The 275,751-nt window shown below is 49.8% G+C and overlaps 15 protein-coding genes, 2 long non-coding RNA genes, 1 other non-coding gene and 1 pseudogene across 39 annotated transcripts; 6 read left to right on the top strand and 13 right to left on the bottom strand.

The window, feature by feature from the left end:
- The first annotated feature begins 1,698 nt into the window (after window positions 1-1,698).
- FOSB (FosB proto-oncogene, AP-1 transcription factor subunit) lies at window positions 1,699-18,476 on the top strand. 3 transcript variants are annotated; one of them, XM_074219280.1, is made up of 5 exons: window positions 12,272-12,471; window positions 14,575-14,883; window positions 15,297-15,404; window positions 17,550-17,708; window positions 17,852-17,932. In XM_074219280.1, exons 1-5 carry the CDS (start codon window positions 12,346-12,348, stop codon window positions 17,852-17,854), a joined length of 705 nt encoding a protein of 234 aa, XP_074075381.1. In that variant the 5' UTR covers window positions 12,272-12,345; the 3' UTR covers window positions 17,855-17,932. The 3 variants fall into 3 exon arrangements, with proteins under 3 accessions (XP_074075380.1, XP_074075381.1, XP_074075379.1); XM_074219279.1 differs by lacking the exon at window positions 12,272-12,471 and adding an exon at window positions 1,699-2,574 and having other exon boundaries at window positions 17,550-18,475; XM_074219278.1 differs by having other exon boundaries at window positions 17,550-18,476.
- A 3,458-nt stretch (window positions 18,477-21,934) lies between these two features.
- On the bottom strand, window positions 21,935-22,021 carry TRNASTOP-UCA (transfer RNA opal suppressor (anticodon UCA)). Its single transcript has one exon. It is a non-coding gene; the product is annotated as a tRNA-Sec (tRNA).
- A 1,922-nt stretch (window positions 22,022-23,943) lies between these two features.
- RTN2 (reticulon 2) lies at window positions 23,944-37,916 on the bottom strand. Of its 2 annotated transcripts, XM_074219273.1 has the most exons (10): window positions 37,883-37,916; window positions 36,937-36,981; window positions 36,047-36,484; window positions 35,541-35,807; window positions 30,984-31,191; window positions 29,956-30,094; window positions 29,252-29,321; window positions 29,051-29,097; window positions 25,405-25,463; window positions 23,944-24,560 (listed from the first exon to the last, which is right to left on the bottom strand). In XM_074219273.1, exons 1-10 carry the CDS (start codon window positions 37,914-37,916, stop codon window positions 24,500-24,502), a joined length of 1,368 nt encoding a protein of 455 aa, XP_074075374.1. In that variant the 3' UTR covers window positions 23,944-24,499. The 2 variants fall into 2 exon arrangements, with proteins under 2 accessions (XP_074075374.1, XP_074075375.1); XM_074219274.1 differs by lacking the exons at window positions 35,541-35,807; window positions 36,047-36,484; window positions 36,937-36,981; window positions 37,883-37,916 and adding an exon at window positions 32,877-32,950.
- LOC141509612 (uncharacterized) lies at window positions 29,061-34,807 on the top strand. 2 transcript variants are annotated; one of them, XR_012474670.1, is made up of 3 exons: window positions 29,061-29,339; window positions 34,253-34,363; window positions 34,554-34,807. It is a non-coding gene; the product is annotated as an uncharacterized LOC141509612 (long non-coding RNA). The 2 variants fall into 2 exon arrangements; XR_012474671.1 differs by having other exon boundaries at window positions 29,063-29,339; window positions 34,645-34,807.
- Window positions 37,917-44,891: 6,975 nt separating the features above from the next.
- Window positions 44,892-59,093, top strand: VASP (vasodilator stimulated phosphoprotein). Of its 2 annotated transcripts, none has more exons than XM_074219276.1 (13): window positions 44,892-44,983; window positions 52,597-52,768; window positions 52,855-53,023; window positions 53,726-53,807; window positions 54,135-54,190; window positions 54,505-54,731; window positions 54,945-55,042; window positions 55,497-55,551; window positions 55,760-55,793; window positions 55,919-55,964; window positions 56,908-56,998; window positions 57,203-57,260; window positions 57,449-59,093. In XM_074219276.1, the coding sequence occupies exons 1-13, from the start codon at window positions 44,979-44,981 to the stop codon at window positions 57,484-57,486; spliced, it is 1,131 nt and encodes a 376-aa protein (XP_074075377.1). In that variant the 5' UTR covers window positions 44,892-44,978; the 3' UTR covers window positions 57,487-59,093. The 2 variants fall into 2 exon arrangements, with proteins under 2 accessions (XP_074075377.1, XP_074075376.1); XM_074219275.1 differs by having other exon boundaries at window positions 55,757-55,793; window positions 57,449-59,088.
- Window positions 58,629-64,157, bottom strand: OPA3 (outer mitochondrial membrane lipid metabolism regulator OPA3). The gene is made up of 2 exons (XM_074219282.1): window positions 63,931-64,157; window positions 58,629-60,222 (listed from the first exon to the last, which is right to left on the bottom strand). Exons 1-2 carry the CDS (start codon window positions 64,070-64,072, stop codon window positions 59,858-59,860), a joined length of 507 nt encoding a protein of 168 aa, XP_074075383.1. The 5' UTR covers window positions 64,073-64,157; the 3' UTR covers window positions 58,629-59,857.
- LOC141509611 (uncharacterized) lies at window positions 63,921-67,714 on the top strand. Of its 3 annotated transcripts, XR_012474668.1 has the most exons (3): window positions 63,921-64,033; window positions 65,522-65,682; window positions 66,663-67,714. It is a non-coding gene; the product is annotated as an uncharacterized LOC141509611 (long non-coding RNA). The 3 variants fall into 3 exon arrangements; XR_012474667.1 differs by having other exon boundaries at window positions 65,522-67,714; XR_012474669.1 differs by having other exon boundaries at window positions 63,921-64,249; window positions 65,522-67,714.
- Window positions 67,715-69,325: 1,611 nt separating this feature from the next.
- Window positions 69,326-75,609, bottom strand: GPR4 (G protein-coupled receptor 4). Its single transcript, XM_074219277.1, has 2 exons — window positions 75,551-75,609; window positions 69,326-71,377 (listed from the first exon to the last, which is right to left on the bottom strand). The coding sequence occupies exon 2, from the start codon at window positions 70,628-70,630 to the stop codon at window positions 69,539-69,541; it is 1,092 nt and encodes a 363-aa protein (XP_074075378.1). The 5' UTR covers window positions 70,631-71,377; window positions 75,551-75,609; the 3' UTR covers window positions 69,326-69,538.
- Window positions 75,610-80,111: 4,502 nt separating this feature from the next.
- Window positions 80,112-93,086, bottom strand: EML2 (EMAP like 2). Its single transcript, XM_074219272.1, has 19 exons — window positions 93,011-93,086; window positions 92,257-92,285; window positions 92,024-92,153; window positions 90,171-90,320; window positions 89,772-89,841; window positions 89,473-89,583; window positions 89,165-89,260; window positions 88,352-88,486; window positions 87,572-87,671; window positions 87,037-87,191; window positions 85,676-85,801; window positions 84,961-85,092; window positions 83,998-84,065; window positions 83,102-83,190; window positions 82,897-82,994; window positions 81,464-81,551; window positions 81,013-81,108; window positions 80,575-80,705; window positions 80,112-80,461 (listed from the first exon to the last, which is right to left on the bottom strand). The coding sequence occupies exons 1-19, from the start codon at window positions 93,028-93,030 to the stop codon at window positions 80,336-80,338; spliced, it is 1,950 nt and encodes a 649-aa protein (XP_074075373.1). The 5' UTR covers window positions 93,031-93,086; the 3' UTR covers window positions 80,112-80,335.
- Window positions 93,087-108,851: 15,765 nt separating this feature from the next.
- GIPR (gastric inhibitory polypeptide receptor) lies at window positions 108,852-115,831 on the top strand. 2 transcript variants are annotated; one of them, XM_074219270.1, is made up of 13 exons: window positions 108,852-108,937; window positions 109,301-109,431; window positions 110,782-110,889; window positions 111,640-111,743; window positions 111,861-111,964; window positions 112,641-112,785; window positions 113,131-113,290; window positions 113,730-113,790; window positions 113,966-114,035; window positions 114,781-114,869; window positions 114,972-115,110; window positions 115,513-115,554; window positions 115,646-115,831. In XM_074219270.1, exons 1-13 carry the CDS (start codon window positions 108,873-108,875, stop codon window positions 115,829-115,831), a joined length of 1,404 nt encoding a protein of 467 aa, XP_074075371.1. In that variant the 5' UTR covers window positions 108,852-108,872. The 2 variants fall into 2 exon arrangements, with proteins under 2 accessions (XP_074075371.1, XP_074075372.1); XM_074219271.1 differs by having other exon boundaries at window positions 108,852-108,938; window positions 109,332-109,431.
- A 3,296-nt stretch (window positions 115,832-119,127) lies between these two features.
- SNRPD2 (small nuclear ribonucleoprotein D2 polypeptide) lies at window positions 119,128-123,216 on the bottom strand. Its single transcript, XM_074219269.1, has 3 exons — window positions 123,090-123,216; window positions 119,663-119,842; window positions 119,128-119,407 (listed from the first exon to the last, which is right to left on the bottom strand). Coding segments are annotated over exons 1-3 (357 nt in total). The 5' UTR covers window positions 123,092-123,216; the 3' UTR covers window positions 119,128-119,232.
- A 2,386-nt stretch (window positions 123,217-125,602) lies between these two features.
- QPCTL (glutaminyl-peptide cyclotransferase like) lies at window positions 125,603-140,189 on the bottom strand. The gene is made up of 7 exons (XM_074219267.1): window positions 139,923-140,189; window positions 131,542-131,691; window positions 130,876-131,157; window positions 130,558-130,710; window positions 129,646-129,745; window positions 129,442-129,558; window positions 125,603-129,316 (listed from the first exon to the last, which is right to left on the bottom strand). The coding sequence occupies exons 1-7, from the start codon at window positions 140,172-140,174 to the stop codon at window positions 129,168-129,170; spliced, it is 1,203 nt and encodes a 400-aa protein (XP_074075368.1). The 5' UTR covers window positions 140,175-140,189; the 3' UTR covers window positions 125,603-129,167.
- Window positions 140,190-140,311: 122 nt separating this feature from the next.
- Window positions 140,312-151,837, bottom strand: FBXO46 (F-box protein 46). Of its 4 annotated transcripts, none has more exons than XM_074219266.1 (2): window positions 151,782-151,837; window positions 140,312-146,846 (listed from the first exon to the last, which is right to left on the bottom strand). In XM_074219266.1, exon 2 carries the CDS (start codon window positions 146,772-146,774, stop codon window positions 144,882-144,884), a length of 1,893 nt encoding a protein of 630 aa, XP_074075367.1. In that variant the 5' UTR covers window positions 146,775-146,846; window positions 151,782-151,837; the 3' UTR covers window positions 140,312-144,881. The 4 variants fall into 4 exon arrangements, with proteins under 4 accessions (XP_074075367.1, XP_074075364.1, XP_074075365.1 ...); XM_074219263.1 differs by having other exon boundaries at window positions 151,709-151,806; XM_074219264.1 differs by lacking the exon at window positions 151,782-151,837 and adding an exon at window positions 148,148-148,337.
- Window positions 151,838-154,935: 3,098 nt separating this feature from the next.
- MEIOSIN (meiosis initiator) lies at window positions 154,936-180,298 on the top strand. The gene is made up of 14 exons (XM_074217414.1): window positions 154,936-154,941; window positions 155,052-155,663; window positions 156,721-156,809; window positions 159,065-159,155; window positions 163,752-163,851; window positions 169,503-169,742; window positions 170,018-170,135; window positions 175,714-175,817; window positions 176,526-176,678; window positions 176,814-176,887; window positions 177,311-177,484; window positions 178,064-178,326; window positions 179,312-179,401; window positions 179,758-180,298. The coding sequence occupies exons 1-14, from the start codon at window positions 154,936-154,938 to the stop codon at window positions 179,948-179,950; spliced, it is 2,307 nt and encodes a 768-aa protein (XP_074073515.1). The 3' UTR covers window positions 179,951-180,298.
- Window positions 166,727-167,207, bottom strand: LOC141509598 (large ribosomal subunit protein uL30-like; annotated as a pseudogene).
- SIX5 (SIX homeobox 5) lies at window positions 171,656-184,018 on the bottom strand. Of its 6 annotated transcripts, XR_012474666.1 has the most exons (5): window positions 183,181-184,018; window positions 182,319-183,079; window positions 181,129-181,728; window positions 176,438-180,431; window positions 171,667-175,737 (listed from the first exon to the last, which is right to left on the bottom strand). XR_012474666.1 is itself a non-coding variant. In XM_074219262.1 (4 exons), exons 1-3 carry the CDS (start codon window positions 184,008-184,010, stop codon window positions 180,376-180,378), a joined length of 1,647 nt encoding a protein of 548 aa, XP_074075363.1. In that variant the 5' UTR covers window positions 184,011-184,018; the 3' UTR covers window positions 171,656-179,581; window positions 180,338-180,375. The 6 variants fall into 6 exon arrangements, 5 of the variants coding, with proteins under 5 accessions (XP_074075363.1, XP_074075362.1, XP_074075359.1 ...); XM_074219262.1 differs by lacking the exon at window positions 181,129-181,728 and having other exon boundaries at window positions 171,656-179,581; window positions 180,338-180,431; XM_074219258.1 differs by having other exon boundaries at window positions 171,666-180,431.
- A 243-nt stretch (window positions 184,019-184,261) lies between these two features.
- On the bottom strand, window positions 184,262-192,506 carry DMPK (DM1 protein kinase). 6 transcript variants are annotated; one of them, XM_074219251.1, is made up of 15 exons: window positions 192,063-192,506; window positions 190,433-190,524; window positions 190,271-190,354; window positions 190,090-190,185; window positions 189,125-189,273; window positions 188,923-189,016; window positions 188,594-188,800; window positions 188,201-188,464; window positions 187,402-187,487; window positions 186,510-186,609; window positions 186,122-186,279; window positions 185,656-185,744; window positions 185,390-185,436; window positions 185,146-185,220; window positions 184,262-184,819 (listed from the first exon to the last, which is right to left on the bottom strand). In XM_074219251.1, exons 1-15 carry the CDS (start codon window positions 192,229-192,231, stop codon window positions 184,631-184,633), a joined length of 1,899 nt encoding a protein of 632 aa, XP_074075352.1. In that variant the 5' UTR covers window positions 192,232-192,506; the 3' UTR covers window positions 184,262-184,630. The 6 variants fall into 6 exon arrangements, with proteins under 6 accessions (XP_074075352.1, XP_074075351.1, XP_074075354.1 ...); XM_074219250.1 differs by having other exon boundaries at window positions 185,146-185,216; XM_074219253.1 differs by having other exon boundaries at window positions 185,146-185,216; window positions 190,460-190,524.
- A 2,289-nt stretch (window positions 192,507-194,795) lies between these two features.
- On the bottom strand, window positions 194,796-201,048 carry DMWD (DM1 locus, WD repeat containing). The gene is given in 5 exon segments (XM_074219248.1): window positions 194,796-195,312; window positions 195,974-197,176; window positions 198,120-198,302; window positions 199,876-200,388; window positions 200,391-201,048. Coding segments are annotated over 5 exon segments (2,238 nt in total). The 5' UTR covers window positions 200,682-201,048; the 3' UTR covers window positions 194,796-195,264.
- A 19-nt stretch (window positions 201,049-201,067) lies between these two features.
- Window positions 201,068-275,470, bottom strand: RSPH6A (radial spoke head 6 homolog A). The gene is made up of 6 exons (XM_074219249.1): window positions 274,685-275,470; window positions 271,016-271,247; window positions 229,633-230,403; window positions 228,131-228,272; window positions 202,240-202,357; window positions 201,068-201,310 (listed from the first exon to the last, which is right to left on the bottom strand). The coding sequence occupies exons 1-6, from the start codon at window positions 275,347-275,349 to the stop codon at window positions 201,076-201,078; spliced, it is 2,163 nt and encodes a 720-aa protein (XP_074075350.1). The 5' UTR covers window positions 275,350-275,470; the 3' UTR covers window positions 201,068-201,075.
- Between the last annotated feature and the right edge of the window lie 281 nt (window positions 275,471-275,751).

The following is a 275,751-nucleotide window of genomic DNA, read 5'->3' as shown; positions in this document are numbered from 1 at the left end:
CGGCGCAGTGCGGCCCCCCGCGGCCTGCCGCTCGCTTCCCCGTGGGCCTGGGCAGCGCATCTTGCACTAAGGCCTCGGACGCCTCTTCCCTCCCCGGCGTGGCTGGAGCGGAGGAAGGCTCCGCCCGCGACCACTCCCGGAGGGCCCCTGGCCACCGGGTGGAGGGGCTGCCCGCAGGCTGCCGGCGGAGATGCCGGTGCTAGGAGGCCTCGGGCGGGCGGAGAGCGTCGGCCCGGCGCCCGCTGCGGGCCTGGGGCTCCGGCCGGGGTGGGAGGGAGGGGACGGGGCAGAGTAACCCGGGCCCGTCGCGGTCCGGAGCTCGGGGAGCGCCTGGCCGGAGCGGGGGGAGGGGAAGAGGGCGCAACACGCCTGCGCGCCGCGGCCCAGGCATGCGGGGTCCCGGCGTTGCCCGGGGCGACGCCGCGCGCCCGTTGCCAGGAAACGTCAACAAAGCAACGGGCTCCGGCGGGGCCGCGCGCTCCTCCCCCGGCCCCCCCCCCCGCCGGCCCCCGGACGCGGTGACGCGCAGGCCCGGGAACAGGCGCCGTCGCCTAGGCGACGCCGGGCTTGTTTGTGCGCAGCCTCACTGGGGCGCGCGGGCCGGCCGGAGCCCGCAGGGACCTCCCCGCGCCGGCCGCCCAAGGGACACGCGCGGCTCCCTCGGGCGCGCGCGCGCCCCCGCCCCGCCCCCACCGCGCATGCGCGGCCCCGAGGAACGGGGGGGGCAGACCCTGCTGCGGCCGGGACCCCTCCGGCCCCTCCCCCTCCCCGCCTTCACCCTGCCCCGGCGCCCATCCCGACTGTGCCCCCCCCGTGTGACCCAGGGCCCCCCAGCCCCCGTGTGACCCGGGCCTGAGCCCCCAGTGTGACCCGGGCCTGAGCCCCCCGTGTGACCCAGGGCCCCCCATGTGACCCGGGCCTGAGCCCCCAGTGTGACCCGGGGCCCCCCAGCCCCCCGTGTGACCCGGGCCTGAGCCCCCAGTGTGACCCGGGCCTGAGCCCCCCCCGTGTGACCCGGGCCTGAGCCCCCCGTGTGACCCAGGGCCCCCCATGTGACCCGGGCCTGAGCCCCCAGTGTGACCCGGGGCCCCCCCCAGCCCCCCGTGTGACCCGGGCCTGAGCCCCCAGTGTGACCTGTGCCTGAGCTCCCCATGTGACCCAGGGCCCCCCAGCCCCCCGTGTGAGCCAGGGCCCCCCCCCAGCCCCCATGTGACCCGGGCCTGAGCCCCCAGTGTGACCCAGGGCCCCCAGCCCCCCGTGTGACCCGGGCCTGAGCCCCCAGTGTGACCCAGGGCCCCCAGCCCCCCGTGTGACCCGGGCCTGAGCCCCCAGTGTGACCCAGGGCCCCCCAGCCCGCCGTGTGACCCGGGCCTGAGCCCCCAGTGTGACCTGTGCCTGAGCTCCCCATGTGACCCAGGGCCCCCCAGCCCCCCGTGTGACCCAGGGCCCCCCAGCCCCCATGTGACCCGGGCCTGAGCCCCCAGTGTGACCCAGGGCCCCCAGCCCCCCCCATGTGACCCAGGGCCCCCAGCCCCCCGTGTGACCCGGGCCTGAGCCCCCAGTGTGACCCAGGCCTGAGCCAGTCTCTCTCTGCCCTAAAGACAGACACAGACACAGAGAGACAGAATGAGAGAGACACAAAGACAGACAGTATGAGAGAGACTGATTCAGAGACAGAATGAGAGACAGATCGAGAGAGAGAGACAGACAGACAGACAGACTGAGAAAGACAGACAGAATGAGAGATTCAGAGACAGAGAATGAGAGAGACACAGAGACAGAGATATAGAGGCAGAAACAGACACAGAGACACAGACAGTGACACAGAGAGAATGAGAGAGACGGAGAGACACAGAGAGAGACAGAGAGAGAGAGAGAATGAATAGGAGGCAGAGAATGAAAGAGACACAGGAAGAAAGAGAATAAGAGAGAGGGAAAGGGTGAAAGAGGAAAGGGAAAAGAGAGACACAGGAATATTGCGTGACCATGATGGGAGCATGTGTGTGAGAGAGACAGAGACAGAGAGATTGAAAGAATGAGACAGAGAGAATGAGTGGGAGGCAGAGAGAATTAGATACCCTGGAAGAGAGAGAAGAAAAGGATGAAAGAAGGGGAAAAAATACACAGAAGAATCTTGTGTGACTGTGATGGGAGAGAGAGTGTGTGTGTTTGTGTGTGTGTGTGTGTGTGTGTGTGTGTGTGTGTGTGTGTGTGTGTGTGTAGAGAGAGACAGAGAAAGAGAGACAAAGGGAGGGGAGACACAGAAAGATACTCCCTGTTTCTGGGTGGTCTGTGTTTGTGAGTTCTGGGTTCTGTTGCCTTCTAAGTATGGGGAGGGGTCCTGAGAATGTGGGTCAATGCCTGTACTGTGGGCCCGAAGGATAACTTGCTCCCCTCCCAGGCTCATGCCTCTCTACAACCCCTCATCTTTTCCTAGAGTCACTTATGTGATCTAAACCTGTGTTGGGGGGCTTATAGAGAACCCCTATGATGGAAACTCCCTCCACTGGAATGACATTTTGTACCCAACAGTTTGGAGTTCGGAAAGCGAGCCTTGCCAAGCCCATCTGACTGGTAAGTGCTGGAGGCAGAACTTAGAATACAGGTCCTCTTGTCACCGAGTCCAGAGCACCCCCCGCTACACCACACTGCCTTTCACTGGCATTGCACATTGAATCTGCAACTGTACACCAGCTTTTGTTTTTGTTGACACAGTGATGGTAAGACAATAGCATCGGGCACATATGGTTTAATGTGACATAAGATAACAATATACAGCAAATCTGTTATATAACAGAGAAGCAGAAGAGTCAGGTGACTTGGAAAGAATGTTGGATTTGGTTCAGAGGGTAAGAGTTAAAATCTACCTTGGCTGCACCCTCTTTGCCATGACCTGGAACAAGTCATTTACTCTTTCTAGACCTCAGCGTCCTTATCTGTAAAACATGAAGTCGGATTCGATGGCGGTCCCCTTCAGCTTTAAGTCTCATGGTCAGGAGTAGACCAAAAGGGGAGGGGCAGGAGACTAGAGCCAAGCTCCCAGGGCCAGGATCGGGAGAGAAGGGGATAGCCCCTTGTAGCCTGACTCACCTCGGTCATACCTAGGGCCTGACATCACCCTGTCCCAGGCAACCCCAGACAAGCCAGACTGAATCACAGCCAGTGTCCCCTCCCTGCTTGCCACAAGCCACAGGCCTCTCCACCTCCTCCACCTCCTCATGCTATGTCTGGCCCTCGGGCCCGTGGGGCGCCCCCTCCCTGACCTCTCTGCTGGCCTGGAGGGGAGCTGAGTCAGGGACCTGATCACCCCCCCGGCCAGCCCCAGGAGGAAGTTTGTGGCTCCGGAGGAAGTGGGGAGGGGGGAAGCCAGGGGAGCCGTGACAAGGAAACAGAGTTTTGGGTCCCAGAGGCTGAAAATGGTCAGTCATGAATAAAAGTGTGTGAAGCCAGGTCTTGGAGCAAAGATGGAAGGCCCTTCAGCGATCACTGAATTCGGCCCCTCCCCCAGTACTGTACATCCAACAGAAGCAGCCCCAAAGGGAAAGAACTGGGCCAGACCTCCCAAGGAGAAAATGTCAGAAGCGAAACCTAGGAGGAAAGGAATGGGAATTCTCTTTTCTCTCCATGTGCCTGATACAAACAACTGTTTCTCTCCTATCCAAGGGTCTGGGAAGCACATCCCTTTCTTAATATCAGTGCGAGGGTATTGTGGTAGGCAGCCGCAGGCTACAATCAGAAAGACCTGAGTTCAAATTCAGCCCCAGAACCTTGAAACTTCCTAGCTATGTGATCTTGGGCAAGTCACTTAACCCCATTTGCCTGGTATTGAGAGCCATCTCCAGTTATCTTGAGCAACTTCTGTTTCCTGGACCCAGATGGCTCTAGAGGAGAAAGTGAAGTTGGTGACTTAGCACAATCCCTAGTCATGGTCTTCTTTGAAAAGGAAAAACAAATATCACAATCATCATCCAGGTGAGGGAAAAATCATAGATTTAATCTTAAAAGAGACCTTTGTGATCATCTGGTCTGTCTTGAACAGACATGGTGCAAATAATAATAGCATTTATATGTCATTCAGGGTTCATATATAAAGCATATATGTACTATACATTAGATGCTCTAATTCCTCCCATGTATTAATTCATTTAGTTATCACAACAATCCTGTGAGTTAGAAACTTATATTATCTCCATTTGACAGAAAAGGAAACTGAGACATAGAAAAGTTAATGACTTGCCCAGGATCACTCAGTTAATATGTATCAATTAAGGACCTACTATGCACCAGGCTAGAGTCTGAGATAAAATTGGGATTTCAAGTCCACCTCTCTATCTACAGGCCAGAGGGGTCAAACATATGAACCACAACCCTCCCAGGTGTGGCTACAAATGGAATTCCTATCTGATTCTAATGCACCGTGATGTACCAATAAAAAATACATATAGAGGACATTTGGTTCCCTAAATCAATATGCAATTCACCAGGATGGTTATGTATACAATTTAGTGGGCCCCATTTCTATTTGAATTTGGCACCACTGGACTAGGATGTTATCATTCCTGTTTTACAGAGGGAGAAACTGAGACTCAGAGTGACTTGCCCAAGGTCACAGAAATAGTATTCTATATCTGCTAATAGCATTCTATATTTGCTTGCTCCCAACAGGAAAGGGAAAGGAATACACACATCTTAATACATATACATACACACACACACACACAAATACCTGGGACCAAGATCACTTGTGTTGCCTACTATCTGCCAAATATTGTAGGTACTGTTAATATCCTTATTTTCCAGTTAAGGAAACTGAGACAGACCAGAACAAAGTGACTTGCCCAGAAGCACATAACTAGTAAGAACCTAGATCTTTCAGATTTCAAGTCCTGCACTCTGTCTACTGGGCCATCTGGCTACCGAATGGTTCACCAAGTGCTTGCGTCTATATTTTAACTTCTGTACATTGATAGAACCTGAGTTTCTTGAGATCGGGGTCTGTTTCATTTTTGTTTTGGCATTCCTAACACCTAGGAGCTTCATATATGTTTGTTGAACAGTCCATTGATTTTTTTGACAAGGATGATTTCATTGGATCCCCACAAGAACCTCACAAAAGGAGGAAACTTTAGAGATAAGCGTTCTACAAAGTAGAAAGATTAACTGATTTTACTTGTGACCTTACAACTAGTTAGCGTGAGAAATACAGTTCAGACCCTGGTCTCTTCTACTTCAGGTCTACGATTGCCATACTAAATGGAATCTGATACCAGGAAAGGGCCTCTGAGGCTTGTAGGCTCATAGATCATTGATTTCATGCCTCTCCAAGATCAGAGACGTCAAATCTCCCCTCCTGATTTTCCCATCTTTCCCCCATCTCACCACAATCCCTCCTGGTTCCTCTTTTTTGGCCACTGCATGCATGAATGGGGGAAAGCAACTAACCACTGGTCACGTCTCTCTTCCTTCCCCGACGTGTGCTTGAGGAAGAAGGAGACTCTGCTTTTACTATCTCTGCTCTGCAACTCATTTTTCAGTCCTGACCATGGGCAAAAAATCCCTTTTCATGTTCTGGGTCTACCTTTTCTGGAAAATAAGGGAGAAATAATAGCTGGTAAGGTCCTTTCAAAGGCTGGTTCAGTATTAAAAGACATCTCAGGGATGTCTCTCTTCTATCCCACCTGCCTTCCCAACTTCTTCTTACTCTGAACCCTGAGAATGGAATGAGTAACAACAATAAAACATGTTCTAGTTCCCCTATTACATAACAACCATGCTCCGTGATCCCCACTACACTAAGGCCCAGTTTTTCTAGAGGCAGGATTTATGGTATAAAGGGTATGAAATTGAAAGTCAGAAATTGTGGGTTCACATCCCATATCCTCCCCCCACAACCCCCAACTTTTTCTGTATAACCTTGTTTTAGTACTTGATAGGAAACAGGTCTCAATTTTATCATCTGTAAAATGAAGGAGTTAGACTGAATGACCTCTAGGATCCTTTCTAACTGTTCCCTTATGAGCTTATGAGAGCTTCCCAAGTGCTTTCCCATCTGGTGAAATCTATAAATTACTATTCCGATCTCATGAAGAAAAACCTGAAGTTTGGAGGAATGTGACGGCTACATGGCCTAGGGTCCCACAGCTAGAAGGTTCGGCAAAGATGGGTTGAATGAATGATCTCTTTCTGTTATAGAAGTCTTTGTATCCCTGGGTTCTGTGGGACCTGCTGGAAGGGGGTGGGTAGACATGATGCGTGAGAGCTTGGACCTTACAAAGTGATGCTTAAACTCATGCCCAACAGACCAATCCTGTTGACACAAGTTCCTGCAAGTTAGCTCCATAAGCTGACCTCATCATTCCTAGCCCTCTAGGGCTAGAGAAAGAGGACTCTGAAACCCAGCCAGAGGATTAAGCTTTAGATTTCTCAAATGTAAAACATGTCTTGACCTTTAAGGGCCTAACATCCTGCCCCAGTACTGACATTCGGGCTTCTAAGGGCCTTCTAAAGTCTAACATTATATGTTCTGCTATTCTACCTGCTTTATTCTAAGACCCTGGCTCTCACATTCTTTCATCTGAGCATTCTCTGAGGTCTAATTCTGAATTCTAAGGACCCTGACAATTCTGGCACTCTATGGTTGGTGTTCTCGGCTGGGCCATTCCAAGATTCTCTGATCTTTGTCAACAGCATTGGACAGGCTTCCTTTTTCCAACACATCTCAAGGAAAAATCTACTTTGTAACAATGGAAATCAAACTCAACCAACTTTGAAACACTGTAAAGCAGGAAGTTTTGGATAATGGAGAGAGCACTAGAGTTGGGATGGATTGGGTCTGAAGGTTGACATTTTCTCATTGTGTGATCCTGGGCAAATTCTTTAGTTCCTTTCTGAACTTCAGTTTCCTCAAACACTGTGATGAGACTTAAGTGAAAAAAAAAATATATATGTATACATACATTTATGTGTATCAGAAAGTAATTAAATTAGAAGTCTATATAAATATCTTATTGAGGGCACAGATCAGCTAGGTACCACAGAGAATCAATTCAATTAAAGTAATATTTCTTTATTAAGTATTTATAGGATCACACATTGTGCTGGGTGCTAGGACTAGAATAATGGAAATTAAATTGTCCATTCCTTCAAGGAGCTCTCTTGCTGTAGGATGGTCATACTTAGATAAAAACATCTAAAAGCAGAGTAAAGACAATGTACTAGAGGGGAGAGAAGAAAGAATACAGTAACAACAGAGGAGATAAAGAAAGTCTCTCATGGAAGGTGGCTCTTGAGTCGTGTGCACTTTGAAAGGAATTAGGGATCCTATTAGATGAAGGTAAGGAGAGGTAGAAGTTTTGGGATTGGAATGTCCCAGAGAAACAGCCAGATACATCAACTATGGCATGGGAGAGCCATGCCAAGTGACTTCAGTGGCCTTTATCTGAACTAGCCAGCTCTCTCAAGAGATTATCAAAACAATGTCTGATGTCTACAGATAGAAAATGAAGGGGGGGGGGCAGCTAGATGGTACAGTGGATAGAGCACCGGCCCTGAAGTTCAAATCCAACCTCAGACACTTAAAGATTACCTAGCTGTGTGATCTTGGGCAAGTCACTTAACCCTACTGCTTTGCCAAAAAAAAAAAAAAAGGAAAGAGGCTTGGAGGCAGAGATTGAGAGCCAACAGGCACCACTACCCTTTCTCATCCTTCTCTTCTCAGATTGGCTTTACAAATGGTTTCCCTCCCTGAGTGAGGGAAGTAATGAGGCATCTGCCCCTGGAGGTATCCAAAAATTGACTTGATATATCCCTGTGAAGGAGGCCATAGAAGGGATTCCTGAACTGGAAGTAAGACTGGACAAGGTGATCTGAAGTCTAGCTTAAAATCAAAGGCTTTCAGGGATTATAACTCTACCTAGATGGAGCTGTCTCTTGGCCAGTTCTCAGTCGTTACTAAGATCTTCTCTGCCATGCCTAGTCGACAGTTCTTTTGTCTTTTCCAAATCCCTCTCCTACTCTCATCCTTGCCCTCTGGCTGATCCTACTTTCTTTCCCTTCCCTTTGCTTGGAGAGGTTCAGAGACTTGTTATGCCAACTATACCCGTCTAGTCTATTCCATTCAGTCAACAAATACAATGTCAGAACTAAAATGGGCTTCAGAACCTAGACTTTGGAATGGCTGATCTGGGAGGGCCCCTAGAATAGGGAATGTCAGCACGGGAGAGGGACCTGAGAGCATAGAATGTCAGAGCTGAAAGGGTTTTAAAGCCTAAAAAAGTACAATGGAACCAAGTAGAAAAAAGAAAAGACAAGGAATGAGAAGGTCTGAGTTTGGATTTCAGCTTTCTTGCTTACTATGTGCACAGGGCATTGACCCATTTCAAGCCTCAGTTTCCTCCTCTGTCAAATGGGGGTAATCAGAATGCAGATCTAAAAGCACTCTTTCAGCTGGAATCCTAAGATGTGTCCTAACGCTCTTACAAAAGAAAAAAAACTAAGGTTGAATGTAGGAAAGATCCAAAGCTATGCAGGGTTAGAATGGAGGGTGTCCTGTTGGCTAGGCTGTGCCCAGGGATGAAAAAGTCCTTTCTGTTGTCAGATTGTGTCAGTGGTCTGAGAAGAGAAATACAGTCATCCTACCAACTGAGATCTGCCACTGGGCTTGGAATCAGAATGATCTGAGTTTAAATTCAGCCTCAGACACTTACTAGCTGTGTGACCCTGGGCAAGTCACCTAGATTCTGGTTGCTTCAGTTACCTTGACTGTAAAAAACCCCACCCCACAGAATTATTGCAAGGACAGTAGCCTGGCACAGTATCTGACACAGAGTGGGTGCTCTTTAAATACTCATCCCCTTCCCTTCTTTCAGAGGATCTCAAAGCACCTTTCCTCTTCATACCACATTTCCTTTTGGGAGGTCTCAAAATTCTTAAGCCTAAAAGGGACTTTGGGGGAATATAAACCAGTTACCTGACTTCTCATCAAATGGACATTCCAGAAACTGAGAGACCCAGGCATCTGGATTCCACACATCCTTCCCTTTCCTCTTCCCTCCCCCAAGTTTCCTCTTCTAGGATGAGTCCTTCCTTCATTAGTCCTTTCAGGTTTCACTAGGTCATTAGTGGCCCCAGGCAGTCAAACATTTCACCTTTCTAGGCTTCAGTTTCCTCATCTGTAAAATGGAGCTAATGACATTTGGAGTATCTCCCTCCCTTTAAAGAGTTGAAGAAATATGAGCTGTTCTCATTAACCTTTGGCCTGAGGGTTTTGGATTCACTGGTTGTTCAGCCCTGTCCCCAAATCGGCTTGTTCTGGGCGAGTCCCCGTCTCCCCAGGTGGGAAGTCGCTTGTCACTTCTGCGGTCCAGTCATTGTAGTTAGAGTCTGTGTCACCATCTCTGCTGATCCCTTTTAGCCTGGCCCACCCTGTCTGGTGGCCGCTGGGAAGCTCGGGCAGACTAGGGGTAGCCAGAGGGAGGGGGTGGAGGGTGGTGGCCTTCATTGTCTACCTTCACCCAGGCTCTTCCCAGTCTCCTTAGAGTGTTCCTCAGTCTCCCCTTGCTGTTCTTCAATCTCTCTTCATTCCTCCCTCCCATATTTCATTCTCTGTCTTTCTAGTTCTTATTTTCTTTTCAGCATCTCCCTCTCTATTCCTCAGTCTATCCTCTTTGCCTCGGAGAGTCTTTGGTCTGTCCTCTTTCCAGCCCCTAGTCTCCATCCAGATTTCCCACTCTTCCTCTCCATCATTCCTCCCTATCATTCATTCTCTCTCTGTCCCTAAGACTCTCCCCTCTGTTCCCCGACTTTCCCTTAACCTCATCCTTTCTTTCCTCATCCTGTGGTCTCTCAGCTTTGCCTTTAGTACCAGTGCCTTCCTATTCAACTCTCAGACTCCTCCCTCTGTCTCTCCCTTTGTTTCCTGTCTCTCTCCTGTTTCTCTTTCTGTTCATCAATGTCTTCTCAGTCCCTCTTCTCCCTCTGTTTCTCAGCCTCTCTCTCTTTTTCCATCCCTCCTTTTGGTCTCGGTCACCATCTCAATCTCACCCTCACCTCTCTCTCTCTGTCTGTCTCTGTCTCTCTCTCTCTTTTACTCTCTCCCTGACTATCCTTCTCTGTCCCTCAGTCTCCTCCTCTGCACCTTCTACTAAACATGAAGCCCCCTTTCTGCCCCTGCATTGTATACTCTGTGAACCTGGGAATGTCTTTGATTTTAAACCGCAGAGTCTAACCTCCCGGTTAGGAGCCTCGAGAGCTCGCAGATCGTGGCTGCTTGTAAGCTGGGGCCAGCCCTGGCTCTGATGACACGGGTTGGGAATGTTCTCAGAGCCCGGAGGAATCACCTAAAATTAGAGGACTGCCAAACTGCACATCTGAGGAAGCTAGGATCACCTAAGCCGAATGAAGCCCAAGTGGAAAGTGCCAGAGATTCCATCAGACAACCGGATTTCTTCTCCTGACGACTTCCCGGGACCCCGGATAAGCGGCTTAACCTGTCTAGACCTCAGCTAGCAGGAAGACTCAGGGCTGGCATCCGCTAGTGCGGACCCCTCCATTTGCAGAACAATGTCAGGCTTGTAGAGGTTCAGTGACTAGTCCAAGGTCAAACTGGTCAGACATAAGCCGCAAAGATGGCTTTTAATCAAGGCCCCCCATCCCGTGTCCCCCCCCAGACTGCAGTGCCTCCAACTCTTCTCTCCATCCCTACTGTCACAGATGGGCAGAGAGGACGAGCAGCTGGGGAAAGGACTTGTCTCAGGTCAAAACGACAGTCAGTGGGAGAAATGAGGTCGGTGGCCTCAGCGGTGATGCCCGAAGGGCTTGGGAAGGCACTCAGGGGCAGGGTCCCTCGACCCTCCAGTCCCAGTTTCTGGGACCCCGGCCTCTCCCCGGATGCTGAACAGTCTAATCCACGGGAGCAGGACCCCCCAAAAGGAGAGGCGGGTTCCGGGGCTCAGCCCTTCCCCCCCCCGCAGTCTGCCCCCCGGGCCAAGGAGGGAGTTGGAGCCCTGGCTCTAAGGTTCCTCCTCGTCCTAACCATTGTGCTACCTAGAAGCCCCCCGTGTCCGGGCTCCCAGCTCGAAGCCCTCCGCCCCGAGCCTGCCCCGCGTCTGCGGGGGGCGCCCGGGGGGGAGGGGCGGGGCGGGCTCGGCCGGCAGCCAGGACCCCCGAAGGCTCCTCCCGGGGCCGCAGCCTCCCCGCTCCCTCGGCCCCCGGCGGCCGATAGTAAAAGTTTCTATTAATAACGGCCTCGCCGCGCGCCCGCCGAGCCTGAGAGTCCGGGAGCCGGGTGCGCAGGCGCGGGCCGGAGAGCCTGCGAGAGGGATTCCCTCTGACGTCATTGCTAGGATACCAAACAAACACTGGGAGCCCGGCCGCCGAGCTCCATATATGGCTAATTGCGTCACAGGAACTCCGCTCGGGGCGGGGCCACGGCGGGCGGCGGGATCCCCCTCCCCGCAGCCCGCGCGCGCTGGGGGCAGGGCGAGGGGGCTTCGGGGGGCCGGGGGCCGCCGCCGGGGGGGGGCGCGGGCCGCGCTCGGGGCGGCGGCCGGGCTCGGGGGCGGCCGGGGCCGGGCGGCCGGGCCGGGGGGCGGCGGCGGGGCGGCGGGCCCGGCTTGGGGGCGGGCCAGGGATCCCTCTGCGAGGGGGGGTGACGTCAGGCGGGGGGGCGTGCCCCGCGCTATAAAGGCAGCCGGCGGCCGGCAGGCCCCTCATTCATAAGCTTCCCGGGAGCGGGCAGCGCGGCGCCGGCGCCGGCGGGAGCGCAGCGGAGCGGAGCGGGGACGCCAGCGGGGCTCTGCGGCGCGGCCGCCCCGGCCCGGGCCGCCGCTCTTCCTCGCGCTCGGCCTCGGGACTTGGGCCGCCGCCGGGACTCCGCTGAGAAGGACCGCGGGACTCGGAGTCCGGGGGGGCCGGGGCCTTCTCCCCTCCCCCGCCGAGACAGATCGCCCCCCCCTCGGCCCCCCAGCGGCGGGCGGCGGGGCAGGGGAGGGCACGGGGTCCGGCCGGGGCCGGCTTCCTCCCCTCCGCCACCCTCTGGGCGTCGGACTTAGACTTGGACTCGGACTTGGACTCGGGCTCGGACTCGGACTTGGGCTCGGACTTGGACTCGGGCTCGGACTTGGACTCGGGCTCGGACTTGGACTCGGGCTCGGACTTGGACTCGGGCTCGGACTCGGGCTCGGGCGCGGACTCGGCTCCCGCGCCGCCCCGCACGCCTCGGACTTGGGGGCCCCCGGCTCGCCGGCCTCTTCCTCGCCTCGGGCCGCGCCCCCCCCCCTCGGTCCAGCCTTGGCTTCCAGGCGGCCCCAGCGCGGTCACAGGCCCCCCCCCGGGGCGCCCGGGGAGATGTTTCAAGCCTTCCCCGGAGACTACGACTCCGCCTCCCGGTGCAGCTCGTCGCCGTCGGCCGAGTCCCAGTACCTGTCGTCCGTGGACTCCTTCGGCAGCCCCACGACGGCCGCCGCCTCGCAGGTAGGCGCCGGGGCCGGGCCGGGCCGGGCCGCCAGCCAGCGCCGGCGGGGGAGGGCCGGGCCGGGCAGCCCCCGCGCCTCTCCGCGCTCGCGCCTCGCCGCCTGCCTCAGTTTCCTCAGCTGCGCCCGGCGGCCCGCGGGCGTCGGGGCAGGGCCCGGGGGGCGGGCGCGCTCCGAGAGGGAGGCGCGCTCCGGGAGGGAGGCGCGCTCCGGGAGGGAGGCCGTCGTGCGGCCGCGGGGCAGAGCCGCCGCTCGGGGGGTCGGGAGGCCGCCCGAGGGGGCGCACGCCGGGCGGAGCGGAGGCCGGGGGGGGGAGGCCCTGCGGAGGGAGCCCCTGCAGCCGAGGCCCGGGCCCCCTTCGGGGCGGGGCGCCCCAGCGCGGGCAGCCGCTCCAGCCCCCGGCGCCTGACGGGGAGGCGGGTCTCGAACCCCCTCCGCCTCCGGCGCTGGAACGTAACGGGGGACCCGTGCGTAAGGGCTGACGCGCTGGAATCCTCCGGCTGACGCGGGGCACGCACGGCGCGCGGCCCGCCCCCCTCCCCGGCGCCGCCGCCCCCCCCCTGACGTCCCGCGACTCTTCTATTTTGGAACGCCCGAGCCACGTTGCTAGGGGAGGGAGGGCGGGGGGCGAGGCCGAGCCGCTGATTGGCCGCGGCCGCCGACGCCGAGAGCCAATCGCCTGCGAGCCTTGACTCCATGCTCGCGCGCCCCCCCCTTCCAAGCCGGTCTCTGGTCGTCCGTGGGCCCCGGGCCTCACTCTGGGAACGTTGGGGGGTGGGCGGGGACCCCCGGCTCGCAGGGCGGGCGGGGCGTGTGCCCGCGGCCGGGCCGGCTCGAGGCTCATGGGGGCGCCCCGGGTGGCCCGGAGAGCGCGGGGAGGGGCCCCTAGGTCGGGCCGGCCGAGCAGGGGCCCGGGCGCCCCGGCCGCGGGAGCGCGCCGGCCCCGCCCCCGGCCCCGCCCAGGGCCCGCCCCCCGGCTCCAGCCCGGCTGCCATTGGCGGCTGCGCAGCAGGAGGCGGTCCCGGCGCCAGAGTCCCAGAGACTTGGGAGAAGGCTCGGGGAGGGGGGGAAGAGGCGGCCAGAAGGGGGCGCAGCCGCCTCCCCGGCCCCCTTGGGGCGCCTGGCCCCCCAGTCACGTGCCGCCCCCCGCCGCGCCGCGCCCCCCGCCCTTCCCCTAGGCCCCCACGGCAGGCCCCGGGGGAGGGGGCTCCAGAAGCGTGCCCTGCCGCCCCGGGCCCGCCGGGGGCTCCCTGGTGCTGAGCTGGGAGAGGAGCCTCGAGGCCTCCCCGATGAGGGCCGGGGGGCCAGGCCTCCTCCGGCCCCCGAGTGGGGGGAGGTTGAGGGCGCCCCGGGGGCGCCAGGGCAAGGGCAGGCAGGCCCGGGTGCCAGGGGGGCAGGGGGCGCCCGGCGCAGGGGACCCTGCCAGGCAGAGGGCCCCGGGGGCCCAGGCCCAGCACCCCCTTAGGCCCGGCTCCGGTCTCCAGGCCTCCGTTCCCTGGGCTCCCCAGAGGGGTCAGCCCCCGAGCTGTCCAGCTCTAGCTGAGTCTGGGGGCCTCCGACCAGGCAGGCAGCCTGCAGAGGCCAGGGAGGCCAGGAAGGAGGCCTCCAGGCCCCCAGCCCCACCAGCTGGGCCTCCTCCCTGCCATCACTTTTCTTCTTCTCCCCAATCAGGGTGGGGGTGGGGGTGGGGACCGTGACTGAGTGTGAGTGGGACCCGAGTCCTTGGGCTCCCGGTCCCTGGCCTCCACAGACACCCATCCCCACACACACACACACACCACACACACGGCTCCACTCACACGCACATCCACACACAGGAGTCACCAACCTGGGTGTGAATCACCACGGGCTTGAGCTGTTCAGTGCAACCTCCAGAGGAGGAGGAAAAGCCAGGCATGTGAACGGCTCTCATTAACCACTGCGTCACGGTGTAGTGGAAGGGGGTAGGTGGTGGTGGCTTGGCTGCCTGGCACACTCACTCACCCGGTGGCTCACCACAAGGGTGCTGGGGTGTGTGAGTGTGAGTGTGTGTCTGTGTGTGCGTCTGCTGGAGGCGTGCGGTCGGTCTGCATGTCCGGGGCTCTGCCCATCTCTCTCTCGGCAGGAGTGTGCCGGCCTTGGTGACATGCCTGGCTCCTTCGTGCCCACGGTCACTGCCATCACCACGAGCCAAGACCTCCAGTGGCTGGTCCAGCCCACCCTCATCTCTTCCATGGCCCAGTCCCAGGGACAGCAGCCACCTCTGGGCCCCCAGCTGCCCGCCGTCGATCCCTATGACCTGCCCGGGACCAGCTACTCTTCCCCTGGGATCAGCGGCTATGCTGGCGGGGCCGGACCCTCTGGGGCAACTTCCGCCGGTCCTGCGCCCTCACGTCCTGCCCGGTCCAGGCCTCGAAGGCCCAGAGAAGAAACGGTGAGTGGGATGGGGATCTGAGCATCTTGGCTAGGCAGGGGTAGCCAGACACCTGGTGACAGTGCCACTGGAAATGAACTGTGGTGGGTGAGGCCACCAAATGCCCAGCTATTGGGAAGGCTTTGGGGGCATTCTCTAGATTGGGGGAGGGGCAGCCTGGAGCTCCTCTACTAATTTGGAGTCTTCCTCCTCCCCCTGGACCTTGGCCTACCTCTTTCCCTAAGGGGAGGGATAGGATTTGTTTATGATTGTTAGGGCATAAATAATGGAAGGTGTGCAACTCCTGTCAAAGGGTCCAGAGAGCATCACTGGAGAGAGAGGGAGAAGGGGGCCCAGGTTGGAGGGGTGTGGTGGATGGCCACTTCTTCAGAAAGAATTCTCACTCACTTTCTTCCCCTTCTCCTACCCCACAGCTCACCCCCGAAGAAGAAGAGAAGAGGAGGGTCCGCCGAGAAAGGAACAAACTGGCTGCAGCCAAATGTCGGAACAGAAGGCGAGAGCTGACCGACCGTCTGCAGGCGGTGAGGGTTTCCGATAGGCCAGCCCCAGAAGGCTTGGTTGGGCAGTTATTGGATGGGGCTGACTGAGCCTTCAGGCTCCTCTTTCATTCCATTCTTCCCGACCCTCTCCCCGCCCCCCAACAGGCTGTAGGGTTCATAGGTCTTACCTCAAAGTGAATCCGATCAGATCCCCCACATCAAGCCCCTGTGTGGATAATATGTCTCTGAACACAGGAAAAGAGGCTTGATCTCCAGCAAGCTCGGGTCACCCCCACCCCCTACCTGCACCGGGATAAGCTCAAAGATAGAGGAGGTCCATCCATCACAGCAGGATCCACAGAGGGACAGACCCTAGGGGACAGACCCCAGGACAGTGTAATGGAGAAAGCTTCAAGTTATGTTAGCAGGGGAAAGTCAACAGACCTCAAAAGACACTGCCTTGGATGACTGTGGGCAGGGACTCCCTTCTCTGAAACAGTTCCTATGAGGGCGAATAGAATATATGAGATGATTCCAGAGGTCCTCCTAGGTCTAAGGCACCTGAAGGATCCTCTCTCTTCCTGTCCCCTTCCTCCTCCCACCCCTCCCCAGTTTTCACTTTGACTCTCCTTTGCCTAGAATCTGTCACAGACTTAACCAAGAAAAACTTTCTCCTCTTGTTATAATATCTCAAGAGAAAAAAAAAAATTATTCTTGAGATCCCCTGGAGGGAGGAAGACTTTAGCTTCAACCCCTTTCCAAATTCATTTTTCTCAAGAGATTCTCTTCACCCCAAGTCCATCCTCCCTTAAAATTTCACAGCAGGATAAACTCTTACTCCCTCCACTTACTTCCTGCTAGTGAGGGAGCCAAATACCCCAATTTGAAGGCGGGCTGACTATTGTAAAGCAAGGGCTTTACAGTACTGACCACAATTTGATTCCTTTCTAAGTTTTCCATCCAGGATCTGGATGACAACCTCATCTTGGGATGGGGGCCGAAATCTTTTCTAAAGGGACAGAGTGGGAGGGTGGGGTGGGGTGGGGAGCAGATCAATTGATCCACAGAGGGACAGACCATATAGAGCCTAATCTAATGGAGAAACCAAAGTTTAGTGACAGTAAGCTGAGTTTGAGCCTTGTCTTCTCTATGTGTGCCTCTAGCCAAGTCTATTCCCCCTCTCTACTTCTGCATTTTCTTCACCTGTAAAAAAGGAGTAGAGATGTCCAAGCTTTATAAATAAATCCTAAAATCCAGAGAGAGAGAGAGAGAGAGAGAGAGAGAGAGAGAGAGAGAGAGAGACAAAGACAGAGAAAGAAGAGAGAGACAGAGAAAAAAAAGAGTTAGACAGGGAGAGAGACAGAGACAGAAAAAAGATAATAGACAGACAGAGACAGAGACAGAGACAGAGAGAGTACAGTGGAGAGTTGCTAGCCATGGAGTTAAGGTTGAAGCCTTGAGTTCAAATTTCACCTCTTATGAGATAGATTGCCATTTACTTAAGACCTTTGTGGACCTCCTCAAGTTTCTGCAAATGTAAAACAAGGAGGGGTTGGATTAAAGGACCAGGTTGCTTCCGGTCTAGATGTATATCCTCTCGTTGTTCTATGTATGATATAGTAAAAGAGAATGGACAGACGGGTCTTTCAGTAGCAATTGGAAGCTTGACTGGTAGAGCTAGAAGAGAACAGAGATCATTTTGGGATTTTACAAATGAAACTCCAGTCAGCCTGGAGAAGGAAACTGCCCTACTCTGATAATTACTGATGATTTCTTTTGCGGGGGGTGGGGGGAGGCTCCTAGAAAGTCAGATCTGGGAGGAATCTTAGAGCTTCTTCCTTCTCAACTCCTCAATTTAACAAATGGGGACATTGAGGCACAAAGAACAGACGGGCTTTGCCCAACTTGGGGCAGTGCCAGGGTAGAGGATACTTTAGAGTTCATCTTGTCCAGTTCAATCCCTTCTTTCTACAAAAGAGGAAACTTGAGGTCTACTGGGCAACAAGCCTCATCTTCTCCAGTTGAGTCTTAATGGAAGGCAAGATGAGACCTCTGGTGTTGGGATTCCCCATGGATTTGGACCCAGGCTTGGAAGCCCAGAAGGGTGTATGGCCTTGGCCCTGGTGCTGACCTGGCTTCTCTCTTTTTCTTCTTCCCTCCTACCCGACCTGCTGCCTGGGGTACCAGGAGACAGACCAACTGGAAGAGGAGAAGGCAGAGTTGGAGTCTGAAATCGCCGAGCTCCAGAAGGAGAAGGAGAGGCTGCAGTTTGTGCTGGCAGCCCATAAGCCAGGCTGCAAGATCCCTTTTGATGAGGGGCCCGGGCCAGGGGGCCCCCTGGCAGAGGTGAGAGCTTTGCCTGGGCCCACGCCCACTAAGGACGATGCGTTCGGGTGGTTCCTGCCACCGCCGCCCCTGCCCTTCCAGACCAGCCAGGAGCCCGGCCAGGAGGGGCCCCCAGACCTGACGGCTTCTCTCTTTACACACAGTGAGGTCCCAGCCTTCGGCGACCCCTACCCTGTTAACCCTTCGTATACCACCTCGTTTGTACTCACCTGCCCGGACGTCTCCGCATGCGGCGGTGGCCAGCGCAACGGCAGCGACCAGTCCTCTGACTCCCTGAACTCGCCCTCCCTCCTTGCTCTGTGAATTCTTTTAGAGGGAGGGGGCGCTTCTCTCTGGAGACAAAAAACTGGGGGGGAGGTTACTATACCCCCTTCCATTCTTTTGGCCTGCACCAACCTGAGGATTCCTTTCATCCTCGAGGGGTCATTGACCTGAGTCGGCCTCTCCTTGGCCATCAACCACCGGATTCCTCTCCACCTGAGGCTTCCTTCATTCTCGGCCAGCGACTGGATTCATCTTGACTCGAGGCTTCCTTCCTCCATTCTTCCTCAGCTGGGATTCCACTCACCCTTGGTCTGATGCCCGGCCCTTCCTTGAACCCTGACCCTTCAACCCTCGGAGCTAGCCCTGCCATGCCTATTGGACCCTCCACTTTGACTGTCGCCGATGAGAAAGGCGGAGACTTTGTGGGGGTGCACCCGAGGGCCTTGCTCCTGGGGCGGGAGGGGAGGGGAAAGGTATGAAGAGAGATTGTTGGTTACCATGGCCTGCGAGCCAGCTGGGGCTGGGGGCTTCTGTGGGTTGGGAAGGGGAGGGTCTGGGAGATGGGGTCAAAGTCTTGCTTATGATGGAATCTCAGGCCCTTCTCCAAGCCACCCTCTGGTCATTTCCCCGTCCACTCTCCCTAGAAGAGTATTAACTTATTTAGCCACTTTTTCAAAGTCAAAGGTGAAAGGCTCAACCCTCTTCTTTCTCTCCCCCATGGTTGGGAGATGAGGAGCCTCCTTTCACCCTTGTAAAACAGTATTATTCCTATCCCCTCCTTCCCAGTAAATCCCCTTCACCTGTTTCCTCATTGCCCACCCCTCAAGTTGGTGGTTTTCTCTGGGCTTCCCTTATTTCCTGGGACTGGTAGAGAAGGGTGACTCACCTTTCACCCTTGCCCCTAGCTGAGGTATTTATACTGTGAAACGAGGTCTTGGGGAAGGGTAGGGACCAGGGAAGTCCAGTCCAGTCCTCAATCTCCCTTGGGGAGGGGAGGAGAAATGAGAGGAAAGTTTGCTTCCCTTTACCCCACAGTGGGTCTCCCACCCCCTTCAGAGCTGATGCCCTCTTCCTCTATTTCATCCAACAAGGTTCTTTTAATGGCACCACGGGGCTGCCCCTGGTTTACTGTCCTTCTCTATCAGATTTCTTTTTTTGTCCACCCCAATCCCCACCCTATCCCCAGCCTAGGACGCCAACTTCTCCCCTGTCTCATTCAGGAAGATGAGCCAGATCTCTTTGGGGAGAAGTTACAGAGCTGAGGCTTCTGGCCTTTGGGGGAGCTGAACTGGTGGACTCAACCCTCCTCCTTACTTCTTTGCTTAAAATTGGTAGTAGTTTCAGGGGAAGGGGTGCTAGCAGTCAGTAATCTCAAAGAATCCATTGCTGTAGGAAGTAGGATGGTTCAGAGTTCAGCCCTGGGGTTTCCCCACTCATATCCACCTGCCCCCTAACCCTATCCCATACCTGTTCTTTTCAAATCCGGGGCACTGGTATCTCAACCTATTTATCACTGGGATGACTAAACAGGATGGATACCCAACTCCAGTCTCTCCCTGGCCAGAGTCCTTTCTCTTCCTCAAATCCTGTAATCCCTGCACCCCCTCCTCCACCTTGGTTCTTTACAGATTTTTGCAGATTTCCTCATTTACTGTTGAGGAAAATGAAGCTCCAAGACTTTAAGTGATTTGTTGGGGGCTCAAAGTTAATAAGTGTCCCCTGGAAGGATTTGAACACAGGCCTTTCTCTCTTCCAAGTCCAAAGGGACCACCTATGAATTTTCAAAGATTTTATTTTTGGAACTCGGGCCTGGTGATCTCAAAGTATCTATGATAGGTCAATAGGACAATGAGATAGATCCAGGAAGGCCTAAGCTACCCCTGTCCCTTACTCTTTCTCCTCCAACTCCCTCCAGAGACCAAATCCTTCAGGCCTTAGGAAAGGGCCAGAAACCCAATCAGACTGCCTCTTCCCCATGTCTCCTTCTCCCCTTTTGCCTCAAACCTGAGAATTGTTCAGAACAAGAGAAATTTCCCTTTTAAAAACTATAGGAGATTGGGGCCCCATCCTTCCTGTTCTTGTCTCTTTTACTGCATGGACAACATTCCACACCAGAACTGTTCCCTCACTAACCCCCCCCCCCCCCAAATCCCTGGCCTCAACAACTTCACCCTTTCCTGGTTTCCAAAAGGCACTATATCTATTCTGTATAAATATATATATATATATTATATTATATATATGGTGTGTATGTATGTATGTGAGGGTGTCCGGCTCTAATCCTTTCTCCTCCAGGCCCTCAGATGGTGTGATTGAAGTGAATGCGCCGACAATCAGGGTACTCTCCCTTTCTCTGGCTCTCCTTTTATGTTCTGCTCCGGCCCCTTCTCTGTAACCCTGCTCTCAGTTTGCCCCCTTCTGTCTCTTGCCTTCATGTTGTGTGTCCTTTGTTTCACAGTCTGACTCTGCTGAATTTCTGCCAGCCTGTCTCTCTCAAGTCTGTCTCATTTCTCTTTCTGTGTTTGTCTTCGAAAAGGATTTGTTTTTTCCTGTGACCAAACTCAATGACTAATTTGTCCTTCCCTCCTTCAGGGCTTCTGTGTATGTGTGTGTGTGTGTGTGTGTGTGTGTGTGTGTGTGTGTGTGTGTGTTTGTGTGTATGTATGTGTGTGTATTAGGAGGAATTGCTGCCAACCATAGTTTATTGGTTTCCTCCCTGCCAGTCCCTTCCCCATCACCCCCATGCCCAATGCTGTATTTGTGACTTTTTTGTATTTGTACCCGACCCCAGAAAGGGGTTGGGGCTGGGCTGGTTGGTGTTGGGCTGAGTGGTCCCTCTCCCTCCAATCCCCAGGATCTGCCTCAAGTGTTTCAACCCACCCAATAAAACGGCTTTACAAAAACAAACACTTTAGATGTGGTCATCTCTGTCCCTTTCGCCCTTCTCTCTCAAGGGTGGCATATGATCTGAGCAGAATTAGGTCCCTGGCACATCTTCTGGCTTCCCAGCAGGGGTTTCTGCCTCGGAGTCCTTCCCACAATGCTCAGAGGAGGTTCTGATAACTGAAGTCTGGGCGAGGGAATGGGGTAATGCCCAATGGCCAGGCTCTCCGCCGATGATATATCTCTAGAGGACGTGACTGTGGAACCAGAGACCCACCGATGGCTTCCTGGCTAGGGCCGGTGGCAGCAGGAAGGACTGAAGCCAGACCTCTGGGATGATTTCTTTTCAGAAATCTTGACCGGACGGTAGTCCCTGGCTGAGCACGAAGGGATCTCTAGTTTTTTAATTCTTCCAAAAGAATGAAGACTAGCTGGGTGGTAGCGGAGACTCCTCTTTGTAGATATCTCAGGAGACTGAGGCGGCCGCTTGGTGGCCCTCACACTCAGCTGACCCCCAGGTATTTCCTAGATCTCTCCTGGTGCCACTTCCCTCTCTTGTCTTGCCAGAACTCTACCATACCAGAAGCACGGACTAGCATCTCAAAAATCCTTGCTTTGAACCTTGCCTCAGATACTTACTATCTCCGAGACCTGGATGGTCTCATTTGCCCCCTTCCTGCTTTCTATCTGGCCACCGGACCCAGATGGCCCTGGAGGAGAAGGTCAGATCTTGTCATGGTCTTCAAGACCCTCATCACCATCAGCATCAATGAAATGAGGATGTCTAGGGTTGTCATGAGGGCCGGACAGGATAATAAACACCAATAAATAGTGTGAAAAGTTTCCTGGTAGCCAGCTGCGGGGTCTTCCTTCAGACTGAGTTCTGGGCACAGGGCACGGGGAGCCGCGAAGGGCAAGGACCGGAGTCATGACCGCCGCGATCTCTCAAAGGTGAGAGACCTTGACGTTGAAGTGCCCCAGCTGAGACAAGGGGGAAGGTGAGGCTGCGGGCAGAGGGAAGGCCAAGGCCAAGGCCAAGGTCACGGCTGGGGCTGAAGAGCAGGAAAAGGGAAGCGCGACGCCCGAAAGGTGGAATTGAACCACTCTGTCGCTAGACAGCTACAGGTTTGAAGCCTGCACCCCAGACCACTGAGGGTCATCCGGGCAGAAACCTCCCTCCTGCCGGGACCTAGATAAGGCTCACAGACGGGCGCTCTTTAAGAATAGGGTGAGCAGGATTCGTATTTCTACAGAGACTCGCTGGAGCCTAAAACCGTAGGGACTATAGACTACCCCATCCTGGCCTCATTTCTTGCTCTACACCCCTCTACTTCCCTCGAGGGTACGAATGGCAGCCAGGGCCGAGAAGACGCTCCTCATTTGCATCGCGCGGAGGGTTCTGGGAGCGCCTTCCCCGCGGGCGTGTTCCGAGGCTCGGTCCGGCTCCGGGGCAGGACCGGACCGCGGGGCGGGGCGAGGGGGGCGAGGGGGCGAGTTAGGTCCCTGGCAGAGCTTCCAGCCCGCTCCGGGCCCCGGGGTTCCCTTCCTCCTGGCCCCCCAAGGCTAGAGGAGCGTCTGGGGGTGTCGGGGGGCTCGCGCCCCCTCAGTTTACGGGGGGGGGGAAACTGAGGCGCGGGGGGGGGTCAGTGCGCTGCCAGCCGCGGAGGAGCGGTCCACGCCGCCCGGATCGCTCCCAGAGCCCGCGTAGACGCGGCCCGCCTTGGGCTCCGCGGCCCCGGGTTCGCGGTGAAAACCCTGGGCTGGGGCGACATCTAGCGGCCGCGGGAGGGACTGGCGCCTGCCCCAGCCCGCCCCGGAGCACTCCCGGGCCCCCGCGTTGCCTTGGGGCCGGCTCTGCTCCCCACTGCTCGTGACCTTGGACGACGCCTTTCCTTGTCCTCAGCCCCACTATTTTTCTCTCTGTGGGAAGCCAGAGCAGGGCTTCTCCACTTGGATACCCTTCCGCGCAGTTGGGTTTTAAGGGCATCAACCGCCATAGAGGATTGAAGAGGCAGAACCCCAATTATATTAAACATGACTTATTTTAAAAACTTAAATTTATTTAAAAAACTTATTCAAGTTCATGGGTCCTTGAACTATATTGACTGATGAAGACAAGGGGTCTCTAGAAAGAGGGGCCGGTGGGGAGCGAGCATTTTATGCAGAGCCTACTAGGTGGACACAAGCAACACTCCCTGCAGAAGCTCCCCATAGATAATCCCCACTGGACAGAGGGGAAACTGAGGCAAACAGGGACTGAATACCTCCCATAGGGTCACAGAGCTAGTAAGTATCTGAGGCCAGTTTGTCCACCTGGCTCTTCCTGACTAGGAAGCTTCTATGGGCTGAGTCTCTCTAGTCCAGTCTTGGTCAACTGGCTCTTTCCTAGAAAGTATTTGCTTTCCAACAAGGGGTTCCGGAAAAAATCACTATGGGCAGAGATATCAGGCTGAGGGAGAAGGTGGGCCAGCAGAGCTTGGGGCAATGACAGTCACCACCAGATTTCAGCCTCATAGAGCCTGTGTACTAAATACTCATGGACTGATTAGTTTGGACGGCAAATTCTAGAATGATGGTATCTCAGAACTGGAAGGGCCTTTACAGGTCAACTAGTCTGATTCCTTCATTGTCCAAAGGGGGAAGCTGGTCCCCCAGGAACTTGCCCAAGGTCACACAGCCTATCCACAAGCCAAGAATCCAGGCCTCCAACGGCAGGGTCCTCCCACCCCATGACTCTCTCCATGGTGCTGCCCAAGGACACCAGCATTTCTTCAGGATCCTCATTGAAGCATGCTTTCCTTGAAGTAGCTCAGTGAGATAAGGAGTGTCATTGTTATTCTCCCCATTTTACAGTTTGGGAAACTGAAGAAGACACCTCAGAGGCCCCTTGAAACTGACCCAAAGTCATAAAGGAACTGAACCTAGATCCTCTGATGCCTGAGACTGTGTCCTTTCTCCTCTGTCCGATTGCATAACCACTCCAAGCATTCTCTCTCCTCTATCATACTGCCTCTCTGTTATAGCAACGCTGTAATAGGAAAGGGGGGAGGGGAGGTTTTGATCAATGACGCTGGTTGACTGCTCAAAACACTAGTCCAGTCCACTTGTTTTCCACAAGTTTTTATTAAAGTGTAAACCCAAGCTCAGTTCTTTCCTCAACCCCATGAAATGCCCCAGGGGTGGGGGACAGGATGGCAGCCAGGGATATACCATCCCCCCATACACACCTCCACACCCCAAGGGGGAAGGGGTGGTAGGGAGTGATAGGGGGTGAGCTCCTGACTTCAGGGGGGGCTGCCATAACTAGAGTACTACAGGTCTCTGGCCTTTCTAGGCACCCAGGGACCAGCTGCAAACTCCCAGATGGGTGCATGTCATCCTGAAGGCCTTGGGGTGGGGGGAGTGAGGAGCAGGGAGCAGGGATGAAGGGAGGCTCTGGCTAGGTTCACCAGAGCTGGAAAGAGTGTGTATGCATTGTCTGTGTGTGTGTGTGTGTGTGTGTGTGTGTGTGTGTGTGTGTGTGTATGCCTTTGTGTATGATCCAGGATGAGGGAGACTGGCAGGGAGGGGAACAGGCAGGGTAGTTGAGAGAGGGCACCGGGGTTCTGTGGGCAGGCAGGTCCCGGGCCGGCCAGAAGAGGGGCTCATTCGGCTTTGGCTTTGGAACTTGCAGAGGCCCCAGTCCCTGGGATCTTTGAACAGATCCTGCAGAATCAGTGAAGAGAAGAAAGAGATTTAATTATAATAATTGATACCTATACCTACATCTATATCTATCTAATTGCTAATTTTACATATGAAAGACTCATAGGGCATCAGAACTGGGAGGTTGCTTAGAACAGGGAATGTCAGAGCTGGAAAGGACCTTAGAATAAAAAAAAAGATGTTAGATCAAAAAATACCAGGACTGGGAGGGCCCTTAGAACACAGGATGTCCTTTAGAACAGAGAATGTAAAGGCTGGGAGGACCCCTTAGAACGGGGAATTTCAGAGCTGGAAAGAACCTCAGAACAGAGAATATCAGAAGGAGAGAGAATTTAGAAAAGTAGAATTTTCAGTCTGTGAAGGACCATAGAACATGAAACACAGACTATCATATCTGGGAGAGACTCCTGAATGTGGAGTATCAGAGATGGAAGGGGTCTTGGGACAGAGACTATCAGCTCACCAGAAGGGCCCTTAAAACAGAAAACAGAGCTGAGGGAGGTCTTAGAACACAAGAAATGTTCAGGGTTAGTGAGATTTCCGAGCTCTTCAACTCCAATCCCTTCATATTAAAGAGGAAAAAAGGGACTTGCCTCAAGGTCACAGGGTGAGCCAATGGCAAAACCATGACTAAACTGTCAGTCCTATTTCCTAACCTTGGCTAGCATTTCCATGCCTGCCATCTAGTGGCTGAAGTTGGAATTGCAACAAGGAAGCTACAGATATTCATTAGTTCTTTAGGATGGGGGTGAAATTTGGCACTAAGTAAAGACAAGGAAAGCTTGTGTGTCCCCCTCCCCCAAATCATTGCTCTTTCCAGAGCCACAGATACACCAATACTCACTTAGCCTTGATGTAACTCAGCTGACTGTTCACCAGCCCAACATACTGGTCGATCTGGGCCTAAGCGGGGGTAGAGAAGAGGTTATCTTGGGGGTGGGGAAAAAAAAACTTCTCTGTTATCCCAGGTCTCATTACTCCACCCTCATGCGTACTCCCTGAAGGCCTCCAGTACCAAATATTGTCAGAGGAGCAGAGTATAACAGGAACCTCTCACTTCCCTGTATCCCCTTCACTCCCTGTTGACCATAAATCCAAGAGACTCCCAAAGTCTAAGAGGCTTTCAAAAATTCTATGAATTCAGCAGCTATGTGGCTCAGTGGACAGAGCACTTGCCCCGGAGTCAGGAGAATCTGGGTTCAAATCCAAACTGAGTCACTTAATGATTGCCTGGCTGTGTGACCTTGGGCAAGTCATTTAACTCCATTGCCTTAAAAACATTTTTTAAGTCTATGAATCCCCTGTACTCCTCTCCATTATTATTCACCAGCTATGAAAGGCAGTCAGGTCTTCATGCTTCTCAGTAATGCCCCAAACCATAATTTCCTTCCTCACATCAAAGAATTACCCACAGAATTCTGGAGCTGGGTCTGCTTTAGGATGTAATTGTCCTAGATAGCCAATAGGTCCCAGCTATGTGCTTGGGGGGGGCGGTAAGTGAAGTCATAAAAGTCAGTTTTCCTTGGTGGGGAGAGCTCAGCTAAATGATGGAGGCACCGTCAACTTGGGTGGCAATGACTGGTATGAATGTTAGTCAGACCTTAGTTGTCTCATGGGATAATGGTGGCGACTTGAGGAAAGGACTCATCAGTCAACAGGCAGAGCTGTGTTTAGTGGGGCTGCCTCAACAGCTAGTCTATTCTCTAAGGTCCAGATTAGTTTTAATATTCCAAGGTTGAAGATCTGAACCTTCTAAATAGTCACCCTGTTCCTGCCTTGCATCTCCTCAATCCATCATTTATACATTGCCAGGCTGAACTTCCGAAGGAAGGGGTCTGACCAAGTCATTCCAAAGGATTAAAAAAAAATTATCACATGCTAGAGGGGTTTGCTATTTCCTACTCCATCTCATTTTCCAGATGAGGAAACTGAGGCAGAGTCAAGTGACTTGCACAGGGTCACCTAGCTAATAAGTGTCTAAGGACAGACTTTTTTTGTTGTTTTTTTTTCTGCAAGGCAATGGGGTTAAGTGACTTTACCCAAGGCCACATAGCTAGGTAATTATTAAGTGTCTGAGGTCAGATTTGAACTTAGATCCTCCTGACTCCAGGGCCTCTTGATAAAGACAGATTTTTTAACTCAGAAAAGTCAGTCTTTCTGACTCCAGACTCAGCACTCGATGTATTGTGGCCCCACCTAGTGGCCATTTGTCAGATTTTTTTTTTCCTTTTGCCCTAATTTGTCACTCAATTTTGCTATGCTCACAAAGCAGGACTTCCGGAAATCTTTCCTCCCTCAATTGCAAGTTCCTTGATAGGAGGAACTGACTTATTTCTTTTCTTTCCCCAATGTCAAGCACAGATTCTCCACATATGGTAGAGGCTCACTAAATGGCCGCTGTATTAAATTGGTCAGTTCAAACAGAATTCAAACAGAATAGTGGATTTATAATCATGAGGCCTGAGTTTGAATTCTGACTATTAGTAGCACTAAGGGAAAAGAGAAGCATTTACATAGTTCCTACTGTGTAGCAGGCATTCTACTAAGCACTTTATAAATATTATCTAATTTGCTTTTCACAACAAACCTGGAAATAGTGCTATTATTGGTCCCATTTTCCAGTTGAGGAAACTGAGTCAAACAGAGGCTATTGGATTTGCCTAGGGCCACACAGCTGAATGAGATAGGATTTACCTTCCGTTCCTACACTCTACCCACTGTTCTACTTGGGAACTTGGGGAAAAAAGTTTGATCTAAGATTCAGTTGTCCTTTTTTGTCAAATGAAAAGAATGTACCAAAGAGCAGGAACCCTCAGCTTTAGACTAACATCATGAATTTATCTGGTTAAAGCTTGATTCTGACCATGTTACCCCCTCATTCAATCAACTTCAGTGACCCCCTATTATTTTCAGGATCAATACCTTGGCTTTCAAAGTCTTTCACAAGCTGATCCCTTCTGACCACATCAGTCTGCTTACATTAGAGCTACATACACACACATCCTGTGTTCCAGTGACATTGGCAGAACCCTGATATTTCATTTGAACAATTCCACTGGAAGTCCCCCATGCTCCTCCTCTTTACCTCTGTCCTATGGTTTGCCTGCCTCTCTTCAAGTCTCCCCCAAAATCACACCTCCCAGTCTTCCTTCTGCTCATTAGCTCTCATTTATGCTCTCTCTCTCTCTCTCTCTCTCTCTCTCTCTCTCTCTCTCTCTGTCTCTCTCTCTCTCTCTGCAAACAAGACATATACATCTTATTTGTACAGAATTATTTGGGGCAGCATGGTGGTACAGTGGATAGAGCACCAGAATCAGAAAGACTTGAATTCAAATCCAGCTTCAGATACTTCCTAGCTGTGAGTTCCCTGGGCAAGTTACTTAACCCCACTGGTCTCAATTTCCTCAATTATAAAATGAGCCAGAAAAGGAAATAGCACACCACTCCCAAATGGGGTCACAAAGAGTCAGATATGATTTAAACAATAGAGCAACATAGTTGCTTGCATATTGTCTCCCCAATGAGACTGTGAGATCTTTGAGGGCACGGACTGTTTTTGGTCTTTCTTAGTATTCCCAGCTATAATACAGATTCTGGAACTTAAAATATGTTTATTAACTGATAGACTGATGGGAAGAGAGGAGGGTGACTTAGTTCCACGCCCCAGGGGAGGAAACAAAGTGCATTTGATCTTATTTGGATAGGGGTGGGCCAGCAGCCTGGCTGAGCTCACAACTCTCAGTGTATGTGTTTGTTGGTGAGTAGGGGTGGGTAGGGCTCTAGTCACTGGGGGTACAGAACCAGCTTAGAGGCCAGAAGAGTTTAGCTGTGGGAAGATGGGGCACAGATTGAGTCTATCACAGAGTGTAGTAACAGGGGTGTTCACAGTTCTCAATTTGGAATCAAGGTACTGGGGTTTGCTATTTACTGGTTCGATTTACTACCTATGTGGGACAAGTCCCTTACCCTCTCTGGGCCTCAGTTTCCTCATATCTAAAATGAAGGGGATGGTCAAGATGACCTCTAAATTCCTTTCCAGTCCCAAATCCTATGACCTCTCAGGTTCTCTCCAATTCCAAGGACCTATGAGCCTATGAAAGAAGGAGTAAGGGAGGTGGGGGAAGGCTAGCTGTTGTGTGACTTGGCCCAATTGGTATAACTCAGTTTAGCCCAAAGGTCAGCTGACTTGGTTGTCTCTGGCTTGGATGTGTGGTCAGGACAAACAGGTGCTGGTGGGGTGTTGGAGTGTTTGTCCAAACTATTACTTTGTCAGCAACAAATATTGGTGCTTGGCCTTTTAAGTGTCATTTGGCTAAACCTGGGGGTCAACCAGTCACAGTGTCTCTGGTTGGCCGGGATGACTGTCAGCTGATTTTCACGCCTAAATCTAATTGGCAGGGTTCGAGCCTGCTTTGTCTGCCTAGAAACATTGGGGTCTGGGGCTAGAGATGGGGGTCGGGGTGGGGGTGGGGAGCTGGGTCCCTACTCACCTGGTGTTGCCGGTACAGCAAAGGGAAGGTAAATGCACTTATCACACCTGGGAAAACAGAATCAGAAGTGAATGATTCATGAGGAATGACCTTGGTTCCCACCACCTGTTGACCTTCCCCACCAGCTCATCCAAAATGAGAAGTTAACCCTCTCCACCAGTTCCTGAAGAAGAGAAGAATCAACCCTCCCCAGCAGCTCACCCAAGATGAGAAGAGTCAACCCGTTGAAAACGGCTCCCACAAAGGTCAGGATGTAGAAGAGGAGAGCCAACTATGGGAGACAGCCAAGGTTAGGAGAATTCTTGGGGGTGGAGGTGAGGGTGGGGTGGGGGATGGGAGGAAAGACTGTGAGCTTCCCTAGTAGTGCTGGGTGATGGTGGTGGTGGAGGGACTATTTACCCTTCCTCCTTGCCACTAGACAGTCTATACGCTATACTTCCCAAGTTCTTGGAACCCTAAGCTATACCTAGCGCCCTGAGGACCATATCATTCCCAAAGCTATGAACTTCAACCAGCAGTACCTCTAAAATCTGAAAACAACCCTTAATACACAAATGCACAGGCAAGTTGGAGAGTCCTATTCTTTCCACAATGGTAGGTTTGTCCTAGAAATGTTCTAGGCATCTGGGACCAACCCCACCCCAACTTCTTTCAGCTGTGATAACCTGTCCAACTCAAGGCTTTGAGTTTCCTCTATCATTTCTCCAAAAGCCTGTGTTGTCCTGTCCCCCAGTAAGGAGCTGTAAGGTCCCCTTCTCACCCAACAGGATGTAGTCTATACTTTTCCCTTTTAGAAAGGGATGCTGCTGGTAATGGTATCCTGTAGGCAGGAGTTCCAGGTAGGTTTCTGGTGGTAGTGGGAGGGTTGTTTGTGGCAGGGGTAAAGTTGTTGGAAGTCCTGTTACCTTGAGGGAGTCAACCAGGTCCTCCACCAGAAACAGGTGTCTCAGGAGCGTCACCCCGGAAACCACTTGAGCTGTGATCTGCTCAGTGTAGCGGGCTGTCTGTTCCCTGCTCAAGCTCAGATCCACATCCAGATAAGCCCTGAATGGAGAAGTGGAGATGGAGAGGGTAGACAAGAAGTTTGGACTGGAAAAGGTTGGAAAGGGCCCATAGGCCTTCTATAGGACTAAAGTGGAATCTTCAGGATAGGTACTCCCCACCAGAAGTACCAAAAGACCCTGTTGCCTGGGATGCTAGATTGACTGTGCAATGCCATCTGGTGGTACAGAGTGGAACCTCAGGGTAGAGTACCCAGAAGAGGTCCTGGTCTGCTGTACCACCTGGTGATTAAGACCAAGATCACACCAAATGGCCAATGGACGAATCATACCTCCTAAAGATATTTTGCACCCACCCCACCTTTTCATCAACCTAAGGGAGGGAGAGGTGGAGGGTGAGAGGGAGAGGAAGGTGGGTGACACATAAGATTTAAGAGCTGGCTGGGAGACTGTCAATTCAGAACTCCTCAGAATGAGAAAGGGTCTTGGCCAAGGTCACACAAAGTTCAGAAATTTCAAAGTTGTTGTTTGAAGCTAGAACCTAAGATCCCAGATCTATGGTTTTTCCCCATTATGTGCTGCTTGTTTCTCTTGCTTGGGGTCACAGCTTGAGCCAGTGAGAGAGACAAGGTTAGAATCCAGGGTTCTTGGGCAGCTCATTAAAGAAATGGGGAAGGGGCAGAAATGAAGGAAGAAGATGGGAGGAGACTAAAGCAAGGATAAAATACTTTAGAGTTCAAGCACTGTTTGGGATTGGGGTCAAGGATGTAGTTTAGCTTTGAGATTAGGGGTTGGAGAAGGGGAGTAGCACCAGAAGTGGTACCTAATTTAAGGTTGGTTTGTGGGTGGGGAGTGGGTGGGGTCAGGATTAAGGTTCAAATTAGAGTCAGGGTTGGAGTGAAGGTCAAGGTAAAGGCTGAAGAGTATCTTACTGGAAGGGGTTGGCCCCATCACCCCGGTGCACAGCCTGTAGTGCCTTGTGGTAAACCCTGAGAGAGATGGTGACTGCCAGCACGGCCAGGGCTACGTGGGAGACCACGGAGACAATGCTGAAGTGGAGGAGGCAGAGCAAGGAGACCATGATGCCTGTGAAGACCACACCTGATGTCCTTGTGTCCCGCCAATACAGTAGTTCTGCCACTGTGGAGACAGGAGTTGAGAGGGGGGCTCAGAAAATACCTCTAGATCCCCAACCCTCACCTGACTCCTGCCCTTCCCAGCTGAACCAAACACATAGGCCCAATTTGGAGTGATACAGTAGCAAAGAACACAAGATCTGGGAGAACTCAGATATTATCTAGCTCAACCCATTATTTCATGGTGGGCAAACTGAGGTAACCACTGACTAGAAAGAATACTAAAGACATTACTTGTAGTAATTATAGCTAACACATAGCATTTTAAAGTTTATTAAGTGCTTTAGATATATGATTTCATTTGATCCTTATGACAACCCTGGGAGTCAGGAGTTCTTATAGATCATGAAATAACAGAACCCTAAATATCAAATAGTTCACTCCCTACTCTCATTTTACCAGCAGAGAAACTAAGGCTACAAGAAGGAAGGTCACACAGTGAGTCAAGTGGCTTCAAATTCGGTTCTCTGGTCTCCCAGTACAGCCTCCTGACCTTCCACACATCTCCCTCTCTCTTTATCATTCAATCCCAAGACCAACCCCTCAGATTTACAGTCCAAACAAGGATCAAATTCTGACTAGAGCACCCTTTCTCTCTCTCTCTCTCTCACTCACTCTTTCCAGGTCACAGAGTGTCCTACAGTTCTGGCTCTTCCCCATAGCTCCTGACAGCAGCCTGCCCTTTCCCAAGTCCCATCCCCATCTCTCTACTCTACTCTAGGGATTAGCTATTCCTGAGTCCCCCTCCAACACTATTTCACTGAGAGGACCTCTCCCACAAACAAAGGGAGACAACTCCTAGTGCTCCATCCACAGTCTTGTTTCTTTTCCCAGACCCAGAGCTCCCATAAAAGAACCATAGAAGAGAGAATGATGGAACATTGAACACAGAACAGAACAGAAAAAATTGGAGCCGAAAAGAACTTTAGAACACAAGATATTGATGGGGGGGGGGGGCTCTTAGAAGAGGACTAGGAGAGAGCTTGGAACAGACCATCAGAGCTGAAAGGGGTCAAAGAACACAGAATGTCAGACCTTCTAGACCATGCATGACCAACTTCCCAAATTTTGCAGATGAGGAAACTGAGACCCAGGGAAGGGAAACTGAGTTAGGCTCAGATTTGGAATGAGGGAGGGAGAAGGGAGTAGCAGCATTCAAGTCTGTTAAATCCCATGGCTGGTGTGAGGAGAGGACAGTGGGGGAGGGGTGGGGAGAGAGAGGCTGGGTCGCCAGAGGTGGGGACTAAGTTTAGGCTGGACTCAGGGGAGTGGTAGAGGGAAGCTGGTGTCTGATTCCTGCAGCTGTCAGGAGCCAGTCCTCCCTCCACCCCCCTACCCTGACTGACAGCTCCATCTGTCACACTGGCAGAAAATGGTGCCTCTCAGAGAGGGGAAAAGGGGCCCAGGGACCCCCTACCCCAAATAATACTGGTGAGGCATTTGAGAAGAGATTCCCTTCTTCCCATCCTCTTCTTAAAATAGGGGTCTCTCCCAGGGACTTAGTGGGCCCTCCCTCCATCTTATGGTCCATAGGATGTTGGGGGCTGCAAGGGACCATAGAGTCTGACCCCTGCCCTCCTTTAAGGAGGAGTTTTCCCATGGAGAAACTGAGGCACAAAGATCGGCAAGGGCCCATCCAAGCTCACACAGCAGACCATGCTCCCCTCCAGACCCCCCACCCATCCCCACCTTTGCTGCCTCCCATCTCGACGGCCGGGGGTCGGGGCGGAGCAGCAGCGTCCACCGGGTATGGAGCTCCAAAAAACAAGGGGGGAGGGATGGGAGGGGAAAGGGAGGGAGTGAGGGAGGGGGCAAGGCAGGGGGCGGGGCGCTCTACAATTGACCAATAGCTGCGCCCGGGGGCCCCCTAGCGGAGAGAGGGGAAAGGCTCCCCTTGATACATCTCTGGGATCCCTTAGGTGGGAGGAGAGAGGCGAGAGGAGCCCATAGAAGGTAAGGGGGAGAAGCTACCCCAAGAGGCGGGATCTTCTTTAAATTAGCCAATGGTGCGATGCTACATCTCGGAGGGAGCCAATGAAATGTGAAGAAGGATGAACACTTGGAAGGCGGGACTATTTTGGAAATAAAAAGAGACCTGCCAATGGGAGGGGCAGAGTGGGGGGGCCTAGGGGAGGCAGGGCAAGGCAAAGCACAAGGGGGGGGGGGCGTGACTTGGCTATGTTTAACCAATGGAGCCGGGCGGGAGAAAAGCTGGCAGAAAGAGAAAGATTTATTTGGGGGGAGAAGTCTGAAACTGTGCCTCAAGATGAGGTGAGAAGATAGGAATGAAAGAAATGATGCCAAAGAGAAAGGGCAGGATGGGTGGATCCTAACTATAACCAGCCAGTGTAACTGGAGAAAAGGAACCCCATGATGGGTGAGAAGTTCGGGGTGCATGTGGGCTAGTTTTAATCAGCCAGCCGCATGCTTTGGATCCCCCACTTAGGGAGATTAAAAAGAACAGGGGGAGGTCAATGATGCTCTGGAGCCCCCTGGCGAGGAAGGAAGGAAGGAAAGTAGGAGATTTAGGGGGGAAGGGGAAAAGAGGACAAGGTCTATTTATAACTAGCCAACCAACGGTGGTACCCTAGCAAAAAAGAACAACGACCAAAAAAAATGAGAGAGATCAGGGGAATGCAGAGGAGGGGGCAGGTAACCATTGGCAACATGGAAGGGCTTCATAATATAACAAAATAAGGTGGAATGAGGAGAGGAGAGGGTGCTGAATTTAAAACTGCCCCATGCTTGTTCCTCCTAGACCAAAAAAGACAAAAGGAGGCTAAAGGGACATTGGGGTTGGTTGGAACTTGCCAATGGATGGCTGAAAGTTGTGATAGCCTCGAAGAAGATGGAAGCTATTTATAATTAGGCAATAGAGGGGTCTCTGTGGAACAATATAGGAAAGAGGGAATAAATTTGGAATGGAGAGGGGAAAGAAGAAATTATAAGCAACCTCAGTGTTACCCTAGACTCCACTTTCATCTACCATGTGCAATTTGTTGTTACACCTGGCCATTTCTACTCTCTCAACATCTCTTATCTATATCACCTGGATTGCTACCTAGGTACAAGCCCTCATCACCTTATACCTCGACTACTGCAGCAGCATGTTGGTTGATCTCCCTTCTACAAGTCTCTTCCCACTCCAGTTCACCATACTTCAATCAACGGGCAAGGTAATTTTCCTAAAGCAAAGATCTGATTCTTTTTTCCCTGCCTATTCAATCAACTCCAGGGCCTCCCTCTTGCCTCCCTGATCAACTCTAAATTCCTTTGAGCAGCATTTAACATCCTTCACGATCTGCCCCCTTCCTACCTTTCTATTCTTCTTATACCTTTCTCTCTCTCCATATACCCTGAATGCAGTGACATTGACCTACTAGCTCCATTTCTAGACTCCATGCCTTCAATATGTTTCTGCCCCATGACCTTCATCTCCTTCCTGGTTTCTTTCAAGCCTTAGCTCAAGGAACAGCTAGCTGGTGCAATGGATAGAGCTAAATCCTGAAGTCAGAAGGACCTGAGTTCAAATCCAGCATCAAATACCTTACTAGTTGTGTTTGCTCTGAGCAAGTCACTTAGCCCTGAATACCTCCAAAAAACATTAAAAAAAAAAAGAAAGCTCAAATTCCACTTTTGGGGTTTCTTTTCTCCTGTTCCATCTTCTGTTATTGCCTTGCTCTCTAAGATTATTTCTATGCATAGACTATATGCCTTGAAGACAGATGATTATAAGATGTTTTCTTTCATTAGAATGTGAGTTCCTTGCAGCCACATTTTTTTGCATGTGGTGATAAGAAAATGGAAGGCTTTCTGTGTATACCAGCTTTAGCCTAGTGCTTGGGACATAGTAAGGGCTGAATGATAGACTGAGTGGAAAGTGGGAGGAAGGGAGGAAGAGATTCCAAAGAGGAGAGGAGAGAACTGAGAACGATAGAAAATGGTTAGAGGAGTGGAAAGGGGGAGAAAAGAGAAAAAAGGGAAATGGAATAAAAGGCGTTGGGGAACACGGGTACAGGATGGAGGAAAGGGTTAATGATCTACAGATAGGCCATTGGAAGCATCCCTAATAATTCTCCCACCCTTTTAGCCTTGATCAAGTCTAGGTTTTCTTTCCCATATATTGGCTCTGCAGCCTCCTAGTCGTTTTAAGAGTGTTCTCTGAGGGACTCCACGCTATTAAGTCCATTCTATTCTCTGCCTCCCTACATAAATATTGACCCATCTAGCCTGGGCCAGGAGTATCCAGGGCCTATTTTATGTCACTCTTCCCCCACTGGTTTCTTCCAGGCAAATGAGGTCTCTAAATCCCACCTTCCCAGGACCGTCTAGGTAAAAAAGGGAAATGCTTACCTAAGACTCGAATTTCTAAAGTGATCCCTGATTGGTCCGACCTGTCCAGGCACTGCCCGGTGATTGGCTCCCGCTCAAATGTTCCCCACACCTCCCCCTCCTCGTCTGGATCTTCCTCCCGCCAAGAGTTTGAGTCCCGAGACCCCAGAGAAAGAGTTGGGGAAGGGGTGTGGGTCTGGAGGCCTGGGAGTCCTGGAGACAGGCTGAGATGTGACCAACAGACCTCCGGCATCGAGGGTTCCGCTGAGGGGCGTGGCATTTCCAAGTCTGGGCAAAAAGGAGGGAAATGAAGCTATGAGCTTCTCCTTAGGGATGCCCCTTCCGCCCCCACCAAGCTAGCCCGGTGCTCGGGACCCTTCCCTTCCCAGCTTCAGTCACAGTCTTCTCTAAGATGCTAACAACCCCTAGAAACCCTCGCTTGTAGCCCCTCTCCTCTCCTTTGCCCAGACCCCACCTTCACCCGCAGCTCGAACCCCCTCCTCCCCAACCGTGCCCTTCCAACATACCTTCCCCAATGAATCTGGGTTCCGGTCCCTCCTCCCTGTCTTCTTCATCCTCCTCCTCCGAGGGGCTGCTGGCCGAACCCTCCGCAGCTGCCAGCCCCGACTCCCAGGCCAGCTGGTCCAAGCGGAGCCTCAGTTCAGCCTGAGGAGGGCCTTCTTGGGCAGCCCGCCGTCCAGGCTCCGGAGACTGACTGAGACTGGGGATGCTCTCTAAGCTGTCTCCCAGATCCGATGGGCCGGGTTCACGGGGCTCAGAGCGGCCCGAGGGGCGAGGCCGGCGATGGACAGAGTCCCGGCGGTTGCCCCCGGCTTCAAAGGCGATATAGGAGAAGGTCAGCTCTCGGGGGGTTCCCCAGTCCTGCGATGTCGTCTCCTCCTCCTCCTCCTCAGAGAACTCCCGGGCAGTGTGCAGCTCCCGGAAATCCGAATCGTCATTGCCACCTGAAGGGACACTGGCTTTGAACCGCTGTCCCCTTAGCACCAGTCGCCCACCATCCCTAAACTCCAGATTCCTCTCCAAAGTACCAGACGTCCTCCTAAGTTCACAAGATTTAGATAAGGGATAGGATGCACCAGTCGCCTCATCCCACTTTCTCTCATTTGTGCGGGTAAAGCACTGAGGCTCTATTTCCTTCCCCAAGGCCAAATCAGGGTACTCCCAAAGGTTTCCCTCGGCAACTGGCCTTTCCCTCAGATCTGGCTTCTCTCCACTGGCATTAAACGACTATGGCTTTATTTTTCCCAACCCTCACTCCTCCTTAGAAAGAATGACTTTATCGTGAGTCACCTCTCTCCATGCCTCCATTCCTCCTCTGAGCTCTTTTTCCACATCCCCCTCCTCATTTACCAGAAAAGCCCCTGTCACAAAGGAAATGGAGGCAGACTCTACTCACCATCTGTGGAGTCAGGGGTGGAGGAGGCAGTGGATGGTGCTTCTTCTAAGAAAGAAATAGAATCTTAGACACACCGCCGGGAAATCTTAGTTACTTAAAATGACCAAATTCAGAGGCTTGGATGCTTGGGATCTTGGAATTTCAGATTCTTAGAATTGTGGAATTGTAGAACCTTAGACTCTTGGGATTTTTAATTTTGAGGACTTAGAATCAGAGTGACCCCAGGAAGTAGAATGTCAGAACAGTTAAGGACTTCAGATACCGCCTGATTCGGTTTTATAGCCGGGAAACAGAAGCCGACTTAGGAAAGAAGTTTGTCCGAGGTTGCCAGCCTAGAACCCAGTTTGTGGGATGCCTCTGGACCGGCAAAAGTGATGTGGGGAGTGGGAAGTATCTGACATCCCTTCTCTATACTAACAATATTAATTCCGAATCTTTCAGAAAAGATGGGGCGGAAGGATGGAGAGTGGGGTGTGTGTGTGTGTGTGTGTGTGTGTGTAGTTGTCTAAAGCTGGAGAGAAAGTGTAGGTGGACGAGACTGCCCCTTAGAGGCGGTGGCCCGAGATTAGTCCCAGGGAGTCCTGGGAAAGGGAGAAGGGGGGAGAGATGGGGCGGGGAATGGCAGTCTTCCCCTCCCCCCTTCATCCTAGGCCTTTCCCTAGGATCAGCACCACGGCTCGGGGACAGCTCCGGGTCTTGCCAGGTCTCTCTCGGTCCCTGTACGTTCTATTGGCCGGGCCTGGCTCTCCTGTTTGAAACGGGAAGGCGCTTAGAGATCATCGAATCTAACCCTTTCATTTGACAAAGGGGGGAAACTGAGGCCCGCGGAGAGCCACACTCATTGGCGCGGGGATGGGCTTCTTTCTTTGTCCTTACCCCCATCAACCCCCGGGATCCCCGCCCTTCTCGAGGTGGCACCCCTACCCCAGGGACTGGGGGGACTCACTGCAGTGGGCGAAGACAGGCAGCACCTGGCCCATGGCCCCGCCCGGGCCCGCTCCGGCCGCGCCGCCCAGGGCCCGGGGCCCCTCGTGCTCATCGCCCCGGCACCGCCCCAGCCGCCGCCATCCGCAGACCGTCGCCGCCTCCCTCCCTCCCTCTCCTCCGGGCCTGGGCGGGCGGGGCCCCGAGCAGGGACCGAGGGGAGTAAGGAGAAGGGGGTGGGGGGACTGCAGCGAGAGCCCCGGGCCGGGGGCGGCGCTTGGACGGTGGGGGGCGCGCGCAAAGGCGCCTGCGCGAGCCCGGAGCCCGGCGAAGAGGACCGAGGCGGCTAAGGAGCCTGCGCGGGTCTGGAAGGGGTGGGGGGGAGCAGATGCGGAGTGGGGCGGGCCCCGGGGCGGGCCCTTGGAGGGGTCGGAGAAACCCTGGGGAAAAAAGAGCAGGACACCGGGCCGAGGCTGGAGTGCGGCCGGGGAGGGCAGAGGAGTCCGGCAGAGGAGTCCGGCAGAGGAGCCTCAGCCCCGAACGCTCCCGAAGGACATCCTGGGTGCGGGAGGGGAGGATGCTCGGGCCGGAGCGGAGAGATGGAGGCCCGGCGGGCCGAGCGCGGTGCAGACCAGAGGGTGGCGGCCGCCAGGGGGAGCTTAAACCCTTCCATTCATTCGTTAAACTTCGATTTAGGGCCTTACAGGATGCCCAGAAACTTGCCAGGGGCCGGGGAAAGCACCAAGCTTAAGAAAGGTACAGGCTCTGCCTTAATGAAGCTTACCGCTTACTGGCTAGATAGCTGTAATTTACAGTCGGCTGTGTCTGATAAACGCGGGAGAAAAGGGCAAAGTTCTGGGTAAGGTTCAACTCTAGCTCTGATCTTATTGGGAGGGAATCAATATTTTACAAAGCACTAAATTTGCAGTCACACAGGCCGCTTTCAAATCCTGCCCCGGCTACTTACACCTGGTACAAATCATTTCACCTTCTTAGGTCTCTTTCTCCATCTGTGAAATGAGAGCCCGGATTAGATGGTCCCTTCAACCTCTAGATTTTTTTTTAATTTTTAAAATACCGGCCCTGGAGTCAGGAGGACTCGAGTTCAAATCCTGTCTCAGACACTTAATAATCACCTAGCTGTGTGGCCTTGGACAAGCCACTTAACCCCATTGCTTTGCAAAAAACCTAAAAAAAAATAGTGTTTCCAATTGCATGTAATGAAACTTTTCAACATTCGTTTTTGTAGTTTTCTCCCTTCCACTCTTTCCTCCCCTCCACCAGTTGTTATTTTGCCCTTCTTCTCAAAGACCATGACCGTGTGATGTCACGACATGCAGGTGAATTGGATTTAAGTGAGGGGGGACTGTGCAAAACCACCAGCCTCACTTTCTCCTCCAGAGCCATCTGAGTCCAGTGGCTGGATATGAATCAGGAGGACTGGAGTTGGCCCTGGACGCCAGGCAATCAGGGTTAAGCGATTTGCTTAAGGTCACACAGCTAATAAGTGTCAAGTATCTGAGGTTGAATTTGAACTCAGTTCCTTCTGGCTTCAGGGCTCTACCCATTGCACCACCAGGAGGTTATACAGGTACAATCGTGTTACACATTTTCCTGTATTACTCATTCTGTGAAAGAAGAATCAGAAAAAAAAAGGGAAAAGTGAGAGGGGAAAAAACCCCCAAAATCAAGTAAAAATAGTTCTTTCTCTGGATGTGGATGGTATTTTCCATTGCAGGTCTTTAAAAATTGTCTTTCTTGCTGTTTTGCTGAGGAGAGCTAAGTCTACTATAGTTGATCCTCTTCCAATATTGTTGTTAAAGTGTACAGTGTTCCCATGGTTCTGCTCACTTCACTCAGCATCAGTTCATGTAAGTCTTTCCAGATTTTTCTGAAATCTGCCTCTAGATGAAAGAAGGTTGATTTTGAGCATTCAAGTCAGAATTTCATTCAGTTACAATAATAGACTTTAAGACGTAGACTCTTAGGATTGTAAGCCCCTAAGTCAAAATAGAATTTTTAAACCTTTCTATTCACTTGAGACTCACCATGTCTCAACCCAGGTGCTGCTTCCTCCAAAAAGCCTTCCATCGTCTTAACTCTCCCCAAGTGAAAGCTTTTTCTATTTCCTCACATCATGTTCCTAAAGCATTTTGTATTCTTATTGTTAATGATCTCACAAGACACCCTACCTTGTGATTCTCACTTATAAATCTTAAGTAAGCTCTTTGAGGGTAGGAAGTGACTCATTTCATTTTTTAAAAAATCACAGCATAGAATTAGAGCTGGAAGGAACAGGATGACCTCATCTAGTCTCAGCTCCTTTTCCAAATGAAGAAACAAAAGCAAAGAGAGGTCTTATACTCCAGTCTGTCTCTCAAATGACCCATCATGGCATGCAAGTTACTCTGGGGTCTTGGAGATTATGTTAGTGGAAGCTGGACTCTGGAATTCTCTACTGATGATGAGGCTTGTCCTTCATTCTCAAAAAAGACCAGGGCATCAGGGAGGTGATACCAAGAGAAGCACTTGAGTGAGGGGATTGTTATGCTACATTAACAACCTCCCTTTTTCCTCCAAAGTCAACTGGGTCCAGTGGTCAGATGTGGATCAGGATGACTGGAGAAGGACCTGGATATGAGGGAATCAGAATTAAGTGACTTGTCCAAGAGCACACAGCCAGTTAAGTTCTGAGGCCAGATTTGAACCTAGGTGCTTCTGACTTTAGGACCAGTGAATCATCTAGCTGCCCTTATTAATTCTCTACCAAACTAGAAAGATTGAGTAGTGGATGGGTTTTATGTAGATAACAGATTGAAGTTCTGTGGTCTGAGCCAATTAATGAAGTTGTCCATGGGCTTCAGTTTCCTCCCTTTGTCAAGTCCAGCTCAGGTTGGAGAGATTCATTAGCAATTTGGGCATGAGAAGATGAAGATGACTCTTACTGAATTTAAATAGAGGGGTTTCTGAGCTGTATGACTAGAGCAAGGGCTTACAGAGATGAAATTCCCTCCTTTGAAGGACTGGAGTCCTGTAGTTGTGAAGGATCACAGAGTGGGCACTTGGTATTTGCTTAACTGAATGGAATCTTAGATTATTGGGACCTTAGATTGATAGACTCATAAGTCCTCAGAATCATAGAATTTTAGCACAGTACAAAGTTGACCAAGAAACTTTTACTGACCACTTCCTATGTGCAAAGCCTAAATGAGGAAGTGTTCGAATTTGTAAGACCTTTAGAGATCCCTTTAACCCCCATTCTTCCCTTTCCTACCCTCCCCCAGAACCCCTTGGCCTAGAACAAAATGGACCTGGAAGGGAAGGGAAAACCCTGAACTTCTTCATAGCCAGGGTCAGCAGTCTTGAGATAGACTCTTGCTCTGGTAATCTCATTAGACTCCTTGAGAAAGGTCTTTTTCGCCATTCTTTGTCTTCCCAGCACCTAGTATGATGCTGATGCACAGTAGGTATTTAATAGATGTTTGATGGCTGACTGACACCTCCCTGGATGCCCTGGCTGTAGAGGATTGGAGCTTTGGAAGAGTTCCTTAGACGAGATTGACCAGTTCTATGGACAGAAAAATGATTAAGAATAGGGGAGGGGATTTCTCCTTTATCAAGTTCCCCTGAAGTGAGGACATTTGCAGGGAGAAATGTAAACCCTTTACAGAGGTGTTGTTTGTCCTTCCTTCTGGAAGAAGATCATGACATCAGGGAGGTGATGCCATGATGTGTTCGTGAATCTTAACATAGAACATCAGTGCTGGGAAGGACTTTAGAACAGGGAATGTCAGAGATGGAAGGAATCTTAGAACATGGATGATGATGATGTTTGTCTTTCATTCTCAAAGAAGATCTTGACATCAGGGAGATGATGCCATGGCAAGCAAGTGAATTGGATCTGAGTGAGGGAAAGATGTGCAAAGTCATCAGCCTCACTGTTTCCTCCAGTGCCATCTAGGTCCATTGACCAGATGTGGATCAAGGTGACTGGAGATGGCCCTGAGTACAAGGCAATTGGGGTGAAGTAATTTGTCCAAGGTAATACAGTTAGTCAAGTGTTTAAGGGTCAAATTCGAATTCAGGTCCTCCTGACTCCAGTGCCCATGCTCTTTCCACTGTACTACAATGAAGGGAATCATAGGATTCAGAACCAGGTGGAGAATTTTGTTCCCTGAACTGGGGTAGAGGGGCAGCTGGGTAGTATAGTGGATAAAGTACTGGCCCTGGAGAGTCAGGAGGACCTGAGTTCAAATCTGAATTCAGATACTTTATATTTGCCTTAGCTGTGTGATCTTGGGCAAGTCACTTAACCCCATTGCCATAAATAAAAAAAATTTTTTTTAGGTTTTTGCAAGGCATATGGGGTTAAGTGGCTTTCCCAAGGCCACATGGCTAGGTAATTATTAAGTGTCTGAGACCGGATTTGAACCTAGGTACTCCTGACTCCAGGGCCGGTGCTTTATCCACTGCACCACCTAGCCGCCCTAATATTTTTTTTAAAAAAGGAACTGGGTTGGGGAGTTGGAGAATTTACTAAAGGTCCCACAGCAAGTTATGGTCCCACCCAAACCTGACTTCTCTTAGAAAGACAGCTAGATGGTACAGTGGATAGATCACTGGACCTGAAGAAAGGAAGACAAGATCAAATCTGTCTTCAGACAACAGGTGACCCTGGTCAGTCACTTAACGCTTTACTTTAGTCTGCCTCAGTTTTCTCAATTGTAAAATGTAGATAATAACAGCACTTAACCTCCCAGTGCTGTTTGAGGATCAGATAAGAGAATATTTGTTAAACCTTTACTATAGTGCTGGGCCTATAGGAGGTATAATATAAATGCTTATACACACACACACACACACCCCTTCCCCTTAGAAAGAAGATAGGATTCAGTATTGCACAATCCCCAGAACAATCAACCAACACAAACTTTTGGACCAAAGGAGAAACATCTCTGTAGTCATGAAGAATTCACTAAGTGTCTCATGTGGTTCAGATACTGCGCTAAGAGCTGAAGTGTTGGACAAAAAGTTCCCTATCCCATAAAAAGAAAAAGGGAGAGAGAGAATGAAGGCCCTGCTGCCTGAAGACCAGGCTAGCTCAGTTTGGGGAGATACATGACCATCTTGACCATTAGGTGAGGATAAGTCCTAAAGTTGCAGAGATAGAGGTTTCTGAGTAATGTGCCCAGAACAAGGACCCTCAAGAATGAAATCACATCCTTTGAGGTACCGAAGCCCTGAAGATGTCTATTATCCTTTGGGCTCTATATGATATTTTGAACATAGAGGGTCCTTTAAGTTCCTGGGGAAAGGGAGAGCTGGAAGAGGGCCAAGAGGTGAAGCTTCGTTGGAAGATGGATTTGGGGAGATCTCTCACCAGAACCTTCCAAGTTAGAAGCTCTCATGACTTTGGGGAGTGGGTACACTCTTTTTCGAGGAAAATTTTTCTTCCAAACCTTGAGGGTGGCCACTGCTTCCTCTCATGACTTCCTTGTAATACTGGAAAGAAACAAAGCTAATATGCTATAGAATGACAGAGCTGGCCCAAGTTCAGAACTCAGGACAGAGCTGGAAGGGCCCTTAATATACTATAGAATGAAGGGGTGGGGAGCAACTCTGGAGATCGTAATTTATAATAATAATAATAAATGTTTGTGTCATTTTTTTTTGCAAGGCAGTGGGGTTAAGTGGCCTGCCCAAGTGGCCTACCCTAAGGCTAGGTAATTATTAAGTGCCTGAGGCCGAGTTGAACTTGGATACTCCTGACTCCAGGGCCAGTGCTCTATCCACTGTGCCAACTAGCCGCCCCTGTCTTTCATTTTCAAAGAAGACCATGACATCAGGGAGGTGATGACAAGACATGCATATGAATTACATTTGAGTGAGAGGGTGCTGTGCTAAGTCACCCGCCTCACTTTCTCCTCCAGAGCCATCTAGGTCCAGTGGCCAGATAGGAATCAGGAAGACTGGAGAGGGCTCTGGATGCCAGGCAACCAGAGTTAAGTGACTTGCCCAGGGCCACACAGCTAGTACGAGTCAAGTGTCTGAGGCCTTGATCGGACTCCCATCTTCCTGACTCCAAGGCAGGGCGGATTGATTTCACATATGAAGAGAAGATCCTGAGGTTCAGAGAGGAGCAGGGAACTGCTTGAAGTTATCTAGGGAATTAGAAATAGAACTAAACTCGAACCCAAGTTTTCCAGCTCCGAATCCCAGGCTTTTCCCCCAGAGTTTGCCCTGTTTTTGAAGATGGGGAACTCGGAAACCCCAGGGAACTCCCAGCAGGCCAGAGCCAGGGAAAATGAAGGCGAGCTCGTACTTCTTTTTCCTCTTCTGTCGGTTTGTCTGATTGGCAGGAGTGGAGGGGGAAACCGAGGCACAGCGGCTGGCGGAGGGGGCGGAGGTGGCAGCCCGGTGCCCGCCCTGCCTCTTAGTCTCTCTTAGTCATCCAGGTCCACACCTACTTCCTCCTCCTCCTCCTCACCTTCCCCAGCGGAGTGGGGGCGGGGCTGGCTCGGGTCAGGTGAAGGGAGGGGGGAGGGGCACAGGCTCCAACCCCACCTGCCAGAGCCCTGAGCCCCCTCCCCCCGGGACCCCCACCCACCAAAGAGGCTGCGGGAGGGAAGAGGTCCCTTTGTGGGAGGGGGCCGGCCGTGGGGAGGATCAGGGGCAGCGGGCGCCCGGAGCCTTTAAGGCGCGAGGCATTGTGGGCGCCCCGAGTGTGCAGGGGGGGATTGAGGGGTGACTCGGGGCGCAGGTTGGCATGTAGCGGCGGGATGTAAGCCCGGGAGGGAGGGCGGCACGTCCCGGCGGCCGGCGGGGCAGCCGCCTCTGCCCGGGAGGGGGAGCCCGAGGCGGGGGGCGGGGGCAGGGGAGGGTCGGGGCGCCCCCCGCTAGGGAGGGGCGGGACCCCGGCGCAGACCCGCCCCCTCCCTGCCCCCTCCCACTGCCCCTAGAGGAGGAAGCTGCAGCCCTCCGCGGGGCGGGTCCGGCCCCAGATCTGACCACAGCTCCGGGCCCCCCCCCCCCGCCCCTGTCCCTTCCCCGGAGCCTCCGGGTGGACCCCGGAGCCCGGGAGCCCAGTGCGGCCCAGCCGGCCCCCCGAGAGCCCCGCCATGAGGTGAGAGCCGCTAGGGCGGGGTCTGGAAGCCGGGAGACTTTGGCGGGGAGGGTGCTCTGGGCCCGGGGACCCAGCCGGGATCGGGGAGGGGGGTCGGGGGGCGCCTCCTCGGCACGCTGGCGGCTTTGGGAAAGGAAGGGACGGGGGGCGAGGGCCGGACCCCTTCCCCCTTTAGTGGGGGCAGCACGGGGGGATTCCCCCTTTCCCAAGCCTCCACAACTTTTCAAAGGACTCCCCCCCCCACCGACCCTAGAGCTCCCCAGACTGGGCGGGGGAGGGGAGAGGGGTGTGGTGTCCAGGGAGTCCCTACGGAAAGGAAGGACGGCGGCCAGCCGCTCGCCCCTTTCCCCTGCCCCTTCCCGGGCCGGCAGGCTTTCTCCTGGGAGCTCCCGATTGTTCCCCGCCGGCCTGTTTCTAGAAGTTCCGAGGTCCGTTAACCACGCACCGGCTTTTGGTTTTTGTTTTCTTTTCTTGTTTTGGAGGGGGAGTGAGTTCTATCTTGGGACGCTTCCATAGGAAGCCGACACCTCGGACCCCTCCCCAGCTTGGGTGGGGAAGGATGCTCTCTTGCCTCTCCCCCCATCCAAATCTGGAGTCGACGATCGCCCTCTCCCCCACCTCTCCACCCCCAAATTGTGGGCATGCTACATTGCTCCCAAAGACCGGAGAGTGAGATGCCCCAGGAAAGGGAAGGGTGGAAGGTCCAAGCACCCATTTTGGCCTTCTCATTGTAACGTCCTTCCCGGTTTTGCACTGAAAAGTCAGCCCTGCCCTCCCAGAGACACCAAGCCCCAACTTTTGTGGGGTACGATCCTGGCGTTCTGACATCAGAACCGGGGAAGCTTTATTCTTAGTGTTCACTGTTTTAGTGAAGGCTCAGCTCTGTCTACACCCTTGGAACTGGGGTTAGCTTTCTCTGTTTCCCCCCTCCTCCCACCCCCAAGACACACCTGAGTTTCCCGGAGGGAAAAGGTCTCTTGTTTACACCCCCCTCCCGTTAGATCTAGTGGGGAGAGGGCGTTGGGGCGCTCATGCAGAGGGGTAGCCAGCCTCTTCCCAGAGTTCCCACCCCTGTGCCCTCCCCCAGTTCCCCCTGGGAAGGAAACCAACAGCTGGAGGGATGGAGGAGGGGCAGGAGCCGGGGTGGCTTTTGTCTTCCGAGACTCACCTGTCCTAGGGGGAGGGATTCTTAACCCATGATCCATGTGGTGGAGGAGGGGGGGAGGTGAAAAGGGAATGGAGGGGGAGAACTGCTCACCTGGGGGGGGGTCTGGCTAGATGCTGGGGGACTTTTATAGGTGTATTATGTGTGAGAGGGGAAAATGAAGTGTCAGGCCCCTCACCTAAGGGATCTCTCAACTTCGAAGTCTTGCTTCTGGGAGGACCACCCTCCCAGGGTCCGAGAGAAGACAGATCCCTGGGCTAGGGAGAGAGCTCTCTTTGAGGATCGGGTCCTTTTTCCTGGCCTGGGGGGGTCCACTGGGTTTCCGGATATCCCCACCACGCCCACCCCCACCTCCCCGCTGGCTCTAGGGGTTCAAACCCTAAAATTTAACTCCTAGAGGCTTTAACCCCTACCAGTCCACACAGTCCCACATCCACTCTGCTGCAGTTGAATTCATTAACCCCCCCCCCATTAATTTCCTGAGGATGTGGGGTTAATCTGGAGACTGGGGAGGGAAGGTAGGGAATTTCCTCCCTCCCATTCCCCCGCCCCCCAAGCTGTGGCCGGAAGTATGTGTGGGGTAGTGGGAAAGTTTGACTGTGATACCAATTTCCTTTAGTTTCACCACTTTCCGGGGTAGGGGGGTTGAATGGGAGGAGGGGTTTAGTTAAGGTATAGGGCTATGGGGGGGGGGGATCGGGGTTAGGAGAGGCTGAATCGAATGTTCTAAGAGCCCAAGGGTTCTAACAGTCACAACCTAACTTCCCATTTGTTCGAATTGACTAATGTTCTGTGGTTTTTCAGTCGAAAAATTCGAATCATTCTAAAAATCTAATCACCTCTCCATCTCTTTGCCCCCAATTTCCTGGGGTCAGGGGGAGGGGGGACGGAGAGAAGAGGCGGAAGGAAAGTTGGGGGTCAAGACCCTAGGAGCAATGGTTCTGAGATTCCAAGGGGATTCAGGATGCCCCCCGGGGTGGGAGTGAGGGGGAGCAGCCTAAGGCCTCTAACTGGCCGGGATCCGGCAGAACCGGGCTGGGCAGCTCCCCCTCCCTGCCCCAGTAAGACAGAAACATTTCCCCTTCCCCCCTCCCCCTTTTAGAGTTCGGTCCTGGCTCCTTATAAGTCTCCATTCAGCCTTCCTTCCCTCTTTGGAGTCAGGGGAGGAGCTTGGGACCCCTCCCCTTTCCATTCCCAGCCCTCCCTCCTGCCCCAGGCCCCTCCTCCTCCCCCCTTTTCCGGTCCCTGGTACGAGGGAGGTGGGGTGGCTTAAGAAGGCGGATGTCCGAGTCCCCGCCTCTCCTCCCCCCTCCATATACCCCCCCCCCCAAGCCCCTGGAGACCGTAAAAGGCTAGGACTGAGGCTGCCCTCCTCCTTCCACCCTGCTTCCCTAGCTCGCCTTTCCCCTCCCCTCAATCCATGGCCTGAAAAATGAAGGTATTATTCAGAAGCCTTTCAAGAACAACAGAATGCTAATTTATCCAACCCCATTTTATAGATGTGGAAACTGAGGCCCAGAGAGTATAAGGGATTTGTCCAAAGCCTCACGGGGAGCCAGAAATCGAGATGAAGCTAAGCTAATGATCATTAGAGAGAGGCAGCTTACTTCTGCCACTAAATCAAATCATTGTTGCCCCCCAAGTTTCTTGGGTCCTTGAATCCGTAAAGGGGATTGGCTCAAATGACCTCTGAAGTTCCTTGATGTTCGTGATGCTGTCTATACAGTCACATCTTGTCCATACACCTTCCTACCCAGGGTCTTCCATAACCCAAGTGGAAGGGAAGAAATCAGAAAGAAGGAACTTGATAGAACTGAGTTGAAATCCCAGCTAGGATAGCCAGGTGACTTTGGGCAAAAGGTTTAACCTCCGTGGGTCTTAGTTACGTCGTATGTAAAACAAGGGCCATCAATCCTCAGGTCACCAGGTTCCCTAGGGTCTTGAGGAAAGCACCCAATAAAACAGCTCTGGGGAAATTTTAGCTGCTATTACCTCAAGAAAATGGGTGTGGTTTAGGGCCTCCAACTTCCTGGGGGCAATTTGAGGGGGAGGGGAACAGGATGGAAAGTCACAAGGTTTGTTTCTCAGTCCATAAAAGTTTGAGTGGAATCTGAAAGGGCTTGGAGACTGAAGTTTATTGGGCAGTTCCAGAGAAAAAGGGGTTTCAGGTTTTGGGAGATTTCCTCATAATGTATATGGACACCCAGTCTCTGAATGTTGGATTCTAATTCTTAGCATCTCAGATCTGGACAGGATGACGAACCCATCTAGTTCCAACTTGTTCCTCATATAGGAATTCTATCTCCAACATAATCTGGCCAGGTGATCAGCCACTCTTTGCTTGGACATTTCATTTCCAAATGGGAAGGAGTTTAGAATGAGAGGACAAGGCTCTAGGAGATGGATCATAGACCTAAAGTTGGAAGGAATCTCAAATGCCAGCTAGTCTAAACCCCTTGCTTTAAATGGAGGATGAGGAAACAAACTGAGAGGGGTTAAATGACCTTACCTAGGCTCATGTTGTAGCCATCACAACCCAGCCAGGTCTCCTGATTGCAAAGACTGTGATATTCTGAGCAGTGAACTGTTAGGGTGTGTGTAGGGGGAACAGGGGGAAAGGGCAGAAGGATAGAGAGGGAGAGGGAGATGAAAGAGAGAAGGGGAAGGGAAGAAAAGAAAGAGAGAAAAAGAAAGAGGGAGGGCGAGACAGAGAAAGAGGCAAGGAAAGGGGCAGCTAGGTGGTACAGGATATTGGAACACTGGCCCTGGAGTCAGGAGGACCTGAGTTCAAATCTGGAATCAGACATTTAATACTTACTTAGCTGTGTGACCTTGGGCAAGTCAATTAACCCCATTGCCTTACAACCACCACCCCCCAAAAAGAAAGAAAAAAAAGAGGCAGAGAGAGATAGGAGAGGATGGGAAAGAGATCTAGATTAGAGAGCCAGGATCACTGAGTTCATTTGGTCCAACACTGTCACTTTACAGGTGAAAAATTGGTATCTGAGGTTATCTACAAAGACTAGTAAGTCTCAAAGAGAGAGTCTTGTACAGAGGCATGTATCTGGAGTCAAAGGACCTGTGCTCAAATCTGCCATTTATTGCCCTGGACAAGTCATCCCATCCCTTTGAGTCTTGGTATTATCATCTGCTCCATGTTTTGTAAATTGGGTTCCAAACCTAACCCCTTGGTATAGATGGAGAAACTGAGATCCAGTGAGTCCTAGAAATCTAGGGTTAGAACCCAGTTCTTTTAACACTCAGCTCTTTCATTCCATCAACACTTATTAAATGTTCCACATGTGTAATAACTCTGTGCCTGGTTATGAAGAGACACAAAGTTTAAATAATACCACCACCTCTACCTCCCGATGGTGTATATAGTCTATTGGGGGTAATAGATAACTATACTATACTATACAATGTTACATGGTGAACATATTGGAAAGAAAAGGGGGAGAGAGAAAGACAGAGAGAGAGAGAAAGACAGACTCTGTGAAGCCTGAGGGGAATGAGGAAAACTGGAGAAATGCCATTTGGGTTAGGATTTAAAGGTTGAGGGAAGGCATTGCTGGCTAGAGAAAAGGCTGAGCAGAGAACTCTAGGAGAGCATAGGGTGTGTTCCTCAAACAGAGTAGATCAATATGGCATTCTATGGAATGCATAGAGGGAAGTAATATGAGATGGTACTGGAATGGAGGGGAATGCCAAAAGGTGGAGAGTTTCCAGTGCCAATCACTGGAGATTGAACTGGACTCCCTAGACCAAAGATTTTAAAATACAGGAATGACAAAACCTGATCGATATTTGAATAAAGACTAGCTTTGCTTTCTGAGGAGAGATTCAAGAGGAGAGAGTGGTAAGCAAGGAGACCTACCAGGGGACTCTTCCACTAACTAGTTTGGGGGCTTAGGAGACTAGCAGAGAAAACAAAGGGATGGGTCAGAGGGATTTCTTGATTCTGTGGGAGCCAATGGAAAGAGATTTCCTCTTTTAGTTGTTCCAAGTACCATTGCTTCCCCTGACTTTATAATATAATTTTGGCTTTGTCTCTCTTCTCTGGTCCTCCATGTTCTGAAGACCTGATCCACCACCATGACTGGTCTGATAGGTGGTACAACTCTGAAGATCTCAAATTTTCTCACCTGTAAAATGGAGCTAATGAGTCTGATGCTACCTATCTCACTTGGGATGCTGTGAAGAAAGGGCTTTGCAAACTTTGAAATTCTCAAGAAATATATGTTGTGGGGTAGCTGGGTGGCACAATGGAAAGAGCACTGGCCCTGAAGTCAAAAGGACCTGAGTTCAAATCCGGCCTCAGACACCTAGCTCTGTGACTTTGGGCAAGTCACTTAACCCCATTGCCTTGCAAAAACTTAAAAAAAAAGTATTCTGTAATGATTATTCAATCATAGAATGTCAGAGTTGAAAGAGACCTTAAAATGTAGAATGTCAGGATTAAAAGGTGCCTTAGAACATGGAATGTCAGAGTTGAGAGGGACTTTAGAACACATAAAATCCAGATTGAAAGGGAACTTAGAATACAATATGAGAAGGGAGAGACCTTAGAATATAGAATGTCAGGGTTCTGAGGATTTTAGAACATATAATGTTAGACTCAGGTGGAAGAGGGCTTAGAACACAATGACAGAGGGAAGAGGGCTTAGAAAACAACGTCAGGTGGAAGAGGCTTAGAATATGGAACATCGGGATTGAGAGGGATTTTAGAACACATACTGTCAAGATTGAAAGAAAATTTAGGATATTTACAATGTTGGATAGAAGAGAGCTTAGAACACGTCAGGTGGAAGAGGGCTTAGAATATGGAATGTTGAGGTTGGGAGGGATTTTAAAACAATGGCAGAGGGCTTAGAACACCATGTCAGGGATGGGAGGGAACTCAGACCTGAGAATGACAGCTGGGAAGTTCTGAGGCTGAAGCTGGCATGGGTGGGGCTCCAGAGTGTGTACCCTTCTTCCCAATGAGGAAAAAGGGGCGAAGGGCAGGGAGCAGGGTGGTGCCTGTGCTGTGCTAGGACCTGCCTTTACCCCAGCAGGCAGTGGGCGTGGGCTTCAGGTGTAGGCAGCCTGCCAGGCCCTACCCTGGGTTCAGCCCTCCCTGAGCTGGCACTAGCTGGGGGTGGGGGTGGAGGTGGAGGCAAACCCCTTGGGCCACATCAGGCTTCTGACTGGAAGCAAGATTGCTTTCTGGTGGGGACGGATCTTCTTCCCCTCAGGCCTCACTTGTCTAGGGAGCACCTGGCATTCAGTTACAAATCTGGGGCCCTGGGGCCCCACTACTCTGGGTCTACCTTCTGACATGGGATTCTGGGGGGCTCAATCTCTTTCAGGGTGTCCTCTCTTTTCTCTTTGGGGCTTGTAGAGCTGGAGAGGGGGAGCTCCATGTGACCACAGAGAAGACACGCTATCTCTCTGGCTGTGGGCAGAATGGAAAGAATGGACTTCTCATGGGGGAGGTAGCCACCCCACTTGGAAATCCAATAAATAATTGCTATTTCATCTTCCTGGGGCTCAGTTTCCCTCTCTGAGGTTCCTTATAACTGAACATTCTGGTTTCTGTCCCACTCCTGTCTTCCCCTTCTATACCACACAAAAAGGTGAGTCTCAGAGTTCTTCCCACGTGAACTCCCCCACACCTTGAACCCCCAGATCAATATCACTCTCCCTGCAGAACTCTTCTTGCCTCTCTACTAACCCATATTATGGGGGATGGAGCAGATACAGAATACTGTTAGAAACATCAATCCCTTTAAGGCAAGAGACTTATATCCCCCATGATGCTGCTGGGAATTGTTTCATTTTGTGACATGCAGACTGGAGGGAGGGTCCTTTGCCATGATGATTTTGGGTCTGGAAATAAAGTCCTACCCTTAAGTCTCTGTGCCTGAGTTTCCTCTTTCGGGTTCTATTTTGTTTTATTTTATTTATTTTAAGATAATGGGGTTAAGTGACTTGCCCAAGGTCACATAGCTAGGCAGTTATTAAGTGTCTGAGGCTGGATTTGAACTCTGGTCCTCCTTACTCCAGGGTCAGTGCTCTATCTACTGTGTCACCTCACCGCCCTCCATTGGGGTAGGGGATGTTGTACAAATCAAAGAAGGACCAGTCTAGAAGGGATCCAGCCCCACCATGTCAAATAATTTGAAGAAAATGAGGCCCACTCCTCTCTTTGCTAAGAGAATCTCAAATGGAGTCAGGAAGAGTTGGACATGTCTAATCAACTCACCTACAACAAATAAGACCCAAAGAAATAAGGCTGTAATCACCCCCTTATTTGATAGGGGGGATTTCAGGAGTGCTTGGAGCTCTCTAGACTAACACCCTCATTTCTCAGAATCATATACAGGAGGACTCGGCCTCCCTGGCACTCTCCTCCCAGGTCAGGACTCCCCTCAGGTCCACTGAATTTCTCCCCTCTTCCCCTCAGTGAGAACCTGCTCTGCTCTAGCCGGGCCACCGTGATGGTTTATGATGACACCAACAAAAAGTGGTTATCGGCCGGGACGGGGCCCCAAACAGTCAGCAGAGTCCAGATCTACCACAATCCCAGCACCAATGCCTTCCGCGTGGTGGGACGCAAGATGCAGCCGGATCAGCAGGTGACGTCCTCAGGCCCTGGCCTCCCCATACCTCGACTTCCACTGGGGAGCTGGGTCTCCCCCTAACTGAGTCCCTCCCCCACCAGGTTGTTATTAACTGTGCCATCTTCCGGGGTGTCAAGTACAACCAGGCCACGCCCAGTTTCCACCAGTGGCGGGATGCCCGCCAGGTCTGGGGCCTCAACTTTGGCAGCAAGGAAGATGCAGCTCAGTTTGCGGCAGGGATGGCAGACGCCCTGGAGGCCTTAGAGGGAGGTAAGAAGAGGTCCTTAGAATTCTGCAGCTGTAGAGTTCTAGAATGTTAATGACAGCTCTAGAAGTTGTTCCAGGCCCTGGAAGGTCTAGAAAGAAGCCTTGTCTGGATTGGATAAAGGAAGGGTGGGTCAGTCATCAGATGGGCCTGGGGATGGAGCAGAGGTGGCCTGTGGTCAGAGAGGATCCTGGCCTATGGAATCATTTGGGAGGGGGCCCTTAAAAGTGGACTCACAGAAGAGGAAGGAGGGACAGCATGACAAGAGCTTGGGCAAGGTCTCAGAGATCGGAGGAGAATGAGTGTCTCCTAGCTCCTTGACTCCATACTTCCTCCAGACCATGTTACTCAATTGTGTGTCCCCCACCTCTATACATGTTTTATTCTCTAATTTCTCCTTGCCCCCAAGCAGGGAGACCTATGCTCAAAAGATTTAGAAATATTAAGGAACTAGGTCTTAAAACATCCTTTGGCCTGATGTTGGGAGATGGAGGGATGGAAGGCTCTAGAAAGGGTTGGAAGAGAGGTGGGTTTAGGGGCCAGGAGGCAGTCTTTAGGGTTCCTGTGAGAGACATGGCTGGGCAAATTCTTTCAGAAGGAGAGGGTTAATAGTCTGGAGTCCACATGGTCATGGGTGCAGTTTCCCAGAAGAATGGGTCATTTGTGAAAATGATCTAAAGACTTAAATTGATGCCCCCCTCCCCCAGGCGGACCACCACCACCCCCTCCCCCTGCATCCTGGTCTGCCCAGAATGGACCCTCAACAGAAGAGGTAGAACAGCAGAGGAGGTAAATGATGCCCCCACCTCATATTTCCCTCCCCTTTCATCTTACTTCATCTCTGCAGCCTTTGTCTTCCCCCTCCCTCTAAGCCCTATCCTTTCTACACCCGAGTTGGAAGGGATGGAATCAAGATCCATGGGATTCTCCCCCCACCCCCCATTTAATCCCTCTGATTAATCTGAGGAAGTAATCGGCTTCAGGACTGGGTAAGGAGAAGACTCTCCTTGAGTCTTCCTGACATCCCATGCCCCTGCTTTGACCTTGATGGAATTCGGGGGCACAGGGTAAGGTGGAGACCCCCTCCCAAGTCCTTTCTCCTCTAACCCTCTGCAGGCAACAGTTAGAGCACCTGGAGCAGGTGGAACGAGAACGCCGGGTCTCCAATGCAGGTAAAGGCCCTCTGGGGAGCTCAAACTTTCACTGGCCAATTCCTTCCACCCCCAATCTGCTGCTGCATCCTTTTCCATCAGATGACCACATCTCCTTCCAGTTTTTTTTTGTCTCTGGCACCCTGGGTCTGTTCTTGACTCACTGTGCAGCTTTGGGCAAATCCCTTACCCTGCCTTGGTCTCAACTTCCCCTTCTGTGATATGAGATTGACATTCTGGGTTCCATGTTCCCAGTTTTAAAGGTTCCCCTTCTGCCTCCTAAATCTCTGCTCCTTTCCTCAACCCTCAAATCTCCTTTTGTTTCTCTATTTCAGGAGCCCCAGTTGCTGCCCCTGCTGGGGGTCCCCCACCCCCTCCAGGGCCACCTCCTCCCCCTGGTCCACCCCCAGCTCCTGGGTTGCCCCCCTCGGGAGCCGGTGGGGCAGGAGGCCCTCCCCCAGCACCCCCACTCCCGTCTTCTCAAGGCCCCAGTGGGGGAGGTGGGGGTGCCCCAGGCCTGGCTGCAGCCATCGCAGGAGCCAAACTCAGGAAGGTTGGCAAGGTGAGATTGTGTGGGTGCTTGTGAGACTTGGATGCCACCTGACTGTGTATCACTGGGGTGGCTGACACCGGGGGTGGGTGTGACACTCAATCACATACCACTGGCACATTGCCACTGGTCCTGATTGTTCTTAGCTGCATCCCCTCTGGGGGAGTGAGGAGCAAAAGGAAGCTGTGGTCACTCCCAACACTCCCTCTGACCTTCCCCCTGCAGGATGAGTCCTCAGGGCCCCCTCCTGCCCCAAAGGCTGAGACCACACGAAGCACTGGGGGAGGACTAATGGAAGAAATGAGCGCCATGCTGGCCCGGAGGTAAGACCTTGGTGGGGGGGGTCCCACTCATCCACCCCAAGCCCCCGGCCATGGGGTGAGCTTGAGACCACTAGCTACCTACTATGTTCTGGAGTACGGTGAATGGGAAGGTCTCCTTCCCAACTCAGCTTTTTACCAAACCTCAACCTCCAGAACATAAAACTGAAAGGGGTCTCAACCCAGAAAAAAGGAACCATCCAAAGGAACCTTAGAGACCACTGGACTCAATCTTTCTTTTAACTGGAAGTGGGGGGGGGGACAGAGTCCCAAAAAAGGGAAGAGACTTACTCAGGACTACTCAGTGAGTTTAGGATGGATCAAGGACTGGAAGGGAAGGAGAAAAGAGGAAGGGGGGGGGGGAGTTCCTATATGCCTAGGGGTGGGGTGGGCTAGGATTGGTCAGGAATGGGGCCCTACGCTTACTGCCATCCCCATAATCCACTTCTGGCCACAGGAGGAAAGCAACATTGATTGGAGAGAAGCCCCCAGCCAAGGAAGAACCTGCCAGTGTGAGTGGGGAGCAGGGGGCTCTCTCTTCCCTAGCTCCAGGGTCTTTCCCGGTTTCTACTTCCCACTGTCCCCTGGCTACTGAAAGGAAGGGAGGGGAAAAAGACAAGGGTGGTTCCTCCCTCCCCAGCCCTGATTCTTTAGGAAGTAGGCAGACATGGGACCAATGAAGAGGGTCTAACTGAGTCCTCCCTTCTCCCTTCCCAGCAGGAAGAAGCTGAAACAAGAATTCCTACGCAAAATGGTGAGTTTCCCTGGGAGGAGGAATTTTCCAACTCTTGTTCTGGGGTGTCCACCTTTGGGGGAGGGGAGAAGGCACCTCCCAGCCCCCAACCTTCATGTCCCCCTTTCTTTCCCCTCATGCTCCAGAGCCTGTTCGGAGACCATGGGAAAAGAACAGCACAACCCTACCTAGGTGAGTGAACAATACTTGGGGGCGGGGCGGGGGAGACAGGGGACCAGGGTGAGCATGTGGCAACAAAGGACCCCAGGCACCTGAGCTTGAACCTTTGCCCATGGCTCCTGGATGACCTTGGAACAGTTCTTGTCCTTGTCCCTTTAATGACAGAAGAGAGTTGGATGTGATCACCTCTGAGGTTCTGCCCATCTTTGTTTTAGGGTCCCTCCTACAAAGTGTGATTTAGTCTAGTCATAGCCCCTTGCCTTTCTGAGTCTCAGTTTGCTTATCTGTAAAATGGAAGCATGGAGATGAGCTCAAGTCTGTTGTGACTTCCAGGCACGTGGAAGCATGACTGCCAAGGGGTCCCATGGTGGGAGGGGGTGCACAGCACAGGAGGGCCTTGATTTGGGAGCAGACACCAGAGCCAGGCTCTATCCTGGACTGACCAATCCTCTGTCCTGTCACTGTCTGGCCTTGGCTCACCATGAGGACAAACAAGGGGAGAGAGGTTTCTCTGTATAAGGGCAAGTGAGGTGGGCCCCATGTCAGGAGAAATCTGGGTTAAAATCCTTTCTTCTATTGACCCCTTATTGTCCAGGTGAAGGATACTGAGTCAGAGAGAAGTGAAATGATTTGCTTTAGTTAGGGGTTGGTCAGTGGTCTCCCCAGTGGACTTGAGTCCTCAGTTTCCTGATCTGCAAATGGAGGCTATCTGCACTCCCTACAGATATTCTAGAGTTATTATGAGGTCCACAAGTGAAATCAAGTCTAAAAATGCACTCTAGAAATAGCGGTTGGATTCTGAGGCCCCTTCCTGCTCTGGTTTTCCACTCCACAACAAAACACAACAGTTTAACTGGATCATGATAATTTGGTAGAAGTCAGATGGGGGGGGGTAATGTGGGTCATCCCATCCTCCCAAATGCTATTTCGGTATCTCTCCCTCAAACTCTTCCAGGATGAAGTCTTCCACATCAGCACCCAGCTGTGAGGCCCCTACCTCAACTCCCAGCACCCACGAGGAGTCTGACTTAGACCGGATCAAACAGGTATGGAGGGGCTCTGGGGAGAGGGACCCTCTGGGAGAGCTAATGCTCCATTTGACTCTGACATTGTTTGGGGAGAGCCTCTAGGGTGGGGGCTTTGGGGGGCATGGTAAACTTCCCCCCCTGCCCCAGGACAAAGGCTGGCCAATGAGAGTTGGGATGAGTGGTTTAGGGAGCCTTCTGATACACCCCATTGATGTTTTATAGGAACTGCTGCAGGAAGTGAGGAAAGAGCTCCAGAAGGTGAAAGAGGAGATAATAGAAGGTAAGTGGGGGCCCTGAAGGGAGAGGACAGGGTCCCCAGGGCTCAGCTTTGGAGTCAGAGGTTGGGGGGAGTCCAGCCCTTTTCGGTTCCTTATTGGCACCTCTTTGCATCCCAAGATGCTCTGAGGCTGCATGAGGTCTCTGTGAGGTCCCCAGCTCATATCCACTTTTATCTGGTCTCTCCTCCAGCTTTTGTCCAGGAGCTCCGGAAACGGGGCTCTCAGTGACCAGATGGGCCTAGGAATCCTCTCCTGATCCCTCCTGTCTTGAGATTTGGAATGGGTTGGAGAAGTGGCCTCTGCATCACCACCTTTCAGTTCACTGGGCAAATAAGATCCCAAGGAGGTGGCACAGCCCTACCATTCCCTCCTGGCAGGGGGCTCCACCTACCCCTTCTGCCCTTGGTCCATTCCTTCTTTCATCCCCTTGGGGCTCCTTCCTCTACTTGGGACATATCAATCAGCTCCAAGATGACAAGAGGAAAGGGGAGATCTTTTTCTCCTTCATGGAGCCCCTCCAAGGGCCCAACGTTCACTTTAATCCTTAAAAGCCTTCAATTTTTTTAAGAAAAAAAAAAATATATATATATTTGTTTGGGAGGGAAAGGGATTTTATTTGTTCATAAGGATGGGGTCTCGGCAGTCTTAAATGCTGTAATCCTAGCTGTCCCCCTCTGGGGGTGTGGTTCTTCCAGGGGGTATAGGGAGCCAGGACCTCTCCCCACTGCAGGGAACTCCCTTCTCCCCTCTCCCTAAAAAGATCCCCCTTTTCCCTTTTCTATAAGGAATTAAGATTCTATGATCCTATAAAATACTGTAACTTTTTTTGGAAAAACTGGTTGTTTTTTTTAATTTGGGCAGTCTTGGGTTTTAGAGCGAATCCCCTGGTGGGAGAGTGAACTGAAGTAGAACACCCTCCTGGGGAGGTGGGATGGGGGAATTTTCTCTCATCCTCTTCCCTGTTGGAACAAATCTAGTCATTTTTCCCTACCACAACACACTCTTTTGGCAGTGCTGTGTTTAGCTTCCCCCCTTCCCCCAGCCCTGGTCTAGGATGCTGGCCTGGCCTGGGCCCTCCCCACCCCAGACTGTGGGCTCCCTGAGCTCTAAACCATGGCTCCTCCCACTGGTGGGGACAGTGACCTGACTTCTCTGGTCAACTGGTGAGTCCTTCCCACAAGTCTCAACCTCCGAGACCATGGTTAAGTCTCTTCCTGCTAGGGGTCTAAATTTACCCTTCGGGGTTGAAGGAGGGGTCTTGCATCCATCACCTGAAAGGTCCCATTCAGTTGGAATTGCTGTAAACATTCAACCCTCCAGAAGAGAGGCCACACACACCCACCAGACCAAACAGACCATGGTGTACTGAGTGATTTCTGAGGCCAAGGCCCTCCTCTAACTTTAATTGTGAAATATTTACAGTCATAAAAAATATAATCAGATCTGGGAGACCCCAGTCACAGGACTGCCTCAGGCACAGGCCCCTCTCCCTCCAATCCCATTAGCAGATTCTTCTAGGGAGAAGCGGCCTTTTATGATGGGGGCAGCTACCAGTGAGATCTCTCTCCCCTCCACACTGCCACTGCCAAAATTCAATGAAGGGGTGTTCGTCCATCCCCCCACACCCCTCCCTGCAGAAAGGGCAAGAAGCCCAGTTCGACATTGCACTGGGAAAACCAGGACTTGGGAGCAGAAAGGTAGGTCTGTCAGAACCTTTCATTTAGGATTTAGGGTGGGTATAGGTGACTGCTATGATCCAGTATCATAGAAATGAGCCTGGGAAGGAGAATCTGGGCAAGATGGAATCCTAGGGAGGGGGAAGGGATTCATGAGAGCAGATAAGAGGGGGCAACAGGAGGTTGGAGGGAAGGAAGGTTTGCTACCTGTGGTGGGGTGGGTATGCATTCATGGACCCAACCCAAAGGAAAAGGACACATGAGACCATCCAATGTTGGTCTGGGGTCAGTGGGACCAGTGGGACCAGTTTGGGATAAGACATCTCCACTGAGACACCCCTAAAAGACAGGTATTCACCATGGACCAAAGAAGGGGAGGGGCTGGACCATCACATAGATGTGTACAAAGGTCAACTATGTGTTCCAAGGGGCGGGGATATAGAGGGGGCAGATCCAGTGGGAATATTCCACCTTGTCTGAGTAGAGGATTCTTTCTAGAATGAACTAAGGGAAGAAAGGGCAGCAGAAGGGAATGGCTTTGGAGAGCTGGGGAGAAGATTCCCATGTGAGAAGGGGCCGGGGGGGTGGGGTGGTGGTGGAAGGTGGAGATAACTACTGGATAGCAGCACCCCAGTCAATTCTTTACCCCCCCCCCAGGGGATGATAAAGAGCCAGATTTTCCTGGCCAATCCCCTCAGAAGAACTAAGCACATCAAGGGGGAGGGAAAGGAAGGGGAAATGTCACACAGAACCATCAAATGCCCCAAGAAGTGGTCCGTCCAGGGGAAGGTACCACAGCTGTGGGAGGAGGTGTGGGCGAACATTGTGGTCAACCATCCTGGGTCGCCAGCAGGGAGCAGTGTGCAGAGGGGAGATGATGGCAGCCTCCATGGGCCCCAGTCCCCCAGGCATCAGGGAAGCCTCTACTTCTTTTTCTCCAGTTGCTCCTTGAGCTCTTTGATCTGAGTTTGGAGCCCATCTATGGTCTCCAGCTTCCGGGACACCTCCCGGTGCTGGGCCTGCAGGGTCTCCACAGTCAAGGTAAGGACATTCAACTCCAAGTGAATTCCTTCCATGACCTGACGTTGCTCTTCCTCCTTGCGTCGCGTTTGGGCAGAATGGCGGAGGTATTCCAGGACCAGGCAGCAGCCACCCACCAGGAAGATGGTGGCTTCGCCTAGCAGCTCAGCACCAAGCTCTGCAGCGGCCTCCTCATTTAGAGGTTTAATTGTAGCTCCCCGGAAGCCCAGGATCCGCATCTTTGTCCGCATTTCCACCCAGTGGTACACTGCAGAGATGAGGGAGGGCTGAAGTGAGGCCAGAGATGGGGGCTAGGGCCACCTCCAAGGAAGTGCACAAGCTCCTTTCCCTCTCTGAGCCTCAGCTTCCCCATCTGTGAAACAGAAATGGCCTCTAAGGTCAGTTTGCTGGGTAACCTAGTCTAAGTCACTTCCCCTCTAAATAGACCTCAATTTCCTCTATGGTAAAGTGGACCAGACAGATAGTTTTAAAGAAGGGGTGGGGGTGGGGAATGGAAGGGGGGAAGACTGTGACTGGCAAGCTATCATACTAATCCTATAGAGCAGGGTTCTCAGCCTGAGGGCTATACACTGTCAAGATACCAACTTTGGGAGACTGCTGAACCAGTGAAATTTGGACAAATGTATTTCAATAGAATTGGTTCCCTTTGGGAGCCTATGTACTCTTTTTATTAGGGGAAGGGTCCATAAGTTCACCGAAGTGACTCCCCCCTGGGGCCTGTGACACAACAGAAGGTCAGAATCCCTGCCATAGAGAGGGAATAAAATGGAGGAAGAAGAAGGGTCCAAAGGGATGCCTGAGAATTCCCAGGTCAGGAAGGAGGCAACAATAGAACGCAGTCTCCGAAATGGATACTCTAAGCCCACAGCATGGACAGTGGAAATGTGGAGTCTAAAGGCAAGGCCAGGAACGGCTAGGTGGCACAATGGATGGAGCACTGGTCCTGGAGTCAGGAGGACCTGAGTTCAAATCCGGCCTGGGACACTTAATAATTGTCTAGCTGTGTGACCTTGGGCAAATCACTTAGCCCCATTGCCTTAAATAAATAAAAAAAAAAAGCAAGACCACAGAGCTAAGATAGGTACCACTGAGGCTTGCTGGGAAGGGACCACTCCAAACTGAACAGGTAAATGGAAGGGGTGAGATAGAGGACGGAGACCATTGGATATTAGGAAGCACAGGTCACACAAGAATAGTGTGGCGAAATGTGGAGGAAAACATTTGGTTGAAGATAAACCCAGACAGAAATATAACACAGTCCTCAGGGCAGAAAGAGGAAAGAGATAAGACATTTAGGAAGGAAGGGGCAGTCATGTGGTCCAGTGGATAGAGTACCATCTTCCTGAGTTCAAATCCAGCCTCAGATACTTCCCAGTCACTTGACCCTCTTTGCCTCAGTTTCCTCATCTGTAAAATAATCTAGAAAAAGGAATGGCAAGTCTTTCTATTATCTTTGCCAAGAAAACTGCAGTTTGGGAACACAAAGAATCAAAAACAACTGAACAACAATAAAATGATCACTTTGGACTTCCAAAGGGACAGGATAAGCTGATCTGAAGCCAATTTGTCATCAGCAAACAGGAAATGGTTGCTTTGGTGAAAGAACAGGGATCTTGGGGGAGACAATTGATTCTTCTACCTTTGAATGTGAGGAAGGCAGAGTTCTCTCTATTGAGGCAAGTGGGGGATCAACAGATAGAGGGTCTAGATGTCACCAAAATGCTTTGAAAGAGTTCACCCTTCCCATCTACAAAAATCCCACTGGGGAAGCTTGCCCTCATTAAGTTCTGGAGACAGTAAGTCTCTGGGAGCGAATGGTATGCCTGGGCTTCCTACCACACTGAGAAGTGATCCGAGGTGGCATTCTGAGGGGCTACATCTGAAGACCTGTGCTCCCTTCTGGGGGACTCTGAGAAGCTAGACTGTGTCCCAAAGAAGCCAGCCTCAGCTCATCTGCTATGCAGCCTAGCTGAAGGAAGTAGAGAATGCTTAGCTTCAAAGAGAAGATTCTGGAGGAACAAGATAGAATTTGAAGAGCTGTCACCAGGAAAGAGGTTCCCTTGGTGCCCCTTATCTCTGGAGAGCACAGCTAGGCTCAATGGGGAAGCACTGCCTAGAAGTCATCTGAGGAAGCTTCTATCCGGCCAACAGTCAGAGTCATCCCAGATAGATTTTCCTTCATGCCACAGTGTATGATCAAAAAAAAAAATAAATGAAATTCACTCGAATTGAACCAGGAGGGGTCTGGAGGCCTCCCCCAACTCCACGGGGTCTGGGCGTCCAACTTTAAAGAGAAGAAGGGGGCCTCTAAAGAGACAGAGGTAGGAGACATGCTGGCACACAGAGGGGAGGACAGGCAGCAGGATGACCAGAAGACTGGCAGAATCCCATAAGGGCAGAAACTCTCAGAAGCTGAGGAGGAGAACAGGGACAGCAATAAGGTTTTAGAAATCTATATTGGGGGGGACAGCTAGCTGACTAAAGGGATAGAGCACTGGCCCTGGAGTCAGGAGGACCTGAGTTCAAATCTGGTCTCAGACACTAACTGCCTAGTTGTGTGACCTTGGGCATGCCACTTAACCCCATTGCCTTGCAAAAGCCAAAAATAAAAAAAGAAGAAATCTATATTGGGGGAAAGAGGAGGATAAAAAAGGAAAGTGGCAGGGCCTGGGAGCAGCCAGAATGCTGATGGGCCTTTCCTGGGCTTTGGTTTGTCCTGCCAGACACATTGATCTTTGGACTGGAAGGCTCAGGACGAAATGGCTAAAGTGGAAAGGAAATCCAAAATAAATATGGGGCCTCCAGGAGGACACAGGGCTGCCCCTGTCCACGGAGGCCCTGACAAACTCTTTCTCAGGAACATTCCAGAACTGAAAGCAAAGGACGGGTGGTCTGTGAAAGACAGTGGCAGACGGCAGGGCCGGGAATTCAGGGCCAGACAAGTGGGCAAATGTTTTGGCCTTCCACAAAGTGCCACCTGCCGAGAGGAGGCCGCTGGGCACCCGGGGGCCGGCTGAAAAAGAGCAAGGTGGAGGGAGAGGGGACTCAGTGCCCATCTGCGGGGTCCGCAGCGGAGGGACCCCACATCTGGGCTCTTGGGGAGAGCCAGAGAGCAGCCCTGCCCCAAGGGGGAGCCAGAATGGGGGGCTAGTCCTAAAGGCCTTGGGGGGCCCAGATGGGGTGGGTATCCATGGGGGGCCAGAAGGGGGGCTCGCCCTGGGGGGGGGCACACGGGGGTGCTAAGGCGGGGCCCCCTCACCCCTGGACCCTCAGGGCGGACCTCGGTCACCAAAGTCACGGCCCCCCCGGGGGTCCTGGGGCGCTGCCCCTCGAGGGGCACGTTCATCCGCGCCCCCTCCCCCAGGCTCCAAGAGAGAGGCCGGGGCGGGCCGAGCTGAGAATGCCTGAGGCTCTGCGATTCTGTGAGGCCCGAGTTCGAGTCCGGCTCCGGCGCTCCCTGGCGCAGCGGCAGGCCCGGCTCTCGAAGCGCTTCAGGGGCCCGGGGGAGGGGACCCGCCCCAGCGGCCCCAGCGGCCCCGAAGCCCCGCCCCGCCTGCCTTTGCTCCGATTCAAAGTCAAACTTGAACGGGCCGGCCCGCCCTTCTCCCCTTTCCATTGGTTAGGGTCGCTGTCCGTCCCAGGCTTGAGACGCCCCCATTGGCCCGCTATGTCTGCACGAGGTTTAGAAAGGCCGAGCCGGGGCCCGGAGGCCTCCAGCCATTGGTCGGAGGAGAGAGCACGCGAAGCCCCCATTGGACTAGCAGGAGGTCTGGAGAGGAGGGGGAGAGGACGTGAACAGACCCGGCGCACGACAGTCTCTCCTGATTGGCCAGGGCGGGACGCACGCCGCCTGGCGATTGGCCACGCGGGTCGGAGGAGGGCGGGGCGGGGCTGGAGGCTACGGGAAGGACCCTCGCGGGGAACGGGGTGGGGGGGATTCGGGGTTCCGGCTTACGTTGGGCGGGTGGCAGGCAGATGTAGGTCCGGAAGAACTGGCTCCGGCGCGCGCCCTCCTTAATCCTTTGGGCCAGCGGCTTGCTGATCTGCCGCACGCCCAGGTACAGCAGCTTCGCCATGGGGAACGCGCCCACCACCATCTTGGCGGCCGCACGTGCGTCACGGCCGGGCCGGCGGACAGCGGGGCGCACGCGCGCGTCCCCGGCGTGGCCGGTGGACCGTGGGCGGGGCGGGGTCCAGTGCGCACGCGCCTCTCGGCCGAGCGGGGCGCCGTGACGTCAGCACCCGACGCCGCGGGCCCGAGCCCTCTTCGCTAGGTAAAGGAGCCTTGTTCCCGGCGAGGCGGGGGCGGGCCCCGCCGGCGTGACGTCACGAGGCTTGGCTGTGACGTCACTCCCTAGGAGGCCAGCAAGGAGTGCGGATTAATCCTCCGAGGCCGAATCACCCATTGACCCCCGCCGCCTGGAAGGAGACCGCTCTGCCCCCTCCCCTCGCCCGCTCCCCACGGTGCTCCTCCCAGTCCCCCTCCCCCCGGTACTTTCCCTGCTCCCTCTTTTATCCTTTCCCCCATTTCTCGTCCCTTTCATTCCCCCCCTCATTTCCCCTCTCCCTCCTTTGTCCTTTCCCCTTCTCTCCTGTCTTCTCCCTTCCCTGCTCCTTCCCCTTCCTCCTCCCGCTGTTCTAATCCTTACTTTTTGGCCTTTTCCCTTTCCTCTCTTCTTCCCTATCTTTTAGCTTCCCCCTTCTCCTTTCCCTTCTTCCTCCCATCGCCCTGCCCTTTCCCCTCTCCCTTCAGTGCCCTTTCCTCTGCCTTCCTGTCCTTCCCCCTCTTCGCTGCTCCTTTGCTTATCCTTTTCCTCCCTCCTCCCTTTATCCTAACCTTTCCTCCTTGTCCTTCCCCTTCTCCTTTGATCTTTCCCCGTCTGCCCTGTCTTTTAGCCCTTCCCCCTTCCTTCTCTTATCCACTTTCCTCCTTTCCCTCCTATCTTTACCTCTATCCCTGTCCTCCTTTTTCTTCCCTTTTCCCTTCCCCTAGTCTTTTCCAAACTCGCCCTGCCCTGCCCTGCCCTCTTTCCCTCCCCTTGTCTTCTTTTCTCTGCCTTCCATTGCTTTCTTCTCTCTCTTGTCTTTCACCTTCCCCTCTCCCTCCCCATATCCTTTTCCCTCCTCCTCCTCCTCCTTTTATTCTTTCCTTTTATCTCTTCCCTGCCCCTCTCATCCAGAGGCTGTGGAAAATTCCTACTTTTCCCTGTGTAATATTTGTGAGATATCTTTCCCCTCATTTACATGGGATCTTTGGAAACTTCTCTCCTTCTCGAGGGAGTTTTGAAAGACCCTTCCCCTTTCCCATTAAAGATTATGGGCAACCTCGATAGACCACCCAGGACCTGCCTAGGTACTGTGAATATCCACAAAAGATCCCTTCTCTCTGAATGAGAAGACTGTGTAGAACTCTTAACTCGCTAGGCATCCTTTCCTCCTGGGTGAACTGTGGAAGAACCCTTCCTTACATCAATAAGGGCCATGGGAACAGACATTCCTGAGGAACCCTTTCCTCTTCCACCAAGGACTTTAACTTTGTTTTTCAGACAGGAGAATACGGTTGGAAAACTGTCCAAGGGAGAAATGTGGGAGATTCATTTCTTTTGAACAGGGACTACGACTATGAGAAATTCTTATGGATGTCCACTGGAGGCAGTGGGGAACTGCCCAAGAGTTTCTTCACTTCTCTCAAAATCCCTCTTTGTGGGTGAGATGTTACTAATGTTAGCTTGCCTTGGAGTTGACACCAGCCCCATCCTATGTTCTCTAAAAGGGGCATATCAGAGTGTTGGGACTAGAGCGATGCTTAAAGATCGTCTAATTCCCACCCCCCATGAACATTTTACAGCAGGGAAAAATTGAAATAGGTGAAGCAACTTGAGTATCCAAGGTTCCAGAGTAGAGAAGGGAACCCACTTTTTCCTGACAGAAATCTGCAGACTGCCTTGGAACATCATGCTATTCCTGTCACTGAAAGTATCCAAGCAAAAGATAGATGATCTGGTCAGGGAGGCCATCAGGGGATTCCCACACTGGGCAGGAAGTTAGGCTTTGTCCTCTCTGAGGTCCCTCCCATTAATGTGATTTTTCCGGATAAATCCAACCTTTCCTGAGGGGGCTGCAAAGAAAAGGAGACAGAGATGGCTGGGTCCCAGTAAGCCTCCTGAGGGAGCTGCCAGGCTAGCTGAAGGATGAGCAGCCAAGCCATCACATCTTAAGAGGGGATGCTGACAAGCTGGGTTATATCTGAAGTGGGGGTGGGGGGGCAGGGAGGAACTAGAAAACAGGCCACAAGAGGGTCAGCTGAAGGACCTCAGGACTTTTAACTGAGAGAAGAGGAAACAAAGATGGCATTTTTTATGGTTTGGAAATGCTTTGGATGTCATGTCCTCTGATTTTCGCAACACCCCTGTGAGGTAGGTATTCCCCCATGAGGAAGCTGAGGTTCAGAGGGTCACACAGCTAGCAATTGGTAAAGGTATGATTGGAACCCAGGTCTCTACTGAATGGAGGTACAGCATTCTTCCCACTGTATCACTCCCGGGACCAAAGGATTTAGAATTGGAATCTTAAGAGGCCATACTAAGAAAGAAATGGTGGCTTAGAAAGGGGAAGGGGTTTTTCTTCCATATCTCAGAACCAGTAATTGGCAGGGTGGGGATTTCCAACCGAGTCTTCTCTCTCCAGTTCCAGCTGTCTTCCCACACACTTCTGCAAAGTTACTGTGTTCAAGAATTCAAGAGTTCAAAGACTATCAGGTAGGAAGAGTTAGAGACTGGTTCAAGGAGGATGGAGGCAGGGAAAGTAGGGAAAGACGTTTCATAGAAACAGATTGTGACTGGGACAAATAGAACAAATTTTCCTCATTTGGCTCGAACCCTTCAATTGTGCAGGGCTGGGGGACCTGGCTTCTAGTCCATGCTCTGATGTTGACTCTGTAACATCAGAGAAGTCACTTTACCTTGATGGGCTTCAGTTGACTAAATTGTAAAATGAGGGGAAGGGGTTGGACAAGAGGGTCTCCTGTCCCCTTCCAGGTCATTCCAGGACATTCTGGAATAACTGGATGCACAGACTTTTTTCAGAAGCAATGGGAGAGAGACAGTCTTGTTGACTAAAAACTCTCACTAAGAGGCAGGAGAGATCTTAAGGACAAATCACAGACTGTCCAACCTTCCCCAGCAGGGAAGTCACCTCAAAATAACAGCAGTCAAGAGGGGTTGGGTGAAATTCCTGGGGAGTAGAGGCACAGGAGCCAGCCTGGCAGAGGGAAAAGGGGTCACCCTCCCCATCCACTCCTCAACCCTATTCTAAGGGGGAAAGGAAGACCCAGAGAGGAGAGGAGGAGTGACTTGCTTGAGATCTTGCAGCTGGACAGTTAGTCTAAAACTCAAATCTCCTGATTCACATTATCTTGGTTTTTTTCCAGACTGTGGTGCTTTGGGGATAACTGCATGCAAATATCTGTGAGTCAAAATTGGCTGCCCAAAGTCCAGAGAAAAGGAGGAGGCATGGTCTTCCTAGCCACCCCTTCTATTCCTTCCCATCGGGCGACAGAAGGAATCTTCCAACATGGAACGGCCAAGCTCAAAGGGACTTTTGAATATTGAACTCAGAATATGGAATGTCAGAGCTCTGAGGAGCCTTAGAATATAGAATGTCAGAGCAGGGAGGGGTCTTAGGTCAGAGAATGTTTGCTGGAAAGAACTTTGGAACATAAAATATCAAACTAGATCAAACTTAGAACATGGGAAATCAGAGTTGGTTGCCACCTTAGAACATCAAGTGTCAGAGTTGAGAGGAACCTTAGACCACAATGTCAACATGTTAATGAACTTTAGGACAAAGAATGCCAGAGCTAGAAGGGGCCTTAGAACTCAGGATGTCAGTGTTGTAAAGGGCTTAAAAACACGTTACATGGAAAGTTAGAACTAGGAGGGACCTTAGGACACCGTGTTAGAAATAGAAGGAAAAGATAGAATATTAAAAGCTGAGAGTACTTCAGAATACAGAAAATCAGAAAAACCTCAGGACATTGAATATGACCTGGAAAGGACTTAAAAGAAAATGTCCGAGCTGAGATGTGCCTTAGGACAGATAATGTTAGCCAGAAAACAGAACATAAGTTGTCAGACCTAGAAGGAACCCTAGAAGACAGACGATCCAAGCTAGAAAGCACTTAAAACTTAGGATGTCAGGACTAGAAGGAACCTTGAATATACAATGTCAAAACTAAGAGGGTCCTTGGATCAACCACCCCCTGGCACTAGACCCCTAGTTTGGGAGTGAGAGGACTCAGAAGCTCAGAGAGGGGAAACAATTTGCCTGAGGTCACACAACCAGAAAGTAGCAGAACCACAATTTGAACTCTGGCTTCCTGGCTCCTAGCCCATTGCACTCTCCACTCCTACCATGGCTGTCTCTACAGTAAACAAATGAATGATGATAATATAATACTCTGGCTCCTTCCTCAGCTCCCAATCTTAGTCTGGCGCAAACACTTCCTGTGTCTCACTCTCCACAGCCTCTCCCATCTCCCCCTCCTTGAATCACTTTCCTCATTTAGAGAATTTTTCCCATTCTTCTCCTCTCATCCCATGCCCCCTTCATTCCCCAGTATGGGTTTCCAGGAATCTCTCTAGGGGTGCAGTAAAGGATTGACCTTTGATGTCACTCACCTCCCCATCTCCAGCCCAGCCTGGTCATTCCTGGTGGGAGAAAGGGGGAAGCATCCAAAAGGGTTAATGTTTAAACAATGCTTTGAGATCATCTGTCTATTTTACCCCTTTCTCCTTATTTGGGAAGGCTAGAGGGAGGGGGCAAGGAAAATAGAGGGAAGACTCCTCCTAGTGGTCCGGAGAGGTGGGAGGGAGAGAGGCGACTTATGGTGAATGGCAGCTGTAGAAATCTCCCCAACCCTCCCTCCCTATTGCCCTCCCATCCAGGGGCGTGTGAACTAAAGCCAGGGGCAGGAAAGAGAGCCTGGGGGGACCCTGCAGCTGCTCACAGGATCATAGATTTTAGTCCCACACTGTCCAGGGACCTATACCGACAACAGGATAAACATTTCTCTCCTCTTGCGCATCAACCCAACCCAGCTTGTCTGGGAGCTGGCACCCATCACCTTCCTGAAGACAAGTGAGAGATGGGGAAGGAAAAATCCCTTCCCAGTAGAACCCTAAAATCCAACAGATAGGGAAATCAAGGCAAAGGGATTTACTCAAAGTCCCCCAGCCTGTGATAGCAGGAGCTGACATCTGCCTCAGAGAACATCTCCAGCTCATTGCACCTCACTTTCTCCCCTGCTCCCTGAGAGGGAGCCCTATCTCCTCCTCTCCCCCTCCCCCCCATCCTACTCCAGTCCTCGCCTTTCCCACAGTTTAGTCCTCCCACTAGAGGACAAAATGAATGCCCCCTCTCTATCTTGGCTCATGCCCTCTTTATGGAGATTCACACAAGATTCATATGCATCTCATTTGTGCATAGGAGACAGGGGGTGGGACAATGCCGGGAGCAGGCTCCCCAGGAGGCTGAGGTCCAGGGGGGAGGTTGGTGGAGGAGGCTCACTGAGAGGGAGGCAGCATCTTGAGCTGCACATCATCCCCTCGTGAGTGGGAGTGGGAGGCCAGGACCCCTCCCCAGCTGCAGCGGCCCACACTGTTCCTCTTGGATGCCAGCGGGGTCTCCAGGGTCAGGGAGGCATTGGCCATCTCCTGGGGCTTGTCACTGGCCAGGAAGCGCAGCAGGCTATGCAGGGCCTTGGCCACATCACCACGGGCACCCTCGTTGACGAAGCAGTAGAGGATGGGATCAGCTACACAGTTGAGACTGGTGAAGGCCAGTGAGCTGTGGTAGGCTGCGAAGACCTTCTCCTCGAAGCCGCAATCCCAGGGATGGCCCAGGTAGACGGCGCTCCGAGAGAGTAGGAGCACGTGGTAGGGCGCGAAGCAGACCAACACGATGGCAATGAGGCTCAAGGCCAACCGCTTGATCTTGGCCTTCTCCTGGCGCTCAGTGGACACACTACCCCGCACTGCCCGCAGGATGCCCCAGTAGGAGAAGAGCATGAGGGACCAGGGGAAGAGGAAGCCGATGAAGATGCGGTAGAGGTTCATCCAGGCCACCCAGCCCTCCATGGGAAACTTCTCAAAGCAAAAGGTGTGATTGTACCGGTCGCGGAAGAGCTCATCATGGAAGAGCGGGGCCGAGTTGGCACCCAGCTCCGTGGCCCACACCATGGAACTCACGGCCACGGCCGTCTTGACACGTCGCAGGCGGGCAAAGCGCAGTGGATGGGCCACAGCCAGGTAACGGTCCACCGAGATGCAGCAGAGGAAGGCAATGCTGATGTAGATGTTGGTGTAGAAGACAAAGCCGAAGAGCTTACAGGAACTGCTCCCGTGGATCCAGTTATCGTGGTGCAGGAAGTAGTCGACCCACAATGGGAGTGTGGCAATGTACAACAGGTCAGCGATGCTCAGGTTCATTAGGTAGACGCCCAGCTCGTTGTGTTGGCGGACCTGGCGGTAGGCAGCCCACAGGGCTAGACAGTTGGTGGGCAACCCAATGCCCATGACGATGATGTAGAGGGAGGGTGGGAACAGGTGGTCCACCCTTGAGTCCACGTGGCAGCCCTCCATGGTGGTATTGCCCATTGTGGGTGAGGAGGGCAATGGAGGGGCAGGGGTGCACCCCAAGACCCAGGTGGGTGGTGGGGCCTCCAGAGGTTGGGAGGCAGGAGGCCATTGAGGCCTCCCAATCCCCTCCAGGGGACTCAGGGACACATGATCAAGGGGAGCACTGGGAGCTGAAGAGATGGGAGACAGACAGCTTAGAAAGCTTGGGGGAAGCAAGTAAGGGAGGGTTGGGGAGCAGAGAAGGGGTAATTAAAGAGACAGGGAGAGAAATAAGGATAGGTAGTGTTGGAACGCTGGATCCCTCATCTGCCCCCTTCTCCTTCCCCTTTTTCTCAGAGAGCCAGGGAACAGTTAAGTGGGAGAAGACTATGTAATCCTAAAAAAATAAGGAGAGAAAAAGAATCTAGTATCTGGACTCTTGGGAAAAGTAAAGGAGGAACTACTAGATTGGACTGAAAGAATGGTGATGGTGAGTAATGAGTCCCTTGGTTTTCTCTCTGACCTTCAGGCAAGTTGAAAGGGTGGGGGGAAGGGGAGAGAGTGCTTAGGTCTTTGAGAAATAGAGAAGATGTGAAATTGGGAAATGGGAGTCAGTGTGGACCAGTGGGGGTAGAAATAAAAGATTTCAGAGAGGTGAGATGGGGCAGTTTCAGGTTAGTAGGGTTAGGTGTCTCAGTGAGATTCTTGGGGTGGTTCTGGTTGGAGATTTGGCTGAATTATGCCCCTCTACCTCCAACAAGTTGGCTTGAGAGTCTGAAATTCTTCCTGTGTTAAAAGAGAGAAGCAGGAGTGTAAGGGTTATAGGAGAGTGAATGGTTAGTCCCTCCCATACCACCACCAATTTCAATGTAATCCCTTAAATGTTTATTTTTTGGTTTGTTTTTTTGCAAGGCAATGGGGTTAAGTGACTTGCCCAAGGCCACACAGCTAGGTAATTATTAAGTGTCTGAGGAGGAATTTGAACTCAGGTCCTCCTGACTCTAGGGCCCGTGCTCTATCCATTGTGCCACCTGGTTGTCCCTCCCTTGAATACCTATTAAAAGAATGGGGGAGGGGTCAGCATGGGAGCATAGAAAAAAAAGCCAGCTAGGATTTAGAGAACTCTTCAAATCCATACACCCTGGGACCCTGGACAAGGCTTTCGGGCTGTAGAGGACTTCATTATCTCTATAAAATTGGGGGGGGGACTGGATGAGATCAAAATGTTCACAGTTTGTGGGTCTCTGTTGTCCCTTCCTCCTTAACCCATCAACAGATTCTATGGCTGAAAAAAAGATGGAGCTGTCTGTTTGGAGTTTCCAGACAGAGGTAGGTCTCCATCTGACAGCAAAATATTCACCCTAAAAAGCAGACAGCATCCTGGGGGAAAGCAGGACCCACACATCCAGAGCTCCACCTCATCAACCTGATTGTCCCCTGAGGAAGTTGCAAAATCACCTAAAGTCAGTTCATCAATAAGCATGTGTTAAAAGCTTACTTAGGCCAGGTACATGAAAAGAATAGCAAAAAGACGGTGGCTACCTTCAAGGAGCTCATAATCTAATGGGGAGACAATGTTGATACAATGATAGACAAATAAGCTATCCACAAGACAAACCGGAGATCCTTAAGAGAGGGGAGGCATTAACCTAATATAACACCAAACAGTCAAGTGAATAGAACACTAAAATGAGAGAAAAACTGCTGAAACATGCCATAATTCACATGCGAAGCCCTAAATACGCAGTTACATTCAGGATACACTTCACGTGGCAGCAAAGGATAACAAATGTCATTTGTCTAATGCTTCAAGGCTTGCAGAACTCTTTCCTCACAACAGAACTCCCATTTTACCGAGATGGAAGGTGACATGTAGGGAGGGAATGCCATTTGTTCATGTTAGAATAGACAAGAGTAGACCCAGGGTCACAGGTTTAGAGCAGGAAAGGGTTTTAGAGATTACCTAGGCTAGCTCCCTTATTTTGCATATTAGGAAACTGAGGCTCAGGGAGATGAATGATCACATGCCAGCAGTCACATACATGATAAGCAACAGAGCTTGAATTCAAACCCAAGTCTCCTGACTCTCAGCTCAGGGTTTAAGCCCTCCCCTCCATGCTCTATCTGGCAAATCTGAGTCTCTTCAAGTTATCCTTACATGGGTAACCTGGATTTACCCGAAGGTGGGTGACTTCTGTTCTGTGGGTGTATGCACGTGCATATGTATGTAGGAGGTCTTGAATGTATGCTCCCTAGCTTGCCCTTCTGGTCTGGCACCAAAGCATGACAGAGCCTCTTAATCCATCAAGAGAAAGGTCAAATCTGTTTGGCAGCCCTGACCTCCTGCCTGACCCCAAATAATTCCCATGCCCTAATGTCCATCCTGTCCTTTCCACTGGGAGTTGTTTTCATGACTACCTGGCTCTGTCCCTCAGTCTCATTCCCTTTGTCCTTGTCTTTCCTCTCAGACCCTCAGTTTACCCTCTCGATCCTTAAATGACCCCCACTTCTCATCTGTAATTTTCCTCCTTTCAGTCCTTCAGTCTCTCCCACCAGCTTCTCTGTGTTCCTTCCTTCTGTACCTTTCTGTACCTATTCCCTCTCTGTTCAGTCTCCTCCTGCTTTCCATGCTTCTTTTCCTCCACGTCCCCTTTTTTCTGATCTATCTTTCCTCATCACTCAGTCTGCCTTTCTATCCTTTACTTTCTCCCAGTCTTTATCAGTCTGCTTCCCCCCTTCTGTCTTTCAGTCAATCTTATCTTTTCCTCAGTGGTCTCTCTTTCTGTCCCTGTCTCTACTCAGTCCCTTAGTTTCTTCCACCCCTCAGCACTCTTTCTGACCTTCAGTCTTCCTGCTCTGTATTCCTCAACCTGGCTCTCTGTCCCTCACTCTTTTCTGTCTTTTTCTCTCAGCGTGTCCTGTCTTTGAGCCTCTCCCAGTTTCAGTTCCTCAGTAGCCTTTTTCCCCCATAGCCTTCCTAATTGCTCCCACCTCTGTTCTTCAATGTCCCTCTTTCTTTTAATCTCTTTCTCTCTCTCTCTGACCCACTTTCAATAAAATATATTATCCCCCTCTGCCAACTTTCCCTCTCTCTCCCTCCTTCCTTTTCCCTTGATGCCCCTTCTCCCCAGTTTTCTGTCCCTTAATGTCCCCGTCTCCCCACTGTATCATCTTCCCTATTTGTCCCAGTCTATTCTGTCCACCCTTCCTCCCTTCACCCAGACTCTCAGTCTTCTCCCTCTCTCTATTCCTCAGTCACTCCCTTTCTTCTTTTCCAATAGATTCAATAAATGTCTTTATCTCCCTTACCTGGTGCCCCTTGGGTGCAGAAGAGAAAACTAACCACCCAGTTTCCTAATATCAAGGAAATTCACCTCCCACCCAATCATTTCCTCCTGGAGTGAGAGGAAGTGGGAGGGAGGTGTGCTACTGCCCTCCCTCATCCAGAGGAAAGGGACACTTTAGGGCAATATCTGGGGACTGATCTCACCCCTCAGTCTCATCTGCTGATTTCAGAGTAGTACCCCCAAGAGGTCCCCTTTTACAAAATCTCTTGAAACTTCTGAATAATGCAGAATGTTAGAACATACACAGACAGTAAGAACAGGGAGTGTTCTTAGAATATAAGTACCATAAGAACATAAACAGAACTGAAAAGCATCATTGAATACAGAATGTCAAAATTGAGAGGGACCTTAAAACAGAGAATGTCAGAACTGAAAGTCCCATCCTTATCTGACAGATAAGGAACTGAATTTGCCCAGTGCTAGAGTTGATGGGACTAGAACCCATGTTTCTTAATACTCAGAGTCTTTCCTACTACCCTACATTATCCCTATACTTCATCATACTTTAACGACTCTCCCCCTTCTGCTGGCTGATGACCCCTTTGGACTCTGTCTGTTCCCATATATACAACTTAAGGTTGTCACCCTTTTTTCTTCCCAGGAAATTCTGGAGCTCTAGAGAATGGGCCTGCAAACTCAACCTTCAACCTTGAGTCTTTGCCATTGATGCCCTCACTTCTTTGTCCTTCTCTCACCTTCAAGTAAGGAGGTCTAGGAAGAAAGATGTCCTGGGAAGGGAAAAGGGGCCAGGGAAATCCTTTGCTTTTTGTTGATCTTCCTCTGCCTCTGCCTCTGTCTCTTTTTTAACCTATCTCTCATACATTTCTTACTTTCTCTAGTATATGTATGTCTCTGTCTCTAATTCTCCCTCCGCATCCCTTTCTGTTCCTTTCCACCATGTCGCTGGCATTCAGTTTTTGTCTTTCTTGGCCTTGGAGCCCCCTACCCTAGACGGAGTGAGACAGTGACAAGAAGAAAAACAGGAAGGAAAGAGAAGTAGAAAGATAAAATGCAGTTTTCAGAAAGGGAACCAAGATAAATACAGAGATAGAGATATTTGGAGAGAGACAGTCAGATCCCTGGGTTAAAGTGGAAAAATCCTTTAGTTTTTCTTGATCATCCTCTGCCTCTGTCTCTCTGTCTCTCTCTTCTCACCTATCTCTCATAGGTTTCTTACTTTATATGTTTGTCTGTCTCGAATTTTCCCTCCACGTCTCGTTCTGTTCTTTTCCACCATGTCACCCTCATTCCAGTCCCCATTTGGGGGGAGGGAAAGCACAAAGAGCATGGAGTGTGGGGGGGAGATAAAGTGGGGGGAGGAAACCTGGTGTCTTCTACCTCTCTCTCTTAATTCTGAATCAAAAAGCCAGAAAGACAGACAGGTAGGAAGTGTAACTTCCGGCAGAGAAGTTAGAAGGGGGGAAAAATGGGGGGGCAGAAACAAAAACACACCTAGAGATAGTTAAAGCAGCAATGAGGAGGGGTGGGGTGACTCAGAGACAGAGGCAAGGAGAGGCAGAGATGGAGCGGTAAGATGGGGAAGGAGGGGATGAGGGGGTTCGAGCAAAAAATGGGGGCTCCCCTCCCTCACGGACCCCTCCAACTCGCTCACCAGCTCCGCCGTGCCCCCGCGCGCCGCCGCCTGCTTCACAGTCGGTCTCTGTGTCCCCCTCACATCCGCCCCTGCCCCCCGCCCCTCAGCCCCTCTAAGCCGGCTCCTCCAGGGACCGGCAGCCGGCTTCTGCTCCCGCAGGCTGCCCATTAGAGACTGAAATGTGATCACGCCGGCCGGCCTCGCTCCCCACCTGGTGTCCGGGACGGCCAGAAACCTGACCCGCCCCCCGCCCCCCCAGTCTCCCAGCCTCGGACGGCGCCGATGACTCCTGGACCGGCTCAAAGCCTCGGAGCCCCCGCCCCAGATGCAGAGAGACGGGGGCAAGAGGGAAAAGGGGAAGGGCAGAGAGGGGGAGAGACAAAATGAGGCTGGCAGAACAGAGAAGCAAGATAGAGCTCGAGACAGAGACATTCGGAGAGAGATAGAGAGACAGTCAGAAAGTAGTGAGTTATAATGAGAAAAGAGGAAGGAAAGAAGGAAGGAAGATAAAATAGGGCTGACAGAAAAGAGAACCAAGATAGCGATAGAGAGACAGAGATATTCGGACAGTATTGAGTTATAGTGGGAAAAGAGGAAGAAAAGAGAGGTTGAAAGATAAAATGAGGTTGTGGGAAAAGAGAATCAAGCTAGAGATGGAGACATTCGGGGAAATACAATCAGAAAGCATTGAATTTTAGTGGGCAAAAAGGAAGGAAAGAGAAGGAGAAAGATAAAATGAGACTGTCAGAAAAGAGAGCCAAGAGAGAGGTAAAGACTGAGAGACATTAGGAGACAGAGAGAGTCAGAAAGCACTGAGTTATAGTAATGGAGACAGAAATAAGGTGGGGGAAGAAGGGAACTCAGCTTACAATCATGGAAAGCGGCTTCTCCTCCCCAGACCCTTGCTGGGACCTCCCCTCTGGGAGTGTCCTGGGAGCAGCCCCCAATCTCCCCCAGAAACCAACACCCTCTCCCACCTCCCCCATTTCCAGTCCTTGTTTCTGTCCCAGTCACACCAGCCAAGTTATTAGCTGTCTAGACATAGACCAAATTATAGCCCCAGCAGGAAAGAAAACGGGCAGGTATAAAGCTGGGGGTTAACCTCTTGCCCCCACTTTCGACCCTCCTCATCCAGATTCTCTTCTTTCTAACCTAACTTCCCTCCCCATTCCTTGTTTTGATGAAGGGCTCTTCAGTTCCTGGCCAAAGAGACAAAAACAGAGGTTCCTAACTTTTGGGGCCGGGGACCCTTTAGACAATCATTCTGGGGGAATCTAAGAACCCCTTCTCAGAGTCATGCTGTTAAATGAACCCAAGCCTATGAAATAAAATTACCAAAAGAGATTCTGAAAAAAATTCCACAGATCCCAGGCTAAGAACTTCTGGTCTCAGAAGGTTCAGAATTAAGTACTAAGATTTCTGGTTCTAAGGATCTAGAGCCTTCAGATACTACAATTCAATGATTTGAAAATTCTAAGATTCTATGATCCTATTATTCCAAGATCATCAAATCTGGCAGCCTAAGATTAAAATTTTCGGGTTCTTTTTCAGAAGCTTGACTCCCACATCTTCAGGGACTCTGTCTCCATCATAGTATTTCAATAGAGTCCTCCTAGAAGTGAGAAATTCTTCTCACCATCAACCCCGACATCCAAAGCCAGACTCAGGAGAAGAGAAAATAGTTGGAAGTTGGAGTGGGGGGAGTCCAGTTCCTAGTCCTAGTGTCTGAGTCAGAAGAAGGAAGTTTGTGAAAGGGTCAGGGATTAGGGTGGGGGAGTATCAGGAAGGGGTTAAAGTTGGAAAGTTCAAATTCTGTAAGGGATGAAGGTGGGGGGGGAGGAAGAGACTCCCCCTTCTCCTAGGCCCGGAATTCCTGAAGTCTTCCTGTCCTGCGGTGGCGGGGGGGGGGGGAGACAGGAGAGGAAGTGGGGATGGGGGGGGGGTTGTGTAGAGGAAAGGTGGTGCCTCCTGCCTCTGAGAGCTTTATCTTCTCTTCCTGAACAGTCTCTAGAGGAAAATTAACCTCCACCCATGAGAAGGTCTGAGGGCCTCAGAGACAGATCAAGAGACAGACAAGGATGGGAGAAAAGACCCTGTAGTTATTGGGGGAGCAAAGGAAACATAAAGGGGCAGGAGGAGGGAATGATAGGGTTAAGGGTAAAAGAAAGGAGACGAAGATAAAGGAAGGGAGAAAAGGGAGGGAGAATAAGATTCTTGACTTCTCAAAGGTGTACCTGGGGAGGACTTTCTCCGTCAGACACAGATATCAGCTGAGTGTGGAGAATGAGGGCTAAAGTCAACCTTCATAATGTCCTTTCAGACCAAGATAATTCTGGTGCTAGGTCAGTGAGAAGGTGGGGAAGAGAGAGGGAGATTGAAAGACAGAGAGAGAGAGAGAGAGAGAGAGAGAGAGAGAGAGAGAGAGAGAGAGAGAGAGAGAGAGAGAAACGGGGTGGTAGTAGAGACAATAGAAAGACAGAAACAAAGAGAAAAAAGACAGATACAGAGAAAATGAGAGATCAGGAAGAGATTTCTTGGAGGGGCTGGGACAAGGAGCACCAGGGCACCTAGAATGGTGAGGATGGCTGATAGGCATAGAAAGATAGAACAGGATTGGGGGCAGCTAGATGGAATCATAGTAGATAGAGCACTGGCCCCAGAGTAAGGAGGACTTCAGCCACTTACTAGCTGTGTGACCCTGGGCAAGTCACTTAATCCCAATTGTATAAAAAAAACCGGAATAGGGACCAGGACTCCAAAGGATCTGGGTTTCTGTGACCTTGAGAAAATGTTTGTCTTCTAGATCTTAGTTTTTTGCTCTCTCCCATGGGGGAGTTAGATTAAGTAATGCTAAGCGTGTCATGGGTTTCACATCCAGGAAGCCTTTACTCTGCCTACTTGCTATGTGATTTGGGGAAAGTCACATGCCCTCTCTTGGCTTCATCATCTACATGATAGGAATAATTAACCCCTGCCCCCTCTCCCACAATCCCAGGATAGTTATTACTTGCAAAGAAAATGTTTTGTAAAACTTGAAAGACGGAGAAATTAAAATCATTCTATGGCCCTAAATAGTCATATATGTATTAAAGCAAAGAAGTTCCTGGGAAGGTAGGGTGGCCCTGAGCAAACCTCAGAGGGAGGGAATTCAGACAGATCCCTGGGTCCCATTTGTCTTACAGTTCCAAGCCCTTGAAGGAAATAGGTTGCTAGAGCCTGAAGCAAATCCCTGTCCCCCTTTCTCTGCCTTAGTTTCTCCCATGGCATTTTGTAGGGGGAGTTTTACAAACTGTTGTAGTTGAATGGAGGTTTACAAAAACTCCCAAATAACGTAAAGAGTGACCCAGCCCAGGATTTAGATCTGAGTCCTGGTCTGGCCTTTGAATCGGTGGGGAAATTCATCTCCCTGGACCTTCCAAATTGTCAGCTTCTTGGGGGAAAGGACTGGTTTTTGCTTCTTTTTGTTTTACCAGCACATTTGTTTATTGTTCATTCATTTTGGTCTCACTCATTATGACCCCATTTGGGATTTTCTTGGCAAAGATACTGAATTGGTTTTTGCTATTTCCTTCTCCAGTTTATTTGATAGATGAAGAAACAGAGGTAAACAGGGGGCAGTAACTTGTCCAGGGCCATTCAGCTGATAAAGTACCTGAGGCCAAATTGGATGGGATGGCCTTCCAGACTCCAGATCCAGTGCTTTATCCACTACAGTGCCACCTAGCTGTAGTAGGTATTTAATAAATGTTGACTAAATTTATTGAAATCTATAAAACAAGGGGGTTGGAATTCATACTAGCTATCTATACACAGGGATTGGAAGTGTATTGGTCAAGGTCTCATAGCCAATCACATGAAGGGCTCGGATTGGGAGCTCAGACTGACTGATTCCTGGCCCTTTCTTCTCTTTCTAAACAAATCTCAGAAAAATGAATTTTCAGTTCAAACGCAGAATAACCCTCTACAAAGGGAACCTTAGGCTGCTGAGATAAGATGCCAAAACTTTAAGTAGGTTTATCAGGACCAGAGGGAGGGTCAACTTGGGAAGGGGAGTAGCAACCAGCAACCCAAGATGAAAATTAGGCCATTTCTAGAAGCAGAAACAGAGACAGCTAGATGGATAGAGCACTGGTCCTGAAGTCAGGAGGACCTGAGTTCAAATCTGACCTCAGACACCTAATCAGTACCTAGCTGTGTAACCCTGTTGCCTTGTCAAAAATCAAAAAATAAATAAATAAAAGCAAGAAGTAAGACCTCAGGGAGGCTAGGGCCCTAGGGAGCCTGAGATCTACAGTGTCACACACCACACACCCAATAATCACATTCAATACACAGTGATTCTCATAGCCATTTCCCCCATGTCATACACATAGAGACAGATATGCTCCTACTACCCTTCAGTGACACAACAATGCACATTGTCCCAGAGAAACGCAGATAAACCCTCACCCTCTTAGTGCACATGTCTTTATTTCTGGATGATAGAAAAGAATGAACTTAAAAAAAAAACCCTAAACTAAGGTGCCCCACCTCCCAGTAGCTGGGAGGCCTGTCCCCTCCCCCCCACCCATCCCCCCAACCTGGAGAAATATAGAGACCTTTGTCCGCTTGGCTGGTTGTTCCCCATTCACCCACTTAGAACTCTCTTTCATATATATATATATATATAGTATTATATATATAAATCTCTCTCTACATATAGATTCTGGTTTATATATTATATTTCTCTCCTACATAGTCAAAGAATGTCCTAGTTCTGGTCAGGGACTCTCTTTCCCCATTGCCCCACTGGACCACAGGGGCTCAGACCACCCGCCACTGCAAGACACTGGTGTCCTTGCCACCAGCTGAAAGAGCAGCCGAATCATCCCACAGGAAGGCCACATTAGTCACGTGGCTGCTATGGCCACCGTATTTGTGGCTTGGAGCCTAAGGAGGAAGAAGAAGGGAAGGTTAGAAAAGGTAGGTCAGTTCTGATCCAGCTGATCCAGCCTCAGTCTCCCTCAGTACTTTCCTCACTTCCTCCAGCCCTCAGTACTTACTCTGGGATGAGAGCAAGGATAAGCAAACAGGTGCACCTTGCCGAAATCATCCGCGGAAGCCAGCAGCTTCCCATCGTGGGATCGGGCCACTGCGTTGATGTCTGTGCCATCTACTCCCTCAGACCAGATACCTTTGGAGAAGGGACAAGGGATAAGGATGGGAAGGGACCTTGTAAGTTACCTAGCCCAAGGAAGCCTGGGAGCCAACCACTCAAACCCAAAGGGAATGAATAATGGAGTGTATGTGGTGGGGGGATCTGCTCCCAGCTCCCCTAGAGCTCAGGAGGTTGTCCGTCCTTCCTCACTCCACCCTTCATAGAGTCCAGGACAGTTAGGAACAGGAGCTAACAAGAGTGTGGGTGTGAAGTGGGGAGAGGGGAGGTCCCAGTCTACATTCTGACTCCCCCACTCTGCCCAGCCCTTTTTCTCCTTTCTCACCAAACACTCCAAACCCCAGGACACAAGTGGCTGTAGCCCATTCCATATTCCTGACCAAATCTGCGTTAGTGATCTGCTTACAAGTGGCTGGATCCCCTAAAGGCAGAAGGAAAGATATAACCATAGTCTCCCCAGAAAACTGGGCTCAAGAGTTAGTGTCCTTAAAAACTCTCCTTCCTCCAATGAAGGAGAAACCCAAGGCATCAGACCCAGGCTGATGAGACAAACCAAGTCAAAGAGCACTGCTTCAGGAAATAATGAGACAAAGGAATAGGAGGGCTCCCCACTCTGCATCTAAGACCCCAGGACTAGTCAAGGATGAGGCTAGGCTCTGGCAGAAGTCACCCAGAGGCTGGCAAATTAGCATGCTAATGAAACTGAGGGGTACATGGCCCAAGGAACTGGAAACAGTGTTGCCTGGAGATGCCAGTCCTCTTGCTCTTTCACTCACAGTACAAGATCTCATAGTCCCCTGAGTTGGTGACAAAGCAGGAGCTGTCCTTTGCCCAGTCCAAATGGGTTATAAAGCTGGAGTGACCCTGGAAGAGACAAAGGAGGGGAGATGGGGGGAGGGAGGAATAATAATAATGATGATGATGATAATGGTAACCAACAGATATAAACCACTTTCTAGTTTTCAAAGTATTTTACAACTCAATCCATCATCACTCATTTCCTAAGTACTAGTTTCCCCAGAAAATGAAAGACAAAGGACCATAGCCTCTGCCCTCAAGAAGTTAATATTGTAATGAGGAGCCAATGCCCAGGTACAGATAGATAGAGAAGTACAAGGCAACTTCCTGGGGGAGAGGGGGTGCGAGTTGGCAATTAGGGGATCAGGAAGCCTCCTGGAAAACCAGATGCTTCAGCTGAGCCTTGAAGGAAATCAAGGACTCTTTGAAGTAGGTGTGGGGAAGGAAGGCATATTTTATAGCCAATCCTTACAATGACTCTGTGAGATAAGTATATTATTCCCATCCTACAGATGAATGGTTCCGTGCATTGTGGCAGTAGAGCTGATCTCAGACCCAGGGAGAGCTGGGTTCTAGTCCAACCCTGAAATATACTGGGAAACCCTGGGGAAGTCACTGAATTTCTCAGTATCTCTAAGACTAAGTAAGAGGCCAAACAAATATCAGGGGTAGCTAGGTGATTCAGTGGTTAGAGCACCTGGCCTGGAGTTAGGAAGACTTATCTTTCTCGGTTCATATCTGGTCTCAGGCACTTGCTAGCTGACCCTGGCCAGGTCACTTAACCCTGACTGCCTCAGTTGCTGTTCTGTAAAATGAGTTGGGGAAGGAAATGGCACACCCCTAGCTGGGTGACCCTGGGCAAGTCACTTATCCCTCCCTGCCTCTGTTGCTCTTCTGGAAAAGGAAATGGCAACCACTCCAAACATTTGCCAAGAAAACCCCCAAATGGGTCATAAAGAGACAGGTCTAAAATGACTAAACAGCAATAACAGAAGAGTCTTTCAGTTCTAATGGAGGGATTTTTCTCACTGGGAGTAACCTATGCCCATGCAAATACAGTTTCAGAAAGGAAAAAAATGAGGAAACTAAGGCTCAGAGGGATTCAATGATGGGTAAAGGGTATTCCTCCTAATCCAAGTCCTAATACAGGATTTGAATTCAGATCTTCCTGACTCCCAAGTCCAGTCCTCCAGGCAAGATGTCAGACTGCCTCCTGGGTTAAATATTAGCAATGGGGAATAAAGAAAATGGCTAATAATAATAATAATACTGGAGGGGAAAAGAGTCAAGGTGAGGGATCATTACCCTCATAATAGCTGATAACTAGCTAATGTGGTTAGGTCACCCTTTGGAGATCTGGGGGATGACGTAGAAAAGGTTATGAAGATGAGTTGGGGTCTTGTGCACTCACCGAGCACTTCCCCAGTCGGCTGACTTTCCGGCCTCCCTCGCTCACGCAGTACAGGTATACTAGGTTGTCATGGGAACCCACTGCCAGGAATGCCCCATCTGTTGGGGACACCAGGAGGTCGGCCCTTAAGACCCTGCCCCTTTTAGCCCCAATCCCAGCTTTTTCTCCCTGGGGTCTCTGCTGCCCAGAACTGGCCACTCCCTACCTGGGGAAAAGCTGACCACGGAGATCTGCTCATTCCCATCTGTATGAATGGCCACAAGGTCATGGGTCTCAGTATCCAAGAGGAGCCACCTGGAGAGGAGGGTCAAAGGTAGATTGACCAGAGCCAGGAAGCTTGGGCATTTCCCAGACAGGAAAGCTCCCCCTCCTTCTCAGGAAGGAGGAAAGGCCAACAGAGGGGCTAAGGACTCTGAGCCTCAGTTTCCTCAGCTGTAAAAGAAGTTAATAACTGCCTCATAGAATGGTTACAAGGAAAAGGCTTTGGAAACCATGAAGCACCTGAAAAAGGAAGGTATTATTTTAATGAAGCTCAAGTCCAGAGAGGTTATCAATTTGCTTAATGTAACACAGCTAATGTCAGAGTTGGGGACTAAAGGAAGATCCCGTTGTACAATTCTAAAAGACTTGTGATGGACAATGTCATCCACATGCAGAGAAAAAAAATATATTTGAGTCTGAATCCAGAGCAAAACATATTATATTCACTTTTTTTGAAAACTTTTATGTTTTTCTTTCTTTCTCATGTTTTTCCCCCTTTAGTTCTAATTCTCCTTTCACAACATGACTAATATGGAAATATTTTAAACATGGTTGTGCATCTATAATCTATATCAGATTATTTGCTGTCATGGGGAGGGAGGGTGGGAAGGGAGGTGATAGAAAAGCTTGCAAAAGGATTCATATTGAAAACTATCTCTGCATGTAATTGGAAAAATAAAATAAAATGATATAAAAAATGGGGTCTAATAGTCCCCAAAGAGAGCAATAATTAAAAAAAATTCTTAAAAAAAGAAAGAAAAAGATGTCATAAAAGACCAGGATCTTATCCAATGGAACACATGGGTGCATTCCCTCCCACCTTCCTCCTCAGGTTCCTACCTTCCAGTGACTGTACCCACAGCCAGGACAGAACCATTGGGGTGGAAGCCAGCTGAACGGGCAGGATCCTGGAGGTCAGAAGAGAAAAAGCAACAAGGAGAGATTGTCTGAGACTTCTGAGTCCTTCTAGGTCCCTTCCACCTTCACTTGCCTGGCAGCTCTTCTCTCTACATCCTGGCTTGGAACCTCTTCCTCTTATGTTCTAAGTTAACTCCCAAGACCCTGTCCTTATGTTTCAGTCTTCTTAGTTGGTCCCTGGTATCCCTCTCCAGTTTCCTGGAGAGGATTCCTTTCCTTTCCAAAAGCCACCTCATGTCTCCATGTGGGGATCGTCCTCATCCCTCAGGGGTCAGGTGGAGTTTCTCTTCTCCTTGACCAGAAAGCTGCCCGGATCTTATGATCAATATTTAATAAGCCTCTAAATCTCTATGCTCTGTGGGCTTAGAGCCAAGTCAAAAGAATTATACTAACTTGAGATAATGCAGAGGATAGAGACAGAGAATATCTTGGGAGCTGGGCCAATCAAGGAAGGCTTCCTGGAGTCAATGGGACCAGAGCCAGGAATAGATTAGAAGGGAGAGAAACTCTCCAAATTTAAGAAGTCTGGGGAGGAGGGGCAACCTGGAGGGAGGTCAGCAGAAGGATGGGGAAGAGCTCACTGTGGGGCTCAGGGTTTGGGCAGGCAAGTCAAAGGTACTCCCTGGAGTTAGGCATGGGGAGAACCTCAAGAGAAAATCACATTAAGAGGGAACAAAAGGGGGTGTCTAGGTGGCACAGTGGATAGAGCACCAGCCCTGGAGTTAGGAGTATCTGAATTCAAATCTGACCTCACACACTTAATAATGACCTAGCTGTGTGGCCTTGGGCAAGCCACTTAACCCCATTGCCTTGCAAAAACCTTTAAAAAAAAAGAGGGAACAAAAGGGATATGGGGATTGGGGATAGTGTCTTCCTCTGACTCACCTCTATGATCTTGCTCCATATGGGCTGGTGGGAATCTGTACACCACAGGTGTACTTGCCTATCCTGGCCACATGTGATGAACTGGCCTCGGCTGGGGTGGGCAGCCAGACCCCACAGCTCCTCCGTGTGGCCCTAGGCAGGGAGTGGGAGTTGAAGAGGAGGGGACAAAGACAGAACTGTGACTGTCAGAAGATGGAAGGGCCCTCCTGGCTGACTATTTGGGTCAATGCTCTTCTTCTCTTACCAGTGAACAAACTCCTACCCAGCTCTGACATTCCCTGTTCTAAGACCCCTCCCAATTGGGACATTCTGTGCTCCAAGGTCATTCCCATGTTCTAAGTTCCTTCACAACTCTATGTTCTAAGATCACTTCCAGCTCTGACATTCTATGTCCGAAGGTCCCTCTCAGTTCTGATTCCTGGGAATCTCATGCCCCCTCTGAAATCCTTCTCAAGCTTCTAGAAGGCTAAGCCTCTGAGAGATAGTAAAGAGAATGAGGGAGAGAGCTGGTTTCCATGGGTCAACACCACCATCTTGTGGCCATTTCCGTTACTGGCAGCATAGAGAATACAACATATTGGCTCTCAGTGGAAGGATCGTCCAAGGAGAGAAGAAAAAATGAAAGTGACTTTCTCTAGCTAATAGGGTAGGAATCCTTTAGATTGGTATTTGACCCCGGGCAGGTTAGACAGCAGGTAGGAAGTAGGGAACTCACCTGGACCAGAGCGGAGAAGCCAGTGTGGATAGAGCCCCGCAGGATGGAGTTGCGGGTCGTACCCACAAAGAGCTCATCTCCCCGACCTTCTGCCACTGTTCGCACTGGCCCGAGAGCCTCGGGGACCTGGGGAGGCGGCAGGGGAGGGGAGTGGACTGACCAGCAGGGACACACAGGCACACACATGGGGGACCAAGGGGGGGGGATAGGGGCAGCGTTAGGGCTGGGACTCCCAAATCTCCCCTTCCCTGGCCTTAGCCAGGGCACCTGGATCTCCTAAGCCTTCTCTACAGGCCTAGGAGCCAGGAGAGGGAACAACTAAGGGAAGGAGTCCGATCAGTGGGATCAGGACTGAGTTCCTTTTGAGGTCATCTAATCCAACCCTCTCATTGTATATCTGAGGAAACTGAGGCCCAGAGAAAGCAAATGACTTGCTCAAGGTCACACAGAGAATAAGGGGCAGGGGTCCAGATTTGAAGCCAGTGATTCTGACTACAAATCGATTGCTGTTTTTTTTCCCACCAAAAGAACAGGAAGTGGAACCCAAAGAAATAAATGCTTGTTATTCTCTACTCTCAGTTTCCAAATCTTCCACGTTTCCAAAGTGTTTTCCATATCACCATGATCCTTTTCTGGGCAAACATCATGATACCCATTTTACTTATGAGCAAATCAAGGCTCAAGGATGTATGTGGGGAGTTGTGGGGAAAACAAAGAAACTGAAGTGATGGATCCTCGGCAAGGAGAAGCAAGGGGCAAGGTCTGAGTTTAGACAGCTGCTGTTCAGTGATAGTGACCAGCTCAAAAGAGCCACAGAATTAGAGGGTGAAGGTTGCTCGGGTGGAAGGAAGAGCTGGGGACCAGAAGTAGGTGGAGTCAGAAGGATGTGAAGGTAAGGATTAAAAGGCGGGGGAGGGCCGGAGTTGGGGAAAGCAAGGGACTCCCAGGCTGTTTTAAAAAATGCAATTTGATATTTAGATCATATCTTTGATTAAAAAGGACATGGCCTAGAAAACAGGTCAGGAGAGACCAGGTGAGGCTAAGGATGTGTGAGGTCATGTAAAAATTTCTGGAAAGTCTAGCATTTTTCTCATGACCTCCTTGCAATAATCCAGAATCTTACCAAGAAAACTAAATGCCTTCTTTCTCTTCAGGGGACTTAAGAGCTATTCATCTTACAGAGCTGTAAACTGAGGTCCATGGAGGATTGTCCAAGGTCAGCCCAGTAGCAAGAGGCAGAGATGGGATTTGATGCAACAATGCGGTTGCCTCTTAAGGCTGGGAAGGCTCAGAGCCCAAAGTCTGAATGTACAGGGTCTGGGGCTGGAGCCAAACCTAGATGCCAGCCTCCTGCCCCTTACCTCAACCTCTTGCAGTTGGCTGTAGTCCCGGCCCCAGAGCACCACACGGCGGTCTCGGCCGCCCCCAGACACCAGCGTCCCGTCCCGCAGGACGCAAAGGCCGAAGACACCGCCCTCGTGGGCCCCAGGCACCGCCTGGCTGATTCGAGTCCCCCCTGCCAGGAAGGCAGAAGGCAGATGCCAGTTCCGCTCCTCTCTCCCACAATTTCCCACCATTCTCCAGCCTTTTCCCCCTAGCTGGGATTTCCATCTCCTTCTCCTTCCTCTTCCCCTTTAGGAAATGCCCCCCAATCGACCTTCATCTCCCTAGCAACCTCTTACAAAGTCATAGCTGAGAGGAACTTCTGCAGTCAGAATCCTTATGCAGACAGAGAAACTGAGATCAAGAGAGGAGAGAAGACACCCTAGGATACACAAAGATCTCCTCCCCTCTCTCTGCCTCAGTTTCTTCTTGTGTCTTTTGCCTGAAGCTAATTGTGGGACTTTCCTTATTGAGGGAGAGAAGAGAGGGGACCTCAAGAAAAATGTCTCTGACCTTTTCCCCAGATGTAGATGTTTCCACTGGAATCTCCAGTGACCACGTCGCCACCCTCTGTGAAGGCCACACTCAGCACATACTTGGGCTTCTCATGTTTCTGGAGGAAAATGAGTGAGATAGAGGGAGTCACTGAGTGCAGAAGAAGCTTCACGGGAAGTGCCCACTGCCTTACAGCCCACTCCCAAGCTTCCTGTTCATACGGTGGGTTGGATCTTACCTCCATTTCTTGCCTCTCTTTTTCTTCTTGGTCTTTCTTTCTCTACTTAAGCAGTATCACTGCTTTCACCTCTGTTTCCTACTTCTCCTTGCGTCAATGGCCCTCTGGGCCTCTCCTGGTCTCCGAGTTGGAGTTTCTGCCAATTATCTGCCTCTGTTTACTGATAAGGACTATAGGAAGATCTCAACTACTTCCCCAAGGCTCCCTCTTTTCCCCATCTGTCTCTGCCTTTTTAGTACTCAGGTCTCTGATTTCTGCTTCCCATCTTCGCATCTCTCTTTGCTTCTGGGTCTTTTTTTTCCTGTCTCTGCCTCAGAATCCATCTGTGTATCTGTAACTCTGTGTATCACACCCCCTTCCACTTTTTGTTTCCCTTCCATTCCCATTTAAGGATGTGCCTGCTGTCTCTGTTGGTCTTTTTCTGGGGCTCCCTATTTGTGTATGTGTATGTTCCACCCTCTCTCCTTGTGGCTCTCTGCGGCATTTCTCTTCCCTCCCTCTCAGCACCTGTGCCCCCCTAAAATCCCAGAATTGGAAGGGACCTCAGAAGCTATTCTCACCTCAAAGATCCCTTGCCTCTTGCTCAGACTTCCCCCATCAAGGCTCCAGAAATAGATGTGGGACTTCCCACAAGTGATGATCAGGTTGGGTTCAGTGGGATGGAAAGTGGCCACCAGGACAGGCTCATTGGAACACTGTGGGAAGAAAAGGGAACAAGACAGAATCACATGTAGGTCACATGTAAGTCAGAAAGTGAAAGCACACTTTCCCTTAGAGATAATCTCTTTATTTTACAGATGGGGAAACTGAGACCCAGAGAGCTTGTGTCTTTTCCAAGATCACAGGTCATGCCATGTTCTGGAGGAAAAAGTCCTAGACTGGGAGCTAGAAGACATCAGGTTGAGCTGTCAGTTATGTGACTTCAGGTAAGTGACCTCCCCTCTCTAGGCCTCAGTTTCCCCTCCTGAAAAAGCAAACAGATTGCAGCATAAGATCTCTAAAGATTCTTCCAAAGCTAACAATTTGAGCTGGGGCTCCTTTTTCCTAGTCCACTAGAGGGAGCCCCTGGGTGAATGTTGAGAGGAAAGAGAGTAATCCTATGACGTCTTCACTGGTGATGGATTGGGTGGTAAGTCTGAATTTTAATTTCACTGATTAGTAGGGTGAGCTCTGGCTAGACCATTCTCTTCTCTGAGGTTTGGTTTTTGCTTTTTTTTGTAAAATGAGAGCCAGGAAGGGATATGGGATTTCAAGGTCCCTCCTAACTTTGATAGTCTGTGCTCCTATGGGACTCTGAGTTCTCAGAGAGGATTTCTTCCAAGAACTGAAGGGAAAGGACAAGAGAAACAGGGGAGGGGGGAGTGTCTCCTCACCTTGACTTCAGTCACTTTTTGTTCCTTGGCCCAATCCCACACAGACAGCACATGGTCATTGGATTCATCCACAGCACATAGTAGGTTCCCCCCATTCTGGTGGAGGAGAAACCAGTCAGCAGAGGTTGCCCTTTCTAAAAACATTCCTGACATAACTAGGCTCAGGGGCATTCCCTAGAGGCCAGTAACAGAAATCACGGGCTAGGCTGGCAAAGAAAATATAAAGGAAGGCAGAAGTGGGTGGAAAGAGGATTCCACAGTAGGACTATCAAAGGACAAAGGGCTCATTGGAAGGAAATGAAACTTACGGACTTGGAGAAGCCCACACAGCAGACGGCTCGATCAAAAGCACCCAGACCTAGAACGTGCAGAGTAGAGAGGGAGACTGAGTCCCAGACCCTCACGTGGGGAGGCAGTGGCTACATGGAAAGACAAGGAGAGAAAAGTGGAGGCCAAGTCTGAGTCCTGCCCACTCACCTTTTCTTTCCTCCACAATCCCCCAGATTACAGTCTCTCTTTCAAATATTCCCAAGGATACTGAGTCCTCCAGCCCCCCCCCCCCCAGATCTGGGACTCTACTACCCAGATGGCTCCAAGTTCTTTTTACCTTGCCCTCTTTGGTGGTCCCAGCCACTTGTCCTGTGGCAATAGTGACCATATCAGGGTGAACTGCCAGGCTGAGAAAAGGAGGGAAGGGAGACCCGGGTCACAGTGGTCCCTTTCCCTCTCCCCTTCCACTTGTCAATGGTTGGAACTGAATGTTTCTGGGAAACTGGAGAACCCAGTCTTCTTTTCATTTTATAGATGATGGGAAACTGAGGTTCAGAAATCTCGCCCAGGGAGATTCTTTAGGTTTCCCAGGCTACATTCCCGGCCCCCACCCCTCTCTGGGGCGGGTCTCCCATCCTGGTGACGTCACCAGGGCGGGGGAGAGGGAGTGAATGCACTGCTGGGGGCGGGGCGATGTCTCCTGAGACAATGAAGAGTCTTAAGGATTCCTTCGCACCACTTGATGTCGTCGGTGTGGCCCAGGTAGTGGCGCTGCCTTTGTTCCTCCACACTGTAAAGGACGCCCACAGAGGCCACGAAGTACACGATCTCCCCGGTGGGCAGCAGGTAGAGGTTGGCCCGGCAGTCCCGACCCCGGTACCCATATCTGGGCCCACTGAGTCAAGGATTCTACTATGTCACCAAGAGCAATGCCTCACATTCAAGAAGTCCCCCACCGGGGCAGTGAGGTGGAGCAGTGGATAGAACACCGGCCCTGGAGTCGGGAGAACCAGAATTCAAATTTAACCTCAGACACTGAATAATAATTACCTAGCTTTGTTATCCTGGGCAAGGCACTTAACCCCATTGCCTTGCAAAAACCAGAAAAAAAATCTATTAAAAAAAAGTCCCCCATGGAACCGATCTCCTCCAGAGAATAAGCTCCTTGAGCCTCCCCCTGCTTCCAGAGTCCAAACTGGTCATCGAACTTCACCTCTGCCTGGGAAGTCCTCTGGGTCTCTCCAAACCCTTCCACTGCCTGTTTGCCTCAGTCTTCCCTGGTCACTTTTAGGAAACTCAGTTCAAAGTCTGAAAAATCTTCCTGGATTTTCTAAGTCTATTTGGGATTTCTCATCCGGTCCTCTCTCCTCACCCCATCTTCATAGCCTCCCCACTCTTCAAGGCTCAGCTTCCTTCTACATCCTCCCAGGAGCCCTCCCAGACAATTCTCAGGACTCCCCTAATACTCATTACCCCTCCCTGTGCTTCAGGACTCAGATCAAGGCCACCAATCTCAAGAACCCATGTAATGTTAGCACTATAAGAACCTTGGAACCAAACCTCTTTCTCTGAAGGAGAAACTGAGTTCCAGGCAAGCAGAAGTGGGAGAAGTGGGATTCAAACCTAGATCTCCTGACTCTTAGGTCATTTTACTTCTGTGGAGCGGATCCATTGTCAGCTTCAGACAACCTGAGTCTGACTCATGGGCTGAGTGGTAAGAAGTTTGAATTTTAATTTCACTGATTTGCAGGATGAGCTCCTTTCTCTTCTCTGGGTTTAGATTTTTGTAAACCAAGAGCCAGGAAGGGATGTGATTCCAAAGTCCCTCCTAACACTGATGGTTTGTGATCCTATGGAGCTTGGAGTTCCCAGAGAGGACTTGAAATTCTGGATTCTTCCAAGGACCAAGGCGAAAGGACAAAAGAAACAGGGGAGGGGGGGTCTCCTCCCTTTGACTTCAGTTACTTTTTGTTCCCTGGCACAATCCTACACAAGCAGCACATGGTCATTGGATTCAACCACAGGACACAGAAAACCTATCTTTGAATCTTTGCCCTAACATATTAACTTGATCACATTTAAAACATATAATTAGAGGTAGAGGCAGTGGAAAGGAGCTAGACTCAGCTAGAACTGAGTTAGAATCCTGTCCCTACCACTTAAAGGCTGTGTAACTATGGGTAACTATGGGGCAGGATTCAAGTTCCATGAACTATAAAGGAGGAATAACACTACCTTAGTGCCTCTACCACAGGACTGTTGTGAGGACTAGATGTGATCTTTTATGGCAAGGGTGGGGGGATATGAAGCCAATCTACCCTCACTTAATTAATCTCCTTTCTGTCCTCTGTGACCAAGATCTCCCACTGCATCTGGAGCCCATTCTAGACGTCCTGATCCATATCTGGCCACTGGACACAGATGGCTCCGGAAGGGAAAGTGAGGTTGGTGACTCAGCACAGCCTTCCTTCCCCCCCCCTTAAATCAATTCACTTGCATGTCAAGGCACCATTTTCCTGGTGTTATGGTCTCCTTTGAGAAGGAAGGACAAACAACAACAATGAAATCTGGAGCTTATGGAAAGGATACACCCAGTCTAGCTTGAATCGTTTGGCAGGTAGCTCTGGATGGGCATCCAGACTGTAAGTAGGCGCCAGGGAGTCAGGGATCAGCATGGGCACCGGACGCCCCCGAAGAAACATCTTCACGGATCCCTCCTCTGCAGGAACAGCTAGTTCTAGTCAAGGGGCCTGGGTCTCATCTGCCCAGAAATCCTGCCCTCCCCTAGTCTTTACCTCCCACCTCCCCAAATTGCCACTCACCCAGGCTGAAGATAACTTCTTTGGTCTTGCTGTGGGGGAGGGAAAAGGAGTTGTTAGAGAATGAGATGGAGGGGGCGAAGCTTCCTACCTGAGGTCTTTCTATCCCACCTTTCTACCTCCCCAGAAGCTAATGGTATCTTGGAATCAATAGACCCTTGGAACATTCGAAGCCACAGACCCTTCGATGTCCTTAATCTTATGTATTAAGAGGATCTTGAATACTTGGAATACGGAGTGGTGGGTCTGAAAAAGCCTTTAAAAGTCACCTGAGCCCCTTCTACCTGCGAGGACCAGGTGAGGAGAGTGTGCCTGGGATGTGGCAGCTGGTTGCTAGGGGTTTTAGAGACGTTCCGTGCAAACTATCCTTTGGGGTGGGGGGGGATGAGGCCGGGAGGGAGGCCAAGGAAGTTAGCTAATCGGAGGCCCTGCAGCTCCCATTCTCCAGTTGAGTTTAGTTTGTTTTGAAAGGGGGCGTGGTGCTCAACAGTGGAAAACTTCTAGGGGACGGGAGTAGCAAGGAACGCTAGTGGCGGCCGCTGCACCCCTCTTTGCCCCATCGGACCCCAGAGCTCAGGACCCTCAGGCTCACGTCTGGGGGGCTGGGGGGGGGGACGTGCCCCCTGTTCGCTAAGAGTGCAGGGAAGAGCTACCAAGGCCGGAGATGAGAACCGGGAGGAAGGGAGAGCCAGAGGCAGTCCTCTGGAAGCAAGGGATACTAGGTGGCCCCAGGGACCGGGGAGGGGAAAGGTCTCACCCAGGTCCGAAGCTGCTCATGGCGGCGGCGGTGGCGGCAGCTGCAGGGGTAAGTGTGGCCAGGCTCCCAGGGAAAGGCGGGGGGCAGGGCGGGGCCGGGAACCCGAGCTCAGCTTCCTGCCCCTGGAGGTCCGGGCTCCACCCCGCCCTGGCCTGGGCCCTTCCCTCGGCTGCCTCCGACACCCCGCCCCTCTCCCGGCTTGCACTATCAGAGAAGTCTCTTGGTTTCTCAGGAGTCTGAAAATAGGCAGCCTGGAGAGCCTGAGGACCTGGGTTCAAATTCCCTTTCCATTGCTAAGTACCTGTGTGACCTTGGGTAAGTTACCTGCCTTCTCTGTTCCCCAAGTGCCTGACCTCTAAGTTGGAGAGCAGTTGGGTAGCCCATGGATAGAGTCAGGCCTGGAGTTTTCATGAGTTCAAATCTGGCCTCAGACACTATAACTGTGTGACCTTGGGTGAGTCATTTCAGCCTGTTTGCCTGTTTCCTCATCTGAAAAATGAACTGGAGAAGGAAATGGTCAACCCGTCCAGGATCTCTGCCCATGAGAACCCCAAATGGGGTTATGGAGAGTAAGACAGGACCGAACAACAATATGGAGCGGGTTGGCCCAGTTTAGCGCCTACTATATGCCAGACATTAATGGATTTCCCAGATGTGCTACGCACCTCGCATAGAAAGGTCCCTTCCAGTTATCAATCTACTATTAGGGCACAGTGGACAGAGCAACGGGGAGGTCGAATCCGGCCTCAGACATTACCACTTGCTAGTTGTGTGACCTTGGGCAAGTCACTTAACCCTAATCACCTTACTACCAGGGCTATCTCATATCTGGTCACTGGTTCTGGAGGAGAAAATGAGGTTGGTGACTTAGCACGGAGCCCCTCATTCAAATCCAATTCATGTTGACATCACTTCCCTGATGTCGTGGTCTTCTTTGAGAATGAAGCTGGAACATCGACAATCTGATTAAATTTCCTACTATGTGCCAGATGTTAGTCGATTTAACAGATGGGGATAGAAAGGTAAAAACTGTCCCAGTCTTGGATGAATGGTGCAATTACATATTAACATATAAGTAAAAATAAGGTAATGGAATTTATAGTGATGTTGGGGAAAGAATTCATAAACTCCTAGGTTGTCACAGTCCCTGCCCTGTCCTCATAGGGGGATGGAGCCATGATTTCTTTAGGATGTGGGTCCCCCCTCCGCTGATGCAGATGAGCCACATGTCATTGATTGATTCCCAGAGCCAATGACTCGTCCAAGGTCCCATAACCTGGAGGTGACAGCCAGGTGAACCTCCAAGTCCTCCTTCCTAACTCCCAGGACTATAGAGAACTATCTACAATACCACAGGATGGTGTGATGGGAGGGAGAGAGCTGGAGGAAAATGGGAGGAGCTGGGTGAGGGCGGGGCCCTGGAGGGAGAAGACCGGGAGAGGCGAGGAGGGGGAGGGGGGCCGGCATTCCAGGAGCTGCGGGACATTCTGGGCTTGGGAGATGCTCCTCCCCGGCCCTGCCGCTCGCTCTCTGCCCCGCCCCGGCCCGCCCCGCCCGGCCCCGCCCCGGCCCCGCCCCGCCCGGCCCCGCCCCGGCCCCGCCCCTCCCAGGCTCCGCCCCTACCCGTCCTTCTTGGCGCTGCAGTTGCTGCTGGAGGAGGTGGTGCGGCTGCGCTCGTCGCGGCGGACCGAGGAGAGGCGCTCGGGAGAGGGGCAGCGCCGGCCGCTGTGGCTGCGCGAGGGGAGAGCGGGCCGGCTGGGGGGCCTCCTCCCCTGCTCCGCCCTCCTTCCCCTGGTCCCCTCCCCCCACCTCCTGGTCCCCCCCCACCTCAGGCTCCCGGATAGAAGGCACCAACCCCCTAATTTTAGAATTGAGGAAATCGAGGCCTGGGAAAGTGAAGTGACTTGAACAGGGTCATACAGATAGGGACAGGGTTGGAAGTTCCCCCTGTAGTTCCCCCTCCTATCTCTCCTCCCTTTAGAGTCAGCATCTTCCAGTCTCAGTTTTTACCTTCTTCCCGAGGTGGCTTCCTTCTTGGGAGAGGAGGGGGAGGTGGCATAGCCTCCAGGGCGGCGAGGGGTCATCACACCATTCATCGAGGGTCGGGTGGGGAAGCCCTTCAGGAGCTGGCACACTGGGGAGTCGAGGAAAAAGCGGTCACTGGAACACACTAACAGTCCAACCCCCCAATTTTACAGATGGGAAACCTGAGGTCCAAGAAATTAAGAAGTTCATCAGAATTGTTTGGCTATCATGAGGTGATACAGATTCCAGGCCCCAGATGTCTCCCCAGATCCAATAACCCTATTGCCTATTTTCGGTAGCACTGCCTCTGGCACCCCACCCCAAGTCTTATTCTATCCTGATTGTGATTTTGGTCAGAACATTTCAAGATGCTTTGCTAGATTTTAAGAGTGTAAGATCTTCAGAGATTAAGACTGGATAATTTCAAGATTGCAGAATTCAAAGAGACAAACTGAATGAGGCAAGAAATCAGGTATAATGAGAATTTATAGATCAGGAAACCTGGACTCAAATACTCCAAGTTATACCAAAGCCATCACTTCACTTCCTTGAGCCTCAGTTTCCCCCTTCTGTAACATGCAACAATACTTGCATTCCCTATCTTGTGTAGATTTGGCTTATTTGAACTGAAACTATTAAAAAGACTTGATGTCTAAAAATGAATCTGAGGTGTTCAAAGAAACATTGGAAGATTTGCATGAACTGATACAAATTTCATAAGTAGAATCAGGGAAACAATGTACATGAAGACTACAACAACATAAACAGAAAAAAATTTTAAAACTGAATTCTTTTTAATTGATAGTTTCCATGCCTTTTAATTAATTGTGCCTCCCCCACCTTAAATATTTCCTGTTTGGGCCTTCACCTCTTTGAATTCATGGCTTCCTTCTTGGTATAAATACCACTTTTATTCTGAAGATCTTTCCTGGTATATTTCTACCCTTTTCTCCCAAAACTGCTAGGGGGAGGAGGGGTATCTGCTCTGCTAAGGTTATTGTGTATCTAGTTTATATATTGGATATATCTATATAGATGTAAATACATACATACATTGTGTGTTTACATGTGTGGGTTATGTCTACATCTATATATTTCTGTCTATATATCTCTATATATCCATATCTATCTATATCTATATCTCTCTATATATCTATATCTTTCTATATCCATATCTATATCTATCTATATCCATATCTGTATATATATTTCTATCTATCTCTATATCTATTTTTCTATATATATCCATATCTATATATCTCTCTCTATATATATATTTCTATATTTATAGATCTCTCTATCATATCTATATATCTATATCTATCTCTCTATATTTATATATATCCAAATCTTTATATATATCTATATCTCTCTCTATATCTATTTCTCTTTATATCCATATCTATAGATCTCTATCTATCTCTATCTCTAGCTATCTATTTATCTACATCTTTGTGTTAGAATGTAAACTTCTTTTTTTTTTTTTAGAATGTAAACTTCTTGAGGGCAGGGCCTGTTTTTCACCTTTGTACTCCTACCTTTTATCACTGTGTCTGACACACTTTAACATGCTGTCTAATTGATTCTAATGTCCCAACTTGGTCTTAGAAGAGAACAGAGAAAGTGTTCCTCCCTCCCTTCCTTGCAGATATGGAGAGACCATAGCCGAGTATATTGAGAAGGGACATCAGGAGGACTTGTATTCCTAGCTGGCCAAATCTCTTAACCTTTCTGATCCATCCATCATCTACAAAATGGTCCCTACCTCATGGGGTTGTTGTGAGGACCAGAGAAGAATCAGGTATGCCTAGTGTTTTGTAAACCCTGGAGTCTGATTCTTTCGTAAATGTGAACCACTTTGTTATAATATAGGAGCTTCAGAATTGGGAAGACCTGGGTTCAAGTTCCTCCTTAACAAGGAGAGGTTGTGTGACCTTGGCCAAGGTACTTAAGCTCTCGGACCACTCAGCTTTAGTACCAGGGATCCAGTGTTTATTGGCCTTGTTATTACTAACTTGACCATTAGTTGCAGAGCAGAAGCAGGCCTGCATTTTTTTTGGGGGGGGGGGGACCCAATGAGAAACTTAGATCAGTGAAATACTTGGTGGTAATCCAATGAAATAATAGCTTCAGGTCTTAAGGGGAGGGGGAGTCATGACTTTGTTGAATTTCTAAAATTCTGGTCACAAGGATAAATTGGATGGAGGGGGGTGGGGTGTATTCAAAAGGGAAGGCAATGTGATGATGATGATGTTTATCCTTCCTCTTGAAGAAGACCATGCTATGGGGAAGTGATGCCAGGACAGCACTTGGACTGAATTTGAGTGAGGGGGTGTTGTACTAAGTCACCAGCCTCACTTTCTCCTCCAGTCATCTCGGTCCAGACGCTCTGGAGGAGAGGGGATCAAATTTAAGGGACTTGCTCAAGGTCTCACAGCTAGACAGTGTCAATTGTCTGAGGTCAGATTCGAATTCCCGCCCTTCTGACTCCAAGGCCAGAGCTCTACCCACTGGGCTGCCTAGCTGCCCAAGGCAATGCAGGGCTTAGCTTGGGTGCTTCCTAAATGACCTAACTAGTCAAGCAAGATCGCTAAACAGGCCTGTTAACGATTCTCCGATTAAAGATCCCCGGACTCAAAGGCTTCTCCACGAGTCAGGTGGGTCAGTGTCTAAGGTTCTAGAGTTCTAAGGAACCCAAGTTCCCGAGACATCCTCACATCAGAGGGCTGGAGAGATGGGCTTCGGGGAGAAGCGGCCTCCGCCCCCGGCCCGGCCCCCGGTACCTGTGGCTGCGGGGCCCAGGCGCAGCGGGGCGCGCCCTTTGGGGGTTCCACGTGCGCGGATCGCTGTCCCTTGCTCCTCGCACACGCGGAGCCGGCGCAGGGCGTCGGCCAGCGCAGCCTTCAGGACCGCCAGCTCGTCTTCCTGCAGCTGCAGCCGCTGTTCCAGCGCCGACACGCGGTCGTCCACCTCCATGCCACTCCCGGACAGGCTGTCATCTAACGGATGGAAGGGAAGGGGGAGAAGCGGCCCCGACACCCCAGGCCAAAAAGGGTGAGCAATGCCCCTCAGAGCCCGGGGGAGGGGCAGGGGGACACGTGCGCTGGGGGGGCGGGGTTGCATGGCAGCCTAGACTTAGACCTCAGAACCCAACCCTTTACAGAACAGGAAACGGAGTCTCAGGGCAGTTAAGCATCTTGTTCCACATCATGCAGATAATAAGCTGCGGAGGCTGGATTTGAACCTAGACCTTCTGGCTTCAGAGTCTGCGGTGTCTGAAGAGGTCGGACCACGAAGGAAATGGGGTCGGAGAAGGGAATGGAGAGGGGACTCCTCCAGGAGCCCCTCTCCCTACAGCCATCCCCAGGACACTTGGGCAAGTCGGGTCCCGCTCTTGGTCTCAGTTTGCCCTTTGGGGTACCGAGAAGCCCGTTTGGAGGAGACCTTCCAACACTGACATTCTACGCTTTAAGAGCCCCAGAGCCTCGGATTCTGGGCTCTGGCTCCCCCCTCTGATCCCTGCTCCACCCCAAAACTAGTGGCAAGGACTGGCCGAAGGTGGCGCAGCGCCGACCCCTGGAGGCGAACGCAGGGAGTGCCGGCAGAGCGGCGCCAACTGGGACTCCTTAAGGAGAGGAGTGGGTCATTGCCTTGATCACCCACTCCCCAGTTCTCAGAGTCACTTTCCCCTCCCCCAGGCTAGATCTTGTTCACCCTTGTCCCATGCTGAACCCCCTCCCTCCCAAGTCATCAACTCCCTCTCCCAGGCCTTCCCGGAGGGGGAGAGGTTGAGGACCCTCTGCCCTTTCCCCCATCTCCCAGGCAACCAGGAGTTCCCTGGTCCCCGGGTCTCCGGGTGGGCACCTGCCATCCTGAGGTCCGCTAGCTCCTCCCGCTGAGTCCGGGCTCCGCAGTGCCTCCGGCCCCGCCCCCTCCCGCTGCCCAATCTCCTCCCACCCCGCCCCCACTCCCCTCCCTTGGCCCGAAGCCAGCACCTGCAGCGGCCAGAGGAGATGGGGGCTCCCTTCAGGAGAGGGAGAGGAGGGTCCCTTTAGGGGAGAGGTGGAGAGGAAGAAGGGGGCGGACCCTGGAAGGACCCGCCAGCCTATTATTTCTGAGCCTCCCAGGTTCCATCTTCCCAAGATTCTGCTTGTAACGGTACATTCCAAGGGAAGGGGAAGGCAGGGGAGAGGGGTGGGGTCTGCATCGTCCGCATCTCGCCCCACCAGGACGAGGAAGCCAGGCAACGCGCTCCTCCAGCTCTCTTCCTTCCAGCCCACCACCAGGCCCCCCCACGTTCCAAGCTCTCCCCCCTCCTAACCTCTCAGGAGGAGGTCCCTGTCACGAGTGGAACCTCACGGCTACTCGGAGGATTCCCCGAATGCCTGGGGGGGGGTGTCTGATAGAGATCTTCCCTCCCCCGTTCTGTACCTAAGAGGGCCCCGCCCCAGCACTAATGCCTCTGGAGGCATGGAGAGAGGATGTCGCAGGCCACACGTAGTCCAGCTTCGGGTAAGGGGGTGGGGTGGGGGAGCAATCTGGCAGCCCCCGTACACCTCTAACTCACCTAGCTCCGGGCATCCCCCGCTCAACTCCTTTCCCCGCCTCCCTGCTACTGGTTTTCTTTGCCATCCCCTCCCCCATTCTGACTACCCTCATCCTAATTTCTCCTAGGTCTCGTCTAGCTCTCCATCCTCCCCCTCTGTCTCCCACCAAGCTTCCTTCACTTCCCGATGGCAATTTGGTCCTTTTCCACTCTCCCCTTCCCAGAGAACCCACATTCCCTCTGTTGCCTCAGTTTCCCCTAGACATGTCTAGCCCCCGATTTTCCATTGTTGGAGCTGCTCTCCTGCACTGCCCAAAGTTCTCATCCCACTGCTTCAGTACCAAGCCCTGGTGCTCGGCCTGCGCCTCTTCTCCTTGTGACTGATCTCTCATTTGTGCCTCAGATCCCCCAGATCCCACCTGGACCTCAAGTCTCTGGGTCTTCCCTTAGTCCCCATCCCTAAGGGTTTTGTCTCCCCCAGTCTGCAGCCCCCTCAACCCCAGGTCACCTCCACCATGCCACCCTCCACCCCTTGCCTCCTCTTCCCATACCATTACCCCCCCAGTTTTCCATACCCCTTCTTCAATCATCTCTCACGTTTCCTCAGCCACCCCTCCCTCCCCATTCTTCATTTCACCTGCTCTTTCCCCTTCCTTAATGCCCCTCAGGTTCCCTCTGTTCCCACCATTCCTCCATGGTCCAGTCCCTTTCCTAGAGCCCCACCTTCCTTGCTTCCTGGGTGACCCCCACCTCTCTTCAGCCACCATGTTCCCTTAGGAAGGGAGGTCGTGGAGCCAGAGCCATATCCCCCCAGTTCCTCGTACCCCTGACCTACTCCATTTCCCCAACCTTTCTCAGTTCTACCCTGCTATCATCGCTCATTACTCTTATTGCCTCAGTTTCTTCAGTTTCATTTTCCCCATTTCCCACCCCTTAACCTCCTCCAGTCTGTCCTATGCCCTGCTCTTCCCAAGTGCCTAGTGTGCCCTTATCCTCCAACCCCTCTATGGCCTCAGTTTCCCCAGTCCCCTACTCCCGTCCTTCCAGTGTCCCCTATCTTTGCCTCCTCCAGTTCCCTGCAGCCCCTGCCTTCCTCTTCAGCTTCTCCCGGTGGACTCCCGCAGTTTTTAGCCCTTTCTCCACCTCCTCCAATCCCCCAGGACTTGGACTCTCTCCTATCTTCCCCAGATCTCTCCCTGTTGGCCTCAGTTGGTTCCCATGCTACCACCACCATCGCCTTTGTGTCCTTGGCGGTGGGGAAGGGTGGAAACAACTACGGCCCTGCCCCTCTCCCTCATGGTCCTCAGTCTCTCAATCTCAGTAACCCCCTTTGTTGCCTCAGTTTATCCTCGGGCTCCCCACCACCACTGTGCCTGCCAGCCCGTGGCGAGGAGTGGTAGCAAAGGGACAGAGGATGAGGCGGAGTCTTTCATCTTTATCAGCTCCCTCTTGAACACACACACCCTCTTCATTGCCTCAGTTTCCCCCCAGGTTCTCTTCCCCCCCGTCCCATGCGCTGAAGGGTGGCCATGAGGGTGCAGAGAAAGGATGGCTCTGGGACCCCCAAGCCGGGGACTGACCGTGGCAGAAGCGAAGCAGAGAGGAGGTGTCGTACAGGCCGGGGGGGCAGGCCGGGCCCGGCTCCCGCTCTCGCTCAGACATCGCTGCGATCCCAGCCCGGGCCCGGCCTCCCGTCGCCATGGCAACCAGATTACCCCCCCCCCTCCCGGTTTCCTTCTCCACCCCCTCCTCCTGAAACTACGGGCGACGGGCGGCGGAGACCGGATCGGCGCCCCACACTACCTCAGACCCCGGGCTCTCCCCACCTCAGCCTTCTGATTGGCTGCCCTCCGGCCAATGGGGCGACAGCTGAGACAGGGATGCTAAGAGCCAGGGGCTGCCCGGATCCCCAACACCTTCCTCCTCCCCCACCTCAGGGAACCCCGCCCCCGCAGCCCTCACTGCTTTCATACTCAGTTCCAGCCCCAATATCTTAGCCCCGCCCCAAGACACACCCCATGTTCTAGGTTCCTGCCCCACCCCCACCGCTGTCTCTAGAAGCCTCTTTCCATTTGGCTCTTCTAGCTTCACCCCATGCCAGACCTCTGGGCCCCAACTGGGACTCCTTCGGGTCCATGCTCCTTGGCCATTCTCAAACATCTTATCCTGCTCCCTTATCTACACATAAGTCTTTCCCAGCGTTCCGCCGGGGAAACCGAGGCTTAGAAAAGCTAAGTGATTTCGAACAAAGCTAGCAATTGCCAAAGCTGAAGACTACGTCGCCATCGATTCCATTACCTAAGACCTTTCAATGATAACTTGCTCAGCATCTTCCAATCACAAGACCTGGAGACCTTGGAATTTATCATCTCAGGACCTCAAGTCTTAGAACCTCGGAACATTAAAGCATAAAATTGTAAAATCACAAAACTGCAGAAACACAGAACAACTTCAGAGGTTCCAAAGTTTGGAATCTCTTGACTTAAATACTTTATTTTTTAAATTTAAGGTAAAGGGCTTAAGTGACTTGCCCAAGGCCACACAGCTAGGCAATTATTAAGTGTCTGAGGCCGGATTTGAACTCAGGTCCTCCTGACTCCAAGACTGGTGTTCTCTCCACTGTGCCACCTAGCCACCCACTTAAATACTTTATAACCACAAAATGTCAGACTTTTATTTGCCAGCTTTTCTAGACTACCCCCCCAGCTTGATCTTGAACTCACAGTTGCCCTCACAGCTCCTCAGAATACTCCTATTCCCAGGTTTTAAGCTACCCCTGCAAGGGCCTGCACTACTAAAACTCTAGTTTTGATGTCTTCACTGAGAAGCTTTCCCTAAAGTCAGAAGTAGACACAGGTCATAGCAAAGAAATCTTAAAGGCATAGTGAGATACATGTAACACACAAACACACTAACATGCCCCGCTAATTCTCCCTTGAATCCATAGTCTGCACTCTTCTCTCTTGCCAGGGGGTTTGTCCCTGGAACTTGCCCCTAGAACTATTACCTCTCTATGTCTCATCCTGTCTGGAGATTGTGTTTTCTGTTCCTTGCTGAAGGAGAGATCTCCTACCAGGGCAGTGGCTTGGATTCTACCAAAGGCTCCCTTCCCCTCCCTCCCCCACAAGAGGTGAGAAGGCATTCCTTTTCCTGCCTCATCTGTTGGTTATCATAATGGTGAATGGCTGTTTAATGGTCTTGAGGGGTTTGACTAAACTCCACCTGATTAATGTGCTTCTCTTCCAAGTCTTCCCATTTCACAAAGGGATGAAAGGATAGAATATGGATCTTAGAATCTTAGTCTTGTGGAATCTCTCAGAATTTAGCAATCTCAACACCATGATGTAGTGGAAAACAGAAAAGTGGGGTGACTGGGGATCAAAGGATCTAGCTTCAAATTCCTGGGGGGCAGCTAGATGGCATGATGGTTAGAGCACTGGCCCTGGAGTCAGGAAGACCTGGGCTCAAATATGGCCTCAGTCACTTAATTGCCTAGCTGTGTGACCTTGGGCAAGTCACTTAATGCCATTGCCTTAATAAATAAGTTTCAGTGGTGTCCAATTCTCTGTGACCCCTTTTGGGGTCAGATGAGGAAACCGAGGCAAATGGTCTTAAGCGACTTGCCCAGAGTCACATAGCTAGTCTGAGACAGATTTGAACTCAGATCCTCCTGATTCCAGGTCTGGTGCTCTCTTCACTGTACTCCCTAGCTGCTCTCCCTGTCACCAAGTACCTGTGTGACCCTGGGCAGCAACAACCCAACCAAGTTAATCAACCAACAATTTTCTCATGGGAAAAATGAATCAATGAAGATAAACTCTAAGATTTCTTCTAGTTCTTCATAAATGAACATTGGAATTTCACAACTGTCATGAAACTCTCAAATCTTAAAACTTAGGACCATCTGATGCTTTAGGCCCTCAAAACCTTAAGGTTCTGAGCCCCAGGCACAACTTCAGAGGTTAAGAAAACTAGAACCTTCCAAGTGAATGTTTCACAATATCCAGGAATGTTCAGTGTGTTAGAAGTTATGGTAATTCCATGTTACATTTCAGAATTTCTCAGAATGTTTGAAGAACTAGAACCTTGGAGTTGGAAAAGATCTTGGGCCCTTAGTCCATGAGAAAACTGAAGGCCAGAGAAAGTAAAGTCATGTAGTCAATGAAAGAGAGAGAGAGCCTAGATTTCCTTATTTCTATTTGGAGGGTCTTTCTGGCCCTGAGATCTGAAATCTGAGCTTTGAGGTTTACACTTGGGAGGAGGATGGAGAGTTAGTCTGTTAAACATACACATACATACACACACACAAACATGTTAGGGAAAAGAACCTAGGAAGTCAGCTTTATCCATCCCTCCACCTGATTCACTATAAGAACATTATCTTCTCCCCTAATCTCCACCCTGGGAACTCAACAGATGGAGAATTCTTGAGTTTAGAGCTGGAGGGGATGTCCATAGGGGCCTGGCCCAGATCTTTTCTCATCTCTCCCTTTCTCCAGAGGCCCAGTGCTGAGAAAAAGGGTTGACTCCGGAACCAACAATATTTGCTCCCTGACTTCAAGGGAGTCACTATGGCAACCAAAGGATCTGGACTCCAGACTGTGGAGGGAGATAGAGATAGAGAAAGGGGAAAAATATATAAATATATATATATATTATATAATTATACACACAAATATATATATATGTGTGTGTGTGTGTGTGTGTGTGTGTGTCTGTGTATGTGTGTGTATACACATTTCTGTCTACATTTACAGAGATAAGAGATCTAGGGTCAACCCCGCTAGGCTCCCTCAGATCACCCCAGCCTTCCATGTGCTCAGGTCTCCACCCAAGGGAGAAGGGTTAGCATTAGCTAAAGTAGTTTCTCTCCTATCTGTGTGGGTGGCAATGATAGACCTCTAGGGGAATATTGGCTGCCCTATCTCAGTCTAGTTTTGTAGACTGCTGGGTCTCCCTTCTCTTCATTTTCTTGACTCTGTATGTGTTTCTCAGTTGTGCCTCTGTCTCCCACCTCCCCTCCCCCAATCCCACCCTTTTAGCAGTGTCCTCTCCCTCTACCCCCCCCCCATCTCATTTCCCTGCCTCATCGACCTTGCCATCTGCCTAGGCTCCAGGCCCCTGCCTTTTCCCCCAGGATTTGTTTCCTGTCCCTGCTGTCTTCTCAGCCTCAGGCTACAGCCCCCTGACTAGCCTGGAAGTCCTGGGGGGGGGGGTCATTTAGAAAGGGCCCTCAAACTCCAAGCTAGGAAGAAAAAAGAAAGAAAGGAGAGAGAGAGAGAGAGAGAGAGAGAGAGAGAGAGAGAGAGAGAGAGAGAGAGAGAGAGAGAGGAAAGAAGGAAAGAGAAAAAAAGAGAAGGAAGAAAGAATAAAGAAAGAAAGAGAGAGAGATGGAAAGAAAGAAAGACACTGAGTCTGAGATAGAGACAGAAACATAGTGGAAAGAGACTGAAACAAAGACAATGAGAGCCAATGGCCCCAGAAACTCAGTCTGGGATGGAGACAGAGATTGAGAACAAGAGAGAAAGAAGGAGAAAGATACCCTGGATCTCCTCTCCTCTTCTTAGTGGATCCTAAAAGGAGTATGAAGGTGAAAGAAAATACCTTAGTCGGGGATTTAGGGGTCAACTGATCCCATTCCCACTCTCTTGAGGAGAGTATTCTTTCCATCCCATGCTGGATTTCTTTAGTGCTTTGAAATCTCAGAGAATTGGAGGATAAAGTTTAGAAGGAGCTCACAACATACACATCTCCTTCCTACTCTACTCCAATTCAAGGGGTGCCAAGGATAGACATAGTTTTCCACAGTGTCTTCAGTTTCCTCCTCTGGAGTGGGAAACTGGGTTCCTGATGAGTGGGGTTGGATGTTTATGAATATTTAAGACATTGATGAATATGCATGAGCTCTTTTGCAAATAAGAGAGCTTTTTGTACATCTTATAGTCACAGGTGGGATACAACCACAGGTCAGTGGAATCAAAGGCAGAGGTCGAGACAAACAACAGACAGGGTGGCCCAAAATCAGTTCTATTTTAAGTTAATTAAGGGACACCTAGTATTTGCATTTGTTGATGCTTGTGAAATTTTCCATAAAGTTTTTTTTTTAGGTTTTTACAAAGCAAACAGGGTTAAGTGACTTGCCCATGGCCACACAACTAGGTACTTATTAAGTGTCTGAGGTTAGATTTGAACTCAGGTCCTCCTGACTCCAGGGCTGATGCTCTATCCATTGTGCCACCTAGCCACCCCCTCCATAAGGTTTTTACAAAAGATCCTAAGACTGTGGAAGCAGTATGGTCTAGTGAATAGATTTCTGCACTTGAAGACTAGAAGATTTGGGTTTTAATCTGGCTGTGTAACCTTGGGTAAGTCACTTAACTTTTCTGGGCCTCTGTTGAACTCAACAACCTCTAAGATTCCTTCCAGCTCTAAATCGATGTTTCTGTGTTCTTTCTCATCACAACAAAGCAAAGAAAAAACGGGAGAAATTGAGACTAAGAGGAACAAAAGAAGAGACAGAGTCAGAGACAGAGAGAGAGATACAGAAAGAGGAAGACAACAAGAAGCCCCTTGTGTTTGTCCTGCCCTGTTTTCCTTTCATCTGTGGGAGACACAGGATGGCTATGAGACTAAAAGAGGTGAAAACAGAAAGGCTACCTGCCTGGAGGTTAAAGTCCCTGCCAGGTTCTTAATCCTAAAGATTCTAAAAGACAGAAATGAAAGGGCACACACACACAGACACAGACACACACACAGACACACACAGACACACAGACACACAGACACACAGACACACACACACACACACACACACACACACACACACACCCGGAGAAGTAAAGGAGGGCTGAGTCTGTGACAGTCTCCCTGTGTGATAATGAGTGCTAGCACCCAGCCTGGGGGGCGGAGCTCAGAACCCAGAGCCTGGAGGAGAGAACCAGCACAAGAACAAGAAGAGGAGAAAGCAACAGCAGCCACAGGTGAGAGAACAGGGAAAGGACAAAATCTCTCTCTCTCTCTCTCTCTCTCTCTCTCTCTCTCTCTCTCTCTCTCTCTCTCTCTCTCTCTCCTCCATTTCTTTATCTCCTGTGTCTGTCTGTCTGTCTGTCTCTCTCCTCTCTGTCTGTCTCCCTGAGCATTTTTCTGTCTCTGTCTTTTTATGCTTCCACCTCACTATCTTTGTCTATCTCTTTGTCTCTTGTCTCTCCTGTTATTTCTGTCTCTGTCTTTGTCTTTCTTCTATTTCTCTCTGTCTTTTTCTCTTTGCCTTTTTCACTCTGCCCCTTCCTCTGTCTGTCTCTATTTCTCTCTCTCACTGTCTCTGCCTCTGTCTCTGTATCTATTTCTGTCTCTTTCTCTTTATCTCTGTCTCCTCTAGTTCTTTCTCTTCTTCTCTGCCTCTGCTTCTCTGTCTCTCTTTTTCCTCTTTCTCGTCTCTCCTCTATTTCTCTTCCTCTTTGCCTTTACTTGTGCTTCTCTCCTCTGTCTCTCTCCCTGAGTCTATTTCTCTCTACCTCCACCTCTTCCTTTGCCACTGTCTGTCTGTCTCTCATAGGACTTTAGAGATGACCTCATATCTTTTTTTCTCCTCCTACAAACCTTTCTTTCTATCTCTTCCTCTGAGTCTTTCTGTGTCTCGGCATCTTCTTCCCAAAACACTGCTGATGGAGCTTTGGAGGTAGGTGGAAAGATGTGAATAGGGTAGTTAGGGGAGAACTATTGGGACAAAGAAAGTGGAACCACCTTTTCTCCTTCATTCAGATGTCTTATTTTCTTGGGTTCTTTCCTCACTACCCCAATCCTACTCTGGTCTCCAAAAGTTCTGAGATTTGAGTTATTGTCAAGGAGGAGGATGGTGGATGGAACCCATCCTGAGAAAAGTGAGGAATGGAAAGTTGAGATATATGGCAAAATAGGAACTTGACAAACAGTTCTTGGTGGGGGCAAGGGAGGGGTGGGAAACAGGCTGTTCCCTCAGTCTCAGTGGGTATGCAGAAGTACCAGAAGTAGTTTAGAAAATTTCTTTTTGTTCAGTCATTTCAGTCATGTCTGACTGTAACCCCACTTGGGGTTTTCTTGACAAAGACACTGGTTTGCCATTTTCTTCTCCAGTTCATTTTATATTTGAGGAAACCAAAGCAGAGAGCATGAAGTAACTTTCTCAGGGCTACACAACAAGTAAGTGTCTGAAGCCAGATTTGAACTCACAAAGAAGACTTTAGGCCTGGCACTCTTGCTGACTGTCTTATGACTTAGAAGTTAGGGGATATTAAAATTGAAGAGTTCAGACTTAAAGTTGTTGAAAAGGGAGGGGTTATTTATGTTTCAGAAAAATTATATATATATTTGAAGGAAAAATATATATGTATATTTGCTTTTTTGAGGAAATATATATTTGTTTTGAAGTAAAGTATATATATTTTGAAAATATATGTTTTTGAAGAATATATATATATATGTATATATATATATATTTGTTTAATTTATCAATAGTACAATGTCACAATAGATGGAGCCAGAGTAGTATCATTATGGAATGTGCATTGAGTCTGAAAATATGCTCTAGAAAGAGCATCATTCTGCAAGGAGTTGTTGAAACCATTCTGAATTATTGTAAGTTAATGTTGAATCAGTTGATTTTATTAAAAATATTGTAAACTAATATTAAATCAGTTGATTTTATTAAAACAATAAAAAAGGAAGGAAGGAAGGAAGGAAGGAAGGAAGGAAGAAAGAAAGAAAGAAAGAAAGAAAGAAAGGAAGGAAGGAAGGAAGGAAGGAAGGAAGGAAGAAAGAAAGAAAGAAAGAAAGAAAGAAAGAAAGAAAGAAAGAAAGAAAGAAAGAAAGAAAGAAAGAAAGAAAGAAAGAAAAGGAGAAAAGTCAGGGTAGATTAGAAACCATCAAACAAATATTTAGTTTCTGCCATGGATCTCAAGGTGTCTTTTGTACAAAGGGGCTTGTAATAAGGTAGAGAGGAATAGGGACCAGATCCATGATTTTCATTGGTATAGAAAGCTACTGGGTGAGCTACCTCTCTTTTCTCTCCCTCCACCCTCTCTCTCTCTGAGATTAATTCTACTTTTCAATATAAAAGTCATCAGATTGTGTGGACTAGGGTATTAAGATGTCCTAAGATAAGGATACATGTTCAGGATCACAAAGTCAAGATGTGCCAGAGAATTCGATTCTGAGGTCATCTATCCCTTATTCTACTCTGCCTCCCATAAGATTGTTAAGAGGTGCTGTGAGACACCCCTGGAATCGTGAACTTTGAAGGCCGGATTCCTTCCTATGATGCTGACACCTCCACCTCTCCTGATTCTCTTGCTATCCCATCCAGTCCTGTGGAAAACACAAGTAAGGGGGTGGGAGGGAAAAGCTATAAATGTTTAGAAATCCTTCTAGGGGTGGAAGGAGATGAAGGGTAAGAAGTAGTTTCAAGGACTTCCTCCCAGAAGTACTAGTGGGGGGTTTCTCCATGCCTTCCTCATTCCCAAGTAACTTTAAGTCACATGATCAAGCTTTCCATATTTTACCTTCAGTTTCTGCCCCCTTCCTGATACCTTACAAAACCAGGTTAAAGAATAAGTGCAGGGAGATCTAAAGGAAAAGGATGGGCACATTTTAGATGGGCTGGGTTCTGATAACTTTTAAAGAGGGCTTTAAGCCCTACAGGCAGTAGAAGTTCCAAGGTGCCTTCCTCTTCCCCTGTGTCCGTGGGGGTCTGGGGAGGAGGGTCTTTCTCCACAGGCCAGTTCTCTGGGGAACACTGCCAATGAACTCTACCGTCAGTGGGTTCGGTATCGGACACAGTGCCAGGAGACCTTGGAAGCCACTGAGCCAGAGGCAGGTGAGCTGGGGTTCCTGAGGGATGGAAGAGGTGATCTGCCTTGAATCTCAGTGAGAATCTGGGAAGAAAACTTGTCTGTAGCCACCAATGCTCCCAGGTGGTGATGTCTTTACAAGACCCTGGTTGACCTAGTTGTGGGCATGGGAGGTGGCTATGGATGTACAAGGGGAAGGGGGTAGGAAGGGATGGATGTACAAGGGGAAGGGGGGAGGAAGGGATGGATGTACAAGGGGAAGGGGGGAGGAAGGGATGGATGTACAAGGGGAAGGGGGGAGGAAGGGATGGATGTACAAGGGGAAGGGGGGAGGAAGGGATGGATGTACAAGGGGAAGGAGGGGAGGAAGGGATGGATGTACAAGGGGAAGGGGGGAGGAAGGGATGGATGTACAAGGGGAAGGGGGTAGGAAGGGATGGATGTACAAGGGGAAGGGGGGAGGAAGGATGGATGTACAAGGGGAAGGGGGGAGGAAGGGATGGATGTACAAGGGGAAGGAGGGGAGGAAGGGATGGATGTACAAGGGGAAGGAGGGGAGGAAGGGATGGATGTACAAGGGGAAGGGGGGGAGGAAGGGATGGATGTACAAGGGGAAGGGGGTAGGAAGGGATGGATGTACAAGGGGAAGGAGGGGAGGAAGGGATGGATGTACAAGGGGAAGGGGGGAGGAAGGGATGGATGTACAAGGGGAAGGGGGGAGGAAGGGATGGATGTACAAGGGGAAGGAGGGGAGGAAGGGATGGATGTACAAGGGGAAGGGGGGAGGAAGGGATGGATGTACAAAGGGAAGGGGGGAGGAAGGGATAGATGTACAAGGGGAAGGAGGGGAGGAAGGGATGGATGTACAAGGGGAAGGAGGGGAGGAAGGGATGGATGTACAAGGGGAAGGAGGGGAGGAAGGGATGGATGTACAAGGGGAAGGAGGGGAGGAAGGGATGGATGTACAAGGGGAAGGAGGGGAGGAAGGGATGGATGTACAAGGGGAAGGAGGGGAGGAAGGGATGGATGTACAAGGGGAAGGAGGGGAGGAAGGGATGGATGTACAAGGGGAAGGAGGGGAGGAAGGGATGGATGTACAAGGGGAAGGAGGGGAGGAAGGGATGGATGTACAAGGGGAAGGAGGGGAGGAAGAGATGGATGAAACAGTCAGTCTGGCTAGACCTGAGGGGGAGCAACAAGGATGGCTGTTCCATGGGGCTGACATTTTACAGACTTGAAGAGTTGGTCATGCATAAGCTGATGAAGGAAGGAGGCAAATACAACCATTCCTCACCCCCCCCCCCCCCCCCCGGGAAAACCTGGGAGAAGGGACTGGAAGTCACCATCTTTGTCTCCTTTGTCTCCTCCTCCTCTAGGCCTAGCCTGCAATGGGACGTTCGACATGTATGTCTGCTGGCCCCACTCGCTCCCTAACACCACAGCCAGTGCCCCCTGTCCCTGGTACCTTCCCTGGCACCAGGAAGGTGAGAATCTCCTACTTGGGAGAACAGTAAAGAGGCCACCTCTTGAGGCTCTCTCTGAGTTGAGGCTGCCTCAATTTCCCTTTATCCACCTGTTTGTGTGAGGGTCTCCTCCATTTCTCTTTTATCTCCTCCTTGTCCTGTCTTTCTCCCTTATCTTCTCTGTGGTTTTATCTCCATGTCTGGGTTTCTCTGGTTCCTTGATTCTTTGATTCCTCAGCATTATCTTTGTCTCTTTGATTTTTATAGGTTCAAGGCCTTTTCTCCCTGTGGGACTTAGGGAAAGTCACTCCCCCTGCATGACTTCCCTTTTCCCCCTTACTTTATTTAAGAAGAGGGACTGAATGAGATGCTCTCTGAGGTCTCTTCCATTCTGTGTTTTGTATGCTAAGGGACCTACTAATAACATGCTTCTCTTTCTCTGGGAGAATCTCTGTGCTTTTGCCTAGAATTGGTACAAGAGACATGGCCCTGGACCTTAAGTCAGGAAGACCTGGGTTCAAATTTTGCCTCAAACTATGTGACCCTGGTCAAGTCCCTGAACCTTTTTAGACCTCAGTTTTTTTCATCTGTAACATGAAGACATGGTACATGGTGACCTCTGGGGTCTTTTTCAACTAGAAATTTTTGATCCTCTATAGATGACTCTCTGGGTCTCTACCTGTACATCTTCTTTAACTCTCTTCCCTACCTCATCTTCCTCTCTAACATTAAATGCCTCCTTTAGCCTGGACTTTTCCATATTCTCTTCAGTGACCAGGGGCTCTGTGCTGCGTCTCTGTGGAGCTGATGGGCAGTGGGGACCCTGGAGAGATCATTCCCAATGTGAAGCTCCAGAGAGGGAGCAAGTCTTCCAGGTGAGGATGGAACATAACCCTTTCCTCAAGGGAGAATCTGGGAAAAATCTCACTCTCCCAAGTGGAAAATGCCCCACAGGTTATAGGGTTATGAGCTGTGGGTCTTTCTCTCTCCAGGGTCAGAGGCTCATCCTGGAGAAGTTGCAGCTGGTGTATACAGTGGGGTACTCCCTCTCCCTGGTTGCCTTGTTGCTGGCTCTACTGATCCTCAGCTCCTTTAGGTAATTGATTCTGAAGGAGAAACAAGATCCTGTCCTCAGGGAACCCCCAGTGTAAAGAGTGAGACTCAGTTTTGCTCTTTAGGAGACTGGTTGGAAGGAAATATGTGGGGATGGAGTGCAGATGTGCTAGCTTGTTTTCAAGCATCAGAAGGGCCTTTAGGTGACTGATAGATCAGACTTGAATTATTTGGCTCCAGAGGGTAGGACTAGGAGTCTTAGGATGATGCCCAGACTTCAAACTCTGTATCAGAGAGCTATTTAAAAATGGAATTGGCGGGGGGGGGGCTAGGTGGTGCAGTGGACAGAGCACCGGCCCTGGAGTCAGGAGGACCTGAGTTCAAATTACCTAGTTGTGTGGCCTTGGGCAAGCCACTTAACCCCATTTGCCTTGCAAAAAACCTTTTAAAAAAGAAAGAAAAAAATGGAATGGGCTTTCTTGTGTGGGAGTGTATTCTCCACTCAAGACTTCATCAGACAACAAACAAAAACCATTTGTTGGGTAAAGGTGGAAGGTCAGCTCAAGGCAGGCTTCCTTAAGGAGAATCAGGAAGTAGAAGTGAGTGGAGGAAAGTGGTGCTAAAGGATACGGGGGACATAATGGGTAGCTTGGGCAAAGTGGAGAGCAGGTGGCTATGGGGCAGGGTCACTAGATTCTGTCATGACTGTCTCCTTCAAGGAAGCTTCGATGTACCCGAAACTCTATCCACATGAATCTGTTCATCTCCTTTGTCTTCCGGGCAGTTGCCATCCTCACTCGGGATAAACTCTTGCCCCCTTTGGGCCTTCACACTGGAGACCCATCTCAGGGGCTTTCCCATCAGGTGATCTCTTGGTCTCCCTTCTTTTCCCCTTTCAGCGTGGGCATAGTTTGCAGTTCTAATATGCCAAGACACTATGTTCTGTTGACCAAATAGCTTCCCAGTTGTGACAGTCTATCAATCATCTACCAAACCCACCTTGGCTCATATTCACTAATTATTTAATTGTTCACACTCTCATCTCTTTTTCTCCCCCTGGATCTGGTTTAGAAGAGAGAAACTTTATCTGGGAAGAACATGTGGTTGAGGTTGGGGGTGGGCCGAGATGGAGGGAGATGGTTGGTTGTTGGGGAGAGGGAGGCTTATCACTATCTGCTTCTGATCTCCAACTCTGCCCCCCATCCTCAGGTCCTAGTCACTTGCCGAGTGGCCCAGATTATGACCCAGTATTTTGTGAGCGCTAACCACACCTGGCTGCTGGTGGAAGGTGTATACCTGCACAGTTTGCTGGTGTTGATGGCCTTTTCAGAGGATAGTCACTTTAAATGCTACCTGTTTCTTGGCTGGGGTGAGTTGTAGGCCTCCCCATTTGACACCACGTAGATTATTGGACTAGGGTCCATAGAGAAAATAAAGGGGGTGGACTACTAGATTACTCCAACTCTACGATGAGGTTCTGCAAGCTCTGAGACCCGTCAGTGGATAAGCATTTATTAAGCTCTGATATAAAGCCGAGGATACAGAGGCAAAAAAGCAGTGTCTGCCTTCAAGGAGGATCCAGTCACATGGAAGAGACAACAGGTAAAGGCCTGGGTCCACACAAGATACAGAAAGAGGGATGGAGGGCATCTGAACAAGGGGAAGCCATTTCTAGGTCTTGGCTGGTTTTAGGAATTTTACATTCCTCCGTAGAAGGAATGTCTGTCTGTCTGGTGAAGTCTGTGGGCATGTCTGGTATTCACAGGGTGATGTCCGTGGGCATGACTGGTTTTTACTGGTTCACACAGGGGGACCTGCTCTCTTTGTCATCCCGTGGGTGATCTCTCGACATCTCTACGAGAACACTCAGTGAGTGGAAGTAGATGCCAGGAGGCAGTCAGTAGGGAAAGTGGGCACGATCTGCTCAGGGGCGAGATGGATGGGCGTAGTGGGCGGGGCTGGGTGGAGTATGGGTGTGACCCGCAGGGAGGTGGGGCCGGGATTTCATGGGCCGAGTAGGACCCTGGAGAGTTCCTTCTTGCAGGTGCTGGGAACGGAATGAGATCAAGGCCATCTGGTGGATTATCCGCACGCCTATCCTCGCCATCATCTTGGTATGATTCCCCACTTCCCTCTCAGACTCAAGGAGCACATCTGCTCCAGCAGCCTCTGCACCCCATCTTCTTAGTCCAGGCTTCTTTTCATCCTGTCTTGGGGCTTTTTAGGCTTCCTCCGGCCTCTCTCTTTGTGGGAGTCAAACCAAGATTTCCCATTTCATCCAGGAAATTCTCCTTGACCATTGTGTTATCTAAGTGTCACTCCTCTCCTGAGCCCCCCACTCCTGACGTGGATACCCTCTCTCTACCAGGCTCTGGAAGAGGGAGTGTCTAATGTTCCCTGAGGCTCCCCAAGGCCCCTACCCTAGGCACAACCTCAGTCTAATCACAAGGGAGAGCTCCATAATAAATAGGGGCAGGTGGATGAAAATGAATTTTAACAGGGGCTGCTAGGTAGCGCAGTGGAGAGAACACTGCCCTGGAGTCAGGAGTTCAAATGTGACCTCAGACACTTAATAATGACCTAGCTGTGTGACCTTGGGTAAGTCACCTAACTCTATCATCTTGCAAAAATCCAAAGTAAAAAAAAAGAAAATGAATCTTAGTATTCTCAGATTCTACTATGTTCACATTCTAGAGCTGTGAGGTGCTAATATTCCATGTTCTTGAATCCCAACTGTCTACAATGCTAGTAATCTAAGGTCCTAGTGGTCTACAAGTTTAGACTCTTCTTACTCCGACTTCAACAGTTTTGCCCTCTCCCCCAGCATGACCCCTCTACACTTTGTCGCCCCCTACTCAGGTTAATTTCCTCATCTTCATTCGAATTCTGGGCATCCTGCTGGCCAAGCTGAAGGCCCATCAGATGCGCTGCCAGGACTACAGGCTCAGGTGGGGGGGGGGAGGGGAAGGAAGAGACCTTGGGGTTAGGGAGGATTCACAAAAAGGGAGGGGCAGAAGGGCCCTAGGGATTCATGCTCCCTCTACCTCCAGGCTGGCCAGGTCCACATTGACCTTGGTCCCCCTCCTGGGCATACATGAGGTGGTGTTTGCACCTGTGACAGAGGAACAAGCAGAGGGTACCCTTCGCTACACCAAACTGTGTTTTGAGATCTTCCTTAGCTCCTTCCAGGTAGGGCAACTGTCCCAATTCCATTCCAAATCCACCACCTCCCTCCCTTGACCCTTGACCTCAGAGGCCAACCTGGTTCTGCAAACTGCTTTGGATTGGAGGCCACCTCTCAAAGTCTGATTAAAGATGTGGTCTACCCTCCTAGCCAACTATTTATATATGGGAATAAAACCACTCACCCTTGCATGTCAACCAGATAATGTAACTCACATGCCAGGGGCACCAGGCCTATAAACCCTTTTTCTCACAAAAGGGATGGAAGACAAAGATTATCAGGTTGCTTTGAGGGAAGAGAACCCTGGGAATGATCTCATCCAGACCTGGGCTGAAGTCCTGATCCTTTATTTAGGAATGGGCTCATGTTTCCTATAAAGCTCTTCCATTCATTCTTCTTCTCTTCAGGGCCTCTTTGTCAGCATCCTGTACTGTTTCATCAACAAAGAGGTATGAAATCCCCAAACTACTACGACCTTCTTTTCCAAAGTGGACCAGTTGGTAATGATCATGTCCTACCTTTGCCCCTTGATCCCTGCAGGTTCAGGCTGAGATCCAAAAACAATGGCAGAGATGCTGGCTGGGCCAAAGTCTCTTGGATGAGCATCGCCTGTCCCGGGACCACCAGTCTTCTAGCCATGGGGCTGCCCCCAGCCTCTCCATCTACAGCAGAGCTAGGGGTGGGGAGGGAGAAGAGGTCAGCCCAGCTTCTGAGAGCTCCTGCTAAGGAAGGCTCCACCTAGCCCCTGATCCTCCCAACAAAGAATCAAAGATGCATACATATTTAGTAAAATTGGAATAACTTCCATGCCCATTTTCCTAGCCATAATTTGAGGTTTCTAGGGCTCTTTCCTCAACACAGTCTTGGCCAGGGAAAATGAGGCTCTAAAGTCTATGTAACTTGGTCAGAAGTAGGGGCAGATATTCTGATAACTGTGATGGATAGGCAAGTGTCTGTGCTGAGGAGCCCTATGGATGTATCAAGTCAAAAACTGATAGGGTGCAAGGGTCTCTCTGCAACATCCAGCCTCCTGACTGGAAGGTCACTACAAATCTCTCTCCCCCTCCCAACCTGGCTGCCCATTCTGTCCTTAGGATTTTTAGAAATCATTCTTCCTTCTAAGTAGTGTTATTAGAGTCAGAAGACCTGGTTCTATGTGCCATTTCTGCCACCGAATTCCTGGGAAACTTTAGGAGATTCTTCCCATTCTCTGGGCCTCAGTTTACTCAAGTATGAAATAGGTAGGTTTAGATATCAAGCCCAAATTGGAATTTCTGCCCTTTGGCCAAATAGACAAGTTCTTCAGACAGAAGAAGACAGTGTCATAAAAACAGTTTCAGAACTAAAAAGGACTTCAATGGTCATGTATCCCATCTTGTACCTGAAAAAAAAAAACTTCCTTGGGTTATATCCTGGACAAGTGGCTATCCAGGCTGGGCTTGGAGAGTTCTTGAGGTTGACCGCTCTACTGGAGACTTCCTTAGGAAGTAACACTGAATTATCAATGACTCCTTTTTGAGTTTGCTCATTTAAACCAGTTCTGAATCCTCCCTTTGGCATCACATCATCTGTCCCATGTCTCCACCTTTTCCACAAGAATAGAACAACTGATCAAAGGCTTTGAAGAGATTTGGGCCAACTACGTACTACAGTCCTTCGATGTATTAGCTTAGTAACACTGTCAAAAAAAGAAATAAAGTTAGTTTTGAATGACTGGTCCTCAATGAAGCCGTGTGGATACTCTGTGCTTCCTCCTTTTTCTCCTTGTTTCTGTCCTAGTAATAATTCATTCCAGGGGGCAGCTAGGTGGCTCAGTGGACAGAGCACTGGCCCTGGAGTCAGGAGGATCTGAGTTCAAATCCAGCCTCAGACACTAAATAATTACCTAGCTGTGTGACCTTGGGCAAATCATTTAACCCCATTGCCTTAAATAAAAAAAATACATTCCAGAATCTTACCCAGAAATTGAAGTCAAGCTCATTGGCCTCAAGTTTACATACACTATTCCTTCTGCAATCAGGACGTTTGACCTTCTTGTCTTCTTCTCGTTCCCCTTCCACTTTCCATCCTTCCTAAGATCCCTGATGGTGGCTGAGTAAATCATTGCCAGGCCTGTCTTCACTGGTCCTTGCTCTCACACCACCCTTTCTTTTTCACCTATCATGGCAACTGTTTGAAATCTGTTCTCTTAATTTCTAGGATGCATTAAGACTATTCTCAGCTCTTCTTTCCTCCAATCACAAATCCTAAGAAGGAGCAGTCATTGTTTCCCCCACCCCACTAGTTCCTCTTGGAGAAAACCAGATCGAGAATAGAGTTCCCTGTTGTTTCTGAAATTAAGATGAAGGCAAGAATGACTATATGTATAATTGCTTGCCTTGCTTTCTCAATGGCAGGGTGAGGAATGAGAGGGAGAGAATTTGGAAATCAGATTTTTTTTTTAAATTAAGTTAAAACCTAAACATAAAAATCCAACAGAAAGGCAAGAGATCAGCAGAGGAGCATTAGCAGGGGTTTGAGGAGCTAGATCTCCCCGTCACTGCTCTAGCAGGCCTTCCCTAAGTCTCTTTTTTGGGGACAGCTTGCATCCTCTCCCTCACCCAATCCTCACAAATAATCATTAAGAGCTCCAGTTTAAGAGAATCTTTTATTTCCAAGGGTCCACAAAAGTCTTTTTTCTCCTTGGTAAGGAGGACACTTCCCTCTTGCAATGTGATACAAGATTTTCAAATCTATACTGAGATGTTGTGAGGATAAGGGAAAACCTTGAAGGTGGAAAGCTTTGTGACTTTTTGGGATGGGAATGGGACGCTGGGTCTTAAAACCTATAATAGCTCTAGGGGAAGGGGGGCTCCTTGAAGTCTACTGTTGAACAGTTTGAAGGAAACCCAGTATCTCCTTAAAAAAAATCTAGGAATGTGTGGGGAAGAGTTCTGGCTCCACTCTGCTCTTACCTGGGATCCAAAGCAAACTGAGATTGTTCTTTAGAATTTCAGTCTCCTTTACACAAAGAAGGGGTTGAATACCAGTCTATAAAGCCCTTTCCAGGTCTAAAGGCCTATACCGCAATGCCTTCCTATTCTTAGAGCTCCCAAGCATTTATCCAACATCTCCTGTTTGCAGGGGGTCTCAATTCTCTTACATGTGGCAAAGAATGCATCACTTCATTCCCATTTCTATGACTTTCTAACATAGCCTGTCCTAGCTGGGATGGAAGCAGTAGACTCCCTAAGGGGATGTGTGGGGGGGAGAAGGTGGGAAGGGTAGGTTGTATTTGCTGGAAGGGTTCTCCTTTGGGGCCAGCGCCAGGCCTCTGGGAGGCTGTGTCTAGCCCATGACCAGCTGGATATATAAGGACTTAAGGAGTGGTTGTTTACTTTTTTTCTGGTTGGTAAAAGGAACATAGTGAAAAACAGCTTGTTCTTTACAGGAAGAGGGAATGAACTAGTCAGTCTAAGGGTTCAGTCCCAGGAGAGTCAGGCATAGTTCAGGAGCAGAAACTCAGGTAGGAATAGGAGACCTTGGCCTTGCTATCTTGGGCACTCCCGAGACATGTGTGACTTCTCTCTCTGGGTTACTTTTCTTCCTGACAGAACTGGGAGAGGTAGACATGCTGGGTTCCAGTCTTGCTCAGTTCTTCATTCTGGGAAGGGTTGCTCTGGAGGCCAGCCTAGCGCTCCCATGGTTCGAGATCTCTTTAGCTACTAATGGCAGTCCCTTCAATACTATATGAGTCAACCTATTGAAGGGACTGCCATTAGTAGCTAGTGGTTGTCCTACCTGTGGCAACTCACAACGCGACAGGTTAACCCTGGAGGTATTGGGGTTTCTGTGTTGGGGTAAGAGAATGAGACTGAGTGCTCGATCTGCTTCAACCAAACTGTTGTCAAACCTATGTTTGCCCCTGTTCTCTAACCCCTTCCCTGCCTCATCTGCTCCTCTTACCCCTAAACCCCACCATGCTTAACTCTCTGTGGGCATGTTTGCTCAGCCCAACATGAGACAAAAGAACCAGACTAGGGAAGAAAAAAACAGCAAGGTTTTATTCACAAAAGGTAAAACAAGGGGACTCCACAGCTTTTTCAGCAGGGCTGAGTATTAGGGTGGGAAGGGAGGTTCTGGCTCCACTACTTGCCAGCAATGAGTGGATTCCTGAGGACCACAATGACTGAATCCCCCCTCAGGAACATCTTGGAAATGTAACGATCTTTGTTCACTGGTTTCGATTTTTTCTTGCCTTTGCCGCTTTTGGGCACCTCCGTCCACATCTCCTTCACATTCTCCAAGACCATGTTGCAGTGCCTGAAGCCAGGAGAGGCAAGAGATAAGTAGAAGATCTGGCTAAGCTTACCCTGCTGCCCTCAAAAGGAGCCCCAGAAAGAAAAGGAAGGCTAGGGTTGTAGACAGCAGTGGAGGGCTGGCCCCTGTTCTCTGTAATGCCACATGTCCCTTTCATCCCCTGCCCATAGATCAGGACCATCAAACTGTGCTCCTGGGAAATGTGTACTGAGACACCCCTCCCACCCAAAATGGCAGGCCAGAAAGGTCATCACCCACCTGTCAAAGGCCTTCACGCGGCCCAGCAGTTTCTTGTTGTTGCGGCAATTGATAAGAACCTGGGTGTTGTTCTTCACAGATTGTGTGAGCACGGACAAGGGCCCGGTGTTGAACTCCTCCTCTTCTCGCTTCTGCAGCTCCTCAGGGGTCATCTCGCTTTTCGGCTTATTTAAGAGACTCCTGGGGGCAGTGCATGGACACAGACAGGTTGACATCTGCCTGTGGCGACTGGCTCCCTGGACACCAGCTTTGGCCCATTCCTATGTAGGAAATGGGGAGGACTTCCCAGTTTCTGAGGGATCTGTTGTACTTGCACATCTGTAGATATCCTAACTCTGCATCCTTGGAGTTTCATCTCACCCTCAAGTCTTTGAGACTCCCATTTTACCAGATTCCCATATTGCCTAATCTCCCATAATCTGCTCCATAGTTGGATCTATATGCTCGAGTACCCCATCTAGTATGTCTGGGCCAGTCCTCCACAGCCCTCTGCCCTGCAAATCAAAACTTCTTTTTAATCTGTTGGTCTGGCAGCTCCCCCTGCCACTCAGATCACTTTCTACCTGGCAAGTTGTTTTCCATTCATGCCCTAGTGATGCAGACCTCCTCATCCAGGACCTCACTTGGATCCACTCAAAACTGACTGGTTCAAGACAGATATCACAAGGAAAATTCCCCTTCCCATCTCATATGCAATGCTGGGAGATATTTGGGGGGGAGAACCTTAGTCCAAGCAAGAATCTCTTATACAACAGTAACAGGGAAGGGACCATTAATCACATCATTGTGTAAATATTTCCAGGGATAGGGAACTCCTTACCTAAGGAAAATAAGAAGAACCTTTACCTCAAACAATAGTACCCTTCTAGACTACCAGAAGGCCCAGAGATCATACCAAGAGGAATTGATTTAGACCTAGATCTCCCACTCAGCTTTGGTACTCTCATGTCAGGATCTGTATCGTACCAAAAGCTCCTGCCCCAGCCAAAATACCATCTGTTGTTCCACCCCCAAATCATAATTCAGTCCATTTTTACATTGTTCCAAATGAGGCCTCCCTTCCTATTGACTCCCTAGACCAAACCTTCCTTCTAATGCATATGGCTTTCTTCTATTAGAATGAAAGCCCATTAAGGGCAGGAATTGTCTTGGTTTTGTATTTATAATCTTTGTGCTCGGTCCACAATAAGCTCTCATTAAATCAAATAATAGGAAAGCAATTAGCACAGGGCTCAGAGTAGCCATTTAATAAAAGCTTATTTCCTTCTCTCCCTAATTAAATGTTTCTTTTATCAATGACTAGTCCTCAGAATTTATAACACTGTGGAGGACAAAGAAGAGGGGTAGTTTCTCTTCTCAAAGCTTTTGGGTCCTGGAAAAAGAGTGAACCAATGGATAATGGGAAAACACTGCCAAGGTCAGTGGCAAATAGATTGAGGGTCTAAGCTGGAGGTCCTGATGCCCAATAGAGTACCCCACCCTGTTCTGAACTGACTTTAAAAAAGGTCAGTATTTTCACAGGGAAGATGGAGGCAAAGAATCATAAGTGGACAGCATGAAGACTATAGCAGTAGAAGATGAGTTCTGTTAAGGAAACGGACAGACCAGTCTGACCAGACTGTATATTCACTATAGGCCATATACAGAAAGTATGTGGAAAACTTCCTCATGGTGGTGGCTCTAGACACAGGAAGGAATTTTTTCAGACTGCTAAGAAGAAACTGAGATATTTAAGCTAGAGAAGAAAAGACTTTATTAGACAAAGGATAACTGTCTTCAGGTAAATGAAAGACTAAAACTCACTGGACTTGATTCCAGAGGAGTCAACAGGGAGGCTGACATTGAACTGCTATGAGTAAAACCCTAAGGAATTAGCAAGCTCTTGGTTTCTGAGGGTCAACAACAGAGGTTGGGAGGTCACATTTCAAGCTGGGAGTGGCCCAGGTGACCTTGGAGCTCTCTTCCAAGACTAACTTCTCCCACATGGAGATAGCTATGTTTCCCATCTGGTTTTCTCATTTCATCCTTTTGGGCTACTTAAATCTCAATTCCCTTTTACTTTCCTAACAATGCTCCCCCATGGCAAGTCCCCCATTGGACAGACCACACAAAGAGTTTCTTACTTAATTCCCCTGTAGCTTCCCAAACCTTCCCACCATCGACTCCTGTCTCTATTTCTCCCCAAGTGGCTCCTTTATCAGATGTCCTTTACCCATTTATCAACTGTGGCTCCCCCTCTGCTCGGTCCAATCAAGGTCTATTCTCCCTGTGACTCGGCAGCCCCCCTCACTCTCAGGAGACCCTTTGCTCCACATTTGATCAATTTCACCCTGTGGGGGAGGCTAGGTGGCAATGGATAAAGCACCGGCCTTGGAGTCAGGAGTACCTGGGTTCAAATCCGGTCTCAGACACTTAATAATGACCTAGCTGTGTGGCCTTGGGCAAGCCACTTAATCCCATTGCCTTGCAAAAAAAAAACACCTAAAAAAAAAATTTCACCCTGTGGTTGCCCCCTCACATCTCCCCTTTAAGGCTCTGACACCTCCTGATAGCTACAAACGTGCCATTTGTGGCTCTCGGAGGGTCCAGCTCCACCATGATGTCCTATCTGGCTGGTTCTCGTATCTGCTGGCCTCCCCTTTCACCTCACCTGTGCAGGTTCGCACACAAACGCTCACCACTCTTCATTTCCTCCATCGATTTGAGACCCTTCCCACCCCCCAACCCTCCCTTCTCTGCTATTTTCTCTATTTATAATATTATTTGTTTTTACGATCGTTGATTTGCAGGGTTTTGAGTTTCACATCCCCCCGCCCCCCCGCTCCCTATCCAATCACAGATGGTTCTCTATAATTTAATTCTTTGCTGAGGCCGGCTTCCCCTCCAGTCTAAACCTTCTCTAAATACAGCGGGGGGGGGGGAACCCCAGGATGAGGGCGCGGGGGGGGGGGGGGGGCGCTGACACCGACACACCAAGACACATTCCACCAGCCTACTTAGCCCGCCCCCTTCTTCCCATGGGCTTCTCCATCCATTGGCCGCCCTGCCGCTTTCCCAGCCCGCCCCCTCCACCCATTGGCCGCTGGCGCCGTTCAGCTCCTTTTCCCATTGGCCGCCCTGCCGTTTTCCTAGCCCGCCCCTTCCACCCATTGGCCGCACGCGCCGCTCAACACCACATGTGCTCCGCGCGGGCATGCCCCACCTCCCCTAGGTTGCAGGAGCTGGGGGAGGGGAGGGGTAGCCCCAGCGTCCTATTCGCGCGCTTCGCCTCCCGTTCTAATCCCCAACGTCAACCAGGCAATTTCCCCCGAGTGGTAACTTCGGCTCGCTCTCCCCCAGCCCCGACTCCGCTCCCTCGTGGCTCTGGCCACGCCCCTTCCCCTAGGTAGCACCCCCGGGTTGGGACAAGGGGAGGATCGCCGCTCACATGGTGGAGGTGGTTCCCCGATCCTTTGCACTCCGGCCTTCCTCGCGCAGCGGCTGCCTCAGTGCCCTGGCTTCTTTTTCACCGCCGCCGGGAGTCGCTTCCGCTTCCGGGTTAAAGAAGCGCGGAGAAGTGAGTAGGAAGAGCGGGGCACTTCCGGTTCCGGACTGAGAGGCGGCTTCTTTGGAACGTACGACATTGTTGCGCGTGCGCACTGAGGCTGGGAAGAAGCTCGAGGGAAGAGGTTGGCGCAGGCGCGTTGTCATAGCGACGGGAACCGCTGTCCCTTACCACGGGGCGGGGCCCAAGGTACCCATATTCCAAGAAGGGGAGCAGCTTTGGGGTGCGGGCTCTCCCCCACCCCTTGAAGGAGCGCTAGATTCGGAGCCAGAGGGCCTGGGTGTCCATTCCTGCCCTCTCCGTGCCTCGGTTTACTCATCTGTAGCCATGACAACCACAAAAACACAGTCCTAACACCTCAGGCTTCCTTGGTGCTTCAAGTTTGCAAAGCACTTTGTTTTCATTTTTTATTTATTTTTATTTAATTTATTTTTATTTTTTAGGTTTTCGCTAGGCAATGGGGTTAAGTGGCTTGCCCAAGGCCACACAGCTAGGCAAGTGTCTGAGGTCGGATTTGAACTCAGGTCTCCTGACTCCAGGGCTGGTGTTCTATCCACTGCACCAGGGTGGCCTTGGGCAAGCCACTTAACCCCATTTGCCATGCAAAAAATCTATCCACTGCACCACCTAGCCACCCCCTACAAAGCATGTTAATAGGAATGAGTCAAAGAGCACTCCTTAGCCCCCTTGAGGAGCTTCCAGTCTAACCTGGGGCTGGAGCTGGCAGAAGGGGCAGCCTGGGCACAGAGCCAGGCACAGCAGCACCCTCACCCACCCTGAAGCTGGGGCTGCTACCATCTCAAATTTACAGTGAAAGAAACTGAGGCAAGGGTTACATGACTTGTTCAGGGTCACCCAGCTAGGAAGTGCCCAAGGCTGGATTGGAACTCAGATCCAGACCCAGGGCTCTGTGCAGCTTGGCACCTTCTTGACATCTCCCTGACTTCAGTCTCTCTGCCTGCACAGGCCGCCCCGGGGTGGGTGCTCTTGGAGGACCTTCAGGATCTCTGAGAAGGGCCACCTGGCCTCACTCTGATGGTCTGGGTGGGTGACAAGTCCTCCCTGCCCCCTAAGGTGCCAGGGCTGGTCAAGTCCGGTCACCTAGAAGTCTTTCCTTAGCACCTGTTTCTCCAGAGGGAACAAGTCTCATCCCTCTGCCAGGAGCCCACCTCACTAGTGGGGGAGGAGTGGGGAAAACACTGGTCTCAGGATCGGGAGCACCAGGGCCCTCGCTCACTGTGGCCATCCCCTCAGCCGCTGGATACCAGGACCCAAATCTGTGATTTTGTGACACCCTTGGAGGCAGCTGTCCTGTCCCTGGAGACTGCTGCCTCAATCAAATAAAGCACCCACTAAAAAGGAGACATTTATTCAACTGCCCCAGGGGGTTAGAACTTTGGGCTTGGAGTGAGGAAGCCCTGAGTTCAAGACTGCCCCCTCATCACTCAGGAGTTGTGTGACTCTGGATGTTTCCCTTCTGCTTGCCTCGGTTTCCTCATCTGTAAAACAGGAGTTGTGAGGATCTGATGGGATCATCCTTGTCAAGTGCTTCCAACAATACCTAACACACAGTAGGTACTCCAGGTTAGCTATTAGCATCATTCTTGGGGCATACACCACCCACAGTCATGGCCAAGGGCTGGGGGAGAGCCCTAACAATTAGCCAAGGCTCCTGTGAGAGGAAGGGGATGGGCCATCCTGTATCAGCCACAGGGCCCAACTGGGCTGGATCTTTAGTTCAATCGGCATTTATTAAGTACCTACCATATGCATTGGGGTACGGTACAGTCCCTGACCCGGAAGAGCTCCCACGATGCTAATGAAGGTTATGACATGGACACACAATGAGCAGACAAGAAGAGGGAGGCAGAGCACTGTGCACCACCTACCTGGTGTCTGGGAAGGATCTCAGGGTATTGGGGCACCTGAATTGGGCTTGCTGTGCCCAGGTGGAATCAAGACCTGCCCGGCAAGTGGAATGTCACATGCAAGGGACACCAGGGAGTCATTGAAGCCACTTGAACAGAGGCAGCATGGGTATGAAATCATCAGATGTGTGCCTTAGAAGATCCTTTGGTGCCTGGTCAGGGATGGACTGGAGTAGAGAGAGGCTCAGCCAGGAGCTTTGAGACCTGATGAGGCCTGAACTGGCCCTCCTGAGCATGGACATTGTGGCAGTGCCTTTGACAGAAGGACAAGAAGAAAGGGGGCGGGGATGGGGATGGGGAAGGAAAACGAGCTCCTTTGTAGACCTATTAAGCATGGCCTACAATGGGTCCACACAGGGTCAGTGTCCAGGGAGCAGCTTTGGAGAGAGCCAAGGACTAACTTAGCTGGCAGCTGGTCATCTCAGCCTAGAGATGCTGCCAGAACCATGGGGCTGGAGGAGGCTGGCAGAGCAGGCATTCTTAACCTGTGAACTTTTGTTTTTAAAATAACACTTGGAAGATTTAAATATAATTGGTTTCCTTTGTAATTTTATTATTTTTAGTTTTTGCATTTTAAACACAATTCTGAGGAGTCCATAGGCTTCACCAGATTGCCAAAAGCATATCCTGGTCTAGAGAGGAAAGGAGTCAGGGCAGGGGCCAGGCAGCCAATGGTGCCCATGATTCCACAGAGGGGATTGTGGGAGGGTCAGGAGGAGGACCAGAAGAAGATGGTGAACCATGGAGCAATTGGGTGTCTCTTGAGAAATGGACTTGAAATTAGTTTTGCAAGTTGAGAGTGAGTAGGAGCTAAGGCAGTGGAGGTAAGGAGACTGAAGTTTTTCCTGCTGAGATGGGGGATGTGACAGATGTTAGACAAGAGCCTGAGATGGGGAGATCAGGATCTATTTTTAGCAGATGAGAGAAGCTGAAGATTATGGTAAGAGATGGGATGAATGGGGTCAGTGGGAACATGCCTTTTCCTCAGGAAACAGAGAAAAGAAGAGAATGGGAGTGGGGATGTAGAAGGGCTTAGGGAGAAGAGGGAGATCATAATGGGTGACTTTTCTCAGAAAAGCATGGGATGACAAGGGATGAGGTCGAAGTCTTGAGTTTCACCACTGCCAATGTGAGGGCAGGAGGCAGGTGAGAGGGTGTCAGCCAAAATAAGGCATGCAGCAGAGGGCCCAAGAGAGTCATGAAGGGGTATGTGTCCCCAGTCAGCCCTTGGTTTCATGGGAAGAGTAGCAGAGAAATGGGGGAACAACCCAGAATCAGGGTTTGGGGAGCTCCTCAGACACAGGGGGGCATTTATCACAGGGCCTGGAACCCAGTAGGCGATTACTAAATGCATACTGGATGAAGAAAGGACACATCAGACAAAAGATGAAAGGTACAGGATGGCGTCAAAGTGAATTTTAGATCTGGTCAAGATTGCGAAGGGTGGAAGGAGAGGCAAAGGATGACTGATGGTCAGGGAATGTTCATGTTGTGGAAAATGTCTAGGAGTGAGGTAGTGGAAAGGATGCAAGGAGGGGAAGCCATTTGGAACAGGTAGTTGAGAGTCCTGGACCTCAGAGGTCACAGAACTAGAACTAGAAAAACCCCATAGAGGATATTAGCTCAACATTTTACACAGAAGGAAGCCAGGCTATAAAAAGTAATGGTGAGATAAAGGGAGAGGGTATGCCCCTCCGCAGGGCCAGCTGGGCTGGGAGGCGAAGATGTATGAGGGAACATCACCAAGTCCAGGGCAGGGGGACAGAAGCAAGGGAAGCAAATGCTAAAGAGACTTTGAGAATGGAGAGGGCTCAGCATCGAGAGTGGGGGATGCATCTGGACAGGACGTGTGCTCGGTTCCACAGTCCCACTCAGGAGAGTTGCTGTGCTGGGCCAGATTGCCAGTGTTAAAAGAATGAGAAAAATAATAAAACAGGCTTAATAATCCTCATAAATGTATGTTATCCTGCACAGGTGTCAAAGGGCCACCCATCTCACCGTTCACCCACTAGGGAGAGGCAATGTAGTTTTAATTCTTGCCTCAGGCATTTCCAAGCCAATCCAGCAACTGTTTATTAAGGCTGGAATACAGACAAAAATGGAAAGTAGGTCCTGCCCTCACAGAGCTTACACTCTGACAACATGCCACCATAAGTATATTCAGGATCATTTAAGGAGGAGGAAGGGAGCACTAAGAGTTTGGGTTCAAGTCCTACAGCATGCACTTGTGGAACCTTCTTGAGCCTCAGTTTTCTCATCTGAAAATACCATAGTATGTCTCACAGGGCTCTTTGGGGGGGGGGGGCATGAGGCAATGCAGCTGAAGAAATCTGTAAGCCTTAAAACACTGCAGAATGTCAGGGTCAGGAAAGGGGGCAACCACATGTGAGTTAAGCCTAGAAGGAAGCTGCTGGGGATTGGGGGGGGGGGGGGAGAGCATTCTAGGCCCTTGTGAAAAGGCCCAGAGATGGAAAACTGAAGGGCACATTCAATAGGCCAGTTCGATCGGAAAGAAAAAAATATATGATCAATGATGGGAAATAAGCCTGGAAAGGCAGACTGGAGCCTGCTTGTGACAGGTAGAATGTGATGCTGGAACTGTGGGGAGCCAGAGAAGCTTCTTGAACAAGGGAGTAAAGATCGTTTTGGCAGCTGGGCATAGGATGGACTGGAAAAGGGAGAAAGTGGAGGCAGGAAAACCAATGAGCAGGCTGTTGTGACTTTGTGATCCCATGGGGCCTGCCTGACCTAGAGTGGTGATCTTTGGAAGCCAACCTTATGATTCTGGGCAAGTTCCTGAACTACTCTGACCCTCAGTTTCCTTCCCTGTAAGATGGAGTCAGCATTACTTGTTGGACTGCCTAGAGGGTGGTCTTGAGGCTCATGTTTCAGGTGCTCCTCTCTAAGGAGCCTGTTACAAAGGGAACGTCTTGCCCACAGCTGCTGCCTTTCTGCAATTGCCAATCCTGACCTGGAGAGGACCCTGGGGAGGAAAGCCAGGGCCATTGTGGCCCATGTGCCTCTCACCTCCAGGGACAAGCCCAGCTTGGGGTTCTAAGGCTGTTGGAAACCAGCCGACCTCCAGGGATGCCCTACTGACTGTGCCCCAAGGGTGACAGGAGCCCCGTCCTCTAAGGCTGGTGCCCTATGGGAATGGTTCAGCATAGGAAGGAATTAGTGAATTCCGAGGGTCTGAGAGACACTACTTATTACACTAGGAAGCTAGAAATTCTTCACAGTCAAAAACCCTGTGGGTCTGTTTCCTCAGATGTGAAATGAGGCTAATATGAGAGCAGAGCTTGTGAGCCTCAAAATGGCCCCTCTTACTAAGTGATCTTTGGCCTAGAGGAGCTTAGGAGAGGCTGCTCAAGGGAATGACAGTCACAAGAGCTAGTGGATCCACAGCACTCTCCATTTGGATACGTGTTACCTCCTAGCATGGGCTGGGAAATGGAATGGAGGGCTCTCCTGGGACATTATCATCATCCTTGCTTTACAGATGAGGAAACTGAGGCCCAGGGAAAGCCAATGACTTTCCCAGGGTCACACCAAGAGTAAGTGTGTGAGTCAGGATGGACCTCAGGGTTTCCTGACCCAAGTCTGGCAGCCTGAGCAGGTGCCTCCATCTGCCCTTCCTGGAAGGCTCAGTTTGGGGGCCACCGGCTGGCTGCTGCCCCTCTCCTCATGACCTGATATTTTCTTATCTGTTTACAAGCTGCATTCCCTGCAAAGAAAGTGAATTCTCTGAAGGAGTTCCTTTCCCCTCCTTGTATCCCCAGGTCCAGCCAGGTTCACAGTAGGCGCCTATTAAATGGTGGCTTGCCCTGGCAGCTCGCTGAGGCAGGCCCCTCAGATCGAATTAACAGAGCCGGAGAAACGAAAAGGAAGTGTTTTCTCACAGTAGCACTTTTGAGTAATCCCTGAGAGTCACAGTCTGGCTGTTCCTCCCCCACCATTGTCTGGAAGGGCCCGCTGGTGTCTCTGGGAGCTCAGAACTAGCCTTGTTCCGGGGCCAGGAGTCAGGTGTCCAAGGTTAGTGGAGGCCCAAATACTCAGCGAGGAAGATGGCAAAGATGCGACTGAGGTTGTGCACTGTGGGGGGATGCAGGTTGGCTTCAGTGTCCGCAGGTGTATGCCAGACAGCAGGGAAGGGTGTGGGGATGAGGTGCAGAATGGGTACGCCTGGAGAGGCAAAGAGAGTAGAGGGCCGTGAGGTCAGCTGCCCGGGTAGGGCCCAGGCAGAAGCCACCCTTTGGCACCAATGAGGAAGCCAAGATCAGGCCAGGGAGCTGGGGACACATACCCACCTCTTCGAAGGAAGGGGATGTGGTCATCATCCACGGACCCATAAGGTGATCCTTGCTGGAAATACATCACCTCCTGAGGATGGGATGCCAACAGACCCAGTCGGTGAAGCCGCTTCTCTGCAGAGGCAGAGAGGAGGAGGAGGGGGTCAGAGAGAGGTCCCCCTCAGGAAAGGTTGTTCCCTTCCTCCCCCTGTCCCCCATTACCTATTGAACTAAGCCTCTGGAACCAGGAGGCTGTGCGGGCAAAGTGACTCTTAATGATGGGGTCACGGGCTCCCAGCAGGTCTAGGAGGACAAACATTTCCTGAGACAGAGGAGGGGGAAAATGGAAAAAGCATTAGCTCCCCTGGTCAGGAAGGGCCTGGATCCTCCACAGAGCCTCTGTGCCACCATGGTCATGCAGAACAAAGTGGGGAGCTACCTGCCTCACTAGTGGTTCAGTGATTCCCAAGTGCTCCAGCCCTGGGCCTTTAGGAAGCTAGCAGGAAAGCCTCAGGATTAGGAGTCTGCCCCCCCCCCCCCCGTACTGATGGGTCAGCTCAGGTCAAGTTCCTGCAGGACACCAGAAGGCAAAGCCAAGGCCCAGCTCCACTGAGGCTGTCTGAGTGGTCTGGACCCAGAAACTGACCTCTCCCTAATGCTGTCCTTCCCTACATGCCTGTGGCCTGGGTGACCCAGTGGGGAGAGTGCTAAACCAGGATCAGGAAGACCTGAGTTCATATCTAGCTTCAGACACTTAGGATCTCTTCTGCAACCTTGGGTAAGACACTAATCTCATGTGGCTCAGTTTCCTCAGCTGTAAAAGGGGGATAATAGTGCCTGCCCCTCCAGGTTTGTGAGGATCCAATGAGGCCATATTTATAAAGTATTCAATACATAAGGTTCTTAAGGTTCACTCCCAGCCCTACCCAAAAATCAGGCTCCCAGGAAAAGGATTCTGGCATCCCACCCAATTCTAGCCCACCCCCAACTTTGAGGCTTCCCTGTATTCCTCCTGGACAGGAGCCCAAAGGAAGAGACCCAAAGGGAAGGATGCTGAAAGCCAGCCTGAGGGTGCTGGGGAGGGGAGAAGGAGAGCCGGGGTTGGGGATCCCCACTCTCACTCTAAGCACTCACAATCGACTGAATCTCCGAGATGCCATTGCCATGGGGTGTCTGTTCCATATGCTGAGCCAAGTGACGGGACCCATAGAGAGAGTCATCTGGCCCCCACTCCTTCAAGGCCTCCTCCCCATCCAGAAAAAGGAGCTGAAGGGTCACAGGAGCCCCCTGTGCAGAGAAACTGAAGAGCCATCAGGAACAGAAAGGGGGTAGAGGTTACCTCTTCCTTTCCACCTCCCCCCCCAAACCAAGTTTTAGCAAGGAATATTCCCTGATTCAGAAAAGCCTCCAGGCTTATCCCCCCCCCCCCCATTTATCTCTTGTTCTTATTACCTGGTTCTTAGAATGGTGGAGTTGAGGGTCTAGGGCACGGGCTAACTCAAGAAGCAGAGCGCAGGGTACCGCAGAGTCTGTGGCACCCTTGAAAGGGGGTGCACCTGGAGGGAAGAGCTTGGAGTCGAAGTGGCAGGCCAAGGTCAAGCGACGAGAGGCTTTTGGGGACAGTGTGGCCACCACATTGGCAAAAGCCACAGGCCCCAGTGGTGTCGGGGCTGAGAAGGCATCCACCTCCACCTGCCAGCCAGCACCTAGAGCCCGGAGCTCATCCTCCAGAAACTGTGGGTACAGGATGGGGGCTTGGAAGGCTAGGAAACCTGGGTCCTGTTAGGAATCTGGGGGATCTAGAGGGTCAGATGCTGGGTCCTGCTATAAATCTGGGGGAGGAGGGCCTAGTGAACCAGAGATCTGGGTCCTGACTAGAAATCTGGGGAAAAGAGCTGGGAGGTTTTCGACTTCTGCATCCTGAATGCAGGTGGGGAGGACTTGGGGGTGGGGTGTAGTAAGGACACTTAAGTTTCTCCAATAGGTCAGGAAAGGAAGGTGGGCCCAGAAGTCCAGGATGCCTAGTAGTAGGCTTTGGGTCATGAAAGGAACTAGGACATTTAAGATTCCTTGCCCCACCCTAGTCCCTCTTCCCTCCCAGGATCTTCTATTCCTTACCTGTCGGACCTTCAAGTTCCCAGGACTGCCTGGCGTCCTTTCAACCAGTAGGGGCTGAAGGTATTTGCCCCAGAGGCGTTGGGGATCCAGTTGTTCTAACAGTGCCCGAAGGTGGACTTCAGGGAGGCTTCGGGATGGCAGGGATGGGGACTGGGAAGAGAACAGCCAGGCCAGGGACTGAGAGCCAGTCTCTGGGTTCCCTCCCCATCCCCCTCCTCTAATCTGCCTCCCTGAGGCCGTCCTCTGCCCACACTATCTCTAAATGGCCCCCACAATCCGAAGCATCATAGACCCTTAGAACATTAGGAAGCACAGAATGTTGGGACCCTAGAACTCTGGGAATCAGGAAATGTTGGAACATGAAAAGTCATAGAACGACACAAGAAATGTGGGATTTCTTTAAAGAAACTGCAGAATGGAGAGAAGGGATCCATAGGACAAAAATTCACAGCAGCCCTTGTAACAAAAAAACTGAAAATTGAGGGGGTCTGTGACATCATCTGCAAAATGTCCAAACAAATGACCTACATATGTAATGGTATTATCAGGATGATAAAGGATGCTCACAGAGAAATCTAAGATTTGTATGAACTGATAAGGAGCCAAGTGAGCAGGGCTGGGAGATTCATTCATTCATTCATTCATTCATTTTTAGGTTTTTGCAAGGCAAATGGGATTAAGTGACTTGCTCAAGGCCACACAGCTAGGTCATTATTAAGTGTCTGAGGCCGGATTTGAACTCAGGGACTCCTGACTCCAGGGTCGGTGCTCTATCCACTGCGCCACCTAGCCGCCCCTTAGGAGATGAATTTAAACAGTGACTCCGACAATGTCAAGGAGAACCACTGTGAAAGCACTTAAGAACTCAGGTCAAATCAATCCATGACCAGTCCTGACTCTGGATCCCAACACTCCCAGTGTGTGAATTTCCTTTCTTGATCTTTCCCCATGACTGGAACACCCTCTCCAACTTCCCCTGCCTTCCTTCAAAACGCAACTCAAATCCCACTTTCTGCAGATCTTTCTGGGTCTTGTCTGTATATTGTCTTGTTGGCATTGCCCCCCCCCATTAAAATATGAGCTACTTGAAGAAAGAGACCCTGTTTTTGCCTTTCTTTGTATGAAGCACACAGTAAATATGTTGACTGGCTGATCATATTTGGTTGCAAGGAAGGGCATTTTGGGGTGGGAGGTAGGCAAGAGGGAGGTCAGTAACAAGTGAAAAAATCATTAGTGAAACTTTTAAAAAATGGACCGAGAACAGAAAGCAGTACAGAATTAGAATGAGACAGGACAAATCTGAAACTAAAGTGTTGAATTTGAAAACACACACACACACACACACACACACACACACACAACCTGAGTTGAACATAATAGACTTGTATTTCATTTTCTGTCCTTTATACGTGATAATGCTCATGTCTATTCATTTTATAAGACAAATTTTTTCCCAAAAGGATAACAGAATTTTAGAGTGATAAAAGTCCATGAATAAGTGTTCTGAGGTTCTGTGAACATTGGAACCTTAGACGTGAGAACATCAGAGATGGAACTTGGAACTTGACTCAAAAAGGTTACTAAATTCTGCATACCCCTAATACCCATAAATTCTGCAATTTTGCTACTTGACTTACACCCCAAAAAGACCAAAGAAAGAGAAAAAGGACTCATATGTACAAAAATATCTACAGCAACTCCTTTTATAATGGCAAAAGACTGGAAACCAAGGGGATATCCAGTTCTTGGAGAATGGCTAAACCAATTATAGTATGTGAGTGTAATACAATTACTGTATCATAAGAAATGGTAAAATAGACAGTTTCAGAGAAACCTGGGAAGACTTACATGAACTGATGCAAAGTGAATACAAGTACAACCAGAATAAAACAATTCCTATAAGCTTGGCAGCACTAGAAAAAAACAACATTGAAAGATTTTGGGACTGTGATCACTGTGATGACAAATGGAGTCTGCAGAGCTGAAGATGAAACAGCTGTCCACCTCCTGATAAAGAAGAGATAGACTCAAAGTGCAGAATGAGATGTATATTTCAATAAAGATAATGGTGGAATTAGCTTCATTTGACTTCTCTTCCTTCCTTCTTCCTTCCCTCACTCTCTCAAGTTTAATGGGAAGGAGAAATAATTAATACATAACTAATCCACAGTCAATTATTGTTTGATTAGTTATTTAATTAATGGTTAAGGGAGGTGAAAGCATGTCAGAGTTGAGAAAGGACATAGTTCACTGTCCAGAGAAGGAAAAAACAAAGAAGTCAGGAATATCACTGAGAAAGGAGGGAAAGAAGTAGGACTATGTAATATATCTGAGCCCTTTGGGAGGGGGGATGTAGCTGAAAAGTAAACAGCAAAAATAAGTTTAAAAAAAGTAAACAGTTGTTTAACCACCTAGAAATGATGATACCAAATCATCCATGAAGGAAAGGAGGCAGTAGATACAAGGTGCTCTTAGTGGGGCATCAAGAGTGAGCTGAACATTAAAAGGAGTCAAGGATTTTATGAGGGGAAGATGAAAAAGGGAGAGCTTTCTGGGGAAGGGGAACAACTAGTACATAGGCTCAGTGATGAATGTCACATGTGAGCAACAGCAAGAAAACCACTTTGGCTGGATCTCAGAAACCATGGAAAGGAGTAATGTAGAATAATACTAGGAAGGTACAGAGCCAAGTGGAAAGGACTTTAAATGTCACAGGAGATTATATTTCATCCTAGAGATAATAGGGAGATACCAAAGGGATATCGTGACCAGATCCACAATTTGGGAAACTTCTTTTAGAGGCTGAATGGAGGCTGGATTAGAGAGGAGGCAGGGATACCAGTAATAAGGCTTGCAAGAGGACAGGTGAGAGGTGAGGAGAACCTGGACCAGGGTGGAAAGAAGGGACATCCGGGAGAGATGTGGAGGTAAATTAGGTTTGGCAACTAATGGTGCCAGTGAGAATCAAAAGCTAAGGATGACACCAAGGTTGCAAAGCTGAGTGAATCAAAGGATGTGGTGACCTTGATAAGAACAAGGAAATTCAGAAGAGGATGGGTTTTAGGGAAAAAATAATGAATTCTATTTTAGATACACTGAGTTTGAGGTAGTCATGGGACATCCAGTTCAAAGGTGGCAATACAGATCTAGAATCCAGGCAAGAGAATAGGGCTGAGTATATATCTGGGAGTCATTGTAGTATGTATGTCATAAAATAAGCAAGAAAAGAGTAGAGAAAGAAAAGAGGTCAGAATTTAGGAATATGCAAACATTTGGAGAGAGCAATGAATGAAAATCCAACAAAGGAAGCTGAGAAGGAGTCAGACCAGTAGAGGAGAAGTTGTAAAGAAGGAAGACAGGTAAAGGGATGAAAATCCAGGAAGCACAGTGATTCATCAAGAAGATGGTGACCCACAGAGCCAGTACCTACAGAGAGGTCAAGAACAAAGACCATTTGGAAAGAGTTGCCGGAATTGAATGAGGAGATTAAACATGATCACAGAGAGTTTAGAAAAGAGTGGAAGCACTAATGTGGACCATTTTTTTCAGCTTTTTCAGCAGCAAGAGTCAGATCTATTGAAGGTTCTTTAAGGATAGAGAAGATTTGAGTAAATATTTGCAGGGAACCAGAAAGAAGTAAATATGGAGAGAAAAAGATTAAATTTGGGATATCAGGAGGAGGGGGGGGAAATCTACTGAAAAAGATGGGAGGAGAGAGGATAGGCCTTGACAGGGAAAATGGTCACCTCTTCATCAGAGATTCTCTCACCTCCAGAATCAAATACAAACTGGTCTGTTTGGCATTTAAGACCCTTCTAATCTAGGCCCTTCCTACTTTTCCAGTCTTCTCATAACTATTCTCCAACTTATACTCTACAGTCTAGTGACGCTGGCCTCCTGACTGATCCACAAACAAGACATTTCATTTCCTGATTCTGAGAATTCTCTCCCCCAGTCTGGAATACTCTCCTTCCTCATCTCTGCCTCCTCACTTCCCAGGCTTCCTTCAAGTCCTTGCCAGAATCACACCTTCTACAGCATGGGTAGTGAACCTTTTTTCTGCCAAGGATCATTTGAAAATTTATAACATCAATCGCCTGCTATATTCAGTCAAACATTTAATTCACCCTAAAAAGCTATCAGATTTATTGAATTTCTAGACAGGCCTTCAGTGGTCTTAGCAATGCCACAGCAATATAGCTGGCAGGTCCCCTGCTCAACAGGAAGCCTCTCCTGATCCCCCTTAATGCTGATGCTCTATCCATTGCACCACCTAGTTGACCATGCCATGTATTTACTTTGTATATACATATATTATGACCTCTTTATATAAACATATATATTTTAAGTGCTTGCTCTTCCTCTTAGAATATAAACTCATTGTGAGTACAACTCACAGAGCTACACCTTCCTTTGGGCCCTCATCACCTCACCAAAATCATTTCTCCTCTCAGGGGGCAGCTGGGCGGCGCAGTGGATAGAGCACCGGCCCTGGAGTCAGGAGTACCTGGGTTCAAATCCGGTCTCAGACACTTAATAATTACCTAGCTGTGTGGCCTTGGGCAAGCCACTTAACCCCATTTGCCTAGACAAACCTTAAAAGAAAAGAATACGAAAAGATCATTTCTCCTCTCACTGGTCTTTCTGATTTGGGTCTCTCCTCATTTGTCTATTTTAGGGCTGGTGCTCTGTCCAAGAGGAGTGGATGCTGGCTATGAGAAATGGCCAGCACAAAGGCAAAGAAATGGAGAGATAATGTGTTGGCTACTTGTATACCGATAGGCATTGCCACTTTGTATATAGATACATATTTATTAACTTGATATTATATTTTAGAATGTTACTATTAAAATTTCAGACTTTTGGCTTTTCACAAAGACTTTTGGATGAGGCAAGTAGGTGGCACAGTACCAGCCCTGATGTCAGCAGGATCTGAGTTCAAATCCAGCCTCAGACAGTTAATAATTGCCTAGCTTTGTGACCTTGGGCAAGTCACTTAACCCCATTGCCTTAAATAAATTAAAAAAAAATTTAAAAAGGCTTTTGGCTTATTTGACTACTTGACTCCCCCACATAGTGAGTGGAGATTGTTTCCTTGTATCCTCAGGTCCTGTTACATAGTGATTACTAAATACTCATCAATCTGAAAGGAAATGAATTGTCCCAGGGACCTGTGCTAATTAATATTTTTCATCTATTATTTCAATAAAAGCATAGATGACGTCCTAATCATATTATAGATGACAGTCAGGCCCCAAGAAGATCATGAAAGCCTGTGATATAGGACAGAATAAATGAAAGGCAGTAAACAGTAACAGGTTCAAGGTATCAGCTTCAGAAGTCTAATATGAGGAAGGGGAGGCTAGAAGGAGGTTGAACTGAAGAATACCTGGGAGATTCAGGGGCCTGCAAGCTAAGTTGGAATATAAAGTTGGGGGGGGGGGGGCTCGGACAACCAGTGGTTATGTTATAGATATTTTGCCCTAGTCAGATGAGAACTGGAATACTGCATTCAGGTATGGATATCACATGTTAAGAAGGCCCCCAATACACATTCAGGAGAGGATAATCAGAATCCCAGATGAGCCCTGAGATAAAGATAAAGACAGGTTGAAGGAGCCAGTGATATTTAGCCTAGAGAAGAAAAGGCTCAGGGGGTTACATGAGAACTGGATCCTGTTTGATTCTAGAGGAAAGAATTAGAAAGTCTTGGGTCTGCAGAGTCTTTTGATGAGACTGTAATTTTGGGGGGGAGTAGAGAGGCATCCTGGGAGGCTAAGACCCCTGAGTCTGGCTTTAGATCTGGGGTTAACTTGGATCTCTTGTCTAAATGATCTTTGAAGGTGTCCAAAACTCTTATTTTATCAATGGGAAAACATCCACCCATGGAGGCGAAGATCACAGGAGGCGGTGGGGAGGGGGGGATCCTCTGGCTCGTATATCATTGGCATTCTAACATGACTCCAAAGCCATCAGCAGATGGTCACACACCTGTCAGCTCACGGGTCTGGAAGGAAACTGGGCCTTTCCTTTAGGGAGGCTGTGGTCTTCCTTCTGAGACCACTAGGACAGATGTGAGGGTGGGGCCAGAGGAACATCAGTGCTGGGGAACTGGAAACCACCCAAGGGGGCAGAACCATATTGGCCACTAGCTGATGTGATGAGTTTAGCTGGCTCTGGTTGGGCAGAAGGAGCCTAGCCCGGGGAGAAAGGCCCAGCAGTCCATCTATGGAGGCACAAGCAAGGGAGGAAAGTCTCATCATAATTTCATAGGCAGTCAAATAGGTTTAAAACCTCAGAATTTGGACTACTAACTCAGGATTTTCCATGGGGAAAGAATCGCAGACCCACCTAAATAGATATAGAAAAGCTGGACTCGGTCTCTTAAGAATCAGGGGTCTTGTAGATGAGCTTAGAAAAGGCTTAGTTAGGGGACAGCTAGGTAGCACAAGGGATAGAGCACTGGCCCTGGAGTCAGAAGGACTTGAGTTCAAATCCAGCCTCAGACACTTAATAATTACCTAGCTGTGTGACCTTGGGCAAGTCACTTAATTCTATTGCCTTGCAAAAACAAAAAACAAAAAAAAAAGGGTTAGTTAACCATATATATGTACATCTATCACTGTCAGTTGGGTCTTGGGAGGTAACTTAACCTTACATGTCTAAAGAAGTATGGGACTGAAATATGTGGACTGTTCCTCCAGTCCGAGGCCCCTAACCTTGGCATGATACTGACTACAAACCCTCACTCCACATATCCAATTATTTGCCAAATCATACCATTTCTACCATTGTATTCCTCTATCTGACTCCATTTTTCCACTCTGAAAATTCCCACTTTACTTCAAACCCTCATTACCTCTCCCCTAGATCTAACAGCAGATACTAATGAGTCTCCCTACCTCAGGTCTGTCCCCGTTCCAGTCTATCCTACACCTTACTACTGCTGCCAAGTTATTTCCCTGAAGCACAGTTCTGACCATGTGATTCCCCTATGCATCCCCTCCAGTGGCTGGTTTCCTACTGCCCTTAACTCCGCTGATTAGCTTTAAAGTCTTCCCTACCTGTTCCCAGACCATCTTTCCAACCTCACCAGACATCACCCTCTTTTGCAGTCTGCAATCCGGCCAAGCTGGCCTTCTGTTTATTTCCCACCCTCATCTCCCATCTCCATGTTTTTGTGCTTTGGCTTTTCTCCCCCTCTCCTGCTCCATAAAGGGCCTTTTTACATTTTGGATGGTTCAATTAGATATCTGTTTTATAAATACATACTATTATATACAACAAATGTAAAATTTATAACTACAACTATGTACAAGTTAGGCCAGTAGAGATGATCCCGTTCTTTGTGCTTTTATCCCTATGCCTAGCAGTAAAAACAATAAAATACTTGGTTACTTTACCATGAATGGTGGTGTTGGTCTTCCTTGGATTAATGTGTGTGTGATCTAGTGTCCTGTGTGATCCAGGTCAGTGTTCTCTGAATTTATCCTTGGGGTGTGTGCTCAAGTTTCAGTCTCCCATTGGAGGGGAGGGAGTTATCTTGAGGTTAGGGGTGAATAAGGGTGAGTGTATGTAGAGAGAGACGTTAGTCTTTCCTAGACAAGTAGTGGCCTCTCAGTCTGGTAGATGGATCTGTGTTGGAGATGTCAATCTCCCTAGAATCAGTGATGGGTGTCAGGCTCATCCTACGCTGCTGAATGGGGGAGAGGGGGCCAATCTCTCATAGATAAATGGGATTAGTATGGGAGTGGTGAGGTTAGTTTCTAATGAGTTAGTGGGAGATTGAGTGGAGACTATCAGTCTCCCATGGATCAATAGGGGAGATTTCAGTCTGTCTGTGGGGGGGGCATTATTCTCTGGTGGAATATTGGAGGGTAGTGCCACTCTCCCATAAGTCAATAGGAGGGTCTGTTTATTAGTCTCCCATTGGGGGGGATGTCAGTCTCCCTTAGGTTTGTGTGTGGGGGAGCATCATTCTCTGGTGGAATACTGAGTGGTGGTCTCAGTCTCCCATGAGTGGGCAGGTGTCAGTATCTCATGAGTCAGTGGTGGGGTTTCTGTCTCTCATGGGTCAGTGAGGGGGGTGTAATAGTCTCCCAAGGGTAAGTGAGGAGGGATGTCAGTCTCCCATGGGTCAGTGGGGGGCATCAGTCTCCCATGGGTCAGTGAGGGGGGTGTAGTAAGTGAGGAGGGATGTCAGTCTCCTATAGATCAGTGGGGGGGAGCGTCAGTCTCCTATAGATCAGTGGGGGGTGTCAGCCCCCCACGGGTCAGTGCGGGGCGTCAGTGTCCCACGGGTCAGTGGGGGGCTGTCATCGGTCTCCCATGGGACGAGGGGTCCCGGGGTGCTCTGGCGCCGGCTCCCCGCCCCCTCTCACCTGCAGCTCGGGGCCGCCATCGCTGCTCCTCCTCCGGGCCGCGGCTCCTCCGGCTCCTCCCCCCTTCCCTCCCCCCCCTCCCCCCGGCGCCCAGGCCACGTAGAGCCCGGTGACCAGGGCCAGTGCCACCAGCAGCAGGGGCAGCGGCGGCCGCAGGCGGGTCTGGGGCGGCCTGGCCGGGCCGCGCTCCACGCTCCGCCGCCGGGCTCTCGCCCCGCCGCCTCCGGGGCCCCCTCCGTGGCCTTTCCGCATGGTCCGGGTCCTGCAGAGCAGCCTTCGCGCCCAGAGAAGCCGAGGGGAGCCCGTCACGCCACGCCCCTCTCTAAATCACTCGGCCAATGAGCTCCGGCTGAGTAGCGGTCCCGACCAATGGGAGGCCTCGACCCGCTCACAGGAGACACGCCCCCTCCCGCCTCCTTCGGCGGCACCAGGAGGATTGGCTCCTTGGAAGCCACGCCCACTGAAGGCCTCCCGGGAACCTGCTACCGCCCAGAGAAGAGCCTACCTGGGGATGATTGGCCACGCCCCCAAGGAGGGTGACTCTCATTGGTTCCGCAGAGGACACGCCTCCCAAACCTTCCGGCTCCTGATTGGAGGACACGGAGGCGCGCCTCCTTTAACTGGAGATGGAACGGCCCAAGTCTGGGTCAGACTGAATCCTTGGCCTTGGCTCCTTTGCTCTTGGGTCTCCAGTGGAATCGTCCCTCCGCCTTGGCCCCGAGGGCCTGTGAGCTCGGGTGGTGCCGGAAGCCAGTTTCCATCTCCTCCAGCCGGTCTCCAGGACTGGAACGACCTGCCCGGGCTCGGAGTCCCGCAAAGTTGGGGGAGAAACCCCACAATCCCGAGGCTACGCATTACTTCTGGGGCATCTGCCCTCTGGTGCCGCATAACTATAGCAATCAAATAATCTGGAAGGTTTGCAAATGTCTGTTCTACAAATATGACCTCATCTGGGAGGCAGGTGGTGTGATTCTCATTTTACAGATTAGGAAAATGAGGCAGACAGCTTAAAGTGACTTAGTCACCCAGCTAGTAAGTAGCAGAAGCCGAATTTGAATTCAGGTCCTCCTAATTCCAAGTCAATTATTCCATCGACTTGGGATCACCTGTTTGCATATATTTATTCAAACATCAAAGCAATGTGTTGCTCTGGGAAAAGGACCAGATCTGATGTCAGAGGACTTGGATTGAAATCATGCTCATCCTACACATGTGACCTTGGCAAGCCACTTTAACTCTGGTCTTTGGTCTCCTCTTCTATAAAAATAAAGGCTCGTCCAGCTCCACATCCATGGACTAAAGTGCTTAATCTGGTCTCATTTTTATTTGATCGAGCTACCAATACTTGGAAGATTACCCCTAGGGTGAAACCCTATTTCACCATTTCCTTCTATTTATCCTCAGAAGGGTGTCTCAGCCTGATCTTTGTTTATTTTACACCGTTTTGGTAACATCTTGGTTATCCTTGTGAAATTTCTCATTACTTTATTGTGATAAGGTTTCCTTTAGTTTTTGAGGTTCTTATAATTTTAGGGTTCATTCCCTACATATATGATGTATAGAACTTCTCTTCAAACTGGCCATGAGTCCTTCCTACACTTTCTTACCTTGGCAGAAACTGTCCCCGGCACTATGAAGAATTTTATTTCTTTTAGGATTTAGAGGCAATTAGGTGCCATATGGATAACAAGCTGAACTTATTTGGTTTGAATTTTGCCTCCAAGGGCAGCTGTGGGTTCCTGACAAGTCCTTTAATCTTCCTTGGCTTCAGCTTCATCATTTGAACCATATGGGTAACAGCAGCACCTCCCTCTTTGGGTTTGGGTGAGATCAAATGAGATATTTGTAGGCTACTTTGCACAGCTCAAAACACTACACAGATGTTGGCTTATTGCATATACTACTTATAATTGACAGCTCATATTTTTAATTTCTAACAATATTTTGTGTTTAGCTTTCTATATTCACTCTACAAGCTCCTTGAAGGCAGAGCCTTGTAGTTTATGTAGCCTATGTAGGTTATGTCTTTGTATCTCTACCAAAGTGCTGGGCAAACACTGCCTAAGAAATGCTGTTTGATGGACAGCTGAATGGGAAATGTGGACCAATTAAAAATCTCAGATCTTTCACAGAGATAGGGCTAGAAAAGCTAGCCACAGCACTGATATCTCAAGATCACCATGGTGAAGGCAGTTACTCAGTCTTATCCACAGGGCACAGGAGTTGGAATTTTCTTAGAACATAAATGTCAGCTGTTTGAGCCCCACCCAGATCAGTTGTTGTTATAGTTCAGACAGATCTGATTCTTCATGACCTCATTTGGGACGTTCTTGTCAGAGACAGGGCTCCAACTTATTTTATAGATAAAGAAACAGAGGTCAACAGGGTGAAGTAACTTGCCCAAGGTCACATAACTAGATTAGTTTTTAAGGTTCTTATAAGGCCAGATTTGAACCCAAGAAGGTGAGTCTTTCTGATTCCAAGGGCAGTGTTCCCTAGCTGCCTATGTCTTTAACACTTGTTAGCAACATGACTGACAATGGACAGCTGACTTAACTGGAGCCTCAGTTGCTTTCTAATAGTAGGTAACTGTACTTCCTAGCTTAGTGTTGCTGTCCAAAGCTCCTGGTTCTGGGTGCAGTCTTCCTGGATTCCCCTAGTTGGGAGTGCCACACAGGACAGTGTAAACTGTCAGATCTTTCTTGCAGTCCCAGCCTTTCCCTTTATTCTATCTAGAACCTTGGACAAGTCAGAGGATGGATCAGAGGATGGCAGAATTTAAAGAAAAAGGTCCCTCCAAAGTCATCTTGTCCAATTCCCTCACTGAAGAGAGAAGAAAATTTGGACAGAGTTAATGCTCTCTAAAGAGTTAGGTCAAAGAGGCTAGATTCAAACCCAGGTTCCCCCAGATTTCAATCCAGTGCCCCCTCCTCTGCCATGAAGTCAAGACTCTTCTCACAACTACCTTGGGATCATCAACCATAAAGGGAAGGACAATGGACCAGGAGCCTTCTCTAGGGCCCTCCTAGGTCTGAAGCAATGGTCTTCTGATTGCATATGGCCCTAGGTTTTGGTCAGTCTGCAGTCATATCTGCCTCTCTGTGACTCCATTGGGGTTTTTCTTATAGATACTGGAATGGTTTGCCATTTCCTTCTTCAGCTCATTTTACAGCTGAAGAAACGGAGTTTAACAGGGTGAAGTGACTTGCCCAGGTGGTACAGCTAGGTAGTATCTGAGGACAGATTTTTAACTCCAGGCCCAGAGTTCCATGCAATAGGGTGGCCCTGGAGGCACTCTACTCCATCTAATACATCTTTGATATCTTACATTTATCAGTTTGGGTATCTTATCCCTCAGGGTTGTTAGCCTGTGAGTGTCAGGGCAGATGTGGTGTCTTGTCTACACTGTATATCCTCAGGCCCCGGGACAGATGTGAATGAACTATGAAGATACCCTGAGGGCACAGTTTAGGTAATAGATAACAATGGGGCCAGGGTATAAGTGAAAGAAAACCCTGGGTTTGCTACCAATAGACCTGGGTTTAAATCCTGACTGGGCTCATTACAGACCCTGGGTGACTGTAACTCATTTCTTATGCTCTCTGAACCTTGACTGTCTTTCTCTCGCAGTGCAGAATGTCCTCATATTGGAAGGGCACATCTGCACTTGATTCTGAGATTTTCAAAGTCTGTGATAATAAAAGCTTTGCAGAAAGAACATGCCATTTGGAGTAGATGATTTGTAACTCTAAATTCCAAAACCCTACTCCTTAAAATGTTATTGTTGCTCATTATTGTTGTTAATCTTCCCAAATGAAATTGGGCTTCAGGATACTTCCACCCACCCTCTCCCTGAACACAGTCCAGCCCAGGCTTATAAATAGCTGTTTTATAGAAAGGGCCGATTCCCAAACCGGCCAGACTGCCACACGAGAAGCATTCAGAACCACAAAAATGTAAAAACAAACAAACAAACAAAAAAACCCACCACGAAACATAAACAAAAAAAAAAATTAAGACTGTCCCAGATTGGACTCCCAGGGGTCTGCTTTTCTTCTGGGAGCCAAATGGAAGCAAGCCTAGCCTGGCAAAGAGAGGACCAGGCCCCCCAAGTTTCCTCAGAGTTGAAGTGGGAAACCCAGAAATTCCAACGTAGGGTTCCCACCACTCAGAAAGGATTCACAGCTTTGGGATCGGGGGTTGCTTTAAACTGTGTGGTGAAGGGTAAATGGATTCAAATCTTTTAAAAAGAAATTTTTCTTACCTCCTCCCTACCCCAAGGAAGAGTTAGGGGAAGGATTATGGATGAGAGATTTTGCAGAAGATGCTGCTAATGTTTCTTCCAGAGACTGGAGAGAAACATGAGAGGAAGGGAGGGCAGCGTGTAGGCGAGCGATCTAGTGGTCTGGAACCGTCCAGGAGTGGACATGAAGGCCAGTGAGGATAATAAGCAGTCTGGGGAGGGGGTGCAGGAGAAACAGGAGGGAAAGCGTTAGAGAGGTAAAAGTGAGGGATAGTGGGGACGGACAGATGGGGGGTGTTGAGGGCCGGACAAGGCCTCAGTCTGCTCTCTGCTGGTAGGGACCTTGGGGGAGAGACTGAAAAGGGACAGGGCCCCAGTTCATACCCCAGCACCAACCCCCTCTGGTGAGTCCAGATCAGAGAAGGAGAGGGGTAGAGGGGGGCTGAGATGAAGACAACATATTATTCTGAGATGCCCTTCTCCAATCCAGGACCCCAAAAGACTTTAGGGAAAGGAGAATCCGTGTGTTTATGAGAGTGGGTCTTGGTGACAAAGAGCCAATCAAAGGGGGAGGTCTCAGGTAGGCTCTTCAATTCCCCTTTTGATTGGCTACCAACTGGTTTTGTTGTGGTTTTTTTTGGAGGAGGGGTAAGCCAAAAATCAATCGGGAGGGCCTGGGAGGGGGGGGGTGGGCACTCCCTCCCCCTCCCCCCCCTTCACCTGGTGTCCTCCCGACCAGGCCGAGAGCCCGCCAACGTGTGGCAGGGCAGCACCCAGTTGTTATCGTGCAGGCCCAGCCTGCAGCCCGGTGTGTCCTTGTCGGGCCGACGGCAGCACATCCAATAGGAGCGGCCATAGGGCAGGTCGTGGTGGTAGGGCTTGGGGTGCCAGCGGCACAGTGACACGTCGCCCTTCTCGTAGCACTTGCGGCACTGCTTGCAGGGGTCATCACGGTAGAGTGGGTGGCGGCTCCAGCGTGAGTCCGTGGCCTGGACACCAAAGGTCTCGATGACACACTTGAAGTAGTGGCAGGTGCACTTGAGGGCAGCCAGGGCCCGGGTGGGCAGGTAGCCGAAGATCTTCACCAGGACGTGGTCCGGCAGCAGCAGCATGTACTGGCGAGGCTCCAGCAGGCGCTGGATCTTAAAGCGGATCTCCAAGAAGTCGTGGGAGACGTGGTGGTAGAGGCGGCAGAGGGAGGCATCTGAGGAGGCAGGCCCCGCAGCCTCGGGCTCGCTGCCCTCGGGCGTGGGGGCTGCAGGTGCCTCAGGGGCTGCGGGTGCCTCTGGAGCAGGCTCCCCTCTACTGGGCAACAGGAAGAGCTGCCCCGGAGGCGGCGGCTCCTCAGGGCTGACTGTCAGGCACACGGTCTCCTCCTTCACAGTCTTAGCACCATCCTTGCCAAAGAAGACACACTCGTCCACCACGCCGGTGACCACCACATCTACGTGGAAGCCCGCGGCACCAGCTCCCCCACACTCTCGGCCCCCAGCGGGTGGTGGGGGCGGGGCTGGGGGCTTATCACCCACAGCTCGCTCCAGGGGCCCCTCAGCGCGGGTGGCTCCGGCCGGCTCAGCATCACCAGCCTCGTCAGCCCGGGCCAGCAGGAAGTCCACGTTGCTGGGCAGGGCATCCCGGGACGGGCTGATGAGCTGGTACAGGTCACAGGTGATCTTGTCCTGCACCCGACCACTGGGGCCCGGGCCTCCGGCATAGGCACACCCTGGCCGCCCGCCGGAGCCCGCCCCTGGCTGGCCGCCTTCGGGGGAGCGGGGCTCCCGGCCGCTGGAAATGCGGAAGGCAATGCGCACCTCGCCAGAGCCTCCACCTCGGCTCCCATCCGCGGCGCGCACCTCCTCCTTGCGTGGCCCATCTCGCCGAGCCTCAAAATGGGCCACAGCTTCAGCCACGCGACTGCAGTCACTACCGGGTCTCCGCTCCCCACCCGGGCCCTGGGCCCCCTGCTCAGCTGCTGACACAAACACCACGGGGGTTGGGGCACCGGCGCGTGGATAGCTCTGCAAGGCCAGGGCTGCTCTCTGCTCCACCAGGGCCACCATCTCAGCCACCGAGAGCAGGTCCACGTCCTCAGGGGCACCGGCAACTGTCTCAGCAGAAACAGGTAGCCGAGGGTCCTCCTCTCCCCCGACATCGGGTGGCTTGCCGGGGCTGGGGCGGGGCTTGGTGGAATCAAGACAGCGGCGTCTCCGCTTGGCCTTGGAACTGTCGCTGCCCCAGTGGCCCTTGACCTTCCCTGCGTTGGCCCGGCTGGCCCCCCCACCACACTGGTGGGCCACAAAAAAGGCCACTTTCTCCTTGGTGTTGCCTGGCTTGATGACGTACCAGGTGTCCAATAGGACCCGGCCCTCCTCTCCGGGAGCGGTGGAAAGCAGAGGAGCAGTTGGGGCTGTGGGGGCTGGAGGTGTGTTCTCTGATCGGGCCAGGCCATCTCCAGTGCTGATGCTGCTCCCACTCCCCTGCTCGGGGCAGGAGGGGGGAGGTGGAGGCTTGCGGGCTGAGGGGGCCGCTGAACGGGGCTGATTCTGAGAATAGGTACCAAAGGGCCGAGGGCACCACAGCTGGACTGGAGAGAGGCTGCTGGGGTCCATGGCTGTTGGGCCTGATGAAGGTCACCACATACTGAAGAGCTGGCGGCTGGAGATGAAGGCGCCCAGAGCCACCTGTGGAAGTGAAGACAGACAGAGGCATCTGCTAGCAGGTGTAGAGAGAACCTAGTGGTTTGGTGGGGTTTGTTAATTAAGAAACTGAATCAGTGTCGCAAAATGAAGAGAACTGGAGCCATGTAGAACCTTAGAACATATGGAGCCAAGACGGACAAGTAGATGGGTGTAAGGGAAACTAACATTTGTAGGATGAGGAGGGGCTTGCTCCCCTTTTCTTTGCCCCTTTCACCCTTTGGGTCCCTGTTTTGCCTCAATTGATAGCTACACCTAGGATCACCCCATGGTTCTTACTATAGATTTCTAAGAACTGTATGGAGAGGCTGCACATCATAGCAATTTAGGGGGCTGACCAAATGATCAGGCCACATGAGGCTGAGCTGAAAGAACTGGGAATGTTTAAATGGAGAAAAGAAGGCTGACGGGGAGGGGGACTTGGGGAGGGAGGAATATCTTCAGAAGAGGGACTGGACTTTCAGATAAAGCTAAGACTCAATGCTTTTCCTGTCCTTGGAGATCTTCAGAGAGGGGCTGGGCACTTTGGGAAGCTAGAGTGGGTATTCAGGTACTGGTGTGTCTGTGGTCACTGGAACAAAAGCCAGGAGGATCACTAGAACACACTAGGCTCTGGGATCCTAGATTTAGAGCTGGGAGGAGTGCTGGCATACATTTTGTGATCCCCCTTCAGAAGGGAAAAACATTGACGAGTGGATGCTTTGGCCAAGTCACTAAGCAAATGGCTCCTCAGGGCTCTCTTGCTTCCAGGTCCCTTTGGCGGACCATGGACCCTTTGGCCGCTCCCTCCCCACACCCCTCTTTTAGTTCACTGTACCCAGTACACTCCATCAACTCAGAAACAAGAATGTACAGCACGGTCCAAAGCTATGGATGCTGCCAGGACCCACTGGCCAGAAGGAGAGGAAATACTTAAGGCTCTTGGAGCTGGATAATGTAAGATACTGGGGTGCAACTCATTCTGCACAGGAGGAAACTGAGGCCCGAGAGGGAAGGGAAAGGCACTGGGTTGCAGAGCCGTGGCTGCTGTCCCATATAGGCTCTTGTCCTGGGGTTTGGGTCAGGCCTCTTTTCTCCCGGGCCTATTGTCCAGCAGCACCCCCACGGCGGGCCCCCTCTCCCGGACTCCCAGACTCACATCCACCCCCACGACTGTCCTTTCACCCAGGCTCCTCCCCAAGAGGAGGCAGACACATGAAGTGCTGGCGGAGCCCCTGGAGGTCACCCCAGTGCAATCCTTTATTTTAGAGAGGCGCAAACTGAGGCCCGGAGAAGCAATGACTTGCCCAAGGTCACTCAGCTAGACAGCGGCCTGCAGCCCCCTCCCCATGGTCCCGCAGGAGGCCTCCGGGTCCGCAGCCCCGGCCACCTTCAAGGTCCACTCCACAGGGAAGGCAGGAGCGTGGGAAGTCAGAGCGCATGCGCCACGAACAGCGGGTGGGAGGAGGCCACGCCCCCTCGCTCTCCAGGCGCCCCGGCTCCGGCCCAGCCTTCTAGTGAAGGGGGGGCGCCACCGCGCAGCCCCCACCCCCGCCCCTTTGTTGACAGCCTCGCGCATGACGGCTTGGCCCAATCAGAGGCCGCCTTTCGGGGCCATGCCCATATATGGATGGCCCTCGGCGACGGGGCGGGGCCGGGGTGAGAGGCTCCCCCTCCCCGGGGCGCACGCGCGGCCCGGCCCGGCCTCAGCTCGGCTCTCCCGCGCGGAGGGGGGGATGGACGCGGGTCCCGGCTCCCCGAACCCCGCCTCCCCGCCGCCCCCGCGCCGCCGACAGGGCGGGATTTAAAGCGCCAGGCCGGCCCTGGAAGAGGCTCCGAAGGAACGGCGGCCAGAGTTACAGGGGGTTCCGCCTGCGCCCCGGAAAACCGGGGCCCCCAGCCTCCTCCAATCTATTCCGCCCCGCCCCCCGGGGCCCCGGGGTCCAGAGGGCCAGGGAGCCGCGGAGCTCCACGCCCCCACCCGCCGCGGGCAGCCCCTCTGGCCAGGGCGGTCGGCGGAGCCCCGGGTTCGGAGCCCCCGGAGCCTTCCTGCCCCTCCTGGGCCTTCCAGCAGGGAGCCCACGCTAAGGTCACACTAACTCCAGCCCAGGCTAGAAGCCCACCGCGGCACCACCCACCGGCCCCGGGGGCAAGTCACCTCGCCTCTGAACCTCAGTTTCCCCACCTGTAAAATGGGCAAAATAATAACAGCGGCTGCGTTGGACAAGGGCGGTCCTGAAAGGGTTGCAGAAATATCAGCTGTTTGTTGTTTACGTTTTTAAATGGAGTTTGATGGCAGGCGGAGCTGCCAGGCCAGGGAGGTGAACCCCCGATCCTGAAGGGCTAACTTCTGAAGCTGGCATGCAAGGCTTCTCTCTCCAGCCTCAGGTCCGCTGCCCTTTGTCCAGAAGCAGTGGGAGCCACCGGTACTAACACCTCTACTGCCCTCACACTGTGCACCCCGAGGGCAGGGACCAGGTCTCATTCACTTCTCCTTAACTTCTAAGGGGAGTTGGAGTCAAAGAGAAGAGGTGAGGAAGAGAAGGTGCTCATCATCCACAAACATTCAGATGGTCACTCAACTACAGGGCCTCCATTTTACGGATGAAAACACTGAGGTCCAGAGCAATGGGACTGGAATTTGTCAAAGGCCATCTATGTGCCTTTTCCCCAGCACCCACCCTCCCCCCAACACACACACACAGCAGAGCTGGGAGTGGGCTGGGTGGGGGGGATCTGCCTCCCATCTCAGGGCTCTTCACTACATCTTCTGCTCAGGCACCAGAGCAGGGGCACAGAGACCCTTTTGTCCTTAGTCCCCAGATTTCATCTTGATGGGGCTCCTCAGGGGCATGAAAGTTGAGAGGCTGACACCCAGATAAAACGCCCAGCTCTGATTGCAGAAATAAAGGACCTGGGTCAGGCCGGGCTGTCTCTTACTACTAGTTCTTTGTCTAGGAATAAAATTCGCTTTGCCCAGCCCCAATCTCATGCCCTTCCCCTCCTTTGGGGGTATCAGTTTCCCCAACTGTAAAATGAAGAGGTCAAACTAGAGGGTCTCTAAGGTCCTCCTAGCTCTGCATCCCATGTTCTAAGATCCTTCCTAGCTCTGACACCCCATGGTCTAAGGTTCTCCTTGCTCTGCATCCCACATTCTATATCCTTCCCAGCTCTGACATCCCAGGTTCTAAGGTCTTCCTAGCTCTGCATCCCATGTTCTAAGATCCTTCCCAGCTCTGACATCCCAGGTTCTAAGGTCCTCCTAGCTCTGCACCCCACGTTTTAAGAGCCTTCCCAGCTCTGACATCCCACAGTCTAAGGTTCTCCTCGCTCTGCATCCCACATTCTACATCCTTCCCAGCTCTGACATCCCAGGTTCTAAGGTTCTCCTCGCTCTGCATCCCACATTCTACATCTTTCCCAGCTCTGACACCCCACAGTCTAAGGTTCTCCTCGCTCTGCATCCCACATTCTACATCTTTCCCAGCTCTGACATCCCAGGTTCTAAGGTTCTCCTCGCTCTGCATCCCACATTCTACATCTTTCCCAGCTCTGACACCCCACAGTCTAAGGTTCTCCTCGCTCTGCATCCCACATTCTACATCTTTCCCAGCTCTGACATCCCAGGTTCTAAGGTTCTCCTCGCTCTGCATCCCACATTCTACATCTTTCCCAGCTCTGACACCCCACAGTCTAAGGTTCTCCTCGCTCTGCATCCCACATTCTACATCTTTCCCAGCTCTGACATCCCAGGTTCTAAGGTTCTCCTTGCTCTGCATCCCAGGTTCTAAGATCCTTCCCAGCTCTGACATCCCAGGTTCTAAGGTCTTCCTAGCTCTGCATCCCATGTTCTAAGATCCTTCCCAGCTCTGACATCCCAGGTTCTAAGGTCCTCCTAGCTCTGCACCCCACGTTTTAAGAGCCTTCCCAGCTCTGACACCCCACAGTCTAAGGTTCTCCTCGCTCTGCATCCCACATTCTACATCCTTCCCAGCTCTGACATCCCAGGCTCTAAGGTTCTCCTCGCTCTGCATCCCACATTCTACATCCTTCCCAGCTCTGACATCCCAGGTTCTAAGGTTCTCCTCACTCTGCATCCCATGTTCTAAGATCCTTCCCAGCTCTGACAACCCCACAGTCTAAGGTTCTCGCTCTGACATCCCATGTTCTAAGGCCCTTCCCAGCTCAGAAGGTCCGGGTTCTTTACTGTTGTGACATGGCCTGTTTCAAGATCTCTTCCCCCCACAACATTCCTGGTTCTGTGGCCCTTTGCAGCTCTGCCATTCCAAGCTCTGAGGTCAATCCGGACTGCAAGTCCACGCTCTGAGGATGTTCTGGGCTCCCTTCAGGCTCCCACCGGCCTGTTCTAAGGGGGCTCCCATCGTGGACCCCGATCTCGGCGGACCCTCCGGGTTCTGTGGTTCCCTGAACTCCCTTGGGCCCGGGGGACCTCACAAGGTGGCCGGACGCTGCGGGCTGGTCCCAGACCAAGGATGGGGTGCTGATGGGCCGGGGGACCTCCCAAGCTCTGGAGGCCCTCGGGGGCCTTGACTTCATTCAAACACACCTGCCCCTCCTCCTACTGATGGGGAAACTGAGGCCACAGATGCCCGCCCCTCCTTGCACAGGCCGGAGAGGGGTCAGCCGAGGGGGTGACGACGGGCTGGGGGGGGGCGGGTCCCCCACCCCCCGGGGTCAGGCCCCCTGGACTGGGGCGGGGCAGGAGTGGGGCCCCTTCCTCCCACCTGTCTCCCCTCCCCTCCCCCAGGTGCCCCGCCCCCCCGCCCGGTTTCCGAGCGGGGACGCGCCCCGCGCCCGCCCCTGGGCCGCCCCTGCCCGCCTTCTCCCATTCCCCCCCTCGGCCTTACCCGCTCCGGGCGCCCGCAGGTCGCTCCGCGCCAGGGGCTCCCCCCACTCACTCACTCCACTCACTCCACTCACTCGCCCTCCTGCCTCCACTTCCGGGTTCCCGCTGCGGAGCACGCTGGGAGTTGTAGTTCGGCGCGGGGTCGGAGGGTACGGAAGGGCGGAGGGGAGGGAGGAACTCCATGTCCCAGAAGGCCACTCTGTTGGGAAGGCCGGCGCGCGGAGCCGCGATCTTCTATGGGAACTGTAGTGCCCAGGCCGCCATTTTGGCCAGACTCCTCTCTCCCTGGAACTTGGGCTGTGAATGAACCCCGCAGTGAGGCACCGGACCACAGGCCTTCCCCCCAGCCTTCCAGATCCAAGGACAGGGCCGTCGAATATGCGCCAGGAACTATCCTAGGTGCTGAAGATGAGAAGACAAAATGACACAAGACTTGTCTGCCAGGCTGCAACCCTTCCTCTTGGGAATCTATAATCTTCATCTCCCGGACTTCCCTGACCACACCTCCCCAGACTCGGAAATCGAATGACCCGACAACCTTTCTGGCTTTTCCTGGCACATGACATTCCAACTCCCTGACTGTCCATCGGATTGGAATACACGCCCCACCCCCCCATCCCTGTCCCATCTTTACAAGAAGCCTTTTCCAAGGTCCCTTAATGCCTTAAGTCTTCCACCTGAGATTCCATTGAGACTTTCCTCTATGGATATTGTTTACAAAGTTCTCTTCATCATTAGGCCATCAAATTCTTAAGGGCAGGGACTGATTTTTACTTTTTTTTTTTTGAGTGAGGGGTTGCAAGGCAAATGGGGTTAAGTGGCTAGTCCAAGGCCACACAGCTAGGTAATTATTAGGTGTCTGAGGTCGCATTTGAACCCAGGTCCTCCTGATTCCAGGGCGGGTGCTCTATCCACTGCACCACCTAGCCACCCCTCTTTCTATAATATTTAGCACAAAGTAGGGGCTTTCTTTGAGTTCTTTTCACAACAGGTACTTACGTACTCACTGCCTCTTTAGAATACAGTGTCAATGTTTAATAAGTTTTCAAACCCATATTCCTGGTTTAAAAAAAATCTGATTTCTAGGGGCGGCCTTGTCTCAGACACTTAATAATTACCTAGCTGTGTGGCCTTGGGCAAGCCACTTAACCCCATTTGCCTTACAAAAAATAATCTGATTTCTTACTATTGTTAGTATAGAATGTTATTTCTCCATACATTAATTACAGTCTCAGAAAGACATGACTAGAAAGCCAGAAACTTTGTTACACATTAATCCAAGTGAGAGATCACTATGCATCTTCCTTTAGGCAAGGTAACATATAATAATGAAAGTTTTGGAGAAGCAATTGTGAAACTTAATAGACTGGCCTCCAAAAAAGGTAATGATTTCCTTATTCTTTTATGTATAAATCACTTTTCTCAGAATGGTCTCATTTTCATAATGACTATGAGCTATAGGTAAATTTTAGAGAATATGCTTCATGTCTAAACTAATTTTCTTTTGTTTTATTTTAGATTTAAAAACTATGATTTATTATTTACATATTTACTATTATCCTTAATTATTTTAGGCTAAAAATGAAATATCAACAAGGTTATCCATGAAGTTTTATTCTTACCTAGAAACCCATAAGTGAAAGACAACATTAAAGATATCCATCAAGAGCGTAATGAGGGAAATGTTAGTAGAAATTTTACAAAGAATCATAAACTTTTGGTGGCCAAGCAATCAGGCTACACATTGGTATATAAAGATGTCATTATTTTATGATTCTCTAGTCCATCCAGAAGGTCTGCCCTATGTCAGAACTGACAGAGATCCAATTAGCAGCAGGACTACTCCCATTCTGATCTGATATTTTATGTTATGAGAGATATGATTTAGACATACATAACAATGGGATTTCTCTCTTTCCAAAATGTCATTAAGTATAAGAATTTATTTAGTCTCTTATAGAGAATCAGACTAATTTCCTGCTTTCTCAGGATGGTCTTTTTTCTGATTGTTTACACAACTGGTAAGACAAATTTGTAGATACAGTTAGAGGTAGATCAGATTGCTTCAAACAGACAGAATCTGGAGAGACACACCTTGAGGAGCCTGGCAGAGGTTAACATTCAGATTTACAAACTCCAATTTGAGGCTGAGAAGCCAAATTTTGATCAGAAATATAGTATTAAGACATTAAATTTTTATATTATCTATTTTAAACAGTTCAACATCAGAAAGCGATATAATTTTCTTAGTGGAAATGAAGTTAGAGAAGAGGTTAGAACATTTGTTTTGCTCCTGCTCTTTAAGAACTATGGGAACTTTCAGCTTGATTGAAACCTTCTGCTGAAACATTCCATGTATATTGTCTTCCCCCAGAGAACGTGAGCTCTTTGAAAGTAGGGATTCTTTTCTATTTGTCTCTCCCTAGCCCTTTCCACATAGTAATGCTTACTCAATATATATATAATGTATTTTGCAAGGCAATGGGGTTATGATGTGCCCAAAGTCACACAGCTAGGTAATTATTAAATGTCTGAGGCTGAATTTGAACTCAGGTTCTTCTGAATATTATGCCACCCAGCTGCTCCCTCATTCATTTAACTTAAGGTCTATTTTCTTTGCCTCGATTACCCCACTTGCAAAACGAAGGAGCAGAGCCGATGGGGTCTAATTTTTGAATGAGGAGAATTGAGAATCAGAATCAGAGCCGAATGCGAATCTGGTCACTAACCATCGGCCCAGACTTACCACAGAGGCTGCTAAGCCTCCGGCTCAGGGCAGGACCAGCGCCTACCGTTGCCAAGCAACAGAGCGAGGCGGCAGGAAGAGCCTCTCTGGAAGCAGGGCCATGCCACCCTCCCCGTTCCCCTCCCCACACCCCTAAGGCTTCTGATTGGCCTGGGCCTCCCGACTCCCAGCTCAGTGTCCGTGGCACCCCGTCATGTGATCGTTCCCACTGGAGGACCCCTCCCCGATTCTGCCACCTCCATCTACCCAGGGCGGCTCGTCCATCCCTCAGGGATGGTTTGCTCCCCCAGGGCCGGGCCGCGACGGCCTTCCGGGACTGGGGGTGGGAAACGAGAGATGGACGTCCACGTTGCGGTGCCTCAGTTTCCCCGCGTGGAAAGCGAGGGCCAACATGGCCTCCAAGCTCTCCTCTCTCTTTAATGAGGCGGTGAATGCAGTGGGCAGGCCAGGGAAGGGATTGGGAAGTGAGGAGGTGGGCGCCCATGAAGGTAAGGGAGGGACCGCGGGCCCCCGGGGGGGGGGGGGGCCTCATGGCTTGCCCAAGCCCCGCCCCCCGGCAGGGCCGTTAAGGCCGACAGTTGACAGTTGATAATTGGAGGGAATTGGGGGGCGGGGAGAGGCGGAGCCTCGATGTGAAGTGGGGGGAGGGCAGAAGCCGGCCCCTCACGAAGGCGGGGCCTCCGAGGAAGAGCGGGAAAGCACCTGGGGGAGAGAGAGCCCAGAGGCTGGAGGGGGCGAGAGGGGCGGGGCCGGGCCGGCTTCCGGCCAATCGGGGCAGAGATTGCGAAGCGCGGGAAGTGCGAGAAGCTCGAGGCCTGCCGCAGGCGGCGGGGGCGGGGCCGAGGCGGCGAGGCGGCGCGTGATTGGCCAGCCGGGCGGGCGCGCCGAAGCCCCGCGAGGCGGCAACGAGAGGACGAAGGCGGCCACCCTGGCTGCACGGCACGCGCTAGGTTCCGGGGCCCGGGGGGGGCCCACGCCGCAGGGCCGGGTGCGCGTGCGCGGGGCAGCTTTCCCCGCTCCCCTCCCCCTGCCCAGGCCCTGCCCAGTCCGTCCCGGGGTCTCGCGCCCGCTCCCGGGCAGCGATCTGGGGGAAGGACGCTGCTGGAGGGAAGCTCGAGCCAGTCCGCAGCTCGGGAGACGGGGGGCGCCGCAGGAGGGTACTGGGGCCCGGGAATGCCGCCTGGCACACCCCCTACCCTCTCTCCTTAGGGTGGGGCCCACCGCCCCTGCCTGCACCCACGTGACCCCTCCCCTGCTCCCCGCCCCCAGCTTCCATGGCCCCGCCCCTCGCCTGCTCCCCGCCCCCAGCTTCCATGGCCCCTCCCCCTCGCCTGCTCCCCGCCCCCAGCTTCCATGGCCCCGCCCCCTCGCCTGCTCCCCGCCCCCAGCTTCCATGGCCCCTCCCTCTCTAGCCTTTCGCCCCCCCCCCCCCATCCTTTCTCCACTTCTGAGTGGCACCAGGCTCCCGGGGTCCCTTCCTTTCCGAGTCTCCCTAACTGGGAGGCTGAGACCCTTCCTCCATGACTGCCTCCCTCTCTTCTTGATCTCCTTTTCATGCTTCCAAGGGGCCTCCCCCACCCCCAAATCCCAATGCCTATCTCTCCACTTTCCTCCACCGCTGGGGAAGCCTTCCCCCTTCCTCCTAACCCCTTTCCCTCTTCCCCCTTAGGCCGCACCCCCAATTTCCACCTTTCCATATCTTACCCTACCACCTCCTAGAGTCCCTCCCCCCAGATCCTCCCCCCACTTTCTGAGACCTCTCCCATACTTGCCCCTTCCCTTCCTGCATTTCCTCTCCTGCTCTCCTGAAGATGCCCAGTCCTCTCTCCATGCCCTGCTCTCCCCCTTAGCTCCTTCCCTCCAATACAGTCCAGGGCCCCTTCCACCCAATTCTTCCCAAACCATTCCTCCTCCCTCTCCTTCCCCAGGCTCCCTCATTCCCAAACTCATCCTTCACTTCCCTGGTCTGGATCTCTAGGGACCATGCCCCAGCACTCCCCCTGTCTGTCTTTCTCTCTTCTCCCTAGATCTTATTCTGTGGGGCAAAGCCTCTTCTGAAATTTCCACTTTCCTCTCAGTCCTTCCTGCATATCTCCCCCACTCTTCCTTTTCTTCTTCCAGCACCCCAAAGGGGAAGGGATGTGCCTCTTCTTCCCCTGGATTCTGCTTCCATTCTCTGAAGTCCACATTGAGACCTTGAGAGAGGAGTCCCATGGGAGTTGGAGGTCAATGCCCCACTCACCCCCCTTTTTCATCTCTTTTTCCAGATGTGGGGCCCCAGTGGACACCCATATTCCCCTGAACAGCCTCAAGGAGGCCCTGGCTGCAGAATAGGCCCACTCTGCCCCAGTGAAAGGTAACAAGGGAGGACCAGGATGGGGAAGGGATCTCCTCTTTGTACCAGAACAGATGACAAGACTAGAGACATTTAACAAAAGGGGGGGGGAGTGTTGGATTTGACTCAGAAGATCCATATGTGCCATCTGTGTGACCCAGGACAATGCAATTCTTCTTTGGGTCTTAGCTCCCTCATCTGAAAAATAAGGGGGATAGATTTGATGACCTTTGGGGTCTTATCTCTTCCTGGACTTTTTGATGATGTAATTCTTCAAACATTTGTCCTCTGTAAAATGACTTAGCTGTTCAACTTGACCTGGGAGGGGATGTTGCAGAGAGGTTGCTTGATGGGAATTTGAAAAAAAATAACAAAAGAGGGATCTAAAAGCAGAAAGGCTTAATGTTTGAGGGTCAGAGGGATTCCCTATCATTGAAGAAGCTTCATCATAGGTTGGTAAAACTGGGTGGGAAATTAAGTGATTTCATTTAGAGAGTTGCTTGCAGAATCCACTCATTTAAGGACTATTTTGTGATTCCCTCTGGGATGTGTGACTGTAGGCAAATCATTTTATCATGTAGCATTTATTAGGTCCCTACTTTGCACCAGATACCTGTTGAGCTGGGGCTACAAAGAAGGACAAAAATAGTTCCTGTTCTCAGGGAGTTTACATTTTAATGGGAAAAATAGCAAGTAATTGGTGCACACTAGACAGAGAAATATACACATACACATAGAGTAGGTTGGAGGCTATCTGGTGGGAGGGCAATGAAGAGCAACAGGGAGGACACCACGAAAGTCCTTCATCTATAAATGGTATCTGACCTAAGGACAGCCTCTCATTCAATATATGAGGGAGTAGATTCTAGACTTTATTATCCTCTCCCCCTTGGGTTATATGAACCCCAAGAAAGGAACGCTATTTAGAGGAAGCCCTCCAGCAAAATGGTTGGACCCCTTTGGGGGGATTTACTGGAGAACAAGGGTAAAGGTTGCATAGAATGAGAAGATGTGGTCCTTTCCATCTGTAATTTTATATGGAGCATCCACACTCATCATATCATCCAGATTCATCAAAATGTCAAAGGCGTAGTCGCTTTACTAGATTATGAGGGTCATTTGAGTTAATGTATTTAAATGATTTGGCAAATTTCAAATCCTTCTATAAACTCTATCATCATCATCATCATCATCATCATCATCATCATCATTATGACACTGTGGGAAATCTTGCTTGGTGCTGCAGAACTGGACAAGGTGTCCTCTAAGGCAGTTTTCAGCTCTGAGATAACATTTTAACTCCTGGTCCAGACAAGGACCCCCCCCCCCCCCACTGCTTTGTTTGAAGGAGCTTAGGGCATAGACAGTCTGTCTGCAAATAGGGCTCTGCTGTATGGGGGCTTTTCCCCAGTGTCTGCAGTTTCCATTTCCTTTGGACTCAAGCTGTCCTTCCCCAAACAGCTCTAAGTCAATGAAAATGGAGCTAAAAGCCTATCAGCAAATTGTCTTGTCTATATTGGACCCTTCCCTAGGGCTTATAGAGCCCCTTAGGTCAGTTTTCTGAGGCCACTCTGTGTCTTCCCAGACACCTTTCTTCTGGTTTGGAAGTTCCCTCCCAACACAAACACAATGGCTTATTGCTAGTGTTAATATTAGTTGCAGGAGGTAAATATTGTAAAACTTTACAATAAAAAGTAGAAGAGCTGAGTCTGTTTGCCACACACAAGTCTACCCAGACTTGTAGCCACAAGGGAACTCTGAGCTGGTCCAACTCTCACTTTGCAGATTGGGAAACTGAAGCCCAGTGAAGAGAGGCAGCTTGTTTTGGGACAGGGACAGTTAAATTGACTGATTCCAGGTCCTCAAGTCAATCTCTCAGCACCTTTGACATCATAATCATAGTGAGCATGTAGCACTACCTATGTTAGCTCCTTTTATCCTCACTGCTACATTGGGAGCTGGATGCCCATTTTGCAGATGAGGAAATTGAAGCTGAGAGAAGGGAAGTGACTTTTCCTGAGATCACAGAGCTCCTTCCTGTGTCCAAGGTCCCACCTCTTGGCTACCTAGAGACTACCTTATAGGACTTCAGTGACCAAAGAACTGGGCTTCATACATGAGTCACCTGTTTGGGCTGAAGTGGGGAGTTCAGTCCATTGACCTTAGTCTACAAGGAGCAGCCAAGAGCTCTTTTCTGAGGACCTATAAGCAGGATCAGAATTCAGGTCTAGATTTGGGGTGCTCACTGACCTCTTCTACATTCTCTCTTTGAACAGAAAGCGGAGACAAAATTACACCAATACTCTTCAAGAGTTAGCCTTGCTACTACCCGTCCCCCTGCAGGCCAGCAACAAAAAACTCACCAAGGTACAGGGGGAGGGTGGGCCAAGGGCCAGGGGAAATCAGGGGGCTTTAGGGAACAAACCAATAGAGAAGGTCCTTTAGAGGGGCTTTAGAGATCACTGTAAATAACAGAACTAGGATTTGAACCTAGGCCCTTTGAGTAAATCCACTATCCTTTGCATTCTGTCATCCCTTAAGGGTGGACAGGGGCTACAGAGAGAGAGGAGGGGAACCCCTACTGCCACTTCTCATGTGGGAGGAGAGTTGGCCACTCAGCTCACTGGCTTTCTCCCCTCTCAGCAGGTAGCTGAATGGTCATTCCCAGAGATCCATGGTTTGGGGCCAAATCAGCTAGAAATGAGCCCTGGGCCACCCCGCTGAGGGTGACACTTTTCAGTCACCACATTTCCTGGAGGATGTAATTGACAGAGTTGGGCAGTCGGAGGCTCAGGCTAGAGATCTGGCTCCATCTGGTGATCCCTTCTTCTCTGAACCTCCAAACTGGTGACTTGTACCAAATGATCTTTGAGGTTCCTTCTTACATTGAATGTGCTCTGTGACAAGGTTAAAGAGCCCCAAGAAGAGAAAACAGATGAACCTGAAAGCGGTATTCCAGTATTGGAATATTGGGGGAGCTGGCCTGCGCAAGAGGAAATGCCAACATTTTGCTTGGTTTTAGCTTTGGTCAATGGATGGAAACTACCAAAAGGCATCTCCATGCAAAGACAGACTTCCAGGCCCAGGAGGTATCCAAGGGTGGAGGCAGGCAACCCCTTTAAAATCCTCAAGCTGGGATGAATGGACCATTTGTCTGTGCTGCCCTAAAAGGGATTCCTGCCCAAGGATGACTTGGACAGACTTTGCAAAGTCCCTCTGAAGATGAAAGATTGATATGAGATGATGTCTATCCCTGCCCTTCACTTCATCTACCTCAGGCACACTGGTGTCCTCCCAGACAGGCACCTTCCAAGCTGACCACCAGGCCTGAAATGCTTTCTCTCTTTCTCTGGGAGTCTTGAAACCCCTCATTTCCTTCAAACTTTTCCTCTGGGAGCCCTCTCCTGATGTCCAACTGTTGATGCCTCTCCTTGAAATTTCTTTGTATTAATTGTGTATATATACATACATCCCTATATTTGTGGTCTCCCCCGAAAGAATGGAAGCTCCCCTAAAGGCAAGAACTGAGCCATTTTCCTCTCTTTTACCAGTTTCTAGTCTATGTAGGTGTTTAATAATTGTTTGTTCATCAGCTTTTCTACCATCCTTTTCAGTGCTAACATTCTGGGCTTCTGTGAACTATTAGTGCCCCTAAATCCCCTTCTCTCACCCAACTCTGCTGCTTTGGCTCCCTCTTTGACCTCTTCAGACTCAGGACCTCCAAAACAAGACCTGCCCTCTCTCTTCTCACACTCCCCCTCCCTCTGTGGGGAAACGTCTTCTCCTAAACATCACTCCTCCTTCAACTCCTCCAGCTTGTCAGTCAAAATATTGTGGCTTTTTTCTAAGGGCCTCTCAGATTTTCCTCCCCTTTGTTAGCATCACCTGAAGTGAGCTCAAGGTCTCAGAATGTCCCATGTAAACTGTGGCAATAGTCCTGTCATTCACATGATCGAGTTAGGGGCTGTGATCCAGAGGTCAGAAAAGCTTGGCTCTGTACCTCCATCTGTGACCATGGAGAAGCCCACTCCTTCTCAGTCTGAGCCTCCTTTTACTACCTAGAAAATTAGGGGATTAGACAAGATGACCCCTTGGTATCTTCCAGCTGCAGGGACAATGATTTTGTGGTCTCTCTCTTCTTGATTTTCCCTTTCTCACCTCTTCTGGGCTGCCCACCAGACAGCACTGAACTATGCAGCATCACTTATTATATCTGCAAGAGGCCTTAGACTTCATCCTGTCCACAACCTTGAGTCCTCAAGAGACCAGAGAGGTGCCTTCAGGTCACACTTGGCAGCTAGCAGCCAGGCCTGCCTCCTCAATGCCCCATCTACTCTCTCTTTCTTAACATTTTTTTTTCTAAGTGGGACAGTGTCTTCATGATGCAAATCCTTCCAAGGCCTGATTTGGCTTCCTACCTCTTCTATGAAACCACCCTACAGTCAATTCTTCTTTTTCTCAATCCCTACCCACTTCTAATGAGGGTTTTAGAGGGCAGGAGTCATCTGCCTCGAGCAGGGATCTCTTGCTCTCTAGGGGACAGTCATCCAACCTCTTTCAAAGACCTTTCATAATGGGGACCTTCCCACCCCTTAGAGTCAATCCATATGGATCAGTTCAATGGTTTGCTCTTCAATGGAGCATGCAAGGTCATCCATTTTCTTTCTTTTGTTATATTAGGTTTTTGCAAGGCAAATGGGGTTAAGTGGCTTGCCCAAGGCCACAAGGCTAGGTAATTATTAAGTGTCTGAGGCGGGATTTGAACTCAGGTACTCCTGACTCCAAGGCCAATGCTTTATCCACTATGCCACCTAGCCTCCCCATGGTCATCCATTTTCTAGATCATTCTTCCTTGGGTCACTTGACCTGAAACATAGTGTCTTCAGTCTCTTGTTCACCCTTGGGCCAAGCAGAAGAAACATCCCACATCTGAACCATGAACGATATTTAAAGACAAACCATAAGGTGGTATCAGAGCTGAAGGGGCTTAGAGTTCAAGTTTTTGCCTTCTTTTGACAGATGAGGAAACTAAGGAAGAGACTGACTACTCAAGGTCACCCAGATAGTAGGGAGCATGACTCAGATTCAGCTTCATCTTCTGACCCCAGATATCCCTTGCTCCTTAAAAAGATTCTTGTTTGTCCCTTGATTATCTTGACCATCCTTCCCTGGATAGTCCAGCTTATCAGGTGGTTTTTAGTTGTTGATTTTTTGTTTCTTTTTGATGAGTGTGGAAAACTCCTCCATTGATGCAAATGGGTCATTTCTCAGTAACTTAGACTGAGAGCCTGCAGCTGAGAGCAAGACTGATGTCTAGGCCCTGGGTCCTACAGCCAGTGGATGCCCAAGACATGATTTGAATCCAGATCTTCCCTACTCTGAGACTGGCCTTATTGCCTCTCCCACCTTGTTAATAATATTTCTTGGGGGGTGGCTAGGTGCTGCAGTGGATAGAGCACCGGCCCTGGAGTCAGGAGTACCTGAGTTCAAATCCATCCTCAGACACTTAATAATTACCTAGCCATGTGGCCTTGGGCAAGCCACTTAACCCCACTGCCTTGCAAAAAAAAAAAAAACAACCTAAAAAAGTAATAATATTTCTTCCGAAATGTGGGCCCTAGAATTACATTCAATGCTCTGGATGATGCTTACCTCCCAGGACCTGGATGGCCAACATGAAGCACAATAACAATAATCACTAATATTTCTATAATGCCTGCTCTGTGCCAGCCCCTAGACCAAGCACTCATTGAATATTCTCATTGCTCCTCAAAACAACAGTGTAAGGTAGGCACTATTTTATTTTATTTTTTGTATTTTTCCAATTATATGTACAACTACTTTTAACATTCTTTTTTGTCTTAATTTTAAGTTCTAAATGCTCTCCCTCCCTCTCTCCTCTCCCTTCTCCTTGAGAAGTCAAGCAATTTGATATAGATTTCTATATTAACCGTGTTGTAACAAAAAAACAGACAAAAAAGAAGAAAAAGAAAGTTTTAAGAAATCTGCTCAGTGCAATGAATAGAGCACTGGCCCAGCCTCAGACACATAATAATTACCTAGCTGTGTGACCTTGGGCAAGTCACCTAACCCCACTGCCTTGCAAAAACCTAAAAAAAAAGTCTGCTCAGACTCCTTCAGTTCTTTTTCAGGATGTGGATAGCAGTTTTTATTTTAAATCCTTTGGAATGGTCTTGGATCATTGTATGGCTGAAAATAGCAAAGTCATTTACAGTTAATCATTGTATAATATTTCTATGACTGAGTACATTGCTCTTCATCTGCATCATTTTGTAAAAGTCTTCCCATGCTTTTCTGAAAGCATTCTACTTGTCATTTTTTACAGCACAGTAACATTCCTTTGGAAGTAGGAACCATTATGATCCTCATGTTTCTTTTGAGGAAACTGAAGCAAACAGATTAAAATGACTTGTCCAGGGGTCACAACTGCTAATAAATGTCTAAGGCTGGATTTGAACTCAAGTCTTCCTGCTTCCATGCCTGGAGCATTATTCATTTTGTCACTAGCTCCCTCAGGTTTCTTTCATTTGAACTATGTCCAGTGACACTTCCTCTATTCTGTACCTCATAGTTTAGAAATTAATGGGCAGGGGCATCTAGGAGGTGCAGTGGATAGAGCTCCTGATGGAGGACCTGAATTCAAATTTGGCCTCAGACACTTGATACTTACTATGGGACCTGGGGTAGGTCACTTAACTCCATTGCCTTGCAAAAACCATAAAAAGAGAAAAGCAAATTAATAGGGAAGTCCCTATTATATTGGATAATATGTGGATATTATGTGGATAAATTAAAGCTCAATGATATTTGAGGGGGCCCTTCAGAGCTTGGTTAGTCCAGGCCTCTTGAATAAACATCGACTGATTTGAATGAGGCCTTTCATGGGGAAGTTCTTTCTGATTCCCAGATCCCATCTGACCCCTCTATTTCTTTTTGGCACAGAAGGAGATTCTCCTCCATGTTCTGCATTATATTGGACACCTCCAACGAAGCATTGATGTGACCAGGTCCCTTCTCTTATTCAAGTTAACAGGCAAAGAAGGTAACCCCTAAATAAATGGGGCTTGGGGAGGGAATTTTGAGGGAGAGTGTGGGTGGGGAACCTGTGAGAGGCCTGGCCTTGGGAAGACCTGGATGCTGTGTGGTGAATGGAACCCGGGCCGGGCTGGGAGTTGGGCACCCTGAGACCTTTTCTTCCTTTTTATGTAACTGAGCAAGTTGCATTTTCAATCTGGGCCCCACTTCTAAATGAGCAGACACAGGCTAGCTGGAGAATCAAAGAGTGAAGAGGCTGTCACAGCTGTCCTCACGTATCTGCAGGGTTGGATTCCGAAGGGTAGGCCAGCAGATTTGGCAGAACTGGGAAGTTGCCAGATGCAGAGAGGAAAACTGTGGCTTAATTTGAGCAAAAACTTTGGAACCATTTCTCAGAACTCTCCAAAACTGAAATGGGCTGTCTCAGGTGATGACAGGAGACTGGGAGGCAGGATTCTTATTTAGGTTGGACAACTTGGTGATCATTTTCTGAGCTTTAATTTCCTTCTCTGTAAAATAATGTTAATACCTCTCCTCCCAAACGAATACTGTCTATCACATCCTACGTTAGCATGCAGTAAGAGAGTGGTCCCCTCACCAGGGGATCTCCCTCATCCTGTGCAACACAGCTTATCATTTTCGGGGGTGGGGGGGGTGGGAATTCTTGTCTGGGAACTTTGAGGAAGATGAGACTAAGTTTCTGGAGAGGAAATTGGCAACCAACTAGGTAAATGGGGAATGATTTTCAAAGTACAAATTTTGGAAGAATTAAGAAGAAGAAGCACCCCCAGACCTGACCCATATGCATGTCCCTGTGTAGGGTTTAGTGGAAATAGGACTGGTTGCAGGAAGCTCCCAACACCCCCACACAAAGGCAAAAGGAGAGTCAGCACCCTTTGGCTCCCCTCATGTTCAGCACTCTGGATATTCACCAGAAGGCTCACAAGAAGAAACAAGCCTGGAAGTTAGGTTAGGAGGGGGAATGGAAGCACCCAGATGGCCCCTTCATACTTTCCTGGAGTAGTGGAGAGCCTGGGCTAATTAGAGAAACAAAGACAGACCTTCTCTGGGCCCAGGGTCAGCCATGCTCAGCTGGCAGGATCCCACTTGCTCAGGGATCCCACATCTGTTGTGATCCCACTCCTGCTCAGGAGAAATCCTTGCCATTTGTTGAAAAGACTACTACCCTCTGACTCCAGATTCCCTCCCACTACTCCCTAGCATATACCTACCCTCTAGCCCTGCTTGTCTAATTGCTACTGGTCCTTCCAAGGTCTGGCTCCAGTGCCATCACTTTCTAAGCTATATTATAGCTGGAAGAGCATGGGGTTTGCAATTGGAAGAGGCCTGACTGCTGCTCCTGACCTCTTTGACCCTGGACAAGTTTCTTCTCCCCTTGGCCTTTCCTGTAAAATATATTAATTGGACTCGATGATCTGAGGGCCTCTTCACCTGTAATCCTATGATCCTCTCTAGACAGACAATACATTGTACTGGAAAGAATAGGATGGGCTGCAGGCCTAGGTTTACCTCTTGGCTGAGAACATTAAGGAGATGAGCGCAATGGTCAATCACTTTGTTTGTTGATCTAAACAACAGGGGTGATCATGCTAGCCTCAGGCCTTCAAGAATGGTGGTAAGGAAAGCGCCTCATAAATCTCATGGATTCACTATGGACATGTAGGAGCTACCTTGGGGACAGGGTCACTCAGTCAGAATCTAACACAACTGAGGGAAGTGGGGACCAGTCTGGAACAAGCAGGGGATCCTGCACCTGTGGAACCTTCTGGCCAGGGTTAGGAGACCTGGACAGTGAGGCCTGGAAGCATCACTCCAGAGGGCAGACCTGGGGGTCAGGTCACCAGAGGTTTATCAGGGCCTCTGGTGGCCTAGTTTCAGAGCCAGGCAGCAGAGATAGGACAAAAAAGGGAACAGGGTCTGCCCTCAAGGAGCTGACATTGAATCTCAGTTCTTTCAACCTCTGTGACCTTGGGCAAGTTCCTCATCTTCTCTGGGCCTTGATTTCTCCATCTATTAAATGAGTTCTCGATCATCTCCAAGCTCCACCAGGCCAAGGGAAGGAAGGCATCATTGTGGGGTAGGCAGGGCAGGCTACAGGAGGTAAGGAGGAGTTAACTCTTTCCACTTTCATTTTTTCTTTTTTATTATTTGTAAGCTGTAAAAATAACGACCATTTGTGTCATAGACTGATAAATTTATCCCAACCCATTTTATAAGGGTCAGGGGGGAAGGGGGAGCACAGTCTGATGTTTTGAAAGGAGTGGGGTTTGCTCAAAGCCAAATAACTAGTTATTGTTGGAAGCCAGACAGCATCCGGGGTCTCTTGATAGCTGGCAGGGCTCTTTTCCTTGAAGCACCTTTTTTTTTTTTATGTTTTTGCAAGGCAAATGGGGTGAAGTGGCTTGCCCAAGGCCACGCAGCTAGGTAACTATTAAGTATCTGAGATCGGATTTGAACTCAGGTACTCCTGACTCCAGGGCCGGTGCTCTGTCCACTGCGGCACCTAGCCGCCCCTACATTCATTTTTTAAATAAAAAATTAATCATGAGGGTGGCTAGGTGGCGCAGTGGATAAAGCACCGGCCCTGGAGTCAGGAGTACCTGGGTTCAAATCCAGTCTCAGACACTTAATAAATACCTAGCTGCGTGGCCTTGGGCAAGCCACTTAACCCCATTTGCCTTGCAAAAAAAAAAAAAAACCTAAAAAAATTAATCATGTATTTTTTTTTTAAGAAACCATTAGAAAAATAATCATGGTAGAAACCTTGAGTTCATTCTTCTATTAAGCCTGTTGATCCTGGTCTTCCCTATTAACCAGCATCTCCATCTTTCACAAAATGTAGTCTTACTTCATTCTGCTCCCTAAGAAGATAATTTGAAGGGCCACAAGAAGTTGTTGGCATCTTTTATATGCTTGCCAACAGTACATAATCTCATGGATCAAATCCTCCATGTAGACAATTCCTTATTACCAAGATATTTTGCAAATAAGGACATTATCAGTCATGGAAATTCTTTATTTCTTGATCTGCTTTCATGCTTATAAATCAAGTCATTCACAGATTTCAGGTTCCACAAGCCTTAGCATGTTGATCAAAGCTTTGTTAAGCGTAACAAAACCATTGAAGATTTGGTGAAGATAAAAGAAGCTATCATTCTTTCAGGACCTTGGGCTATCACATTGATACCTCTGATTCTAACTACAAAAGCTAATGGGTTCATCAGGTACATAATAATTGCTCCCTTTGTGTGCCATTTTAGCCAGTTGGAGTTTACTTCTATATATCTGCCTGTCTTCCTTAGAGTAGATTTTAGCTTTTTCATATATAACTTTTCTCCTCATTTTACAGAGGTTTTTTTTTAAATAGACATCTTCAGGCATTTGGCCTTTCAGGATTGCAAAAGCCTTTCACTTTTCTGGAATGGTTGGTAGCTTTTCATCCACACTTGCTATGATTCCAGCCAGAAAAAGAGGATACACACATCATTTTTTGAAATAGTCATATGCTATTGCTTTCATGCACAACCATGTGTTTTGCCATTCTTCAGTGATTGTACTTGGGCATCAACTTTGTTTCCAGTTCTTAGTGTTGCTATAAATATCTTGGAGTACATATATGAGGACTTTCTTCTCAGTAGTTTCCTTGGGTCAGTAGTTTCCATGGGATAATAAAGCTCAACAATGGAGTTTCTGGTTCAAAGCATATGGACATTTTTTTAAGGTTTTTTTTTTTTTGTAAGGCAATGGAGTTAAGTGGCTTGCCCAAGGCCACACAGCTAGGTAATTATTAACTGTCTGAGGCCGGATCTGAACTCAGGTACTCTTTATTCCAGGGCCAGTGCTCTACCCACTATGCCACCTAGCAGCCCCTTATGGACATTTTAGTCTCTTTTCTTTGTATAATTCCAAATTGCCTTCCAAAACAGTTGTACTATTTCACAGCTTTATCAATCATGGATTAGTGGGCTTTTTTTTTTTTTTTTGGCACATTCCCCTCCAACATTTACTGTTGTCATCTTTTTTTCATTTTTGTCAATTTATAGGGTATGAGGTGAAACTTCAGAGTTGTTTTGATTTGCATTTCTTTCATTATTAGTGATTTCTTCATTGGTTCTGAATACTCAAAGGAGACCCTTTTGATAACTGTTTATATCCTTTGACCATGTTTCTATTGGAGAATGGCCATTAGTCATTTCTATATTATATGTGTATACTGCATGCATGCATGTATGTATATATATATATATCAGTATTACTTGTTTATATATCTTAGATATCAAACTCTTAGATATCAACATCTAGCTGCCTCCTCGTAGTATTAATGTTGACTTTGCAGAAAGAAGCTTTTCACTTTAAGTAATCAAAGTTATTGCTTTTATCTTTGTAACTGTCCTCTTGTCTTTTACTTCAGAAGAGATCTGTTTGTGAGAAGTACCTGATCTGTCTCCTCATTTTTTAGTAGGATGGTCTTTAATATTAAGGTCATGTATCCATTTAGAATGCAGTGTGGTGTAAATTAAGTCTAAGCCTCCTTTCTCTCCAACTGCTTTCTAGTTTGCCTAGCGGGTTTTCTCCCTTGTTACCTTACGTTTTTCACTTTATCAAGTTGGTGATAAGGTGTCTCGTCTCTTCCCTCGATCGGACTTTTAGCTAACAGCAGGTGGTTTTGAAGACTGCTGCTTTAGAGCAGAGGCACTTACCCCAATGCCCAAATTGTTTTCCTGGTACACTGCTCTGATTTCATCTTTGTTCAAAAATCTTCAGAAGCCTCTCCCTAGAAAATGGAGTCTGAACTGCTTACTCTGACATTCAGGGCCCAGCATTCTCAGCTCACACTGTTCTGGGTTCTGACCAAACTGGTCTGCTTCTCTACCCCCTTTCTCGTCCATCTGTGTCTTTATTTATATGATTCCTCACTTAGAATAAATTGACTCTTCCTGTTTGAATCTTCCCATTCAAGGCCCAACTCAGATCAATACCTCCTCCTTTGAACCTTCCCCAACCCACCTAGAGGAAAGGGAGCTCTTTTTCTTCCCACCCCTGAATCTCTTCTCCTGGCACTTTAACTTTCCCTGTCCTTGTTGCAGTCTACCTGTATTCTACTTAATTGGGTATTTGTTTTCCCCAAACCTAATTAGATTCTGAGTAGTATGAGGGCAGTTGTCATCTGAAAGTTTGGAAAACACTTCACAAATATTATCTCAGGGCAGCTAGGTGGCATAGTGGATAGAGCACTGGCCCTGGAGTCAGGAGGACCTGAGTTCAAATTCGGCCTCAGACACTTAATACTTACATAACTGTGTGACCTTGGGCAAGTCACTTAACTCCACTGCCTTGCAAAAACCAAAAAAAAAAAAAGACAAATATTTCATTTGATACAGCAATCCTGGGGTATAGGTGCTGTCATAACATCCATTTTACCAAAGCAGAAACTGAGATAACTAGCAATTAAATGACTTACCTAGGGTCACACAGCTAATAAAGAATTGGTCTGTCTACTGTATCACTTAGCTGTTTCAATGTACATTCTCAAAGTATACTTAATGACTTGAACCATGGAGGGAGTGGTTTTGGTTTTGCCCTCTAAGGAGTCTTGAATACCTCTTCAAATGAATGCCATTCATTTTGGTTTCTCAGAAGGAAGGGTAGGGGCCAAAGATCTTCATCCACACTTGACCGTAGTCAGAGGCCCCTTCCAGCCTGTAGAAGAATCAACTCCCAACAGAGGCCAAGAAGGAGATATTGGGGGAACCACTCTCCTCAGGAGACACCTCGCCCCTTACCAACACCTGAAGTCTTGGTTGCCCTCATCCCATGATGGAGCTGAGCTCACACTTCTGGAGATGGCTGAAGGCACCGTTCACCTGTGCTTAGCAAGTTGGTTCCTTCCCCCCACTCTTCACCCTGTATCTCCTTACTCCACTCTGAACCTTCAGCCCTGGATGTTAAGACTCTGGAAGGAGGGAGGGCAAGGGTCTATCCTCAGGGGATACTGGAGATCCAGAGATTCTTACTAGAAAGGGAGGGCTGACACGGTTCTTTCTTTTCCTGACCATGTTTGCAAAGGGAGCCAGGCAGAGTTGTTATTTGTCTGTCTGTCTGTCTGTCTGTCTGTCTGTCTGTCTCTCTCTCTCTCTCTCCTTTTGCTCTAGCCTGTGGTGGAGGACCTGGGGCCCAGGAAGAGGATCCCTACCCCTTCTTTGAGGCCCAGATGACAATAGGTGGTGGTGAGTGGCTGCCACCTCACCCCCCAAGGGAGCCTCTTCTCAGGTAAGCTCCCCCTTACACCAAGAACCTTGGCTTTGAACACCCCTGGGGTGTTGGAGAAGGCCAATCATTGGGTTCTTGGAGCCTTGCCATAATTCATATTTATAGGTCTGTTAGCATTACTAATGCTTCCCAATTTAAAGGCTAAGCCAATACCAGAGACAAAAGTCACCTGATTGAGGATGGTATTATCTTCTACCTCTCCAGTTTGTGATGCCCTGATTTTGGGAATCATATTCTCTAAATCCCTCATTTTACAGAGAAGTATACTGAGGCCCAGAGGCCTGCCCAGGATCTAAGGGCCATCTTGAAGGTTTAGGAATATGAATTGTTGGGGTGGCTAGGTGGCGTAGTGGATAAAGCACCAGCCTTGGAGTCAGGAGTACCTGGGTCTGTCTCAGACACTTAGTAATTACCTAGCTGTGTGGCCTTGGGCAAGCCACTTAACTCCATTTGCCTTAATTACCTAGCTGTGTGGCCTTGGGCAAGCCACTTAACCCCATTTGCCTTGCAAAAACCTAAAAAAACAAAGGAATGTGAATTGTTGTTAGTTTTTTTCTACTCTTCCTGTACAATCTTTATCCTAGAGTTATTTGCTGGAGAAAGGAAAGCCAAGGGAACACATACTGGTGATTAGGGTTGCTTTAGGTTGGGAGCAGGCAGAAAAGGCCAGTATTGAGGCTGTGCTGCAGGAGAAGCAACTAGAGGAAGGGAGGACCAGCCATTTCATTTACAAGGGCTAGCTGGGGAGAGAGGTCTCAGAGGCCATGGAGTCTAACGCAACCTGATGAGAAATCTGCTGCCCCCATCACTGTCCAGCAGCTACATGAAATAGGAAGTTGGCCTCTCCCTCAGCCTTCTCTAGCCAAACACAGGAGAACCTTGAAGACAAGGATGGCAGCCTGGGAACTAAACCTTCCTAGTCCTATCCATGGTTCTTGTAAGGCAGGGTCCTAGGCCAGCATCAAGGCAACGATCCTAGTCAGTCCCACCTAGGACCTTCCCAGACCTGAAAACCAAACAGGAGACTGGCTTTTATTAATGACTGTGGACAGGCACTGGCAACCTTACCACAAACTGGGAGAGAGGAATTCTTATCATTCTTATCAACCATTTTATGGTTGGGAAACTGAGGCTGACAGAAATGTGAAATGACTTGCCCAGGGTCATACAGCTAAGAAGCATCAGAGATCAAATTTGAACTTAGATCTTCCTGATACCAGACCCCAGTGCTCTGCCAAGCACCACCAGCAACCTCTTCTAGAGAAGGAAGATTATTTAATCATTTGGGGCTCCTGACCTCAGTGAGCTTACAACTTATTAGGAGAAATAAGGCCTGGAGAACTGCTGGTGCATGAGCTTGAAGAAGCATGTTCTGTCTGAGGGAATCATGGAAAACTTCTGAAAGGGGAAATGTTTGACAGGAGCCTTAGACACCAGGCAGGAGGGTTGGTGGGACTAGATGGGATGTGGCTGGCCAGAGACTAGCTGAAGCCAAAGTGTTGGTGTGTGTGTTTGTGTGTGTGTGTGTGTGTGTGTGTGTGTGTGTGTATGTGTGTATGTAGATTGGGTGGAATGGGGATGGAAATGCATGTTTATGGTACATTTTTGTTTGTTTTTGTTTTTTTAATATATTCTAATTTTCTCAAGTTACATGTAAAAACAAGTTTTTAACATTCATTTTTAAATTTTAAGTTCCAAATTCTCGCCCTTCTTCCCATACTTCCCATTTTCATAATAGACGCCCCCCCCCCAAAGAAATTTCAGGAAAAATTTTTTTAAAGGTATGCTTCAATTTGTATTCAGATATCATCAGCACTCTGTCTCATTCTTTATCCTAAGTCCTTCAGAAATGTCTTTGGACAGAGCATTGCTGAGAAAAGCTAAATCATTCACAGCTGATCATCCGGCAGTATTACTCTTACTCTGTAAATAGTACATTTCCCAATGCATCTGCTTATCTAAGTCTTTCTAGGTTTTACTGAAAGCATTCTGCTCATCATTTCTTAAGGCAGAATAACATTCTGTCATAGTCACATACCACAGTTTGTTCAGCCATTCCTCAATGAATGGGCATTGCTTCAATTTTCAATTCCTTGCCACCAGAAAAGACCTGCTACAAATATTCTCATATAGAGAGGCCCTTTTCCTTTCTGTTTTTCCTTTCTTCTGAAATAAGGACCTAGTAGTGGCATCGCTAAGTCAAAGGGTAGGCATGGTTTTATAGCCCTTTAGACATAGCTCCAAATTGCTCTATACAATAGTTGAATCATTTCACAACTCCTGCAATAGTATATTAATGTCTCATTTTCCCTATATTCCCTCCAACATTTGGCATTTTCTCTTTTCTATTAGCCAGTGAAATAGGCATAAGGTAGTACCTCAAATTTGTTCTAATTTGCCTTTCTCCAATCAATAGTGAGTTAGGACATTTTTTAATATGACCATAGCATTGATAACCTCAAATGAAAACTGTTTATATCTGTTGATCATTTATCAATTGGGGAATGGTTCTTATTTTTATAAATTTGACTCAGTTCTCTATGTTTGAGAAATGAGATCTTTATCAGAGAAACTTGTTTCAATATTTTTCCCCAGTTAGCTATTGCTAACTATTTCCCTTCATCCTATTCTCCCCACCCCCATTCATTCTATTCTCTCTCTCTCCTTTCACCCTGTCCCTCCTCAAAAATGCTTTGCATCTGACTACCCTCTTCCCAAAATCTTTCTTCCCTTCTATCACTTTCCCCCTCTTTCATCTCCTTTCCCTTCTACTTTCCTGTAGGATAAGATACATTTCTACACCCAATTGAGTATATGTTATTCCCTCTGAGCCAATTTCAATTAGAATAAGACTCTCACCCACTCCCCCTCTACTCCTCCCCTCCACTGCAAAAGTTTTTTCTTGCTTCTTTTATATGAAATAACTTATTCTGTTCTACCTCCCCCTTTCTTTTTCTCCTCTCACCTCTGAACTCCATCTTTTTAATATATTCTCCCTTCATATTTAATTCCCACCTGTGCCTTGTCCATGTATGCTCCTTCTAACTGCCCTAATAAATGAGAAGGTTCATATGAGTTAACAGTATCATCTTCCCATGCAAGAGTATAAGTAGTTCAACTTGTGATTTGCCTTTCCTATTTCCTTCACTTGAGTCTTATATTTGAAGATCAAAATTTCTGTTCAGCTCTAATCTTTTCATCAGTAAAGTTTTAAAATCCCTTATTTCATTGAGTATCCATCTTTTCCCCAGAAAGAATATGCTCAATTTTGCTGGGTGGTAACCAATTCTTGGTTGTAATCCAAGCTCTTTTTGTCTTCTAGAATATCATATTCCAAGCCCTACAATTCTTTAACGTAGAAGCTGCTAAATCTTGTGTTATCCTGACTGTGGCTCTACAATAATTGCATTACTTCTTTCTGGGTGATTACAATATTTTCTCCTTGACTTGGGGAGCTCTGAAATTTGGCTATAATATTCATGGCAGTTTTTATTTAATTTTCCTCTTTCAGGAGCTGATTAGTAGATTTTTTCAATTTCTATTTTACTCTCTGGTTCTAGCATATCAGGGTAGTTTTCCTTAATAATTTCTTGAAAGATAAGGTTAGGGTCTTTTTTGTAATCATGATTTTCAGGTAGTCCAATAATTTTTAAATAATCTCTTCGGGATCTGTTTTCTAGGTCAGTTGTTTTTCCAAAGAGATATTTCAAATTTTCTTCTAGTTTTTCATTCTTCTGGTTTTGTTTTAATGTTTCTTGATTTTTCATAGTCATCAGCTTCCTTTAGTTCCATTCTATATTTATTTTCTTCAGTGAGCTTCTGTATCTCATTTTCCTTTTGACCAGTTCTGCTTTTTAAAGACATTTTTTTCTCCTCATTGACTTTTTGGATCTTTTTTTCCCATTTGGCCCAGTCTCGTTTTTAAGATGTTATTTTCTTTTCCTTTTTTAAGATGTTATTTTCTTCAGTATCTTTTGTGCCTTCACCAAGCTGCTAACTTGATTTTCATGATTTTCCTTGCATCATTCTCATTTATCTTTCCAATTTTTTTTTCTATCTCCCTTACTTGATTTTCAAAATTCTTTTTGAGCTCTTCATGACCTGAGACCAATTCATATTTCTCTTGGAAGCTTTGGATGTAGGAGCTTTGACTTTATTATCTTCTTCTGAGTATGTGTTTTGATATCCTCACCATAGTAACTTTTCTATGGTCAATTATTTTTTTTTTTCCTCTGTTGTTTGGCTCATTTCCCAAGCACAGTCATTTGACTTCAAATAGCAGCCCAATGGGGACTGGAGGGACTGGGCAAGCAAATATGCTTATAAAAAAGAAGTGGGGGGGGTCTTGTGGGGTGCAATGAATGTGGTGGCCAATGAAATCAATGCTTTCTTTTTTTATTTTGCACTGGACTTTTGGTTTTTATGCAGTTCAGCTCCAGCTCTGAAAATTATAGTTCTTGAAAACCAAGGGGGAGAGACCTGGGTGCAAATTCACTTGTGACCCATATTGGCTTCATGACCCTGAACAAGTCATTTAGTCTCTGGATGCTTTCATGTAGTTCTCTCAAATGGGATCTAGCATCCTACTAAGAGGAACAAAATGTCCAGACCAAGCCTCTGCCTTATCAGGTCACTTGTAGGTACCCCATTTTAAGATGACCAGAGCTCCAAGGCAGGCAGTCAGGATGGCCAGGGGCCCTCTAAGCCATGTCATTTGAAGGTCTCCTAAAGGATTATGTGATGCCTATCCAGGAAAAGATAAACATTGAAGGGTATGAGAATTGTAACCAAGGATTTGAAGGATGGTCATGCGAAAGAGATGAAACTTGTTCTGCTGGGTCTCTGGGGTCAGAACTTGGACCAAGGAGGAGGTGAAGCAGAACAGGGAAGATTCTGGCTTCCCCACATCAGAACTGCTCTAGAACTGGGCAGCCCTGCTCAGGTAGGGATTGCAACTGGGGACTTGTGATGCTTTTGGGAGCTCTGGAAACCTTTCCGAGTTGTGCCCGAGATTCTCCGAGATGATCTCCATCAAGAGCTTGTTGGTGCATCCTTGTTAGCTTGTTTTCTCCTATATTAGACTGGAGTTCCCTCAGGGTAGGGTTATCTTTGACTTTCTTTGTATCCCCAACCCTTAGCACAGGTCCTGCCCACAGGGTAGGTGTTTATTAAGCGTTTATTGATTTAACTTGGCTTTGGGATTCTTTGGTTGTGAGCAAATGGACTTAGCCAGCTGAGAGACTAGTAAAGTGGAAGACAAAGAGCTAGGATGGAGCCAGATCATATAGGGCTTTGAATGGGAGGCAGGGGGCATGGGAAAGGCTGCAGTTGCATTCCTCTCCACTCTTCCCTCTTCCACTGGTGGAGCGCAGGGGTGCAGGGCAGGATCCCCTGGAGGATGTGGGTGCAGGATTCTGTTGGCATAATGACCACAATTGGCTGGGTCTGGGGATTGTTACTTGAGGTCCTTTCTAGTTCTGTGTGAACTTGGAATTTTTTTTTCTCTGTACCTTCAACTCCTTCTGTGTTCTAACTTTAAAGTCTTTGATTTTTCTTCTTGAATCCTTCTGTCTCACAGGCAAGAGCTGGTATTCTATGATTCCTGTGAGGAGGAGGAAGAGGAGGAGGCAGTGGACACAGGGCCTTGGCTCTCAGTTTGGCCCCCTGAGGGCAATTCCGGTGGTGAGCAGACTGGAGGATACAGCATCTTTGGTCTCCCTCCTGTCTGAACCTGGGCCCCAGAACCTGGGAGAAGCTGTGGTTTGTGCTGAGGATGGACCCAGAGCAGGAAGGGATCCTTTCAGAAGACCAGACAGTCCAGCCAAGCCAAGACAGCTAAGACCAGTTCCTGGGCAGATTGTACTTTGGAGCCTGAATCCAGCCCTTGGTTGGAAATATATGAAATGGCCCAGACTGAATTTCTAAGCTGGAGACCTAGAAGTTCCCCAAATTCTAGATCCTAACAGATGATGGTTTCTTGCTAGAAGGGGCCTTAGGACATATGTAGGTCATCAAGGAGGGTAGAACCTTAGGAAACCGCCTCGCCTAACCCATCATTGTACAGATAGGGAAACTGAGATCTGAAGAGGGGAAGGCACTTTTTTTTTCATCATTCTACAGTCAGCTACTGAACCCTGGCTACCTGAATCCTAGCTTTGTTCTTGGTTGTGTGCTCTGGCCTAATCCTTTCTTTGGAGCCCAAAGGCCCCCCTGGGTTGGGATCTTCCTTCTCCCCTCATCCTTACTGCAAAGTGCTCCTAGGGTAGGAGGGGGAATCTTTTCTGGGTACCTGTCATCCTTACCTGGGTTTCATCCAACTTGGGGTTCATTGAAAAGTCTCTTGATGGAAGAATGGCTTCTGTTGCTCAGGCTTGCCTGTCTGGTTTCCAGGGAGCCCCTTGGTGGGTTCTTCCAGGACTAGGAGTTGGCTTGAAGTTGGGCAGTCTAGCAAGGAGCTTGGCCTCAGCCCCTCACTCTTCACCTCTCCGGGACGATTGCTGCCTGGGAACATCCTTCAGGAGGGCACTGAGAGCCTTACCCAAGGTGACATTGCAGTACTAACATGCCACGGGTTGGGGCCAGAGCAATTCCACTGTGGGCAGTTAGTTGGGGGCTGCCTTCGGGGGGGGCCTCCTTCAGAGGGGGGCCTCCTAACTCCTCTGTCCCCTTCATACACAGCTTTATTTGAAGATGTCTGCCTGAGCCCACAGTCATCTTTTCCCACCAGCCTGCCTGAGGCATTACAGAAGAAGGTAGCAGGGGCTTGGAAGCCTCTCCCTGCTCCATACCCCTTTCTTTGTGTTTTGTTCTTTCACTTTCTAATTATCTCCCTCTCAGCCCCAGCCCCCCCTTTTCCCCCTTATACCTCAGGGAGAGGTTGGAGGCCCAAGGTCAGGAAGCTCCCTGTCTGAAGAAAGGATAGACAGGCAGTCTGTGTTGGGAGTCCCTGGGCTGTAGAGAGACTCAGTGTGATCAGGCCTGGACTCCACTGAGTTGGGGGAAGAGGCCTGGAGGGCTAGGGGCCTAGGGAGGAGCCCTGCCAGGGCAGGGGAGGGGGGGAGAAGGGGGGCTGTTGCTGCTCAGGCAGGAGGTCCCATGGCTTGGAAACAGACTGGACTTGAAGCCAGGCCACCATTCTAATGCCCTTCCAATGTCCTTCCATCTCTCCTGCCCAGCCCCAAGACTTAGACCCATCAGCTCCTGGAGGCTCTCTTCACTCCCTCAACCTCTTCCAGTCAGCTTTCTCCCTAGACCACTGTTACCTCTCACTGAGTGAGACCAGCAAGATTGACTCAAGCCCCAGTTCCAGGGTGACTGAACTGGTGTCCCTATGGAACAGACGGCAGGAGGTGAGAGCAAGTGTGGAAAGTTCCAGGGGCAGCGTTCTCCCTTGGTCAGAGGTCAGGTGGTCCCAAAACTGTGACCAGTTCTAGCTGTCCCATTCCAGGGCAGTTGCTGCCTGGAGGTGGGTGGCAAGGAGCCTGAAAAAAGCATACGGGAAATGGGAAGACCTAGCAGGGAGAGAGAGCTGTCCTAAAAATCCATAGGGGGATTAATTGTAGTAAATCCTCCCCTCACCACAACCCTGGGAGCAAGGAAGACAGAGGGAAGGCAGGAGGCCATTGGGGATGGCAAGGGGAGGTCGACTGGAAGGGACTGGAGAGAATCTCTTAAAACTGTTTTTCAGAGAAGAAAACGGAGGCTCAGAGAGGGGAAGGGGCTTACCTTGGGCCAAACAGCTAGGAGGCAGAACCCAGACCTCCCAATTCCTAGCCCAGTGACCTTTCCACCCCCACCCCCCGCCATGTCTGAGCAGAGCTTCCTGGATAGGTTGGGAGGCTGGAGATGACCTTGGAGTCTTCTGCCACTGAGATGCTCAGAAACAGGCAGGCTATGGGCAAGACTAAGCCCTTTGCTCCCTGCTCCAGGCCTCCCAGTCCACCCCAGACGGCTTCCTGTCCTCTAGCGATGAAGATGGCGACTGTACCTGGACCCCCACCAAGCGTGCCTCCCCTCTGCCCACCTCTGGGAGGAAGCGGAGGAGGAGCCGGGCAGGTGGTGGTGGCAACAGTGGCAGCAGTCTTGGGAGACACAAGGAGAGCAAGAAGGCGCACTGTCCTTTCCAGCTGAAGAAGAAATGCGTCAATGGCTTCATCATGTTCTGTCGCCTCAACCGAAAGCAGTACATTCGGTGGGTTTTTGGTCCAGCCTGATCTCTGGCAGTCTTCCCCACCCCCTCCAAACACAGCCTTTTTTCTCCCTCCCATCTCACCTTGCACTAGGTCATCCTTCCCCTCTTGCCTTGTCTGAGGCTGGTGTTGAATGAGGGTTCCTTAAAGGTAGGGTTTCCCTGCCCTCCCCCACTGGAGGCTGGTCTCCCAAACCCCCATCACAACTTCCTTTCCAGAAGTCTGGCCTCTCCTATGCTGCGACCTCTTCTGTCCCCAGGCCCAGCTAAATGAATAACCTCTTCCATAAATTAACCTAGCCAAGAGGTGAAGAAAATGGACACTAGTTCCCCCTCTGGGCACTTCTTCTGAGGGAGTGTCCCTGTATTAGTAGTAGCCTTCATGATCTGGTACTTCAGGACCACAGGACAATGCAGGGTGGAGGTGAGGGTGGTGAATAAATCCCAACTCTCATACTGACTCCATCCCTGATCAAGGTACCTTCACCTTGCTTCCTTCTCTGGATTTTTGGTGGTAGAGGGGATACTGGAGAAGATTCTAACTTTTAAGTCTAAACCCAGGTCAGAGCTGGGAAGGACCCTTAGGACAGGGAAGGAAAGAGCTGGGAAGGCCCTTTAGAACAGGGAAAGTCAGAACTGGGAAAGACCCTTAGACCAGGGAAGGACCTTTAGAACAGGGGTCAGAATTGGGAAGGACCCTCAGAACAGGGAAGTCAGACCTGGGAAGAGTACATAATAGGGAAAGTCAGAGCTGGGAAGGACCCTGAGAACAGGGATGGACCTGGAGAACAGGGAAGGTCAGAGACTGGGAGAATTACAATCTCAGAAACAGGAGCTTAGAAGAGGAATGTATGAAAATGACTCCAAAGAAGAATGGGGTTTATTACCCAAGGAGACCAAGCCAGAAGCAATGTGCTGGTCACCTGACTCTCCAGGCTTCCCCCCCCCCTCCCTGTGATTGTTTATCCCCATCCTCTTCCTCTGCCAGAGCCTGCCCTGGCACTGCATCCACTGCGGCCACCAAAGAGCTGGCACACCTGTGGCGTGCGATGACCAAGCAGGAGAGAAGGCCGTACTGGTATGGTGAGCCCCACTGGGGTGGGGGAGAGAAGTTGTGGCAGAAGTTGCTGCAGGGGTTGGGCTTTCGGGCCCATTGTCTTCCAAGTCCCCTTTCCTTCCTGGAGCCATGGGCCCAAGTCTAGGGGGAACTCAGTGTCTTGGACGGTCCCATGGAAATGAACCTCATACTGGGAAGGACCTTTAGAACGGGAAAGTCAGAACTGGAAGGACCCTTAGAACAGGGCAAGTCAGAGCTGGGGGGAGAGGAGACCAAGGCCTCCGACAAACCCCCCTTGTGCCTCCTCACCCTGGAGTCAGGGTGGGAGAAAGGCAGAAGCAGGTGCAATTAATCTTTGCTGTTGACCCTTTCCCTAGCATCAAGGCCCGCAAGTTCAGTCGCCAGCACAACCGCATCGTCAGGCAAGACTGTTCCAGTGAGGAGGATGACCGCTTGTCCCCCAAGCCCTTCCATCTGCTCCTAGCTGAGAAGGCTCTGAGCTCCCCAGGCCTGATGTGCCCTAGCTTCCCTTTGGGGAGCCCCCTCCCAGACAGGCCAGAATCTCTGTGAAGCAGGACCTGCCATGCCACCCTGCTCTGACTTTGGGGCAGTCATTCGGGGAGGGACCCCCAACAACCTTCCCCTCACTGTGTAAACTTCTCCACATGAGCTCATGTGAGGGAAGAGGGGTCCGGTTCCCCTCAACCCAAGTCTGCAGTGGAGCTGCTGGCTGAGCTGGGTTACTCTGTAGCAAGGGCGGGTTACACAACGTGACCAAGGACCGAAGGATAGCCAAACCCCCTCCCACTTTCCTTAACCTCAGGTCGGGATCAAATGTTTGATACCTAATTGTCCCCTCACTCCCTCCACCCTGTTATATTTATAGATTATTGTTCTAAAAATAAAAATCACACTTGTTCCCGGACTTTCCCTGAAGAATTCCAGATTGTAACGCACCCTGGCCCAGAAAACAGGACCTGCCCCTGAGGCACCCACTAGAGTGGAGGGTCGAATTGTCTGCAGCCTGGCTTGGTCAGAGCACTGTGAGTTCCTTCAGAGGAGAAAGCCAAAAATCCATCAGGGTAGAGAAAGGTCATTGGGAAAGAGAGCTGCCTTGCCCCCCCCCCCCAGGATCAGAGCCCCCCCCTGCATTTCTGGGTCTGGTTTATTGAAATTGAGGCAGTAACATGTCCTAGAAAAATAGAAAGATTTAGAAAGGTACAAACCAAGGTCAGGGTGGTCACCCCCTCCCGGGGAAAAATTATTGGGAGGAAGATTCTTTGGTCTGGGGTGTAAAGGAGCGACTTGGGACCCTCGCCGCCACCCAGACACTGTTGGCCACTTAGGAAATGTGTGCTTGGGGTGCTGGTGGGCTCTGCCCCAGCCACCCACACCCCATCTAGGACCTCCTCAAATTAAAGTCATTTGCAGAGCAGGGCACGGTCTTTGGGAGGGGTGGGCCCAAGGGCCATAGTGTTTTTCCATAAACAATTCACAGTCAGTACCGGATTTGACAGGGATGGGTGTGGGACCACCCCTCAAGACTTCCCAAGAAAGGCTCTAGGTGGGTGGGTGGGGATATAGGTAGGGAGGGGCTGTAACAAGCTGAAGCCTCCACTCTGAGGCCCCCAGACCTCGAGGGGCTGGGGTAGATTAGTGTTATGATTTGGAAGACTGTAGCGTTTGTGGTAGGCACAGGACCCCCCTCCTCATTCCCCTTGGGAAGGTCGCTTCAGTCTTCAAAGCACCTCATTTGGGGAGGGGGGAGAAGAGCCCAAAGGTCTGCTTCAGTCACAGCTCCAGGGGCTCCTCCACAGGCACCGACTGGAGCTGCGTCAACACCTTGTCCTGGGGCTCCAGTTCATCCCCCTCCTCAGCCCCTGTACCCCCCAACAGGAGGCCCTCCCCATCAGGAAGCCTCAGGAGGGCATGGGGGGCAGGTGCTCCTAGCCCTTTCTCCATCTCAAAGAGCCCTTCAGTTCCCACTCCCAACTCCAGCCCCCCAGGCCAAGAAGGGACGGCAGGGACAGGGATGCTGGCGAGGAGGCCAGAGGAGTCCGGGGAAAAGGCCGGGCCGGAGGCTGCTGGAGCCACGGGCGCCTGGGGCTGGGCAGAGAAGGTGGGAAGCGAGGGGCTGGGGGCCACCGTGGCCAGGGCTGGTCCCTCGGCAACAAGAGCCGGTGCTTCCTGTTTGATGGGCAGTGCCAGGCTGGCAGTGGTGGGGGGCAGGGTCTGGGAGACCAGCATGCTGGCCGGGAAGGTGGCAGTCAGGATGATCTTGCCCTGCTGAAGGGTCATTCCTGTCACGATCGGGCTGCTGGACACCGGGTTTGCCAGAAGGAAGTTACCTGTCCGGGAAGGGGAGAGGTGAGGGGTGCTGACTGGAGCCTGAACCCTGACCCTCTGCCATACCCCCTGCCCAACTCTTCTGTTAACTGGGATCCTTTCTGCCTCTGTGGGGCCCCTGAGATGTGGGTGGAAAGGAAGAAATCTGACCCCCCCCATCTGAGGGAGAATGGGAGGCCCAGACCTTCCCCTGGTCACGTTCTGGGGGTACCCCTAATCCCAGGCCTAGAACGAGGAGAAACAGGAGGCCCCAGAGCTGCCTGGAGCATTTTCTGGTTCACTGAATCCAATTCACGTTGGAAGGAAGGGGGGGAACCCAGATATGTGGGGGAGCAGTCCTGCACTGGGGGCTCAAGGGAGGGAAGGGGGTGACCTAGGGCTCTCCCCCCCCTGCCCTCCCCTCCTCCCCCCAGGTTTGGGGCTGGGAAAGGACCCAAGGGACCCTGGCATCAGTAAACTGGCAAAGGGGCCCAGAGAGGGAGGCCCACTCCTCCCACCGCGGGGACCAACAAAACGGCAAAGTGGGGGGGGGTTCAGCCGCAGGGGAGGGGCTGGCTCCCCCCCCCCCCGGGGCCCGGGTGCCCACGTTTACCTGGGGCTGCCGCGGGCAGCTGAAAAGCCGCGACCCCCACTCCCGGGTTGATGAGGTGGACGTTGGCCTGGCCCAGGGGCGCCCCCGCGGCCCCCGCCACCTTGACGGGGCTGGCCGGCGCTGCCAGCAGCTGCAGGGATCCCACGCCCTGGGGCAGGGTCACCACCTGGGACGTGGGCACCACCTGGGGCAGGGACACCAAGGGCGAGGCCCCGGGGTAGACGGGGCCCGAGGGGGAGAGCGGGACCACCTGGGGGGCGGGCACGGGGGCCCCGGGCCCCGGCGGGGACAGCGGCACCACCTGAGGCCCCGCCGCGGCGGGGGCCGCCCCGGCGGGCGCGGGGAAGGGCGCGGGGGGCGGGGGGCCCGGCACCACCTGGGGGAGGGCCCGGCCGCCCCCGGGGGCCCCGTCCTCAGGCTGGCCCTCTTCGGCCTTCGGGTCCCCGGCCGGGGGGCTGGGGGGCGCCCCGGCCAGCAGGAGCGGGGCCAGGCCGGGGCCGTCGCCCAGGGCCAGCCCGTTGATGATGACGGAGCCCCCGTTGAGCAGCACGGCGGGGGAGCCGGCGGCCGTCAGGAAGCCCCCGTTGAGCAGGATGGGCGCGGCGGGGCCGGGGGGCGCCGGGGCCGGGCCGGGGGCGGCTTGGGGCTGCGGCGGCGGCGGCGGCGGCTGGGGCTCCGCGGCCCCCGGGGCGGGCTCGGGCTCCTCGGCCCCGCGGCTCGACTCGTCCTCCGTGCCGGGGTGGCCGCCGTCCGACTCGCTGCTGCCGAGAGAAAGGGGGCGCTGGGGGGGGGGGCCCGGCGGCCCCGGGGGGGCGGGGCCGGGGCCCCGGGGCGGGGGCGGGCGGGGCGGGGGGGGGCTCACCTCCTGCCGGGCGCCGCCCCCCCGCCGGGGCCCGAGCGGTCGCGCTGGCGCCGGTTCTTGAACCAGTTGCTGACCTGCGTGAGCGAGAGGCCGGTGAGCGCGGCCAGGCGGCGCTTCTCGTCGGGCGCCGGGTAGCGGTTGCCGCGGTAGCAGGCCTTGAGCGCGGCGCGCGAGCGCTCCTTGAAGCAGTACACCGTCTCCTCGCCGTCCCAGATGGTCTTGGGCAGCGGGAACTTCTTGCGCAGCCGGTACTTGTCCACGGCGCCCAGCGCGCGGCCCCGGGCGCGCTCGGCCTCGCGGTAGCGGGCGCGCAGGTACAGGTCCTGCAGGAAGGCGTGGTGCGCCGCCGGGAAGGGCCGGCTCTCCAGCAGCCGGTACAGCTCGGCGAAGTCCCCGCGCTGGAAGGCCACGAGCGCCCGGGCGCGCAGCAGCGCGTCGCTGCCGCCACGTAGGCGCTCGGCCGGGGGCAGCGCGCCCAGGAAGCGGCCCAGGCGGCCCGCGTGGCCCGCCTGCAGCAGCGCCTCGCACACGCACGACACCTGCTCGGCCGAGAAGCGCAGCGCGCCGCCGGGGCCCTCGGGGGCCGGGCCCGGGCCGGGGGGCGGCGGCTCCGGGCCCGCGGCCGCGGCCGCCGCCGCCGCGGGCCCCGCGCCCTCCCCGGCCGCCGCCGCCGCCGCCGCCTCGCCCTCGGCCGCCTGCAGGGTCTGCAGCAGCCGCCGCGCCGTGTGCTCGTCCGCCTCCCCCTCCCCCTCGTCCCCCTCGGCCGCCGCCGCCGCCGCCGCCTCCCCGCCCGCCGGGCCCGCGCTCGGCTCCGCAGGGAAGGTAGCCATGTTTTGCAACTTTGGGAAGTTCCTCCCCCTTCCCTGCGCTCCCTCCCTCGGGCTGCCCCCGGCCCCCCTCCCCTGCCAGCCCTCGCCCCCGGCCGGGCCCCGCCCCCTTCCGCCCGGCGCCCCGCCCCCGCCGCGCCTCCGCTGCCCGGACCCAGGAAAGAACTCGGGCAAAGAAAGTTTGCGGCCGCCGCGCGGGGCGGCCCCGCCGGCCCCGCCCTCCCCGCCTCCCCCCGGGCTCCCGGGCCGGGCCACCAGCAGCACACGCGCCCCGGAGACCAAGAGGCTTTTATTGGACAATAAATACGGGGCCGGGCTCTCAGTGCATGGACAGGAGGGCCGGGCCCGGGCCGGCCGCGGGCGGTGGGTTTCAATAAATATCCAGCGGTGCGGGGTGGGGGAGGCCCCGGGCGCGTGCGTCGTGCTTGGGGGGGGGGTCCCCGAAGTGAGGACCAGCGCTTGGTCTGGGAGGGTCCCTCTCCGGATTCCGCCGGAGCCCCGGGGGCCGGGTCACGGGGACGGGGCCGCGCGCTGCGTCCGGGGGAGGGGCGGGGGGGGGGGCGCGGCCGGACCCCGCTTTCCCCTCCGGGGACGCCTGGCTTCACCGGGGACGAATCTAGGGCTCAGGGGCCGGGGGCAGTTCTGGGGCTGAGGCGAGCCGGCCACGGGAGGCCCCAGCCGGGGTCGGGGCCGGGGCCGGGGCCGGGGCCGGCGCGAGCCCCCAGCCCAGGGCGGTCCAGCGCTGCGGAAGGAGCCAGAGCAGCGGCGACGACGAGCAGCTGGCGCGCCTCCGGTAGGCCTGGCTTAAGGACCTGCGGCGAGACCGGGCCCGGCGTCAGGCGGAGGCGCCTCATTGGTCCTTCCCGGACGCCTGGGAGAAGCCCATTGGTGCCGCCACCATCCCCCTCTACTCCCGGCCCGAAGCTCCAGCCGCCGCCGCCCCCGCCCCTTCCCCTCGGTCTCCCAGGGGCTGCCCCTCATTGGTCCCCTCCGCGGCATCACGTTCTGATTGGTCTCCTTTTCCATCCGCCCCTTCCCCAGTGCTCTGAGCTGGCAGAGAAGGAGTGAAGCTTAGGGGCCAGGCGGCAAGGGCGAGCGTGGGGGGGGGGGGGGGGGGTGAGCAGCCGGAGGGACATACCCGGGCCCAGGGCAGCAGGTGGCAGGGCGCCACCAGGGGGCACTGGCACAGAGCCACGGCCGGGGGGCCATCTGGCTGGAGAGAGAAGGGACAGGTGACCACATCGGAGCCCCTTCAGGTCCCTCCCCAGGACCACCCCTAGGAATCCCACGAGATGTTATGGAGAAGATGGAGGGGGGGGCTGGGGGGATCTGGAGGGGCTCCCGAGGCAGGCCCATGGCAACAGCAGACGGGGGAGTCTTACATGGGGAGGCAGCTCCGTGGCCTGGGGAAGGGGGAGCCCCGAGTTGGCTGGAAGGAGAAGAGAAAGGAGGTGGGCACGAGCAGTGAGCAGGCAGAGAGAGAGAGAGAGATGGGGACAGAGAGAGGACAGCAGCCTCGTGGCCTGCTTCGTGTTCTGGCAGCCTCCAGCCCCCTGCTCTCCCATCGTGTCCCCAAGGCTCCCCTCTTCTCTCCCCTCCTCTGCCCGGCACTGGGGTGGCGCGGTGGGGGGGGGGGGCGGAGACTTGCCTGATGCTTGCAACTCCTCCATCCGCTCCCGAAGCTGCCGGATCTGAGCCTCTAGCTCCCCATTCCGGCTCTCTGCGGCCTGGAGCTGGCTGAGGGCAGAGCCAGGCAATGGTCACCCCGGGGGGGGGGGATCCCAACCCCCTTCCCTATGAGGCCAAACCTGGGAGAAAGGGACTACCTGCCTTGGCTCTCTGTGTTCCTAGCATTACTGTTCTTCAGCGTCCTGAGATGGAGAACCGGACCAGACCCCAGAAACCATGGGGTCCAACCCCTTAGATTTACCAACTGAAGCCCGGGGAGAGGAAGGGAATGTCCCAGAGTCACAGACGTCCACTTGAAGTCCTCATCTATCACAATCCCTATCTATATTTCCCCTGCCCTGGTTATGGCACGGCCCCATACTATGACAAAATACCTCACCTCCCTGCCTCAACTAAAATATGATTTCAACCAGGGATTCACTGACCTGGCAAAGTTCTGGTTGGCCAAGCGGATAGCGTCCAGCTCTCTTCGAAGGCTCTGCTGGTTCAGCATTTCCTCTTCCAGGGCAGCTTGCAGCTCTTGCAAGGTGGTCCCCTCTTCCTCCTCATTCTCCAGGGTCTGTGTGGCCTCTTCAACCAGAGTCTGAGAGGAGGGAACCTTAAAACTTGGAACCGGAAAGGATTTACCCAGCCCCCCAAGCCTGGGAATCGGAATTCAAAGCTAAATCTTCTGGGTTCAAATTCACTAAGCTGGACAGTGACTTCCACCCCCTGCCAACAGGGCCCGTCTCTTTTCGAGCCCATCCTAGGTCCACAGCCCCGCCTCCAGAAGCCTTTCTAGATTGACCCCGGAATCCTACCCCTCTCACTCACAGGCTCCTCAGGGGTGGCCAGCTTGGGTGGGGAGGTGACTACCGGCTCAGGCTCCAGCTCCATAAGGGCAGAGTGGCTGACCTCTCGGGTCTCACTTTCACTGTGGGTAGAGGGGGACAAAAGGCACCTACATTCCAAAGCCCAGTCTCTTTGGAAGTGAGGAAGGAGAGGAATGATCCCCCTTTTCTGGGTGATTTTCTTTCTCAGCAAGCATTTACAAATTACCTAGGTGAGTGGCCCTAGGGAGACACACAGATGGATAATGACTAAACTTAGATTTTCCTGCTTAGGCAACTCCCAGATGAAGAAGCTCGGGCAGTATGTGTTCGCTTCTCTTCGGGTGACAGGAGGGAATGAGCTAGGACACTGAGAGGTGAAAAGTGATGTCACAGCCAAGATGGTGCTTCCTGGCTCCATTGGGTATAGAAGTGAATTTACTCATAGACAGGATGTTCCAGAACTCTCTTTAGCTTTAATAACTTTAAACCACAGTAAGACTTTGAGTTTGAACTGCAATGTGGCAGAGTCTGGATCTGGAATCAGGAGGACCTGAGTTTGAATCCAGCCTCAGACTACCTGTATGTGTTAAGTGACCCTGGTCACTTCACCCAGTTAGCTTCAGTTCCCTTATCTGTTAAAATGAGCTGGAGATGAAAATGGTAAAACCACTCCAGTCACTGCTAAGAAAACCCCAAATGGGGCTAGGGAAATGATTAAACATCAATAACAAAGACTTCTGAGACACTGTATCTGTGGATGCAATCACATCATATAAATAAATAAATGATAAACACAAAAGAGACAAAGTAACGGGAGTGGAGGCACTAGCAGGTAGGGCAGATCAGGAAGAGCCTGGCATAGAAGGTGGGGGAAAGGGAAGGTGCCCCCTCACCTGAGAGCAGCATAGGAGAATGAATAGCCCACAAAGGGTAAGTGCACCCCCAGTGGGGGGCTTTCTATCAGGTCAGACAATGTCTCCTGGAAGGAAAGAGAAAGGGAAGGGCTTAGGCAGGCTCCTCCCACAAAGCTTCTCAGCAATGGGCCCCAGACCCATCCTCCCTCTGTCTCCTTGGGTGACAGACTGCCCAAATGCAGTGTAAAATGACCAGGTTAGGGGCAGCTAGAGTGGCAGTGGATAGGACACCAGCCCGGGAGTTAGGAGGACCTGAGTTCCAATCCTGGCTCAGTCACTTAATACTTACTTAGCTGTGTGACCTTGGGTAAACTACTTAACCCCATTGCTTTGCAAAAACAAATAAACAGAAAGACCAGATTGGACTAGACCACCTGTAGGATTCTTTCTGGCTCACAATCTATGGTATTGGGGGAGTAGCATTAAAGATTGCCTAGGGATGGTCCCAGGCCTGAGGTTCCAGGATTATTCATGCAATAACTATGTGCTGAGAAATTGGAGGGGTGTGTGTGTGGGGGGGGTTCAGGACCTCCCTAAACGTCACGACTGATGCAGGCTTGCTGGGAAATCTCCGTCTTACAGAGCTAACAAAATTACAGAGAAATCGCAGTTGGCCTTGTAGAGAAGCACTGAGGCTCTGCCCCCATCCCCACCCCACCAAGGCTCCAAAAGCCTTGAGCATCCTTTTGGCTCTGAGGGGCTTGGGCTTGGCAAGGCGGGGGTCCCACGCTGGGCCCCTGGGGAGGATGCTAGGCAGGAGCGGGGGTGGGGTACGTACCCCACCCCCGCTCACCATGGCCGTGAGCCCATCATCCACCAAGTCGAAGTTGCAGGTGTCCGTGGCTCCGGAAAAGTCAGGCACGAAGGGGGGAGAGCTGTCCCGAATGCCCTCCCAGTCGAGTCCCTGGAAGAATGGATGATCTCGGAAGTCCCCGGCCCCAGATCGTCCCAGTCGTACCTCCCGGGGGCACAGAAGCTGGAGGATCAGCTCTTGGGCTTCCTTAGGGACCCCAGCATCAGACATGGGCAGGGTCAAGTGCTCCTAGGGAGTGGTTGGGGGAGTCAGGGGTGTGCTCAAGGCTAGCCCAGGATCACAGTGAGGGGGGCACCGGGAGCCTCCTCCAAGCCTGACCCGTCCCAGATGACCTCTCCAGAGGGTTCCCCGGGGCACCTTGTAGTGGACGATCTTGCCGTAGGTCTCGGCCGTGGATTCGGCGTAGAAGGGCGTCTGGCCAAAGAACATCTCGTAGGCGAACACTCCGAGGGCCCACCAGTCACACTCGGGCCCATAGGAGCACGCCCCAGTTCCGTCCCCCACAGACTGCAGGATTTCCGGGGACAGGTAGTCTGGGGTGCCCACGGCTACTGACGAGCACACCTAGGGTGAGAGGCCCTTCCTGCATCTCTGCCCCCGGGCTTGGCCTCCTCCGGCCTCCACCTCTCCCATGCCTCTGGAGCATCTGGGGGCTGCCTTACTCTGCCGGGGACCCCGGTACTCACCGTTCCGTCCTCTCGGAGCTTGAGGCAGGAACCAAAGTCGGCCAAGCGGATGTGGCCGCAGCGGTCCAGAAGGATGTTGTCTGGCTTGATGTCCCTGGAGGCGGGCACAACAGCTCTGAGCAGCCACCTGCCACATGCCAGGTGGCCCCTTGTGGTCTGCCCAGACCCTTTGGTGATGCCCTCCTCCACCCCAGGGCCTTACCGGTGCACGTAGCCGAGCCGATGGACTGAATCGATGGCCAGGACCATCTCCGCCAAGTAGAAGCGGGCCATCTCTTCGGGGATTCGCTCCCCAAACTTGCTCAGAAGGGTCAGCAGGTCCCCCCCCACATAGTACTCCATCACCAGGTACTGGGTGGGGGGAAGGGAGGTTTGAGAGTCACTGATTTGAAGCTCTCCCCCCACTGCTCCCCAGAAAGGAGGATGAGGAAAAGTGTAACAGACAAGTGTGAAGACAGAGAACCCTAAAAACATGTCACTGAGAGGGCACCCTTGCCAGAAGGACTGAGATCTTGGAGACTACAATGGAACCCTCAAAGCCCAGGTTTGCCCACATCACAATCAGTCAATAAAGCTCAGAGGCTCCCCAGGGGTCAGCTTGAGCACCCTAGGGACAAGACGCTTGCCTTTTTCCTGCCCCTCATCTCTGGCCTCAATGGCCAGCCTGTAGTCCCTCCTCTCCCTTCTCCTTAGAGTTCCAGTTTCAACTCACATTACCTCTCCATGGAGCCTTTCCTGCTGCCCTCCCTGGGCCTTTCCCCCCCAAAACTGTATTTCCTCAATGCAGACAGTCTGCACACACACACATATAAGAACATACAATGACATGCAAGCTGTGGAAGGAAGGCAGCCTTCATCTTCGTCTGATATAAGGAGGGCCTAGAGGAGGACGCTCAGCCAAGCCACATAGTGGGGCAACCTAGAGTCTTAGGGCCTCTGCACAAAGAGAGGCTCACTGTCTCGCCCCCCACTGTCCAGCACACTGGACCCACTTAAGAGTTTGCTAATTTGCTTAAATCCTTTATTTTGCAGAGGAGGAAACTGAGGCAGTCCAAAGGCCCCCAGGAAGTAGCCCCTCCAAGGCTATTTTATACAGCCCAATGTCCCCCGTCTCCCTAGGGTCGGCCATCCAGGCTTCCCTGGGGGTCTGTTCCACCCCCTCCTCACCAGGTAATTCTCGTCCTGGAAAGCAAAGTGCAGCTGCGTGACCCACCGGGGGTCCCCATTCACCAGCACATCCCGCTCCTCCCGGAAGCACGATACCTGTCGGGGGGGGGGGGGAGGACGAGTTGAGCCCCCGAGGGTGCCTCAGGCCCCCCGCCCCGCCCCTCCAGGCCCCGCCCCTCACCTCCCCTCTCTTCAGTATGTCCCATTTGTTCATGATCTTCATGGCGAACACCTGCCCGGTGCGCCTCAGCTTCACCACGGCCACCTGGGGGTGGGGGGCGGGAGGATGAGGAGGGGGCCGGGGGGCGCCGAGCCCGGCCCCGCCCCGCCGAGCCCCTCTCACCTCGCTGAACGCCCCGCGCCCGATCACCTTCAGGATCTCGAAGTCGTCCCTGCGCAGCTGGAGCTCCTTCAGTCTCGCCACGAGGGGCTCCGCTGCGGGGGGAGCCGGCCATGACCCCCTCCCTGCGGCCGGGGCGGGGCGGCCCGCGGCCCGGCCCTTTTATGGCAGCGCCCCGGCTGCTGGGGCGGGCCCTGCCCGGCTCTCCACAAAAGGCGGCCCCGCGCCAGGGCCGCGCCCCCTGCCTCAGTTTCCCATTTTGTCCCGGGGGGGAGCCTAGGTTGGTGGGGCCCCGGCCGGGAGAGGAGAAGGAGCGACAGAGGTGACAGACCCAGGCAGACGAGGACCCGAGAGATGGGGGGGTAAGGGGCCCCTGGGCGCCCCGGGCCCCCGAGGCTGCCCGGGACGGATACACTGGACCCCGAGGCCCTGGGGGAGGGAGCTGTTGACCCAGCGAAAGGAACGGGATTAAAAGATTAAGTGTTTCCCCCTAGCCCCCCCCCCCCACTCCCCTCCTCCAGGGCTCTGCCCGGTCTCCTGGAGAGCTCAGCGGGGTGGTGGCTGCAGTTTGGGGGGACCTGGAGGGGATCTCTGGGGCCGACCCCTTTCTCTGCCCGTTTTCTTCGTCCCTCCCTTCCCATCCACAGCTCTAAGGGGTGGAAGAAGAGAAAACGGGGCCAGCGGAACGGGGGAGCCACGCAGAGGGGGTCCTGGGGACTCGTCCCATAATCCACTTTTCCAGGCCCTGCCCCCTCATTAGGTGATCTGGCCCTCAGTTCGGGGGCCCACTCATCCAGGGAGCTGCCTTCTAGGATTGGGTCCTGCTGGAGACTGAGGCTCCACATAAATTAGTCCTGCTCCTTCTCCCCATCCCGGTCCCCCCCCCCCCAAAAAAAAACAGAGGCTTTTAATGCAAGCCCAGGAGACATAGAGGAAGCTGAAACCAGATTTGGGGTGCTTCTGGTGTTGGTGAGTCAGAACCTCCTAGGGGCTAGAGAGGGCCCTGACTCACCCAAATCCCTTTTCCCTCCCTCCCCTGAGGCCCCAGGCACCTGTCAGACTGTGGCGCCGACCACCTGCTACAGGCTGGCAGCTGCCACCTTTCCCTCAGACTGCCAGGATCTCTAAGCGCTTAGTGGCTAGAGGGAAGTTCCTGCCACTTAGGTTAGGGGGAACCGGGTCGAGATCCTGGAGATCTGGGAGAGCTGAAAGCTTCGGGCCGAGCCCAAGGTTTCTCCCTTGCCTACCCCTCCACCTTGCCATAGTCCAGAAGGGAAGGCTGCGCTGCCCTCCCCTCATGACAAGCGCTCACTTGGCTTGGAGATCTCTGGCCTCTACTCCATCTGACTGGAGGAGCTGGGGCTGGGGCTGGGGGTCTTCTGACTGTCCTTTTCCTCCCCAGCCCCCCTCTCCTGACGTCTACCCAGTCTTCTAGACTCCTGCTACTTCTCTGATCCTCCTCCCCAGTCTTGGTCTCTTTACTGTCCTGGAGCCTTCTGTGGCACCCCACCATCCCTCCCTCCTTTGGGGCCTGTCTCCCCCCTCCCCATGAGCTGCTCCCTCTCTAAGGGATGCTCCCTTCCTCCCTGGGGGCCTCCAGCCCGTGCCTCCCACCCTGGAGGAGAGCACTCACCCCACTGCAGGAAGCCCAGAACGTACGTGTCCTGGGCCAGGGCAGAGCCATTGAGTTCTTGATAGACACAGAGCAGGAGGTCGAGTAGGGGCTCCAGACCCACCCAGCCGCCCTGGACCACCAGCTCCTGGAGCCGCCGGAGCCGCTGCAGCCGGACCTCGGCCGACATGACCGGGCTGCTGCCACCACCATGGCCCCCGCCCAGGCTGGGGTGGGGGGGGGGAGGCCTCACCTCTCACAGGCCTGGCAGGCCTGGCCCTAGCTCCCGGGCCTCATTGCTCCTCCTCCTTTCTCTAGCCCCCCACCCCCCGCCCCTCCAAGCACGGCCACCTCAGGGCCTTCTGCCCTCTCCCCTTGGGGAAACAGCAACTCCAAGCCAGGCTAGTCCTGTCTTCCCCAGGAGCTCCTCGGTGCCTCCGCTGTCTCCTCACTTCCAGCCCAGCCCAACCCAGCCCACTGCCCTCCCAGGCCCTCCCTCCTCCCAATTTAACCCCTTGTGGGCCCACCCCCCCCGACAAAACCACCCCTTTCTAAGCCCTCCCCGTAACTGGTCCACATGGCAAAGGGACAGGGGCCTGGGAAGCCTAACCATCAGACTCTCGCTAAGAGAGTGATTTCCTCCCAAGTGACCTGTGAGGGAGGTAGCACAAATGTTATTTACACAGAAGAAAGTTGACACTGAGAAGTTCAGTGACATGGCCACTGTCACTCTGCTGGCTCTGGGCCCCAGCCAGACTCTCGGGTTTTTCTACTTAACCCTATCTTGCCTTTGGCAGAAGGTTGAGAATGTGTGTGTGTGTGTGGGGGCAAGTTTCTTTAGGGGAGGCAAGTGGAGTTTTGGGGGCCTGGAAGACTTTCGTTGAAGAGCCTGTGGTCGAGTCTCGGCTTCCAACTGACAGAGCCCTAAGTGAGAGTGGGCCCTAATATTTCAAATCTGGGCTTATTCCCACCCTAGTCCCATGTTACAGAGGAGGAAACTGAGGTCTGGAGAAGGGAAGGATTCCAAGCCAGCTCTCATGAAGTTATTGGTTCTGGGCTCTTTGAGGACAGAGAAGGGGATGGGGGGGCAGGGGGAAGGTGGTATGAAGCCCTGGCTTCTCCCGTGACTCAGCGATGGATTCCATCCAGGACTGTTAAATTTAGCTGGGAGGGCCCTCCCGGGTTTAAAGGGATCCATTTTGGGAGGAGAGGGGGGGACAGGGAGAGGAGAGGAATTCACCCCTTCAGAGAGTGGCTATGGCAGGGGGCATCCACTTCCCACAGGAAGACCCGAGTCTGGGGCAGGGGAACTGGCCTGGGCCCTCCCAGGGCCCCAGGTCCTATTCCACAAGGTTTCTGGCACTAGCCCTGGGGGCCAGGGGGTGGGGACCAGCTACATTCCTCCCGGCTCAGATTAGAAACAGAAACATCTCGGGGGGAGGGATGGGTGTCACTCCCCAGAGCCAGCCCTGGAGAGGAAAAGGAGTGAAAAGGGGAGTGGTGCCGAAGGGAGGCTGGGCCAGGAGAGGAATCTGGCCAGAGACTAGGGGTTTTCGGTCTTCTCTGCCTTCCTCCCCAGCAGGACACTCAGCCCGAGGAAGAACTTGGTGTTCTCCCCCCGCATGCACCCTTCCTACTTCCCTTGACAGGTTTTGGGGATGTGGATGAGATTTGTGGGCAAGTTTAAAGGAGGCCTTGGGGCCAGCTCCGTCCCTGACCCATGTGACCTTCTCCAGGCTACTATTCCTAGGTCTTTGTTTCCCCACCTGTAAAACGTGGGGAAGCGGTCGAGATGCCAATCCCCCTTTTCAGTTCTGAAACTGCGTTGACATTCACTTAACAAACTCGATTCTTCCCCCCCTACACACACATGAGGTCTGTTTAAGCCTCGCCTCCCTTCTCTAGGCACCCATCTGGAGTCTTATCTCCTCCCCATTTCAAGCCACCCAACTTCATGGCCTCTCATCAAAGACCAGGTCCCGGCTCCGGCTCAATCCACACTTCTGGTTTGTGTTCTGAGGTCTGGATCCGTGTCAAGTTCTCTCCAAAGCCGCCAGGCCCCGGATCTGCCTGCATCATCTTAGTCCTTCCCACCCTGACAGGGACCACCCATTACATATCGAGAGACCTCCTCTCTCAGGGCTCCTCCATGTAGGGTTGTTCCTTCAGCCGCCTTGGCAGGATCTTCAGCTGGGTCATGGCCGTGGAACCCCGGGTGCCCCACTCTCTTCCTCCTCCCTGCACTATCAGCTCAGTGAGGCCCATGGGAGGACTTCATAAATGCTTACTGGATGAAGGTGGATCCATCCGCAGGTGCAGTTATCTCTCTGGGGAGAGGGGACCCACACCTTCAGTCTGCCATGGCTGGTCCACCTGGGACATTGCTGATAGATGATGGGGCCCAACCAGGCCTTGCCATTATCCCCGGGTTTGTGCTCTCTCTGCCTCATCTACCTCCCTCAGCTCTGACATTCCAGGTCCCCAGTACCAAGGTTCCCTTTGGGCTCTCATGTTCTAGGTGGAAGATCAGGGGAACTGAGTGGGGAGGGCAAGATCAGGCCCTGATGAGCCAACACCCACCACCTTGGCCTCAGTTTCCTCACTTGTAAAGGGGTGGGGGTGGTCAGGCTCCCCTCCAAGATTTAATATTCTGTGTTCCTCCCCAACCTAGGGTGAATACAACATAGGAAGACCACCTGCTCTCCCCTCCCTAGCCCCCAATCATGAGACAGAACAGAGGCCAACAGCCCAGACTGAAAAAACAAGGAGCTTTTACTATAAATAAGAGGTTGAAAGGTGTGGGGAAGGCAGAGACATTGGGGTTCCATAATTTATAACACTCTTCAGGGGCCTCGGGGCAGAGAGGGGAGACTCCCCCCCCAATCCCTGCCAGAGGGGGATCAGTGCAAAGAGCCAAGATGGAAGGGAGGCGAGGGGACGTCCGATTGGCGGCCGTCACATGCGGGGGTGGAGGGGGGGCCGAGGTGGTAACACTGAATGTCTTGGGAGGATACTGTACAAGCAGGGAAGAACACTGGGTCCCACATTCCAGAGGCCAGGCCAGGGATACCCCTGGTGTTGTGCAAGGCCAGAAGAAGGGGGAGGGCTAGACAAGGACTCCTTCCACTGTTAGTCTTGTTAATAATACGTTAAGGGGGATTGGGATGGACCAGACAGGACACGGACCAGGAGGCTGAGGCGGGAGTAGCCGAATCCACAAGCTTCACACCACGGTGCCACTGGGGGAGTTGGCAGGCTGGGAGGAGAGGCCCTGCAAGGAAGCCGGAAGAAGGGCAGGTGGGCTTAGAGGCCCAGGGCCAGGCAATGAGGTCATCATGCGCCTGTCAGAAACCCCCACCCCCAGAGGGAGGGCCCCTGCCTGTCTACACAGTTCTATATCTCCCTGCTCAGAGATTTCCAGCCTGTGTCCAGGCCTGACCATGTGGAAGTAGCAGGGTCCAACCCCCCAAATTGAAGTCTCCACTTCCATGACTCCCAAGGTCGAGACAATTATTATAGTACCTCATGTTCAAATACTGCTTAAGGTGAATGGGTTTTCCTCAACTGCCACATTGTGAGGAATGTCATTCTAACCCCTGTTTTACAGATGAAGAAACTGAGGCTCAGAGTCATTCAGACGTCCATCCTGCAGCTGTGCCTTGCAGCTGGATGTCCTCTCTCCGTCACGCTCTCCCTCCCCCGGGCTGCATTACACAGCATCAGGACCCTGACCCCCATTTTTCTAGCCCTCTGACATTTTGGGGTTGGAATACCTCTTGTCTGCAGACTGCGGCGCTCCACCATCTGAAGATTCTTTCTACAGCTTCTTTACCCTTCCCACCCCCTCCCCTTTCTCAAAGCACTCAGTCCGCAGACCAAAGCCCAGCGGGAGAGGAGGCGGGCGGCTCCCCGGCGGTCCCCGGGGTACTCACAGCTTTGCCAGGCCGGGCCCAGGTACAGATGAGACCCTCCTGACAGGCGGTGATGATGCAATCCTCCAAGAACAGGAGGACGGTGAGGCGCTCCTGGGCAATCTTCTTGCACACCAGGGGCTCCAATAAGGGTACCTCGTGGATTCGAGGGCACAGGGCTGTGCCCAGCACCTTGGCCGGATCCAGGCGGCCCCGGGGGGCCGGCCCTCCCACCTTGTCTCCGCTGCTACCACTGCCACTGCTGCCCCGGCTGATGTTCCCCAGACTGTGGTAGCGTTTGTGCTCTTTGTCAGCACCCTTGTCCCGACGCTCCTGGAGGGTAAGCGTGGCAAACTTGCCAATGCTGAAAGGGGTCCCGGGCTCTGTCGTCCCGCCTGTGCCCGCTCCAGCCCCCTTTCCACTCACTGCGGGGTGGGGGAGGCTATTAGAGCGGGACAGAGATCGGGGAAGGGGCCCCGGGGTGACAGGAGCAGCTTCCGTGCTGCCAGCCAGGGCCCGGGGCCGTGCCAGCGGGGGCCGGGGGTAGAGCACGTCCTCTGTCAGGTCCCACAGGCAGAACTGGGTGTCCTGGCCGGCAGAGCCAAATCGGTAGGTAACGGCGGGGGGAGGCAGCCGGGGCAAGGAGCCCGCTTCTCTTTCGCTCCCGCTCGCGGTCCCTTCCTCCTCTGGCTCCTCCTCGCTCCTTGTGGTATAGGGATCAAAGGCCACAGCGTTGACCCAGGATTTGTGGCCATGCCCTCGGGCTACCACTCGGGCCTCGGTGAAGGACCACACTGTGACCAGGTCATCCTCGCCTCCAGTTACCACATACCGCCCATCAGGGCTCCAGCAGACGCAGAGCAGGCCTCCAAAGTAGCTCTTCATGAGGCCCCGGAGGAGCATGGAATCAAAGTGGAAGACACGTAGGCAGCCATCCTGGCTCACGCAGGCCAAGTGTCGCCCATCCGGGGAGAAGGCAAACTCGTTCAGGGGGCCCTCCCCCACAGCCCACTTAGCCAGCGGGTTTCGGGGTGCCTTCCCCTTGGCAGTATAGACGGCGAAGCCCTCCCCCTGCTTGAGCAGGCTGTACTGGGGTGGGGCGGGGCCACAGGGGCGAGCCACATCATACAGGTAGAGGTGGCCACTGGCATGGGAGGCCAGGAACAGGCTCTCTGACTCGGGGAGCCACTTCAGGTGGGTCACCTTGGTCTTGTCAATCAGCCTCTGAGGAAAAAAGCAGAGGGAGATGGGAGAGCCGTGAGCACTCACCCAGAGAAGCAGGGCAGGGCAGTGGCCTGGATTCAGCTTTCAAGGACCAAGTCTGCTGCCCACCAGGTATGGATCCATGGAAGATGGGTCTCAGTTTACCCATCTGTACAAAGTGTTGGTTTCTATAAGTCATTGGGAGAGCAGCCCGGATGTGAGGGCTAGTGGTTTGGAACACCAGGTTCTCTCCACTGGAATCCTGGCCAAAGTCACAGACCTTGACGGGGAGGCACACAAGGTGGGCTTCAGAGACCACTTGAATTAACCCTCCTCACCAAACAATGAGGAAACCAAGGCACAGGAGGTGCTCAAGGGCTAACTCAGGTGCTGAAATCTCAGCCTGTTTTCCTGGGTCCCTTCTCCAGGTCTCTGACCTGCCTACCCTAACTCAGTCTCCCTGGCCCCAGGCTCATCCACCCCTCTAGTCCTGGGGCAGGGGAGAGGAGCTGGAATAAGTGCCAAACTACGGAGCAGGATCTGTCAGAAAGGGATGAAGGTCCCTGCCTGGCCTCACTCCCTGGAATAATGTTGGGACCACAGGAGATAATGGACATGACAAAGATCTGTAAGTATAAACATGAAACATTTTCTATCAGGCAGTTCCTTTCTCCTCAGTTTCCCCAATTAGTAAAATCAGGAAGACTGGGAAAAAACTTTTTCCAGTCTGGACATTGCCTGTTCTAAGGCTTTTCCCAGGTCTAATGTTCCATGTTCTAAGGTCCCTTCCAGCTGGGACCTTCTCAGTTCTAAGTCCCCTCTCAACTCTGCCATTCTCTGTTCTAAGGGTCCTCCCAGTTTTGACAGCCTATTCAGCCATTACTGTCTTTCCATCCCCTGGATGCTCAGCTCTCCCCATCTGCTCCCCTACCCCCCCCCCCAGCCTTGGGGCCCAGGAAGTCACCTCCTCATTGAAGAGCTTGCTGGTATCCTTTTTGATCAGGTCCAGGTACTGGACTTGGCCCGCTGAGAAGCCCACCAGCAGGGAGATGGTCTCGGTGGCTGCAGTGTACTGGTTGAAGTCGTGACATGTAGGCTGGGTGCCCTTGTAGATCCGTTTATCGATGGGCTTGTTGAGATCGATGGACTTTAGATGGGAGAAGGGAGAGCGGGAAGGGAAGGGAGCCTGATAAGTGACAGCTTGGCCAATGAAGGAGCTCCTGACCACCCGGGCTAGGGCAGGCCATGGGGCAGCAGCCTCTTTCTGCAGGCCTCCCTTCTTCTCCCTGAACCCCGGGGTGTCTTCTTGCAAGGGGCCTGTCCTGATCTGCCTGTTGGCTAGTACTCCCCCTCCACCCCCACCCCCCATACTCTCTGTTCATGCTGAAGGTGCCTCTCTGAGGACAAGATGCTTCTGACCACATGAGAGCTCCTGGGAGGACAAGAGAGTTACAACTGTGCCCCCTCATCTCCAGGGCTTAGCTGCTCCCAGTGAATGCTTGGGGTGCAACAGAATCCCTCCACTAGTGGCTCTACTATGAAAAGGAAAGGGGGCATGACGGCAGGCTCTGTTGCTAACTAGCTGCTGAAACTAGGTCATCACTGGCCCTCAGTGACCCTTCCTTTCACCTTCCTGGAAGGATTATTTGCTCTCCCTTCTTATGCTTGCAGCCCACCCCCAAAACGCCCTATTTCTGAGGCCCCCAGGCTCACACCTCACACCAGGTTCTGCCCTTCTTCCTCACATCGGAGGTTCTGTCAGCTGCGAAACCTCCTAGCTTCCTGGCCCACCCTGGTCCCTCCCAGCTTTAAGTCTTGGAGTTTCTAAAGGTCTTAGCCATTCCCGGGAGAGCCTTGAGCCTCTCTCTCCCTCTCCGATTCCTCATCTCTTCCTACACCTCTCCTCCCCCAGGTCATGGAAGCTTTCCCTTCCCTCTTGCTGAATTCCCACATGAGAGGCAGCCAGCTTGGTCAAGTTCAAGGCCACTCAGTACTTCGTTCCAGACAAGGTCAGGTTCAATGTGGCCCCATGGTCTCTTAAAGTCCCTGCTGGCTCAGAAGCTACTGAAATTCTCTGCTCCTGACAAAAGGGGCCCCGAGTCCAGGCAATCATCTGCCCATCCTGCCCTGTCCCTCTCCTCCCGGGAGTCCTAACCTCATTCCTCCAAACCTCACCTACCACCTTCATTTACCCCTGGCAGCTGTACAGACAACTGGCCTCTGTTGCACCTTTTTTGTTTAAAGGATCCTCCCAGTCAGGCCATTCTAAAATGTCTGGAACCCTGGGTCCAAAGGCTGGAGGATGTAAGTGCAAATCCTGCCTGAGACACTACTAGCGGTGTGAAGCTCAGCTGGAAAAGGGGAGGATCTCAGCAGCGTCCGGGGATCTCAGTGTCCGGGGCTGGCAGAACCCAGAGAGCCCATTTCGGTAGCTGCTTTTATTGCAGGGTCCATAGTCTCATGCTCTAAGGCCACTGCTGGGGTTCTCCAAGCCGGACTCCAGAGGCGCACTCCAAGGCTTCCGGAAGGGGCTCCTGTTCTCAGGGTTCACACCACGCGCCTCTGCTAACCTCCAGACCCTTGCTGGCTCTCCAAAATGCCCAGCTCAGGTGCTCTAAATGCCTGCCCACCCTCTCCCTTCCAGGCCCCCTCCCCTCCCCCCCACCCCGCTCCCCTCCATCCTCTCCTTTGCCGCCCCCTCCCCTCCCCCCGGGGCTCACCCGGTGGCTGCCCCGCCGCCCGGAGCCCCCCGGGTAGAAGTAGAGCTCCCGGCCCAGGTTGAAGCAGACGCGGTCGCCGGCGGCCGGGGCCGGCCCGGCGGGCTCCCCGGAGGCGGCGGCGGCGGCGGGGTCGGGCTCGCCCAGGCGCACGAGGCTCAGGCGCACGGCCGGCAGCGCGGGCCCCGGCCCGGGCGGGGAGGGGGCCCCGGCCGCGGCGGCGGCGGCGGCGGCGGCGGCGGAGGCGGCGCCCGCGGCGGTCGGGGCCGGGCCGGGGGCCGGGCCCGGGGCCGCGGTCGGGGCCGCGCAGGCGGCGGCGGAGGCCGGGCCGGGGGCCGGGGCCGGGCCGGCCCGTCGGGCCGCGCCCTCGGCGCCGGGCAGCAGCTTATAGAAGCCCTCGCGCGTCCGGAACTGCGACTTGATCTCGGCGCAGTCGCCCAGGGCCCCCGCGCCCGCGCCGCCCTCCGCGCCCGCCGCCATCTTGGGCCTGCCGCCCCTCCGCCCCTCCGCCGCGCCGCGCGCCCCCGCCCCCGCGCCCCCGGCCCGCGGCTCCCGACGCCGCTTCCGCCCGCGGGCCCGCCTCTCGCCGGAAGGGGCGGGGCGTCGCCTGGGCAACGGCCTCCCGGTTGGGGGAGAGGCGCGGCTTCTGGCGGATGGACGGAAGCAGACGGGTCGGAGGGCGGGGCCGGGCCCGCGGGCGCCCGAGGGCGTCGTCCCGGCAGAGACATCCCGATTGGGGGAGAGTGTGGGGGTGTGGGGCCGGCCCAGCGGGGGAGGAGCCGCCGTCGTCTTGGCAACCGGCTGCCCATTCGGGGAGGAAGGGGCTCCAAGGGGCTCGGAGCGGAGGAGGAGGAGGAAGGCGGCGGCTGAGGCTAGGCGACCGGGGGCGGGGCCGTCCCCGGAGCCTCGGCCGCGGCTTTCTGGGCCTTGACGTCGCTTCGGACTCGGGGAGGGCCGCGGGAAGGGGGAAGTGGTCGTCAGAGTAACCGAGCTGCGATTGGACCGCACCGAGGGGGCGGGGCCGCAGAGCCTCGGGGAAGCGGGCCGTGGGCGGATCCCTAGCAACCGCGCCGCTTCCCTAGCGACCGGCGCCGGGGTGGGGGCGGGGAGCCGAAGGGGCCGGGGCGCCCCGGGGAGGGGCGGCGAGGAGCCAGCTCCGAGGGAGCCGCGGCCTCGTCCCCCCGCCCCGGCCCGCGCCGCGGCCTAGTCGTCGGCGTCCTCGTCCTCCTCGTCCTCCTCCTCCTCCTCCTCCTCGGCCGCCTGCAGCGCCTGCTCCTGCGCCGCCTTGAGCGCCTGCTCCTCCTCCACCGTGGGGTCGGCCATCTCCACCACGTCGGGGCCCGCGATGTACTCGCTCTGCACGGCCGGCGGCAGCACCGGGTTGAAGTTCTCCTGGCTGTACTTGTGGCCCCAGCCCACGTACAGGTTCTCGAACTTCCTGCGGGGGGGCGGGCGCTCTGCGGCTGGGGGCGCCCCCACGCCCCCCCCCAGGAGCGGTGCCCGGACAGGCGTCGAGGGGTGCGGGTGAGCGCCGAGACCCCCAAGCCCCGGGAGGCCCCGTCACGGGAGGGGCGCGGGGCCCGGGGAGAAGCCCTAAGACCCTCCCCACTCTGACACCCCTGCTCCGGGCCCCCCAGCTCTGACACCCCTGGTCTGAGACCCCCCCCCCAGCTCTGACACCCCTGCTCCGGGCCCCCCCCAGCTCTGACACCCCTGGTCCGAGACCCCCCCCAGCTCTGACACCCCTGCTCCGGGCCCCCCCCAGCTCTGACACCCCTGGTCTGAGACCCCCCCCAAGCTCTGACACCCCTGGTCTGAGACCCCCCCAAGCTCTGACACCCCTGGTCTGAGACCCCCCCCAAGCTCTGACACCCCTGGTCTGAGACCCGCCCAGCTCTGACACCCCTGCTCCGGGCCCCCCCCAGCTCTGACACCCCTGCTCCGGGCCCCCCCCAGCTCTGACACCCCTGGTCTGAGACCCCCCCAGCTCTGACACCCCTGCCCCGAGCCCCCTCCCAGCTCTGACATTTGAATTCTACCCATCTACTGTCTTTGCAGCCTGCTCTTGCTGTCTCCCAGCGCCCTCCAGCAGGCCCGGGGCCTCCTGGACCTCGGAACCTTGAGGATCACCTGGGTCTAAGGAGTCTTGGAGACTCCCTGCTGGAGACTCCCTGCTGGAGCCCATTCCACATTCATAGGGAAAAATTGTGTCCCAGAAAAGGGAAGAAGCCTGTCAGAGATCCCAACGTAAGGGAGAGGTTTAAGCAGTCTCACAGCCCTGCTATCCCCTCTGTCTCCCTAGCGAAGCCCCTGAAAAGCAGCTCTTCATCAGGGGTCTTGCCTGGCCCTTACCTCCACAGCCCTTACCTGCCGATGGCATAAGCATAGGCTCCTGGCCACAGGTTGGAGCGCATCACAGCCACAGAGTACTGAGGGCAGAGGCTGCAGGAGAGGCGGGCTGTCCAGGGAGCCAGCTGCATGATTTCTAATAGGATATGGAAATAAAAAAGGGCTGGTCAGTCCCTCCCCTTCTGTTACACTGTCCCACCCTTCTTCAGCCCCACTGACCTGGGTTATGTGGACAAGATGAGGAAGCCTCCTGGCCCAAGGCCCTTCCCCAGACATCTGCTGCCCACACTGTTAAATCCTGAGGGCACTGTGCTCTGAGCCTCACTTTCCTTCCCTCTCCACACTACACCTTCTAAATCTCACTCATTCCCCTACTCGTTTTTTTTTCAAGGCAATGGGGTTAAGTGGCTTGCCCAAGGCCACACAGCTAGGTCATTCCACCTAGCCGCCCCCCCCACTCAGCTCTTGCACTACAGATGACTCCCCAAATTTCCCTCTCCATCCTCCCCCAGGTTTGGCATGTTCAGCTGCTTGATGGAAGCTCAAAGTGCATTGGCATGTCCAGGATCAAGGACTGAATTCACCATCCTCCCCCTAAGGAAACCTGCTTAGCTCCCAGGACAGCCATCCTCCAAGGCACTAGAGCTTACAACCTGTCAGCTAGCTTCATTCCAGTCTCCCATGAAGAGGAGGCCCTTCCCATACCCAGCATGTGTCCTTAATCCTGGCCCCTCCCCATCACCTGGGCCCTGTCTTGGGGATCATTCCCTTCTCTCCCCCACCATCTTGCATTTCCTCTCTCCTGTCTCTCTCCCTGCTACCACAAGCATGTCTGTCCTCTTTTAAAGGCTCTTGAGTCTTATCAACAGCAAGGGCCACCCAGAGTCACCCACCATCACCCCCACTTCTCAACTCTTACCAGGCAAGTCAGACTTTGGATCTCACCCCAAAGAGGAATGGTCCCTTCCAATAATTACCTCAACTGCTAAATCTCATAACCCCAAACAATTCAATGAAGCCCCAGTTTTTACTAAGGTTCTACAATGCACAAGATCCTGCTGGGAAAAAGGGAAAAAACCTCAAATCATTTCATTTCTGCTCTCTAGGTATTGTGGCAGCTGACTCTCCATGGGGAGAAAGGGATAATCATCTATTCATGTCTGGTTTAATTACAGCAACCATAGGAGATCATTGCTATTACTGCCATTTTATAGTTGAGACTGAGCAGACCAAGGTGAAATGACTTGTCCTGGGTCACACAGCTAGGAAGTGTCTGTAGCTGAATTGGAATTCAGATCTTCCTGATTGCAGACCCAGTGCTCCAACCCTTGTTCCTCCCTGACCAGTATCACCCTATAGAGTGGGGTCTCCCCTTTTGTTTTCTCTCTTCTCTCATGAATAAACTAGACTGATTCCAAAGCTTATTCTATTCTGAAAGTTTCTGTCTGATTTATTTTTAAGGATTGTGAATTCCTTTTGCCAGTGAGATAAACCTAATCAGTGGGGCAGCTTGATGGCAGTAGTAGAGTGTTAGCCCTGAAGTTGAGGACCCAAGTTCAAATGTGGCCTCAGACATTCACTAGCTGTATGACCTTGGGCAAGTCACTTATCCCTGATTGCCTCAAATCCAGGACCATCTCCAGTTATCCTGATTCTTGTCTAGTCACTGAACCCAGATGGCTCTGAAGGAGAGAGTGAGTCTGGGGACTTAGCACAACCCCCCCCCCCCCCTTAAATCCAATTTGAGTGCTTGTCATGACATCACTTTCCTGATGTCATGGTCTTCCTAGAAAATGAAGGACAACCTCCATCAAACCTAATCAGTCCAACTGCTGTGTATCTGTAGCCAGGAGCATGGCAACAGGGAGTACAGGCTTCAGGTCCTGATACACAAAGATACAGGAAGGACCAGGGCTTGAACAGTCTTCTCCTGGCTGAGTTCATAGAGAATCTTGTGGCTTTTATGATTAATCATTTAAACCCTTTCCCCCAAGGCAGAGCTAAATCCAGTCTGGGCCTTTTCCATTCCTTGCTTCAGACTAAGATACAAACAGGACACCATATATGCTGAGGAAAGGTGGGCCCTCTCTGGACATGCAGCCCCACTCATCCTTCCATCCTCCATGCCTACACTGGAGCAGGTGTCAGTGGCTAGGAAATAGGAATCGTCTGCTGGAGACAGAAAAGGGGGGGAGGTCCTGGCCAGCAGCGCCCACATTCCTTTGATGAATTGTCAGATTTAAAAGGTAGCACGGATGGATCGACTTATGTGATGCATCTCCTGGAAGAATTGAAGTTCCTTGAGGGGAGGGATTAGTGCAGTGAATGATCCCTCATTAGATTTGGAGTTGGTTAAGAATCTAGCCTCTGATAGTTACAGGCTGGGTGACCCTGGGCGAGTCCCTTAACCCTCTTGGCTACAGTACTCCCATCTGCAAATGATGGAGCCAGACTCAACCCCACCCCATCCTATTCTATGAGGTCAGCCCAAATGATGGCTTTGGGCACCATGAAGAAAAGGTGGGAGCTGCAGGCCAGGCTGTTCCTGTTGTTGCATAACCCTCAGATCTACAAGCCAAGGCCATAGTGTGAGAAACTATTCAAACCCTATTTCTGACTCTTCCTATCAACCCAAAGCAGGTGCTTTTTAGAGAGTTAGCTTTAAAGTTAGGAAGACCTCGGTTCAAATCCTGCCTTTGGCACAAACTGGCTGTGTCATCCTGGGCAAGTCATTTTACCTCTAAATGATCTAGGTCATTCTCCGTGACTATATAAATTGTTGAGAAGGTACCAGCCTACATTAGTACAGGGAGTTTCCTATAACAATGAAATCAGAGGCCCAGTGGTCCATCTCTGACTCTATTGTTTATGTATTGGAAAAGGAGAAAGTGTTGTTCTCTCTTCCCCCCTCTAGGCTCAGGCAACCCAGAAGATGAAATCACAGGAAAACACAGAAAACAGGGTAATGAGGTGTTAATGTGTTAAACCCAGATCTACACCCTGTATGTCCTCAGGAAGTGTGAAGCAGTCTTCCTGATGGAGATGCAGCTTGCCAGAGCTGGCCAAGGATGAACCACCTCCCTGGTGGACCCTGAAGAGGGGGGAGGGAGAGGCAAGGCAGGAATTCAGTCAAGTGAGGAGGAAGGGAAGGGGAGAGAGAAGAGAGGAGTGGAGAGCAGAGAGGGAGAGAAAGAGAGAGGAGAGGGGAAGGGAGGGGAGGACAGAGGAGAGGAGAGGAGAGGAGAGGAGAGAGAATGTGTTGAAAGAAAGAGAAGCAGTGACGATGGCTCCAAGGAGTGGCAGCAGAAACGAGAGCTGGTCATGGATTCTCTAGGCAATGAACCTGGCAGTGAGTTAGATTAAGCCAGGAGAGGGGCAGGCTTCAGGGTCCCCCTGAATGGGGGCCCCAGAAGAGATGCAGCCAGAGGCAGGGGGAGGAGACCACAAAAGGAGAAAGGAGTACTCTAGCAGAAAGATGAGTCCACCCCATGCTCTACAGTTGATCCCCACTCTCCCTTAGGGAGGGGTGGGATGTCACATAGCTCCTTTTAGCAGGTGCCTTTGCTTTGATGTAATTGCATCTACTGCCTAATAAAGGTAGGCACACCTATGGGAGCCTGTGCAGTATAGGAGGAACTACACAAATGATGTCCTAATTTTTGGTATGTTTTACAGATTTTCATTACTGGAAGCTATCTGTAACATGGATCATATGAGTTAATATAGGAAAAGTTTCAGTTGTTTTTGCTATATTATTGCTATTCTAATGACTGCTGGGTACAGTTTTAATAAGATTATGAACATGGGGACAGCTAGGTGGTGCAGAAGATAGAGCACTGGTCCTGGAGTAGGAGGATCTGAGGTCAAATCTGACCTCAGACACTTAATAATTACCTAGCTGTGTGACCTTGGTTAAGTCACTCTTAACCCTATTGCCTTAAATAAATAAAATTTGAAAAAAAAGGATTTGAACATGCTGGACAAATCAGAACTTTAGAAACACAATATGCTATACTATCCAGCATGGAAACACAGTGAGAACTTTTAATTTTAGGAATAAATAATGAATTTCAAAGTAAGGACATTGGAGAGGCAGAGGCAAGATAGTGGAGGGCAGTCAGGGACTTGTTACTCCCTAATTCCCCTCAAATGCCTCAAAATGAAAGGCCTATTGTCCTGATGTCAGAGAGGAGTTCCCTAGTATCTAGGTGGGTGATGACTGAATCAGGGTGGCAGCAGCTGCTTCTAGAGTCCGCAGCCCACAGATGGAAAGGGGGGGGGGTAAGACAACTGGTCAGAAGGAGACCACAGGGTTCCCTCTGCTGGCATTGAGTGCAGGACTCTATTACATTGCCTGTTCTTGGATCTGGGTGAAGAGGAGACTAGCACATTAGAGCTTCTGGCCATAGGGTAGCAGGGACCCAGGTGGTAAAGCATGTTTGTGGTCATTCACACACCATAGCAGAGGCCGGAAGAGAAGGGATCATACCTCTTCTTGGATTATATCACCTTAGAAGAACTGAAGATCCCTAAGTTAGCTCTGAAAACAGCTGCACAAAAACTTTGAAGTATGGGATGGTGGCCCCTTCACCCCAGGAGCAGAGCCCAACTTTAACATAAAATTCAAAGTCAAGAAATTGGCTAACAAGGAAAATAACTTTACCACAGAAAATTAACTATGATGAGTTGAAAGATTAAAACAAAAACTTAGAAGAAGACCTGCTATATCCAAAGTCTCAAAGAAAAATGTGAGTTGTTCTCAGGCCCCAAAAGAATTCCTAGAAGAGCTTAAAAAGCAATTTTAGATTCATGTAAGAGAGGTAGAGGAAAGTTGGAAGAAAGAAATGAAGGTGATGGAAGAAAAAAGAGTCAACACTTGGCACAAAAAATACCAAAGAAAACATCATCTGAAAAAACAGAGTAGACCAAATGGTAAAAGAAGCACAAAAAATTCATTGAAAGGAAGAAATCCTTAAAGAGTAGAACTGGTCAAATGGTAGGAAAAAAAGATAGACAAGAGAACTCACTAACAACAACTCCTTAACAAGCAGAATGAGCTATATAGAAAAGGAAATACAAAAGCTCACTGAAGAAAAGCACCGGCCCTGGAGTCAGGAGTACCTGGGTTCAAATCCGGTCTCAGACACTTACTAATTACCTAGCTGTGTGGCCTTGGGCAAGCCACTTAACCCCATTTGCCTTGCAAAAACCTAAAAAAAAAGTTAGAATTAGGAATGTGGAAATTAATGATTCCTTGAGACATGAAGAGTCAATCAAAATCCAAAAAGGTGTAAAAATGGAAGACAACATGAAATATCTCATTGGGAAAATAATTGACCTGGAAAATAAATCCAAAAGAGATCATTTAAGAATTATTAGTCAGTTTGAAACTCAATTTTTCATTATTTGAGGCCCTTGGAGTAAGGGTTAGGGTTGACCTGACTGGCAGTAGGCTGTATGAAAAGGGAAGACAAGTGGGCAAAGTGTTTGTGAGGGGAGCTCAAGTGAACCTCATTTTTGTATATCAGGTCACTCACAAATAGATAATTATTGTTTCCCTTAGGTCATGGTTTTCCTTCTCAAAAGGAAAACAGGCCATGGGAAGACAATGGGAAGATACTGCCATTATTCACTTCTCAAAACAATCCAGAAAATTTCACAACCAAGACTGCTAACTTGTTTTGTCTAGAAAGTCCAAGTTCTCCTAGCTCTGGGAAATTGTTAAATTGAATCAATAATTCTCTTATTACTCTGAGCTGCCAGGCTGGAAACCTGCCCTGGAAAATACAAATTGCAGTTGTAAATCTTTTTCTCCTCCCTCTCCCTGGCTTTCTTCTCGAATATCTTTCTCAGTATTTGAGTAATGAGTCACATAAATTAATAATTCAATGGTGAACCACATTTATCTTAGAATCAACTCTAAAGACAAGGGGAACAGGAAGTTAAAATCAACTTTGAAGAAACAAAGATGAATTTCATGAACAAACATTCTCCTGAAAAGAGAGAAGAAAGGAAAGGTGCAGGGAGTAGAGCAGCAGCCCTGAAGTCAGGAGGACCTGAGTTCAAATCTAGCTTCAGACACTTCCTAGCTGTGAGACCTTGGGTGAGTCATTTAACCTTGATTGCCTTGCATCCAGGATCCTCTTCAGTCATCCTGATTCATATCTTTCCATTGAACCCAGATGACTCTGGAGGAGAAAGTGAGACTGGGGATTTAGCACGACACACCCTCACTCAAATCCAATCCATGTGCTATGTTGGCATCACCTCCCTTCATTAAAGAATGAAAGATAGGGCACCTAGGAGTGTAGTGGATAGAGCACCAGTCATAGAGTTAGGAGGACCTAAGTTCAAATCTAGCCTCAGACACTTAGTAATTACCTAGCTGTGTGGCCTTGGGCAAGTCACTTAATCCCATTGCCTTGCCAAAAAAAAAAAAAAAGAATGAAGGCCAAGCATCATCATCACTATGTACTGTGCTAAGTGCTGGAAATACAAAAAACCAAAATAGTCCCTGTCCTCAAGAAGCTCATAACATAATGGGAGAAACACACATATATAAACATATATAGAGTAAGTTATATACAGACTAGGAGATAATTAACAGAGAGAAGGCACTGGAATGGAGAGAGGTTGGAAAAGTCCTTCTGAAGAAGATGGTATCTTACATGGGACTTTAAAGAAGCCAGGGAAGCCAGGAGGTAAAGAATGCCAGGCATGGGGGGGACAGCTGGTGAAAATGTCTAGAATGGAGAGATAGAGCATCTTGTTCTAAGAATAACCAGGAAGACCAATATCACCTGATGAGAGAGAGTCTATGGAGATATGAAGTGGGAGATTAGAAGGGGAAGGGGGAAGCGCTGGATGGAGGGCAGAATGCCAAACAGAAGATTCTGCATTTGATCCTGGAAGCAATCAAAAGCCACTGGAGAGGGCAGCTAGAAGCTTAGGAGGACCTGAGTTCAAACCCAACCCCAGATACTTAATAATTACTTAACTGTGTGACCTTGGGCAAGTCACTTAACCCTGTTGCCTTCCAAAAACAAAACAAAACAAAATAAAAGCAAGGGCCTTTTCCATTGCGCCACACTTGTCAATGATTAAGCTTTCTCCAAATATTTTAAATGCCCTTATTTTGTACTCAGCATCACCTTACTGTAGGGATGAAAAGATCTCTTCTTGTTTTTTATTGTTTCATAAAACCATTCTAGCATTTTGACCTTCATTTTGCTTAAGTTAATACTGAATTCAGTAAATCAATAATGCAAAAGTAGACAACCAAACCTCAAGGGCAGATAACAAGTGAAAGCAATGAAACCAGTATTCAAATGTATTCACTAATTCTAGAAGGTTCCTACATGGCAGCAACACAAACCCTTGCAAGCATAAAAGCTGAGCAACAACACCAACAATCAGCATATGAAAAAACTAGAAATCTCCAGGGTCAAGGGCAAATAACCAAAAAAATATCAATAGAAGAAAATAATGCATAGGTAACCAGTAGCATTTAAATCAACAAAAATGCAGTGGTATCCTTTAAAATATAGTTGATCATGGCAAAGAAAAACCCCAGAAGGAAAAAGATATCAATGTAAAAGTTTTACCAGAAGGAAGCAATTCCAAAGAAGAAGGAAGAAGTGTTTCAAAATTAGAATTGATAAGAAAAATAATTCCCAGAATAAAACACAACCAATTTCAATTCAATTCAGTAGTATCAGGGGGAAAAAAATTCAAATGGGCATCCCCAATTGTGACTTCTAAGCATCATTGCAGCACATATACTAAAACAAAAACAAAAAAACCTTTCAAAGGTAAAAAAAAATCTTGAAAGATAGATCCCATGGATCTATGTGTGGATGATGTATATACCCCATGTGATGCTTGGGACTGCCCAAATCAGTTCATGGTTTGCCTTCTATTATCCTATGGAAGGTCAGTATGTCACCATATCATTTATCCAACAAGGAGGTGGAATATCTGAGTTCTCCACAGAGTGGTCTTTAGATTCAGACTACAAACCAAGAGGCTAAGCAGAATATTTCCATCTCACATGTGGAAGCCCATCCCATACCAATGAGCCATTAGATTCTGAATGACTAGGCAAGTTAAAATCCATGCTGCCTAGGTTCTGCATTTCAACTAGGGAAAGACTAGGAAATGCTGCTCTGAATTTTTTTTAATTCAATTCAATTCAATTCAATTTAATTTCATTATATTTTATTTTATTTTTGATTTTTGCAAAGCAATGGAATTACATTTTTTTTAGGTTTTTGCAAGGCAAATGGGGTTAAGTGGCTTGCCCAAAGCCACACAGATAGGTAATTATTAAGTGTCTGAGGCCGCATTTGAACTCAGGTACTCCTGACTCCAGGGCCAGTGCTCTATCCACTGTGCCACCTAGCTGCCCCTGGGATTACATTTCTTGCCCAAGGTCACACAGCTAGATAATTATTAAGTGTCTGAGGCTGCATTTGAACTCAAGTCCTTCTGTGCTCTATTCACTTTGCCAACTAGCTGTCCCTGAATTATTTTTAAAAATAGAAAATTGGTAGGAAGATGGTACCATATTATGGTCAAAAACATATATTCTACAAGCAAGTTCCCCAGTAAAGGCCAAACATGTATTCAATTTAAAAAAAAGCCTCCCCAAGAACTAGGAGCCTTGAAAATTACAATGGACCAAATAAAAAATAATGACTCCGTGAAACAAAAGAAATATTAAAATAAAATCAGAAGATTGTGGGGGGACAGGGAGAGGCAACAGAAGAAAATGTAAACAGATATAATATAAACTGATCTGGAAAATAGAAAAAAGAGAGACTAAGATTCTCTGGGCTATCTACGTGAAAAATCATGACCAAAACAGCTCAAGAAACTGTAAGCAGGGGCAGCTAGGTGGCACAGTGGATAGAGCACTGGCCCTGGAGTCAGGAGTACCTGAGTTCAAATCCGGCCTCAGTCACAATAATTACCTAGCTGTGTGGCCTTGGGCAAGTCACTTAACTGTATTGACTTGCAAAAAAAAAAGAAAAAGGGAAAAAAAGAAACTATAAGCAAAAACTGTCCAAATCTCTTAGATTTAGAGGCAAAGCAAAAACAACAATGACAACCAAAAAGCTCACTACTCATCTCCTGCAAAAAGAACAAAACCAAAAACTTTTAGGACCATCATAACCAAAATCTGGAACTTCCAGATTAAAAAAAAATGCCATAAACATCCAAAGTGAAAGGGTTCAAGTAACAAGGAGACACAGTACTTAAAGGACCCACAAGACTTGTCAGCTGCCTCTAAAAGAAAAGAGCTTGGAATATGATACTCCAAAGACCAAAGATAAAGGTTTACAACTAAGAAAAAATCTATTGAGCAGAACTATGAATAATTCTGCAGGAGCAAATGCTGGACCTTTAATGAAATAAATTATTTTCAAGCACTTCTGATAAAAATGCTAGAATTGTAACTGGGTAGTGCAATGGATAGAATGCTGGACTTGGAGTTAGGAAGAACTGAGTTCAAGCCCTTGCCTCAGACATACTAGCTGTGTTACCTAGAGCATATTAGAGAAATCACTTCTCTCAGCCTCAGTTTCCCCATTTTACAAATGGGGGAAAAATTGTTGTGAATGTCAAGTGAAATAACATACCTAAAGCACTTTAAAGGGCCTAATAAATATGAAATATAAATAATAAAATATTAAGGGTAATAGATAAAGGTAAATATGACACAGAGAAATGGGAGAGATAAGGGGAAGAGGAAAGAAATCTCTATCACATAATAGAGGTGCATAAAATGAAGAATATTTAAATATCTAGGAAGTGGTGCAGGATCTCAGCAATGAGAGAAGAGGCTGGCACAGTGGAGGCATATCTCAAGGTGAGAAGTTCTTAGGGAAGGATGGATATCCCAAGATGAAGAGGTCCCATCAAACTCACCTTTATCTGAACTGCATAACGAAGAATGGACATAAGAAAAGTGAAAAGTTTAAGACCAAAAAAGAGATAGAAAGGATCAAGGAAAGTAAAATGGATAATTTTGGTTTATAGTAAATTAAAAAGGTTTTATACAAATAAAACGTGCAGCTAAAATTAGAAAGAATGTAGGAAATGGGGAGTTGAGAGGGATTTTTACAGCTAGTTTCTTTGCTAAAGGCCTTGATTCTCAAATATATAAGGAACTGAGTCAAATTTGTAAAAATATCAACTGATAGTAAAAGAATATGAACAGTTTTCAGAAAAATTCAAAATAATAAGTCACATGAAAAAGTTCTCAAAATCATTATTCATTAGAGAAATGCACATTAAAACAATTCTGAGGTACCATCTCATACCTAGCAGATTGACTAATATAATAGAAATGGAAAATGACAAATGCTGAAGGCATTGTGGAATAATTGGACATTAATGCATTGTTGGTGGAGTTGTGAACTGATCCAACCGTTCTGGAGAGCAATTTGGAATTATGCCCAAAGGACTATAAAACTCTTGTACTCTTTGACCCAGCAATATCACCACTAGGTCTGTATACTAAACAGATCAAAGAAAAGGGAAAAAGACCCATATGTTCAAAAATATTTGTAGCAGTTCTTTTAGTGACTAAGAATTGGAAATTGAGGGGATGCTCATCAATTGGGGAATGACTGAACAAGTTATGTTATATGAATGTGAGGGGATACTATTGTGTTGAAGAAGGGAATAGTTGCAAAAAAATATCCCATTTATAATCTATGAACTGATGCAAAGTGAAGTGAGCAGAATCAGGATAGCATTGGGCACAGTAACAGCAATGTTGTAAGGAAGATCAACTGTGTTTAGCTCTTCTCATCAAAACAATGATCCAAGACAACTCCAAAGGACGCATGATGAAAAATGCCAATCCCCTCCAGAGAGACAACTAATGAACTCCAAGTATAGTTGGAATACGTTTTCATTTTCTTTATTTTTTTTTGGTTTTTCTAAGTGTGTGTGTTTTCTTTTGCAATATTAATAATATGAAATTGTACTGTGCATAACTTCACATGTATAATGGATATCATAGGGCTTACCCTCTCAAAGGATGGAGGATGGGTGTGAGGGAGAGAATTTGGAACTCAAAATTTTAAAAATCGAATGTTAAAAACTTTTAAAAGACAATTGAGAAATATTTAATGAAATAAAAATACATTAAAATAAAAATACAGTATAGAAAAATATTAAATTCACAAGAGAAATTGAATGGGACAGGGACACGGAAGGGAGAAATAGGGATTTAAGCGGGGGGGAGTACAAGATTGGTAACAGAATGAACAAACAAAATAAATGCCATTGTTGGAGAGGGGAATTTCAAGGAGGAAGAATGAGGAAAGGAAAAGAAGAGAGAGAATTAAAACCTGGGATTGGGATGAAGCAAAGAGAAGAGAACTGCAAAGCAAAACAGGTTTTTTCATGTATAGATCAAGAGTTTCAGCCAAACTCATTTTTTTTAAACTTCCTTCTTATTATTGAAGTGTGAAAGGCAGTGTGGAAGCAATGAGAGGGAAAAGTAAAAACTGAAAGGATAGAAGGAAATACATAATTAATATTCACAGTTATGAAGGTGAATGGAACTAACTCACAAAAAAGGAAATATGGAGTAGAATGGACTAGAAAACAGAATCCAATAATATCTTATCTACAAGAAACCCAGTTGAAACAAAAAGATGAATTTACAGTTAAAATGTAGAGGTGGAGTAAAATCTATTATGCTTCAGCTGAACTCACAAGGACATGGGTAGCAATTATGATAAAAGAACAAGAGGAAGAACAAATCAATGAACTGGACATGTTACTAAAAAATTAAACAAGTGAACCCCCTTAACTAACAATGATCCAAGACAATTCCAAAGGACCCATGATGAAAAATGCTATTCCCCACAAAAAAAAACATATTCTGGGAAAAATTTTTTTTGAGACTGGGTCTCACTCTCAGGTTCTGGGTGAAAATGTAGCAGCCACCCATAGGCCCAGTTTTGTGACTGATTGCAAAGAACCTTTGAATTCCAATATGGGCCAGTTCACCCCAACTTAGATAGATACAGCACTGAAAGAAAAATATAAAGTAATATATTTAATGAACATCAATGTAAAAATTTTTAATAAAATACTAGGTAACAATACATAGTAACATTAAAAAAATTATTTACTATCATCAGGTTGAATTTCTAACTAGTTCAACATTTCTAGGTGGTTCAACATAAAGAAAATTTTAACTGTAATAAACCATGTTAAAAAACAAAAAAATTGAATCCACATGATTATATGAGTAGAAGTTGAAAAGGTTTTTTACTAAGTCAAATCTCTACTTTTGTTTACAAAAACAAACACAAACACTGAAAAGCACAGGAATAAATGTATCTTTCCTTAACACAGTAGCTCTTATCTACGTAAAACCAAGAGTAGGCAGAGCCAAGATGGCGGCAAGAGAACAGCCCTTCCTAGGAGGTCTCTCCAAAATATTCCAAAAACCTTAAAATTATGGCTCTAACTAAATTTTCAGAGACAGATCCAGTGAGGCAATTCTCCAGCCCAAGGTAACCTGAAAGATCATGAAAAGGTTGGAAGAGGCAGCAGCCTGGGTTCTTGGGAGTGCTAGCTCCTGGGAGCAGAAGCAGTTTTCTGACCTGCCAACCCAGGGAGCACCAAGATCAGCAGGGAAATATATGCCAAAGTGAGTGGGAGCCAGCATGGCCCTCAGCACAGCCCAGATCCCAGAAAATGGAAGCAGGCCCACAGAGCCCTGCAGCAGAGAACCTCCAAGCAGCTGCTTCCAGAGCTCTCAGTCCACGGAAGGTAAAGGGATGGGGGGAGATTGTCAAGTTCTCTCCTCTGGCCCTGGGACAGCCCCTCTGGGGCTTTATCCACATTCAGACCCTGGTCGCAGTCTGGGCCCCCATACTGTCATAGAGCAGGGACCTTCCTCACAGCCCTGGGGCAGAGGGGTGTGCTTGTGGTTATTCACAGACCAGAGCACAGGTCAAGAGAAACAGTCAGAGCCTCCCATAAGACCTTAAAGGAGCTGAGATCCTTGATGGGGTGTCCCAATAATACTCAAAAGTTTGGGAAGCACTCCAAAACCAGGCATAGGCTAGGGAAATGAGTAAACAGAAAAAAATGAACCTGAGCATAGAAAATTACTTTGGTCCCATGAAGGATCAAAATATACAGTCAGAAGATGACAAAGTCCAAGATTCTGTATCCAAAGCTTCCAAGAAAAACAGAATTTGGGCTCAGACTATGGAAAACCTCCAAAAGATTTTGAAAATCAAGTAAAGGAGGTAGAGGAAAAATTGAGAAGAGAAATGAGAAAGGTGCAGGAAAAACATGAAAACCAAGTCAGCAGCTTAATCAAGGAGATCCAAAAAGATACTGAAGAAAACAACATCTTAAAAACCAGTAGGTCAAATCAAAAAAGCAGTCCAAAAAGTTAATGAGGAAAATAGTACCTTAAAAAGCAGAATTGGCCAGATGAAAAAGGAGATAAGAAAGCTCTCTGAGGAAAACAATTCCTTCAAATGTAGAATGGAGCTAAAGGAAGCCTATGACTTTGTGAAGAATCAAGAAATGATAAAACTCCAGGAAGATTATAGCCAAGTTCCAGAACTCCCAAGTCAAAAAGAAAATATTACAAGCAACCAGAAGGACACAATTCAAATATCATGGAGCTGCAGTCAGGATCACACAGGACTTAGCAGCATCCACTTTAAGAGCTTCTAGGGCTTGGAATATAATATTCTGGAAGGCAAAAGAGCTTGGAATGCAACCAAAAATCAACTACACAAAAAACTGAACACCCTCTTTCAGGGGAAAGATGGACTCTTAATGAAACAGGGGAATTTCAAATGTTCCTGTTGAAGTGACCAGAGCTGATCAGAAAGTCTGACCTTCAAGTACAGGACGTAGGTGAAGCATAGAGGGTGGACGAGAAGAGTAAATTATGAGGGACTTGATGATGAACTGCATGTATTCCTGCATGGAAAGATGATACTGAAAATACTCATATGAACCTTCTCATTTATTAGAGCAGGTAGAAGGAACTTTTATAGATGAAGCACAGGAGAGAGATGAATTTCAAGATATATTGTAAAAATGGAGTCAATTGGTGAAAAGAGAATGTACTGGGAGAAAGGGAAAGGAGAGGTAGAATACGCTAAGATATTTCATGTAAAAGAGTCAAGAAATAGCTTTTGCAATGGTATCAAAGGGGGAAGGCAAGGGGGAATGAGGGAGCCTTCATTCTCATCAGAAATGGCTCAGAGAAGAAATAGTAAACATACTCAATGGGGTATAGAAATCTAGAAGAAAAAGGAGAGAAAGGGGATGGCGGGGGAGAGGAGAGGGAATGTGGCTAATAGAGGAGAGGGTAGATCATGGAAGAAGATAGTCAGATATAACACATTTTCTTTTACATTTTTTGCAGGGTGGTGGGATTTGTGGCCTGTTCGAGACCACAGGGCTGGGTGGTTGCTGGGTCTCTGGGGTGGGATGTGGGCTTGGGGCCTCTTGACCCCAGGGTTGGTGCTCTGTCCAGTACACCACACAGCTGTCCCACAGAACATTTTTGAAGAAGGACAGAGTGAAAGGAGAGAGAGAAAATATAATAGATGGTAGTGGGGAGGAATGGATGGGGGGGAATTACAATCAGCAACAGCCTCTGTGGAAAAATATGGCAGTAACTTCTCTGATGAACTTATTTATTTATTTATTATTTTTAAATTTATTTTTATTAAAGATATTATTTGAGTTTTAGTTTTCCCCCCAATCTTACTTCCCTCCGCCCCCTCCATGGAAAGCAGTCTTTACTTTGTTTCCATGTTGTACCTTGATGCAGATTGGGTGTGATCAGAGAGAAATCATACCCTTAAAGAAGAGAAGTCTAAGAGGTAACAAGATCAGACAATAAGCTGTTTTTTTCCTAAATTAAAGGGAATAGTCCTTGAACTTTGTTCAAACTCCACATCTGATGGACTTATGATAAAGAAAGTGATCCACCTGAGACAGAACTGATGGTATTGGGACACAGACTAAAGTACATTTTTTTTCTTTCTTTCTCTTTATTTCTCTTGAGGTTTTTTACCTTGTGGGGAGAGGGGAGAATATGTTTACTCTTACAACAAGACTATTTTAGTAATGTGCACACAAATAAAATGTAAATTAAAAAGAGTAAATATATGTAATGGAGAAGAGAGAAGTCTTTCAGGGTAAAAGCAAGGATGCCCATTATTACTACTACTATTTAACAAAGTTCTAGAAATACTAATTGTAGAAGAAAGACAAAAAAGAGAAATTGAGGTAATACAGGTAAAGAGGAAACAAAAGGATCACTTTTTGTAGGTACATTATGATGATTTACTCAGAAAACCCTAAAGAGACAAAAAAAATGAAGGAATAAATTCCACAAAGTTTTAGTATATAAAATAAATCCACAAAAAAAAATCAATATTAAAATCCAGCAAGAAAAGTTGTAAAGAGAAGATTAATCCAATATAACTATAGAGGAATAAGCTAAGTCTATCTACCAGGACATATCTGGGAACTATATGAATCCTAATGCAAATTACTCTTTGCAGACATAAAAACAAGAAGGGGGAATAGTGGATAGAGTACTGCACTTGGAAATCAGGAAGACCTAGGCTGAAATCCTGCCTTAGATACTTAGCTATATGATCATGGGCAAGTCATTTAATATCTCTCAATCTCAGTTTCCTTACCTGTAAAACAAAGATAATAAAATCATCTATATCACAGAATTGTTGCAGGGATCAAATGAGATAACACATAAAACACTCTGTAAACTTTAAAGTAGTTTATATAAATGGTACCTATTAAGAATAATAATGGTATTTATAGAATCCATACTATCTGCCAGTCATCGTGCTGAGAACTTTACGAATATTATCTATTTCATTGTAACCTTGGAACAACCTGGAAGGTAGGCACTATTCATATTCTATTTTACAACTGGAGAAACTGAGGCAGCCAGAGGTTAAGTGACTTACCCAGAGTCACCTAGCTAGTAAATGTCTGAGACTGAACTCAGGTCTTCCTGTCTTCTGGTCTAGAACTCTATCCACTTCATCACTTAGCTGCCCCATAGTATCACCTAAATAGGATTATTATTGAAGACAGACTTAAATACTTGGAGAAATATTAATCGCTCATGGATAGTTTGAGCTAATGAAATAAAAATGTCAATATGACCCAAATTAATTTACTTATGCATTATCTTGCCAATTAAACTACCAAAGGATTAATTTGTAGAGCTATAAAAAATAAATGAAATTCATCTGGAGGAAAAGGTCAAGAATCATAAGAGTAATAATGAAAAACTATGAGCCCAGAGCTTCATTTTGACCTTAGCAGTCATTGGCCCCCAATGAGCAGAGAGGAAGACTCTCATGTGCACAGGAAACTCAATTCTGAACACCAGTATCTGAATTTTATTTGCTTCCTGGTTCCAGAAAATGTGCCCTCTGACCGACTCCTGCCTCCCTATGGCAGCTTGCCCACTGTGAGGATGCATATTTTTGCCAACCACTGTCATCATCATCATCTTCTCCCCTGCTCTCTTCTCTTCCTTCTCAATCTGTTTGTCTCCTCTCTCTCTCTCTCTCTCTCTCTCTCTTTCTCTCTCTCTCTCTCTGTCTCTGTCTCCTCTTTCTGTGTCTCTCAGTCTCTCTCAGTCTGTTTCTCAGTCTCTCAGTTTCTGTCTTTTGTCTGTCTGTTTCTCTTGTCTCTCTCTGTCTCTGTCTCTTGTCTTTGTCTCTGTCTGTTCCCCCTGTCTCTTTTTCTTTTTGTCCCTCTGTCTCTGTTTCTCTCAGTCTCTGTCTGTCTCTCAGTCTTCTCTCTCTCCCCAGTCTCTGTCTCCCTGTCTCTCAGTCTCTCTCTTGTTCTCTGTCTCTGTCTCCATCTCTTGTCTTTGTCTCTATCTCTCTGTCTGTTCCCCCATCTCTCTCTCTTTTTTTTTTTTTTGCTAAGCAATGGGGTTAAGTGGCTTGCCCAAGGCCACAGCTAGGTAATTATTAAGTGTCTGAGACTGGATTTGAACCCAGGTACTCCTGACTCTAGGGTGAGTGCTCTATCCACTGCGCCACCTAGCTGCCCCCCCATCTCTTTTTCTTTTTGTCCCTCCCTCTCTCTCTTTCTTTTGTCTCTGTCTCTCTGTTTCACTTGTCTCTCTCTGTCTCCTGTCTCTTGTCTTTGTCTCTGTCTGTTCCTGTATCTTTTTCTTTTAGTCCCTCTGTCTTTGTCTCTAGTCTCTCTGTCTGTCTCTCAGTCTCTCTGTCACTCTCTCTGAGTCTCTGTCTCTCAGTCTCTCTGTTTTTCAGTCTCTTTCTCTCTGTCTCTGTCTGTTCCCCCCATGTCTTTTTCTTTTTGTCCCTCTGTCTCTCTGTCTCTCTCTCTGTCTCTCTCTCTGTCTCTCTCTCTCTCTCCCCTCAAATTATCATCACCTTGGGCCCCTGAACTAAAGGACAACTTGGAATAGATGAGGGTAATGGGTAGGCAGAGATTACACTAATAGTTTTTCTTAGGCACTAATAGAATTTCTGTGTTCCAGCTTCATGAGATCATTAACTGTGCATTTTTTTTTCCTTTTTGCTGTCTCAGGTTTATTGCCTTATGTACACACGGGGTTTTACAAGTAACTTAGTTGTTGGCACCCAAGTTGCCCTATCAAAAAGGTGCTTTTATCACACTGTTTATTGTGTGAAAAGCGAGTGTGGATGTTGTGTAAATGGTACCCTAGCATAATTACCTGGGATGTTAAGATAATTATCTCAAATGGGTTGAATCCTGTTATTTACATTACATTTATGATGAACACTTTGTGGGTGCTCAGGTATACCTCAGGAGATTTTGCTGGGACTGCAAAATCTTTCACTGTGATGGGGAGGAATATGTATCCTCCCCTCTCCCACCTTGCTTAGCCAGGTTTTCCCTTTCCCTTGAACTCTCAGGGTCATTGTCCTTTGCTGGATGAAAAGCAGAAAGTATTTGGGTCAACTGCCCAGGGGTAAGTCCCACAAGCCTAAGGGGATTTTGATGTTCTACTCTGATGGGGACATTTAAACTATAATCTCGGGGAGGCCAGGTGGGGCAGTGGATAAAGCACTGGCCCTGGAGTCAGGAGTATGAGTTCAAATCTGGCCTTAGACACTTAATAATTACCTAGCTGTGTGGCCTTGGGCATGCCACTTAACCACATTGCCTTACAAAAAAATAAAAATAAAAATAAATAAAAATATAATTTCCATGCTTAATGGAAAAGCTATCATGTGTGACCCTAGATAGGGAATATGGCCTTTATGGTCAGAATTGGTTGATGTGTTAGTTTTCCTGGCCTGCCTTTTCCTCTCTTTTATTTTTTCTTCTTTGTTACAAAGGGTGGTTAACCTACAAGGGTAGGGGGGGAGCTCTAACAGAAGGTGATATTTTAAAAATTAATAACAATAAAAAAAGAAAAAGAAAAGAATGAAGAAAAGGAGTGAAAGAAAGAAAGAAAGAAAAAGAGATACCAGATGATGTCCCTAGATGATGCATGAGATACACACCAGAGAAGTAGACAAGGTGCTTCACTATAAATCCTCCTAGAAACAGCCTGTGGCTTATCCAGCATACCCCCTAACCCTAATTCTTAGATGTTGGATAGAATGAAAAAGAATTAGGGAGAAGCTCAAGTAAAGATGTCAGATATTGGTGAATATAGTGAACCAAAGCAGAAATCACTCAACATTCTTCATCTGTGAGATAAAATGCCAGAGGGGTGATCCTCTCTCCCATGTTCTATGGGAACATCTTGAAAAACTAGAAGAGAATGGGTTGGGAGAAATTGAAGTATCAGGTTGGCCTAAGAGTCAGGGGATGTGGATGCTAGAGAGTTTTATATCCATAGAATCTTAGATTTAGTGTTCAAAGACCATAAAGGTCAACCTCCCTCATTTTATAGATTGGGAAATTGAGGTATCAAGGAGTTAAATTGTCATTTCTAATTTTTTTTTTCATTTTAGTAAAAGGTGTGTGGAGTAAGGTTTCAGATCCAAGAGCAGCCCTCCTTGCTACTCAAGGATTGTCACACTTGATTCATTTTGATCCTCTTGGTGAAGCGAAACTTAATCCAACCCCTTTTAGCTGGCGACCTCAACTCCTATGTCACTGAAAAAGTGAGATTCATCATGAGCTCTCTTCTCCCTTACTGACACTTTAAGTCATCTTTCCATTACCTGACTCTCTGTTGCTTTGCTCTGGGTTCCCTCTCCCAGTTGCCAGCACCTTGGGCCCCTCCCATGCCCTCCTTCATGAGCTTTCCCCTTCAGCTCCTCCCTCCCCTTCCTGATTGGAAAGCCCCTTAGCCTCTTCATTCATCAGCTCCATCCTCCAAATTCCAAACATGTCCAGATCTCTCCCATCCTGAAAAAATGTCCTTCACTTGGAGTTAACATGCCCTCTTTTGACTGCCAAGCTCCTAGAAAAGGCTATTTCTGCTTGTTACCTCCTCAACCCTTGCAATCCGGCATCTGACCTCATTTCCGTATTGAAATTGTTCTCTTTAAGGTTAAACATGAGAACTGCCACATCCCAGGTCCTTCTGGCTTTCCCTGCAGGATTTTAGACTATTTTGTGCTCCCTACAACATGACTGGCTCAGAGTGGATGCTTTAATAAAGGCCTCAAGGGACACCTTGGGTTTTTGTGGCATCGATCTCACCTGATTCTTGTACTTGTCTGACCATTTCTTCATGGTCTCCTTTGCTGTGTCATCATTCATGTCCCAACCATTCGATGGCACGGTGAGTGGGGCACCAACCCTATAGTCAGGAGGACCTGAGTTCAAATTCAGCCTCAGATACATACTAGCTGTGACCTTGGACTTAACACTGATTGCCTCAAATCTAGGACCCATATCTGGCCACTGCACCCAGATGACTGTGGAGGAGAAAGTGAGGCTGGTGACTTAGCATAGCCTCCCCTCACTGGAATCCAATTCACTTGCACCTCCCTGATATGATCTTATTCAAGAAGACCATCATAAACACTGGGGTTCTGTGGAGGCCCTCTTTTGTCTCTGCATTCCTTCTAGATTCAATAATCCGACCTGGTCTCTCTACCTCCAGTTCCTCTCCTCTACAGTTCATCCTCCATATGGGGTCAAACTGACATTCCTAAATCACAAGTCTGAGCTTGAGATTCTCCGCTCAAGAAGTTTCCCTGGCTCCCCATTACTCCAGGGTAAACTATAACTCCTTGTATTTGCTTTTAAATAGTGTCTTTCCTTCACACTCTGGGTCCGGACTACCTACCCACATTATTTTCCTTTCGCCTGACTCTCCTTCACCTACTTTACCTTATGCTCAAACTGGTCTCCGTGCTGTTTGTCTCCTCTCCTCCCCCACTTTCATGCTTGGAATGCCTCCTTCCTCATGTCAGCTCAACTAAATTCCTCCAAAATGAAATATGGTTTTAGTGCCCCTCCCCCTGACTCCTAATGGCCCCTGGCAATTATTTAGTATATATTCCATATTGACTCTCTGGATGAAGAAAATAAGCAGAGAGAGTTGGTCTGGCAGCCAGAAAGACCAAGCTACAAGTGCTTGCTGTGTGACCCTGGGCAAGTCACGTAACTCAGGTGACCCTGGAAGAGAATGTTCCAACCTGTACTGAGATAAGTTGATTGTCCCCCTCAGGAGACAGGGGAGAGACAGAGGGAGATGCCCCACGCCAAGGAAATCTCTAGTCCCACCTTTCTATATTCATGTTGTGTCCTCCATATGAGGCAGCCTTCTTGAGGGCAGGGGCTGGCTTCATTATTTTTGTATTCCCACCACTTCCCAGGGTGTCTTTCTCCCTGTCTCTCTGTTTCAGTGTCTGTCTGCCTGTCTATCTCCTCCCTAAGGGTGTCTCTCTGTGTCTCTGTCTCTCTCTTTCAGTGTCTCTGTCTGTCTCTCTATCTCTGTATCTCTCTGTGTGTCTGTTTCTTTCTATCTCTGTCTGTCTGTCTGTCTGTCTGTCTGTCTGTCTGTCTGTCTGTCTCCCTCTCTCTCTCCTCTGGGAAGGGGCCAGCCTGGCCTGGCCAGTTCCCATTTACAGACATCCCAGAATTCTCCAACCTGACCTTACCTGCCCCAGGAGAGAAGGAGAGCAGCTACCCCTGGTGGCCTCATCAGAGATGGCACCCTTTGCCTCCCCCCCCCCCCCCAGCCCCACTTATGGAGGGGAGTCAGCCTTCTCCACACCTCACTCCACTCATACTGATGGAAGAAGCACCAAGGGGGGTGCTGCTCTGGACCAGGCTCTGCCAAAGGCTCCAAGAAAGCGGGGAAGGGGGTAGCCAGAGAGAATGTGGAGGGATGGAGGGCCAGGAGGCCAGGGTCATTGGATTAAAGGGTGGGGGGAAGATGTGAATAAGTGGAAGGGTGGGGTGGGCCAGAGGATGAAGGGCTTTGAATGCTAAATAATGGAGCATTTTGTATTTGATTCTGGGGCTATAGGGAGCTATGGGGGTTTATTGAACATGAGTGGAGATGGGGTGGGGAGGTCAGATCTGTGCCTTAGAAAAATCACTCTAAGGCTGAACAGAGAGCCAGTTGTATTGGGGAAACACAGGGTAGATCAATAATCCCCCCACATACATACACTCACCCCAGCTGCCATTGTAATAGGGCAGCCATGGTGGGACCTGGTTCTACAGGAAGGAAGGTGGTGAGAGGAGGGACCCCATATTCAGGGAGGAGAAGGGGGGAGAGGATGGATGCTGCAGGGTGGCATCTCCAGGTCTTGGCCAGAACTTGGATATGAGGCTGAGAGATAATGAGGGGTCCAGGAGGAATCCTGGGTTGGGAGCCTGAGGGGTTGGGAGGAGAAGGATGGTGTCCCCTATAATAATAATAAGGGATGTAAGTGGAGAGGGTTTAGTGGCGGAGATGCTAAGTTCCATTTTGGACATGTTGAGGTCAAGTTGTCTACTGAGGTCAGGATGTCTGAAAGGCAGCTGAAGATGTAAGAGTGGAGGTGAGCCCAGAGTTTGGGGCAGGAAAGGGAGAATGGAGCATCATCAGCAAAGACATGGTAATTCAATCCATGGCAGCCGATGAGATCATCCAGTGACGCTGTAGAGAGAAAGGATAGAGGGCCCAGGACAGAGCCTTGGGGAGTCACCAAGGGTCTGAGGGTGTGATCTCAAGGAGGAGCCAGCAAAAGAGAGGGAAGGAGGAGAGAGAAGGAGGAGGAGAGCAGACAGACAGACAGAGAGATGAAACAGAGAGACAGAGAGAGAGACAGACAGTGAAAGAGAGACAGAGAGACAAGAGAGACAGAGACAACAGAGACAAAGACAGAGAGAAAGAGAGAGAGACAGAGGGTGGCTAGGTGGTGTAGTGGATAAAGCACTGGCCTTGGAATCAGGAGGACCTGGGTTCAAATCTGGTCTTAGACACTTAATAATTACCTAGCTGTGTGGCCTTGGGCAAGCCACTTAATCCTGTTTGCCTTGCAAAAACCTAAAAAAAAAAAAAAGAGAGGGAGAGAGAGAGAGAGAGAGAGAGACAGAGACAGAGACAGAGACAGAGACACAGAGGCAGTGGTTTGCATGGTGTCTCCCCTCCCCTTCCTCATTAGATCATGTACCCCTTGAGAGATGGTCTCTCTAGTCACTCCTCCACATACACAGAAAACTCTCAATATATATTCAAAGAAAATACAAGGAAATTTTGGGAGGGAGTCCAACATTAGGGGGTCAGTTGCCTCCCAGCTCAAACTACCCAAGGAGATATTTCAAATTGAGCTTTGACTGAACTAGAGAAACAAACAGGCCAAGGTGAAGAGGAGGAGGAGGAGGAGGTGTACAAAGACATGAGCCAGAGATGGGAGGCAGCCAGTTTGGCAGGACTGTGGGGAAGGGAGCAGCTAGGATGTGTGAAGAGGGAAGCCTGAGGGCCATAAGTGCTAAGTGGGAGGGCCGATCCTGGAGATACACTATCTGAGAGATAAGAGGGAGGCACGGAGAAACAGCCTCCTGGTGGAGTGACTTTGGAGGATCCAACTTTTAGAAACTTCACTTTGGCAGTTATGAGGAGCCACTATTAGTGGAGAGAAGGCTGGGTCAAGAGTCATGAAAACTCATCTTCCCAAGTTCAAATCTGACCTCAGACACTTGCAGCAAGTCACTTAAACTTGTTGGCCTCAGTTTCCTCATCTGTAAAATGAGCTGGAGAAGGAAATGACAAACTGCTCCAGTATCTCTGCCAAGAAAACCCCAAATGGGGTCATGAAGAGGCAGATATGATTGAAATGAAGAAAACTGGATGGAGAATGGGTTGAAGAGGTGAAAGCCTGGAGCCTGGGAGACCTTTGGGTGATGTATAATGTCTGGGTGAGCACCGTTTTTATTGGGTAACATTGCCAATGATCCTATTCTTGTTGCTATTAATTCAACTAGAATTGGCAGGAGAAGCGCATGAGTGACCAAGGCAGGGATTTTCCCTGGCACCTTGCAGGGTGCCATGTTGGGGAACAGATCTGGGGGGAAGCAGAAGGGGACAGTTTTCTCCTCTTTCTCCCTGAACCAAGACCTCAAAAGCATTTTTCTAAAAAACAACAAAAACAAACAACTTGGAAACCAATGGAAAAATCCAGCCATACCACTATAGCGTCTATGCCAACAAGTTGACACACAATTATTATAGATCTATTATTTGCCAGGAATTTTGGTGCCAAGCAATTTGGATGCAATCAATGATGAAAGACTGTTCTTAAGGGACTCCTAGTCTAACAAAGGAGATGATGTGGAAATAAAAGAACCCATAGATACAATATAATTAAAACAGCTCTTTCTACACTAACAGCTAGAAACCAAGGGAATGACCATCAATTAGGGATGGTTGCCCAAATTATGGTTTGTGAATATAATGAAATAAAACAAATGACAAAATGGACACTTTAAAGAACCCTAGGAAGATCTTTATGAACAGATGCAAACAGAAATAAGCAGAACCAGGAGAATAATTTATACAATAACAATAGCATTATAGAGAAAGCAACTTTGAAAGACTAGAACTCTGGGGGGGGGGGGTCCGGCCCTGGAGTCAGGAGTCCCTGAGTTCAAATTTGACCTCAGACACTTAATAATTTCCTAGCTGTGTGGCCTTGGGCAAGCCACTTAACCCCATTGTCTAGCAAAAACCTAAAAAAAAAAAAAGACTAGAACTTTGATCAATGCTGTGAAACACTGATCCCAAAGAACTGGAGAGGAAGTATGGAACCCACTTCCTGATAGAGAGGATGGATTTTGGCTGCAGAATGACACACATTATTTTGAATGTGATCAATAAGGGAATCTCATTGTCCTTGGCTATCTATATTTGTCTCAAGGTTTTTCTTTCCTTTTTCCTTCCCTTGTACAGAGAGGGTTGAGATGATAGGAAGAGAAGATCAATGTTTGTTCCTTGGAGAAAAGAAGATAATTAAACTAAAAAGAAAAACAGATTCAAGAGAGAAGTTTGGGGGAGTTGAGGTCAGATGCTTAGGAGTTTAAAGTCAACATTGCCAATCTCATTTTCAATTCCATTTAATTAATTAATAATTATTAATTATACTTGAATTTTATTTATATTTATATAGCTCTATAATATATTTTAAAAATATATTATTAAAATAATATATTAAAATATTTTTAATTTTAATATATATTAAATATTTAATTATATAATTAAGAATTAGAATTCTATTTAATCTACATTGTTGAACCGAGGAATTCCCCTTAGTAATCCCATGGTGGAGAGGGGAGAGGAACTTAGGGAGTAAGGGGGAAGGAATCTGGGGACACTGAGCCCCACTGATAAATAATGATTTTCAAGAGAATTAATTCATAGCCTAAGGTAAAACAGGAATCTGGGCAGGCACCAAGGATGACCTAACTGCTTAAACACAAACAGTGTGAGCATGGGAGCTAGGAGCTGGGATCTGAGTTCAAATCTGACCTCAGACACTTACTAGCTGTGGGACTGGGCAGATCACTGAACCTCTCTTTGCCTCAGTTTCCTCCTCTGTAAAGTGGGTACACACATAAGAACACCTTTCCAGGGTTATTTTGAGGACCAATTGAGATCGTATTTGTAAGGCAATTTGCACAACTTAAAGCACTATAGAGATGCTAGCTACTAATATATTATTACTAAGGCAGCTGAGTGCAAGTGAGCTAGTCTAGAGCTCCTAGTGCGCCCCCTGCTGGCACATGTAGATATTGCTCCCAGCACCCCCGGTGCCACCTGTCCTTGTAAAAGGGGACTGAGGAAGGGGAAAGGTGATGAATGCTTTCTGGCATTTATTTTTTAGGTAAGATATTCTCCTATCTTTATACCCCTATCACCACCACAAGGGCTGAATGGCTGAATAATATAATGAATTATTGATCTGAGACACCTGGAATTTAAGACATCCTCCTGGCTGGGTGGATGGGTGGGGAACCTCCAGACCTCTGGGTAAGGAGAAAGAATTCTCCTTCCATGAGACTCCCTTACTGATCACATTCAAAATAATGTGTCTCATTATGCAGCCTAAATCCATCCTCTCTATTGAGAAGTGGGTTCCATACTTCCTCTCCAGTCCTTTGGGGTCATAGTGTTTCACAGCACTGATCAGAGTTCTAGTCTTTCAGTTGTTTTCTCTATAATGCTATTGCTACTATATAAATTATTCTCCTGGTTCTGCTTATTTCCTACCCAGAGAAGATGTTCAGGGTGTTAGACCATCCTGGGGTCCAGAAAGGGCAGGTTTCCTAGAGGAAGTGGGCAGAGGAAGAGGATTCTGGGAGCGTCAAGGAGGGGAACCCCCTGGGCTGGGGCAGAGGGTGAGGAAAAGAGACGGAGAGGGAGATGGGGCTGGTGGGGGGAGGCAAGCTCCGTCAGTACCTGCATCTTCGGAAAGCGGTGTCAGAAGTGGGGGTCCGATTTCCTGTTCCACCTCCTCGGGTTCATCTGCCTTCTCCTCTTCCTCGCCCAGCTCCTCCTCTTCTTCAGACTTCTGGTTGGGATTCACCCAGGTGCAGCGACCCTGGGGAGCCCCGGAACTGGGTCAGAGGCAGGAAGCCTTGGAGTGCTGTGCACCCCAGGAGGAATCTTGGGAGGCTCCTGTTCCTCCAGGGCCTCACCCCCTTCCCTGTCCTAGCTCTAGTGCTGCTTCCCCTCCAGCTTTAACAGGATGAGCCCCCGATCCCACCCGCTGGACATGGGCCCAGAGTTGTCCCTGGTGCAGCGAAGAAACGACTAGACTGGGAGTCGGGGACTCTGAGTTCGAGTCCCCCGTTTACTGCTGATTAGCGGAGCGGGGTATCCCGCGGTGTCCTGGGGTCAGGAGGACCTGAGGTCTAACCCTTCCTCAGGCGCTGTCTGTGGGAACCTGAGCAAGGCACCTCACCTCTCTCAGCCTCAGGTCCCCCGGGTTACACTTGGCAATGTTAGCCTCTGCCTTGTGGGGTCATTGTGAAAAACAAAGATGGCTGGGAATCCGGGGCGAGCCGACCCCCGTCTGCCTGGGCATATCACTGCTGCTGCTGCTGCTGCTGCTGCTGCTACTGTGCCTCCTTTCCTCAGTTCCTACCACTTTTCCTACTGCTCTTGTTAAATTATAAAGAAAAACAGACTCAAGAGAGAAGTTTGGGGGAGTTGAAGCTCCACATCTTAGCAGGAGACATGGTGGCTTAGTCCTGTTACTAGGGAATGAGACGGTGCAGGGACCACCAGAGCACCGGCCCTGGAGTCGGGAGGACTTGAGTTCAAATCCAGCCTCCGACACTTGATACTTACTAGCTGTGTGACTTTGGGCTGAATGCCTCGCCTCCAGGGCCATCTCCAGATTCCTGTCTGGCCACTGGGCTCCACAGGAGAAAGCCAGGCTGGCCACTCAGCACAGCCCTCCCCTCCCCCCCTGCACGTCACCCCCACCTCCATGCTGGCATGGGCTTCTTCCGGTGTACTATTCTACTGCTACACTTACTGCTGCTGCTACTACCACTATACTGCTATTACTACTACTACTACTACTACTACTACTACTACTACTACTACTACTACTGCTGCTGCTGCTGCTGCTGCTGCTGCTGCTGCTGCTGCTGCTGCTGCTGCTGCTGCTGCTACTACTACTGCTACTACCGTGGAGCACTCCTGTTGCTACCGTCCACTACCACTGTTGCTACTGTTACTGCAACTACTGTTGCTACTTCTAACTATTGTTACTACCCCGTCTACCCTTGTCTCCTGCTACTGCAGCCGTTCCTACTGCCCGCGGCTCCTCTACCACTACCGTCACTACGACCACCGGCAGCTGCTGTGCCTGTTCCTACTAGTCCTCATTGTTCCCGCTCCCGTCCGCCCCCCCCCCCCCCCCCCCCGCCCGGCTCCCAAGGCGCCCTCACCTGGGGCAGGATGTGCTGCGTGTGGTGCACCCAGTTGGCCAGCGAGTCCACCAGCTCGGCCACGGGGATGCCCTCGAAGTCGGGGTTCTCCTCGTAGCTGTCGCGGCCGGCGGCGCCCTCCTCCTCCTCGTCGCCCTCCTCCTCGCCGAACTGGTAGAAGCCAAGCGGGCTGATCTGGGTGCCCGCCGAGATGCGCGCGATCTGGGCGCGCAGGTAGTGCGCCTCGGCGCCGGGGAAGGGCGGGTAGCTGACCACGGGCGCCTCCAGACGGCCGGTGAGGAATTTCTTGATCTTGCGGGCGCTGACGATGTGCAGCGGCGTGACGTGCGGCAGGCGGCTCCAGGGCCGGCCCGGCTCGGCGCACACGAAGTACAGGTACTTGTTGGCCCCGCTGCGGCTCTCCTCGCGGGGCACGGGCGGCGGCGGCTTCCAGGCCGAGCGCGGCGGCTCGTCCGCCTCGCGCTCCTCCGCTTCCTCGCCCTCCTCCTCGTCGCGGCCCTCCGCGGCCTCGGCCGCGCCCTCCGCCAGCTCCTCCGCCTCCTCCTCCTCCTCCTCCTCCTCGCCCTCGCGGAACTCCACCTCGGCCACCAGGTAGTTGGCCTCCAGGCCCAGCACCTTGCCCCAGAAGCGGCAGCTCTGCACCGGCTGCTGCTCCGTCAGCTGCTTCAGCGCCAGGAAGATGCGGAACGTCTCGTCCGCGTTCAGCCCCACGCCCGCCTGCTCGAAGTAGAAGCCAGACTCCACCATATTGGGCACCACCAGCTCCGACTGCTGGGGGAGGAGGGGGGCCGTCAGGGCCGCCGGCGGCCCACCGGCCGTCCCCTGGCTCCCCACCCGGAAGGTGCTGCTGGACGCACTGGGAGTCACTGGCGGGGTTGGTGCAGATCGGGAGCAGCAGGGGCAGGATCGGGACAGAGTGGAAGGGACGAGAGAGAGTGTGGGAGCTTAGAACAGAGAACATCAAGGAGGGAGAGCCTTACAAAAGAGAGAGAACATCAAGGTGGGAGAGACTTAGAATAGAAAAGATCAAGGTGGGAGAGCCTTAGAACAGAGATGAAGGGGGGAGAGCCTTAGAACAGAGAGAGAACATCAAGGTGGGAGAGCCTTAGAACAGAGAGAGAACATCAAGGTAGGAGAGCCTTAGAACAGAGAACATCAAGGTGGGAGAGCCTTAGAACAGAGAGAGAACATCAGTGTAGGAGACCCTTAGAAGAGAGAACATCAAGGTGGAAGAGGCTTAGAACAGAGAACATGAAAGGGGAAGAGCCTTAGAACAGAGAAGGTCAAGGTGGGAGAGCATTAGAACAGAAAGAGAACATCAAGGTGAGAGAGCCATAGAAAGGGGAACAACAAGGTGGGAGAGCCTTAGAACAGAGAGAGAACATCAAGGTGGGAGAGCCTTAGAACAGAGAACATCAAGGTGGGAGAGCCTTAGAACAGAGAGAGAACATCAATGTGGAAGAGCATTAGAACAGAGAACAACAAGGTGGCAGAGCTTTAGAAAAGAGAACATCAAGGTGGGAGAGCCTTGGAACAGAGAGAGAACATCAAGGTGGGAGAGACTTAGAACAGAGAACATCAAGGTGGGAGAGCCTTACAAAAGAGGAACTCAAGGTGGGAGAGCCTTAGAACAAAGAGAGAACACCAAGGTGGGAGTGCCTTAGAACAGAGAGTACATCAAGCTAGGAGAGCCTTAGAGCAGAGAACATCAAGGTGGGAGAGACTTAGAACAGAAAAGAACAAGGTGGGAGAGCGTTAGAATAGAGATGAAGGGGGAAGAGCCTTAGAACAGAGAGGGAACATCATGGTGGGAGAGCCTTGGAAGAGAGAGAAAATGAAGGTGGGAGAGCCTTAGAGCAAAGAGAGAACATCAAGGTGAGAGAGCCTTAGAACAGAGAGAGAACATCAAGGTAGGAGAGCCTTACAACAGAGAACCACAAGGTGGGCGAGCCTTAGGACAGAGAGAGAACATCAAGGTAGGAGAGCCTTAGAACAGAGAACATCAAGGTGGGAGAGCCTTAGAACAGAGAACATCAAGGTGGGAGAGCCTTAGAACAGAGAAGATCAAGGTGGGAGAGCCTTAGAACAGAGAGAGAACATCAAGGTGGGAGAGTCTTAGAACAGAGAGAGAACATCAATGTGGAAGAGCATTAGAACAGAGAACACCAAGGTGGCAGAGCTTTAGAAAAGAGAACATCAAGGTGGGAGAGCCTTGGAACAGAGAGAGAACATCAAGGTGGGAGAGCATTAGAACAGAGAACATCAAGGTGAGAGAGCCTTAGAAAATAGAGAAAATCAAGGTGGGAGAGCCTTAGCACAGAGAACACCAAGGTGGGAGAGCCTTAGAAAAGAGGAAATCAAGGTGGGAGAGCCTTAGAACAAAGAGAGAACATCAAGGTGGGAGTGCCTTAGAAAAGAGAATACATCAAGGTAGGAGAGCCTTAGAGCAGAGAACATCAAGGTGGGAGAGCCTTAGAACAAAGAGAGAACATCAAGGTGGGAGTGCCTTAGAAAAGAGAATACATCAAGGTAGGAGAGCCTTAGAGCAGAGAACATCAAGCTGGGAGAGCCTTAGAACAGAGAACATCAAGGTGGGAGACCCTTAGAGCAGAGAACATCAACGTGGGAGAACCTTAGACAGAGAACGTCAAGGTGGGAGAGCCTTAGAGCAGAGAACGTCAAGGTGGGAGAGGCTCAGAAGAGAGAACGTCAAGGTGGGAGAGGCTCAGAAGAGAGAACGTCAAGGTGGGAGAGCCTTAGAACAGAGAACATCAAGGTGGGAGAGCCTTGGAAGAGAGAACATCAAGTTAGGAGAGCCTTAGAAGAGAGAGAATATGAAGGTGGGAGAGCCTTGGAGCAAAGAGAGAACATCAAGGTGAGAGAGCCTTAGAACAGAGAGAGAACATCAAGGAAGGAGAGCCTTACAACAGAGAACACCAAGGTGAGAGAGCCTCAGAAAAGAGGAAGTCAAGGTGGGAGAGCCGTAGAACAAAGAGAGATAATCAAGGTGGGCGTGCCTTAGAAGAGAGAGTACATCAAGCTAGGAGAGGTTTAGAGCAGAGAACATCAAGGAGGGAGATTCTTAGAGCAGAGAACTTGAAGGTGGGAGAGCCTTAGAAGAGAGAACACCAAGGTGGGAGAGCCTTAGAGCAAAGAGAGAACATCAAGGTGAGAGAGCCTTAGAACAGAGAGAGACCATCAAGGTAGGAGAGCCTTACAACAGAGAACCACAAGGTGGGCGAGCCTTAGGACAGAGAGAGAACAGCAAGGTAGGAGAGCCTTAGAACAGAGAGAGAACATCAAGGTGGGAGAGCCTTAGAACAGAGAGAGAACATCAAGGTGGGAGAGCCTTAGAACAGAGAGAGAACATCAAGGTGGGAGAGCCTTAGAACAGAGAGAGAACATCAAGGTGGGAGAGCCTTAGAACAGAGAGAGAACATCAAGGTGGGAGAGCCTTAGAACAGAGAGAGACATCAAGGTGGGAGAGCCTTAGAATAGAGAACATCAAAGGGGGAGAGCCTTAGAACAGAGAAGATCAAGGTGGGAGAGCCTTAGTATAGAGGAGATCAAGGTGGGAGAGCCTTAGAACAGAGAGAGAACACAAGGTGGGAGAGCATTAGAGAAGGGACCGTCAAGGTGGGAGAGTCTTAGAACAGAAAGAGAACATCAAGGTGAGAGAGCCATAGAAAGGGGAACAACAAGGTGGGAGAGACAGAGAGAGAACACAAAGGTGGGAGAGCCTTAGAACAGAGAGAGAACACAAGGTGGGAGAGCATTAGAGCAGAGAGAGAATATCAAGGTGGAAGAGCATTAGAACTGAGAACAACAAAGTGGCAGAGCTTTAGAAAAGAGAACATCAAGGTGGGAGAGCCTTGGAACAAAGAGAGAACATCAAGGTGGGAGAGCCTTTGAACAAAGAGTACATCAAGCTAGGAGAGCCTTAGATCAGAGAACATCAGGGTGGTAGAGCCTTAGAAGAGAGAACATCAAGGTGGGAGAGCCTTACAAAAGAGAACATCAAGGTGGGTGTACCTTAGAGCAGAGAATGTCAAGTTGGGAGAACCTCAGAACAGAGAACATCAAGGTTGGAGAGCCTTAGAGCAGAGTATGTCAAGGTGGTAGAGCCACAGACAAGAGAACGTCAAGGTGGAAGAGCCTTAAAACAGAGAACACAAAGGAGGGAAAGCCTTAAAACAGAGAATATCAAGGTGGGAGAGCCTTAGAGAAGAGAACATCAAGGTGGGAGAGACTTAGAACAGAGAACATCAAGGTGAGAGAGCCATAGAAAGGGGAACAACAAGGTGGGAGAGCCTGAGAACAGAGTGAGGACATCAAGGTAGGTGAGCCTCAGAGCAGAGAACATCAAGGTGGGAGAGCCTTAGAACAAAGAGAGAACATCAAGGTGGGAGCACCTTAGAAAAGAGTGAGAACAACCAGGTGGGAGAGCCTTAGAACAGAGAGAATATCAAGCTGGGAGAGTCTTAGAACAGAGAGAGAACATCAAGCTGGGAGAGCATTAAAACAGAGAGTGAAGATCAAGGTGGGAGAGCGTTAGAACAGAGAACATCAAGGTAGGAGAGCCTTAGAAGAGGAAGATCAAGGTGGGAGTGCTTTAGAACAGAGAACATAAAAGGGGGAGAGTATTAGAACAGAGAAAATCAAGGTGGGAGAACCTTAGAACAGTGAACGTCAAAGTGGGTGAGCCTTAGAACAGAGATCAAGGTAGGAGAGCCTTAGAACAGAGAGAACATCAAGCTGGGAGAGTCTTGGAAGAGAGAGAGAAGATGAAGGTCAGAGAGCATTAAAACAGAGAGAGAAGATCAAGGTGTTAGAGCGTTAGAACAGAGAAAGAACATCAAGGTAGGAGAGCCTTAGAACAGAGTAAATCAAGGTGGGAGAGCCTTAGAACAGAGAACATGAAGGTAGGAGGGCCTTAGAACAGAGAACGTCAAAGTGGGTGAGCCTTAGAACAGAAATCAAGGTGGGAGAGCCTTAGAACAGGGAGATAATATCAAGGTTGGAGAGCCTTAGAACAAAGAGAGAACATCAAGGTGGGAGCACCTTAGAACAGGGTGAGAACAAGCAGGTAGGAGAGCCTTAGAACAGAGAGAACATCAAGCTCGGAGAGCATTAAAACAGAGAGAGAACATCAAGGTAGGAGAGCCTTAGAACAGAGAGAGAACATCAAGGTAGGAGAGCTTTAGAACAGACAAGATCAAGGTGGGAGAGCGTTAGAACAGAGAGAGAGAACATCAAGGTGGGAGAGAATTAGCGTAGAGAACATCAGGGTGGGAGAGCCTTAGAACAGAGAACATCACGGTGGGAGAGCCTTAGAACCAAGAGAGAACAACAAGGTGGAAGAGCATTAGAACAGAGAACACCAGGGTGGCATAGCTTTAGAACAGAGAACATCAAGGTGGGAGAGCCTTGGTACAGAGAGAGAACAACAAGGTGGGAGAGCATTATAACAGAGAATATCAAGGTGGGAGAGCCTTAGAACCAAGAGAGAACATCAAGGTGGAAGAGAATTAGAACAGAGAACACCAAGGTGGGAGAGCTTTGGAAAAGAGCAAATCAAGGTGGGAGAGCCTTGGAACAGAGAGAGAATATCAAGGTGGGAGAGCATTAAACAGAGAACACAAAGTGGGAGAGCATTAGAAAAGAGAACAATAAGCTGGGAGAGTCTTGGAACAGAGAGAGAACATCAAGGTGGGAGAGCCTTAGAACAGAGAAGATCAAGGTGGGAGAGACTTAGAACAGAGGAGAACAAAGTGGAAGAGCCTTAGAACAGAGAGAGAACACAAGGTGTGAGAGCATTCGAGCAGGGACCGTCAAAGTGGGAGAGTCTTAGAACAGAAAGATTACATCAAGTTGAGAGAGCCACAGAAAGGGGAACAACAAGGTGGGACAGCCTTAGAACAGAGAGAGAACATCAAGGTGGGAGAGCCTTAGAACAGAGAGAGAACAGCAAGGTAGGTAAGCCTCAGAACAGTGAACATCAAGGTGTGGGAGACTTAGAACAGAGAACATAAAAGGGGGAGAGCGTTAGAACAGAGATAATCAAGGTGGGTGAGCCTTAGAACTGAGAAGATCAAGGTGGGAGAGCCTTAGAACAGAGAACATCAAGGTGGGAGAGCCTTAGAACAAAGAGAGAACATCAAGGTGGGAGAGCCTTAGAACAGACAAGGAACATAAAGGTGGGAGAGCCTTAGAATAGAGAGAAAACATCTAGGTGAGAGAGCCTTAGAACAGAGAACATCAAGGTGGGAGAGCCTTAGAACAGAGAACGTCAAAGTGGGTGAGCCTTAGAACAGAGATCAAGGTAGGAGAGCCTTAGAACAGAGAGAACATCAAGCTGGGAGAGTCTTAGAACAGAGAGAGAAATTGAAGCTCAGAGAGCATTAAAACAGAGAGAGAAGATCAAGGTGTTAGAGAGTTAGAACAGAGAAAGTACAACAAGGTAGGAGAGCCGTAGAACAGAGTAAATCAAGGTGGGAGAGCCTTAGAACAGAGAACATGAAGGTAGGAGGGCCTTAGAACAGAGAACGTCAAAGTGGGTGAGCCTCAGAACAGAAATCAAGGTGGGAGAGCCTTAGAACAGGGAGATAATATCAAGGTTGGAGTGCCTTAGAACAAAGAGAGAACAACAAGGTGGGACAGCTTTAGAACAGACAGAGAACATAAAGGTGGGAGAGCCTTAGAATAGAGAGAAAACATCTAGGTGAGAGAGCTTTAGAACAGAGAACATCAATAGGGGAGAGCCTTAGAACAGAGAACATCAAGGTGGGACAGCCTTAGAATAGAGAAGATCAAGGTGGGAGAGCCTTAGAATAGAGAACATGAAGGTGGGAGAGCCTTAGAACAGAGAACGTCAAAGTGGGTGAGCATTAGAACAGAGATCAAGGTGGGAGAGCCTTAGAACAGAGAACATCAAAGGGGGAGAGCCTTAGAACAGGGAGAGAATATCAGTGTTGGAGAGCCTTAGAACAAAGAGAGAACATCAAGGTGGGAGAGCCTTAGAATAGACAAGGAACATAAAGGTTGGAGAGCCTTACAATAGAGAGAAAACATCAAGGTGCGAGAGTCTTAGAACAGAGAACATCAAAGGGGAAGAGCCTTAGAACAGACGATCAAGGTTGGAGAGACTTAGAATAGAGAAGATCAAGGTGGGAGAGCCTTAGAACAGAGAACAGGAAGGTAGGAGGGCCTTAGAACCGAGAACGTCAAAGTGGGTGAGCCTTAGAACAGAGATCAAGGTGGGAGAGCCTTAGAACAAAGAGAGAACATCAAGGTGGGAGCACCTTAGAATAGAGTGATAAAACAACCAGATGGGAGAGCCTTAGAACAGAGACGATCAAGGTGGGAGAGCCTTAGAACAGAGAGAGAGAGAGCATCAAGGTGGGAGAGAATTAGCGTAGAGAACATCAGGGTGGGAGAGCCTTAGAACAGAGAGAGAATGATAAGGTGGGAGAGCCTTAGAACAGAGAACATCACGGTGGGAGAGCCTTAGAACCAAGAGAGAACAACAAGGTGGAAGAGCATTAGAACAGAGAACACCAGGGTGGCATAGCTTTAGAACAGAGAATATCAAGGTGGGAGAGCCTTGGTACAGAGAGAAAACTTCAAGGAGGGAGAGCTTTATAACAGAGAACATCACGGTGGGAGAGCCTTAGAACCAAGAGAGAACATCAAGGAGGAAGAGAATTAGAAGAGAGAACACCAAGGTGGGAGAGCTTTGGAAAAGAGCATATCAAGGTGGGAGAGCCTTGGAACAGAGACGACCAAGGTGGGAGAGCCTTAGAACAGAGAGAGAATATCAAGGTGGGAGAGCATTAAACAGAGAACACCAAGGTGGGAGAGCATTAGAAAAGAGAACAATAAGCTGGGAGCGTCTTGGAACAGAAAGAGAACATCAAGGTGGGAGAGCCTTAGAACAGAGAAGATTAAGGTGGGAGAGCCTTAGAATAGAGGAGAACAAAGTGGGAGAACCTTAGAACAGAGAGAGAACACAAGGTGGGAGAGCATTCGCGCAGGGACCGTCAAAGTGGGAGAGTCTTAGAACAGAAAGAGAACATCAAGGTGAGAGAGCCACACAAAGGGGAACAACAAGGTGGGACAGCCTTAGAACAGAGAGAGAACATCAAGGTGGGAGGGCCTACGAAAAGAGAACACCAAGGTGGGAGAGCCTTAGAACAGAGAGAGAACATCAAGGCTGTAGAGCCTTAAAACAGAGAACACCAAGGGGGGAGAGTCGTAGAAGGGAGAACATCAAGGTGGGAGAGGCTTAGAACAGACAGAGATCATGAACGTGGGAGAGCCTGAGAACAGAGAGAGAAAATCAATGTGTGAGGGCCATAGAACAGAGAACGTCAAGGTGGGAGAGTCTTAGAACAGAGAGAAAACTTCAAAGCAGGAGAGCCTTATAAAAGAGAACTTCAAGGTGGGAGTCTTAGAACAGAGAATATCAAGGTGCAAGGGCCTTAGAACAGAGAATACCAAGGTGGGAGAACTTTAGAACAGAAAACATCAAGGAAGGAGAGCCTTAGAACAGTGAGAGAACATCAAGGTAGGAGAGGCTTAGTACAGAGAGAGACCATCAAGGTGGGAGATCCTTCGAACAGAGAGAGAACATCAAGGTTGGAGAGCCTTAGAAGAGAGAACATCAAGGTGGGAGAGCCTTAGAACAGAGGACATCAAAGTGGGAGAGCCTTAGAACAGAGAAGCTCAAGGTGGAAGAGCCTTAGAACAGAGAGAGAATATCAAGGTGGGAGAGCCTTAGAACAGAGATGAAGGTGGGAAAGCCTTAGAGCAGAGAATATCCAGGTGGGAGAGCCTTAGAATAGAGAACATCGAGGCGGGATTGCCTTAGATCAGAGAGAGAATATCAAGGTGGGAGAGCCTTAGAAAAGAGAGAGAATATCAAGGTGGAAGAGCATTAGAACAGAGAACACCAAGGTGGGAGAGCATTAGAAAAGAGAACAATAAGGTGGGAGAGTCTTGGAACAGAGAGAGAACATCAAGGAAGGAGAGCATTAGAACAGAGAACTTCAAGGTGGGAGAGCCTTAGGAAAGAGGAAATCAAGGTGGGAGAGCCTTAGCACAGAGAACACCAAGGTGGGAGAGCCTTAGAACAGAGAGAGAGAACATCAAGGTGGGAGAGAATTAGCGTAGAGAACATCAGGGTGGGAGAGCCTTAGAACAGAGAGAGAATGATAAGGTGGGAGAGCCTTAGAACAGAGAACATCACGGTGGGAGAGCCTTAGAACCAAGAGAGAACAACAAGGTGGAAGAGCATTAGAACAGAGAACGTCAAGGTGTGGGAGCCTTAGAACAGAGAACATAAAAGGTGGAGAGCCTTAGAACAGAGATAATCAAGGTGGGAGAGTCTTAGAACAGAGAAGATCAAGGTGGGAGAGCCTTAGAACAGAGAACATCAAGGTGGGAGAGCCTTAGAACAAAGAGAGAACATCAAGGTGGAAGAGAATTAGAACAGAGAACACCAAGGTGGGAGAGCTTTGGAAAAGAGCAAATCAAGGTGGGAGAGCCTTGGAACAGAGACTACCAAGGTGGGAGAGCCTCAGAACAGAGAGAGAATATCAAGGTGGGAGATCCTTAGAAAAGAGAGAGAATATCAAGGTGGAAGAGCATTAAACAGAGAACACAAAGTGGGAGAGCATTAGAAAAGAGAACAATAAGCTGGGAGAGTCTTGGAACAGAGAGAGAACATCAAGGTGGGAGAGCCTTAGAACAGAGAAGATCAAGGTGGGAGAGACTTAGAACAGAGGAGAACAAAGTGGGAGAGCCTTAGAACAGAGATAATCAAGGTGGGTGAGCCTTAGAACAGAGAAGATCAAGGTGGGAGAGCCTTAGAAAAGAGAACAATAAGGTGGGAGAGTCTTGGAACAGAGAGAGAACATCAAGGAAGGAGAGCATTAGAACAGAGAACTTCAAGGTGGGAGAGCCTTAGGAAAGAGGAAATCAAGGTGGGAGAGCCTTAGAACAGAGAAGATCAAGGTGGGAGAGCGTTAGAACAGAGAGAGAGAACATCAAGGTGGGAGAGAATTAGCGTAGAGAACATCAGGGTGGGAGAGCCTTAGAACAGAGAGAGAATGATAAGGTGGGAGAGCCTTAGAACAGAGAACATCACGGTGGGAGAGCCTTAGAACCAAGAGAGAACAACAAGGTGGAAGAGCATTAGAACAGAGAACGTCAAAGTGGGTGAGCCTTAGAACAGAGAACATAAAAGGTGGAGAGCCTTAGAACAGAGATAATCAAGGTGGAAGAGCATTAGAACAGAGAACACAAGGGTGGCATAGCTTTAGAAAAGAGAACATCAAGGTGGGAGAGCCTTGGTACAGAGAGAGAACAACAAGGTGGGAGAGCATTATAACAGAGAATATCAAGGTGGGAGAGCCTTAGAACCAAGAGAGAACATCAAGGTGGAAGAGAATTAGAACAGAGAACACCAAGGTGGGAGAGCTTTGGAAAAGAGCATATCAAGGTGGGAGAGCCTTGGAACAGAGAGAGAATATCAAGGTGGAAGAGCATTAAACAGAGAACACAAAGTGGGAGAGCATTAGAAAAGAGAACAATAAGCTGGGAGAGTCTTGGAACAGAGAGAGAACATCAAGGTGGGAGAGCCTTAGAACAGAGAAGATCAAGGTGGGAGAGCCTTAGAACAGAGAAGATCAAGGTGGGAGAGACTTAGAACAGAGGAGAACAAAGTGGGAGAGCCTTAGAACAGAGATAATCAAGGTGGGTGAGCCTTAGAACAGAGAAGATCAAGGTGGGAGAGCCTTAGAAGGGAGAGAGAACATCTGGGTGGGAGAGCCTTAGAACAGAGAGAGAACCCAAGTTGGGAGAGCATTTGAGAAGGGACCATCAAGGTGGGAGAGTCTTAGAACAGAAAGAGAACATCAAGGTGAGAGAGCCATAGAAAGGGGAACAACAAGGTGGGAGAGCCTTAGAACAGAGAGAGAACATCAAGGTGGGAGAGCCTTAGAACAGAGAGAGAACATCAAGGTAGGAGAGCCTTAGGAGAGAGAACATCAAGGTGGAAGAGCCTTAGAAAAGAGAACATGAAGTGGGGAGAGCCTTACAACAGAGAAGGTCAAGGTGGGAGAGCCTTAGAATAGAGAAGATCAAGGTGGGAGAGCCTTAGAACAGAGAGAGAACATCAAGGTGGGAGAGCATTAGAACAGACAAAGAACATAAAGGTGGGAGAGCCTTAGAATAGAGAGAAAACATCTAGGTGGGAGAGCCTTAGAACAGAGAACATGAAGGTGGGAGAGCCTTAGAACAGAGAACGTCAAAGTGGGTGAGCCTTAGAACAGAGATCAAGGTAGGGGAGCCTTAGAACAGAGAGAACATCAAGCTGGGAGAGTCTTAGAACAGAGAGAGAAATTGAAGCTCAGAGATCATTAAAACAGAGAGAGAAGATCAAGGTGTTAGAGAGTAAGAACAGAGAAAGTACAACAAGGTAGGAGAGCCGTAGAACAGAGTAAATCAAGGTGGGAGAGCCTTGGAACAGAGAACATGAAGGTAGGAGGGCCTTAGAACAGAGAACGTCAAAGTGGGTGAGCCTTAGAACAGAAATCAAGGTGGGAGAGCCTTAGAACAGGGAGATAATATCAAGGTTGGAGTGCCTTAGAACAAAGAGAGAACAACAAGGTGGGACACCTTTAGAACAGACAGAGAACATAAAGGTGGGAGAGCCTTAGAATAGAGAGAAAACATCTAGGTGAGAGAGCTTTAGAACAGAGAACATCAATAGGGGAGAGCCTTAGAACAGAGAACATCAAGGTGGGAGAGCCTTAGAATAGAGAAGATCAAGGTGGGAGAGCCTTAGAACAGAGAACATCAAGGTGGGAGAGCCTTAGAACAGAGAACGTCAAAGTGGGTGAGCATTAGAACAGAGATCAAGGTGGGAGAGCCTTAGAACAGAGAACATCAAAGGGGGAGAGCCTTAGAACAGGGAGAGAATATCAAGGTTGGAGAGCCTTAGAACAAAGAGAGAACATCAAGGTGGGAGAGCCTTAGAACAGACAAGGAACATAAAGGTTGGAGAGCCTTAGAATAGAGAGAAAACATCAAGGTGCGAGAGCCTTAGAACAGAGAACATCAAAGGGGAAGAGCCTTAGAACAGAGACGATCAAGGTTGGAGAGACTTAGAATAGAGAAGATCAAGGTGGGAGAGCCTTAGAACAGAGAACATCAAGGTGGGAGAGCCTTAGAACAGAGAACATCAAAGTGGGAGAGCCTTAGAACAGAGATCAAGGTGGGAGAGCCTTAGAACAAAGAGAGACCCTCAAGGTGGGAGCACCTTAGAATAGAGTGATAAAACAACCAGGTGGGAGAGCCTTAGAACAGAGAAGATCAAGGAGGGAGAGCCTTAGAACAGAGAGAGGGAGAGCATCAAAGTGGGAGAGAATTAGCGTAGAGTACATCAGGGTGGGAGAGCCTTAGAACAGAGAGGGAATAATAAGGTGGGCGAGCCTTAGAACAGAGAACATCACGGTGGGAGAGCCCTAGAACCAAGAGAGAACAACAAGGTGGAAGAGCATTAGAACAGAGAACACCAGGGTGGCATAGCTTTGTAAAAGAGAATATCAAGGTGGGAGAGCCTTGGTACAGAGAGAGAACTTCAAGGTGGGAGAGCATTATAACAGAGAACATCACGGAGGGAGAGCCTTAGAACCAAGAGAGAACATCAAGGAGGAAGAGAATTAGAAGAGAGAACACCAAGGTGGGAGAGCTTTGGAAAAGAGGAAATCAAAGTGGGAGAGCCTAAGAACAGAGACAACCAAGGTGGGAGAGCCTTAGAACAGAGAGAGAATATCAAGGTGGAAGAGCATTAAACAGAGAACACCAAGGTGGGAGAGCATTAGAAAAGAGAACAATAAGCTGGGAGAGTCTTGGAACAGAGAGAGAACATCAAGGTGGGAGAGCCTTAGAACAGAGAAGATCAAGGTGGGAGAGCCTTAGAACAGAGGAGAACAAAGTGGGAGAGCCTTAGAACAGAGAGAGAACACAAGGTGTGAGAGCATTCGAGCAGGGACCGTCAAAGTGGGAGAGTCTTAGAACAGAGAGAGAACATCAAGGTGGGAGAGCCTTAGAACAGAGAACACCAAGGTGGGAAAGCCTTAGAACAGAGTAAATAAAAGGGGGAGAGCCTTAGAACAGAGATAATCAAGGTGGGAGAGCCTTAGAATAGAGAAGATCAAGGTGGGAGAGCCTTGGAACAGGGAAAGAATATGAAAGCTGGAGAGCCTTAGAACAAAGAGAGAACATCAAGATGGGAGAGACTTAGAATAGACAAGGAACATAAAGGTGGGAGAGCCTTAGAATAGAGAGAGAACATCAAGGTGGGAGAGCCTTAGAACAGAGAACATCAAAGGGGGAGAGCCTTAGAACAGAGAAGATCAAGGTGGGAGAGACTTAGAAAATAGAAGATCAAGGTGGGAGAGCCTTAGAACAGAGAGAGAACAGAAAGTGCGAGAGAATTAGAGCAGGGATTCTAAAGGTGGGAGAGTCTTAGAACAGAAAGAGAACATCAAGGTGATAAAGTCATAGAAAGGGGATCAACAAGGTGGGAGAGCCTTAGAACAGAGAGAGAACATCAAGGTAGGTGAGCCTCAGAACAGTGAACATCAAGGTGTGGGAGCCTTAGAACAGAGAACATAAAAGGTGGAGAGCCTTAGAACAGAGATAATCAAGGTGGGAGAGTCTTAGAACAGAGAAGATCAAGGTGGGAGAGCCTTAGAACAGAGAGAGAACATCAAGGTGGGAGAGCCTTAGAAGAAAAAGAACGTCAAGGTGGGAGAGCATTAGAACAGAGAAGATCAAGGTAAGTGAGCCTTAGAATGGAGAACATTACGGTGGGAGAGCCTTAGAACAGAGAACACCAAAGGGGGAGAGCCTTAGAAGAGAGAACATCAAAGTGAGAGAGCCTTACAAAAGAGGGAAAACATCAAGGTGGGAGAGCGTTAGAAAAGAGAGAGAACAAAAGGTGGGAGAGCCTTAGAGTAGAGAATGTCAAGGCAGTAGAGCTTTAGAACAGAGAGAGAACAACAAGGTGGGAGAGTCTTAGAAAAATGAACATCAAAGAAGGACAGCCTTAGAGCAGAGCAAATCATGGTCAGTGGGCCTTAGAACAAAGAACAGTAAGGTCGGGGAGCCTTACAATGGAGAACATCAAGGTGGCAGAGCCTAAGAACAGAGATCAAGGTGTGAGAGACTTAGAACAGAGAACATCAAGGTGGGAGTAACTTCGAGCAGAGAACATCAAGGTGGGAGAGCCTTAGAGCAGAGAACATCAAAGTGGGAGTGCTTAGGAAAACAGAACATCGAGGTGGATGAGCCTTCGAACAGAGAATATCAAGGTGGGAGAGACTTAGAAAAGACAAAGAATATCAAGATGGGAGACCCTTAGAACAGAGAGAGAAAATCAAGGTAGGGGAGCCTGAGAACAGAGATTATCAAGGTGGGAGTGCCTTAGAACAGAGAACATCACAGTGCAAGAGCCTTGGAACAGAGAGAGAAGATCAAGGTGGGAGATCCTTAGAACTGAGAACATCACAGTGGGAGAGCCTGAGAAGAGAGAACATCAAAGTGAGAGAGCCTTAGAAAAGAGGAAAAATATAAAGGTGCTAGAGCATTAGAATAGAGAGAGAACAACAGGTGGGAGGGCCTTAACATACAGAATGTCAAGGCAGGGGAGCTTTAGAAAAGAGAATATCAAGGTGGGAGAGCCTTAGAACAGACAACATCAACGTGGAAGAGCCTTAGGACAAAGAGAGAAGATGAAGGTGTGAGAACCTTAGGACGAAGAATATCAAGGTGGGAGAGTCTCAGAAGAGAGAAGATCAAGGTGGGAGAGGTTTAGAACAGAAAGAGAGCAAAAAGGTGGGAGAGCCAAAGAACAGGAGCAAACATCAATGTGGGAGAGCATTGGAACAGAGAACACTAAGGAGGGAGAGCCTTTGGAAAACTGAATGTCAAGGTGGGAGACTCTAAGAAAAGAGGGAGAACATGAAAAGGGTAAAGCCTTAGAAAAGAGAATATCAAGATGAGAGACCCTTAGAACAGAGAGACAAAATCAAGTTGGGAGAGCCTCCGAACAAAGATCCAGGTGATACATTCTTCCAATACAGAAAATCAAGGTGGGAGGGCCTTAGACCAGAGAGAGGAGATCAAGATTGGAGAGCCGTAGAAGAAAGAAAGTCAACGTGGGAGAGCATTAGAAAAGAGAAGATCAAGGTAAGAGAGCCTTAGAACAGAGAACCCCAAAGGGGGAGAGCCTTAGCAGAGAGAACATCAAAGTGAGAGAGCCTTACAAAAGAGGGAAAACATCAAGGTGGGAGAGCGTTAGAAAAGAGAGAGAACAAAAGGTGGGAGAGCCTTACGGTAGAGAATGTCAAGGCTGTAGAACTTTAGAAAAGAGAGAGAACAACAAGGTGGGAGAGTCTTAGAAAAATGAACATCAAAGTAGGACAGCCTTAGAGCAGAGAACATCATGGTCAGTGGGCCTTAGAACAAAGAACAGCAAGGTCGGGGAGCCTTACAACGGAGAACATCAAGGTGGCAGAGCCTAAGAACAGAGAACAAGGTGTGAGAGACTTAGAACAGAGAACACCATGGTAGGAGTAACTTCGAGCAGAGAACATCAAGGTGGGAGAGCCTTAGAGCAGAGAACATCAAAGTGGGAGTGCTTAGGAAAACAGAACATCGAGGTGCATGAGCCTTGGAACAGAGAATATCAAGGTGGGAGAGACTTAGAAAAGACAAAGAATATCAAGATGGGAGACCCTTAGAACAAAGAGAGAAAATCAAGGTAGGAGAGCCTGAGAACACAGATTATCAAGGTGGGAGTGCCTTAGAAGAGAGAACATCACAGTGGAAGAGCCTTGGAACAGAGAGAGAAGATCAAGGTGGGAGAGCCTTAGAACAGAGAACATCAAAGGGGGAGAGCCTGAGAAGAGAGAACATCAAAGTGGGAGAGCCTTAGAAAAGAGGAAAAACATCAAGGTGCTAGAGCCTTAGAATAGAGAGAGAACAACAGGTGGGAGGGTCTTAACATACAGAATGTCAAGGCAGGGGAGCTTTAGAAAAGAGAATATCAAGGTGGGAGAGCCTTAGAACAGAGAACATCAACGTGGAAGAGCCTTAGGACAGAGAGAGAAGATGAAGGTGTGAGAACCTTAGGACGAAGAACGTCAAGGTGGGAGAGTCTCAGAAGAGAGAAGATCAAGGTGGGAGACTTTTAGAACAGAAAGAGAGCAACAAGGTGGGAGAGCCAAAGAACAGGAGCGAACATCAATGTGGGAGAGCATTGGAACAGAGAACACTAAGGAGGGAGAGCCTTTGGAAAATAGAATGTCAAGGTGGGAGAGCCTTAGAAAAGAGAGAGAACATGAAGATGGTAGAGCCTTAGAACAGAGAATATCAATTTGAGAGACCCTTAGAAGAGAGAGAGAACATCAAGTTGGGAGAGCCTCCGAACAAAGATCCAGGTGATACAGTCTTACAATACAGAAAATCAAGGTGGGAGAGCCTTAGACCAGAGAGAGAAGATCAAGGTTGGAGAGCCGTAGAAGAAAGAACGTCAAGGTGGGAGAGCATTAGAACAGAGAAGATCAAGGTAAGAGAGCCTTAGAACAGAGAACATCACGGTGGGAGAGCCTTAGAACAGAGAACATCAAACGGGGAGAGCCTTAGAAGAGAGAACATCAAAGTGGGACAGCCTTACAAAAGAGGGAAAACATCAAGGTGGGAGAGCGTTAGAATAGAGAGAGAACACTAGGTGGGAGAGCCTTACAGTAGAGAATGTCAAGGCTGTAGAGCTTTAGAACAGAGAGAGAACAATAAGGTGGGAGAGTCTTAGAAAAAGGAACATCAAAATGGGACAGCCTTAGAGCAGAGAACATCAAGGTGGGAGAGCCTAAGAATAGAAAACAGCAAGGTGGGGGAGCCTAAGGACAGAGATCAAGGTGGGAGAGACTTAGACCAGAGAACATTAAGGTGGGAAAGCCTTAGAGCAGAGAATATCAAGGTCGGAGTGCCTTAGAACAGAGAACATCAAGGTGGATGAGCCTTAGAACAGAGAACATAAAGGTGGGAGAGCCTAAGAATAAAGATCAAGGTGGGAGAGACTTAGAGCAGAGACCGTCAAGGTGTTAGAGCCTTAGAGCAGAGAACATCAAGGTGGGAGTACCTTCGAGCAGAGAACATCAAGGTGGGAAAGCCTTAGAGCAGAGAACATCAAAGTGGGAGTGCTTAGGAACAGAGAACATCGAGGTGGATGAGACTTAGTAAAGAGAATATCAAGGTGGGAGAGACTTAGAAAAGACATAGAATATCAAGATGGGAGAGCCTTAGAACAGAGAGAGAAAATCAAGGTAGGAGAGCCTGAGAACAGAGATTATCAAGGTGGGAGTGCCTTAGAACAGAGAACATCACAGTGCAAGAGCCTTGGAACAGAGAGAGAAGATCAAGGTGGGAGATCCTTAGAACTGAGAACATCACAGTGGGAGAGCCTGAGAAGAGAGAACATCAAAGTGAGAGAGCCTTAGAAAAGAGGAAAAACATCAAGGTGCTAGAGCGTTAGAATAGAGAGAGAACAACAGGTGGGAGGGCCTTAACATACAGAATGTCAAGGCAGGGGAGCTTTAGAAAAGAGAATATCAAGGTGGGAGAGCCTTAGAACAGAGAACATCAACGTGGAAGAGCCTTAGGACAAAGAGAGAAGATGAAGGTGTGAGAACCTTAGGACGAAGAATATCAAGGTGGGAGAGTCTCAGAAGAGAGAAGATCAAGGTGGGAGACTTTTAGAACAGAAAGAGAGCAAAAAGGTGGAAGAGCCAAAGAACAGGAGCGAACATCAATGTGGGAGAGCATTGGAACAGAGAACACTAAGGAGGGAGAGCCTTTGGAAAACTGAATGTCAAGGTGGGAGACTCAAAGAAAAGAGGGAGAACATGAAAAGGATAAAGCCTTAGAAAAGAGAATATCAAGATGAGAGACCCTTAGAACAGAGAGACAAAATCAAGTTGGGAGAGCCTCCGAACAAAGATCCAGGTGATACAGTCTTCCAATACAGAAAATCAAGGTGGGAGGGCCTTAGACCAGAGAGAGGAGATCAAGATTGGAGAGCCGTAGAAGAAAGAAAGTCAACGTGGGAGAGCATTAGAAAAGAGAAGATCAAGGTAAGAGAGCCTTAGAACAGAGAACCCCAAAGGGGGAGAGCCTTAGCAGAGAGAACATCAAAGTGAGAGAGCCTTACAAAAGAGGGAAAACATCAAGGTAGGAGAGCGTTAGAAAAGAGAGAGAACAAAAGGTGGGAGAGCCTTACGGTAGAGAATGTCAAGGCTGTAGAGCTTTAGAACAGAGAGAGAACAACAAGGTGGGAGAGTCTTAGAAAAAGGAACATCAAAGTGGGACAGCCTTAGAGCAGAGAACATCATGGTCAGTGGGCCTTAGAACAAAGAACAGCAAGGTCGGGGAGCCTTACAACGGAGAACATCAAGGTGGCAGAGCCTAAGAACAGAGAACAAGGTGTGAGAGACTTAGAACAGAGAACACCATGGTAGGAGTAACTTCGAGCAGAGAACATCAAGGTGGGAGAGCCTTAGAGCAGAGAACATCAAAGTGGGAGTGCTTAGGAAAACAGAACATCGAGGTGCATGAGCCTTGGAACAGAGAATATCAAGGTGGGAGAGACTTAGAAAAGACAAAGAATATCAAGATGGGAGACCCTTAGAACAGAGAGAGAAAATCAAGGTAGGGGAGCCTGAGAACAGAGATTATCAAGGTGGGAGTGCCTTAGAACAGAGAACATCACAGTGCAAGAGCCTTGGAACAGAGAGAGAAGATCAAGGTGGGAGATCCTTAGAACTGAGAACATCACAGTGGGAGAGCCTGAGAAGAGAGAACATCAAAGTGAGAGAGCCTTAGAAAAGAGGAAAAACATCAAGGTGGGAGAGCGTTACAATACAGAGAGAACAACAGGTAAGAGGGCCTTAACATACAGAATGTCAACGCAGGGGAGCTTTAGAAAAGAGAATATCAAGGTGGGAGAGCCTTAGAACAGAGAACATCAACGTGGAAGAGCCTTAGGACAAAGAGAGAAGATGAAGGTGTGAGAACCTTAGGACGAAGAATATCAAGGTGGGAGAGTCTCAGAAGAGAGAAGATCAAGGTGGGAGACTTTTAGAACAGAAAGAGAGCAAAAAGGTGGGAGAGCCAAAGAACAGGAGCGAACATCAATGTGGGAGAGCATTGGAACAGAGAACACTAAGGAGGGAGAGCCTTTGGAAAACTGAATGTCAAGGTGGGAGACTCTAAGAAAAGAGGGAGAACATGAAAAGGGTAAAGCCTTAGAAAAGAGAATATCAAGATGAGAGACCCTTAGAACAGAGAGAGAAAATCAAGTTGGGAGAGCCTCCGAACAAAGATCCAGGTGATACAGTCTTCCAATACAGAAAATCAAGGTGGGAGGGCCTTAGACCAGAGAGAGGAGATCAAGATTGGAGAGCCGTAGAAGAAAGAAAGTCAACGTGGGAGAGCATTAGAAAAGAGAAGATCAAGGTAAGAGAGCCTTAGAACAGAGAACCCCAAAGGGGGAGAGCCTTAGCAGAGAGAACATCAAAGTGAGAGAGCCTTACAAAAGAGGGAAAACATCAAGGTGGGAGAGCGTTAGAAAAGAGAGAGAACAAAAGGTGGGAGAGCCTTACGGTAGAGAATGTCAAGGCTGTAGAACTTTAGAACAGAGAGAGAACAACAAGGTGGGAGAGTCTTAGAAAAATGAACATCTAAGTGGAACAACAGCCTTAGAGCAGAGAACATCATGGTCGGTGGGCCTTAAAACAGACAACAGCAAGGTCGGGGAGCCTTAGAACGGAGAAAATCAAGGTGGCAGAGCCTAAGAACAGAGATCAAGATGTGAGAGACTTAGAACAGAGAACATCAAGGTGGATGAGCCTTAGAACACAGAACATCAAGGTGGGAGAGCCTTAGAGCAGAGAACATCAAAGTGGGAGTGCTTAGGAAAACAGAACATCGAGGTGCATGAGCCTTGGAACAGAGAATATCAAGGTGGGAGAGACTTAGAAAAGACAAAGAATATCAAGATGGGAGACCCTTAGAACAAAGAGAGAAAATCAAGGTAGGAGAGCCTGAGAACACAGATTATCAAGGTGGGAGTGCCTTAGAAGAGAGAACATCACAGTGGAAGAGCCTTGGAACAGAGAGAGAAGATCAAGGTGGGAGAGCCTTAGAACAGAGAACATCAAAGGGGGAGAGCCTTAGAAGAGAGAACATCAAAGTGGGAGAGCCTTAGAAAAGAGGAAAAACATCAAGGTGCTAGAGCCTTAGAATAGAGAGAGAACAACAGGTGGGAGGGTCTTAACATACAGAATGTCAAGGCAGGGGAGCTTTAGAAAAGAGAATATCAAGGTGGGAGAGCCTTAGAACAGAGAACATCAACGTGGAAGAGCCTTAGGACACAGAGAGAAGATGAAGGTGTGAGAACCTTAGGACGAAGAACGTCAAGGTGGGAGAGTCTCAGAAGAGAGAAGATCAAGGTGGGAGACTTTTAGAACAGAAAGAGAGCAACAAGGTGGGAGAGCCAAAGAACAGGTGCGAACATCAATGTGGGAGAGCATTGGAACAGAGAACACAAAGGAGAGAGAGCCTTTGGAAAATAGAATGTCAAGGTGGGAGAGCCTTAGAAAAGAGAGAGAACATGAAGATGGTAGAACCTTAGAACAGAGAATATCAATTTGACAGACCGTTAGAAGAGAGAGAGAACATCAAGTTGGGAGAGCCTCCGAACAAAGATCCAGGTGATACAGTCTTACAATACAGAAAATCAAGGTAGGAGAGCCTTAGACTAGAGAGAGAAGATCAATGTTGGAGAGCCGTAGAAGAAAGAACGCCAAGGTGGGAGAGCATAAGAACAGAGAAGATCAAGTTAAGAGAGCCTTAGAACAGAGAACATCAAACGGGGAGAGCCTTAGAAGAGAGAACATCAAAGTGGGACAGCCTTACAAAAGAGGGAAAACATCAAGGTGGGAGAGCGTTAGAATAGAGAGAGAACACTAGGTGGGAGAGCCTTACATTAGAGAATGTCAAGGCTGTAGAGCTTTAGAATAGAGAGAGAACAATAAGGTGGGAGAGTTTTAGAAAAAGGAACATCAAAATGGGACAGCCTTAGAACAGAGAACATCACGGTGGGAGAGCCTTAGAGCAGAGAACATCAAAGTGGGAGTGCTTAGGAAAACAGAACATCGAGGTGGATGAGCCTTCGAACAGAGAATATCAAGGTGGGAGAGACTTAGAAAAGACATAGAATATCAAGATGGGAGACCCTTAGAACAGAGAGAGAAAATCAAGGTAGGGGAGCCTGAGAACAGAGATTATCAAGGTGGGAGTGCCTTAGAACAGAGAACATCACAGTGCAAGAGCCTTGGAACAGAGAGAGAAGATCAAGGTGGGAGATCCTTAGAACTGAGAACATCACAGTGGGAGAGCCTGAGAAGAGAGAACATCAAAGTGAGAGAGCCTTAGAAAAGAGGAAAAACATCAAGGTGCTAGAGCGTTAGAATAGAGAGAGAACAACAGGTGGGAGGGCCTTAACATACAGAATGTCAAGGCAGGGGAGCTTTAGAAAAGAGAATATCAAGGTGGGAGAGCCTTAGAACAGAGAACATCAACGTGGAAGAGCCTTAGGACAGAGAGAGAAGATGAAGGTGTGAGAACCTTAGGACGAAGAATATCAAGGTGGGAGAGTCTCAGAAGAGAGAAGATCAAGGTGGGAGACTTTTAGAACAGAAAGAGAGCAAAAAGGTGGGAGAGCCAAAGAACAGGAGCGAACATCAATGTGGGAGAGCATTGGAACAGAGAACACTAAGGAGGGAGAGCCTTTGGAAAATTGAATGTCAAGGTGGGAGACTCTAAGAAAAGAGAGAGAACATGAAGATGGTAGAGCCTTAGAAAAGAGAATATCAAGATGAGAGACCCTTAGAAGAGAGAGAGAACATCAAGTTGGGAGAGCCTCCGAACAAAGATCCAGGTGATACAGTCTTCCAATACAGAAAATCAAGGTGGGAGGGCCTTAGACCAGAGAGAGGAGATCAAGTTTGGAGAGCCGTAGAAGAAAGAAAGTCAACGTGGGAGAGCATTAGAAAAGAAAAGATCAAGGTAAGAGAGCCTTAGAACAGAGAACCCCAAAGGGGGAGAGCCTTAGCAGAGAGAACATCAAAGTGAGAGAGCCTTACAAAAGAGGGAAAACATCAAGGTGGGAGAGAGTGAGAAAAGAGAGAGAACAAAAGGTGGGAGAGCCTTACGGTAGAGAATGTCAAGGCTGTAGAGCTTTAGAACAGAGAGAGAACAACAAGGTGGGAGAGTCTTAGAAAAATGAACATCAAAGAAGGACAGCCTTAGAGCAGAGAACATCATGGTCAGTGGGCCTTAGAACAAAGAACAGCAAGGTCGGGGAGCCTTACAACGGAGAACATCAAGGTGGCAGAGCCTAAGAACAGAGAACAAGGTGTGAGAGACTTAGAACAGAGAACATCATGGTAGGAGTAACTTCGAGCAGAGAACATCAAGGTGGGAGAGCCTTAGAGCAGAGAACATCAAAGTGGGAGTGCTTAGGAAAACAGAACATCGAGGTGCATGAGCCTTGGAACAGAGAATATCAAGGTGGGAGAGATTTAGAAAAACAAAGAATATCAAGATGGGAGACCCTTAGAACAAAGAGAGAAAATCAAGGTAGGAGAGCCTGAGAACAGAGATTATCAAGGTGGGAGTGCCTTAGAAGAGAGAACATCACAGTGGAAGAGCCTGGGAACATAAAGAGAAGATCAAGGTGGGAGAGCCTTAGAACAGAGAACATCAAAGTGGAAGAGCCTGAGAAGAGAGAACATCAAAGTGAGAGAGACTTAGAAAAGAGGAAAAACATCAAGGTGCTAGAGCCTTAGAATAGAGAGAGAACAACAGGTGGGAGGGTCTTAACATACAGAATGTCAAGGCAGGGGAGCTTTAGAAAAGAGAATATCAAGGTGGGAGAGGCTTAGAACAGAGAACATCAACGTGGAAGAGCCTTAGGAAACAGAGAGAAGTTGAAGGTGTGAGAACCTTAGGACGAAGAACGTCAAGGTGGGAGAGTCTCAGAAGAGAGAAGATCAAGGTGGGAGACTTTTAGAACAGAAAGAGAGCAACAAGGTGGGAGAGCCAAAGAACAGGAGCGAACATCAATGTGGGAGAGCATTGGAACAGAGAACACAAAGGAGAGAGAGCCTTTGGAAAATAGAATGTCAAGGTGGGAGAGCCTTAGAAAAGAGAGAGAACATGAAGATGGTAGAGCCTTAGAACAGAGAATATCAATTTGAGAGACCCTTAGAAGAGAGAGAGAACATCAAGTTGGGAGAGCCTCCGAACAAAGATCCAGGTGATACAGTCTTACAATACAGAAAATCAAGGTGGGAGAGCCTTAGACTAGAGAGAGAAGATCAAGGTTGGAGAGCCGTAGAAGAAAGAACGCCAAGGTGGGAGAGCATAAGAACAGAGAAGATCAAGTTAAGAGAGCCTTAGAACAGAGAACATCAAACGGGGAGAGCCTTAGAAGAGAGAACATCAAAGTGGGAGAGCCTGAGAACAGAGGGAAAACATCAAGGTGGGAGAGCGTTAGAATAGAGAGAGAACACAAGGTGGGAGAGCCTTACAGTAGAGAATGTCAAGGCTGTAGAGCTTTAGAACAGAGAGAGAACAACAAGGTGGGAGAGTCTTAGAAAAAGGAACATCAAAATGGGACAGCCTTAGAGCAGAGAACATCAAGGTGGGAGAGCCTAAGAATAGAAAACAGCAAGGTGGGGGAGCCTAAGGACAGAGATCAAGGAGTGAGAGACTTAGAACAGAGAACATTAAGGTGGGATAGCCTTAGAGCAGAGAATATCAAGGTGGATGAGCCTTAGAACAGAGAACATAAAGTTGGGAGAGCCTAAGAATAAAGATCAAGGTGGGAGAGACTTAGAGCAGAGACCGTCAAGGTGTTAGAGCCTTAGAGCAGAGAACATCAAGGTGGGAGTACCTTCGAGCAGAGAACATCAAGGTGGGAGAGCCTTAGAGCAGAGAACATCAAAGTGGGAGTGCTTAGGAACAGAGAACATCGAGGTGGATGAGTCTTAGAAAAGAGAATATCAAGGTGGGAGAGACTTAGAAAAGAGAGAGAATATCAAGATGGGAGAGCCTTAGAACAGAGAGAGAAAATCAAGGTAGGAGAGCCTGAGAACAGAGATTATCAAGGTGGGAGAGCCTTAGAACAGAGAACATCACAGTGGAAGACCCTTGGAACAGAGAGAGAAGATCAAGGTGGGAGAGCCTTAGAACAGGGAACATCAAAGGGGGAGAGCCTGAGAAGAGAGAACATCAAAGTGAGAGAGCCTTAGAAAAGAGGAAAAACATCAAGGTGGGAGAGCGTTAGAATACGGAGAAAACAACTGTTGGGAGGGCTTTAACATACAGAATGTCAAGGCAGGAGAGCTTTAGAACAGAGAACATCAAGGTGGGAGAGCCTTAGAGCAGAGAACATCAAGGTTGGAGTGCCTTAGAACAGAGAACATCAAGGTCGATGAGCCTTAGAACAGAGAACATCAAGGTGGGAGAGCCTTAGAACAGAGAGAGAACATCAAGGTAGGAGAGCCTTAGAACAGAGAATATCAAGGTGGGAGAGCCTAAGAATAGAGATCAAGGTGGGAGAGATTTAGATCAGAGAACATCAAGGTGGGAGAGACTTAGAGCAGAGACGGTCAAGGTGTTAGAGCCTTAGAGGAGAGAACATCAAGGTGGGAGTACCTTCGAACAGAGAACATCAAAGTCGGAGTGCCTAGGAACACAGAACATCAAGGTGGATGAGCCTTAGAACAGAGAATATCAAGGTGGGAGAGACTTAGAAAAGAGAGAGAACATCAAGGTGGGAGAGCCTTAGAACAGAGAGAGAACATCAAAGTAGGAGAGCCTGAGAACAGAGATTATTAAGGTGGGAGAGCCTTAGAACAGAGAACATCAAGGTGGGAGAACCTTAGAAAAGAGAACATCAAAGGGGGAGAGCCTGAGAAGAGAGAACATCAAAGTGAGAGTGCCTTAGAAAAGAGGAAAAACATCAAGGTGGGAGAGCGTTAGAAGAGAGAGAACAAAAGGTGGGAGGGCCTTGAAATACAGAATGCCAAGGCAGGAGAGCTTAAAACTGAGGGAGAACATCAAGGAGGAAGTGCCTTAGGACAGAGAACATCAATGTGGGAGAGGCTTGGAACAGAGGACAACAAGGTGGATGAGCCTTACAACAGAGAATCAAGTTGGGAGAGCCTTAGAACACAGATCAAGGTGGGAGAGCGTTAGAACAGGGAACATCCAGGTGGGAGAGCCTTAAAACAGAGAGAGAACATCAAGGTAGGAGAGCCTTGGAACAGAGAGAGAACATCTAGGTGGGAGAGCCTCAGTACGAAGATCCAGGTGGTAGAGCCTTAGAACAGAGAAAATCAAGGTGGGAGAACCTTAGACCAAGAGAGGACATCAAGGAGGGAGAACCTTAGAACAGAGAGAGAAGATGAAGGTGGTAGAGCCTTAGAGCAGAGAACGTCAAGGTGGGAGAGCCATAGAACAATGAACATAAAGGTGGGAGAGCCTTAGAACAGATCAGATCAAGGTGAGAGAGCCTTAGAACAGAGAACATCACGGTGGGAGAGCTTTAAAAGCAAGAGTGAACATCCAGGTGGGAGAGCCTTAAAACAGAGTGAGAACATCAAGATAGGAGAGCCTTGGAACAGAGAGAGAACATCAAGGGAGGAGAGCCTGGGAACAGAGGTTATCAAGGTGGGAGAGCCTTAGAACAGAGAACATCACAGTGGAAGAGCCTTGGAACAGAATGAGAAGATCAAGATTGTAGAGCCTTGGAACAGAGAGAGAACATCTAGGTGGGAGACACTTAGAGCAGACAACATCAAGGTCGGAATGCCATAGAACAGAGAACATCAAGGTGGATGAGCCTTAGAACAGAGGACATCAAGGTGGGAGAGCCTAAGAACTGAGATCAAGATTGGAGAGATTTAGAAGAGAGAACATCATGGTGGTAGAGACTTAGAGCAGAGACCGTCAAGGTGGTAGAACCTTAGAGCAGAGAATATCAAGGTGGGAGTACCTTCGAGCAGAGAACATCAAGGTGAGAGAGCCTTAGAGCAGAGAATAACAAGGTGGGAGAGCCTTATAACAGAGAGAGAAGAACAAGGTCAGAGAGCCTTAGAAGACACAACGTCAAGGTAGGAGAGCCTTAGAACACAAAACATCAATGTGGGAGAGTCTTAGAACAGACAACATCAAGGTGGGAGAGCCTTAGAACAGAGAACATCAGGGTGGGAGAGCCTGAGAACCGAGAACCTCAAGGTGGGAAAGCCTTAGTACAGAGAACAACAAGGTGGGAGAGCTTTAGTATAGAGAGATAATATCAAGGTGGGAGAGCCTTAGAACAGAGAGAGAACATCAAAGTGAGAAAGCCTTAGAACAAAGACAGAACATCCAGGTGGGAGAGCCTTAGAATAGAGAGAGAACATCAAGGTAGGAGAGCCTTAGAACAGAGAACATCAAGGTGGGTGAGCCTTAGGACAGAGAACATCAAAGTCAGAGAGCCTTTGAACAGAGATAAATGTCGAGTCTTTTAGAACAGAGAACATGAACATGGGAGAGCCTTAGAAGAGAGAGAGAATATCAAGGTGTGGGAGGCTTAGAACACAGAGAGAACATCAAGGTGTGAGAGGCTTAGAACAGAGAGAGAAGATCAAGGTAGGAAAGCCTTAGAGCAGAGTACATCAAGATGGGAGAGCATTAGAACAGAGAACACCAAGGTGGGAGAGCCTTAGAACACAGAACATCAAGGTTGGAGAGCCTTGGAAAAGAGGGAGAACATCAAGGGGGAGAGCCTTAGCACAGAGACCAAGGTGTGAGAGACTTAGAACAGAGAACATCAAGGTGGGAGCGCCTTTTAGCAGAGAACATCAAGGTGGGAGAACCTTAGAATAGAGAATATCTAGGTCGGAGAGCCTTGTAGGAGACATCAAGGTGGGAGAGCCTTAGAACAGAGAACATCAACGTGGGAGAGCCTTAGAACAAAGAGAGAACATCAAGGAGGGAGAAGCTTAGAACAGAGAACACCAAGGTGGGAGAGCCTTAGAAATGAGAGAAAGCATCAAGGTAGGAGAACCTTAGAACAGAGAACAACAAGGTGGGAGAGCTTTAGTAAAGAGAGGTTATCAAGGTGGAAAAGCCTTTGAGCAAAGAGAGAACATCCAGGTGGGAGAGCCTTAGAACACAGAGAGAACATCAAGATAGGAGAGCCTTAGAACAGAGAACATTCAGGTGGGTGAGCCTTAGAACAGAGAACATCAAAGTCGGAGAGCCTTAGAACAGAGATAAATGTCGAGACGCTTAGAACAGAGAATATCAAGATGGGAGAGCCTTAGAACAGAGAGAGAACATGAAGGTTGGAAAGCCTTAGAGCAGAGAACATCAAGATGGGAGAGCCTTAGAACAGAGAACATCAAGGTGGGAGAGCTTTAGAACAGTGAGAGAACATCAAGGTGGGAGAGCCTAAAAACACAGAACATGAAGGTGGGAGAGCCATTGAAAAGAGAGTGGAACATCAAACTGGGAGTGCCTTAGAGTAGAGAAAATCAAGGTCGGAGAGCCTTAGAACTGAGAACATCAAGATGGGAGAGCCTTAGAACAGAGAGAGAACGTCAAGGTGGGAGAGACTAAGAACAGAGAGAATAGATCAACATATGAGAGCCTTAGAACAGAGAACATCAATGTGGGTGAGCCTTAGAACAGAGAACACCAAGGTGGGTTAACCTTAAAACAGAGAACATCAAGGTCGGAGAGCCTTAGAACAGAGATAATCGTCGAGAGTCTTAGAACAGAGAACACCAAGGTGGGAGAGCCTTAGAACAGAGAGAGAGAACATCAAGGTAGGAGAGACTTAGAACAGAGAACATCAAGGTGGCAGAAACTTAGAACTGAGAACCTCAAGGTGGGAAAGCCTTAGTACAGAGAACAACAAGGTGGGAGAGTGTTAGTATAGAGAGATAATATCAAGGTAGGAGAGCCTTTGAACAAAGAGAGAACATCAAGGTTGGAGAGCCTTAGAACAGAGAGAGAACCTCAAAGTGAGATAGTCTTAGAACAAAGAGAGAACATCCAGGTGGGAGAGCCTTAGAACAGAGAGAGAACATAAAGGTAGGAGAGCCTTAGAACAGAGAACATCAAGGTAGGTGTGCCTTAGAACAGAGAACATCAAAGTTGGAAAGCCTTAGAACAGAGAAAAATGTCGACACTTTTAGAACAGAGAACATGAACGTGGGAGAGCCTTAGAAGAGAGAGAGAATATCAAGGTGTGAGAGGCTTAGAACACAGAGAGAACAACAAGGTGTGAGAGGCTTAGAACAGAGAGAGAAGATCAAGGTAGGAAAGCCTTAGAGCAGAGAACATCAAGAGGGGAGAGCATTAGAACAGAGAACACCAAGGTGGCAGAGCCTTAGAATACAGAACATCAAGGTTGGAGAGCTTTGGAAAAGAGAGAAAACATTAATGTGGGAGAGCCTTAGAACAAAGAGAGATCATGAAGATGGGAGAGCCTTAGAACAGATAACATCAAGGTCGGAGATCCTTAGAGCAGAAAACAAGGTGTGAGAGCCTTAGGACCGAGAACCTCAAGGTGGGAGAGCCTTAGAACAGAGAACATCAAGGTCGGAGATCCTTAGAGCAGAAAACAAGGTGTGAGAGCCTTAGAACCGAGAACCTCAAGGTGGGAAAGCCTTAGTACAGAGAACAACAAGGTGGGAGAGCTTTAGTATAGAGATAATATCAAGGTGGGAGAGCCTTTAAAAAAAAAGAGAGAACATCAAGTTTGGAGAGCCTTAGAACAGACAACACCAAAGTGAGAGAGCCTTAGAACAAAGGGAGAACATCCAGGTGGCAGAGCCTTAGAACAGAGAGAGAACATCAAGAAGAGAGAACAGAAAGGTAGGTGAGCCTTAGAACAGAGAACATCAAAGTCGGAGAGCCTTAGAACAGAGATAAATGTCGAAGCTTTTAGAACAGAGAATATCAAGGTGGGAGCACCTTAGAACAAAGAGAGAACATCAAGGTGGGAGCGCCTTAGAACCAAGAACGTCAAGGTGGGAGAGGCTTAGAACAGAGAGAGAACATCAAGGTAGGAAAGCGTTAGAGCAGAGAACATCAAGATGGGAGAGCCTTAGAACAGAGAACAGCAAGTGTGAGAGCCTTAGAACAGAGAACATAAAGGGGGGGAGAGCCTTAGAATAGAGAGAGAACATCAAGGTGGGAGAGCCTTAGAACACAGAACATCAATGTGGGAGAGCCTTGGAAAAGAGAGAGAACATCAGCTTGGGAGAGCCTTAGAACAAAGAGAGATCATCAAGGTCAGAGTGCCTCAGAACAGAGAACATGAAGGTAGGGAGCCTTAGAACACAGTGAGTAAATCAATGTGGGAGAGTCTTAGAACAGAGAACATCAAGTTGGGAGAGCCTTAGAAAAAAGACAGAACATCAAGATTGGGGAGCCTTAGAACAGAGAACATTAAGGTTGGAGAGCTTTAGAACAGAGAGAGAACATCAAGGTAGGAGAACCTTAGAAGAGAGAACATCAAGGTGGGTGAGCCTTAGAAGAGAGATCATCGAGGTCAGAGGGCCTTAGAACAGAGAAGAAGGTGTGAGAGCCTTAGAACAGAGAACAACATGGTGGGACAGGCTAAGAACAGTGAACAGCAATGTGGGAGAGATTTAGAACAGAGAATATCAAGGAGGGAGAGGCTTAGGACAGAGAGAGAACATCAAAGTGAGAGAGCCTTAGAACAAAGAGAGAACATCCAGGTGGGAGAGCCTTAGAACAGAGAGAGAATATCAAGGTAGGAGAGCCTTAGAACAGTGAACATCAAGGTGGGTGAGCCTTAGAGCAGACAACATCAAAGTCGGAGAGACTTAGAACAGAGATAAATGTCGAGACTTTTAGAACAGAGAATATCAAGGTGGGAGAGCCTTAGAACAAAGAGAGAACATCAAGGTGGGCGAGTCTTAGGGAAGAGAACTTCAAGGTGGAAGAGGCTTAGAAAAGAGATCAACGTGGGAGAGACTTAGAACAGAGAATATCAAGGAAAGAGAGCCTTAGAACAAAGAGAGAACATCAAGGTGGGAGAGGATTAGAACAGAGAGAGAACATCAAGGTAGGAAAGCATTAGAGCAGAGAACATCAAGATGGGAGAGCGTTAAAACAGAGAACAGCAAGGTGTGAGACTCAGAACAGAGAACATCAAGGTGTGAGAGCCTTAGAACAGAGAACATCAAGGTGGGAGAGCCTTTTAGCAGAGAACATCAAGGTGGGAGAACCTTAGAATAGAGAACATCTAGGTCGGAGAGCCTTGTAGGAGAGATCAAGGTGGGAGAGCCTTAGAACCGAGAACATCAAGGTGGGAGAGCCTTAGAACAAAAACAGAACATCAAGTATGGAGAGCCTTAGAACAGAGAACATACAGGTGGGAGAGCCTTAGAACAGAGAGAGAACATCAAGGTAGGAGAGCCTTACAACACAGAACATCAAGGTGGGAGAGCCTTAGAACAAAGAGTGAACATCACATTGGTAGAGCCTTAGAACAGACAGAGAACATGAAGGTAAGAGAGCCTTGGAGCAGAGAACATCAAGGTGCAAGAGACTTAGAACACAGAATATCAAGTTGGGAGAGCCTTAGGACAGAGAGAGAACATCAAGGTGGGAGAGCCTTAGAATTGAGAGAGAACGTCAAGGTGGGAGCGACTTAGAAGAGAGAGAACAGATCAAGCTAAGAGGGCCTTAGAACAGAGACAGAACATCAAGGTGGGTGAGCCTTAGAACAGAGAACATCAAAGTCGGAGAGCCTTAGAACAGAGACAAAGATGTGAGAGCCTTACAACTGAGAATATCATGGTGGGAGAGGCTTAGAGCAGTGAATATCAAGGTGAGAGAGCCTTAAAACAGAGAGACAAAATCAAGGTGGGAGAGCCTTGGAACAGAGAGTGAACAGCAAGGAGGGAGAGACTTAGAACAGAAACCAAGGTGTGAGAACCTTAGAACAGAGAACATCAAGGTGCCACAGCTTCAGAATAGAGATCATCAAGGTGGGAGAGCCTTAGAACAGAGAACACCAAGGTGGGAGAGACTTAGAACACAGAACTTCAAGGTGGGGGAGACTTACAATAGAGTGAGAACATCAACTTGGGAGAGCCTTAGAACAGAGAGAGAACATCAAGGTGGGGGACCCTTAAAACAGAAAACGGCAAGGTGGGATAGCTTTAGAACAGAGAGCATCAAGGTGGGATATGCTTAGAGCAGAGAACATCAAGGTGGCAGAGCCTTAGAACAGAGAACATCAAGGTAGGAGAGACTTGCAACAGAGAACATCAAGGTAGGAGAGACTTGGAACAGAGAACATCAAGGTGGGATATGCTTAGAGCAGAGAACATCAAGGTGGGAGAGCCTTAGAACTGAGAACTTCAAGGTGGGAAAGCCTTAGTACAGAGAACAACAAGGTGGGAGAGCTTTAGTATAGAGAGATAATATCCGGGTAGGAGAGCCTTTGAACAAAGAGAGAACATCAAGGTTGGAGAGCCTTAGAACAGAGAGAGAACATCAAGGTAGGAGAGCCTTAGAACAGAGAACATCAAGGTAGGTGAGCCTTAGGACAGAGAACATCAAAGTCAGAGAGCCTTAGAACAGAGATAAATGTCGAGACTTTTAGAACAGAGAACATGAACGTGGGAGAGCCTTAGAAGAGAGAGAGAATATCAAGGTGTGAGAGGCTTAGAACACAGAGAGAACATCAAGGTGTGAGAGGCTTAGAACAGACAGAGAAGATCAAGGTAGGAAAGCCTTACAGCAGAGAACATCAAGATGGGAGACCATTAGAACAGAGAACACCAAGGTTGGAGACCCTTAGAACACAGAACATCAAGGTTGGAGAGCCTTGGAAAAGAGAACATTATTGTGGGAGAGCCTTAGAACAAAGAGAGAAAATCAAGGTGGGAGAGCCTTGGAACAGAGAGAGAACATCAAGGTGGAAGAGCCTTAGAACAGAGACCAAGGTGTGAGAGCCTTAGAAGAGAGAACATCAAAGTGGGAGAGCCTTTTAGCAGAAAACATCAAGGTGGGAGAACCTCAGAATAGCAAACATCTAGGTCAGAGAGCCTTGTAAAAGAGATCAAGATAGGAGAGCCTTAGAAGAGAGAACATCAAGGGGGGGGAGCCTTAGAGCAGAGAACAGCAAGGTGTGAGAGACTTAGAACAGAAACATCAAGGTGGACGAGCCTTAGAACAGAGAACAACAAGGAGGTAGAAACTTAGAACAGAGAACATCAAGGTGGCACAGCTGCAGAAGAGAGATCATCAAGGTGGGAGAGCCTTAGAACAGAGAACACCAAGGTGAGAGAGACTTAGAACATAGAACATCAAGGTGGGAGAGACTTACAATAGAGTGAGAACATCAACTTGGGAGTGCCTTAGAAAAGAGAGAGAATATCAACGTGGGAGACCCTTAGAACAGAAACCAGCAAGGTGGGATAGCTTTAGAACAGAGAGCATCAAGGTGGGTGAGCATTAGAACAGACAGAGAACATCAAGATGGTAGAGCCTTAGAGCAGAGATAAATGTCAGAGAGCCTTAGAACAGAGAACAGCAAGGTCGGAGAGCCTTAGAACAAAGAGCGAACATCAAATTGGGACAGCCTTAGAATGGACAGAGAACATGAAGGTAAGAGAGCCTTGGAGCAGAAAACATCAAGGTGGAAGAGACTTAGAACACAGAATATCAAGTTGGGAGAGCCTTAGGACAGAGAGAGAACATCAAGGTGGGAGAGCATTAAAACAGAGAGAGAACGTCAAGGTGGGAGCGACTTAGAAGACAGAGAACAGATCAAGGTAAGAGAGCCTTAGAACAGAAACAGATCATTAAGGTGGGAGCGCCTTACAGAAGAAAACATCAAGGTGGGAGACACTTAGAAGAGAGAACGTCAAGGTGGGAGTGACTTACAACAGACAACATCAAGGTGGCAGAGCCTTAGAACGGAGAACATATAGGTTGGAGAGGATTAGAGCACAGAACGTCATGGTGGCAGAGCCTTAGGAAAAAGAACATCAAGGTTGGAGAGCCTTAGAGCAGAGAATATCAAGATGTGAGAGCCTTAGAACAGAGAGAGAATGTCAAGGTGGGAGAGACTTAGAACAGAGAGAACAGATCAAGGTAAGCGACCCTTAGAACAGAGAACATCATGGTGGGAGAGGCTTAGGGCAGTGAACATCAAGGTGAGAGAGACTTAGAACAAAGAGAGAAAATCAAGGTGGGAGAGCCTTGGAACAGAGAGAGAACATCAAGGTGGGAGAGCCTTTTACCAGTGAACATCAAGGTGGGAGAAACATAGAATAGAGAACATCTAGGTCAGAGAGCCTTGTAACAGAGATCAAGGTTGGAGAGCCTTACAACCGAGACCTCAAGGTGGGAAAGCCTTAGAACAAAGACAGAACATCAAGATTTGAGAGCCTTAGAACACAGAACATCAAGGTGGGAGAGCCTCAGAAAAGAGAACATCAACGTGGGAGAGCCATAGAGCAGAGTACATCAAGGTGTGAGAGACTTAGAACAGAAAACATCAAGGTGGGCAAGCCTTAGAACAGAGAACAACAAGGAGGTAGAACCTTAGAACAGAGACCATCAAGGTGGCACAGCTTAAGAATAGAGATCACCAAGGTAAGAGAGCCTTAGAACAGAGAACACTAAGGTGGGAGAGACTTACAACAGGGTGAGAACATCAACTTGGGAGAGCCTTGGAACAGAGAGAGAACATCAACGTGGGATAGCTTTAGAACAGAGAGCATCAAGGTGGGAGAGCATTAGAACAGACAGAGAACAACAAGATGGTAGACCCTTAGAACAGAGATAAATGTGGGAGAGCCTTAGAACAGAGAACATCAAGGTCGGAGAGCCTTAGAACAAAGAGCGAACATCAAATTGGGAGAGGTTAGAACAGACAGAGAACATGAAGGTAAGAGAGCCTTGGAGCAGAAAACATCAAGGTGGAAGAGACTTAGAACACAGAATATCAAGGTGGGAGAGCCTTAGAGCAGAGAACTTCATGGTGGGAGAGCCTTAGAACCGAGAACGTCAAAGTGGGAGAGACTTAGAACAGAGAACATCAACGTGGGAGAGAATTAGAACAGAGAATATCAAGGAGGGAGAGCCTTAGGACAGAGAGAGAACATCAAGGTGGGAGAGCCTTAGAACACAGAACATCAATGTGGGAGAGTCTTAGAACAGACATCATCAAGGTAGGAGAGCTTTAGTATAGAGAGATAATATCAAGGTGGGAGAGCCTTTGAACAAAGAGAGAACATCAAGGATGGAGAGCCTTAGAACAGAGAGAGAACATCCAGGTGGGAGAGCTTTAGAACAGAGAGAGAACATCAAGGTAGGAGAGACTTAGAACAGAGAACATCAAGGTGGGAGATCCTTAGAGCAGAGAACATCAAGGTTGGAGAGCCTTAGAACAGAGAGAGAACATCAAAGTGAGAAAGCCTTAGAACAAAGACAGAACATCCAGGTGGGAGAGCCTTAGAACAGAGAGAGAACATCAAGGTAGGAGAGCCTTAGAACAGAGAACATCAAGGTGGGTGAGCCTTAGGACAGAGAACATCAAAGTCAGAGAGCCTTAGAACAGAGATAAATGTCGAGACTTTTAGAACAGAGAACATGAACATGGGAGAGCCTTAGAAGAGAGAGAGAATATCAAGGTGTGAGAGGCTTAGAACACAGAGAGAACATCAAGGTGTGAGAGGCTTAGAACAGAGAGAGAAGATCAAGGTAGGAAAGCCTTAGAGCAGAGTACATCAAGATGGGAGAGCATTAGAACAGAGAACACCAAGGTGGGAGAGCCTTAGAACACAGAACATCAAGGTTGGAGAGCCTTGGAAAACAGAGAACATCAAGGGGGAGAGCCTTAGCACAGAGACCAAGGTGTGAGAGACTTAGAACAGAGAACATCAAGGTGGGAGCGCCTTTTAGCAGAGAACATCAAGGTGGGAGAACCTTAGAATAGAGAATGTCTAGGTCGGAGAGCCTTGTAGGAGAGATCAAGGTGGGAGAGCCTTAGAACAGAGAACATCTACGTGGGAGAGCCTTAGAACAGAGAACATCAACGTGGGAGAGCCTTAGAACAAAGAGAGAACATCAAGGTGGGAGAAGCTTAGAACAGAGAACACCAAGGTGGTAGAGCCTTAGAACAGAGAGAGAGCATCAAGGTAGGAGAACCTTAGAACAGAGAACAACAAGGTGGGAGAGCTTTAGTATAGAGAGAGGTTATCAAGGTGGAAAAGCCTTTGAACAAAGGGAGAACATCCAGGTGGGAGAGCCTTAGAACACAGAGAGAACATCAAGATAGGAGAGCCTTAGAACAGAGAACATTCAGGTGGGTGAGCCTTAGAACAGAGAACATCAAAGTCGGAGAGCCTTAGAACAGAGATAAATGTCGAGACGCTTAGAACAGAGAATATCAAGATGGGAGAGCCTTAGAACAGAGAGAGAACATGAAGTTTGGAAAGCCTTAGAGCAGAGAACATCAAGATGGGAGAGCCTTAGAACAGAGAACACCAAGGTGTGAGAGCCTTAGAACAGAGAACATCAAGGTGGGAGAGCTTTAGAACACAGAACATGAAGGTGGGAGAGCCATTGAAAAGAGAGTGGAACATCAACCTGGGAGTGCCTTAGAGTAGAGAACAGCAAGGTCGGAGAGCATTAGAACTGAGAACATCAAGGTGGGAGAGCCTTAGAACAGAGAGAGAACGTCAAGGTGGGAGAGACTAAGAACAGAGAGAACAGATCAATGTATGAGAGCCTTAGAACAGAGAACATCAATGTGGGTGAACCTTAGAACAGAGAACACCAAGGTGGGTTAGCCTTAAAACAGAGAACATCAAGGTCGGAGAGCCTTAGAACAGAGATAATTGTCGAGAGTCTTAGAACAGAGAACACCAAGGTGGGAGAGCCTTAGAACAGAGAGAGAACATCAAGGTGGGAGCGCCTTAGAGAAGAGAACGTCAAGGTGCGAGGGCCTTAGAACCGAGACCATCAAGGTGGGAGAGCCTTAGAACAGAGAACCTCTACATGGGAGAGCCTTAGAACAGAGAACCTCTACATGGGAGAGCCTTAGAACAGAGAACATCAAGGTGGGAGAGGCTTAGAACAGAGAGAGAACATCAAGGTAGGAAAACCTTAGAGCAGAGAACATAAAGATGGGAATGCCTTAGAACAGAGAACACCAAGGTGGGAGAGACTTAGAACAGAGAGAGTACATCAGGTTGCGAGAGCCTTAGAACAAAGAGAGAACATCAGTGTGGTAGAGCCTTAGAGCAGAGAGAGAGCATCAACGTAGGAGCACCTTAGAACAGAGAACATCAAAGTGGGAGAGCCTTAGAATAGAGAACAACAAGGTGGGAGAGTTTTAGTATAGAGAGAGGTTATCAAGGTGGAAAAGCCTTTGAACAAAAAGAGAAAATCAAGGTGGGATAGCCTTAGTACAGAGAGAGAGAACATCAAGGTAGGAGAGCCTTAGAACAGAGAACATCAAGGTGGGAGAGCCTTAGAACAGAGAGAGAACATCAAGGTAGGAGAGCCTTAGAAGAGAGAACATCGATGAGGGTGAGCCTTAGAACAGAGAACATCAAAGTCGGAGAGCCTTAGAACAGAGATAAGTGTCGAGACTCTTAGAACAGAGAACATTAAGATGGGAGAGCCTTAGATCAGAGAGAGAAAATCAAGGTGGGAGCGCCTTAGTGAAGAGAACGTCAAGGTGGGGGAGCCTTAGAACCGCGAACATCAAGGTGGGAGAGCCTTAAAACAGAGAATGTCAACATGGAGGGAGAGCCTTAGAACAGAGAGAGAACATAAACATGGGAGAGCCTTAGAAAAGAGAACATCAAGGTGGAAGAGGCTTAGAACATAGAACATCAAGGTGGGAGAGCCTTAGAGCCCAGAATGTCAAGGTGGGTGAGACTTAGAAAAGAGAATATCAAGGTGGGAGAGCCTAAGAGCAGAGAATGTCAAGGTGTGAGAGACATAGAACAGAAATCATCAAGGTAGCAGAGCCTTAGAACAGAGAACAACAAGGTGGGAGCGCCTTAGAACAGAGAACATCAAGGTGGCACAGCTTCAGAATAGAGTTCATCAAGGTAGGAGAGCCTTAGAACAGAGAACACCAAGGTGAGAGAGACTTAGAACACAGAACATCTAGATGGGAGAGCCTTACAATAGTGTGATAACATGAACTTTAGAGAGCCTTAGAACACAGAGAGAGCATCAAGGTGGGAGACCCTTAGAACAGAGAACAGCAAGGTGGGATAGCTTTAGAACAGAGAGCATCAAGGTGGGAGAGCATTAGAACAGAGATAAATGTGGGAGAGCCTTAGAACAGAGAACATCAAGGTCGGGGAGCCTTAGAACAAAGAGCAAACATCAAGGTGGGAGAGCCTTAGAACAGACAGAGAACATGAAGTTAGAAGAGCCTTAGAGCAGAGAACATCAAGGTGGAAGAGCCTTAGAACAAAGAGAGAACATCAAGGTGGGAGAGCCTTAGAACAAAGACAGTACATAAAGGTAGGAAAGCCTTAGAGCAGAGAACATAAAGATGGGAGACCCTTAGAAGAGAATACCAAGTTGTGAGAGCCTTAGAACAGAGAGAGGACATCAAGGTGGGAGAGCCTTAGAACAAAGAGAGAACATCAAGGTGGGAGAGCCTTAGAACAGAGAGAACATCAAGGTAGGAGAGCTTTAGAACAGAGAACATCAAGGTGGGAGAGCCTTAGTACAGAGAACAACAAGGTGGGAGAGCTTTAGTGTAGAGAGAGATTATCAAGGTGGAAAAGCCTTTGAACAAAGAGAGAACATCAAGGTTGGAGAGCCTTAGAACAGAGAGACAACATCAAGGTGGGAGAGCCTTAGAACAAAGAGAGAACCTCCAAGTGGGAGAGCCGTAGAACAGAGAGAGAACATCAAGGTAGGAGAGCCTTAGAAAAGAGAACATCAAGGTCAGAGAGCCTTAGAACTGCGAACATCAAGCTGGGAGAGCCTTAGAACAGAGAGAGAACTTCAAGGTGGGAGAGACTGAGAACAGAGAGAACAGATCAAGGTAGGAGAGCCTTAGAACAGAGAATATCAAGGTGGGAGAGCCTTAGAACAGAGAACACCAAGGTGGGTGAGCCTTAGAACAGAGAACATGAAGGTTGGAGAGCCTTAGAACAAGAGATAAATGTCAAGAGTCTTAGAACAGAGAACACCAAGGTGGGAGAGCCTTACAGCCATGAACCTCAAGGTGGGAGGGCCTTAGAACCGAGAACATCAAGGTGGGAGAGCCTTAGAACAGAGAACATCTACTTGGGAGAGCCTTAGAACAGAGAACATCAACGTGGGAGAGCCTTAGACCAAAGAGAGAACATCAAGGTGGGAGAGCCTTAGAACAAAGAGAGAACATCAAGGCAGGAAAGCCTTAGAGCAGAGAACATAAAGATTGGAGAGCCTTAGAACAGAGAACACCAAGGTGTGAGAGCCTTAGAACAGAGAGAGAACATCAAGGTGCGAGAGCCTTAGAACAAAGAGAGAACATCAAGGCAGGAAAGCCTTAGAGCAGAGAACATAAAGATGGGAGAGCCTTAGAACAGAGAACACCAAGGTGTGAGAGCCTTAGAACAGAGAGAGAACATCAAGGTGCGAGAGCCTTAGAACAAAGAGAGAACATCAAGGTGGGAGAGGCTTATCACAGAGAGAGAACATCAAGGTAGGAGAGCCTTAGAACAGAGAACATCATGGTGGGAGAGTTTTAGTATAGAGAGAGATTATCAAGGTGGAAAAGCCTTTGAACAAAGAGAGAACATCAAGGTTGGAGAGCCTTAGAACAGAGAGACAACATCAAGGTGGGAGAGCCTTAGAACAAAGAGAGAACATCCAGGTGGGAGAGCCTTAGAACAGAGAGAGAACATGAAGGTAGGAGAGCCTTAGAACAGAGAACATCAATGTGCGTGAGACTTAGAACAGAGAACATCAAAGTCAGAGAGACTTAGAACAGAGATAAATGTCGAGACTCTTAGAACAGAGAACATTAAGGTGGGAGAGCCTTAGAACAGGAGAGAACATCAAGGTGGGAGTGCCTTAGAGAAGAGATCATCAAGGTGGGAGAGCCTTGGAACAGACAACATCAATGTGGGGGAGCCTTAGAGGAGAGAACCTCAAGGTGGGAGAGCCTTAGAACACAGAACATCAAGGTGGGAGCGCCTTGAAAAAGAGAGAGAACGTCAAGGTGGGAGAGACTTAGAACAGAGAGAACAGATCAAGGTAAGAGAGCCTTAGAACAGAGAACATCATGGTGGGAGAGCCTTAGAGCAGTGAACATCAAGGTGGGAGAGCCTTAGAACAGAGAGAGCCTTAGAAAAGAGAACATGAAGTGGGGAGAGCCTTACAACAGAGAAGGTCAAGGTGGGACAGCCTTAGAATAGAGAAGATCAAGGTGGGAGAGCCTTAGAATAGAAAGAAGACATCAACATGGGAGAGCCTTAAAACAGAGAGAGAACATCAAGGTGGCAGAGCCTTGGAACAGAGAGAGAACATCAAGGTGGGAGAGCCTTAGAAAAGAGAACATCAAGGTGGGAGAGGCTTATCACAGAGAGAGAACATCAAGGTAGGAGAGCCTTAGAACAGAGAACATCATGGTGGGAGAGTTTTAGTATAGAGAGAGATTATCAAGGTGGAAAAGCCTTTGAACAAAGAGAGAACATCAAGGTTGGAGAGCCTTAGAACAGAGAACATCAAGGTGGGAGAGGCTTATAGCAGGGAACATCAAGGTTGGAGAGCCTTAGAACAGAGAAAGAACATCAAGGTAGGAGAGCCTTCGGACAGAGAACATCAATGAATATTTGCTGTATTAGAAATGAAAACATCTTAGTATTAATATGAAAATGGTCTTGACCTTTCAGATCCCCTGACAGGATCTTAGGGGCCCCCCAGGTTCCCACACTTTGAGAAGGACACTTCGCCACTACAAAACCTTGGACTTAACTTTTCCAGGAAGCAGAAACGTTCTAGAACCCATAAATGAGCTTATCTCTCTTTTTCTCTATCGCTCTAACAAGAAATCTGTCCTTACATGAAGATGATATTGACTTCTTTGGAATTTCCATCAAGTGCTCCTAGTTCTGGAGGTGGCTAGATGGTCCAGTGGCTAGAGCTGTGGACCTGGAGTCAAGAAGACCTGAGTTTAAATCCCAACCTCAAACTCACTAGCTCGATAATCCTCGAGCAATCACTTAAGCTGTTTGCCTTAGTTCACTTGAGAAGGAAAGGACAAACCACCCGAATATCTTTGCCACCCAAAGCCCCCCACGGACAGTATTAGTGTCCTATGGTCCTCAGGGTCTTGAAGGTGTGACTGAACAACAAGCTCCCAGCTCTGCCCATGAAGGCAGAGCAGATCAAATCCCTTTTCCGTGTGATAGAATCTCAAATGCTTAAAAACACCCCCCCCCCATTATCCTCAGTCTTTTTTGTTTAATTTTTTTTCTGGCTACGCATCCATATCGACAGTTTTCAGCCCTTGACTCCATTCTCTGGACCTGCTCTGGACCTGATCAAAATCCCTCCTAAGTCTGGAACCCAGAACTGGCCACAGTTCTCTAGGTGGGGACTGACCAATGAATTTTGGTCTTCCCCAATCTTCTCGACAGTCCACTCGTAACTAAACAATGACTGCCCAATAGGACACATGGGAAGTGATTTGGACATAAAGGACGTTACCATAAGTAAATTAGGAGAGCATAGGGATAGTTTACCTGTCAGATCTTTGAAGAAGGGAAGAATTTGTGGTCAAACAAGAGAAAGAGACATTATTAGATGTAAAACAGATATTTTGGATTATGTTAAGTTTAAAAAGTTTTGCACAATTAAAAACAGTGCAGGTATGCCCCTGTATATGTAGACAAGGCTAGTGTTTTGTGGAATGTATTTGTATGTTCATTTATTATCATTTGCATGTTATGAATTGGTGTGTGATTTATGATGATTGTGTGTAAGTATGTTGTGGTCATATTATAAATATGTGTTCATGTGAGGGGTGTGTGTGTGTGTGTGTGTGTGTGTGTGTGTGTGTAAGATCTCAGGTACCATTTCTTGAATGTGGCTTTCATGTCCTCTTGCCCTGTCTCCCTGGGGATATCAGTACAGCTGGGATGCAGTGGGGCTAGGGATGGGGCAGTGCACTTACCACCTCCTCTTCCATCTCCTGCTCACCCTCGCCTGCCCCACGTTGGAACAGGACCTTCTGCTTCTCAGCCATCTCATAGGTAGGCTGCATCTCGGGATCATCCCTCAGTGTATCCAGTTTCTTGTGGAACCACTCCTCCTGGACTGACCGGTTCAGGGACTCAAAGATGGACAGGGGTTCCTCTGGTCGCTCGTTCAGGATCTTGGTCAGCAAGTTCACCAGATGTTCATACCTGCAAGGACAGGGACTCTTGAGATTAAATGGCTAGGTTCTCCCACCCCACAAAGGTCAGAGGGCTGTGGTCAGGAGACAAAGGAACTTTAGGAATTGGGTTGTTTGGTCCCTGGGAGAACAAGTGAGGCACAAGTTGGGATGGGGGTGGGGTGGGGAAGGGGCATTCACCATGTCTCTCCCTTACTCAGGATCCCTTCCTGGATCCCTATGATCTGTGGGATCCAACCCTTAGTCTGTTATTCAACTCTCCACTGCCCATCCCTGACCTCTTTCTCCAAGTCCCTACGTCAGACCAGATCCTGGGAATCCTAGACTAGTAATGAGAAGCTCAGTGACAGAAAGATCCCAGAGATCAGCTCTGAGCTTTTAATAAAAGTCCAGAGGAGGTAAAGGACATGCCTAAATCACACAGTGGAAGGAGGTGGGGGAAGAGAGACAGAGACAGAGAGAGAAAACAGAGAGGAGAGAAGAGAACAGTAGTCATGGCTCCTGGATTCTAACCCTGCCCAGTCTCCTCCCTGTCTTCCTGTGTGACTTCATTTAAGCCCCTCAATTTCTCCCCCCACACACAGAAGGTGGATTAATAACAATCCTTCCTTCCTCCTTCCTCTCCCCAGCGCTGTGGTAAGGACATTGTATCCCATATGGGGAAACTGAGGCTAGGGTGAGGTGCCTTGCCCAAGGCCTCACAAGTCTCTGCAGTAAAGCCAGGATCCAAACCACATCCTTTGACTTCACATAAGATATTCTTGACACTAAAGCTCGATATATAGTGAAGTGTTTTAAAGATCAGACACAGCAGTCCCCCAGGGAGTGGTAAAAAGGTCCATAGGTTGGAATGCAGGACACCTGGCTCACCCTCTCCTTACTGGGTCACTCGGCCAGTTTCTTTCTAATCCAGTTCAATCCAAGAAGTATTAAGCCCCTTCTGTGTACAAAGCACTCTGCTAGGTGCTAAAACACAACATAAACCCCCAAAGCCTGTCCTCAGGGAGCTTATGTTCTATTTGGGGTAGGAGGAAAGGGAGGAAGCATGTGAATTAATCCACAGAATAATTTAAGGACACCCTGGTTCTGGGGCAGAGTGGAGCAGGGAGGACTCTAGAAAAATTATCTTATTTCAGAAAAGCCGTATCATAAAGGGCTTGAGATGCCAGGTGTATTTGACCTTAGGAGTCATACGGAGCCATAGAGATTTCTTGAACTGGGAAATGACACAGTTACTATTGGGCTTTAGAATGTGTTTTGGAAGCTTAATGGAGCATGGATTGGGGAAGAGAAAGGTCAGAAGCTGGGAGTCCAACAGGAAGTTGTTAGAAGAATCCAGGCAAGAGGCTAAGAACAGACTAAACTGGAGGAGAGGTGATATGAGTAAAAGATAGGAATAGATGGATGGGGGAATCATTTTGAGAGTAGACTCACTAAGTCTTGGTGATTGTCTGGCTATGAGGTCGTGAATTTTGGTGAATGGAAGAATGATGGCGCCCCCAATAATATGAGAAAACTGGCAGTGAGAATGGGTGAGGAGGGCAGAGAAGAGATTCATGCCATTTTAGAAGTCTCTGAGTAAAAGATGTCTGCCGAATATTCCATTTGAGATGTCTAAAGCAGTTAGCAATAGCCGAGCCCGGCAGAGAGGTCAGGACTGGGTCCACCTGGAAAGCATCTGTCTAGGGACACTGGCTTGGATCACACAGCCCATGTGGACTTGGTACAGGAAGGGTGCAGGAAGCTAAAACTAGGTAGGAAAGGACCCAGGAGAGAGCAGTTGGAAGAACCCAGGGTTTGGAAGAGTTATCTCAGAGGGTGATCAGCTTCCCTCGACGGAGCAATTAAGAGATATGGTATCTCTGGACAGAAGTCCCATTTAAGAGGTGAAATTGGAAACTACTTGCAAAGGGATAACCAAGGAATTGGAAAGAGAAAATGGAGATTTTTTTTCAGGGAATTGGACTATGCAAGGGAGATTATATCTTGGGAAAGGGCATTTTAAAAAACCCTGTATATGTTTGTAGACAGCAGGAAAGGAACCAGTAGATAGGGCCAAATTAAAGATTGGGGGGGGAGGGGTTTGAGGGGGAGTGGGCTGCCCAGTGGATATGGGAGAGAATGGGATCAAGACTAAAGCTCATCCTTAGCAAGAAGGATTTTGGTCAAAGCAGGTAAAGAAGGGAGGGGGGGATAGGAAGGAATTCTAAAGTACAGAATAGGGGAGCAAAGGAAATTCATCATGGACAGCCTCTTACTGACTCATTTCCTCTTCTAAGTGAGAAATTAGAGAATGGACAGTGTGAGAAACTTGTGGGAAGGAGATATGGAGCAGCCAGTGTGAGATGGAAAATTTAGGAAAGAATAAAAGAATTTCTGGGTCTGGAAAGATCCACTTAAGGTTGGATGACAAATTGATGGTAGACCCAGTTGGCTTGGAACAACTGGCCAGTACCTTTCTATAGCAAGAGAATAGGGTTGGAAAGACAATTCTAAAAGACGTGTGATATCAAATGCCATCCATATCTAGACAGTTCCCAGCTTATTATCTGCAATTTAAAAAAAGGTGTATTATGCAGTCTCTTTTTTCTTCCATTTGGGTTTGATTCTTCTTTCACAAGATTAATATTAGATGGCTTTCTTTCAGGGGAAGGGGGGCAGAAAAATGTAGAACAAAATTTTGCAAAAAAAAAAAAAAAGGTGAAAGCTATTATTTACATGTTGTTGGAAAAACAAACAAAAAACCAAATAGAGAATAGGAATGAGAAAGGTGAATGGCAAGCAGTGATCCAGGGTCAGAGTGTGGCAATAGGACAAAACAAATTGATTCAGTGTGAGAGGACAGATGTAGCAGCAGAGTGGTGTGGTGGCTTGGGGGCAGAGGGAGAGGCAGCAGGTTAGGTGAAGATGGGAGAGATCCATGAAGGGGGAAGAATAAGGTACCAAGGAATGACAAGTGCTAATTTATCAGAAAGGGGACTTTCAGAGTTCTATCCTGTTGGATACTTAGGGGTGATGAGGGGATCAGGGCCCGAGCTTGGTGTAATGGGGCCAAGGGGCAAGGCAGAGGTCTCCCTTTCCTCTCTGCTAAATGCGAGTATCTTGTATTCTAACAAAATGATCTCCAAGAACCATTTTGACCTTAAGTCTTGGCCATGGTAATCCTGTCCCATTTCTATAGCTTTCAGGACTATAGCTCCCAACAATCCTTTTACAGCTGCAGAAACTGGGGCCTCTGTGGCAGGGTCTTTTGACCATAGGAATAGTCTGTCTCCTATGCCCACTGCTCTGGAGGTTCTCTATGGACCCATAGATTGTGTGATCTTGGACCCATCCCATCCCTTCCTTGGGTCTGTTCCCTAATTTTGTCCAATGGGAAGGGGAGGGTAGTGGTTGAAGGCTCCACTGGCCTTCCCTCTCAGGGCCTGGGGGCTGTCCATATCTCACAGGCTGAGGTCACACTTGGCACTGGTCTTCAGCAGGTAGGCCTTGGCATTCTGTAACATCAGTTCCCGGGGCTCAGGCTCAGGGAGCTCGTAGTCGAAGGGCCCAAAGGAGAGGCCCACGTGAGAGCCTCTGAACTGAGGATCGTTCAAGGCATAGGGGCCGTGGAAGCCCTCCTCCTCCTCCTGCTGGAAGCTGCCGGAGGACAGTGTGGGTTCCGGCTGAAATATGGTGCTGCTGCGTTGATAGAGCCCCCCAGCCACTGGAATGAAGGTCTCTGGCATGCTGACTTGGCTGGGGGCTGTGCCCACCAAGTCATACATCTGCTCTAACTGGGAGGGCGTTTCCATCAGATCGTTGTCTACTTCTTCGTCTGGCAACCCCAGGCTCGCTTGGGACCTTGGCCCCCTCAGGTTGCCTTGGGACAACGGCGGCCCCATGCCCATCTGGGACCCCCGTCCGCCCAGGCTGACTTGGGACCCACGGGCTGAAACCTCCCCTAGCCTAGTAACTGAAGGGGCCTGGGTCAGAGAACGTCGCCTTTCTGCCCCCTCCAGTGACCCCCGAGACCCCCTCCTCTCCTGAGATCCCCGCCTCTCCTGGGACCCCCGCCTCTCCTGGCTCTGCTTGCGGGACAGGCCCTTTCTCTCATCCGGCTGTTCCTCCATGGTCAGCCCTGTTCAACGCTTCCCAAGGACGGCCCGAGAGAGGATGCTCGCGGCCGAACGGCCCGTCTCCAAGGCAACTGTTACCAAGGCGCGGAGCGCCGGCCCCTGGGGACCACCGGCCGCCGGGCAAGGCTCGGGCGGCGCAGGCGCAGACGCAGCGCGCGCACATACAGCGCGCGGAGCTCCGCCCACGAGGCGGGGCCAGTGGGCCCCGCCCCCCGCCGTCCGAGGGGCGCCTAGCACGCGCGGGACCGAGCCCCGCCCCAGTGGGCGGCGCAGGCCCCGGAGGCGGGGGCAGCGTGGCTCCCGCGTGCCCAGTGGGCGGCGCCAGCGTGGCTCCTGCATGCCCAGTGGGCGGCGCAGACCCCGGAGGCGGGGGCAGCATGGCTCCTGCGTGCCCAG

Source organism: Macrotis lagotis, chromosome 1 (genome assembly GCF_037893015.1).
Source record: "Macrotis lagotis isolate mMagLag1 chromosome 1, bilby.v1.9.chrom.fasta, whole genome shotgun sequence".
In the NCBI taxonomy this organism is placed as follows: Eukaryota; Metazoa; Chordata; class Mammalia; order Peramelemorphia; family Peramelidae; genus Macrotis; species Macrotis lagotis.
Note: the sequence above shows the minus strand (reverse complement) of the source record. Positions and strands in the feature narration are given on the sequence as shown.

What these genes read in the sequence shown, in the direction of transcription:
- OPA3 (XM_074219282.1), bottom strand. Translation starts at nt 64,072, where the DNA reads ATGGTGGTGGGCGCGTTCCCCATGGCGAAGCTGCTGTACCTGGGCGTG. An exon ending in CTGCCTGCCACCCGCCCAAC is followed by an intron (nt 60,223 to 63,930) that starts GTAAGCCGGAAC and finishes TCATCTCTGCAG; the next exon opens with TGTACCACTGGGTGGAAATG.
- FOSB (XM_074219278.1), top strand. Translation starts at nt 12,346, where the DNA reads ATGTTTCAAGCCTTCCCCGGAGACTACGACTCCGCCTCCCGGTGCAGC. An exon ending in CGACGGCCGCCGCCTCGCAG is followed by an intron (nt 12,472 to 14,574) that starts GTAGGCGCCGGG and finishes CTCTCTCGGCAG; the next exon opens with GAGTGTGCCGGCCTTGGTGA. An exon ending in GAAGGCCCAGAGAAGAAACG is followed by an intron (nt 14,884 to 15,296) that starts GTGAGTGGGATG and finishes CCTACCCCACAG; the next exon opens with CTCACCCCCGAAGAAGAAGA.
- FBXO46 (XM_074219266.1), bottom strand. Translation starts at nt 146,774, where the DNA reads ATGGACCCCAGCAGCCTCTCTCCAGTCCAGCTGTGGTGCCCTCGGCCC.
- RTN2 (XM_074219273.1), bottom strand. Translation starts at nt 37,916, where the DNA reads ATGGGCCAGGTGCTGCCTGTCTTCGCCCACTGCA. An exon ending in TTTAGAAATTCGAGTCTTAG is followed by an intron (nt 31,192 to 35,540) that starts GTAAGCATTTCC and finishes CTGTCTCCACAG; the next exon opens with TGGCAGAACTACTGTATTGG. An exon ending in CTGAGTTACATCAAGGCTAA is followed by an intron (nt 24,561 to 25,404) that starts GTGAGTATTGGT and finishes CTGATTCTGCAG; the next exon opens with GATCTGTTCAAAGATCCCAG.
- VASP (XM_074219275.1), top strand. An exon ending in AGCGCCATGCTGGCCCGGAG is followed by an intron (nt 55,043 to 55,496) that starts GTAAGACCTTGG and finishes TTCTGGCCACAG; the next exon opens with GAGGAAAGCAACATTGATTG. An exon ending in CCAAGGAAGAACCTGCCAGT is followed by an intron (nt 55,552 to 55,756) that starts GTGAGTGGGGAG and finishes CTCCCTTCCCAG; the next exon opens with CAGGAAGAAGCTGAAACAAG.
- DMPK (XM_074219250.1), bottom strand. Translation starts at nt 192,231, where the DNA reads ATGTCGGCCGAGGTCCGGCTGCAGCGGCTCCGGCGGCTCCAGGAGCTG. An exon ending in ACATACTGAAGAGAGGGGAG is followed by an intron (nt 190,186 to 190,270) that starts GTGAGGGGCGGG and finishes CCCCCCCGACAG; the next exon opens with GTATCGTGCTTCCGGGAGGA. An exon ending in GCAAGATCGTCCACTACAAG is followed by an intron (nt 188,465 to 188,593) that starts GTGCCCCGGGGA and finishes ACCACTCCCTAG; the next exon opens with GAGCACTTGACCCTGCCCAT.
- SIX5 (XM_074219258.1), bottom strand. Translation starts at nt 184,010, where the DNA reads ATGGCTACCTTCCCTGCGGAGCCGAGCGCGGGCCCGGCGGGCGGGGAG. An exon ending in GGGGCGGCGCCCGGCAGGAG is followed by an intron (nt 183,080 to 183,180) that starts GTGAGCCCCCCC and finishes TTCTCTCGGCAG; the next exon opens with CAGCGAGTCGGACGGCGGCC. An exon ending in GCTGCCCGCGGCAGCCCCAG is followed by an intron (nt 181,729 to 182,318) that starts GTAAACGTGGGC and finishes CTTCCCGGACAG; the next exon opens with GTAACTTCCTTCTGGCAAAC.
- QPCTL (XM_074219267.1), bottom strand. Translation starts at nt 140,174, where the DNA reads ATGCGGAAAGGCCACGGAGGGGGCCCCGGAGGCGGCGGGGCGAGAGCC. An exon ending in GGAACTTGAAGGTCCGACAG is followed by an intron (nt 131,158 to 131,541) that starts GTAAGGAATAGA and finishes CTGTACCCACAG; the next exon opens with TTTCTGGAGGATGAGCTCCG. An exon ending in CCAGAGGCTTAGTTCAATAG is followed by an intron (nt 129,559 to 129,645) that starts GTAATGGGGGAC and finishes CTGCCTCTGCAG; the next exon opens with AGAAGCGGCTTCACCGACTG.
- GPR4 (XM_074219277.1), bottom strand. Translation starts at nt 70,630, where the DNA reads ATGGGCAATACCACCATGGAGGGCTGCCACGTGGACTCAAGGGTGGAC.
- GIPR (XM_074219270.1), top strand. Translation starts at nt 108,873, where the DNA reads ATGATGCTGACACCTCCACCTCTCCTGATTCTCTTGCTATCCCATCCA. An exon ending in AGAGGGAGCAAGTCTTCCAG is followed by an intron (nt 111,744 to 111,860) that starts GTGAGGATGGAA and finishes TTCTCTCTCCAG; the next exon opens with GGTCAGAGGCTCATCCTGGA. An exon ending in CATCTCTACGAGAACACTCA is followed by an intron (nt 113,791 to 113,965) that starts GTGAGTGGAAGT and finishes TCCTTCTTGCAG; the next exon opens with GTGCTGGGAACGGAATGAGA.
- RSPH6A (XM_074219249.1), bottom strand. Translation starts at nt 275,349, where the DNA reads ATGGAGGAACAGCCGGATGAGAGAAAGGGCCTGTCCCGCAAGCAGAGC. An exon ending in AGGAGATGGAAGAGGAGGTG is followed by an intron (nt 230,404 to 271,015) that starts GTAAGTGCACTG and finishes CTCCTCCCCCAG; the next exon opens with CAGTCGGAGCTGGTGGTGCC. An exon ending in TATGCTTATGCCATCGGCAG is followed by an intron (nt 201,311 to 202,239) that starts GTAAGGGCTGTG and finishes GCCCCCCCGCAG; the next exon opens with GAAGTTCGAGAACCTGTACG.
- SNRPD2 (XM_074219269.1), bottom strand. An exon ending in CGCGTGAAGGCCTTTGACAG is followed by an intron (nt 119,408 to 119,662) that starts GTGGGTGATGAC and finishes TCCTGGCTTCAG; the next exon opens with GCACTGCAACATGGTCTTGG.
- EML2 (XM_074219272.1), bottom strand. Translation starts at nt 93,030, where the DNA reads ATGAGCAGCTTCGGACCTGG. An exon ending in ATGAGCAGCTTCGGACCTGG is followed by an intron (nt 92,286 to 93,010) that starts GTGAGACCTTTC and finishes CCTCCCCCACAG; the next exon opens with CAAGACCAAAGAAGTTATCT. An exon ending in GGACTATGAGATCTTGTACT is followed by an intron (nt 81,109 to 81,463) that starts GTGAGTGAAAGA and finishes TTCTGCCTTTAG; the next exon opens with GGGATCCAGCCACTTGTAAG.
- MEIOSIN (XM_074217414.1), top strand. An exon ending in CCCTACCCTCTCTCCTTAGG is followed by an intron (nt 155,664 to 156,720) that starts GTGGGGCCCACC and finishes CTCTTTTTCCAG; the next exon opens with ATGTGGGGCCCCAGTGGACA. An exon ending in CCACTCTGCCCCAGTGAAAG is followed by an intron (nt 156,810 to 159,064) that starts GTAACAAGGGAG and finishes CTCTTTGAACAG; the next exon opens with AAAGCGGAGACAAAATTACA.